The following is a 202,456-nucleotide window of genomic DNA, read 5'->3' as shown; positions in this document are numbered from 1 at the left end:
GGCAAACTGACAGGCATGCAGAGCTGCTGGGGCACTATGACCAAGAACTGCCAAGGCTGAGCACAGCATGGCTTGACATGCACAGCAAAGCATGGCGCAGCAGGGCATAGCCAGGCACAGCAGGGGAGGGGGAGGGCATGGCATGGCCCGTCATTGCATAGCACAGATAGCTCAGCATGGCAGGGGATGATATGGCGTGGTATGGTACAGAAGGGCACAGCACGGTGTGACATGGTGCAGGAGGGAAGAGTGTGGTGGTGTGTGGCATGATATGGCATGGCACAGCACAGGCCACTGGGCATATCACGGTACAGCAGGGCACAGCGCTGCAGGACAGGGCCTTAAGATGTGGCATGGCAGGGCACAAAACAACACAGCAAGGGATGGCATAGTGCAGCATGGCATGGCATGACAGGACACAGCACAGCATGGAAGGCTGCCAGAGCTGCTCAGCAGAAGGCAAAAGCAAGACATCGGGGCTGCTGGAAGACCAGAGAGAAGCCTGGGGCTGTTGAAGTTGCTGGAGGCTTCAGTGCTAGGTATTGGTGCTTGCTGCTGCAGCACCAGGCAAGGAATTGGACCCAAACCATCCTCTACTGCCTTACAGGCAGTAAGGTACCGTATTCTGTGGGCAAGAGGGACTAGAATGAGGAGTCAAGTCAAGTGGGAATCTATGAGCTCCCTTGGTTCCAAGGGGCTGCTAAGATGGCTCAGCCTAGCTGTGACTTTGGGCAGACTTGGGGACTCCTGAGGCTCCTCGCTGTCCAGCTGATGTCCTTTGCTGCCGCCTGTGTTGTCCTGGCTATGGAGCACAGCTGGAGCTTCATAGCAACTAGACCAAGGCCTGGATGTGGTCAGCCTGCCTCAAAGGTACATTGATGTGTATGTGTGCTTGTGTGTGCACTTGTGGGCACATGCATGCATACTTCAATGCACTAGGGCCCCTGAAATTCCTTCCTGGTCTCTTTAGAAGATCTTTCCTAGTTATAGGAGAACTGGTCTGTGCTTTGGGGGGAGCTATGGAAGATCAGGGTAGTGCTGTTGCCATGGGAAGAATTTAATCTGCAGTATCAGTGTGCAAGGGACAAATTCCAGCCAAGTGGAAACTGAAGCCTGGCAGAACCTAGGTTAACTTTGCAGCTGTATTGATACTGTCAAGTCGGTCACAGGGAAAAACCCTCTAAGCCTTGATTTGAAGTTTGAGAAGATGGACATTCTTTATTACAGTGCTGAGAGCACGGGGGAATGTTTCCTCCAAGTGTGCTCACCAAGTTACTCAAGGGTATGCATTATATACAGCAGAGCACTTGCACACTCATAGTGTGTTTCACATTCATTTTCATTCACGTACAGGTTTGGTTACAAGTTTCTCACTTCTAATGCAAACTAGTACGCATCCTCAGACAGCACTACCGAAGTTTTTTACTGACTACTCACGCTCCCCAAGTGGGGGTTTGCCCTCTTTTGGCAGACGGGGAGGGGGCTATTTGAGTCGGAGGTCACGGTCTCCTACGGCCACAGTTACCTTTGTCCTACTTTCAACCATCTTTCTGTGGATTGCAGCACATTATCAACTCGTCTCCTTTTGTGGCCAGAACTTCCTCACTCAGAGGCTTCTTCCTGCATAACTTATTGATGTTCTTTTCACCATCCATTCTTTGTTTCCCATCTTTCCCAAGGCTGACTCCCTTGATTAAAAATCCCTTCATTTGTCACTTTTAACAACTTTAGAGAGTCAGCTTGGCCTAAACTTTGTGCACAGATTTGTTTAATGTACAGTTAAACACTAAATCAGAGTTTGGTAATTTGGGAGTTTAGACATCTTGTCCCTTATATGGCAAAAGTCTTTCAACATAGTCTGGGACAGATCAAAAGGTTAAGGCCTTTTGCTGAGCCAGCAACCTTCCCTTGACAGAATACTTTGACATAAATGCATATATGGTAGTAGCTATACAGTGGCATCAGTATGGCATATCGGGTGGTGTTTTGGCCCTGTCTAGGTTGTTCAGTGCTGTTTTTCAGGTGCTCTGGATAGATCAGGAGATTACCTCCTTCCCATGCTGAGCTTCATTGTTGCTGCAGTCAACAGTGGCTAGGACAAAGGTGAGTCTTGCAGGAGCAAAAATCATGGACTCAACGACATATCAATATTGTCCTAGTTGAAGCCCCTTTACTTAAGTTTCTGCAAGCTTATATACAATTTTAATATTCATACACACGTCACATTAATTCTATTGTTTTCATACACTGTTCACATGCTGCTATACAGATACTAATTGGTTAAAAGCATACAAGTGGTTAGTCCCATCATTAAAATTGTTGACATTCTTGTGGTCATCAGTTCCCAGCTCAGCTCCTGTTTTTCTGCCTGCTTAACTGCCAAAGATCCTGTTTAATTTGTTCCAGGTGGCTTTCTCACTCAACCTTGTGGCCTTGCTGAGCAGATAAAGCTTTTAATCATATCAAGCTGCTAAAGCACCAGTGACTTTTGATAGGCCAGATGTCCCTTTTCTTCCAAATACGTTGCCACAGTGAGTCTGATCTTGCTTTTCCAGCACAGTCCTGCTGGAAGGCTCCTTTTCTCTCGATATGTATGTTGGGGAGGGAACTTCAATGAAAGCCAAGGGTAGAGCTGGCAACTGTGAGAATGTGACTGCACGAGGTTTTAGAGGAACAGATTAGTTGTCTCATCTCTGCAAGACCAGTTCTCACTTGATCACTGTCATCGTGGCTTGATCCACACTTGGCTATTGCAGAGCTGGTTGTTAACCTGATGGTTGGTGTTAATATTGACCACTCCACAGCTTGTCTTTGCCACCAAAGCCAAGGACTCTTTGTCACTGGCTATTCTGTAGCATAGGTTCCTCTGTTCAGGCAGCTCAGAGAGTAGCTGGAATAAATGTGTGCACTGATGTCAAACAGCTTCTGGTCATACTGCAGCTGTAACCCAAATAACCTAGGTCAAGCTCTTCCTCCTGTATCCTCCTGTACACTGAATCATTGGCTTAACTTCATACCATGATTTTTTCTATTTGTAATTGACCTCTTTTATTTGTTTTATTTGCATTTTAGTGGATTAGTTATTTTACATGCATACTAAGCTGTTACATCAGCCCCTCCCATTGTTACCAGCACCATGCAGCTCCCTGCTACACATGCTACACGTGCTCTACTGGACATTTCTCAGTATGTTCTTGCTACACATAAGCAGCATGTCTCACAGCCTTTGGAGCACAATCTTGAACACTGACATGTTGTCTAGTTGCTTATCAGTTGCATGGTTTGAATCCCTTCAGTTCAGACTGCAGAGCTGCAGTAGTTACTCATTTGCTCCCTGGCTTGCCCAACTTTACCCTAGCCTGCATATGTGTGGTCAGGTGAAGATGACATGGCAACTTTTAAAAGACATTATTTGGAAAGCTCAGCACCGTAGGCATTAGGTAGCTGTGGCTAATGCTGTTCTTTGATAGCAGACCCAGGTGTCCATTAGCACTGTGGGACAGTTTATTCTGCATCCTCCATCCCCTACCCCCCACCCCCCCAAGCCACTTTCAAGGCATTAGGTTTCTTGTCTCCTTTCCCCATGCTCCGGGCTGCAACTCTATTGCTCATGCAGGAGGAGAATCATGCTGTGGTCAGTGGAAATTTATATCTGACCATCCTTGGTCACCACTGTTGGCTGAGCGGCATTCCCAGGCTTCATACACCCACCAGACCAGTTGTCCTGGACACAGGAAAGGACATGCCGTGCCTCTCAGGGCAATTCTGTGAGCGTAGCAACCATCTCTCTCCAGAGCTACACCATCCCCTTGTGTGCTGCACTGGGGAAGGGCTCTGTGACTGTGCATGGGGAGAAGCACAGTTTGCTTTGGGAGCAGAGGAGAGCATTTGTATCTGTGGGTTTAGTCTATAAATTATAAATACTTAGAGTGCAAACTCTCCACACATATTTTATTATCATTTCAGTGTTTGGGTTTTTGGCCAGGCAAAATTAAATTTGCAATCACAAATCAAGACCTAATACATCCAAATTGTATTATATGCCTTGCAGTGCCTTGTACTTGGAATTCAGTGGGGAAATCCAGAAGCAGGCTTGAGATCCCATCCTCCTCACCTCTGCAGCCTGGGCTGCAGCCTGGGCTGCAGACACCACAGCCCCAGTTCCCTTCAGTTTCGCTCCCTGCCTGCCAGAGGAGGCATTGTAAGTCCCACTGGACCAGCTGACTCACCCCTGGCCACCCCCCACAGAGTGCTCTGCTCACCAACCATCCCTCCTGCCTGTCTGCATTTTGGCATGTGCTGTTGTGCTGCTCTCCTCTCCACTAGTACCAGCTGGCCCATGAGCAAAAGCCACTTGTGGGCAAGGAGCACATGTGCCACATTATGGCAATGTGTCGCATTGGCTGTGACTGCTGCTCAGTGCGGTGGTGCAGATGGCTTCAATGCCTCTGTGCTGGCTCCCTCCTGTGTCCCATGCACCCTGCCTCACGCACAGGCATGCAGGCTGTAGGAGGCTCTTTCAGCAGAGAGAATTTCCCAGAGGCTGCCGGTATCTGGAAGGCTTTAAATACACTCATTACTAGTCTTTAGTTTTGGCAGTCACTGAGGCAAATGTGAGGAGAGTTGCTAGCAGCAATTGAATGCCCTGACCATGGTGCAGAAGTCTCCTGTACCTGCATGGCATCACCCTGCTGTCGTCTTTCTCTGCCCAATACTGAACACACCAGCAAGGGTTCCTAGCGCATCAGGAATTTGCCTCTGTGTGTTTATGTCCATGACCCTTGGGAGCTGGGAAAGTTTTACATTTATCATATACCTGTGCAGAAACTGCCCATCCTTTGTAGCATGTAAATGTTACTGATAAATGAAACACACAATGGATGCATGTCTAACCTAAGCCTTAGTCAGCTTTTAACTAGCACAAGGTGAGCATTCACAGATTTATGAAAGGAATTAATATGACATGACCTCCAATAGCTGGCTCCTGACCTGGGGCTCCTGGACCTCTGTGACTATTCCCTTCCTGGGACACCACGCTTGTGCAATTATTTCCCCAAGAAACACCAAGTTTATGAACATCTGTGCAAGTCTCCATGTCCTCCATCCTCCCTCTGATGTAGCAAGTCTTTGCGGGTCCTATTCTGCCCGTGTCGGGTTCCAGAGAGTGGCAGCATAGTGCTGCCCAGATCGCAGTCCTGGCTCTTCCAGATCCCTGCTGTAGAGCCTCCCACGGCCAGCTGTGACCTGATTATGCCTATGGAAACAGCCAGCAGCTGCTGCTGTGACCCGGGATGGCCTTTTCCAGGTGAGCATCACCCTTCAGCCAGCTGCAGGCTGGCCTAGAGGAGGGCTGGGAGGGCACAAATGTAGATCTACCCCTGCACTCCCAGACTCTGTGTCACAACTGGTCCCATGACTGCCTACCATGAGCTCTCACCAAAGCTGCTGTGGCTGCTGTTCTGCATTGGCTGTTGTTTTGCCCCATTCACTGGAAGATAATGTCCAGGGTATGTTGTGAGGGTTCATTCACGTTCATTCAGCCATGTCCATGTGCTGGCTGCTGTATCTTACTTCCCTCCCATGAGGTGGAATTAATTCATTGATCCCTTGTGATAATAACAACGGAGGGCAAAGGTACAGCAAATCACAGATATTTTCTGTAAAGCTACTACAGAAATCCCCCCATTGTCTTCAGCCAAGGAAGGGCTCAGATCCATCACCGGGTTGTGGATATCAACCCTTTGAGACTTTATGAACACTATGAAATGTGGAAAGCCCTTCTGCTAATCATTAATTATTACCAATCCTCCTTTTTTGTTCATTTGGTGATGGCATTTTTTTACCATCTGCTGCATAACTGGTTTTGAGGAATCCAGTACCGCCCAAGAACAGACATTTATACTTTTGATTATCACAGGTTATTGTGAAGTCAGGAGTTCTGCTATGTAATTATGTGCAATGTGAAAAGTAATTTATTCTTTTGTGTTTAGACCAGCTACCCAATTATCTCTTCTGGCACTTCCTAGTTTCTATTGTAAGAAACAGTTAATAATTGTCTGCTATGTATATGCACTGCACCACTTGTGACACTGCAGATCCTTATCATCTTTCCCATCTGGTGATCTGTTCTACCCTTTTAAGATGGGACAACTAGACAGCATATGGTGTTTGGGATGTGGGTGTATTAATATGTTGATAATAACGTTACCACACAGCCCTTTCCCAGATCATTCATAACACATGAATGCATCGAAGCCAAGAGCCTAGTAAAGCTAAAAAGGGATGTGGCAGGTGTGTTGATAGCAAAAGCATCCAGTATTACCATGGTCATTAAGGCCAATAAAATCAGCCTCTATCAAAGCCAAGTGGTACCTCTGGGGAAGTTTATTTGTTGTTGCTTGTTGTACAAATGAGGGTGCAGATGAGCAGAGAAATGTAGAAAGCACTGCTGGGGCAGGGAAGCTAACCCCAGTGAGAAGATGAATGAGGAGCAAATGCTGCATCTGAAGCTGAAGACTGCTTTTTAGTGACCAGCTGCCATGCAAAAGGAGCTGTCATGCAGCTGTATAAATGGGAATATAGCCTGCGAGAAGCCTGATGTGGCTCAGATCCCTAATCTTTTGCCTGGTAGTGCTGTTATCTCTTCTGGGGCTTGGCGTCCAGCCAGCGCTTGGGCTCCAAGGAGGGAGAAAAATCACCTGAGAGCCTGTGGTGGTTTACCCTGGCTGGATGCCACGTGCCCACCAAAGCGGCTTATGGTGAGTCTAAGTTAGCCTGGGTTGTTTAGCCTAGAAACTATGAAACTGAGGGGGATGTGCTGACTGCTTCTTTTTATATACCTGACAGCTGCCAAGTATATACGAGGCTGCTGCAGAGACTGGAATGGTCTGTTCTGTGTCTGGGGGTAGGGCGTGAGCCTGTGTGCATCGGTGACAAACTCCTTCATTGAAAATCTTTCTGTATCTCAAAACACAATGGCAAAGCAGAAAACCTGGAGATTTGATTCATTGGCATACATGATCTCCCAAATCTTTGATTTTATGAAAAAAATATTGCCACATCCAGATTCAGGCAACTGATTTGAAGAAAAATATTTGCTTTTTTAAGAGATCATAAATATCACTGGAAGAATGAAGCTGACATAAGCTGGTGAGGATACAAATTACTGCATGAAGAATAATGTATAACAAATTAGGAAGTTCAGTGTGGGCGCATACTTTGGGAGACTTTTATAAAAGCATTAGATCCCACTGTGTCTTAGAATACTAATTTTCTCAAATTCTAAATTGTACGCAATGTATTTTGTCTTATGCTGCCTCAAATGCAGCTGTAGAAAGAATATTTTTAGGCCAGTTGCAGAAATCTGTTAATTATTCATTCTGTAACAGATAAACTGTGATTTAAAAGTATTTGAAAATGTACATGTGAAGTGTTCTTTGAATCAATGCCCCATTGAGCACGACAGTCTATCTTAGCATGTTAAAACTCTTAGTAAGTATCATGTCAAATAATGCAACAAGGTTTCTAGTTGCATCTGTAATGGCAATATAGAAAGCACACATTCAAAAAATACTGGACATGAAGGAAAATGGTGTTTCTTTAAAATTATGTGATTTCCCGTATTTTTCATCAAGCCCAGCCCAGCCAGCTAGTCAAGGGAGGTGAAAGTCCCACTCTACACCGTGCACTCCAGTACGGTGTGCAGTTTTGGGCGCCTCAGTGTAAGAAGGACATCAGACTGTATGTGTCCAGAGGAGGGTGACCAAGGTGGTGAAGGGTCTCAAGGACAAGACTGACAAGGAGTGGCTAAGGTCACTTGGTCTGTTCAGCTTGGAGAGAAGGTTGAGGGGTGACTTCATCGCAGCCTACAACTTCCTCAAGGGTGTAGCAGCAGAGGGAGGGGTGCTGATCTCCTCTCTCTGGTGGACAGTGACAAGACACAAGGGAATGGAATGAAGCTGTGTCAGGGGAAGTTCAGACTGGACATGAGGAAAAGGTTCTTCACTGAGAGGGTAGCCGGCCACTAGAACAGGCTCCCAGGGAAGTGGTCACAGCACCAAGCCTGCCCAAGTTCAAGGAGCATCTGGACGACATTAGTCACATGGTTTGGTTTTAAGTAGTCCTGCAAGGGACAGGGAGTTGGACTCAGTGATCCTTATGGGCTCCTTCCAACTTGAGATACTCTATGATTCGTGCACCTAATGCTGATTTTCCCCAGCACAGAGCCTGGTGCCTGCAGCAGTGGTCTCTGCATGAGCATCCCCTGGGTCCCTGCCATGGGAACTGCTCGGATCCCATCAGAGACCTTCTGCAGGTCAACACAGAAAGCAGATGAATGTGAACCTGCACCTGGCAAGTGGCTGGAGGCTGGCAGTGCCTGTGGCTGGGGTAGCAGTTCCTGCACAGAAGCCTGCCACCCAGGTCTGTGCACAAGGGTCTTGGTCTGGCAAAGGCTCTGCCCCAGCATTCCCCACCTGCTGCCCTGCAGGTGCCGCAGCAGCAGGGATGGATTGGGGCAGAAGCAGCAAGATCTGCCTGCAAGTCCCTCTTCCTGCAAGTTACAATGTAGGAACATCCATGACAGTGTTTCCAGCCTCTCTCCAGGTGCCTTGGATTGCCTCATGCACCAGGCCTGTGCGTGCTTCCCAGGATGCTGCCAGGTGATTTCCAAGGAGGCCCCGTTTCTTTTGCTGAAAATAAACCCACCCCCCCAAAAAAAGACTGATGCCTTCAGCTATTTACAACTCATTTTGGCTTGCCAAAACCACATCTCACCCACATGACTTGCCATTATTTCAGGCACAAGGCTCACCAGGTTGATGGACTTCACTGATTAACTGGGATTCAAGGGAAGCAAAGCAGATCAGCGCCATGGCCATCCTACCTGCAAATCCTGGCAGGAACCAAACCTCCCCCTCTCACTCCGAGATGTATAAATGCATGAAAGATGAGGAGGAAGGCAGGCACCCAAATCACTGTCCCTCTGTATTACGTACTGAACTGTGAGGCTGACATACAGTTGTGTACATGGTAGGTGTATTGAAAGTTGCAGCTCCTTAGAATAGCTCCCAATACAATCCACAGTGTCTGAAAGACATCAGAGGGACCGCAGTCTGCATGAATGCCTAGACAGGAGCCTCGCAGGCAATGTCAACACAGCAAAAACCTCTCTCAAGGTTTCCAGGCTCCAGAAAAAAACATCAGTAAAACTTTATTTACATGCTCACAAATGCTGAGAACTGCTTAGGGTTCCTGACACGGGAAGTTTTCCCAAATTACTCAGTATGAAAGAAGTGGGGGAGAGGCTGCAGAAGGACTTAGGGAGACACTCTTTCACATGCACAATGCATATAAGTGCAGGGATGTTCTTGCAGCTTCCCAAGAGAGGGACTGGAGGTCACCAGCAGCAGGGGAGAGCACTCCTGGCAGTAGGGCTCCTGGCACCTGTGCCTTTCCTGGCATGAATTACCAGCCTCTGAGAAAAATCTAACGGCAGCTTGAAGAGCTCAAGCTTGGGTGTGCTTTCAGTTTGTCTTTTCTTTCTTTATGCTTTTCTTTTATGGTTACAATGCCCCTATCTTTTTTTTCCAGGAAAATTATATTTCTCCTTTTAGGCTCACCCACCCTTTCAAGTAGAGGGCACAAACCACATTTCTCCTTCAGCTGCTGGGGATCAGGACAAGCTGAGGTCAGTTACTTGGTGCACCTTCCCATGCTGCCTGGCTGAGCCATTTGCTGTGCACAGCTGCAACTTGAGCGGCAAGTGCTGCACAGGACTGGGCCCTTTGTGTCCCTGCTTTGCAAAACTTAAGGAGGAGGGCAGAGTGGACTAAGATGCTCCTGTTCTCAGGTGTCACCAGTCCTCTATGCACCACCTCCCTGAAGAGGTGCTATCTTGAGGACAGGAGACCTCCCCTCCCCTCTCCTCTCTCCTTTTTTTTTTTGCATGGAAGACTGGCATCTTTAGTGAGGAGAGCTGAAGTATCACACTAACCTGCTCAGAACATAATTACAGGTAGCCATACTGCTTCCATGTGCTGTTCCTGTCTTCACTAGGGTGCTGGCACTGAGGTGGCTAACAGAGAAGCTGCAGGACTGAACTTCAAAGAGTTCTCGTCTGGGTGTGAAGACACAACTTGCCTCTCTAGCCTTGGGGTCACTCCCAACCACCAGCCTTCATCTGGCTTTGCATTTTCCAGCTCAGCCCTGCGATGGACATTGCAAACACACTTCTCCACTGCATGTGCTCTCTTTGTACAAAATGTCTGTTTCCTACCAGTGTACTCAGGTGTGGCATCAAATCATGCCATGTTTCCTCCCTGCCAAACTCTCATACTGAGCCCTGAGGTCTCCCGCTGCACTTGTTTGTGTCTTTCTTTCCACCAGGAGATGGGCCCAGGGCAGCGCACAGGCATTTTGCAGATTTCTCAAGCTGGAGACCTGGGCAAATAAGCTGGGGCAGCCCAGTGTGGCAGGTGAACACAGGGAGACAGCAACAGCTCAATATTTAACTGTCTGCATTACTGATTACAGTGAAGGGCTGGCAAGGTAGGATGAGGTGAGCTGCAGCGAGCAGTGGAGCCTGAGTGCCCTGCCCCTGCCCTTGTTGGACCTGGACCCAGCCAAACTGCAGCGGTACCTGGCTCTGGGCCCTGCAGACTCTGCTTGAACTGAGCATTTATTTATTCCTCATTGAACTGAAGACCCCTGACATACATTCAACGCCCAGTGCTACAGAAGACAGATGCCAGGGGAATATTGGTTTCCTGATGAGGGTAACTACTTCCAAGCAGACCAGAGCTCACGTGCTGCTGTCTGGTGCTGAGCCTAAACACCAGCGACGGAAGGAGAGAAGGTGCCTTGCGCAACAGACTGGAGCACACGCTAGGAAGGCCTTTGCTCTTCGGGGGCAGCCTTGCTGACAGCAGCCAGGACACTGCCAGGGCAAGCTAAAGCCTTTCTGTTCTGCACAGCACTGCTTCGTTTGTGTATGTACTGTGCAAGAAAGGGTTCCCCACTTACTGAGACCTAAACGGTGCGCTAGCCAGTCCCTTACAGGGAGAACTGCTAGAAAAGAACCCTCATCTCACCCATCAGAGGAAGACGACAAAACAGACAGCTGCTGTACTGGAAACCACTAAACAAGCAACTAATGCGAGCCAAACTGAGACTGTAACCAGAGCAGGAACTACACCGGCTGCCCTGCTAGTGCCACCGTCCAAGGGAACTGCACCAGGAGAGGCAGCCTCCCTACCGCAGCTTTGGTTTGAAGTCTCCCACAACTGACCAGAGGCAACAGTTTCAGAATCAAGGTCACTGAGCAGAACGGAGTCACAGTCCCAAAGACATTCAGTTGCTCATATTAGCGCTGTGGGTTATGAGCGTGACACAAGTGGGGCTTCTCACTGAGAAGCTTTAGGATTGCTCCTGCTCTTCTTCTAGGGCTTTACTTCCGGCCTCGCTTGCGGCTGGTTTTTGGAAATTTGGCTCTCCGTGAAACTTGTGGCTGCCCCTCCTCACTGCTCACGCTCTCATTGTCCACCCGCCGGGGACGACCTCTCTTACTTCTCGTTTTTTCAACTCCAGCAACAGGGAGCTTCTTAGCAGCCAGGGTCCCAGTACTCTTCTTTTTGCCCCGGGTCAAAGGACGTTTCTTCCGTTGCTTCCTCTGCTCTTCTCTCTGGCGGATTTTCATTAGCTTCTCAAAGCTTTTGGTGGTAGTTGTGTTCACATCAAACCAGTCCTGGAGGGTTCAGAAGGCAACAGGTTGGTATCCATGGCGAACATACCGTATAAAGCCTATCAGAGCTTATAACAAAAGCTGCCTCCTGGGACAAGGGCTTCCTGAAACCTGAGATCTGGAAAGGCAGCTGCCTAACAAAGATCTGCTTCCCGATGTTCCTCCTCAGGTGTTGCCCTGTCTCAGAGGATTCAGGCTTGATTTGGCAACTGCCTGGCTAAAGGCATGGAAAAGGCTGAAGAGCTGAACCGAGCAGCAGCAGCTTGGGACAAGACACGCGAAGCAACACGCCTGTTCCCCAGACCAATGCGTGTTTAAGCAAACCAAAGGCCCCGCCAGCCTAGGACCCTGTCCCTAGCAGTGAGCAAGGAAAAAATAAAACAGGGCAAGCATCCAGCATTTCCTTCCCAAGACACCCTCCCCCCCTCCGACAGCCTGGGGTCGGAAGACTTCCATTCTGCCTCTTACCTCAGCATGCACAGAGTTGATGTGATACTTGACCCCACTCTCTGAAACGAACTCCTTCTCACACAGGAGACACTTGTATTTACCAGCCACAAAGTCTCCCTGGCACCAAAACAAAAAAATCCATCACCACTTGCTGCCAAGAAGGCTGACGCGCCTATATATTGTATTTGACTCTTGCTCAGATACAACCCAGTAGTAAGAAACTCTTGCTCGTACCAGACAATGCTTTAGCTACAGGAGCGCTGACCTTATGCGCCGGCTATGCCCACAAAGCGTACGACTGCTCTGTGAGATGTTACAAGGTCTCTGGCACCGTACCTGGAAAAAATGCTCTTGTAGCTGTGAATCTACAGCTAGGACTGCGGTTTCACTAAACGGCAGCCCATTAAGATGCCTCCTCCTTGCCTCAAGCAGTGCTTGCAATGGCAACCCCGTTAGCACACAGCAAAGCCCTCAAACTGTGAGGAACTCGGATCAGCAGATGGCTGGGCAACAGCTTCAACAAGGAGACAGCTGAAGCACAGGGATAGTCCGGCTATCGGTATAACAGACAGTGAGGACAGGAAGGCTACCAACCAAGGTGCACGTGCCGAGGTGAGATTTGAGTCCCGAGACGCTGCCGTATACAGACTCACAACCCTGAAACGGTAAAAAAAGGGCACGTCAGCAAAACTCAAGTTAAGAAATCACTTCTTCCCACACAACAAAGTCTTGTTCTCCAGAAGACAATTCCAAAAGGGATAAGAGAGGCAGGGGGAGGGAGACACCGAGTCCTACAAAGCCAGGATGTTTCTGCTAAAAGGACCATCAAAAGAGACATAAGCTTTCAGCAAGTGAAGTGTTTCTGAGCGCATTTCGACATCTCCAAGAGACTCCTGTCACAGTTACTTTCGCCCTCTATTAAAGCCTGAGTGCAACGACAGAGTTTGCATTCTGCCTAAAGTGCAGCAGAGATTAATTTCAGGCAGAGCACAGGGGCAAGAACAAGACGCTTCAACCTCTCCTGCCCTGCTCACGTCCCTGGGGGCACTGCATCCGCATCAGCGGTCTCAGCTAAAGGGCAGCTTTGCAGGCCTGCCCCGCGTGGAGCGTTGGGCATCACCCTCGGGATACTCGGTCCCATGCAGCCGACATCCCAGGCACTGAAACAGGAGGGAGGTGCAAGACATGCTTCTGCGTTACCCGCCGGTGAAACAGGACAGCTGCTTTCTGGAGACAGCTCCATACACAGCACCATGTTGCAATTCTTACACTTGGAAATGACACAAGGCTGAAAATTGGGGAGAGAGTGCTGGCGATGGGGTAGGGCAGGGGGACGGCATTGTTTCTACATCCAAAGCTGGATGGAAGCCACCACTTGGCTACCTGGCAGCGGGTGTCCCCTGTATCACATCTACCACCGTCTCCACCAATGGGGACTTTTCTTCTCAGTGGATCTGACTGGTGGCTGGCGCGTGGGATTGTAAGAGACCAAGTGCACATGCATAAGCGTCCCTAGAGCAGGACAACAGCGCCATGCAAGAGTCTTCTGTAGCTCGTTTCCAGCTTTCAAAAGAAAACTTAATTGCTGTGCCAGACACAGCTCCTCTACTCTTACATTTCCATCTCTACTCCTTCCTGCTTCCGCACTTAGGTTTAGTGCACCTGCTAGGCAGGCAGGGGCCTGACATTTTGCTACTGCTCAAACCTCCAAAGGGGCCGGCTCCCAGCTGGATGGGAAAGCTGTCCAGTCTGACACCAAGTTACTGGCCCTGAAGCAGACAAACACATCCCCAGAGGCATCACCCCCCCAGCAACAGTCCAGACAGCGTCTTGGTGACACTAACCAACCGTGGAGCAGAATTTGTCGCCCACAGCGAGACAAACTGCAATGTCAGGGTTCTGGAAAGCTGTTGGCTCACACAGACCTGAGATCTGTCCCCTTGGAGGCTTCAGAAACACTTCAGGATTACCTGATTTGGGCAGTGGACTCTTCGGTACATCTTTATCTCCGTTTTCCATTTGCACAGCACGTCTTGACTAAAGGTGGGCAGTCCGGGACGAGTATATTTCAGCTGAGATAAAGAGATGGACTTGAAAGCTGGAAGCAGCGTTGGCTACGCAGAGTGCCAAGTATGGCCCTTTCTCTCCCAGGCTGTGAGACAGAGGTGCTATTTCTTGTCCTGCGCTAACAGCCAATCCTTTCCTGTCTCACTGACTCTCCACAAACATAACTGAACCTGGAACACCCCCCACACCAAGGCCAGAATCCCCAGACTTTGACTACAACCATCCCTCTAACTGTACGTACCCCGCCCAAATCATGAACCACCCTTTACCCTTGGGTTTCTCCTACAGCCTAAAAGACGCTCCTGGAAACTCTGCTGCCTGAAAAACTACGAACTATCACTGCAGGGCAGCAGCGACCTGTAGCCTATGACTTGCCAGCAACATACTGCCTACAACTGCCTTCATTACTTGTGCCCACTGAAACTGACAGCGATACGCCTGGGAAGTCATTATAGCCTGCCTGGATGAAATACTTACACCACAGCAACTGCTGCTGTAGCCACACTGTCATCTAAGACCAGGGACAGCAACACCTGATCCCTCCCACAAGACAGTACTTCTTCAATACTTGCTTTCCGTGGGCCACTGAACACTGGCAACACTGGGTAGATGCCAGCGCAAGACTCATCCGATGTGAAGAAAGACTCAGACCCCAGACAGCATTTCTACCTTCCGGTCATCTGGAATCAAGTCCTGCAGAACTTTTCTCTTCGGCCACTCTCTGGCCAGCTCTTCTCCAGCTAGCTCATGGAGATAGTAGATTGCCGCCTTTGCAGATCTCCTCTGAACTCTGCCCGTGTTGTTTGGCTCACCTTTGATTTCCTTCAGGCTCTCTGTTCTTCTCTCCTCATGGAGGAAAGGGACCTGCAATGAGGGCCAAAGAAGGTGAGCCTCCTTCGGTAGTTCCCACTTCAGTTACACTAAAGACTGCCAAGAAATATTCTGCCAAATCCCTCACAAAAATGCTGCTGCGGCTGTGGTTCGCTCTCACAGGCACAGGACAGAAGTGCACCCCTCTAGCGAGACAGAACCCCAGATCTACTCAGAGGGGTCACAGCACCAAGGCTCAAGCAGACAGTTTCATGCAGCCGCTGGTCTTGAAAGGATCGCACCGTTCCCTCTAACGCCCTCATGGACAACAAGCAGAGTACTGCCTGCTCCGCTCCAGTGTTGGGTCTTCCAAGAGCAAAAGAAAAGCACCTCACAAGTTACACATGTTGGCGCCATTCTTCCATGGAGCAACAGTCAGGCTGGGGAAAGTTTACTGCTGCCACGGTGATTCACTATCAAAAACTTCATCCTAGTCACGGAACAGCAACAGCTGCTGCTAGAAGGAAAGCGTCAAGGACACAATACTCCAGAGAGACAGAAAACCACAAAGATTTGCCAGGCCTAAGTACCCACCCGACCAGCAGACAAACGCCTATGTGTGCTGCACGCCGGGATGGCTCAAGCACCACCAGGCTATCGGGATAACTATGGCCATTTGCACTTACCGGCCCATGCTTAGATCGCAGATGGTAGACAAGTCCTGCCTTTGATTTGTATGCTTTTCCACAGTGATGGCACTTCATAGCCATTTTCTCCAGCTCAGAAGCAGCCTTCCCACATTTTTTAACATGATACAGGTATCCCATTATGGTCGTGAAGCTGCCTGTGCAGCCCTGCCAATGCAGAAGAAAAAGGCATGGAAGAAAAATGCTCGCCAAGTGATCACATGCCCACTGTGCATAGGATCCACAGCTTGCTCACCAAAGTACTGGCACTTTTCCTGCCACACCAGAGACCATGAGGTAGCAAACCTTAACGTTCACCTGTTCAGACAGACAAAATCTGGGAGAAAGAATTGGCTCAGATGGGAGAAACTGTTTCTTACAGCTTCTTTGTAGGTAGTGCGCAACAAAAAATGTCAGGATGCGGACTGAAGAAGCAAGGTGTAAAATGAGGATGCACAAAACGGGAAGATTGAATTCAGATACAAATGCGGGAGGTGGGCAGAAAAAGAGGGAGCTTTTACACTTGCTTGGCCGGCCAGACTGTCTAGAGCAATAGCAACACTCGGGTAATGGTAAATAAAACTTTCAGCTCCTCCCAGGATACAGCTATTGCCTCCTGCTGCAGTGGAGGACAACAAAAACCCCCAATGGCTCCAGCGGATGTCACTTACTAGAGGATCTCCTGACACTGAATCCAGTGATCAACTTGACACTGAGCTTGGGAACAGAACAAATCAAACGTGCATCAGCCAGGTTTTAATATTCTTAGATGTATCCATCTAAGGGAGGCCTCCATCCCCTTCTCTAGCTGTAGCCAGTCTCAGTACTTTCAGAAACCAGAGACACGCTCACACAGTTAATTATGTGTAAAACCATCTTCCCAGCCATCACAAACAACTGAGGAAAGAGCAGAAGCACACATTCATAAAATGTGTTCGGTGCACACGAGAAACAATGCAGTGTCCTCTCGATCCCCCTTGAAGACACCAACACATGAGATACCCAAAGAGCTCCGGCTGACCACGCTTGAGCACAGGGGTTGAACTAGGTGACCTCAGCCGGTTCCCTTGCAGCCTTAACGATCACGTAATGCTGTCAGCAGTTTATAATACTGTTGCAAGTTAACACGGTTCTCCTTTAACTTCTTCCTCCCTGATGCATTCCACTGAATGCATTTATAAAGTCATACCTTTGCTGAACCTACATTTACAGGCAAGCAGACAAGGCAGCAGAACAGAGCTCCAGGTCTTTGAGGACCCCTTCCACAGAGTGCAAGAGCTCTCGATCGCCAGGTGTAAGGTGCCTGGTTGTGTAGGGTTAGGGTCAGGAAAGCAAAGATGTGGCCAGAGCTGAACTTGGCAAAGGACACAAAAAAGAAGAAGGGCTACTCTAGGTATGTCAGCCAGAACACAAAGGTCAAAGAAAGCGTAACCCTGCGATGAACATGACCGGCAAACTGGCAACAACAGACAAGAAGGCGGAGGTACTCAGCAAGTTCTCTCTCAGTCTTCACTCCTGCCGCACCTCTCGAGCGGATGGACCTCAAGGCGAGGACTGGCGCAGCAAAGTCCCTGCCGCTGGAAGAGAAGATCAGGTCTGAGGCCACCTGAGGCACCTCGGCGTACCTAAGTCTACGGGACCTGATGAGACATAGCCCAGAGTCCTGAGGGAACTGGCTGATGTAGTTGCCAAGCTGCTCTCCCCGACACCGGAAAAGGCATGGCAGTCAGGTGAAGTCCCTGGTGAGTGGAGAAGGGCAAAACCCCCATTTTTAAAAAGGGTAGAAAGGAGGACCCTGGCAACTACCGACCTGTCAGCCTCACCTCTGTGCCTGGCAAGATCACGGAACTGATCCTCCTAGAAGCTATGTTAAGGCACATGGAGGACAGGGAGGTGATTCCAGACAGCCAGCACGGCTTCACCAAAGGGCAGTCCTGCCTGACCAACCTAGTGGCCTTCTGTGATGGAGTGACCACACCAGTGGACAAAGGAAGAGCTATGGATATTACCTCTGTGGAGTTCCGTAAGGCCTCTGACACGGTCCCCCACAACATCCTTCTCTCTAGATTGGAGAGATACGGACTTGGTGGACTACTTGGTGGGTAAGAAACTGGCTGGAATCTCACATCCAGAGAGCAGTGGTCAACAGCTCAGTGCCTGGGCGGAGATCAGTGACGAGCGGAGTCCCTCAGGGGTCCGCACTGGGTCCGCTACTGTTTAATGTCTTTGTCAGCGACACAGACAGTGGGATCGAGTGCACCCTCAGCAAGTTTTCAGACGACACCAAGCTGAGTGGCGCGGCTGACATGCCTGAGGGATGGGATGCCATTCAGAGGGACCTGGACAAGCTCAAGAAGTGGGCCCTTGCGAACCTCATGAGGTTCAACAAGGCCAAGACCAAGGTCCTGCGCCTGGGTCGGGGCAACCCACGGTATCAGTACAGGCTGGGGGATGAAGGGATTGAGAGCAGCCCTGCCGAGCCGGACTTGGGGGTACTGGTGGATGAAAAACCGGACACGAGCTGGCAGTGTGTGCTTGCAGACCAGAAAGCCAAGCGTATCCTGGATGCCATCAAAAGAAGGGTGGTCAGCAGGTCGAGGGAGGGGATTCTGTCCCTCTACTCCACTCTGGCGAGACCCCACCTGGCGTGCTGCGTCCAGCTCTGGAGTCCTCAGTATAGGAAAGGCATGGACTTGGTGCAGCGGGTCCACAGGACGTCCATGAAAAATGATCAGAGGGCTGGAACACCTCTCCTAGGAGGGAAGGCTGAGAGAGTTGGGGCTGTTTCACCTGGAGAAGGGAAGGCCCCGGGGAGACCTTACTGCGGCCTCTCCATACTGAAAGGGGGCTTACAAGAAAGATGGGGACAGACTTTTCTGTAGAGGCTGTAGCGACAGGACAAGGGGTAACAGCTTTGAACTCAGAGGGTGCCCTCTGACTAGACTGAAGGGAAAAAATAATTTTACAAGGCTGGTGAAGCACTGGCGGAAGTTTCCCAAAGACCTGGTAGGTGTGCCATCCCTGGAAACATTCAAGGCCAGGTTGGACAGGGCTCTGAGCAACGTGGTCTAGCTGAAGAAGCTCACTGCAGGAGGGCTGGACTAGATGACCTTTAAAGGTCCCTTTGAACCCAAATCATTCTACAATACTCTGTCTTAAAACATACCTAGGATCTTGAAATAAATCCAGCTTTAGCCAGCCCCACAGCAGACCCAGCAGAACTCTCTTAATGTTTTATATTCATGCATCTGCCGCTGTTTAATTCAGGATACTTAGCACAATGCAGCTTACCTCCCTCGTACACTTGAGTTTTCCCATACGCTTCAAAACCTTCCGAAGGCGGTCTCGCTCAAGCTGCTCATCCAGTTCTCCTCCCTCCTTCACAACTGGCTAAAGCACAGCAGAAAGATGAAAGAAAAACATAGGGTGCTCAGCATTTACAGCTCTTCTCACAGGGAATTCACTAGTCAACACACAACTGAAGGAAAGCTTCCAAAACAATTACATCTCTGCAACTTAAGATTTTACAAAAGTGTATCTAATACAATGATCACGGTCTGTCTATATCCCAGAACAACCGAATTACCTTTAAAGGGAGTAAACTGCCTGAAAACCACTTTGCAGATAAGCATTCTAACATTTAGATAGCTATCTAGGAACAAAACCTTGCTAAGAAATGGTCCCAAGCCACAGCTGCTGGGAAGGACAAAGGTATGTATTTCCATAATTACTTTGGTCCTCTTCTGCCTGTGGGAAGTACTTACTCATCTCTGTCACGCACCTTTAACATTTCCTGGGCCTGCCATTTCCACTTAGCCCAACTAAAGCTAAGCCGACTAACTACCTGTAACGGTTATTCACCTGTGCGAAACTATAGCTCAAGTTCTTGTCTGTTCTCTCTCCAATGGTTACTGTTTATTATTTCCTACACTACCTAATAATAATATTACACTTGGACTGAAGAGAAAGTTAGAACGGAGTGACAGACCTATTCCTCAGGGTCAGAGCGTGATCCCTGGCCTATTACGTTTACTAATACAGCTGTAGGTTCAGAAACCACAGTACTGAGAACCACGTAAAAAAGAACAGTAACCAATTATCTAACCCAGGGGTCCTCAAACTACAGCCTGTGGGTCGGATACGCCCCCCCAGGGTCCTCAATCCAGTCCCCGGTATTTACAGAACTCCCCCGCCCGGGGTTGGGGGGGGAAACCAAGCAGCCGCAGATGGCTTCCTGCCACTTCATCCACGCGCCGGCCCCCTGGTTAAAAAGTTTGAGGACCCCTGATCTAAACCCTACCCAAACTTCCCAGTGACCTTTTCAAAAGTTCTAATTCTTCACAACTGCAACAGGAGACATCGCCCTCTTTAAAGTAACAGCAAAGAGGAAAAGCAGACTGTAGCATTCCTATCTTTACAGTAAACACAGACAAGAACTAAACTGCTGTTTCTGCTTTTTTACCTTTCAACTTGTAAAACACTGAACTCTAGTCTGCTCTGAATGTAGAAAAACGGCTTTCTAGCACAGGACTGAAACTCGCAGCCTAATGAGCAATCATTTTTTTTCTCATTGAGAATGCCGTTTACCTGTGACCGTATAACCAGCCTAAACAGAAATTCACCCCCTCTTTCTAAGATGCAGGACGGCTACCATCTCTCCTAACACTCTACTGTTTTTTCAGATGTTAAATCTCACAGGAAAAATAACAGGCAGAGAAGACTGGAGCAGCTACATCACAGGAAAAAGCCACCATGCTCTGATACTGTGTGTGCCGGGGAAGGAACCCAAAACTCTCTTGCCTGCAGGGTTTTTAGATGCACAGCAGTCATGTTACCTGATTGTTATGGTCTGCCATGACATGGTATTTCATCCCTCCTAAAGACTTCAGCTGCTTCCCACAGTGATGACATGTGAACATTTCCTAGAAACAAACAAGGACACGGTGCGTGCAACTGTAAGCTAACCAAAGCAGTGGGAGACGCTTTGGGGGAAAGGAGCAGGAGAGCAGAACATTTTGTTTGTGCCTGGTAACTGCCCATCAAGAACAGAAGAGATTTTAGGGAGCCTAACATTCAGGGGAACAATAAAATAGCTACACCTTTGTTCACTACCCCAAACCGCCAGCAAAAGGCTAAGCCAGAAGCACCAAGCGCAGCCTCTTACATGTGTACAAAGGACTCTCGCTTAGAGACGTGATGATGAGAGGAAACCGGTTCTAAATGCAACACAAAACAGCGTGCAGGCAGCAAGCTGAAGAGGATTAAAGAACACGTTGCTCATCTCTCCTGTTCCTACCTGCCTGCAATTTACCATATGTTTCTTCAGTCCTTCTACAGTCTTCCTCACCACAGCCCGGCATGTTGGGCAGGTAACTCGGCCTTTGTCCTGAATTTCCAAAGACCACCGCTCTTCCATACTACCTGCCAAAACAAAAGGTTTGCAACAGAACTGCAAACACAGCATCTTTTTTTTCCCCTTCCACTTGCACAATGAATCCTGGAAGGAAACAGGTCACACGCTACCAAACTCGTGTCCAGCGACACTTCAATAGCTTTAGCTCATTTGCAGCTTCCAGTGTGTCATGGGACGAGGCACACGTCACTCCTTTTGGGAGATCGTTCAATAAAAACTCTTTAATCCTACCATCTCCTTGCAAGGAGTGTTCTTCCACTTGTGCAGCAGAGATTTTTCATCCATTCACTTGTATTTTACACAATTACTTCAGCGTGCAGAGTAAACTCTCCTTCTGGCAAAAGGGTTTCCACAGTAGAAGCAGCCACAGGTGTGACCAAACAGTTTCAGACAAAGTCCACGGTTCGCTTCTACTAACCAAATCTTTAGCACGCCACTTACGTTAGCCAGCCACCTTGGCACCAAAAGTGAACAGAGCTACACCACCGGGCCAAGATCCTCAAGAAACAGCCAGGGAAAAGTACCCTGTGTGGCACAGTCTTCAGTTCCTGGCCTGTTTGTGAAGGGCCATACGCCACAAGGGTTATAAATTACTGAAAGGGGTTCTGGGAAGAAAGTGGCTTAGCAGCCATCTGCCCAAAGTCTTATCATCAAAAGATCTAAAGGCTTTCCCCTTGGCCCAGTAGTATCAGGGAGGGGCTGCCCCTCCCCAGGTGGCTGCGGGAAAAGCCTGTGAATCAGACAGCACTGGGCAGAAAACTGGGCTATTTCACGAGTGCTGTGAGCAACACATCCCACGTCATTCCACCTGCTGAGCCAAGGCTAACGCTGTTCTCCTAGCACGGACTGCTTGAGTCTCTGCCTGCCAGGTTACCACAAGAGGTGACTTGGCAGCAACAGCGACGGAGTTTTTCCTGCAAACATACTCTGCTGAGTAAAAAAGTATACATATTTTTGCAAGCTGTAGAGTTGAAACTATTTCAACGGGCTTTTGCTCTCTTCAGAAAGCAATTCCCCCTTCACCGTCCCACTGTGCAGGGGTAAAACCACCTGGAACTACACTATTAGGCAGTATGCAGTCCCTCCAGTCTTGCTCTGCAGTACTGACACAGCGCCAGAAGGACAGCAGCCAGTTCTTCCTTGTCAACAGTACAGTGAACAACAAGATGGAAACACCCGAAGCGCAGCTGTTGCTCAGATTCAAATCCTAGAAAGAATCACGTTTATCTTTCGGATGCCTCGAGGTTTAACCCCAGCCGGCGACAAAGTACCACCAAGCCACTCGCTTCCGCCCCGGCCCCACCCAGGGCTGGGGAGGGGAATCGGGAAAAGGGTAAACCTCAAGGGCTGAGATAAGAACAAGTCAGTAACTGAAAGAAATTAGAATAAAAACTAGAATAAGCATAACAACTACTGGAAGGAAAAAGAGGGAGAAGCGGAGAGGAGTAAAATCCAAAGGGAGGGAAGTAAGAAATAGCTCTCAACAACCCCCAAACAAGCGATGCTCACCACCCGCTGACGAATGCCCAGCCAGCCCCCGAGCAGCACTGAGCAGGCCCCGGCCAACTCCCCCCAGTTTATGTACCGAGCACGACATTCTGCGGTGTGGAATATCCCGTTGGCTAGTGCGGGCCAGCTGTCCTGGCCGTGTCCCTTCCCAATTCCTTGTGCCCCTCCAGCCCTCTGGCTGGCAGGGCCCGAGGAACTGAAAAGGCCTTGACTTTGGGATAAACACTACCCAGCAACCACTGAAAACATCAGTGCATTATCAACATTGCTCTCTCACCAAAGCCAAAACACAGCGCTGTACTGGCTCCTAAGAGGGTAAGTGACTCCATCCCAGCTGAAACCAGGACACGCTGCTTCATTAACAGTTCTGAGCAACTGCTGCTGCTTCTTACCTGGGCCATAGGTTTCTGGTTCTTTCTGAACACAGGGGCCTTTCACTCTGGAGTTCTGTTGCGTTCCAGCTTGCTGGTTTTTTCCTGTTAGAACACAAACAAGAAAGACCGGAAGACTTAATTTCGCGAGCCTTGTTACAAAAAAGCAGAGTCTTTTTGCTAGGATGCTGCTACTCAGCCTGCTGTCTCAAAGCTACTCATTCAGAAATGTTCAATGGTTTTTTTGGTGGTTTTTTTTCCTTTGAAGGAACGTCAAGATTATGTTCCCTACTCCCTCTCAAAATCCATAGCTACTTACAGCTGCAGGCATTAGCCCCATCCAGATATCTGCTATCTGTACCGTTGTGCATACACACAGCTCAGGGGATGGGAACTCTTCACACTGAAACATCCCCTGTTCACAGTACGGCTGAGCCAATCTAACGACTTGTTGGCAACCAAATGGGACAGTCCCATTCCTCTACTCATTCCTGTCTTCTTTAGGCTAAACAACTCTTATTGTTTCAGGATTTTCTCACGGGGTTATGTTTTTTTGCTCTCTTCTCCCTGGTCTCTTCAGCTGGTCCACACACTTCCTGAACTGCAGTGTCCACTGCTGAAGCAGCACTCCAAGTGTGACCCTGCATTAGAGCACAAGAATTACTTCACATGCCTGACAGTCTGCATCTCTGCCCAAACACCTCAGCACGACATGTGCCTTTTCAGGAACAAGTATGACGCTCTTGGTCCTTATTCAACATTTGAGCTGTTATAAATCTCAAACCCTCTTCTGAAGAACCGACACCTAGGATGTCGCTCTTTGTCTTTCAGCTGCACTAATACTTCTTCCCAACTACAGCATCTTTAAGTTTACACACTATATTATATTCCATTCTGTTTTTCAGACTGCTTCTCTAACATCAAGACCGCTTTCAATTTCAGCCTTTTCTCCACCGCACTTGCCATCCCTTTCGGCTTTGTGCTGTCTACATATACTTCCAGGTCCTTGGTGACAAAAACAATGGTTAGAATCGAACCTAGGACAGACAGACTGCGAACCATCATTCTATACTTGTTTCTGTTTCACAGCAATCACAGCGATGTTATGGCTGGAAGGGACCTCCTGAGATCACCTAGTCCAACCCCTCTGTTCACGCAGGGTCAGCTAGAGCAGGCTGCCCAACAACACGTCCAGTCAAGATTTGAGTACCTCCACTGATGGAGACTCCACAACCTCTCTGGGCAACCTGTGCCAGGGTTTGACCACCCTCACAGTAAAAAAGTCTATCCTTGCCTTTGGGCAGAACTTTGTGTGTCTTCATGTGTGCCCGCTGCCTCTTGTTCTGTCAGCGAGCCCTACAGAGAAGAGTCTGGCTCCCTTCTCTTCATTCCCTCCCACCAAGCCTTGATACACACTGGTAAGATTCCCCCCGAGCCTTCTCCAGACTGAAGAGTCGCAGCTCTCTCAGCCTGTCCTCATAGGAAAGATATTCCAGTCCCTCGATCATCTTTGCAGCCCTGCACCAACCTCTCTTTTGTATCAGGTAGCCCAGAACTGGACACGGTACTCTGGTGCTGAGCAGAAAGGAAGGATCACCTCCCCTGACCTGCTGGCAACGCTCTTCCTAAGGCAGCCCAGAATGCTGTTGGCTGCCCTTGCCACAACAGCGCGTCTTGCTGGCTCAAGGCCAGCTCGCTGTCCTTCGGGACCCCGACATCCCTGTCTGCAGAGCTGGTTTCCACAAAGTTAGCCCCCAGCATATGCTGCTATGTGGGGTTACTCCTGCCCAGCTGCAGGACTTCACACTTCTCCTTGATGAACCTCAAGAGATTCCTCTCTACTTAAGTCTCCGGCCTGTCCAGGTCCCTGTGAACAGCAGTACACTCCTCTCATGTACCACCGCTCGTATCACGTGTGTACGTGCTGAGGGTGCACGCTGTCCCACTGCCCAGGTCATTAGTGAAAATCTTAAACAGCACTGGCCCCAGCACCTACCCCTGGCGTACAGTGCTAGTGATGTGCCTCCAACTCGACTTTGTGCTGCTGACCACGACCCTCTGGGCCTGGATTTTAAGCCAGTGTTCAAACCACTGGACTGTTCATCTATCTAACCTGTACTTGGCCAGTTCACCGCCGAGGATGTCGTGCGAAACAGCACCAAAAGCCTTACTAAAGCTGAGGTGAACAACATCCACGACTCTCCCCTCATCCGCCAAGCTAGTGACCTCGTTGTAGAAGCCTGTCAGGCTGACGAAGCAGGATTTGCCCTTCGTAAATCTATGCTGACTACTCCCAATCACCACCTTGTCCTTCATATGTTTGGAAATGATTTCCGGGACGATTCTCTCCATCGCCTTCCCAGGGACTGAGGTGAGATTGACGGGCCTGTAGCTCCCCAGCTCTTCCTTCTTTCTGTCCTTGAAGACAGGAGTGATATTTGCTCTCTTCCAGTCTTCAGGAACCTCTCCCAGGTGCCATGACCTTTCAAAGATAATCAAGAGTGGCCTCACAATGACATCAGCCAGCTCTCTCAGCACTCAGTACAACCCGTCAGGCCCCATGTAACTTCGAATCATACAATCACAGACTCATTTAGGTTGGAAAAGACCTGTCAGATGCATCGAGTCCAACCGTTAACCCAGCACCACCAAGCCCACCGCTAAACCACGTCCCCAAGCGCCACATCTACAGGTCTTTCAAATCCGTCCAGCGGTGGGGACTCCACCACCTCCCTGGGCAGCCTGTTCCATACTTGACCACCCGTTCGATGAGGAAACTTTTCCCAATATCCAATCTAAACCTCCCCCAGCGCAACCTGAGGCCCTTTCCTCTTGTCCTGTCACTTGTTACCTGGGAGAAGAGACCGACCCCCGCTGGCTACAGCCTCCTCTCAGGTAGTTGTGGAGAGCAGTACGGTGTCGTGTGTGTCCCCCGCCCCCGAGTCTCCTCCTCTCCAGACTAAACACCCGCAGCCGCTCCCCATCAGACTGGTGCTCCAGACCCTTCCCCAGCCCCCTGCCCAGCTCTGGACACGCTCCGGCACCTCAGTGTCTGTCTGGGAGTGAGGGGCCCAAAACCGAGCCCAGGACGTGAGGTGCGGCCTCGCCAGTGCTGGGCGCGGCGTGACAATCACGTCCCTAGTCCTGCTGGCCACACTATTTCAGGCACAAGCCAGGATGCTCTCGGCCCCCTGGGCACGCTGCCGGCTCACAATCAGCCGGCTGTCGACCAACACCCCCAGGGCCCTTCGCGCCGGGCAGCTTCCCAGCCACTCTCCCCCAAGCCTGTAGCGCTGCGTGGGGCTGTTGTGACCCAAGGGCAGGACCCGGCACTGAGCCGTGTCCAGCCTCATACCATTGGCCTCGGCCCATCGGGCCAGGTCCCTCTGCAGAGCCCTCGAGCAGATCTACGCTCCCGCCCAACCTGGCGTTGTCTGCAAACTGACTGAGGCAGCACTAGGGCCCCGCATCCAGACCACTGACAAAGATACTCAACAGGACTGGTCCCAGCACCAAGCCCCGGGGAACACCACGCGTGACTGGCCACCGGCGGGTTGTGACTCCATTCACCACCGCTCCTTGGGCTCGGCCACCCAGCCAGGTTTTACCCGGTGAACAGGACACCTGTCCAAACCATGAGCAGCCCCTTTCTCCAGGAGAATGCTGTGGGAAACCTTGTCAAAGGTCTTACTGAAGTCTAGGCAGACGACACCCACAGCCTTTCCCCATCCACTACAGCGGGTCACCTTGTCACAGACGGAGATTAGGCTAGGCTAGCCAAGCAGGACCTGCCTTTCATAAACCCACACTGACTGGGCCTGATCATCTGGTTGTCCTGCATGTGCCGCAGGATGCCACTCAAGATGATCTGCTCCATAACCTTCCCCGGCACCCGAGGTCAGACCGACCGGCCTGTAGTTCCCAGGATCCTTCTTCCGGCCCTTCTTCTAGGTAGGCATCGTATTTGCTAACTTCCAGTCAGCTGCGACCTCCCTGGTTAGCCACGATGACGGCTGGTAAATAATTAGGTATGTCCCATCTGTTTAAGCACTCTAACTTCACCCTCCTTCACCGAGTGTAAGGCTCCCTTGCTCAAGACCCTCCCTCTGGTCTCGGGCACCCGGCATTCCTGAAGGATTCCTGTAACTCATCAAGACTGAGGCACAGGAAGCCCCGAGTACCTCAGCCTTTTCAACATCATTTGTCACCAGTTCCCCTGCCCTCTTCAGCAATGCACTCATGCTTTCCCTGGCCTTCCATCTGCTGTTCACATACTTGTAGAATCCTTTCCTGTCCAGATTCAACTACAGGTTGCCCTTGGCTTCCTTAACCTCATCCTTGCAAGGTTGAACGGCAGATGTATACTTCTCCTGCGTCACCTGCTCCTGCTTTCACCACTCGTACACTTCCTCTTGCACCTCACCACTGATTATCAATCCTCTGAAGGCATGAACGACCTATGATGTCCAGCTTTCCCCCACCACCACCCCTGCCCCGGCATCTGTCTCTGCGGTAAAAGAGCATTAAAGTGGTCGGCTTTGGTTTCTCCTCAACAAACCTGTATTGCTGTTATCATCTACTCATTCATCTCCAGAGCTTTACAACTAAGTTCTCTGATTATTTAGTCCAGAATCTCTGGGGAAACTGAAATGAAGCACACTAGCCTGTACTTCCCCTGCTTCCTTTCCTCCCTCCTTTGCTGGACTTTGAAGAGACTGAAATTACAACAATCATCTCCCACTGTAAAATCAAAACTAGCCAACTGGCTCCTGTAGCAAAACACCTAGAATCCAAAATAGAGTTGGAAGACAGCAGAGGATAGCGTTTGGGCATGGAGGAAATCTGAAGCGCCTGGAGGCTTGCAACTAGGAATTACAAGTTATTTGTATTACCCGAAATCTTCTGCTTCTTCTTGGGAGAGTCCGGAAGATCTTCGCCTTCCCCTTGCTCAGACTTCCTCTTGCCTTTCAATAGTACTTCTCCTGCTAACGAGTAAGAACAGAAACGCTTCACTTTCATCATTCACTCTGGGTAACAGCTTTGAGCCTGCTGCTGCCTCAGCTTATCCTCGTATTCAATACTCCAAAAAAAAGGGGGTGGGTGGGGTGGGTGTGTGTGCGGGAAAGTAGATTTTGTAAGGCACCTGGACACCAGTGAGCTAGAGACAGCCTTTGGACTCAGTAACATCTAGGTACTCCACAGCCTGCGATCCTCGGACACAGCAAATATGCAAGAAACAGTGTCACAGCACGGCCTGGGAAAATAACGCTCCTCGGGAAGCGAGCCAGAAGGTGCGAGGTTATGTCATAAAAAGCTCGTCTGCGCGCACACACAAAGTAGCACAGAGAAACAAGGGCAGGTGGGGAACCCCAGGGAACATCCTGCCTCCCCTCACGCTTTCCAGGCCTACCAAAGGCTTATCTCCACGACCACAGACAAGTACAGAAGCACGACGGCAGGCAGGGGAACACAAATGATGGTCTCAAAGAAACAGACACCTTCTTCCCAGGTCTGTCCCAGGAGACCCACCAGGATGAGTCCCTGGGAACCACCCTCTGCAGCACCCTTTGGGAGCGGGAAGGGAAGGGAGCAGGGAGAGGGGCAGAGTGTGGTGTTAACACCTACGGTTAGGTGACACACGGGATGCCAGCAAAGAACAAGTCAGGGTGACACAGGACTGGGATGTTTAGGAGTGGGATCAAAGGAAGGGAAAGGGTGAGGATTAGCTGATTTGGGGAGGATCAAGTGCGGGAAAGCAGAGGTGTAAGAGGATAAAAAGGACCACTTGCTTGTACAGGTGGTTGGTCTGTACACAAGCCTGCTCATGCCTGACACCAAATCAGAGGGACCAGGGGACAGCAGTGTCTGAGCATGTGAGCCTGTCTGTAAGGAGGTCTACACCAGCGACTGGCGTGGCTCTGCAGGCCTCAGGGGCCAGTATGTCCACGTACCAGCAACTGAGTAGGCCAGGATCCAAAGGCCAGATACAGAGCAGAGCGACTGTTTAAGTCCAGCTACAGGAGAGATCCACATTGCACTTGTGCGTGCACACACAAACATACACATACCTATATACACGCACTTCTTTATAAGCACGTTTTGCATATGCTTCTCTTCTCCCACCAACACATCTTCATCCTGATCAGCCAGACAGGCAAACAGGATGGAGGCTGTTGGGGCTGTTTGTGCGAGTGCTCAGCGCGCCTCTTTGCGCTGGTCCGCGTGGCTGGCTGCGTGTACAGGTGGCAGCCCTGTGTTTGTACCTACAGCAATACGCGCTTAGCCTCCTTACTGGTTGGACCTGGGGGTGTGGGGCTGCAGCAGCCTTGGTTCTATCAAGGCGCCAGATTCGGCTCTCCCCACAACAGGATGGGATACACATCCTGACTTAGAGGCGAGAAGGAAGTACACTAAAGAAGAGCAAAGATTTGGCTCTCCGCCACACGAGAAGGTTGGAAAACAGCTGCCAGGCTGGGAAATCTGAGCATAGGACCCAAACCACTCCAAATCCAAAAACAGTCAGTGACAAAAGTGAGAAAAGAAATGAAAGCATCCTTAATAAAAAAAAAACCAAAAACCTACCACCAACCACAAAACCCATGCCTAATCCAGAATACTGCTGAATGAACCCTCTTCTACATCTTTAGCGATGGTTGTTCTGGTTTTGAAGCTCTCAAAGCATATTCCTGATACGACTGGCAGAACCCTCATACACACCTCTTCTACAGATAAAACTAGGTTCAGTCACAAGAGTCATTGATTTCAAGAGACAAGTCACTCAAAAGGAACCGTGTAACCTCAGAGAATTTCACCTATATTTCTGCAGTGGAGGAAATCTATTTCTCCTGATGCATGAGTGGCATTACCAAGCTGGGAATCTGTGGCATGTCTTTCAGAAGTCATCTAAGCTCTCATCAAAGAACCACAGAGAAAAACAGGTTTGCATCGAGCCAAGAGCCACGAGTACCTTTATTTTCTGAAGATTTGTTAATGCTGGCTTTTACTCCTCTCGTTTCCAACCAGTAAGCAGGCCTGCGAATGGCCCGCTTGCTTCTGGACTCTGCACTTCCGTTCACTCGACCCTGTGGTGAGGCGGAAGACACGCTGCTGCCTGTCTCATCGCAGTTACTGCTCAGTCCTAGGACAGTAGTTTCCACCTCCTCAAAGTGCTTAGACCTGGAAAACAACAACTCAAAATCCTGTGTACAGGTATGCATACATACACGCACAACCACAATAACCGGACAGACAACACCCCTCGCATCTTCCCAAGTGCTCTAAAATTCATCGCGCAGTTCCCCGAATCGCCTCGATTTCCTGAACTGAAAAGTGCCACCCCAAATGTTATCTTTCAGGACGTCTGTTTAGAGAATGACATTAAAAAGCTTTTGACAGGAACAGAAAAAATAAATAAATCCATCCTGCCTCAAACCTCCAACTTCGGAAGCAGGCACAAGTTAAACCCCGTTTAAAAATACACAGTTGTCCTTCAGCAACCCGAGGAGAATATAGGACTTCTTCTGCAGCCCAGCGTTACAAAAGAGACCTCTTCCATCCCACAAAGGGCAAGATCTCCTTCAGTACCTATTCTCAGAGCCAGAGCTGACACTACACAATTAAAAGACTTAATGCTAGAAAGAATCTGAACCAGCAAGGGCTTTCAGCAATGGAGACAGCCTTACAGTAGATCCTACAAATCGCACTACATGAAGATGAATTTAGATAGACAAGCCAGCAGCCCCGATTTTTCTTCCTCAAGATCAGACGGAACTTGGCTTCGCTAGTCTCAAGTATTTCTCAACAGCCCTGAAATGCCTGGACATTTACACTACCGTAACACGACAGCAAAACCATTAGGCGTCAAAGCAACACAGAGAGTATCTATTCTCTGGGCAAATACCATTAACGGGCGAGAGGAGAGAACAGAAAACAGAAACACTTGCCAACGTATCCCAGTGCTGCCACAATTCACAAACTGAAATAAGTAGATCGCTTAACGATGACAGTGATGGGTGTCCCAGCAATACTCTCCCACGTGCCGGGTTGTGGAGTTCACACGTTTGAACGCATCCGTACTAAAATCAGTAGGTGGGAGGCGTTGATGGTACCAGGTCAGATCAGTATAGACTATGTTTAAGAAGGTACCGCAGAAGGACGGGGAGAGGAATTCTCTTAACTAAAGCCTTTCACAGTTGCAATCACGCTCCAAATACATAGATTTTGGAACACCGCTTGGTCTCAAACATAACGTATTTATCTTCCCAGTGCTAAAACCCTTTTGAAAACAATCAATGAAAGCTCATACCCCTTTGTGAAGTGTCAGAAAAGCACTTTTCCTACAAACCAATGAGCAAAGTCAGTTGAGACGCTCATCACACAAACCAAAATCATCGCAGCTCTTAAAATTCAGAATATCGTGCACAGACCAGATACGGTTTTCCAAGAGGAATCCCTCAGCTTATTTCTTGCCCTCCCACCAAACCACGCAAGAAACATTCACATACCTTTTGTTTCCCAGAGACCTCTTGACCTTCTGTTGCCTGTGATGTCCAGGCCTGCCGTCCTAACAAAGTAAGAACAATTTACATTAGTGGCATCATTTTTCTGCTTTACGCACGTTTCGCCGTTCAGTTAAACACAGTCACCTGCACTCTGAGGACGTGCATACCATCCTTTGAAAAGGAAACCACTGTTTTCTGCAACCAGGAAGCGTTTAACCTGTTCAACTCGCAGATGAATTACGACTGGCATCAAAAGAGGGATGTGCCTCGCTACGCTCCCCACACGAAAGCCCATCCTTCCCCTTGCAACCGGGCACGAGGGAGTGTTCTTTGTCTCCAATGCGTCCAGTGGTACCTGCATTCTGCCCCAGACTTGACCACGCTGTGGGAAAATCACCTTGAGGGGGGCAATTAGAGAAAATGGGGTCCTGACAGAAGCGCCATACTCCAGAAAGCTTTTTTAGGGTAAAATACAGCTGTCGCTTGCAGGATGCTTGGCATGCACGGAATCTACATCACCACAGCTCCCCAGGCAACACACCCTGCCAGCTCAGCACATGCTGATAAGAGTGACGGAGGATGGAGCAGAGACACCGCGGCCAGGCTCTGTTGTGCTATCCCGCAGGAACAGCAACTTGATGGCACCACACAGTTGATAAGCTGCGTACCAGTTGTTGCATGAAGAACCCACGAGATGTCCGCGGCCAGTCAACCACTGTGGCAAAATGACTTTCTTCAGATGAAATAATCTCATCGTAATACTAACGCACACCTCCATCTCAAAGTTACCGGCCTCCAAGGAACTACTACACCTCACTGGGCACCCGATACAAGTTAGTAACCACAAAGTGTATGCCTGGAGTTGCTCAAGCTCCACCGAAATATGACGGAAAAGGGCTAGTCCTGGACTGAAATCAGTCCAGGCGGGGAGGAGGAGGGCAGGGGGGATTGCTGTCTAAACTCCTGGATTACCCGACTCCGATTCAGTGTCCACAAAGCTAGGTCAATCCGACTCACCCTAAAGTTGGTACGAATGAAGGGACTTCTAACCAAGGCAGTCAGCCTTGGGGAGGAAGAGACACACAGAACAGACAGTGCAAAGAACACCGTCACCTAAGTTACGCAGAAGGAAGCCTTCGCATGAGGGAAGTACTCGCTAGGAGAGAAACAGGACCCGAAGGTGTTGCAGTCCACTGACACCAACAGAAAATTAGCTGAAAATAAGATAAAAGCTAATTGTGGTAGTGGGAGATCATCACCTCCAACTCAAATAGCCCCCCCCAAAAGAGGGCAAAACCCCACCTGAGGAGCCCACGCAGTTAGTAGAGAGCTTCAGCAGTGCTATCTCCGGATGCGTACTAATTTGCATTAGAAGCGAGAAGCTTGTAACCAATCCTATGTACGATAAATGAATACGCAATACACTACGAAGTAAAACAGGTGGGCAGATGAGGGGAGAAGTTAGGGAAGACTTCATCCTAACTTCTGGCATCCGTCAACAGGCTGCACCCGTCTTCTCCCCCACGCGGACGCCAATAATAAGACAAAGTAAGAACTTGACCTTATGCGTGCTAAATAACTAACTCATGCTAGCTGTTATTAGTGATTATAGTTTGGTTGTGTACGACTCCAAGCTCACTTTTGCAGACAGTCTCTATCACCAGCAATCACAAACCCCAACTGGTCACCATCTTATATTAGTAAAGAGCGTTATTCCGGAAGCTGTTAGCGTTAATCCTTTGTGGACGCTAGCAGTAACTGGCAGCGGGTAAAATATTCGTGGGCAGACCCACCAAGGGGTCCCACCTGCTGTTGCTGGCGTGTTCCCCTGAGCAAGTCACTCAAATCACCCTCCGATCCAGTGGGACTGTTTGCTGAAGGGTCCCTGTAGCGGGATGCTGACGGACTGGTCAGGCACAAGGGTCTCAGCTTTCCTGGGGTGCTGACCTACCACTAGGGGTCGAGAAAAATCTTCCCCCATACCCCCACGCTTCACGTGACACACACGATGACAAATGGTTTAGATCTCAACTGACTAGCTTTTACACGGCACTTGTTTACATGGCACAAAAATCAATGCCCAGCAGAAGTATATGAAATGCCAAAGACGTAACCTGGGAACAGAGAGTATTTTGCCACATACAGGAACTGGCTAAGAAACTTCGGGGGGAGGCGGGTCAGCAGGGAGAACATGGCTAAACTACCCATCGTCTTTACAGAAAAATGTAATGCACATTATCAACTGGACCATGCCATGAAGTTAGTTGTTAGAAAGAAACGCTACATGTTTTCTGGGGAAAACAGCACACGGGGATATGACAGAATCGGAAGAAATCGTAGAACTGCGATGACTCGTCAGGAGGAGATGCTGACAAACTGCGGGTGCTGCAGCAGAACTAGGGAATGGGCAGCTTCCAGGCAAATGAAACTCACCACTAAAAAAACAAAGGCACTGGGAAAAATGTAACTTTGATCTGTCTTTTATGCTCTCGCCATCTCATCTGTACACAGGAACAAGTAGCAGTTCACTCTTCCCAGGACCACAGTCAGTGAGAGACAGCCCAGCCAACAGGTAAGAAACTCAGCAGACGGCAGCGACATCAACTAGATGAATCCTTAAACCGTGACTACAGAGCGTCAGAGGGTCCTTGGGTCTCCAGCCCCAGAGTCTCTGCTCACGGGAGGAGCAGGAGAGAACGCCACAACAGCTCAATCAACGACTTCACGGTCCTACTTGGTCTTCTCTGGAAGGAAAGGCAATGGGATCTTTGCGCCTGTATTACTTCGAGGCAGTTTATGCGCAGCCAAGAGCGGCGGCTGGGAAACCCCTACATCGGAACCATGGAGAAACCTCGCTGAGGAGCAGCTACAGTAACAAACCAGGCCTGCGAAGCTGTAATGAGAAAACCGAGCAGACGGGCAGGCGCAGCCCGCTGCCGTGAGCCGGCCTCACCTGCCACCTGCGGGACCCGGGTGGCTGACAGACACGGCACATGTTTTAAGGTGCTTTTGTGGGGATTTTTCTTTCTAGGAGTAAAAGACTTTGCATAAAAGCGGAGACCTGTCGGACGCGTTTCGCTCCCGGTTAAGGAGAGGCAATCAAAAAGGGAGAGCAGGGATGAGCCGCCGAGGCGCCCTCTCCGGGAAGCTGACAGCCGCAATCCCGAAGGGGCCTCCAGAGACAGCGCCGCCGAGGCCCGCGGGGTTCCCACCCGCACGGCGCGCTGCCCACGCAGCACGCAGAGGCCCGACGCGCACGGGCGGCGGAGCGGCCAAGCGCCCCGCCGCGGCGGGAGGAGGCAGGCAGGCGCTCGGCGAGCGGCCGCTGCTGCGGCCCGAGCGCGGGCGGCGGCTGGAGACGGGCTGCCCCGCCGCAGCGACCGCGGGAGGCGGCGCCGAGCCCCGCACGGCGGCTCCGGCCGAGGCCGGGAGGCCGCCGCGGCTGCCGAGCCCGGCCCCGGCGGCGGCGTCGACGGCAGCCCCCGGTGCTCCGCGCTGCCGCGCCTGTCCCGACGCCGCGGGACACGGGAACGGCTTCGCGCCCTTCGCGGGGCTCCCGGCCCGCGGCCCCACGCGCTGCCGCCTCCCGCGACGGAGACCGTGCGGGCAGCACGTGCGGCTGCCGCCCCGCTCCGGACCCGCCCCCCGGCTTCAGCCTCGGCGGGCGGCTCTCCGGGCGGAAAGCGGGCCTGAACGCCGCCGCCGGCTCTCCGGGCAGCCCGCAGCGAGCCCCGCTCGCCGCCCGGCCACGGGACGGGGCGCGGCCCGCGGGCGGCAGCGGCGCAGACCGGGGCCGCTCGGCTACTCGGGGCCGCGCCGAGCCCACTCTGCGCCCGAGCCCAGCGAGACCCTCGGGGCGAAGCGCCAGTCCCGCCGGCGGCGGCCAGCAGCACCCCGGGCACTCACCGGGCCGCCGCCGCCGCCGCTCCGCATGGTGCCGCCGTCGCCGCCACGTCAGCACGCGCCCCGCACGGCCGCGGGGTCCCGCCCTCCCGCTTCCGGCCGCCTCCTGGCGGCGGCCGCCGGCCCCGGGCCCCGCGGGTGAGCGCTGCCGGCGGCCCGCGGGCCCCGCCCGGCGCGGCGAGGCCGTAACGCGTACCCGGCCGGCAGCGGCACTGGCGGCGGCGGCGCGGCCGCCGGGCCCCGCGCGCGTCACGGCGGGGCGCTGCCGGGCCGCCCCCGCGCCGTCCTGCCCGCGCCCCGGAAGGACAAGTGGCTGCCGGGAAGATGGCGGCGGCGGCAGCGGCGGCGGCAGCGGGCGCTCCGGTGTGCGTGCTGGTGCTGGGTATGGCCGGCTCCGGGAAAACAACCTTCGTGCAGGTGAGGGGCGGCGCGGGGGCGGCGGGCGGCGGGCAGCGGCCCCTTTCCCCCAGCGCCGCGCCCGTGGCCAGCGGGGCCTGACGCCTCCTCGTGTCCCCTCAGCGCCTGGCGGCCCAGCTGCACGGGCAGCGCCGCCCGCCGTACCTGATCAACCTGGACCCCGCCGTGCCCGGGCTGCCCTTCCCCGCCAACATCGGTGAGCGCGGCCGCCCGGGCCAGCCCGGCGGAGGGGCGGGGGGGCGGGGTACGCGGGGCGCGCGGCCGGGCTCCTTCTCTGCCCTTCCCGAAGCGCCGCTCGGCCGGGCGGGGGCTGGGCTGCTGCTGAGCCCCTTCCTCTGCCGCCGCTCCAGGTGCGCGCGCTGAGGGCCCGGGGCGCCGCGCCGTCCGCCGCTGCCGTCGGCTGGCGGGGCCCGCTGTGCCGCCGTCCCGGTGGGCTCTTGCCTTGCCGGCCGCGAACGTCTGAACGGCTTGGGTCTGGTCCCCGCCGCCGAACAGCGGTAGCCCGCAGTGCTCCCAAAGCGCTGCCTGCCAGCGCTCCGCAGGACGCGGGTTTTTACAGAACGTGCCCGGACAGCAGACCGGACCGTATGTTTGGCTGTTCCAAGGGGCTTAGCGATCGCGAGGTCGGTGAGGGTCCTGGGTCTCCAGCTTCCTAACGCTTCCCAGCCTGCCTCTCCGGAGGGTCGGAAAGGCAGCGTGGATACCAAAGCTGGTTTCCTGCTCTCGGGTGAGTAATTGGAGTGTCTGCTCCGGTGTTGGGTCTCTAACGATACAGCCAGATACAAAATTGTAGCTTGTTAACTGACATTGATCAGCTGGGAAGAAAATGCCACCCAGGAGGCGGCTGCTGCTCAATACCTAAATGGGCGGTGTTTCCTGTAAACTGCGTGGGGTTTCCTAAGAGTGTTGAGAGCGTAGCAGATCTGCTAGAATTTATTAATTCTGCTCTGGAGATTTTTCCTGTTGGCGCAAGATCTGTTACCGAGACAAAAGGAGACTTGCTGGTAAAAGAAGGGCTTTCGCCTCTCCGCACGTGGAGGGAGGAGGGTGCTTTAAAAGTGATGTCCTAAAGCGGCTCCTATGTCTTCCTCCTCTAGATATCAGGGACACTGTGAAGTACAAAGAAGTCATGAGACAGTATCCTTTTTCTGTTGGAATAATGACATTGGAAGTCCCAGGTTTTGTGAAAGTAGTCTGTTGCTGCTGCACGCCTATGCTGAAGAGGGCAGGAGGTGCTGGGGCTTGTGGTAATGCCGAATGTTGCGTGGTGATCGGAAGGTTTTGACTATGTACTTCTTGCATGTGAGATTAGAAACGTGTGTTCTACAACAAACCTTTGTTTCTTTGGACACAGACTCATAGAATCACTTAGGCTGGGAAAGACCTTCAAGATCATCAAGTCCAACCATTAAGCCAGCACTGCCAAGCCCACCACTAACCCACGCCTCGAAGTACGACATCTACACACTTTTTGAACGCGATGGTGATTCCACCGCGTCCCTGGGCAGCCCACTGCAGTGCTTGACCACCCTTGTAGTGAAGAATGTTTTCCTACTATCCAACCTAAAACTGCCCTGGCATAACTTGAGGCCGTTCCCTCTTGTTCTGTTGCTTGTTACCTGGGAGAAGAGACCAACCCTTGCTGTCTGCAGCCTTCTTTCAGGTAGTTGTGGAGAGCAATAAGGTTGTGAGCCCTCCCCCCGCCCCCCCCCCCCCCCTTTCTCCAGCAGCCCTAAACAACATAATTAGCGTACAGATCTGTATGCATGGAAAAGGATTTTGAAATCTTCGTCTTTAAGCTGACGCTTGGGGCATCTTTACAACATCCATTCCCGTTACCGTTTAAGTTGTGCTAAAAATGCATTTGTGCAAGAAATCTTTTAATTATCTTTTGAAGTGTAAATTCTTCACATTAAGCGCATCCAGGGCATTGTTAAATTATGAGTCGCTGTGTTGTAAATCTTTTTGGAAAGACAAAGATGGCTTTGATGTGTATACGTACGTATGTTTTCTCTGTCCAGAGCGGTATTGCCTGAATAATGGCGAGGGGAAGCCACGGCACAGCCCCTTTTCCTTTTGTCAGTCACGCGTGTTTGGGCAAGAGAGAGACCGCTTAGGATTTGTTATGCTGCTGCATCGCTTGGGAGACTGAATTGCGTGTTAGGGGTATTGTCTTTTGCTGCAAGGTGTCCAGTGTGCATTGTACACGGCCAGCTGTTAGAAGGATTGAAAAAGAAGCCCTCTGAGCTCTGCGTAATCATCTGCTTTCCTAAACGAAGCCTCTAGATACGGGCTGGGCCCAAATGGTGGAATAGTGACCTCTCTCAATCTCTTTGCTACAAGGTTTGATCAGGTACGAGGCTGTTCCTCTGTGATGCTGTGCTGCGAATACTGTGCTGGGAGGCTGCGGGAGGTTTTGTGTATTTTGGAGTCTCCTGGGAGCACTGTGTGTGATTAGCCTCCTAATACTTCTTTGGAGTTAGAGTATTCTCCATACAGAACCATGTATTTTACAAAGCAGCCAAAGCGCCCTGGCTTTCATATGGGAGATTTCAGGTTTTCAGCTTTTTTAAAAATAAAATTTAGAAGCCACGTGTACAGAACGTTCTTCAGTGGTTTGTACGTAACTGTTCTGTTGCACTGTGTTCTCTATCGAGTCTTTCATACAAATGCCCTGATTCTGAAGTCGGGAAGCTCACTTGTGGGAAAGGGTTAAGTTTTCCTAGGGTTATTTGATAATTGACTGCTCCCTTAAACCCTAAGTGGGAGCCTGTGCGAGGTGCTGAGACAGTGCACAAAAAAAAAAGGTTGGGAACAACTGCATTTGTTACCCTGTTTCTTCAGTCAGGTCCTGGAACAGAGACCAAATCAAGGTTGTCTCTGACCTGTGCGGTGTCTGAGCATTTTCCACCGCGCCTCTGTAGGGCATTTTCGCACACTGCAGCGCTTAAGAGACTGTGCTCTTTTAATACGTGCATGCAGCTGTGCAAGTTGACGTAGTTTCTGTTAGGAAATGAGGATGAAAGTTTCCTGTTGTGAGCCTAAATACAAAGCGTACTCCTCCTTTTTCAATCAGGTGATGAAGTTTATTGAAAAAAGGCAAAACGCATCAAAGTGAGTATGTTCTACCAAGTCCTGCTTTTCTGGGATCAGTGTGGGAAAACCATGTGAAATCCTAAGAAGATTCTCTGTGTGTTTTCTAGTTGTTTTTCACCCTTGGTATAGATTTTTTTTTTTTTTTTTTGTAGAAAAGGGCACAGAATTAGAATAGATAAACCAGGCATTCTTCAGCTACATTGAAGAAATGTTTGCTGATTCCAGCTCTGCTATTCACGGCTACCGTTAGATGGTCTTTTTTTTTTTTTTTTTTCCCTGGCGCCATTCGAACAGGCGACAGTTAATTCTTCTGAAGAGTTTGCAGGAGTAAGTGTCTGTCAAGTGGGTGCCTTCAGCTTTAGTAGAATCCGAAGAGAGTATGTGCTTCTTAGATATAAGATTCACACAGGAGATAGACAGGTGTGCCTGTAAATCTTGTCACTGTTTGGGAAAAGCTTTTCTGATCTGTAACAGAGTCATCGTGTGATGTGCCGTTGTGTGCTTGTGGCGATCTGGTGAGAATGGGCCCTTGTGCTTAACTGATTTTCCCTTACGGTTTGTTGGGGGTGATTTCTTGCCAGGTATGTCATTATTGACACACCGGGGCAAATTGAGGTGTTCACCTGGTCAGCATCAGGAACCATCATAACTGAGGCCTTGGTAAGTGTTTGCTGTGTGACTTGACAGTGAGGCTGTGTGAAGGAAGTGGTTGTTGAACAGCACGGGCTTCTAACTGAAATACCTTTTACTTTTGTGTTTCCAGGCTTCCTCTTTTCCTTCAGTGGTGGTTTATGTGATGGACACCTCTCGCAGTACTAACCCTGTCACCTTTATGTCCAACATGCTGTATGCCTGCAGGTAAGCAAAGCTGAAAACGCAGTCCGTCTGCTTTGATGGTTGCATCTCTGTGATCCTTAATTTTGGAGGGGAAGCACAGGATGATTTGGGTTGGGAGGGACCTTGAAAGACCGTCTGGTCCCTCCTTGCCGCTTCCATGGGCGGGCACATCTTTCACTAGATCAGGTTGCTCGAAGCCCTGGCCAGCCTGCTCTTGAGCACCTCCAACAATGGGGCACCCGCAGCTTTCCCTGGGCAACCCACTCCAGTGCCTCGCCGTCCCCCATCGCGTAACATTTCTTCCTTTTGTCCAGTCTAAACCCATCCTTTTCCGGTTTGACCCTTGTCCCGTCGCTACAGGCCCTGTCAAAAAGTCTCTCTCTCTCTCTCTCTCACAAGCCCCTTTTTATGTACTGAAAGGCCGCAGTAAGGTCTCCCTGAAGCCTTCTCTTCTCCAGGCTGAGCAGCCCCAGCTCTCCCAGCCTGTCCCCCTAGGAGAGGCGTTCCGGCCTTCTGATCGTTTCCCTGGCCCTCCTCCGGACGCAGTGCTCCAACAGGTCCGCGTCTGCCTTGTTCCGCGGGCCCCAGAGCTGGACGCAGCGCTCCAGGCAGGGCACCAGGAGAGTGGAGCAGAGGGGCAGAGGCACCTCCCTCAACTTGCTGGCCACGCTTCCTTTGATGCTGCCCGGGATACGGTTGGCTTTCTGGGCTGCATGTTGCACATTGATGCCTCATATCCTCTTAATCCGCTGTTTTGGTTCTTCTTCGTCTTAGTGATTTTCCCATTGGATACGCAATATGATTTAGGTGCCAGTGGACATCTGGAGGTCATTGGGTCAAAACTCCCACCAAAAGCATGAAATGATGGAGGAGACCTTAGTGTGGTGAAGGCTAGTTACATTCGATCTGACACATTGTCTGTTGCTTGTAACATCATCGATCTAAGATGTATCAAGATAGGCTAGCTTCAGCTCCTTCTTATTCTAAACACATAACATTGTATTCTAGGGGCTTTTTGAATGTTGTTGATCCTTTCAGTGGTTCTTCAAGGTTTGTTTAGAGCTCAGCATAGCATGGCGTTCTTGATTTATTGTCTCCCTCCTCGTACGTGGATTTATCTGCTCTCTCTCGTGTTAAACCGGGGACTAAATACCTGTGTAAAGACCAGCGTATCTAGAGCTGTCATAATTCATGGTAAATGTTGGTAAAAGGTTGTCAAAAAACCTATCAATCCTATTACCAAGGTCAGAAGCGGTATCACTGTGATAGGAATATGCAGAATGTGTCTTATTGCACGCTGCGTTTTCTGACATGGGTGTCGAGCAGAAAATGATAGAATGTGTACACGGTGAAATTAATACGTAAGCAGATGTTTCGAGATAGTTTTGCTTTGTAGATGTTTTGAGTTCTTTGAATTCATTGCTCAGTTCACAAGTAGTACCTCAGAAGCTAAGGTTTGGGTCAGAATAACTAGAAAATGCCAACAGAGTCAAATACTGGGATCTGAGAGTCATAGAAAATAGTAATCAAAATCAACTGGGTGTGTAGAAGGAGATTTTGCATCTTAGAGGCGTGCGCTTGCATCTTGGGGGCAGGGGGAGGGGCGTATTTTGTTCAACTACGGTAAGCAGGATCTGGGTGAAAATTCCATTCTAATTGGTGCGGGGGAAAATAATGATCTTTTGAAGGTCAAATGTGTTCAGTTTTGCACAAGTCTTGTCTGCCTTAACGCGTAACTTGTTTTCTATTCTAGTGAGATTTAAATTAATTTTTAATGTTTTGTGTGTGTCTTCCCCTTCCCCCTGCCCCTTCTTCCAGCATCCTGTACAAGACAAAGCTACCTTTCATTGTTGTCATGAACAAAGTAAGTTAAAAATATGGTTTCCGTGCCCTAGGGGAACATTGTTCTGCTTAGCTTGCTTTGCTGTAGCGTCTTTGTCTCACTACAGTAATGGGTTTTCCCGAAAAGAGAGGCTGGGAGGGAGCTGCAGGCTGAAACCGGGTCTGAAGGGGGTCTTCAGTCTGGTGTACAAAGGCACAAGAAGGATCAGGGATGAGCAGTTACACCCGAACATTCAAGCTAGAGATGATCCTAACCGTTTGAAAAATGTTTTGCACCTTAACCCTAGGCTATAAGGCCACTTAACTTTGTAACATAAGGGTAAGTTCATTACTGAATCTGCTCTTACAGTCCCCTGCTTCCTCAGAACAATCGCCTTCATCGTTAATTATTTCTACTCAGCAGCAGGCTGATGACTCACAGTGGGAACTGTGTAACACCTGCCTGTTTTGAGGAAGGAGGCCCATGCATTGTAGCAGGCAAAACTTCACAAAAGGCGTCCTGATCAGTGTCACTACAAATATGCCAGTGTTTGCCAGCAAGCAGAAGCAGATACTTAACTAGCCCAAGGATACAGCTTCGCTGTTGTGTCAGGTACCTGTAGCCTCAAAGGAATGCTTTTGAACTTAAGGGCTAGCTGGCTCTTGAAAGGCAGCAATTTCACATGTTAACAGAATCCCATTTGATTTTTGGTGTGAGTGCTCTTCCTCTTCCCCACAGACATCCTTTGTGTTTAAGGAATCGCTCCCCAACATAGCAGGGTTTGCACGTGCGCGCACAAATATCCCATACGCTTCCTCTGGAAGACCCGTGCTTTGGATGTGAAATTTCACCTCACACCAGCCAAGCAGGATTAGTGCCTGATGTGCTCCGACGGCACGCATCTTCCCAGTGACCCAGACCGTGCCTGTCTTTGATAATGCGCTTGCTTACTTGGCAAGTTTTTGTACACTGTTTTTTTTCCAACTCTGGACAGTAATTTTAGAATAAGCTGTAAAGCTTTTTCTGTAGAAGAAGGCACGAGAGGTAGGGAAAAACATTTTTTGAAAGGCTGGCAGAAATGGGACTTCATCAGTATACGTAAGGAAAGGTGGACCCAAGGCTTAGGATTCGTAACTTTACGCTTCGTTTCGATCTGATGTTTAGCCTTCAGTGAAAAGTAAAGCTAACAGCATCTGAAGAATTTTTAACAAGCATTTTGGAATTGACTCTTGATAAGAATGGAAGAATCTCAAGGAACTGGTAGGTGTGCAGTGGCAAACACATAGATTTAAGGAACGTTACGATTTGCAGAGGAGAAAAAATAATGCCACTTTCTTGTCAACGAGTTGACTTAATGTTATTTATAGGATTTAATCAAGCTAGCTCTAAATAGTCGGGCTTTGACCCTTGATGCATTCAGTTTGGTCTCTAACCCCATAAGTAATCCTAGGCGATGCTTCCTTTACCCGTTTTCCTCCTTCCCATTGGTGCTGGGAAATGAAACGTGTCAGAGTTTTAGATGCCTCATATTGCGATAATAGTGGATACACATGTGGTAAAATATGTTTACAAAACTCTTTAATAATTAGACTGTTTGCATAGCACTCCATGTAAAATTAGAAAGAATTCATCATTATTGCTTCTGAAAATTTTCTCTTCTCCTTCCAGACTGACATAATTGACCACAGTTTTGCGGTAGAATGGATGCAGGACTTTGAGACTTTTCAGGATGCCCTGAATCAAGAGACATCCTATGTCAGTAACCTGACTCGTTCGATGAGTTTAGTGTTGGATGAATTTTACAGTTCACTGAAGGTAGGAATATGCCTTTTTTTACTAACTCGCGTAAAAGCTGGAGAAGGGGAAGCTCGAGGAGGATATTATTGATACACCTGGTGGGAGGATGTGAGGAAGGCAGAAGCAGGCTCTTGCAGTGGTGCCCAGTGAAAGGACAGGGGGCAACAGACATGAAGTGAAACGCAGTAAACTATGCTTACAGAGAAGGGGAAGAAACAATTAATGTGATTTTACTAACTGAGCACTGGAACAGATCGTCCAGGGAAATGATGGAGCCTCCATGCTTGGAGATACTCAAAAGGCGCTCAGACGAGATCTTGAGCAACCTGTTGTAGTTAATCCTGCTTTTTGAGTAGAAGAGGTTGGGCTGGACGATCTCCAGCGGTACCTTCCCACCTCAACCGTATTGCCTGCCCCTCTGTAAAAGGGCTTTGCGCTGGCTGCCCTTTTGAACTGGCATCTGTTGATGAGCCTTGCGCTGGGGGTGAGGCTTTGCTGGTGTGAACATCAAGTAACCGTAGTTGCGTGTCACGCTGAGTGGCAGCCTGAATCATTTAATGCCGAATTGTGATTAATCGTCAGGGGAAAGCTAAGAGAGGCTGGCAAGGGGTAACGTTCTGTGTCGTAGTGTCTCCCATCTGAGATAATTTTCCTTGTTCTGAGGGTGTCAGGTGCGGCTGGGCAATTCAGTATGTAGGGAGACTTTCAAAAACGAACAAAAAAATGCTGGTGTGCTTGCTGACACAAGAAAAAGTGGGGGTTTTTTTCCACTTACCAGGTTTTGAGAGGCCAAATCCATTTGGTTTCTCTGGAAGCACTGTGCCTAGGAGGGTGTTAATGATGCATGCCATAGGCTGCGCTAAAAGGGTTCAGCTAATTGTGGTTTCGTCAGCTTTTACTTGAGAAGGAAGCAAGCCGAGGGCTTTACGGGTATTACACGAAAGGCAATGAAAATAAACTTAAGTGATACCATTTGTATAGGTAATGATAATTTAGCCAAAATAAAAATACTGTAAGTGCCCTATGGGGAGCAATATACAGTCTTTCAAAAGAGATTGTACTGGTGCCGTATACGGGACTAACGTACTTCCTAGTCCTGATTTGCTAATCGACTGTCTGTATACATGTCATATCTTCAGAACAGTAGACTGGAGAACAGGACATACGCAGAGGATTATAGAGCAGAAGGCAGCTTGTACTTAAGGGCAGTGAAAGTATAAATATTAGTATATATTGGCACAGCCCCTGGACTAACGCTTGAAATCCTTTGGACTGCTTGATTGCATGTTTACTGTACTATTGATAAAATGCAAGGTTGTCCTGGAAAAAGTCTTCCGTTTGAAAGTGAGTACTTGAGATGGCTTGCTTATGAAAAAGAGGGAGAATTTTCACTAGAAGATGTGAGCTTCTTAAGGGTCACCAAGTATGGGCTAGTACTAGTCTGATTAAAGGGGTTTTTAGATAATTGGTTTAATAAAAGCAGAACAAATGGCCAGAAGTGCAGTGACAGACAAGTTCAAATTAGAAAGCAGATGTGCATTTTGAACATGCATTGCCGTAGTAACTGATTCAATTCTCCATCTCTTGCGGTTCAGGGAGCTGGATTGGGTCTCGTGGCCTATTTTGCTCTTTAATTCTAGTACGCTGGTATTGCAGCAGTCCTACTAACCACTTAGAAGACTAGGTTCAGCACGAGAACGCGGACTATTAACGGTGAAAGACTTGATCTTCCTTTTGGATTGCCCTATCTTGTTCATTAAGGTTAGGCACTGTATTGCCTTAACCGTGTTTTTTGTGAGGTATTGGGATTGGAGGTACAGGGATGGGTGTGGAGTCAGGCTTTCCGTGGTTTTTTGTCTTTTTTAACTGTTGCTTTTCCCCCTCTCTGCTCTGTGGTAGAACTTGCAAAACAGACAGGAAAACCCAGGTTCCCGAGTCAAATAAGAGGGAGGGAGGGAGGGAGGAAGGAAGGAAAAACCCCCTCAAACACCACCCCCACCCCCTCCAAAAAACCCAACCAAACAACCCCAACGCCCAAACAAAAAACTGGAGGTAACCAACATTAATAGCGGGGCGGGGGGGGAGCGGGGGAGGGAGAGAGGTTGAAAGTAGGAATGACCAAAGCTGGAAGTATTACTGCACACGCTTGTGCCACTGTGATGATGTCGTGGTTTAACCCCGGCCGGCAACCAAGCACCACGCAGCCACTTGCTCACTCCCCCCCCAGACCCGGAGGGGTGGGGAGGAGAATCAGAAAGGAATGTACAACTGGAGGGTTGAGATGAGAACAATTTAATAATTTAAACAGAATCAAGAGGTAAGAACAACAGTAATGACAATAATAATAATCACAGTTGGGATGGAAAGGTGGGGAAAATCCAAAGGAAAAGGGAAGAAACCCCAAGTGATGCACAGCACAACTGCTCCCCACCTGCTGACCGATGCCCAGCCAGTCCTCGAGCAACGATCCCCGCCCCCAGGTTTATATACCAGGCATGACGTCCCATGGTGTGGAATACCTTGTTGGCTGGTTCAGGTCAGCTGCCCTGGCTGTGTCCTTTCCCAGTCTCTTGCGGTGCACCAGCTACTAAGAAGAAAATTAACTCCGTCCCAGCTGAAACCAGGACAGACATTAGTGTTCCCTATTGTTTTTTTTTTAGTTCAGGTTGTTTGTTTAAGATACTGCTTAGTCTTTCTAGCTCTGATGATCCATCAGTGAACACTTGGCTCTGTTACTCTCCAGTTCTGGTATGTGGTTTTCTTTTGTAGGTGGTCGGTGTTTCTGCCGTGCTCGGCACTGGACTGGATGATTTTTTTGTTCAGCTTTCTAAAGCTGTAGATGAATATGAGAGGTAAGGTGATAACCTTTGGTCCCTGACCCAGTGAATACTTGCTGAAGTTCCTGATTTTGTGAGCCCACTCCTTTGATTTGAAGGACTGTACACTTTTCACAGCCACAGTAGTCTAGGGTTTCTAATAAACTCCAGTGCAAGAGTCAGCGTAAAAAGCAGCAGTCAAAAGGAGCTATTCGGTGGTGAATTTTTGCGCTGAGTGTTCAGTGAAAAAGCAAAAGCTATCTGTGCCAGCAGATCTGTATCTAGGTTTGAATTGTCGTCAGGGAGCTAACACCAGTTTGGCAGACCGAATAGGCGAGCAAGTTGAAAATCAGTTGAGAATTTGCTCCTTGCTGGATTCCTCCCCGTGAAATGCTGCCAGGCTGCTCTGTAACAATAGAAAGGGAATCCGGTAACTTGGATTGCTTGGAAGTACCTAAACCAGGCCATAGACTATTGTTAGAGGGAAGTGTATCACGCTGGATTGGATAGCCAGGGAGGCTGCTACAGCCTCACACTCCCAGGTCTGATTAGTCTGGCCTGGTCATGCCCCCAGGTCTGGTCTCTGCTCACCTGCAAATAGGCCCTTTTATTCCCTTAAGCCTCTCTTGCCCACACGTGTTCCTCCCCAAACCTCCCGAGTGCCTCCCTTTTCCCGCCTTGGGTTCCTCCCCTAAACATCCCATAATAAACCCTCTGCTATCCCCAAATGCTCTTTCCTTGCATCCCATAGTGTGTCCCACACCCCTAGGCAGCCAGACCCCTAGCCTGTGCTCGCAGGGTGTTCCAGAGGGCTCCCGATGAGGCACGGTGATGGATTTCACACCTGGACCTGATGGGTGGGGCTGGTGGTTCTCCTGGGACAGCCCTGGGAGGGGCTGGGGTAGGGTGTCCCTTCCTCCGAGCCCTTAATTTGGATCCCCTGCCTGCCACCGTGCCCCTGTTCCTCTGGGTTTGTTGAGAGAGGTCTTGGGCGGTTTGGTTGCTCTCCTGTGGTGGGCTGGGAGTATCTGGGCAGGGTATTATTTGTGCTCCCGCCTCGCACCTCCAAATGTGTGTCTCTGCTCTTTGGAGGTGCTGAGGAGTTTTGCCACGTAACCTGACAATTATTCTGGGATACGCTGCCTACATAATGAAACCGTGGTTAAGGGTTTCCCGTAAGCTGCCAGCACGCATTTGCAGCCTGGAAAGGCGACCGTATCCCGGGCAGCATCAAAGGAAGCGTGGCCAGCAAGTTGAGGGAGGTGATTTGTCCCTTTCTGCTCCACTCTCCTGGTGCCCTGCCTGGAGCGCTGCGTCCAGCTCTGGGGCCCGCGGAACAAGGCAGACGCGGACCTGTTGGAGCACGGCGTCCGGAGGAGGGCCAGGGAAACGATCAGAAGGCCGGAACGCCTCTCCTAGGGGGACAGGCTGGGAGAGCTGGGGCTGCTCAGCCTGGAGGAGAGAAGGCCTCGAGGACACCTTACTGCGGCCTCTCAGTATATAACAAGGGCTTGTAAGAGAGACGGAGAGAGACTTTTTGACAGGGCCTGTAGTGACAGGACAAGGGGTGACGGTTTTAAACTGAGAGAGGGCCGATTTAGACTGGGCGAAAGGAAGAAATGTTACGCGATGGGGGACGGCGAGGCACTGGAGCGGGTTGCCCAGAGAAGCTGCGGGTGCCCCATTGTTGGAGGTGCTCAAGGTGAGGTTGGACGGTGCGGCGAATGAAGAGACGGGACGCAGCTTGATGCAAGCAAACGTCAATTTATTGTACAGAAGCACGAGTTTATATACACTTTCAGAAGCTGCGCGTTTTAAACAGATTGGTTCTTGAAGCTAAGCATTGCATCCTAGGCAATCGCCGATTGGTGGTTAACTACCAGCAATTAACAGCAAGGTGTTACCTTCCCTTGGCGCCATCCGTCCCCCACTCCCCTGTGCTCTGTAAACACGCCTCATCATGTTAATTGTTGTCTAGACAAGCTCGAGCACATTGCCCTCAGCTAACTGATTGCCACGCATGGTCCTAGTTTCCAGCCCGCTCCTGCAGGACGGGGCTTTGAGCAACCTGATCTCGTGAAAGATGTCCCCTGCCACGGCAAGGGAGGTTAGACCAGATGATCTTGGAAGGTCCTTTCCAACCCAGACTATTCCATGATTCTAAGAAGAGGGTATCCGCATCCCCTTTCTCCTTACTTCCTTAAAGAAATGTTTCAGAGGTCCCATCGGGATGCAGTAGTTTGGAAGCCTGTGAACAGTCTTTGTGTATGAGATCCCATTGAACTGTCTCAGGAGGCGCAAGTACTGGCAGAGAAAGTCGTGTCTGTGATGAGAGGAGAGCGACACATCTGCTGATGAGCTGTAGCAGTGAAATGACTCCTCAGTCGAGCTGGTTTAATTTCTTTCCCCGGAAGACGGCGTGAGAAAGGTTTGCTATTTCAGTGAAGTATGTTCACTTATTTTGCACCCGTTGGTTTCAGACTCCAAACCTGGATAAAAAGTCCCGTTAGTCTTTCTGAAATGTCTCTCAAACATGAAGCCTAGAGAAAACTTTTTGGGGGTAGAAGCAAGGCTCCACGATGATCCCCACTTAATATAAGTGGTGCATTAGTTCAGCCTGAACGCACTCTTATTTCTCTTTGCAGAGAATATCGTCCAGAATATGAGCGCCTAAGGAAAACACTGGCAAGTATTTTGAACTATTGTACACCTGGGCAGTGTATCTTGGGGTCACTGTTATGTACACAGTTGCTTCCGTGTTGGGAGGGTCTAACAGTTATTCACTACTCATGCTTGTTGCGGAGAAACTGCTGTGCTGAAGCTCGCCGTCTGTCTTTTTTCCCCTGCATTCGGTGGAGCCTATCTCTGAAAAAATAAAGATGTTTTGTAAAACAGAGGTTGCTCAGCGTTTTGGTGCTAATAATTCATTTGGGCAAATGGTGAGAAGATGATTGGGGAAGATTTACATATCTTCCCTTCAGGATGAAGAATAACCTTCCAGATTCATTTGTTGAGGATAGCCGTGTATCTTTCCGCACCAGTGAAGTGCGCTGTTGCAGTACCAAAATCGGTACCGCTGCTCACTTTGAGTTCTGGCTGTCCAAAGGACAGTTGTCTGCCGGCACAACTTCACCGAGTCTGGCTTCCTGATGCTGCTGGAAACGTTCTGGAAGTCCGTTGTGCTGGAGGTTGCTTTCCACCTTTATCCAAAAGTTCTGTGTAACCTTAGTTGTAACGTAAGACCTGCTCACTGACTTCTGCTGTCTGGCTGGGGGACAGGCTGCTGGTATCGGGCGAGAATACTCTTCTGTTGGTGTTTTAAATGCACTGAACATCCCCGTGTAACTTTGTACCTACAGGAGAAAGCTCAAGATAAACAGAAGAGAGAGCAGCTGGAGCACTTGTGGAAGGACATGGGCAGTGTGTGTATGCAGGACAACACACTCGCAGGTACCTTACTAGGAAGATCGAGTTTATTGCAGAAGTTGTCTGCAGAGGCTGCCTTGAGAAGACACGCAGTGCTTTTCTGTCTTCACAGCAGAAGCGTGAAAGCAGCTTGATGTTAGTAAAGAGGAGTGGGGCTTTAGTTCCTGTGGGGTGGGTCAGGCTTAGCTCTTCTGTGTGTCAGTCAGCGGGGTGAGAAGAAGAAAGGCTGCTGTGTAGATAAAGCAGGGGACACAGTGTAATGAAAGTAATGAAACGCTTTAGCCAAGGTGAGAGAGTCAAATTAGAATGTGAGAAAGCTCTGCTGTTGGTGGAACTGTGGCCTTACGTGAGGGTGACTATGGTGCTGATGCAGCCTGTCATTTGGAATTTCTTTGGAATTCTGAAGCAGCTTTCTGTCCCTTTAAAGTAGGTGTTAATTGCTGTGTTTCTGTGCAAACACAAATTGTCAGGGCACAAGCGACCTGACTTGTTAGCGTGCCCTTTTGTGTATAGCCCTTTCTGTTTCCTTTGAGGGTCTGACGATGCTTCTGCAATGGGTCCCTCTGAGCTGATCCTAACACGAGGAACCCTTGATGAAGAAGACGAGGGGGAGAGCGATACCGATGACATTGACCGTGAAGGTAAGGGAATCGGGGATCTGGTCCGCTCTGAAAGCTGCCTGCCGGTCTAGTCAGGAAATACCCTCTGTATTTCATTAACTGGCGTGCCTGTCAGGAGGGCCTAGAGAACAAGCAGACGCTGTCGCCTAAATACAGGCGTCTGAATCTGTAGCAGAAGCCCAGCTGCAGTGCTTCGTCCAGCGCTGTCGCACTCTGGCCTTTGTGCAAGTTCAGTTGTAAGTTTTCTGTTTGAGTAATTATTTTTAATAGGTGCGTAACATTCATAAACCAGATAACTTGTTACGCTTGGAGCATGCGGTGACCTCTGAAACTGATTAACGCGCAGTGTGTTCCATCATCTCTTTGGCCTTACAGATTCTGCCCCGGGCTCTCTTCCCTTTTCCTGTGACTCTTGGTCTTGCAGCGTTCTTCTAAGTTCTTACATTGTGTCATTTGTCTCTGATACAGCTCAGGGACTTTGTCTTTGTTCTTCCCCCGTTCCGTTGATCTTCAGGATCACTTGTTTCTTTTGCCTTGTAATGAAGTTGAAATACACGTTGCTCTGACTAGCCTAACTCTAACTTTCTTCAGTAACACAAGTAGAACAAGTGCCGAAATAGCGCTGAACTGTGGATTTTTTTTTCTGCCCCAGTTACTGAGGAGAGTCATGAAGAACCAGCCTTCAGAAACTTTATGCAAGAGACGCGGATGAAATACCAGAGAAGCAGCAAGGCGAATGAGTGAGACCTTCAGAAGCAGGGGGTTCGGAATCCCTTGTAATGGACTTACAAGTAAAAGAACAGTGTAAAGGAACTTGCGTGGGACCACGCATGGAGTCATCTATCTGTGAACAGCTTCCTCTGATGTATTTATATCTTTCTTCCCGTGTTGGTCGTATGAGTTGAACGTCTTGTATCCAACTGACTGCACCTTTGGCCACGTGCCAGTGTGACTTCCTGAATACGAAGGAACCAGACAGGCGCTTCCTTTTGCTCCAAATCCTTCACCTGTGCCTGTTGAGAGCCTGGATTTTGAGCTCTGGCAGCATCAGCATCTGTAGAGCACTTCCTGGTCTCCAAACGTGCATTCTGTTCACCTTGTGCAGACAGGTGTCTGCTGCAGCCAGGACACAAGCGAACTCTCTGCTGCATGAAACTTCATCAATCTAGTGTTTGGTGTCTTGGTTTTAATTAAATATATTTTATGTACTAACAAACGTGTGACGTTTAATAGCGGGAGATTTCAGTTCACTGTTCCAATGGGAGACCATTTCCCGCGCCCCGCCCCCCGCTTACAGCCCACCCATATGGATGCACAGCAAATTCATCTTAATTACATTACACAGACACAACACAAATGCCTCCTGGGAAAATCCTGAGTAAGAAAAGTTCCCAGGAGGGAAAGCCAGAAAGAATCAGGCTAGATTTGGCTGAGCACTGAAGTACGCGTGGCTGCATACTGGCTGCATATATCTGTAGGTAATGTAAAAACGAGGACTTGGAGACTGGCTAATGCTCATTTTCCTGGTAGCCACCACGGGCAGAGATTTTCACTTGCTGTTTACCATTCTGAACTCTGGCATCTTTGTTTCCTTTCCCTCCATGCAGTGCTGTGGCCTCACTGCAGAGATTTCTCTGTGGGAATCTGGCAGCACGGTCTGCCAGCACAAGTTCTCTACATTTGTGGAAAAACAGTTTCTGTGACTCTTTAAAGTATAGCTGGGAGGGAAGGGAAACTGACAGCCAGCTGTTACCTGCCAGCTCTGATATGCTTACTGCTTTGTTAATGTAGAGCGCTCCAAGAGTGCAACAATTTCAAATTTAGCTAAACTAGACTGATCCTAGTAAGAAGTATTACCAGAAGGAAAGCTGAAGCAAAGATTTCATAGCATACCGGTAAGCTTAAATAATACGTTTGTTGTTAATCATAGGACGGTTTGGGTGGAAAGGGACCTTCAAAGGCCATCTAATCCAACCCCCTGCCATGGGCAGGGACACCTTCCACTAGACCAGGTTGCTCAGAGCCCCGTCCAGCCTGGCACCGATTGTTCCCAGGGACGGCGCATCTACCACCTCTCTGGGAAACCTCTGCCAGCATTTCACCACCCTCACTGTAAACAATTTTTCCCTTCTACCTAGCCTGACTCTACCCTCTTTGAGTTTTGTCATGGTTCAGCCCCGGCTGCTAATGAAGTACCACGCAGCTGCTCGCTTGCTGCCCCTCACCCAGAGGGATGGGCAAGAGAATCGGAAAGGAATGTGAAACTCGAGGGCTGAGATAAGAACGATTTAATAATTGAAACAGAATAAAAATGAAAGAACAATAATAACAGTGACGACAATAACAGTTACAACGAAGAAAGGGGCAGGGGCAGAATAAGATCCAGAGGGAAGGGGAAAAAAACCCCACGTGATACACAATGCAACTGCTCACCACCCGCTGACCGATGCCCAGCCAGTCCCTGAGCAATGATCTGCCCGTGTCGGCCAACCCCCCCAAGTTCATATACTGAGCATGACGTCCTGTGGTATGGAATACCTTGTTGGCTAGTGCGGGCCAGCTGTCCTGGCAGTGTCCCCTCCCAATCTCTTGTGCCGCTCCAGCCCTCTGGCTGGCAGGGCCCAAGGAACTGAAAAGCCCTTGACTTGGTATAAGCATCACCCAGCAGCAACTAAAACCATCAGTGCGTTATCAACGTTGTCCTCACATCAGAGCCAAAACCCAGTACCCCCAAGTCCGGCTCGGCAGGGCTGCTCTCAATCCCTTCATCCCCCAGCCTGTACTGATACCGTGGGTTGCCCCGACCCAGGCGCAGGACCTTGGTCTTGGCCTTGTTGAACCTCATGAGGTTCGCAAGGGCCCACTTCTTGAGCTTGTCCAGGTCCCTCTGAATGGCATCCCATCCCTCAGGCATGTCAGCCGTGCCACTCAGCTTGGTGTCGTCTGAAAGCTTGCTGAGAAGTCTGACGCGCCTATATATTGTATTTGACTCTTGCTCAGATACAACCCAGTAGTAAGAAACTCTTGCTCGTACCAGACAATGCTTTAGCTACAGGAGCGCTGGAAGCTGGCTGGAATCTCACATCCAGAGAGCAGTGGTCAACAGCTCAGTGCCTGGGCGGAGATCAGTGACGAGCGGAGTCCCTCAGGGGTCCGCACTGGGTCCGCTACTGTTTAATGTCTTTGTCAGCGACACAGACAGTGGGATCGAGTGCACCCTCAGCAAGTTTTCAGACGACACCAAGCTGAGTGGCGCGGCTGACATGCCTGAGGGATGGGATGCCATTCAGAGGGACCTGGACAAGCTCAAGAAGTGGGCCCTTGCGAACCTCATGAGGTTCAACAAGGCCAAGACCAAGGTCCTGCGCCTGGGTCGGGGCAACCCACGGTATCAGTACAGGCTGGGGGATGAAGGGATTGAGAGCAGCCCTGCCGAGCCGGACTTGGGGGTACTGGGTTTTGGCTCTGATGTGAGGACAACGTTGATAACGCACTGATGGTTTTAGTTGCTGCTGGGTGATGCTTATACCAAGTCAAGGGCTTTTCAGTTCCTTGGGCCCTGCCAGCCAGAGGGCTGGAGCGGCACAAGAGATTGGGAGGGGACACTGCCAGGACAGCTGGCCCGCACTAGCCAACAAGGTATTCCATACCACAGGACGTCATGCTCAGTATATGAACTTGGGGGGGTTGGCCGACACGGGCAGATCATTGCTCAGGGACTGGCTGGGCATCGGTCAGCGGGTGGTGAGCAGTTGCATTGTGTATCACGTGGGGTTTTTTTCCCCTTCCCTCTGGATCTTATTCTGCCCCTGCCCCTTTCTTCGTTGTAACTGTTATTGTCGTCACTGTTATTATTGTTCTTTCATTTTTATTCTGTTTCAATTATTAAATCGTTCTTATCTCAGCCCTCGAGTTTCACATTCCTTTCCGATTCTCTTGCCCATCCCTCTGGGTGAGGGGCAGCAAGCGAGCAGCTGCGTGGTACTTCATTAGCAGCCGGGGCTGAACCATGACAAAACTCAAAGAGGGTAGAGTCAGGCTAGGTAGAAGGGAAAAATTGTTTACAGTGAGGGTGGTGAAATGCTGGCAGAGGTTTCCCAGAGAGGTGGTAGATGCGCCGTCCCTGGGAACAATCGGTGCCAGGCTGGACGGGGCTCTGAGCAACCTGGTCTAGTGGAAGGTGTCCCTGCCCATGGCAGGGGGTTGGATTAGATGGCCTTTGAAGGTCCCTTTCCACCCAAACCGTCCTATGATTAACAACAAACGTATTATTTAAGCTTACCGGTATGCTATGAAATCTTTGCTTCAGCTTTCCTTCTGGTAATACTTCTTACTAGGATCAGTCTAGTTTAGCTAAATTTGAAATTGTTGCACTCTTGGAGCGCTCTACATTAACAAAGCAGTAAGCATATCAGAGCTGGCAGGTAACAGCTGGCTGTCAGTTTCCCTTCCCTCCCAGCTATACTTTAAAGAGTCACAGAAACTGTTTTTCCACAAATGTAGAGAACTTGTGCTGGCAGACCGTGCTGCCAGATTCCCACAGAGAAATCTCTGCAGTGAGGCCACAGCACTGCATGGAGGGAAAGGAAACAAAGATGCCAGAGTTCAGAATGGTAAACAGCAAGTGAAAATCTCTGCCCGTGGTGGCTACCAGGAAAATGAGCATTAGCCAGTCTCCAAGTCCTCGTTTTTACATTACCTACAGATATATGCAGCCAGTATGCAGCCACGCGTACTTCAGTGCTCAGCCAAATCTAGCCTGATTCTTTCTGGCTTTCCCTCCTGGGAACTTTTCTTACTCAGGATTTTCCCAGGAGGCATTTGTGTTGTGTCTGTGTAATGTAATTAAGATGAATTTGCTGTGCATCCATATGGGTGGGCTGTAAGCGGGGGGCGGGGCGCGGGAAATGGTCTCCCATTGGAACAGTGAACTGAAATCTCCCGCTATTAAACGTCACACGTTTGTTAGTACATAAAATATATTTAATTAAAACCAAGACACCAAACACTAGATTGATGAAGTTTCATGCAGCAGAGAGTTCGCTTGTGTCCTGGCTGCAGCAGACACCTGTCTGCACAAGGTGAACAGAATGCACGTTTGGAGACCAGGAAGTGCTCTACAGATGCTGATGCTGCCAGAGCTCAAAATCCAGGCTCTCAACAGGCACAGGTGAAGGATTTGGAGCAAAAGGAAGCGCCTGTCTGGTTCCTTCGTATTCAGGAAGTCACACTGGCACGTGGCCAAAGGTGCAGTCAGTTGGATACAAGACGTTCAACTCATACGACCAACACGGGAAGAAAGATATAAATACATCAGAGGAAGCTGTTCACAGATAGATGACTCCATGCGTGGTCCCACGCAAGTTCCTTTACACTGTTCTTTTACTTGTAAGTCCATTACAAGGGATTCCGAACCCCCTGCTTCTGAAGGTCTCACTCATTCGCCTTGCTGCTTCTCTGGTATTTCATCCGCGTCTCTTGCATAAAGTTTCTGAAGGCTGGTTCTTCATGACTCTCCTCAGTAACTGGGGCAGAAAAAAAAATCCACAGTTCAGCGCTATTTCGGCACTTGTTCTACTTGTGTTACTGAAGAAAGTTAGAGTTAGGCTAGTCAGAGCAACGTGTATTTCAACTTCATTACAAGGCAAAAGAAACAAGTGATCCTGAAGATCAACGGAACGGGGGAAGAACAAAGACAAAGTCCCTGAGCTGTATCAGAGACAAATGACACAATGTAAGAACTTAGAAGAACGCTGCAAGACCAAGAGTCACAGGAAAAGGGAAGAGAGCCCGGGGCAGAATCTGTAAGGCCAAAGAGATGATGGAACACACTGCGCGTTAATCAGTTTCAGAGGTCACCGCATGCTCCAAGCGTAACAAGTTATCTGGTTTATGAATGTTACGCACCTATTAAAAATAATTACTCAAACAGAAAACTTACAACTGAACTTGCACAAAGGCCAGAGTGCGACAGCGCTGGACGAAGCACTGCAGCTGGGCTTCTGCTACAGATTCAGACGCCTGTATTTAGGCGACAGCGTCTGCTTGTTCTCTAGGCCCTCCTGACAGGCACGCCAGTTAATGAAATACAGAGGGTATTTCCTGACTAGACCGGCAGGCAGCTTTCAGAGCGGACCAGATCCCCGATTCCCTTACCTTCACGGTCAATGTCATCGGTATCGCTCTCCCCCTCGTCTTCTTCATCAAGGGTTCCTCGTGTTAGGATCAGCTCAGAGGGACCCATTGCAGAAGCATCGTCAGACCCTCAAAGGAAACAGAAAGGGCTATACACAAAAGGGCACGCTAACAAGTCAGGTCGCTTGTGCCCTGACAATTTGTGTTTGCACAGAAACACAGCAATTAACACCTACTTTAAAGGGACAGAAAGCTGCTTCAGAATTCCAAAGAAATTCCAAATGACAGGCTGCATCAGCACCATAGTCACCCTCACGTAAGGCCACAGTTCCACCAACAGCAGAGCTTTCTCACATTCTAATTTGACTCTCTCACCTTGGCTAAAGCGTTTCATTACTTTCATTACACTGTGTCCCCTGCTTTATCTACACAGCAGCCTTTCTTCTTCTCACCCCGCTGACTGACACACAGAAGAGCTAAGCCTGACCCACCCCACAGGAACTAAAGCCCCACTCCTCTTTACTAACATCAAGCTGCTTTCACGCTTCTGCTGTGAAGACAGAAAAGCACTGCGTGTCTTCTCAAGGCAGCCTCTGCAGACAACTTCTGCAATAAACTCGATCTTCCTAGTAAGGTACCTGCGAGTGTGTTGTCCTGCATACACACACTGCCCATGTCCTTCCACAAGTGCTCCAGCTGCTCTCTCTTCTGTTTATCTTGAGCTTTCTCCTGTAGGTACAAAGTTACACGGGGATGTTCAGTGCATTTAAAACACCAACAGAAGAGTATTCTCGCCCGATACCAGCAGCCTGTCCCCCAGCCAGACAGCAGAAGTCAGTGAGCAGGTCTTACGTTACAACTAAGGTTACACAGAACTTTTGGATAAAGGTGGAAAGCAACCTCCAGCACAACGGACTTCCAGAACGTTTCCAGCAGCATCAGGAAGCCAGACTCGGTGAAGTTGTGCCGGCAGACAACTGTCCTTTGGACAGCCAGAACTCAAAGTGAGCAGCGGTACCGATTTTGGTACTGCAACAGCGCACTTCACTGGTGCGGAAAGATACACGGCTATCCTCAACAAATGAATCTGGAAGGTTATTCTTCATCCTGAAGGGAAGATATGTAAATCTTCCCCAATCATCTTCTCACCATTTGCCCAAATGAATTATTAGCACCAAAACGCTGAGCAACCTCTGTTTTACAAAACATCTTTATTTTTTCAGAGATAGGCTCCACCGAATGCAGGGGAAAAAAGACAGACGGCGAGCTTCAGCACAGCAGTTTCTCCGCAACAAGCATGAGTAGTGAATAACTGTTAGACCCTCCCAACACGGAAGCAACTGTGTACATAACAGTGACCCCAAGATACACTGCCCAGGTGTACAATAGTTCAAAATACTTGCCAGTGTTTTCCTTAGGCGCTCATATTCTGGACGATATTCTCTGCAAAGAGAAATAAGAGTGCGTTCAGGCTGAACTAATGCACCACTTATATTAAGTGGGGATCATCGTGGAGCCTTGCTTCTACCCCCAAAAAGTTTTCTCTAGGCTTCATGTTTGAGAGACATTTCAGAAAGACTAACGGGACTTTTTATCCAGGTTTGGAGTCTGAAACCAACGGGTGCAAAATAAGTGAACATACTTCACTGAAATAGCAAACCTTTCTCACGCCGTCTTCCGGGGAAAGAAATTAAACCAGCTCGACTGAGGAGTCATTTCACTGCTACAGCTCATCAGCAGATGTGTCGCTCTCCTCTCATCACAGACACGACTTTCTCTGCCAGTACTTGCGCCTCCTGAGACAGTTCAATGGGATCTCATACACAAAGACTGTTCACAGGCTTCCAAACTACTGCATCCCGATGGGACCTCTGAAACATTTCTTTAAGGAAGTAAGGAGAAAGGGGATGCGGATACCCTCTTCTTAGAATCATGGAATAGTCTGGGTTGGAAAGGACCTTCCAAGATCATCTGGTCTAACCTCCCTTGCCGTGGCAGGGGACATCTTTCACGAGATCAGGTTGCTCAAAGCCCCGTCCTGCAGGAGCGGGCTGGAAACTAGGACCATGCGTGGCAATCAGTTAGCTGAGGGCAATGTGCTCGAGCTTGTCTAGACAACAATTAACATGATGAGGCGTGTTTACAGAGCACAGGGGAGTGGGGGACGGATGGCGCCAAGGGAAGGTAACACCTTGCTGTTAATTGCTGGTAGTTAACCACCAATCGGGGATTGCCTAGGATGCAATGCTTAGCTTCAAGAACCAATCTGTTTAAAACGCGCAGCTTCTGAAAGTGTATATAAACTCGTGCTTCTGTACAATAAATTGACGTTTGCTTGCATCAAGCTGCGTCCCGTCTCTTCATTCGCCGCACCGTCCAACCTCACCTTGAGCACCTCCAACAATGGGGCACCCGCAGCTTCTCTGGGCAACCCGCTCCAGTGCCTCGCCGTCCCCCATCGCGTAACATTTCTTCCTTTCGCCCAGTCTAAATCGGCCCTCTCTCAGTTTAAAACCGTCACCCCTTGTCCTGTCACTACAGGCCCTGTCAAGAAGTCTCTCTCCGTCTCTCTTACAAGCCCTTGTTATATACTGAGAGGCCGCAGTAAGGTGTCCTCGAGGCCTTCTCTCCTCCAGGCTGAGCAGCCCCAGCTCTCCCAGCCTGTCCCCCTAGGAGAGGCGTTCCGGCCTTCTGATCGTTTCCCTGGCCCTCCTCCGGACGCCGTGCTCCAACAGGTCCGCGTCTGCCTTGTTCCGCGGGCCCCAGAGCTGGACGCAGCGCTCCAGGCAGGGCACCAGGAGAGTGGAGCAGAAAGGGACAAATCACCTCCCTCAGCTTGCTGGCCACGCTTCCTTTGATGCTGCCCGGGATACGGTCGCCTTTCCAGGCTGCAAATGCGTGCTGGCAGCTTACGGGAAACCCTTAACCGCGGTTTCATTATGTAGGCAGCGTATCCCAGAATAATTGTCAGGTTACGTGGCAAAACTCCTCAGCACCTCCAAAGAGCAGAGACACACATTTGGAGGTGCGAGGCGGGAGCACAAATAATACCCTGCCCAGATACTCCCAGCCCATCACAGGAGAGCAACCAAACCGCCCAAGACCTCTCTCAACAAACCCAGAGGAACAGGGGCACGGTGGCAGGCAGGGGATCCAAATTAAGGGCTCGGAGGAAGGGACACCCTACCCCAGCCCCACCCATCAGGTCCAGGTGTGAAATCCATCACCGTGCCTCATCGGGAGCCCTCTGGAACACCTTGCGAGCACAGGCTAGGGGTCTGGCTGCCTAGGGGTGTGGGACACACTATGGGATGCAAGGAAAGAGCATTTGGGGATAGCAGAGGGTTTATTATGGGATGTTTAGGGGAGGAACCCAAGGCGGGAAAAGGGAGGCACTCGGGAGGTTTGGGGAGGAACACGTGTGGGCAAGAGAGGCTTAAGGGAATAAAAGGGCCTATTTGCAGGTGAGCAGAGACCAGACCTGGGGGCATGACCAGGCCAGACTAATCAGACCTGGGAGTGTGAGGCTGTAGCAGCCTCCCTGGCTATCCAATCCAGCGTGATACACTTCCCTCTAACAATAGTCTATGGCCTGGTTTAGGTACTTCCAAGCAATCCAAGTTACCGGATTCCCTTTCTATTGTTACAGAGCAGCCTGGCAGCATTTCACGGGGAGGAATCCAGCAAGGAGCAAATTCTCAACTGATTTTCAACTTGCTCGCCTATTCGGTCTGCCAAACTGGTGTTAGCTCCCTGACGACAATTCAAACCTAGATACAGATCTGCTGGCACAGATAGCTTTTGCTTTTTCACTGAACACTCAGCGCAAAAATTCACCACTGAATAGCTCCTTTTGACTGCTGCTTTTTACGCTGACTCTTGCACTGGAGTTTATTAGAAACCCTAGACTACTGTGGCTGTGAAAAGTGTACAGTCCTTCAAATCAAAGGAGTGGGCTCACAAAATCAGGAACTTCAGCAAGTATTCACTGGGTCAGGGACCAAAGGTTATCACCTTACCTCTCATATTCATCTACAGCTTTAGAAAGCTGAACAAAAAAATCATCCAGTCCAGTGCCGAGCACGGCAGAAACACCGACCACCTACAAAAGAAAACCACATACCAGAACTGGAGAGTAACAGAGCCAAGTGTTCACTGATGGATCATCAGAGCTAGAAAGACTAAGCAGTATCTTAAACAAACAACCTGAACTAAAAAAAAAACAATAGGGAACACTAATGTCTGTCCTGGTTTCAGCTGGGACGGAGTTAATTTTCTTCTTAGTAGCTGGTGCACCGCAAGAGACTGGGAAAGGACACAGCCAGGGCAGCTGACCTGAACCAGCCAACAAGGTATTCCACACCATGGGACGTCATGCCTGGTATATAAACCTGGGGGCGGGGATCGTTGCTCGAGGACTGGCTGGGCATCGGTCAGCAGGTGGGGAGCAGTTGTGCTGTGCATCACTTGGGGTTTCTTCCCTTTTCCTTTGGATTTTCCCCACCTTTCCATCCTAACTGTGATTATTATTATTGTCATTACTGTTGTTCTTACCTCTTGATTCTGTTTAAATTATTAAATTGTTCTCATCTCAACCCTCCAGTTGTACATTCCTTTCTGATTCTCCTCCCCACCCCTCCGGGTCTGGGGGGGAGTGAGCAAGTGGCTGCGTGGTGCTTGGTTGCCGGCCGGGGTTAAACCACGACATCATCACAGTGGCACAAGCGTGTGCAGTAATACTTCCAGCTTTGGTCATTCCTATTTTCGACCTCTCTCCCTCCCCCGCTCCCCCCCGCCCCGCTATTAATGTTGGTTACCTCCAGTTTTTTGTTTGGGCGTTGGAGTTGTTTGGTTGGGTTTTTTGGAGGGGGTGGGGGTGGTGTTTGAGGGGGTTTTTCCTTCCTTCCTTCCTTCCTCCCTCCCTCCCTCTTATTTGACTCGGGAACCTGGGTTTTCCCCTCTGTTTTGCAAGTTCTACCACAGAGCAGAGAGGGGGAAAAGCAACAGTTAAAAAAGACAAAAAACCACGGAAAGCCTGACTCCACACCCATCCCTGTACCTCCAATCCCAATACCTCACAAAAAACACGGTTAAGGCAATACAGTGCCTAACCTTAATGAACAAGATAGGGCAATCCAAAAGGAAGATCAAGTCTTTCACCGTTAATAGTCCGCGTTCTCGTGCTGAACCTAGTCTTCTAAGTGGTTAGTAGGACTGCTGCAATACCAGCGTACTAGAATTAAAGAGCAAAATAGGCCACGAGACCCAATCCAGCTCCCTGAACCGCAAGAGATGGAGAATTGAATCAGTTACTACGGCAATGCATGTTCAAAATGCACATCTGCTTTCTAATTTGAACTTGTCTGTCACTGCACTTCTGGCCATTTGTTCTGCTTTTATTAAACCAATTATCTAAAAACCCCTTTAATCAGACTAGTACTAGCCCATACTTGGTGACCCTTAAGAAGCTCACATCTTCTAGTGAAAATTCTCCCTCTTTTTCATAAGCAAGCCATCTCAAGTACTCACTTTCAAACGGAAGACTTTTTCCAGGACAACCTTGCATTTTATCAATAGTACAGTAAACATGCAATCAAGCAGTCCAAAGGATTTCAAGCGTTAGTCCAGGGGCTGTGCCAATATATACTAATATTTATACTTTCACTGCCCTTAAGTACAAGCTGCCTTCTGCTCTATAATCCTCTGCGTATGTCCTGTTCTCCAGTCTACTGTTCTGAAGATATGACATGTATACAGACAGTCGATTAGCAAATCAGGACTAGGAAGTACGTTAGTCCCGTATACGGCACCAGTACAATCTCTTTTGAAAGACTGTATATTGCTCCCCATAGGGCACTTACAGTATTTTTATTTTGGCTAAATTATCATTACCTATACAAATGGTATCACTTAAGTTTATTTTCATTGCCTTTCGTGTAATACCCGTAAAGCCCTCGGCTTGCTTCCTTCTCAAGTAAAAGCTGACGAAACCACAATTAGCTGAACCCTTTTAGCGCAGCCTATGGCATGCATCATTAACACCCTCCTAGGCACAGTGCTTCCAGAGAAACCAAATGGATTTGGCCTCTCAAAACCTGGTAAGTGGAAAAAAAACCCCACTTTTTCTTGTGTCAGCAAGCACACCAGCATTTTTTTGTTCGTTTTTGAAAGTCTCCCTACATACTGAATTGCCCAGCCGCACCTGACACCCTCAGAACAAGGAAAATTATCTCAGATGGGAGACACTACGACACAGAATGTTACCCCTTGCCAGCCTCTCTTAGCTTTCCCCTGACGATTAATCACAATTCGGCATTAAATGATTCAGGCTGCCACTCAGCGTGACACGCAACTACGGTTACTTGATGTTCACACCAGCAAAGCCTCACCCCCAGCGCAAGGCTCATCAACAGATGCCAGTTCAAAAGGGCAGCCAGCGCAAAGCCCTTTTACAGAGGGGCAGGCAATACGGTTGAGGTGGGAAGGTACCGCTGGAGATCGTCCAGCCCAACCTCTTCTACTCAAAAAGCAGGATTAACTACAACAGGTTGCTCAAGATCTCGTCTGAGTGCCTTTTGAGTATCTCCAAGCATGGAGGCTCCATCATTTCCCTGGACGATCTGTTCCAGTGCTCAGTTAGTAAAATTACATTAATTGTTTCTTCCCCTTCTCTGTAAGCATAGTTTACTGCGTTTCACTTCATGTCTGTTGCCCCCTGTCCTTTCACTGGGCACCACTGCAAGAGCCTGCTTCTGCCTTCCTCACATCCTCCCACCAGGTGTATCAATAATATCCTCCTCGAGCTTCCCCTTCTCCAGCTTTTACGCGAGTTAGTAAAAAAAGGCATATTCCTACCTTCAGTGAACTGTAAAATTCATCCAACACTAAACTCATCGAACGAGTCAGGTTACTGACATAGGATGTCTCTTGATTCAGGGCATCCTGAAAAGTCTCAAAGTCCTGCATCCATTCTACCGCAAAACTGTGGTCAATTATGTCAGTCTGGAAGGAGAAGAGAAAATTTTCAGAAGCAATAATGATGAATTCTTTCTAATTTTACATGGAGTGCTATGCAAACAGTCTAATTATTAAAGAGTTTTGTAAACATATTTTACCACATGTGTATCCACTATTATCGCAATATGAGGCATCTAAAACTCTGACACGTTTCATTTCCCAGCACCAATGGGAAGGAGGAAAACGGGTAAAGGAAGCATCGCCTAGGATTACTTATGGGGTTAGAGACCGAACTGAATGCATCAAGGGTCAAAGCCCGACTATTTAGAGCTAGCTTGATTAAATCCTATAAATAACATTAAGTCAACTCGTTGACAAGAAAGTGGCATTATTTTTTCTCCTCTGCAAATCGTAACGTTCCTTAAATCTATGTGTTTGCCACTGCACACCTACCAGTTCCTTGAGATTCTTCCATTCTTATCAAGAGTCAATTCCAAAATGCTTGTTAAAAATTCTTCAGATGCTGTTAGCTTTACTTTTCACTGAAGGCTAAACATCAGATCGAAACGAAGCGTAAAGTTACGAATCCTAAGCCTTGGGTCCACCTTTCCTTACGTATACTGATGAAGTCCCATTTCTGCCAGCCTTTCAAAAAATGTTTTTCCCTACCTCTCGTGCCTTCTTCTACAGAAAAAGCTTTACAGCTTATTCTAAAATTACTGTCCAGAGTTGGAAAAAAAACAGCGTACAAAAACTTGCCAAGTAAGCAAGCGCATTATCAAAGACAGGCACGGTCTGGGTCACTGGGAAGATGCGTGCCGTCGGAGCACATCAGACACTAATCCTGCTTGGCTGGTGTGAGGTGAAATTTCACATCCAAAGCACGGGTCTTCCAGAGGAAGCGTATGGGATATTTGTGCGCGCACGTGCAAACCCTGCTATGTTGGGGAGCGATTCCTTAAACACAAAGGATGTCTGTGGGGAAGAGGAAGAGCACTCACACCAAAAATCGAATGGGATTCTGTTAACATGTGAAATTGCTGCCTTTCAAGAGCCAGCTAGCCCTTAAGTTCAAAAGCATTCCTTTGAGGCTACAGGTACCTGACACAACAGCAAAGCTGTATCCTTGGGCTAGTTAAGTATCTGCTTCTGCTTGCTGGCAAACACTGGCATATTTGTAGTGACACTGATCAGGACGCCTTTTGTGAAGTTTTGCCTGCTACAATGCATGGGCCTCCTTCCTCAAAACAGGCAGGTGTTACACAGTTCCCACTGTGAGTCATCAGCCTGCTGCTGAGTAGAAATAATTAACGATGAAGGCGATTGTTCTGAGGAAGCAGGGGACTGTAAGAGCAGATTCAGTAATGAACTTACCCTTATGTTACAAAGTTAAGTGGCCTTATAGCCTAGGGTTAAGGTGCAAAACATTTTTCAAACGGTTAGGATCATCTCTAGCTTGAATGTTCGGGTGTAACTGCTCATCCCTGATCCTTCTTGTGCCTTTGTACACCAGACTGAAGACCCCCTTCAGACCCGGTTTCAGCCTGCAGCTCCCTCCCAGCCTCTCTTTTCTGGAAAACCCATTACTGTAGTGAGACAAAGACGCTACAGCAAAGCAAGCTAAGCAGAACAGTGTTCCCCTAGGGCACGGAAACCATATTTTTAACTTACTTTGTTCATGACAACAATGAAAGGTAGCTTTGTCTTGTACAGGATGCTGGAAGAAGGGGCAGGGGGAAGGGGAAGACACACACAAAACATTAAAAATTAATTTAAATCTCACTAGAATAGAAAACAAGTTACGCGTTAAGGCAGACAAGACTTGTGCAAAACTGAACACATTTGACCTTCAAAAGATCATTATTTTCCCCCGCACCAATTAGAATGGAATTTTCACCCAGATCCTGCTTACCGTAGTTGAACAAAATACGCCCCTCCCCCTGCCCCCAAGATGCAAGTGCACGCCTCTAAGATGCAAAATCTCCTTCTACACACCCAGTTGATTTTGATTACTATTTTCTATGACTCTCAGATCCCAGTATTTGACTCTGTTGGCATTTTCTAGTTATTTTGACCCAAACCTTAGCTTCTGAGGTACTACTTGTGAACTGAGCAATGAATTCAAAGAACTCAAAACATCTACAAAGCAAAACTATCTCGAAACATCTGCTTACGTATTAATTTCACCGTGTACACATTCTATCATTTTCTGCTCGACACCCATGTCAGAAAACGCAGCGTGCAATAAGACACATTCTGCATATTCCTATCACAGTGATACCGCTTCTGACCTTGGTAATAGGATTGATAGGTTTTTTGACAACCTTTTACCAACATTTACCATGAATTATGACAGCTCTAGATACGCTGGTCTTTACACAGGTATTTAGTCCCCGGTTTAACACGAGAGAGAGCAGATAAATCCACGTACGAGGAGGGAGACAATAAATCAAGAACGCCATGCTATGCTGAGCTCTAAACAAACCTTGAAGAACCACTGAAAGGATCAACAACATTCAAAAAGCCCCTAGAATACAATATTATGTGTTTAGAATAAGAAGGAGCTGAAGCTAGCCTATCTTGATACATCTTAGATCGATGATGTTACAAGCAACAGACAATGTGTCAGATCGAATGTAACTAGCCTTCACCACACTAAGGTCTCCTCCATCATTTCATGCTTTTGGTGGGAGTTTTGACCCAATGACCTCCAGATGTCCACTGGCACCTAAATCATATTGCGTATCCAATGGGAAAATCACTAAGACGAAGAAGAACCAAAACAGCGGATTAAGAGGATATGAGGCATCAATGTGCAACATGCAGCCCAGAAAGCCAACCGTATCCCGGGCAGCATCAAAGGAAGCGTGGCCAGCAAGTTGAGGGAGGTGATTTGTCCCTTTCTGCTCCACTCTCCTGGTGCCCTGCCTGGAGCGCTGCGTCCAGCTCTGGGGCCCGCGGAACAAGGCAGACGCGGACCTGTTGGAGCACTGCGTCCGGAGGAGGGCCAGGGAAACGATCAGAAGGCCGGAATGCCTCTCCTAGGGGGACAGGCTGGGAGAGCTGGGGCTGCTCAGCCTGGAGAAGAGAAGGCTTCAGGGAGACCTTACTGCGGCCTTTCAGTACATAAAAAGGGGCTTGTGAGAGAAGAGAGAGAGACTTTTTGACAGGGCCTGTAGCGACGGGACAAGGGTCAAACCGGAAAAGGATGGGTTTAGACTGGACAAAAGGAAGAAATGTTACGCGATGGGGGACGGCGAAGCACTGGAGCGGGTTGCCCAGGGAAAGCTGCGGGTGCCCCATTGTTGGAGGTGCTCAAGAGCAGGCTGGCCAGGGCTTCGAGCAACCTGATCTAGTGAAAGATGTGCCCGCCCATGGAAGCGGCAAGGAGGGACCAGACGGTCTTTCAAGGTCCCTCCCAACCCAAATCATCCTGTGCTTCCCCTCCAAAATTAAGGATCACAGAGATGCAACCATCAAAGCAGACGGACTGCGTTTTCAGCTTTGCTTACCTGCAGGCATACAGCATGTTGGACATAAAGGTGACAGGGTTAGTACTGCGAGAGGTGTCCATCACATAAACCACCACTGAAGGAAAAGAGGAAGCCTGGAAACACAAAAGTAAAAGGTATTTCAGTTAGAAGCCCGTGCTGTTCAACAACCACTTCCTTCACACAGCCTCACTGTCAAGTCACACAGCAAACACTTACCAAGGCCTCAGTTATGATGGTTCCTGATGCTGACCAGGTGAACACCTCAATTTGCCCCGGTGTGTCAATAATGACATACCTGGCAAGAAATCACCCCCAACAAACCGTAAGGGAAAATCAGTTAAGCACAAGGGCCCATTCTCACCAGATCGCCACAAGCACACAACGGCACATCACACGATGACTCTGTTACAGATCAGAAAAGCTTTTCCCAAACAGTGACAAGATTTACAGGCACACCTGTCTATCTCCTGTGTGAATCTTGTATCTAAGAAGCACATACTCTCTTCGGATTCTACTAAAGCTGAAGGCACCCACTTGACAGACACTTACTCCTGCAAACTCTTCAGAAGAATTAACTGTCGCCAGTTCGAACGGTGCCAGGAAAGAAAAAAAAAAAAGACCGTCTAACGGTAGCCGTGAATAGCAGAGCTGGAATCAGCAAACATTTCTTCAATGTAGCTGAAGAATGCCTGGTTTATCTACTCTAATTCTGTGCCCTTTTCTACAAAAAAAAAAAAAATTCTATACCAAGGGTGAAAAACAACTAGAAAACACACAGAGAATCTTCTTAGGATTTCACATGGTTTTCCCACACTGATCCCAGAAAAGCAGAACTTGGTAGAACATACTCACTTTGATGCGTTTTGCCTTTTTTCAATAAACTTCATCACCTGATTGAAAAAGGAGGAGTACGCTTTGTATTTAGGCTCACAACAGGAAACTTTCATCCTCATTTCCTAACAGAAACTACGTCAACTTGCACAGCTGCATGCACGTATTAAAAGAGCACAGTCTCTAAGCTCTGCAGTGTGCGAAAATGCCCTACAGAGGCGCGGTGGAAAATGCTCAGACACCGCACAGGTCAGAGACAACCTTGATTTGGTCTCTGTTCCAGGACCTGACTGAAGAAACAGGGTAACAAATGCAGTTGTTCCCAACCTTTTTTTTTTGTGCACTGTCTCAGCACCTCGCACAGGCTCCCACTTAGGGTTTAAGGGAGCAGTCAATTATCAAATAACCCTAGGAAAACTTAACCCTTTCCCACAAGTGAGCTTCCTGACTTCAGAATCAGGGCATTTGTATGAAAGACTCGATAGAGAACACAGTGCAACAGAACAGTTACGTACAAACCACTGAAGAACGTTCTGTACACGTGGCTTCTAAATTTTACTTTTAAAAAAGCTGAAAACCTGAAATCTCCCATATGAAAGCCAGGGCGCTTTGGCTGCTTTGTAAAATACATGGTTCTGTATGGAGAATACTCTAACTCCAAAGAAGTATTAGGAGGCTAATCACACACAGTGCTCCCAGGAGACTCCAAAATACACAAAACCTCCCGCAGCCTCCCAGCACAGTATTTGCAGCACAGCATCACAGAGGAACAGCCTCGTACCTGATCAAACCTTGTAGCAAAGAGATTGAGAGAGGTCACTATTCCACCATTTGGGCCCAGCCCGTATCTAGAGGCTTCGTTTAGGAAAGCAGATGATGACGCAGAGCTCAGAGGGCTTCTTTTTCAATCCTTCTAACAGCTGGCCGTGTACAATGCACACTGGACACCTTGCAGCAAAAGACAATACCCCTAACACGCAATTCAGTCTCCCAAGCGATGCAGCAGCATAACAAATCCTAAGCGGTCTCTCTCTTGCCCAAACATGCGTGACTGACAAAAGGAAAAGGGGCTGTGCCGTGGCTTCCCCTCGCCATTATTCAGGCAATACCGCTCTGGACAGAGAAAACATACGTACGTATACACATCAAAGCCATCTTTGTCTTTCCAAAAAGATTTACAACACAGCCAGTGACTCATAATTTAACAATGCCCTGGATGCGCTTAACGTGAAGAATTTACACTTCAAAAGATAATTAAAAGATTTCTTGCACAAATGCATTTTTAGCACAATTTAAACGGTAACGGGAATGGATGTTGTAAAGATGCCCCAAGTGTCAGCTTAAAGACGAAGATTTCAAAATCCTTTTCCATGCATACAGTTCTGTACGCTAATTATGTTGTTTAGGGCTGCTGGAGAAAGGGGGGGGAGGGGGGGGGGGGGCGCGGGGGGAGGGCTCACAACCTTATTGCTCTCCACAACTACCTGAAAGAAGGCTGCAGACAGCAAGGGTTGGTCTCTTCTCCCAGGTAACAAGCAACAGAACAAGAGGGAACGGCCTCAAGTTATGCCAGGGCAGTTTTAGGTTGGATATTAGGAAAACATTCTTCACTACAAGGGTGGTCAAGCACTGCAATGGGCTGCCCAGGGACGCGGTGGAATCACCATCGCGTTCAAAAAGTGTGTAGATGTCGTACTTCGAGGCGTGGGTTAGTGGTGGGCTTGGCAGTGCTGGCTTAATGGTTGGACTTGATGATCTTGAAGGTCTTTCCCAGCCTAAGTGATTCTATGAGTCTGTGTCCAAAGAAACAAAGGTTTGTTGTAGAACACACGTTTCTAATCTCACATGCAAGAAGTACATAGTCAAAACCTTCCGATCACCACGCAACATTCGGCATTACCGCAAGCCCCAGCACCTCCTGCCCTCTTCAGCACAGGCGTGCAGCAGCAACAGACTACTTTCACAAAACCTGGGACTTCCAATGTCATTATTCCAACAGAAAAAGGATACTGTCTCATGACTTCTTTGTACTTCACAGTGTCCCTGATATCTAGAGGAGGAAGACATAGGAGCCGTTTTAGGACATCACTTTTAAAGCACCCTCCTCCCTCCACGTGCGGAGAGGCGAAAGCCCTTCTTTTACCAGCAAGTCTCCTTTTGTCTCGGTAACAGATCTCACGCCAACAGGAAAAATCTCCAGAGCAGAATTAATAAATTCTAGCAGATCTGCTACGCTCTCAACACTCTTAGGAAACCCCACGCAGTTTACAGGAAACACCGCCCATTTAGGTATTGAGCAGCAGCCGCCTCCTGGGTGGCATTTTCTTCCCAGCTGATCAATGTCAGTTAACAAGCTACAATTTTGTATCTGGCTGTATCGTTAGAGACCCAGCACCGGAGCAGACGCTCCAATTACTCACCCGAGAGCAGGAAACCAGCTTTGGTATCCACGCTGCCTTTCCGACCCTCCGGAGAGGCAGGCTGGGAAGCGTTAGGAAGCTGGAGACCCAGGACCCTCACCGACCTCGCGATCGCTAAGCCCCTTGGAACAGCCAAACATACGGTCCGGTCTGCTGTCCGGGCACGTTCTGTAAAAACCCGCGTCCTGCGGAGCGCTGGCAGGCAGCGCTTTGGGAGCACTGCGGGCTACCGCTGTTCGGCGGCGGGGACCAGACCCAAGCCGTTCAGACGTTCGCGGCCGGCAAGGCAAGAGCCCACCGGGACGGCGGCACAGCGGGCCCCGCCAGCCGACGGCAGCGGCGGACGGCGCGGCGCCCCGGGCCCTCAGCCCGCGCACCTGGAGCGGCGGCAGAGGAAGGGGCTCAGCAGCAGCCCAGCCCCCGCCCGGCCGAGCGGCGCTTCGGGAAGGGCAGAGAAGGAGCCCGGCCGCGCGCCCCGCGTACCCCGCCCCCCCGCCCCTCCGCCGGGCTGGCCCGGGCGGCCGCGCTCACCGATGTTGGCGGGGAAGGGCAGCCCGGGCACGGCGGGGTCCAGGTTGATCAGGTACGGCGGGCGGCGCTGCCCGTGCAGCTGGGCCGCCAGGCGCTGAGGGGACACGAGGAGGCGTCAGGCCCCGCTGGCCACGGGCGCGGCGCTGGGGGAAAGGGGCCGCTGCCCGCCACCCGCCGCCCCCGCGCCGCCCCTCACCTGCACGAAGGTTGTTTTCCCGGAGCCGGCCATACCCAGCACCAGCACGCACACCGGAGCGCCCGCTGCCGCCGCCGCTGCCGCCGCCATCTTCCCGGCAGCCACTTGTCCTTCCGGGGCGCGGGCAGGACGGCGCGGGGGCGGCCCGGCAGCGCCCCGCCGTGACGCGCGCGGGGCCCGGCGGCCGCGCCGCCGCCGCCGCCAGTGCCGCTGCCGGCCGGGTACGCGTTACGGCCTCGCCGCGCCGGGCGGGGCCCGCGGGCCGCCGGCAGCGCTCACCCGCGGGGCCCGGGGCCGGCGGCCGCCGCCAGGAGGCGGCCGGAAGCGGGAGGGCGGGACCCCGCGGCCGTGCGGGGCGCGTGCTGACGTGGCGGCGACGGCGGCACCATGCGGAGCGGCGGCGGCGGCGGCCCGGTGAGTGCCCGGGGTGCTGCTGGCCGCCGCCGGCGGGACTGGCGCTTCGCCCCGAGGGTCTCGCTGGGCTCGGGCGCAGAGTGGGCTCGGCGCGGCCCCGAGTAGCCGAGCGGCCCCGGTCTGCGCCGCTGCCGCCCGCGGGCCGCGCCCCGTCCCGTGGCCGGGCGGCGAGCGGGGCTCGCTGCGGGCTGCCCGGAGAGCCGGCGGCGGCGTTCAGGCCCGCTTTCCGCCCGGAGAGCCGCCCGCCGAGGCTGAAGCCGGGGGGCGGGTCCGGAGCGGGGCGGCAGCCGCACGTGCTGCCCGCACGGTCTCCGTCGCGGGAGGCGGCAGCGCGTGGGGCCGCGGGCCGGGAGCCCCGCGAAGGGCGCGAAGCCGTTCCCGTGTCCCGCGGGGTCGGGACAGGCGCGGCAGCGCGGAGCACCGGGGGCTGCCGTCGACGCCGCCGCCGGGGCCGGGCTCGGCAGCCGCGGCGGCCTCCCGGCCTCGGCCGGAGCCGCCGTGCGGGGCTCGGCGCCGCCTCCCGCGGTCGCTGCGGCGGGGCAGCCCGTCTCCAGCCGCCGCCCGCGCTCGGGCCGCAGCAGCGGCCGCTCGCCGAGCGCCTGCCTGCCTCCTCCCGCCGCGGCGGGGCGCTTGGCCGCGCCGCCGCCCGTGCGCGTCGGGCCTCTGCGTGCTGCGTGGGCAGCGCGCCGTGCGGGTGGGAACCCCGCGGGCCTCGGCGGCGCTGTCTCTGGAGGCCCCTTCGGGATTGCGGCTGTCAGCTTCCCGGAGAGGGCGCCTCGGCGGCTCATCCCTGCTCTCCCTTTTTGATTGCCTCTCCTTAACCGGGAGCGAAACGTGTCCGACAGGTCTCCGCTTTTATGCAAAGTCTTTTACTCCTAGAAAGAAAAATCCCCACAAAAGCACCTTAAAACATGTGCCGTGTCTGTCAGCCACCCGGGTCCCGCAGGTGGCAGGGGAGGCCGGCTCACGGCAGCGGGCTGCGCCTGCCCGTCTGCTCGGTTTTCTCATTACAGCTTCGCAGGCCTGGTCTGTTACTGTAGCTGCTCCTCAGCGAGGTTTCTCCATGGTTCCGATGTAGGGGTTTCCCAGCCGCCGCTCTTGGCTGCGCATAAACTGCCTCGAAGTAATACAGGCGCAAAGATCCCATTGCCTTTCCTTCCAGAGAAGACCAAGTAGGACCGTGAAGTCATTGATTGAGCAGTTGTGGCGTTCTCTCCTGCTCCTCCCGTGAGCAGAGACTCTGGGGCTGGAGACCCAAGGACCCTCTGACGCTCTGTAGTCACGGTTTAAGGATTCATCTAGTTGATGTCGCTGCCGTCTGCTGAGTTTCTTACCTGTTGGCTGGGCTGTCTCTCACTGACTGTGGTCCTGGGAAGAGTGAACTGCTACTTGTTCCTGTGTACAGATGAGATGGCGAGAGCATAAAAGACAGATCAAAGTTACATTTTTCCCAGTGCCTTTGTTTTTTTAGTGGTGAGTTTCATTTGCCTGGAAGCTGCCCATTCCCTAGTTCTGCTGCAGCACCCGCAGTTTGTCAGCATCTCCTCCTGACGAGTCATCGCAGTTCTACGATTTCTTCCGATTCTGTCATATCCCCGTGTGCTGTTTTCCCCAGAAAACATGTAGCGTTTCTTTCTAACAACTAACTTCATGGCATGGTCCAGTTGATAATGTGCATTACATTTTTCTGTAAAGACGATGGGTAGTTTAGCCATGTTCTCCCTGCTGACCCGCCTCCCCCCGAAGTTTCTTAGCCAGTTCCTGTATGTGGCAAAATACTCTCTGTTCCCAGGTTACGTCTTTGGCATTTCATATACTTCTGCTGGGCATTGATTTTTGTGCCATGTAAACAAGTGCCGTGTAAAAGCTAGTCAGTTGAGATCTAAACCATTTGTCATCGTGTGTGTCACGTGAAGCGTGGGGGTATGGGGGAAGATTTTTCTCGACCCCTAGTGTTAGGTCAGCACCCCAGGAAAGCTGAGACCCTTGTGCCTGACCAGTCCGTCAGCATCCCGCTACAGGGACCCTTCAGCAAAGAGTCCCACTGGATCGGAGGGTGATTTTGAGTGACTTGCTCAGGGGAACACGCCAGCAACAGCAGGTGGGACCCCTTGGTGGGTCTGCCCACGAATATTTTACCCGCTGCCAGTTACTGCTAGCGTCCACAAAGGATTAACGCTAACAGCTTCCGGAATAACGCTCTTTACTAATATAAGATGGTGACCAGTTGGGGTTTGTGATTGCTGGTGATAGAGACTGTCTGCAAAAGTGAGCTTGGAGTCGTACACAACCAAACTATAATCACTAATAACAGCTAGCATGAGTTAGTTATTTAGCATGCATAAGGTCAAGTTCTTACTTTGTCTTATTATTGGCGTCCGCGTGGGGGAGAAGACGGGTGCAGCCTGTTGACGGATGCCAGAAGTTAGGATGAAGTCTTCCCTAACTTCTCCCCTCATCTGCCCACCTGTTTTACTTCGTAGTGTATTGCGTATTCATTTATCGTACATAGGATTGGTTACAAGCTTCTCGCTTCTAATGCAAATTAGTACGCATCCGGAGATAGCACTGCTGAAGCTCTCTACTAACTGCGTGGGCTCCTCAGGTGGGGTTTTGCCCTCTTTGGGGGGGGGGCTATTTGAGTTGGAGGTGATGATCTCCCACTACCACAATTAGCTTTTATCTTATTTTCAGCTAATTTTCTGTTGGTGTCAGTGGACTGCAACACCTTCGGGTCCTGTTTTCTCTCCTAGCGAGTACTTCCCTCATGCGAAGGCTTCCTTCTGCGTAACTTAGGTGACGGTGTTCTTTGCACTGTCTGTTCTGTGTGTCTCTTCCTCCCCAAGGCTGACTGCCTTGGTTAGAAGTCCCTTCATTCGTACCAACTTTAGGGTGAGTCGGATTGACCTAGCTTCGTGGACACTGAATCGGAGTCGGGTAATCCAGGAGTTTAGACAGCAATCCCCCCTGCCCTCCTCCTCCCCGCCTGGACTGATTTCAGTCCAGGACTAGCCCTTTTCCGTCATATTTCGGTGGAGCTTGAGCAACTCCAGGCATACACTTTGTGGTTACTAACTTGTATCGGGTGCCCAGTGAGGTGTAGTAGTTCCTTGGAGGCCGGTAACTTTGAGATGGAGGTGTGCGTTAGTATTACGATGAGATTATTTCATCTGAAGAAAGTCATTTTGCCACAGTGGTTGACTGGCCGCGGACATCTCGTGGGTTCTTCATGCAACAACTGGTACGCAGCTTATCAACTGTGTGGTGCCATCAAGTTGCTGTTCCTGCGGGATAGCACAATAGAGCCTGGCCGCGGTGTCTCTGCTCCATCCTCCGTCACTCTTATCAGCATGTGCTGAGCTGGCAGGGTGTGTTGCTTGGGGAGCTGTGGTGATGTAGATTCCGTGCATGCCAAGCATCCTGCAAGCGACAGCTGTATTTTACCCTAAAAAAGCTTTCTGGAGTATGGCGCTTCTGTCAGGACCCCATTTTCTCTAATTGCCCCCCTCAAGGTGATTTTCCCACAGCGTGGTCAAGTCTGGGGCAGAATGCAGGTACCACTGGACGCATTGGAGACAAAGAACACTCCCTCGTGCCCCGTTGCAAGGGGAAGGATGGGCTTTCGTGTGGGGAGCGTAGCGAGGCGCATCCCTCTTTTGATGCCAGTCGTAATTCATCTGCGAGTTGAACAGGTTAAACGCTTCCTGGTTGCAGAAAACAGTGGTTTCCTTTTCAAAGGATGGTATGCACGTCCTCAGAGTGCAGGTGACTGTGTTTAACTGAACGGCGAAACGTGCGTAAAGCAGAAAAATGATGCCACTAATGTAAATTGTTCTTACTTTGTTAGGACGGCAGGCCTGGACATCACAGGCAACAGAAGGTCAAGAGGTCTCTGGGAAACAAAAGGTATGTGAATGTTTCTTGCGTGGTTTGGTGGGAGGGCAAGAAATAAGCTGAGGGATTCCTCTTGGAAAACCGTATCTGGTCTGTGCACGATATTCTGAATTTTAAGAGCTGCGATGATTTTGGTTTGTGTGATGAGCGTCTCAACTGACTTTGCTCATTGGTTTGTAGGAAAAGTGCTTTTCTGACACTTCACAAAGGGGTATGAGCTTTCATTGATTGTTTTCAAAAGGGTTTTAGCACTGGGAAGATAAATACGTTATGTTTGAGACCAAGCGGTGTTCCAAAATCTATGTATTTGGAGCGTGATTGCAACTGTGAAAGGCTTTAGTTAAGAGAATTCCTCTCCCCGTCCTTCTGCGGTACCTTCTTAAACATAGTCTATACTGATCTGACCTGGTACCATCAACGCCTCCCACCTACTGATTTTAGTACGGATGCGTTCAAACGTGTGAACTCCACAACCCGGCACGTGGGAGAGTATTGCTGGGACACCCATCACTGTCATCGTTAAGCGATCTACTTATTTCAGTTTGTGAATTGTGGCAGCACTGGGATACGTTGGCAAGTGTTTCTGTTTTCTGTTCTCTCCTCTCGCCCGTTAATGGTATTTGCCCAGAGAATAGATACTCTCTGTGTTGCTTTGACGCCTAATGGTTTTGCTGTCGTGTTACGGTAGTGTAAATGTCCAGGCATTTCAGGGCTGTTGAGAAATACTTGAGACTAGCGAAGCCAAGTTCCGTCTGATCTTGAGGAAGAAAAATCGGGGCTGCTGGCTTGTCTATCTAAATTCATCTTCATGTAGTGCGATTTGTAGGATCTACTGTAAGGCTGTCTCCATTGCTGAAAGCCCTTGCTGGTTCAGATTCTTTCTAGCGTTAAGTCTTTTAATTGTGTAGTGTCAGCTCTGGCTCTGAGAATAGGTACTGAAGGAGATCTTGCCCTTTGTGGGATGGAAGAGGTCTCTTTTGTAACGCTGGGCTGCAGAAGAAGTCCTATATTCTCCTCGGGTTGCTGAAGGACAACTGTGTATTTTTAAACGGGGTTTAACTTGTGCCTGCTTCCGAAGTTGGAGGTTTGAGGCAGGATGGATTTATTTATTTTTTCTGTTCCTGTCAAAAGCTTTTTAATGTCATTCTCTAAACAGACGTCCTGAAAGATAACATTTGGGGTGGCACTTTTCAGTTCAGGAAATCGAGGCGATTCGGGGAACTGCGCGATGAATTTTAGAGCACTTGGGAAGATGCGAGGGGTGTTGTCTGTCCGGTTATTGTGGTTGTGCGTGTATGTATGCATACCTGTACACAGGATTTTGAGTTGTTGTTTTCCAGGTCTAAGCACTTTGAGGAGGTGGAAACTACTGTCCTAGGACTGAGCAGTAACTGCGATGAGACAGGCAGCAGCGTGTCTTCCGCCTCACCACAGGGTCGAGTGAACGGAAGTGCAGAGTCCAGAAGCAAGCGGGCCATTCGCAGGCCTGCTTACTGGTTGGAAACGAGAGGAGTAAAAGCCAGCATTAACAAATCTTCAGAAAATAAAGGTACTCGTGGCTCTTGGCTCGATGCAAACCTGTTTTTCTCTGTGGTTCTTTGATGAGAGCTTAGATGACTTCTGAAAGACATGCCACAGATTCCCAGCTTGGTAATGCCACTCATGCATCAGGAGAAATAGATTTCCTCCACTGCAGAAATATAGGTGAAATTCTCTGAGGTTACACGGTTCCTTTTGAGTGACTTGTCTCTTGAAATCAATGACTCTTGTGACTGAACCTAGTTTTATCTGTAGAAGAGGTGTGTATGAGGGTTCTGCCAGTCGTATCAGGAATATGCTTTGAGAGCTTCAAAACCAGAACAACCATCGCTAAAGCTGTAGAAGAGGGTTCATTCAGCAGTATTCTGGATTAGGCATGGGTTTTGTGGTTGGTGGTAGGTTTTTGGTTTTTTTTTTATTAAGGATGCTTTCATTTCTTTTCTCACTTTTGTCACTGACTGTTTTTGGATTTGGAGTGGTTTGGGTCCTATGCTCAGATTTCCCAGCCTGGCAGCTGTTTTCCAACCTTCTCGTGTGGCGGAGAGCCAAATCTTTGCTCTTCTTTAGTGTGCTTCCTTCTCGCCTCTAAGTCAGGATGTGTATCCCATCCTGTTGTGGGGAGAGCCGAATCTGGCGCCTTGATAGAACCAAGGCTGCTGCAGCCCCACACCCCCAGGTCCAACCAGTAAGGAGGCTAAGCGCGTATTGCTGTAGGTACAAACACAGGGCTGCCACCTGTACACGCAGCCAGCCACGCGGACCAGCGCAAAGAGGCGCGCTGAGCACTCGCACAAACAGCCCCAACAGCCTCCATCCTGTTTGCCTGTCTGGCTGATCAGGATGAAGATGTGTTGGTGGGAGAAGAGAAGCATATGCAAAACGTGCTTATAAAGAAGTGCGTGTATATAGGTATGTGTATGTTTGTGTGTGCACGCACAAGTGCAATGTGGATCTCTCCTGTAGCTGGACTTAAACAGTCGCTCTGCTCTGTATCTGGCCTTTGGATCCTGGCCTACTCAGTTGCTGGTACGTGGACATACTGGCCCCTGAGGCCTGCAGAGCCACGCCAGTCGCTGGTGTAGACCTCCTTACAGACAGGCTCACATGCTCAGACACTGCTGTCCCCTGGTCCCTCTGATTTGGTGTCAGGCATGAGCAGGCTTGTGTACAGACCAACCACCTGTACAAGCAAGTGGTCCTTTTTATCCTCTTACACCTCTGCTTTCCCGCACTTGATCCTCCCCAAATCAGCTAATCCTCACCCTTTCCCTTCCTTTGATCCCACTCCTAAACATCCCAGTCCTGTGTCACCCTGACTTGTTCTTTGCTGGCATCCCGTGTGTCACCTAACCGTAGGTGTTAACACCACACTCTGCCCCTCTCCCTGCTCCCTTCCCTTCCCGCTCCCAAAGGGTGCTGCAGAGGGTGGTTCCCAGGGACTCATCCTGGTGGGTCTCCTGGGACAGACCTGGGAAGAAGGTGTCTGTTTCTTTGAGACCATCATTTGTGTTCCCCTGCCTGCCGTCGTGCTTCTGTACTTGTCTGTGGTCGTGGAGATAAGCCTTTGGTAGGCCTGGAAAGGGTGAGGGGAGGCAGGATGTTCCCTGGGGTTCCCCACCTGCCGTTGTTTCTCTGTGCTACTTTGTGTGTGCGTGCAGACGAGCTTTTTATGACATAACCTCGCACCTTCTGGCTCGCTTCCCGAGGAGCGTTATTTTCCCAGGCCGTGCTGTGACACTGTTTCTTGCATATTTGCTGTGTCCAAGGATCGCAGGCTGTGGAGTACCTAGATGTTACTGAGTCCAAAGGCTGTCTCTAGCTCACTGGTGTCCAGGTGCCTTACAAAATCTACTTTCCCGCACACACACACACCCCACCCCACCCCTTTTTTTTTGGAGTATTGAATACGAGGATAAGCTGAGGCAGCAGCAGGCTCAAAGCTGTTACCCAGAGTGAATGATGAAAGTGAAGCGTTTCTGTTCTTACTCGTTAGCAGGAGAAGTACTATTGAAAGGCAAGAGGAAGTCTGAGCAAGGGGAAGGCGAAGATCTTCCGGACTCTCCCAAGAAGAAGCAGAAGATTTCGGGTAATACAAATAACTTGTAATTCCTAGTTGCAAGCCTCCAGGCGCTTCAGATTTCCTCCATGCCCAAACGCTATCCTCTGCTGTCTTCCAACTCTATTTTGGATTCTAGGTGTTTTGCTACAGGAGCCAGTTGGCTAGTTTTGATTTTACAGTGGGAGATGATTGTTGTAATTTCAGTCTCTTCAAAGTCCAGCAAAGGGAGGGAGGAAAGGAAGCAGGGGAAGTACAGGCTAGTGTGCTTCATTTCAGTTTCCCCAGAGATTCTGGACTAAATAATCAGAGAACTTAGTTGTAAAGCTCTGGAGATGAATGAGTAGATGATAACAGCAATACGGGTTTGTTGAGGAGAAACCAAAGCCGACCACTTTAATGCTCTTTTACCGCAGAGACAGATGCCGGGGCAGGGGTGGTGGTGGGGGAAAGCTGGACATCATAGGTCGTTCATGCCTTCAGAGGATTGATAATCAGTGGTGAGGTGCAAGAGGAAGTGTACGAGTGGTGAAAGCAGGAGCAGGTGACGCAGGAGAAGTATACATCTGCCGTTCAACCTTGCAAGGATGAGGTTAAGGAAGCCAAAGGCAACCTGTAGTTGAATCTGGACAGGAAAGGATTCTACAAGTATGTGAACAGCAGATGGAAGGCCAGGGAAAGCATGAGTGCATTGCTGAAGAGGGCAGGGGAACTGGTGACAAATGATGTTGAAAAGGCTGAGGTACTCGGGGCTTCCTGTGCCTCAGTCTTGATGAGTTACAGGAATCCTTCAGGAATGCCGGGTGCCCGAGACCAGAGGGAGGGTCTTGAGCAAGGGAGCCTTACACTCGGTGAAGGAGGGTGAAGTTAGAGTGCTTAAACAGACGGGACATACCTAATTATTTACCAGCTAACCAGGGAGGTCGCAGCTGACTGGAAGTTAGCAAATACGATGCCTACCTAGAAGAAGGGCCGGAAGAAGGATCCTGGGAACTACAGGCCGGTCGGTCTGACCTCGGGTGCCGGGGAAGGTTATGGAGCAGATCATCTTGAGTGGCATCCTGCGGCACATGCAGGACAACCAGATGATCAGGCCCAGTCAGTGTGGGTTTATGAAAGGCAGGTCCTGCTTGGCTAGCCTAGCCTAATCTCCGTCTGTGACAAGGTGACCCGCTGTAGTGGATGGGGAAAGGCTGTGGGTGTCGTCTGCCTAGACTTCAGTAAGACCTTTGACAAGGTTTCCCACAGCATTTTCCTGGAGAAAGGGGCTGCTCATGGTTTGGACAGGTGTCCTGTTCACCGGGTAAAACCTGGCTGGGTGGCCAAGCCCAAGGAGTGGTGGTGAATGGAGTCACAACCCGCCGGTGGCCAGTCACGCGTGGTGTTCCCCGGGGCTTGGTGCTGGGACCAGTCCTGTTGAGTATCTTTGTCAGTGGTCTGGATGCGGGGCCCTAGTGCTGCCTCAGTCAGTTTGCAGACAACGCCGGGTTGGGCGGGAGCGTAGATCTGCTCGAGGGCTCTGCAGAGGGACCTGGCCCGATGGGCCGAGGCCAATGGTATGAGGCTGGACATGGCTCGGTGCCGGGTCCTGCCCTTGGGTCACAACAGCCCCACGCAGCGCTACAGGCTTGGGGGAGAGTGGCTGGGAAGCTGCCCGGCGCGAAGGGCCCTGGGGGTGTTGGTCGACAGCCGGCTGATTGTGAGCCGGCAGCGTGCCCAGGGGGCCGAGAGCATCCTGGCTTGTGCCTGAAATAGTGTGGCCAGCAGGACTAGGGACGTGATTGTCACGCCGCGCCCAGCACTGGCGAGGCCGCACCTCACGTCCTGGGCTCGGTTTTGGGCCCCTCACTCCCAGACAGACACTGAGGTGCCGGAGCATGTCCAGAGCTGGGCAGGGGGCTGGGGAAGGGTCTGGAGCACCAGTCTGATGGGGAGCGGCTGCGGGTGTTTAGTCTGGAGAGGAGGAGACTCGGGGGCGGGGGACACACACGACACCGTACTGCTCTCCACAACTACCTGAGAGGAGGCTGTAGCCAGCGGGGGTCGGTCTCTTCTCCCAGGTAACAAGTGACAGGACAAGAGGAAAGGGCCTCAGGTTGCGCTGGGGGAGGTTTAGATTGGATATTGGGAAAAGTTTCCTCATCGAACGGGTGGTCAAGTATGGAACAGGCTGCCCAGGGAGGTGGTGGAGTCCCCACCGCTGGACGGATTTGAAAGACCTGTAGATGTGGCGCTTGGGGACATGGTTTAGCGGTGGGCTTGGCGGTGCTGGGTTAACGGTTGGACTCGATGCATCTGACAGGTCTTTTCCAACCTAAATGAGTCTGTGATTGTATGATTCGAAGTTACATGGGGCCTGACGGGTTGTACTGAGTGCTGAGAGAGCTGGCTGATGTCATTGTGAGGCCACTCTTGATTATCTTTGAAAGGTCATGGCACCTGGGAGAGGTTCCTGAAGACTGGAAGAGAGCAAATATCACTCCTGTCTTCAAGGACAGAAAGAAGGAAGAGCTGGGGAGCTACAGGCCGGTCAATCTCACCTCAGTCCCTGGGAAGGCGATGGAGAGAATCGTCCCGGAAATCATTTCCAAACATATGAAGGACAAGGTGGTGATTGGGAGTAGTCAGCATAGATTTACGAAGGGCAAATCCTGCTTCGTCAGCCTGACAGGCTTCTACAACGAGGTCACTAGCTTGGCGGATGAGGGGAGAGTCGTGGATGTTGTTCACCTCAGCTTTAGTAAGGCTTTTGGTGCTGTTTCGCACGACATCCTCGGCGGTGAACTGGCCAAGTACAGGTTAGATAGATGAACAGTCCAGTGGTTTGAACACTGGCTTAAAATCCAGGCCCAGAGGGTCGTGGTCAGCAGCACAAAGTCGAGTTGGAGGCACATCACTAGCACTGTACGCCAGGGGTAGGTGCTGGGGCCAGTGCTGTTTAAGATTTTCACTAATGACCTGGGCAGTGGGACAGCGTGCACCCTCAGCACGTACACACGTGATACGAGCGGTGGTACATGAGAGGGGTGTACTGCTGTTCACAGGGACCTGGACAGGCCGGAGACTTAAGTAGAGAGGAATCTCTTGAGGTTCATCAAGGAGAAGTGTGAAGTCCTGCAGCTGGGCAGGAATAACCCCACATAGCGGCATATGCTGGGGGCTAACTTTGTGGAAGCCAGCTCTGCAGACAGGGATGTCGGGGTCCCGAAGGACAGCGAGCTGGCCTTGAGCCAGCAAGACGCGCTGTTGTGGCAAGGGCAGCCAACAGCATTCTGGGCTGCCTTAGGAAGAGCGTTGCCAGCAGGTCAGGGGAGGTGATCCTTCCTTTCTGCTCAGCACCAGAGTACCGTGTCCAGTTCTGGGCTACCTGATACAAAAGAGAGGTTGGTGCAGGGCTGCAAAGATGATCGAGGGACTGGAATATCTTTCCTATGAGGACAGGCTGAGAGAGCTGCGACTCTTCAGTCTGGAGAAGGCTCGGGGGGAATCTTACCAGTGTGTATCAAGGCTTGGTGGGAGGGAATGAAGAGAAGGGAGCCAGACTCTTCTCTGTAGGGCTCGCTGACAGAACAAGAGGCAGCGGGCACACATGAAGACACACAAAGTTCTGCCCAAAGGCAAGGATAGACTTTTTTACTGTGAGGGTGGTCAAACCCTGGCACAGGTTGCCCAGAGAGGTTGTGGAGTCTCCATCAGTGGAGGTACTCAAATCTTGACTGGACGTGTTGTTGGGCAGCCTGCTCTAGCTGACCCTGCGTGAACAGAGGGGTTGGACTAGGTGATCTCAGGAGGTCCCTTCCAGCCATAACATCGCTGTGATTGCTGTGAAACAGAAACAAGTATAGAATGATGGTTCGCAGTCTGTCTGTCCTAGGTTCGATTCTAACCATTGTTTTTGTCACCAAGGACCTGGAAGTATATGTAGACAGCACAAAGCCGAAAGGGATGGCAAGTGCGGTGGAGAAAAGGCTGAAATTGAAAGCGGTCTTGATGTTAGAGAAGCAGTCTGAAAAACAGAATGGAATATAATATAGTGTGTAAACTTAAAGACGCTGTAGTTGGGAAGAAGTATTAGTGCAGCTGAAAGACAAAGAGCGACATCCTAGGTGTCGGTTCTTCAGAAGAGGGTTTGAGATTTATAACAGCTCAAATGTTGAATAAGGACCAAGAGCGTCATACTTGTTCCTGAAAAGGCACATGTCATGCTGAGGTGTTTGGGCAGAGATGCAGACTGTCAGGCATGTGAAGTAATTCTTGTGCTCTAATGCAGGGTCACACTTGGAGTGCTGCTTCAGCAGTGGACACTGCAGTTCAGGAAGTGTGTGGACCAGCTGAAGAGACCAGGGAGAAGAGAGCAAAAAAACATAACCCCGTGAGAAAATCCTGAAACAATAAGAGTTGTTTAGCCTAAAGAAGACAGGAATGAGTAGAGGAACGGGACTGTCCCATTTGGTTGCCAACAAGTCGTTAGATTGGCTCAGCCGTACTGTGAACAGGGGATGTTTCAGTGTGAAGAGTTCCCATCCCCTGAGCTGTGTGTATGCACAACGGTACAGATAGCAGATATCTGGATGGGGCTAATGCCTGCAGCTGTAAGTAGCTATGGATTTTGAGAGGGAGTAGGGAACATAATCTTGACGTTCCTTCAAAGGAAAAAAAACCACCAAAAAAAACATTGAACATTTCTGAATGAGTAGCTTTGAGACAGCAGGCTGAGTAGCAGCATCCTAGCAAAAAGACTCTGCTTTTTTGTAACAAGGCTCGCGAAATTAAGTCTTCCGGTCTTTCTTGTTTGTGTTCTAACAGGAAAAAACCAGCAAGCTGGAACGCAACAGAACTCCAGAGCGAAAGGCCCCTGTGTTCAGAAAGAACCAGAAACCTATGGCCCAGGTAAGAAGCAGCAGCAGTTGCTCAGAACTGTTAATGAAGCAGCGTGTCCTGGTTTCAGCTGGGATGGAGTCACTTACCCTCTTAGGAGCTAGTACAGCGCTGTGTTTTGGCTTTGGTGAGAGAGCAATGTTGATAACGCACTGATGTTTTCAGTGGTTGCTGGGTAGTGTTTATCCCAAAGTCAAGGCCTTTTCAGTTCCTCGGGCCCTGCCAGCCAGAGGGCTGGAGGGGCACAAGGAATTGGGAAGGGACACGGCCAGGACAGCTGGCCCGCACTAGCCAACGGGATATTCCACACCGCAGAATGTCGTGCTCGGTACATAAACTGGGGGGAGTTGGCCGGGGCCTGCTCAGTGCTGCTCGGGGGCTGGCTGGGCATTCGTCAGCGGGTGGTGAGCATCGCTTGTTTGGGGGTTGTTGAGAGCTATTTCTTACTTCCCTCCCTTTGGATTTTACTCCTCTCCGCTTCTCCCTCTTTTTCCTTCCAGTAGTTGTTATGCTTATTCTAGTTTTTATTCTAATTTCTTTCAGTTACTGACTTGTTCTTATCTCAGCCCTTGAGGTTTACCCTTTTCCCGATTCCCCTCCCCAGCCCTGGGTGGGGCCGGGGCGGAAGCGAGTGGCTTGGTGGTACTTTGTCGCCGGCTGGGGTTAAACCTCGAGGCATCCGAAAGATAAACGTGATTCTTTCTAGGATTTGAATCTGAGCAACAGCTGCGCTTCGGGTGTTTCCATCTTGTTGTTCACTGTACTGTTGACAAGGAAGAACTGGCTGCTGTCCTTCTGGCGCTGTGTCAGTACTGCAGAGCAAGACTGGAGGGACTGCATACTGCCTAATAGTGTAGTTCCAGGTGGTTTTACCCCTGCACAGTGGGACGGTGAAGGGGGAATTGCTTTCTGAAGAGAGCAAAAGCCCGTTGAAATAGTTTCAACTCTACAGCTTGCAAAAATATGTATACTTTTTTACTCAGCAGAGTATGTTTGCAGGAAAAACTCCGTCGCTGTTGCTGCCAAGTCACCTCTTGTGGTAACCTGGCAGGCAGAGACTCAAGCAGTCCGTGCTAGGAGAACAGCGTTAGCCTTGGCTCAGCAGGTGGAATGACGTGGGATGTGTTGCTCACAGCACTCGTGAAATAGCCCAGTTTTCTGCCCAGTGCTGTCTGATTCACAGGCTTTTCCCGCAGCCACCTGGGGAGGGGCAGCCCCTCCCTGATACTACTGGGCCAAGGGGAAAGCCTTTAGATCTTTTGATGATAAGACTTTGGGCAGATGGCTGCTAAGCCACTTTCTTCCCAGAACCCCTTTCAGTAATTTATAACCCTTGTGGCGTATGGCCCTTCACAAACAGGCCAGGAACTGGAGAGTGTGCCACACAGGGTACTTTTCCCTGGCTGTTTCTTGAGGATCTTGGCCCGGTGGTGTAGCTCTGTTCACTTTTGGTGCCAAGGTGGCTGGCTAACGTAAGTGGCGTGCTAAAGATTTGGTTAGTAGAAGCGAACCGTGGACTTTGTCTGAAACTGTTTGGTCACACCTGTGGCTGCTTCTACTGTGGAAACCCTTTTGCCAGAAGGAGAGTTTACTCTGCATGCTGAAGTAATTGTGTAAAATACAAGTGAATGGATGAAAAATCTCTGCTGCACAAGTGGAAGAACACTCCTTGCAAGGAGATGGTAGGATTAAAGAGTTTTTATTGAACGATCTCCCAAAAGGAGTGACGTGTGCCTCGTCCCATGACACACTGGAAGCTGCAAATGAGCTAAAGCTATTGAAGTGTCGCTGGACACGAGTTTGGTAGCGTGTGACCTGTTTCCTTCCAGGATTCATTGTGCAAGTGGAAGGGGAAAAAAAAGATGCTGTGTTTGCAGTTCTGTTGCAAACCTTTTGTTTTGGCAGGTAGTATGGAAGAGCGGTGGTCTTTGGAAATTCAGGACAAAGGCCGAGTTACCTGCCCAACATGCCGGGCTGTGGTGAGGAAGACTGTAGAAGGACTGAAGAAACATATGGTAAATTGCAGGCAGGTAGGAACAGGAGAGATGAGCAACGTGTTCTTTAATCCTCTTCAGCTTGCTGCCTGCACGCTGTTTTGTGTTGCATTTAGAACCGGTTTCCTCTCATCATCGCGTCTCTAAGCGAGAGTCCTTTGTACACATGTAAGAGGCTGCGCTTGGTGCTTCTGGCTTAGCCTTTTGCTGGCGGTTTGGGGTAGTGAACAAAGGTGTAGCTATTTTATTGTTCCCCTGAATGTTAGGCTCCCTAAAATCTCTTCTGTTCTTGATGGGCAGTTACCAGGCACAAACAAAATGTTCTGCTCTCCTGCTCCTTTCCCCCAAAGCGTCTCCCACTGCTTTGGTTAGCTTACAGTTGCACGCACCGTGTCCTTGTTTGTTTCTAGGAAATGTTCACATGTCATCACTGTGGGAAGCAGCTGAAGTCTTTAGGAGGGATGAAATACCATGTCATGGCAGACCATAACAATCAGGTAACATGACTGCTGTGCATCTAAAAACCCTGCAGGCAAGAGAGTTTTGGGTTCCTTCCCCGGCACACACAGTATCAGAGCATGGTGGCTTTTTCCTGTGATGTAGCTGCTCCAGTCTTCTCTGCCTGTTATTTTTCCTGTGAGATTTAACATCTGAAAAAACAGTAGAGTGTTAGGAGAGATGGTAGCCGTCCTGCATCTTAGAAAGAGGGGGTGAATTTCTGTTTAGGCTGGTTATACGGTCACAGGTAAACGGCATTCTCAATGAGAAAAAAAATGATTGCTCATTAGGCTGCGAGTTTCAGTCCTGTGCTAGAAAGCCGTTTTTCTACATCCAGAGCAGACTAGAGTTCAGGGTTTTACAAGTTGAAAGGTAAAAAAGCAGAAACAGCAGTTTAGTTCTTGTCTGTGTTTACTGTAAAGATAGGAATGCTACAGTCTGCTTTTCCTCTTTGCTGTTACTTTAAAGAGGGCGATGTCTCCTGTTGCAGTTGTGAAGAATTAGAACTTTTGAAAAGGTCACTGGGAAGTTTGGGTAGGGTTTAGATCAGGGGTCCTCAAACTTTTTAACCAGGGGGCCGGCGCGTGGATGAAGTGGCAGGAAGCCATCTGCGGCTGCTTGGTTTCCCCCCCCAACCCCGGGCGGGGGAGTTCTGTAAATACCGGGGGCTGGATTGAGGACCCTGGGGGGGCGTATCCGACCCACAGGCTGTAGTTTGAGGACCCCTGGGTTAGATAATTGGTTACTGTTCTTTTTTACGTGGTTCTCAGTACTGTGGTTTCTGAACCTACAGCTGTATTAGTAAACATAATAGGCCAGGGATCACGCTCTGACCCTGAGGAATAGGTCTGTCACTCCGTTCTAACTTTCTCTTCAGTCCAAGTGTAATATTATTATTAGGTAGTGTAGGAAATAATAAACAGTAACCATTGGAGAGAGAACAGACAAGAACTTGAGCTATAGTTTCGCACAGGTGAATAACCGTTACAGGTAGTTAGTCGGCTTAGCTTTAGTTGGGCTAAGTGGAAATGGCAGGCCCAGGAAATGTTAAAGGTGCGTGACAGAGATGAGTAAGTACTTCCCACAGGCAGAAGAGGACCAAAGTAATTATGGAAATACATACCTTTGTCCTTCCCAGCAGCTGTGGCTTGGGACCATTTCTTAGCAAGGTTTTGTTCCTAGATAGCTATCTAAATGTTAGAATGCTTATCTGCAAAGTGGTTTTCAGGCAGTTTACTCCCTTTAAAGGTAATTCGGTTGTTCTGGGATATAGACAGACCGTGATCATTGTATTAGATACACTTTTGTAAAATCTTAAGTGGCAGAGATGTAATTGTTTTGGAAGCTTTCCTTCAGTTGTGTGTTGACTAGTGAATTCCCTGTGAGAAGAGCTGTAAATGCTGAGCACCCTATGTTTTTCTTTCATCTTTCTGCTGTGCTTTAGCCAGTTGTGAAGGAGGGAGGAGAACTGGATGAGCAGCTTGAGCGAGACCGCCTTCGGAAGGTTTTGAAGCGTATGGGAAAACTCAAGTGTACGAGGGAGGTAAGCTGCATTGTGCTAAGTATCCTGAATTAAACAGCGGCAGATGCATGAATATAAAACATTAAGAGAGTTCTGCTGGGTCTGCTGTGGGGCTGGCTAAAGCTGGATTTATTTCAAGACCCTAGGTATGTTTTAAGACAGAGTATTGTAGAATGATTTGGGTTCAAAGGGACCTTTAAAGGTCATCTAGTCCAGCCCTCCTGCAGTGAGCTTCTTCAGCTAGACCACGTTGCTCAGAGCCCTGTCCAACCTGGCCTTGAATGTTTCCAGGGATGGCACACCTACCAGGTCTTTGGGAAACTTCCGCCAGTGCTTCACCGGCCTTGTAAAATTATTTTTTCCCTTCAGTCTAGTCAGAGGGCACCCTCTGAGTTCAAAGCTGTTACCCCTTGTCCTATCGCTACAGCCTCTACAGAAAAGTCTGTCCCCATCTTTCTTGTAAGCCCCCTTTCAGTATGGAGAGGCCGCAGTAAGGTCTCCCCGGGGCCTTCCCTTCTCCAGGTGAAACAGCCCCAACTCTCTCAGCCTTCCCTCCTAGGAGAGGTGTTCCAGCCCTCTGATCATTTTTCATGGACCTCCTGTGGACCCGCTGCACCAAGTCCATGCCTTTCCTATACTGAGGACTCCAGAGCTGGACGCAGCACGCCAGGTGGGGTCTCGCCAGAGTGGAGTAGAGGGACAGAATCCCCTCCCTCGACCTGCTGACCACCCTTCTTTTGATGGCATCCAGGATACGCTTGTCTTTCTGGTCTGCAAGCACACACTGCCAGCTCGTGTCCGGTTTTTCATCCACCAGTACCCCCAAGTCCGGCTCGGCAGGGCTGCTCTCAATCCCTTCATCCCCCAGCCTGTACTGATACCGTGGGTTGCCCCGACCCAGGCGCAGGACCTTGGTCTTGGCCTTGTTGAACCTCATGAGGTTCGCAAGGGCCCACTTCTTGAGCTTGTCCAGGTCCCTCTGAATGGCATCCCATCCCTCAGGCATGTCAGCCGCGCCACTCAGCTTGGTGTCGTCTGAAAACTTGCTGAGGGTGCACTCGATCCCACTGTCTGTGTCGCTGACAAAGACATTAAACAGTAGCGGACCCAGTGCGGACCCCTGAGGGACTCCGCTCGTCACTGATCTCCGCCCAGGCACTGAGCTGTTGACCACTGCTCTCTGGATGTGAGATTCCAGCCAGTTTCTTACCCACCGAGTAGTCCACCAAGTCCGTATCTCTCCAGTCTAGAGAGAAGGATGTTGTGGGGGACCGTGTCAGAGGCCTTACGGAACTCCACAGAGGTAATATCCATAGCTCTTCCTTTGTCCACTGGTGTGGTCACTCCATCACAGAAGGCCACTAGGTTGGTCAGGCAGGACTGCCCTTTGGTGAAGCCGTGCTGGCTGTCTGGAATCACCTCCCTGTCCTCCATGTGCCTTAACATAGCTTCTAGGAGGATCAGTTCCGTGATCTTGCCAGGCACAGAGGTGAGGCTGACAGGTCGGTAGTTGCCAGGGTCCTCCTTTCTACCCTTTTTAAAAATGGGGGTTTTGCCCTTCTCCACTCACCAGGGACTTCACCTGACTGCCATGCCTTTTCCGGTGTCGGGGAGAGCAGCTTGGCAACTACATCAGCCAGTTCCCTCAGGACTCTGGGCTACGTCTCATCAGGTCCCGTAGACTTAGGTACGCCGAGGTGCCTCAGGTGGCCTCAGACCTGATCTTCTCTTCCAGCGGCAGGGACTTTGCTGCGCCAGTCCTCGCCTTGAGGTCCATCCGCTCGAGAGGTGCGGCAGGAGTGAAGACTGAGAGAGAACTTGCTGAGTACCTCCGCCTTCTTGTCTGTTGTTGCCAGTTTGCCGGTCATGTTCATCGCAGGGTTACGCTTTCTTTGACCTTTGTGTTCTGGCTGACATACCTAGAGTAGCCCTTCTTCTTTTTTGTGTCCTTTGCCAAGCTCAGCTCTGGCCACATCTTTGCTTTCCTGACCCTAACCCTACACAACCAGGCACCTTACACCTGGCGATCGAGAGCTCTTGCACTCTGTGGAAGGGGTCCTCAAAGACCTGGAGCTCTGTTCTGCTGCCTTGTCTGCTTGCCTGTAAATGTAGGTTCAGCAAAGGTATGACTTTATAAATGCATTCAGTGGAATGCATCAGGGAGGAAGAAGTTAAAGGAGAACCGTGTTAACTTGCAACAGTATTATAAACTGCTGACAGCATTACGTGATCGTTAAGGCTGCAAGGGAACCGGCTGAGGTCACCTAGTTCAACCCCTGTGCTCAAGCGGGGTCAGCTGGAGCTCTTTGGGTATCTCATGTGTTGGTGTCTTCAAGGGGGATCGAGAGGACACTGCATTGTTTCTCGTGTGCACCAAACACATTTTATGAATGTGTGCTTCTGCTCTTTCCTCAGTTGTTTGTGATGGCTGGGAAGATGGTTTTACACATAATTAACTGTGTGAGCGTGTCTCTGGTTTCTGAAAGTACTGAGACTGGCTACAGCTAGAGAAGGGGATGGAGGCCTCCCTTAGATGGATACATCTAAGAATATTAAAACCTGGCTGATGCACGTTTGATTTGTTCTGTTCCCAAGCTCAGTGTCAAGTTGATCACTGGATTCAGTGTCGGGAGATCCTCTAGTAAGTGACATCCGCTGGAGCCATTGGGGGTTTTTGTTGTCCTCCACTGCAGCAGGAGGCAATAGCTGTATCCTGGGAGGAGCTGAAAGTTTTATTTACCATTACCCGAGTGTTGCTATTGCTCTAGACAGTCTGGCCGGCCAAGCAAGTGTAAAAGCTCCCTCTTTTTCTGCCCACCTCCCGCATTTGTATCTGAATTCAATCTTCCCGTTTTGTGCATCCTCATTTTACACCTTGCTTCTTCAGTCCGCATCCTGACATTTTTTGTTGCGCACTACCTACAAAGAAGCTGTAAGAAACAGTTTCTCCCATCTGAGCCAATTCTTTCTCCCAGATTTTGTCTGTCTGAACAGGTGAACGTTAAGGTTTGCTACCTCATGGTCTCTGGTGTGGCAGGAAAAGTGCCAGTACTTTGGTGAGCAAGCTGTGGATCCTATGCACAGTGGGCATGTGATCACTTGGCGAGCATTTTTCTTCCATGCCTTTTTCTTCTGCATTGGCAGGGCTGCACAGGCAGCTTCACGACCATAATGGGATACCTGTATCATGTTAAAAAATGTGGGAAGGCTGCTTCTGAGCTGGAGAAAATGGCTATGAAGTGCCATCACTGTGGAAAAGCATACAAATCAAAGGCAGGACTTGTCTACCATCTGCGATCTAAGCATGGGCCGGTAAGTGCAAATGGCCATAGTTATCCCGATAGCCTGGTGGTGCTTGAGCCATCCCGACGTGCAGCACACATAGGCGTTTGTCTGCTGGTCGGGTGGGTACTTAGGCCTGGCAAATCTGTGTTTTTCTGTCTCTCTGGAGTATTGTGTCCTTGACACTTTCCTTCTAGCAGCAGCTGTTGCTGTTCCGTGACTAGGATGAAGTTTTTGATAGTGAATCACCGTGGCAGCAGTAAACTTTCCCCAGCCTGACTGTTGCTCCATGGAAGAATGGCGCCAACATGTGTAACTTGTGAGGTGCTTTTCTTTTGCTCTTGGAAGACCCAACACTGGAGCGGAGCAGGCAGTACTCTGCTTGTTGTCCATGAGGGCGTTAGAGGGAACGGTGCGATCCTTTCAAGACCAGCGGCTGCATGAGACTGTCTGCTTGAGCCTTAGTGCTGTGACCCCTCTGAGTAGATCTGGGGTTCTGTCTCGCTAGAGGGGTGCACTTCTGTCCTGTGCCTGTGAGAGCGAACCACAGCCGCAGCAGCATTTTTGTGAGGGATTTGGCAGAATATTTCTTGGCAGTCTTTAGTGTAACTGAAGTGGGAACTACCGAAGGAGGCTCACCTTCTTTGGCCCTCGTTGCAGGTCCCTTTCCTCCATGAGGAGAGAAGAACAGAGAGCCTGAAGGAAATCAAAGGTGAGCCAAACAACACGGGCAGAGTTCAGAGGAGATCTGCAAAGGCGGCAATCTACTATCTCCATGAGCTAGCTGGAGAAGAGCTGGCCAGAGAGTGGCCGAAGAGAAAAGTTCTGCAGGACTTGATTCCAGATGACCGGAAGGTAGAAATGCTGTCTGGGGTCTGAGTCTTTCTTCACATCGGATGAGTCTTGCGCTGGCATCTACCCAGTGTTGCCAGTGTTCAGTGGCCCACGGAAAGCAAGTATTGAAGAAGTACTGTCTTGTGGGAGGGATCAGGTGTTGCTGTCCCTGGTCTTAGATGACAGTGTGGCTACAGCAGCAGTTGCTGTGGTGTAAGTATTTCATCCAGGCAGGCTATAATGACTTCCCAGGCGTATCGCTGTCAGTTTCAGTGGGCACAAGTAATGAAGGCAGTTGTAGGCAGTATGTTGCTGGCAAGTCATAGGCTACAGGTCGCTGCTGCCCTGCAGTGATAGTTCGTAGTTTTTCAGGCAGCAGAGTTTCCAGGAGCGTCTTTTAGGCTGTAGGAGAAACCCAAGGGTAAAGGGTGGTTCATGATTTGGGCGGGGTACGTACAGTTAGAGGGATGGTTGTAGTCAAAGTCTGGGGATTCTGGCCTTGGTGGGGGGTGTTCCAGGTTCAGTTATGTTTGTGGAGAGTCAGTGAGACAGGAAAGGATTGGCTGTTAGCGCAGGACAAGAAATAGCACCTCTGTCTCACAGCCTGGGAGAGAAAGGGCCATACTTGGCACTCTGCGTAGCCAACGCTGCTTCCAGCTTTCAAGTCCATCTCTTTATCTCAGCTGAAATATACTCGTCCCGGACTGCCCACCTTTAGTCAAGACGTGCTGTGCAAATGGAAAACGGAGATAAAGATGTACCGAAGAGTCCACTGCCCAAATCAGGTAATCCTGAAGTGTTTCTGAAGCCTCCAAGGGGACAGATCTCAGGTCTGTGTGAGCCAACAGCTTTCCAGAACCCTGACATTGCAGTTTGTCTCGCTGTGGGCGACAAATTCTGCTCCACGGTTGGTTAGTGTCACCAAGACGCTGTCTGGACTGTTGCTGGGGGGGTGATGCCTCTGGGGATGTGTTTGTCTGCTTCAGGGCCAGTAACTTGGTGTCAGACTGGACAGCTTTCCCATCCAGCTGGGAGCCGGCCCCTTTGGAGGTTTGAGCAGTAGCAAAATGTCAGGCCCCTGCCTGCCTAGCAGGTGCACTAAACCTAAGTACGGAAGCAGGAAGGAGTAGAGATGGAAATGTAAGAGTAGAGGAGCTGTGTCTGGCACAGCAATTAAGTTTTCTTTTGAAAGCTGGAAACGAGCTACAGAAGACTCTTGCATGGCGCTTGTTGTCCTGCTCTAGGGACGCTTATGCATGTGCACTTGGTCTCTTACAATCCCACGCACCAGCCACCAGTCAGATCCACTGAGAAGAAAAGTCCCCATTGGTGGAGACGGTGGTAGATGTGATACAGGGGACACCCGCTGCCAGGTAGCCAAGTGGCGGCTTCCATCCAGGTTTGGATGTAGAAACAATGCCGTCCCCCTGCCCTACCCCATCGCCAGCACTCTCTCCCCAGTTTTCAGCCTTGCGTCATTTCCAAGTGTAAGAATTGCAACATGGTGCTGTGTATGGAGCTGTCTCCAGAAAGCAGCTGTCCTGTTTCACCGGCGGGTAACGCAGAAGCATGTCTTGCACCTCCCTCCTGTTTCAGTGCCTGGGATGTCGGCTGCATGGGACCGAGTATCCCGAGGGTGATGCCCAACGCTCCACGCGGGGCAGGCCTGCAAAGCTGCCCTTTAGCTGAGACCGCTGATGCGGATGCAGTGCCCCCAGGGACGTGAGCAGGGCAGGAGAGGTTGAAGCGTCTTGTTCTTGCCCCTGTGCTCTGCCTGAAATTAATCTCTGCTGCACTTTAGGCAGAATGCAAACTCTGTCGTTGCACTCAGGCTTTAATAGAGGGCGAAAGTAACTGTGACAGGAGTCTCTTGGAGATGTCGAAATGCGCTCAGAAACACTTCACTTGCTGAAAGCTTATGTCTCTTTTGATGGTCCTTTTAGCAGAAACATCCTGGCTTTGTAGGACTCGGTGTCTCCCTCCCCCTGCCTCTCTTATCCCTTTTGGAATTGTCTTCTGGAGAACAAGACTTTGTTGTGTGGGAAGAAGTGATTTCTTAACTTGAGTTTTGCTGACGTGCCCTTTTTTTACCGTTTCAGGGTTGTGAGTCTGTATACGGCAGCGTCTCGGGACTCAAATCTCACCTCGGCACGTGCACCTTGGTTGGTAGCCTTCCTGTCCTCACTGTCTGTTATACCGATAGCCGGACTGTCCCTGTGCTTCAGCTGTCTCCTTGTTGAAGCTGTTGCCCAGCCATCTGCTGATCCGAGTTCCTCACAGTTTGAGGGCTTTGCTGTGTGCTAACGGGGTTGCCATTGCAAGCACTGCTTGAGGCAAGGAGGAGGCGTCTTAATGGGCTGCCTTTTAGTGAAACCGCAGTCCTAGCTGTAGATTCACAGCTACAAGAGCATTTTTTCCAGGTACGGTGCCAGAGACCTTGTAACATCTCACAGAGCAGTCGTACGCTTTGTGGGCATAGCCGGCGCATAAGGTCAGCGCTCCTGTAGCTAAAGCATTGTCTGGTACGAGCAAGAGTTTCTTACTACTGGGTTGTATCTGAGCAAGAGTCAAATACAATATATAGGCGCGTCAGCCTTCTTGGCAGCAAGTGGTGATGGATTTTTTTGTTTTGGTGCCAGGGAGACTTTGTGGCTGGTAAATACAAGTGTCTCCTGTGTGAGAAGGAGTTCGTTTCAGAGAGTGGGGTCAAGTATCACATCAACTCTGTGCATGCTGAGGTAAGAGGCAGAATGGAAGTCTTCCGACCCCAGGCTGTCGGAGGGGGGGAGGGTGTCTTGGGAAGGAAATGCTGGATGCTTGCCCTGTTTTATTTTTTCCTTGCTCACTGCTAGGGACAGGGTCCTAGGCTGGCGGGGCCTTTGGTTTGCTTAAACACGCATTGGTCTGGGGAACAGGCGTGTTGCTTCGCGTGTCTTGTCCCAAGCTGCTGCTGCTCGGTTCAGCTCTTCAGCCTTTTCCATGCCTTTAGCCAGGCAGTTGCCAAATCAAGCCTGAATCCTCTGAGACAGGGCAACACCTGAGGAGGAACATCGGGAAGCAGATCTTTGTTAGGCAGCTGCCTTTCCAGATCTCAGGTTTCAGGAAGCCCTTGTCCCAGGAGGCAGCTTTTGTTATAAGCTCTGATAGGCTTTATACGGTGTGTTCGCCATGGGTACCAACCTGTTGCCTTCTGAACCCTCCAGGACTGGTTTGATGTGAACACAACTACCACCAAAAGCTTTGAGAAGCTAATGAAAATCCGCCAGAGAGAAGAGCAGAGGAAGCAACGGAAGAAACGTCCTTTGACCCGGGGCAAAAAGAAGAGTACTGGGACCCTGGCTGCTAAGAAGCTCCCCGTTGCTGGAGTTGAAAAAACGAGAAGTAAGAGAGGTCGTCCCCGGCGGGTGGACAATGAGAGCGTGAGCAGTGAGGAGGGGCAGCCACAAGTTTCACGGAGAGCCAAATTTCCAAAAACCAGCCGCAAGCGAGGCCGGAAGTAAAGCCCTAGAAGAAGAGCAGGAGCAATCCTAAAGCTTCTCAGTGAGAAGCCCCACTTGTGTCACGCTCATAACCCACAGCGCTAATATGAGCAACTGAATATCTTTGGGACTGTGACTCCGTTCTGCTCAGTGACCTTGATTCTGAAACTGTTGCCTCTGGTCAGTTGTGGGAGACTTCAAACCAAAGCTGCGGTAGGGAGGCTGCCTCTCCTGGTGCAGTTCCCTTGGACGGTGGCACTAGCAGGGCAGCCGGTGTAGTTCCTGCTCTGGTTACAGTCTCAGTTTGGCTCGCATTAGTTGCTTGTTTAGTGGTTTCCAGTACAGCAGCTGTCTGTTTTGTCGTCTTCCTCTGATGGGTGAGATGAGGGTTCTTTTCTAGCAGTTCTCCCTGTAAGGGACTGGCTAGCGCACCGTTTAAGTCTCAGTAAGCGGGGAACCCTTTCTTGCACAGTACATACACAAACGAAGCAGTGCTGTGCAGAACAGAAAGGCTTTAGCTTGCCCTGGCAGTGTCCTGGCTGCTGTCAGCAAGGCTGCCCCCGAAGAGCAAAGGCCTTCCTAGCGTGTGCTCCAGTCTGTTGCGCAAGGCACCTTCTCTCCTTCCGTCGCTGGTGTTTAGGCTCAGCACCAGACAGCAGCACGTGAGCTCTGGTCTGCTTGGAAGTAGTTACCCTCGTCAGGAAACCAATATTCCCCTGGCATCTGTCTTCTGTAGCACTGGGCGTTGAATGTATGTCGGGTCTTCCAGTTCGATGAGGAATAAATACTCTCCAACCTTTTGAAGATTCACTGGCCCTTCAGAGACCCCCAGTAACTAATGTAATAAGACGGTCTTCATGGGCCCTCTGAAGACTGCTTCTTTCAGACTCACCTGGGAAACAAAACGTACTGCAAGATGGCTCATATCTGCAGTAGCAGTCTTGCTGGTGCTGAAACCCAGGTTTCATTGAACTGCCTTGCCAGTGTGTCGTTCCCTGTCATGCCGTGTTCCCATAGTGTCCTTTTTTTCTTGCACTGTAGGCGCCACGCCACCTTTGTTGTCTTCTATCACCTGTTTCTTTTAAATATTGCTTCCTCGGTGTGAATGAGGTTGGATAGCAGTGGCTTCCCTGTGTGGAAGAGGGTAAAGGAAGAGGGTTCGTTCTTTTAAGTCACAGGTATGACCTCTGCATCGTAGGGGATATCCTCCTGTGCTCCATAACTGCAGCAGATGTCATAGAAGCTAGTAGGAAGCTGCAGCACAGGCAGTACTACTCTGTTTTTCAAAGAATGGGTTCTCCAGAATTTCTGTTGTCCAAAAACCCACTGTACCAGGAAGTTGCAAAATTTGACCTTTCCTTGCAGTTTTGCAGGCAAGAAACTAGGTAGTTGGCTGTGTGTTGCCTCCCTGTGAATTTTCACTGTCTATCAACGCTGTTGATGCTTAAATGCACAGGGAAGCCACCACAGTTCCTGGTGAACAGGCAGGTTTATACATGTGTGTTACCACCAGAATAACCATGTTGGCCCCGACAGTGGGAAGTGCCGTATGGGCAGGGTGTTCTCCAGAACCACCTCTGCCAGGTAAGAAGCAATGCAGACCCCAGCTGAGCATGGTCTGTCTCTCGTGGGGAATAACACCTGTATGGCAGCAAGGCAGCGTGCAGTACTCCATTGTGATTGACATGCGACAGTTACGCTGTCCTTTGGAACCAGCTGTCACTGTGGCTGCGGTGCTGTGCTGGAACTATAAATATGTGGACTTCTGTGCAAGGTGTGTAAGGTTTACAGTAAGACGGGCAAGACCAGAAGACGACAAAATAAAATGTCACCAGTGCGAGAATGCGGTTTCTTGTCTTTTTGGTGTGTAGTGTTCTTGGTACTATCCCTGCTTGTGCAACACACCCCACCCTGCCCACTTGGTTGTTCCCGCATGCTCTGGTGCTGCTCAGTTCTCTGCACCATTTCTCCTCAGTACCCCACTCGGCGCAGCTGTACTTTGACCACGTTTCCTACCTTCCCACCCAAGAGATGGACCACATGATAAACCCAAGACGTATAGGAGGTTTTTCTTAGTGATTTCAGCCTAGAGTCCTGTTTACTGTCATTTAGGAGTTACTAGCCAGACTTGCTTTCTAGACATGGATAATTCGTGACCACCTGGCTTTTATAGAGATGCATCAACAGCATCTTCCCCCACACAAACATGGCATGTGGGAAAACCCCCATTATCCAGCAGTACATTCATGCTCCATCAGTGTTACAGCAGATTGTCAGCTGGTTTGGCTCAAGCTGGTTAAGAGGTGCTGGCGCTGCTGCACCAGTGCAGTTCACTACTTGTGAGGAGTGTCATCTTTTCAGGAGCACCTGCATCCTGCTGTAGATGGAAAAAGGCAGGCTACCCAGTGTGACTGCAGCTGGGCTCTATTGCGCTGAGGGTGTGGGAGAATTTAGCCTCAAGGGAGGTATTTTAATTGGGGAATTCACGTGTATGGGGGGCTATAACTAATGTACAAAACCAGGGAACTGTACTACAGCCTACTGTGCTAAGATTTACTGTTCAAGCACCTGTGAGTGCTATTCAGCCCATAAGAGTTCAGTTAGCCTAACATTTTGCAAATCCAGGTCAAAATTCTACCTTACAGAACGGTTTGGGTTGGAAGGGACTCTTAAAAACCACCTAGTCCACACCCCTGGCCATAGGCGCAGACATCTTTCACTAGACCAGGTTTGTCAAAGCCTGGTCCAACCTGCCCTTGAACACTTCCAATGATGGGGCATCCACAGCTGCTCTGGGCAACCTGCTCCAGTGTCTCACCACCCCCATTGTCAAAAATGTCTTTCTCTTGTCCAGCCTAAATCAGCCCTCTTTCAGTTTAATACCATTGTCCCTTGTCCTGTCACTACAAGCCTTGGTGAATAAGTCTTCAGCCTTTCTTACAAGCCCCTTTATGTACCAAAAGGCTGCAGTAAGGTCTCCCTGAAGCCTTCTCTTCTCCAGGCTGAGCAGCCCCAGCTCTCCCAGCCTGTCCTCCTAGGAGAGGCGTTCCAGCCTTCTGATCGTTTTCCTGGCCTTCCTCCGGGCGCAGTGCTCCAACAGGTCCCCCTGTCTGCGTCACTGATGAGGTCAGGAAATAGTATTGATGCCAACAGAGACGCCTGAGGGACACCAGTCATTGCCCCAGCAAACAGCTCCTACAGATTTTTAGGAAGAGATCTAGTTGGGCGCGCGCATGCGCGCGTGTGTGTGTGTCTGTGCGTCTGTGTGTCTCTGTGTGTGTGTGTTAATAGACCAGCTTGTCGCTCGATACTTGTTCCACTGATTAATTACACTAAAAACTATATCTTCTCATTTGAACTTTTGTTTTAATTTCAGCTCCTGCATCTCATATCGCTCAGTCCTGGTAACTTAAATAGCTTTATGGTACCAGAAATGGCTCCCTACGTATTTGTAGTCTTAATTAACTCCATAGATCATTTGCTGTATGAACTGAGACTTGCTAGTCTCAGTCAACACAGTTGTTTTCTAATTTTTTCTTGTTTGTTGTTGTTGTGCTTTGCTGTCATTTTATATACTGATCAATGTTTTTTTGACTTTTTCAGTCCAGAGAGGTGAAGCAGGAACCAGCTGCGGTATTCTGTACTAGTCTGTTTTATGTAGCATTGCTCCACTCTCAGCTACCTCTTTTTTTCCTTACCAGCTGCTTCATTACGCTGTTCACATTCAGTTTGCCATTTACCCTCTGAAATGCATTTTTCGGTTGTTCTGAAAATGTGTCTGAAGGCCTGTTCCCTTTATTTCTAGAAATTCACGTAACCAGGGTTTAAGGCCAGATGGCACACGACGAACGTGTCTCTCCTTTCTAAAACATTACGATCTATTTCACAGCATTACTCTAGCAGGGACCTTAATAACTGTATTTTTATTGAACAGCTTTTCCAGAAAACTTTGTTGTATAATCAGTCTTTTCATTGCTTTCATTTGTTGTCAGCTTCTTTTGCAGATTGACTGTGCAATTGTTTTATTAATTTCATTAACTTGCTTGATAAAGATGCCAAATAGCTGCAGACTCTGGGTTTCTCTAGGACAAATCCTTATGTACTAACTAGCGTCTAACATGCTCCACCAACATTCTGTAAGGTATGGGCTCAAGAACAGTGCCTTACAGAAATTTATGGTGTCAATAGATACTTTTACCAACCCAGATGTGTAATTAATTAAAAAATAATGTTCACAGAAAACTGTTCTCTGTGAAACCATTTTGATTGTTTTTTCTTTATAAGATCCTTCAATGTCAACTGCTCTGTTGGTTTGCCTGGGAGATTTCAGACCTGATGAGCTGTACTTACACTGACCATGCAGCTTATAATTTTTTAAATACTGGATAACACTAGAGTTTTGTTTCTTTTTTCTTTTTATCTTTTATTCCTTGGATGAGGAGAGAGAATGTCTTGTTGTTTTGGGGGTTGTTTTTTTTCCTCTTTTCTTAATCCTCAAGGATTTCCCCATTGTTCCAAGAATGGTTAAAAGCCATTAGTAATAATTCAGAGAACTTCTCAGGAGATGACTTTCAATCCTTCCCTGTCAGATATCCAATGCTGTAGCTTTGGGGATGTTTAAGATGTTTTAATGATGCCAGAATGTCAAAAAAGTTGGAGCTGTTTTGTCAAGGTCTGCAGGAACTGTGAAACGGGGGATGCACCTTATGCAGAGACAACAGCAGCAATTTGTCATTCCTGCCTGCATGAAGCAGCCCGACTGCTGTGTGTAACAAATGGTGCCGCATAAAAAGTGCCAGGAAACAATTTTCTTTGTGTCTCTCACTGTGCCTTAGTAGCCACTTGAGGGATATCACAAAACTTGGGTTATCTGCTTTCTGAAACAATAAAACTGACCCGTCACTTTTGTACTCATTTGGAGCCCAGTCAAATATTGGAAATGTCCAGTCACTGCTCCAGTGAAGAAGGTGCTAGGACAGAATTCTCTTGCTGGTTCTCACTGTGCCCTGGTAGCCATGTGAAGGACACCACAAAGCTTGGGCTACCTGCTTCCTGAGCCAAGAAAATGGTGACTACATTTTCTCATGGGTCTTGGCTATTCTCACTTGTTCGGAGCTCAGTTGCACATTGGAAACGTTCAGCCACTGCTCCACCGGACAAAGTGCCAGGAAGGAGTTTTCTTTGTGTTTCTTACCCTGCCCTGGTAGCCACATGAAGGACACCACAAAGCTTGGGCTACCTGCTTTCTGAGAAGAGACAATTGACCTGTCACTTTTGCACTCGTAGGGAGCCGAAATACACACTGGAACTGTCCAGCCACTGCTGCCCTGGAGAAGGTACCAGGACAGAATTCTCTTGCTGGTTCTCACTGTGCCCTGATAGCCACGTTAAGGACACCAGAAAACTTGGGCTACCTGCGTTCTGATGTGAGGAAATTTGGCCCATTACTTAGGCATTCTACTGGAACCCAAATACATGTTGGAAATGTTCAGCCACTGATGCTCTGGAGACAGTGCCAGGAAGGAATTCTCTTGCTATTTCTCACTGTGCCCTTGTAGGCACGTGAGGGGCACCACAAAGCTTGGGCTACCAGCTTTCTGATGTGAGAAAATTGACCCATCACTTTTGCACTCATCCAGAGCTGAAACTGACATAGGAAACATCCAGCCACTGCTCCTATGGAGAAGATGCCAGGACAGAATTTTCTTGCTGTTTCTCACCGTGCCCTGGTAGCCATGTCAAGGACATCACAAAACTTGGGCTACCTGCTTTCTCAGACAAGAAAACAGTCACTATATTTGTTGCATGCCGGTCTGAGACCAGGGATTGGTTCTGTTAGTATTCTCGGGGACAGAATTAAGACTCAAAACGGAGTCAAGAGCCAAGGAACTTTATTTGCCCAACAATAAACCTGCGAATGCAAAGGGAGAGAGGGTGCAAGATAAAGAGAGAGAAAGGAAGGAAAGAAAGAAGGAAAGAAAAGGAAAGAGTTCAAAGCAATAGCTACCAGCCTGGAGCTGTGGCGTCCTGACAGTCCAATTAGTTTTCAAGTCCGGTGGGGGAACGTTCTGTCCCATGTTAGTTGGTTCTGTTTTTTCTAGAGTTGTTACAAGCTGTTCTGCTCAACCACACCCCCCACCCAACAATGGTGTACGTGCCCAACGTTCCTCAGGGGCCTCCAGGCACCTTGATCCCCCTGACCCCAAGTCTGGGCACATGCACAGGGGTTTGGTTAAGTTTTGCAGTATCAGCCTCCCCTGTAGCTCCATGGCGTCAGTCGATTTGCTCCTTTAAAAATGTATGTGGTGGCAGTGGTGTTATATTCCTGCCTTAAATCTCTTCTGTGGCAATAATGTTATCTTCCTGCCTTAACAATGTATGAGTTTCCTGCCATAGCAAAGTTGAGAAAACACATCTACTGTGGCGATGGTAGGTCTCACAGGCGCAGTCTCTTACAGCTTCTCCACTCTCCGCGGCTCATCTCAGCTCTCCTCCATTCCAGTGTCATCTCCTCCACTCTCCTCCGCTCCAGTGTCATCTCCTCCGCTCCCATCTCATCTCCCCTGCTCCAAACTCAGCCCTAGGGTGGGTATCTCGAGGCACCGTGGCTAGTTCTGGCTTGCTGGCACTGTCCATCCTCTGACAGAAACCAGCTCAGGAACTAGTTTGCCTTTCTTGTGTCCTGAGAAAGGACACTTACATCCTGCTCCTTGCCCAGTGGGGCTGGAAACCATTTTAACTGTTTCAAGGCGGGGCTGATAGAGGTATGTGCCCCAGCTGCTAGCTCAGGGCCAGAAGCAAAGACAGGGGAGAGAAGAAATTTCTGTCCTCGACCCGAGCCGAAGGTTAACCCCTCAAAGCCTGGGGACAGCTCTCTAAAGCATCCTATGCATTTCTCTCCACAGGCATCTATTGCAAGTCTGGTGTCTCAGGACCACAGGCTGTGTTTGCAGACCCGGGGGTAGGAAGGATTAAGTGTTGACCATCAACATCTAACCACCCAGGCCCCTTCCCACATCCAGCTTTTGTGATAGAATTCCCCCTACAGCCTACTTTTTTTTTTTTTTTTTTAACCCTTCCCTTCTCCTGCCTAACCCACCCTTCCTCTCCCTCACTGGCATTAGGGGGAGATATATAGCCCTTTCCTGAGCCTGGCATCCCAACAAGGGCCTTACAAACCATATCACAGGGCTGGGATTTTCCACCTCCCTTCAAATGCCAGCCAGACTGGGGGTGCCCCAGACCCCACCAGTGATTTAGAGGCTGCACCTGTACAGTTAAGCACAGGGGGAGCAGGCTCCCTGTGAGACGAAGCAATGCAGATTCAAAGAGTAAAGAACAGAATTTTCACATTTCTGATGCAAATGCAATTTAAAAATTTTTATCTTTTTTGCTTTGCCAGCACCCTTTTTTGTCACATTTCAGATATGCATATGCAAACTCAGTCTGGTGATCAGCTCTACTTGTGCTGCAGGTGGGCACCAGACAGCTTGCACCTACCCTTCCTGGGGCTGCTGGCGATGAAGAAGGACCAAGGAGGTGGAAGAGCTGTTGCCTTCATGCTAAAATTATCTGACATGGACCTACAGCTACACTTAAGCTTTTAGCAGCGAATGGGTGGTTCAACATTTCCTGCAACACCTCATCAAAATGAACACTGGGTCCCTGCCGATGAACCAAACAGCACCAGGGAATACACATGGGCGCAGGAGCCTGGTGAAACACAGACCCTGGTCTGGTTTTGATGTGGGATGAGCAATCCCAAGGAATGGCTCAGGAATGAGCAAGACCAAGGCCCCTTCCAGGCAGACGAATTGGGTACTGCCACCCAGATTTGATAGCCAAGAGCATTTCATTGCACGGATGTGACCCCACAGGGTCATTTGGCCTCAGGGCCAGAGACCAGGTCTGGCATGGGTTAGTTTACTAGCAGAGGTGTCGCTACCAAGGCTGGACATCTATCTCATCACAGTAACAGACCACACACTGTCACCCACTCCCTCTTCTGTAATTTTTTTTTTTATTTTTAAATTTAGTTGTGTAATGGATTTCAAATGAGCTGCCATAAGACACAAGTGAAAGGCTGGAGCCAGGTCCCTCTGAAGTCTCTTCATGGGTTTTGAATGTTTTTGGCCCTGAATTTATTTTGTTTAAGTTGTCTTCACCCAAAAAAACTGTGGTGGGGAGCTGCTGAAGAGCAGCAATGTTGCCACTGATGAGAGAAGCAGCAGACCAACCTGAAATCAGGTGCAATGAGTCAAAATAACTCTGTGAATCACTAAGACCATTCATACCTATGGCTCAGAGTTTTTTTCTTTTGCTCAGATACATTGAGGCCTTTCTGTTGTACTCAGAGCTCCAGAAAGTGCCAGTTCCCAGAGCTACATCCCACAGCATGCCTGGGCACAACACCTTTTCTAGTGGGCTCCTGAATCCTTGGGAACCCTTGGATCCAAGCCTGGGTCCTTGCTGGGATGTGGTTTTGCAAAGCTGGGAATTGTTTGCTGTAGTGGTAATTCCCTCCATATTTTATAAGAAACCCAAATCTCCTGTGCCAATCTGAGCACCACAAGTGCTATAAAGGTAGCTATGCCCTATAGCCAGCTAAATTTCATCTGGACCTTCTAAGCTGCCTCTGTATCCCCTGATATGGGCAGAAATAGCCATTCCTCTACCATAAAGGCAGCAGTTCAACACAGCTTGGATATGAACAATCTGCTTCTTGCTCTGACTCCTGGCTTTGGGTGACTTCTTATCAGGCATCCTTCCAACAGAGCTTAGAGGAGCTGGACCTCCTGGCAAGGAAACGTGGCCATTCTGTGGGACTCCACGCTGGGAGGACCTTGCAGAAGCATCGATGGTTGCTTCTCAGTTGGTCACCAAAGGAATGCATTTTCCTCAAAGCAAAGTTCCTGGGACCCAGCCTGCTCATGCTGGGCTGGGGAGAGCAGGCTGTGACGCTCTCAACCATCACCATCCTATCCTAGCCAGGTAAAGCCTCCACTCCTGCACATGGACTTGTACCAAGAAAGTCCTCTGACATCACTGGAGGGCCACATGGGAGCCAGTCAACATGGAAATGTGGCAGAGTCACCTAAAGAGGGCAGCAGGTCTCCAGTTAATGATGCCCCCTGGTCACCCCAAGGGAAATGATGCAAGCACAGAAGACCTGTAGGGGGTTGTGGTCACCTGGCTGCTCATCTCCATGGATCACTGAGGGACCCGGGACTGGCCTTTTTCAGTATCGCTCTGTTTTTTAGTCTGGGTCAGCTTGTTTAAGAGATGTTTTCTCCCAGCTGGGATAACACAGGGTTTCTGAGCAACACAAGGGAAACACCCCACCGCAAGGGTGGGTGTTTGTAACCATGTGTTTGGCCCTGCTCTGTTTCTGGATGATGCTGAGCATTCATGTCTCACCCTGCCAAAAAGGTGTGCATGCTGGGACTGAGGAATTGCCTTTCCCATGGAAACAGTTGTCCATGCCTGCCTTCAGGCCCAGCCTGGCATGCGATGCAGATTGTCAGTTACTGGGATGTGGCACAGGGAAGAATTGGACTGCTGGGAATCTGGAATAATGTGGCAGGTGGGGCTGTTTCAGCATAAAACAGGCTCAAGCAACAGGGAAGGTGGGTTCTGGACCATATATCCTGCAGGCAGATGGAGGTAGTATGATGCAGGTGTGCAAGGGGAAAGACAGTGGCATGTGAAGTGCTTCAGGAACAAGGCAAGGGGCTGCAAATATTTTACCGCTATTTGGAATAGTTCTTAACCTTGACCCTCCTCATTCAAATACCATCCCTGTGAGCCATTAAGTTTCTTTCTCAGTATTTTGAAAGGCTGGTATTTTGTTTTCCTATGAATTTCCAAACCTATTGTATTGTTGGTCCATCCATCAACCCATCCCACCAAATAACTTGTAAACTTTCTGGTGAATTCTAGCTGAGTTTGATAGAGGAGGAGATGTTTCAAAGATGCAATGAGGTGGCTGAGCAGAGGAATGAGGACACTAAGTCCACTAGAGGAAAAGCCTCACATTGAGCACCACCAGGGTGTTAAACACCAAAGCATCAACAGGAAATCAGATTTCGTAAGTTTTACTGTCATGGAAGATCATGATAGTTTTTGCATTGGGGTATCAGTGATATTTTCTCTGTAGTTTTCTCCCAGGTGAGTCAACACCAAAGACAAAAGCAAAAGACAGTCGTGCCTGAAGTCCTACCAAAATCATGGTAGGAATTTTCAGCCTATCTGTTTTTTCCATAGGCCAAAAGGAATCAGTTTGGTAACTCCAGAACTAACTTTGCAAATGCATATATGGAGTTAGTGAATTACTCCTCCCTCCAACTCCAAAAAAGTTTCCAAGCCCTGAAGAATTAGAAATAATTTCTAAAGAAAATCAAAACCTTTTCCAAAGATTTGAAGTGTCTCATCTGTAATGACTTTCCTCTAATAAACCTGCTAATCCAATTCATTGCAGCAATCCATAGAAGCAAAAAGCATTTAAAATCTCAGGACTGATATGTAGGGGTTTTCCACCACTCTGCTGGAAAAAGGGCTTGAGTTCCACTGTAACCAATATATTTGTTGTAAATTATTTTTCAGAATGGCTAGTGAACCAAAAATTCCCCTTCCAGTCTTACCTGGCTACCCAGTAAGGCATCTTCACTGAAAAACACAAGAGTGGAAGGATCTTGGGTGGGCAAAAATCTCCTCAAATTTCAGTTAAAAATTTTTTTGATTACCCTCAACTTATTTCCTTCACTTCCTGAGCCACGGATGGGAAAGGTAAGAAAAGTCCATCTCAGACACTTGCTTAAAGTTGGGATGAAAGAATGATGAAGACAAAAGCTGCAGCATCCTGGTCCTTGTTATCCCCCTTGGTGCCAGAGTCAGCTTCTGCTCATTTCCACGTCAAGAGCTGGGTAAAATTTCTGGATCTGTAATTACTGTTCAGAAAACACAGTTTCACTTCAACACTTGGTGGCTTGACAAACTGAACCTGGACAATCAGCTCAGGGCAAAAAAATTAAAGATGGATAATTTTTTTTTTTTACTTTTTTTCAGTCCTGCAGTTTGATTTTTCACATTCCTGGATAAAACTGTCCCCTTTTGGGGGCATTAAAATGAAAACAACAAGTGAAATGTTGTTGCTTGTTAGATTCTTCTGCTTTGCTGTTATTTCAGTCAAATGAATGAACCATAAAATCAGACGTTTGCTCCCAATGACCACTATTCCAGAAAGATCCATGCTTTGGATGTTGTGCCCATCCCCCAGACAGCTATCAGCAGGAGGCTGTTATGTCAGCCAAGGATGCTACCTGAAACTGCAGGACCGAGACCCAAGATTCAAAGTTCTCTTACATAAAGTTGCCATCCCTCATGTTGAAGAAGAGTTGATAAACAGCCCACCACCCAGTCAGCCTCAGGCAGGATCCCTGTTGTCCTATTTGGTGAAGATTTGATTGGCTTGCCTTTCTGCTTGTCTTGGTGTGGCAGAGGCTCTACCCAAAATCCAGCAGGATCAGTAGCTGACACACTCTTCGGATGGGCTGGTGGGTCTGAAACCCTGCAGATGAGGGTGTAAATGAGAATGATGGAGCTTCACAGTATTGCATGGTGCCCAAAGACCCTTGCGGGCAGCAGGCACCAAAAACCCCAGCACAGTGAGATCTGAGCTGGTCCCTGCCCACAGCGGTTCCAGGTCAGTAGTGGGCACTCAGCCCAGGCAAAGCTTTCTGCAACACATCAAGTAACTAATTGCACAAAATAGAGGGAAGGCAGATCTTACAAGATCTTACATCCATGCTCTATAAAGAGACATCAGGATGTGCTCTCAGCTCTCTCCCATGCCCCTCTGCCCCCATTGCCCTAAATGGCAGCAGCTGTCTTGTACTCCTTGCCGAAAGGCAGCCAGCTCTGAAAAGGAACACAACCACTCTCTTCAGCTAAGATTTGAAGCAGAAACAGAACCTCAAATGGAAAGTAAGATTACAGCACCGTAACCTAGATGATTACAAAAGGGGAAATGTTCAGACTAGAACCTAACTCGAGATAAGCTCTCCCAAAGGTTAAGCGCATGCAATAAATACCTCCACGCCTGCCATTGGCCAAGGCTGCTCTTAGCTGCAAATGGGCCAATCTAGAAAACTCAAGGACCCATATTTCTCCTCCCATTTGCAGACCATTTTTATACCCCGTGGCTCCAAGGCATGACTTTCAACTCACACCAGCCTGAATGAGAGCGATTCAGGGCATCATTTGCAGTGGGATGGTAGTTTTTATAGCCCACCGAGCCTTTGTGGGTAACAGTTCTTCTAAGGTAGACACAGTTCTAATATTAGTGCTAAATGAGCAGTGTGGTTATACTACTAGCCCTTAATTGCTATAAGTGTAACAAACCAGTTCAACTTGTCATTCAGCTGCTGTCGACAGGAAACCACTAACAGCAGTCAACTGACGACACCAAGAAGAATTAGGGTTTCTCTTTCTACATGCTCTAAGGATTAAAAATTATCAACATGAGTTCTTAACTACACAGACTGAAAGGGATTTTTTAACTCTGGTGGACAATTAAGATCGAGCAGGATATGATTTAATCCAAACATAGGACTCACCAGGTAAGTGCAAACAATTTTCCAGCAATTTTGCTTCATTCCTGCTGCCTGTTTATTTCCCAGAGCTCCACTGGGTGCATCTTCTTAGAGTATTTAAAGATTTGGCCCATCTATGGACCAATGGTAATTAAGCCTTTAAAGATTGGGAGTGGGATGTTGAATGGGCCATACTGCTGCTGTGGGTCGGGACAGGGGGCACCTCTTCCTCTCCTGGCAACACCTCATTGCTGAAATCAAGGCACTTTCTGAGGTGGGACTGATGCTCTAAGTCAGACACTGACCCAGTGGGCACAGGCCAATCTCTCTCTCTTGCAAAAAAATAAAAGTAGATGAAAGCCCTTTAATTAGCAGGGGGTGAATGAGTTTCTTGCAGCTGAACTCCTTGGGAAGAAGAGAGAGAGGAGAAAGTGAAATCAGGAACCCAAATCTGAATCTAAGGGGAGGTAGAAGTTTGGATGCTCAGGCTCTGACTCAGCACCCATGGGTGCTGTGTGCAGTGCAGAGAAGGGTTGAGGCTTTAATTCCTCTTCTGCCAAGAGGCATATTTGGGGCTGAGGATCTCTGCTTTCTTTTGCCCCACTGAAGGTGGGTTAGATGGTGTCCTTGAAGGCAACATTTTATTTCCACCAGCTCCTCTATTCAAGCTGGTAAAACCAGTGGCAGGTTAACGCTGGTTGTGGGCAAAGCTTCTGGCAAGTTGGAGATTTCCAACAGTTACAGGAAGGATGAACATACTGCTTCTCCCCTTGGTCACTTCCCATCCCCATACGTGCAGAGTCAACACTAAGTCCATAACTTTCATTCCTGATTAGAATTTAGGCCAGACTCAAAATTCCACAGTGCTCTGACTCGGAGTCTGGCTGTCTCAGAAGCTGCCTTTTTTGCTGTGCCACTTCTGGGAGGGAATAGCAGTTGCAGCACTGTGGGACATTTGCATCTCAGACCTCCTCAGGTGTTTGCCTGGGGCTTTGTGGCCAGTGATGCCTGGCAAGACAATGCTCCTCCAGGTGCTTTGGTTACCCCACTTGTGAAATCGGGGCATTTCTTGCCTTTCTTGCAGGGCTGCTGTGGTATTTAATTGATTATGGATCTGTAAAAGTGCAAAATCAGGGCAAGATGCGTACATTGTCAGCAGTGAATGTTCCTGCTGCACACAGAGCACACTCATGTCCCTGCTCTGGTACGTGCTGAAGAAGAGAAGGCAGATGGAAATTAAGAGGAAAAAAAGGACAGCTGCAAGGCAGCAAAAGCACCCTCATTAGTATGCTCCATTAGTCATTCTATCAAGGTTTAAGTAATTTTTATCAGAATATTTGGGGGCTGCAGAGCTTGTGATTTCTTTTCCACATTTTGTTTTTTCTCCCAGACCTCCTGCAGTATTATCATTATACTGATGCACAATAACCTGTGAAAAAACCCCAACTTCTGGCCCATGCTTGTTTTGTTCTGCCAAAACAGGGCTATTGCTGCACCTTGAGGGTTACAAAGGCAAAGGCTGAATTTTCTGATGGAGGAGGAAAGACACATTTAAGTGAAAATTTCTCAAAGGTGCTACTGGTTTTTCTTCATCTGCTTTTCCAATGACTTTCCATGCTCAGCTTAATCAACATGGGGTGTTCTGTTGCTTTTATACCCTGGGCTCTCAGCTGAGATGGTGGGCTACCCAGCCCCTGTTAAGTAAACCCACAATATCCCAGGCTGAGCATCCCACTTCTGCACAATTTGGGCTGTGTGTTTGTTTCAGACAAGGCTATCAGCCCTTTTATTTCTGCTTCATGACTTTTTTCCTGACTGACCTTTCAGCCTTTAAACCTCTGTGGCAGCTTTTTGAGCACATTAGAATCCTTAAAGGTCTTGAGGTTGTGTTTAAGTGCAGACAAGGCTTTTTGTCATCTCACTCCGGTGTGGAAACAGGTCACCATGGGTTTTGTGGGGGTCACGGCACTGTATTGATCAGGGGCACTTAGGCACATCATTACTTCATCATGATTTGTCTTCCTTCCTTCCCCTCATTCTTTCCATTCTCTCTATATTAAAATGGGGAGTTTCCTTGCTGCTCTTCCATGGTTGACAAGACTCTGGAGGCAACCAAGCATTGACTCCATGTGGGTGAGCTCCCCTATAAATAAGGTTCAATCACAGGCAAGAATTTTGCAAGACACCTGGGGCTAAATCCTGCTGGAGCCCTCGGTAGCTCCAAAGTTTCCATTCACATCTTCGTTTTACATGGTGCAAGTCAGCTTTCTTGTTAGGTTGACACCACATTGCAAGATTAGAAGTAGCTGAGGGGATAAAAAAAGATGCAATTCCCCCTTGGCAGAGGGTTTGGCAACAAATTGCAGCCTTGGGGTCCTGCTGCTTGTTGTGGAAGAAGTGGCTGCACCACTGGACATCACTGTGAAACTTGAAAGAAAGTACATCACCATATAAAATGGAATATACAGGATCTCAGTTATTGCTTAAAAATAAATGCTAAGGCACAACATACACAATACAAATGTAAACCAAGCCTACAGTATTTCATGCTGAACAAGCCATTTGCTTCTCACAGGTCAGCCTGTCTTCCATAGAAGGGTTAAATCCATGTGAATTCATTTCACTGGCCAGCCAAAAAAAATCCCTTCTAAAAAACAAACCTCAAAACACAGCAGTTTCTTGTGTTGAAATAAAAAATAGTTTCTAATTATAATTTTTCCAAGAAAAAGTTGCAGCTGAGCAGAACAATGTTTCTGCGGTTTTGCAAAGTAATTTTGCCTTTGTTAATGTTGGTTAGTTTTAAGTCAGAAAACATTGCGGGCTGGCCTATTCAAACTTCCAAAACCAAATATAAATGTTTGAAGGAGAGGGATGCAGCTGAGCAAAGGTGTGGAAAGTGTGATCAATGAGGAATTTTTGCAAGAAGTAATGTTGCTTCATTTGACAGGGCGGCTGCAAAGGAGGGTATAAATTTGTCCCCCATGGGCGGGACAATCAGTTGGTGGTCTTTCAGTAAAGGAAATCAGTGCTGATCATTAGGAAGTGATGTTAAGGCTGTGGGAATAGGAGGGCTGGGATAGGCTGACAAGGAGCGGTGGGAATTTCCATCATTGTAAGCCTTGAGGTGCAAGCTAGGTAGCCTCTCAGATGCATTGTAGGTCCAGCAGATTAATGACCTTCTAGCAGCAGTCCTACATTTCTGCCATCCTGTGAAATATATGTGGCTTCTGAATTGAAATGTGCTTTTCAAAATATCTCTCCTGCATTTCCCCCCTCTTTATTTATTAACATAGTCATGAAATTATTCTCTAGATTTGACCAAATCTCACTGATCATTTTTGCTCCTCTGTAAACTGTGAAATGTGTTACTGATCAAAAAGCAGCATGCAGGACTCCTCAGGTCCTGTGTGTCAGGCATGTCGGAGACAGAGCAGAAATAGAAAACACATGGTTTACAAATGAATCCTTTCCTACCTAATGAGGAGAGAAGAGTGAAAAATTATTCAGTTGTCTGGGATGTCTGGTCTGCCTTACTGATGGCTGAATATGCAACACTTGATGGATGAAGGTAGGTTGGAAAAACTCTGTGCCATATCCTTCAAGGTTCTTATGGCCAAGAGGCAAAAGAGGTGATCGGCTCTGTGCCCAGGTCCTTGGAGTCCCAATTTACTACCAGCTGTGTCTCGTACACAGAAGGTCACAACCTACCCTTTTCTCAGATTTTTGTGCTTCCCTGGGTTATGGTGGCTAGTGGTGAAGGACCATTGGGTCACATGAGGTGTCCTCATAAGAAGGTACTCCTCCATGAAACCCTGGGGTGGGAAAGAAAAACCTTGACAAAATGCCATGGGCAGAGTAGCTGCAGGACTTATTTCAGCCCAGCCAGTTGCTTGCCCAGTACCTGAGCTGTGATAGCACCCACATTTAAGTGAATAGTTGTTAATGGTGAATGGCTCGGAACCATGAAGATTTGGGGCAGAACATCTTAAAATATATATGTGTGGGAGGATAATGCTTGAGAAGTGGGCTTTGAATAGAAGTTAAATTTCATCTGTGGAAAAATCAAGGCATCACCTGCGATACGTGATAGAAGGAGGGAGAACTAAGATCATAGTAAGCAAATGGAGAAACTGATATAAAAACTTTAACTTGACTTTTATCTGAAGAGCTTTTCCTGGCTGTCTTTTATGTATTTAGCCTTCACCATTTTAGAAGCACAGGAAGAAGACCGCAGCTGCTTGAGACATTAATATAGCAGACTTGCATGGGGAATTATTCTCTTTCCACTAAAAGATGCCAATATGCACGGTAGTTTTGTGACAGAACCTTTCCAAGGGTGGTGATTTCCCATGGAATGCTTTTTTTCTTGGAAATTTTGGTGGAAAAGTGGCAAAAAACATTCTGTGTAAGTCACTGGCGGGCTGCCAATGCATAACAAGGGAACCATGAACATGGGGCTCTGTACAAGAGAGGTCTTAGCTATGTGGGAAGAAATCTAGGTTGTTTAAATGCAATATTGCTGCTGCTAATGAGAGTATGGACACTGGCAAAGCAAGAAACTTGAGGAGATATGATTTTTTGTGGCTCTGATGCAATAGAATAGAATAGACCAGATCAAAGATGAGGTAACCTGAATGTGGATCAGCCCCATCACTTCTGTGCCATAAATAATGACTTCTGCAATAGATCTGCTGCAAGATTTGGCCTTGTTCTGCCACATTTTTATCTCTTTTGAGCACCACAGGGAAGTTTAAATATTCTTTTAATTCTGAAAGTCAAGCTCATCTATTTTTGAATAAGGCATTAAAAAATTGTGGGTTTTTTTTTTTTCTTTATTAGCAAAGGGAAATAATATTGAGGTAGGGTTTTGGCTTCTCCAAGTAGCTCATAGGCATAGCATGAGCAGTGTAGAGGAAGCCTGGCAGGGAGGACTGGTATGGGTAGGAGAGAAGAATCAGCACAATCATGTCCAGCATGGACAGGCTCTTGGGAGCAAGGACCACAACCTCCTCCAGCAAGGTTTTTTGTGAGGGCTGATCCTGCTTTGGGATACAGTGCTTCTCCACTGGCTCTTTTGTGCAAGCAGTTGTACTTGTTCTGAACAGTGGAAATTCACACTTCCATGAGGTCACCTGAAAAGGTGTCTGTTTTAAAATGTTTACCTTTCACCTCATTAGTTCTTTTATATGTGAGAAGAAGAAAAAGAAAAAAAGTCACTTTCTCCTGCCAAAAAGGCTTTTTCTAAGTGGGGCCAGACAAAATCTCTTTGTGGTCCCTACCAGCACAGCATCCCCCAGTTACCATCAGATGAAGCCACTGCTGTATTTTCATCTCAGTTCCCCCCTCTTCCCAGTGATAGCCCTGCAGTGCCCATGGGTTTCAAAAATTAATGACAACAGTGAAACAAGAGGCAGCTCACCACCACCCTGTACTCAGGGTGACCTGGTACCTGGGACTAGACAAGGCACCTGTGTCTGAGTGTCATCCCAAACACAGTGACATGTTTAGGATAGTAAATCAGGGGGAAAGGTTCTCTTGGAAAGCAGAGACCCAACAGGTTGTTCCCCAGCAATGGGACTAGACTTTCCTAAACACAGTCCAGGAGCTAGCCCAGGATGGGGACAAGGGATTTGGACAGAATCATAGAATCATTTAGGTTGGAAAAGACCTTTAAGATCATCAAGTCCAACCATTAACCCAGGACTGCCGAGTCCACGACCAAATTTTGAAGGGTGGGAGAATGAGCCCTGATGTTGCCTATTTTAATAGTCATGATGCTGCCTCAAAGAGCTCACGAAGTCTTTAAGTGCTCAAAATGGAGGCTGGTGGGTCTGTTATAGTGCATCAGCTTCTTCCAGGAGCAACAGCACATTGCATTAAATAAACTTTGAATATACTAGAGGAATAGAAACAGGAGGTTCAGATGGTGAATTAGGCTACTCATTCTTAATAGGGAAGAGAAAAACATGGCCAGACCGTAAAAACAAGATCTGGAGGGAATGAGCTGCCCATCTTTCACAGCAGCAGTATAAGGAAGCAGCCATAGGGGCCAGTTTCAAGAGGAGAGGTGCCTTTGTCCCTCATGGTGGTTTCAGATCAAAGCTGGAGTCACCTCTGCAGGCAGGCACTTAACAGGAACACTTTTGGTTCCATATGAACTGGATAAAATGCAGTGGGAGTGGGTGGTGCTGCAGAAGGAGGCTATGTAGTGGGCCACCAATGCAGATGTCTGGCTGTGGGGACATCCTGGTGGGCTGTGGGTCATCTGGAGGGAGGCTGCCACATTTTCTGGTCACTCTCTGCATTCTGTGGACTGGTGGGTCCCGGAGGTCTGTCTTACAGGCAAACCTAAGAGCTCATGGGCATTTACTGCATGGACTGGACCTCTGGTCTCCATGCATATCTTATAGGGAACCGGGAAGGGTAGCAGAAGCAAGCCAGCTTCAGGATTGCACACTTGTATAGAAGCCTTCAAAGATACTGGAGAACATCTGGGGACTGATGTATGAAAGCAGGGTGGAAACCGCTGCCAGACAGACCCTACTCGGCTGGGTGAGAATACAGCCTGGGCTTTCAGGTCAGGGAAGAGGGGGCAGGTGGTGACCATCTGGGGTGACCTGGGAGCTCTATGTAAGACTTTCCTTCTTTTTGTTGCCCTTTTTCACATACTTTCTCAGTGGTCTCCCTCCAGCTGCTTTCAAAGGATATCCCTGAGCTGTCACTTCATGATTTCTGAGTAAGCAAATTGCAGAAAGTCACTCTCTGCCTGGGCTTCTTGACTCCAGGTCTCATCTCATGGCCATGGTCCATGCAGGTCCGGGCATGGCCCAGCCTGCAGGAAACAGAATAGGCACAAGGGTGAAGGGACATGCCCCAGGTGACATGTAGGGGCACAGCCAGGCTATCTCAGATACTAAAATATCCTTCCTGGGATGCAACAGGCAGAACACACCATATCTAATCCCTTTTATTTTTACTTCTTGCTTCTGACCTGCTTGAACCGTGGCCACTGCTGGAAGGGTCTTTGCAGCAGCCTGGCTGCAGCTGCTGGATTTCCCCACTGTCAGCATCAGGAACGTGTCTCAGATCAGAAGCAGATTTCTGTCTGGAACTGCCACGCTATTGCCCTGTTTCCCAAGATGACTTGGCAGCCACTAGCTTACTTTGAAGCCTTTGCAGCACCTCATGGTAGGTCCTCTTTCCTACCTCAGCAGTGGACGACAAGCATCTTTCTAAAAAAACAACTTCCCTTTTCATAGGAATAGGAAGTGAAGCTCTTAGCAAAGAAAGGTCAGGTACCTCAGATACACTCCACCAAAGGACAAGCCCCTTCCCTAAAGCTCAAAGCACTCCAGCTAACCCTGAAGCTGTCCTCTCCTTCCCCAGCCCCAACCCAGCCACCTCCATCTCTCTCCCCTGCCCTTAGCTGCAGGAGAATTGAGCAGGCAAAATGCAAGCCGGCAAGGGAGAAGTTTGATGAGTCTGCAAGGGCTTCCTCATTTCTGTATCTCCTTGGTATGCAAACAGCAGACCTGACTCTGCAGGACACCTGGCTGAGGCATGATGGGGTAGGTGTCTGTTCTGGTTGTCTTCAGAGTCACCCTGTTCTGACCCTCCAGGGTAAGAGGAACGAAGCGACTCTGAGCACTCACAGACCCCCGCTTACAGCCCAGACAGCCTTGTAGCCCTCCATGGGGTTGTCTTCCTTTGTCAGGAGCACAGAGCAGTTGCAGAGCCAAGGCTGACTTCCATGCAATGCATCTGCTGGGGATTTACTGGGGGGAGCACTACACAGCCCCACAAGCAGTGCTGGGGCATCAGGTATGCATGCTGGAGCATCACACAGCATCATGTCCTCAGCCAGCCTCATCTTGTCCTTGGGTCTTATGGCTGGTAAAGGTCCTCCGCTTTGACCTCAGCTTAGATCTGCCCCATGAAGCCTTTTCTACATTTAGGTGTGCATCGCACTCGGCAGATGTCGGCTTGTGTTTGTCCTTCTCAGTGAGAGCAGCTGAAGTACAAATTATCTGAGGTCATTCCAGCCTCGAGTTGGCCAAGACCAAGAGTCCCTTCCCTCCTGCTGCCCCATGCAATGCAAAAATTACCCACAGTGGTTTACACAGTGGTTTTAGGGGGCCTCATCTCTGCAGCAGCTTAAGAAAGTACATAGAAAACACCTTAGAGAAGACAGCGCTTTATGCACTCTATGGGAAGCCTCAGGAGACTGCAGAAAAAATCCTGCTTCTTATACAACATTTATATCCTAAGGCAGAGGTGCTTCAGTCTCCCTATCGAAGGTGCTGAGGCAGAATGAGAAAGTCACTTCCTCAGAGACACCCACAGGTCCAGGTCTTCATTCGTTAGCCCACACTGCTATGGTTGAGTAGGTTCATAGAGGGTTGGGGCTCACTGAGCAAGATGCATTTCATCTGAAAAAAGGCCTTTTTTTAATCACAGAAAGGAAAGATCATTGCAAAGCTGTTTGCACACTGGAAAACACAACCCATTCACAGTCATTGTAGCTGTTTTTAATGACAGCTGTTAATAGCCTGTAGGTTTTGCTGGGTTTTGTGTCTGGATTCTCTTTGGGTTTCTTGCCTTCCCCACTGCTATTTTCATTGGACAGATTGTCTGAGAAGTGCAATTCCCCCACCCCCCCACCCCCCTCCCAGATGATCATTTTTATGTTCAAAATAGAGCAAGGAATCCTTGGGGGGGAGAAAAGAGTCAGTTCTGACACAAAGACCTGATTAAAAAAAGAAAGCCCATTAAAAGCATTTGCAAAATCAGGCTGCTCCTGCAGTCTGGGGGTGTAACAGTCAAAGCAGTTGGTCCCATGGATGGTGGGGACGTGGTGGGAGCCAGAGGTCTCTAACAGAAATTCTGCAAGGCCCTCAGCCCCATGGAGCATCTGTCATGGGTCGGACCAGTGGTTCGTCTGTCCTCGGATCGTGTCTCCAGGAGCAGCTGCGTAGGAAGCAGGCAAGTAGGGAACATCCCACCCCCATCCACATTCCCCTGAGGGTGGGGAGAAGCCCAGCAAGCCTCCTTTTCCTCTCTTCCATCCCTCCCTCACGTGATGCCCCCCCCCTTGCCCTGTTTCTCTTCCCCAAGATCTGTAGGGTAGAGAGGTGATGGGGGCACTGCCCAGCAGCGGCTAAGATCCAGCCCCAAGGGGTGGTTTGCAGGGATGCTGTTCCCTTGGTTTACTGCAAAAGGAGAAGAGGACAAATAAGTCCCAGACATGCACATTATGGTACTCCCATTCTTCTCTGTTGCCCCAGGGTCTGGGGGTTAAGACAGGGTATATGTGTGGGGAAGGCTGGCTGGAGCTGTGGTGAGTAGGGTGAGTGCTCTGACATCCAGTAGCTATTTCTGACATGAGACTGGAGGTGTCCAGGTGGGAAACTGGAGATGTATATCTTTCCCTATAGTCCTTTGCCTCGCCTGAGGTTGGCGGGAGGGAGCATCATTCCCTCTGAGACCTGACCCAAGGAGGGGGTCTCTGATAGCAACGAGTGCCTGAGCATCAGCCTACCACCAGCTTCATTGCTCCTCTTGAGATATGACTAATGGGTCCTACTAAATGCTACCCTCTTGCTAGGAAAAGGCAGCCTCTGGGATGCAGGGCCTCCAGGAAGGGCCTTCTCCAGGACAGAAATGTGGGTGGCCACATGTAAAGGTGTGGAGGAACACCTCATCCACCTCTTTCTTGTCCCAGGGCTGTGAGGGCTAGGACCTCTCCACATCCCTACAGACCAACATGATGTGCTCTCAAAGCGCTGTGAAACAGCGCATCATGGATTCTGGCCAAGCAAGTGTGGCCTGTGCCCACTTTCATAGAACTTAGATGTCAGACAGGGATGGCCTGCAGAGATTTCTCCCTGCTGTGCTCCAGCTCATCCATAGTCCATCCACAAGCCTGGCCTACATGTGTGTTGGGCAGCAGATAGATTTAAGTTGAAACTTGGGCTGAAATTCCAGCCACTGCAGAAATTGCCATCCAGCAGTGCAGTTTCATGACAAAACTTCCCACACCTGAGGGACCCCAGAGATGCTCCAGGGACCCAAAGAGATGTACCTGCTTCTCCTGGCCCCATCTTCCTCCTCCCTCTCCCCTCCAGTGCATCCCACCTCCCTGTTCTGCAGGACCTGAGGTCCTGCAGAGCCATCCCCAGCAGACATCCCACATAGCTGATGCAATGCCTGGGGCGAGCTCATGGGAAAAGCATGTTTAAGGGAGGTGGGATAAGCAGCCTGCCATGTTGCTTTTCCCTGCTCTGGGACCCTGAGCCCTGGCTCTCTTTCCTGGCCTGGAGCCTCTTGCTGAGCATCTGCCAGGTTCCAGCAGGGTGCAATGCTCAATGTAAGCAGCCATTTTTCCTCCAGACAGATGTTTTCATTAGCATATGACCACTCTGGCAACAGGCAGCTGTTTTCTGCTTCTGGAGAGAGCAAGAATCTTTTATTTTCTTTTTCTTTTTTTTTTAAACCCTTCCCCCTCAAGTAACTTTCTGTGTCTGCTTAAACTCAGGGTTCTGAAAATCTGTGTGCTGCTACCCTGCAGCCTCACACACAGCCTTCTCCCATGGGGTGTCCCAGCTATTCAGAAAGGCCTGAAACAGCCAGATTTTCTGCTTGGTTTGTTTGCTTGGGCCAGGTTCACCTGCAAAGCATGGCCTAAGAAAGACAGTAGATTCAGGGCAGACTTAAGTTGCAATGGAGATGGCAAGCTGACTAGGACTGCAGCAAGAGAACCCAAAATCAGCCAGCGGGCTCCAATCTCATTTCTGTGATGTGTAGCCCTCACCCAGGGGTAAATTGCAGGAGCCCATAGCTCCTGGATTTGTCCTCCACCTGCTGTGGACTGGCAGGGAACTGATGTTGCCAAGACCAGTTTGGCCACACTGGCTGGGCTCAAGACTGGGACCTGCAGCAGCGACACTAGCATTTCACCAGCATTAGCTGGTCCTGAGGCTTGCCCTTCATGCTCCCTCAAAGACCTTTTACACAGGCCAAAGCATATGAAAGAGGCCTCAATGCAAGCACAAATACAACTTGGTTTATTTATCCAACAAAGACCAGGACCGGATGGGATCTAAACATTGCTGGTAGGATATTCCTAGTTCTCCAGCAAGGATGCAACATGCAAGCCAGACATCTGCTTCATTCCCCAGCAAAAACCATGATACTTCTTGCTCTGGGTTCTCCAGCTTTTCATGGGGACTTCTGCATTGCTGCAATTCCTCCTCACACATCTTTTGGCTATGAAAGTCCCCCTGATGTTAGCTGGAGACCCAGCACTGTCTGTATCACAGATCTCGCTGCCCTCCCACTTGCAGGGAGGGGTCTTCAGCAGGACTTTGGCCGCTCTGTCTTAGAGGAAAGTGGCCATAGCCTCCACCTTCTGCCTTTGAGAAAGACCTTCTGCATGGTCAGTGCTGTTTATAGCACAGCACACTTGTTTGTAGCCACCTGCTAACCACCTCCTAGCAACAAAGCAGCTAATAATTTTAAAAAAAGAGATAAAAACTTGAACAAAACCCATTAAAAGTAGAAAGCAGAAAATGCTTCAGTAGCAAATCTTCATTCCTTTTAAAGCAGCTGATCTCTCCAAGATTTTCAGTATTTCTCTGGTTTTGTGTCTTGCAAAGCAATCCAAGGGTGCCAGGTCAGGAGCTGCATTAAAAAGCTATTTTATTGAGGAAAAGGAGAATTTAATGCATCTGGGATATTCCTAGAACTGGGGGAAATTATTTTTTTTACTGAAGTTTTTGCTTCTTGCTGATGCAAAAATACAAATTTGGAATAGTTAAATTATTGTATCCAAAGCAAGTTGATTTCAGCAATTCTTTCTGTAAGGGGAGGACTTGCAAAGAAAAATTAAACATTTAAAACTGCATATATCTGTATTTTCAAAGTATTTTTTTAGAGTTTCTAATGAAATTTCCTTTTAAAGTGTGGTGGGTTTTTTTAAAAAGAAGACATTCTGGCATTTTAAAATGAAGTGAAATACCTAGTCCTGGTGAACTATGAAAATGCTTTGTTGGGCCCACCCTCAACTCTGAATGGAAAGGGGGCTCATTTTGTGATTTCACTGGGCTTGGGGGAGGGTTTTGGAGCTGCCCTCACAGTGAAACACTGTTTGATTTCTTGGGTCTTAACCTGTTTTTCCGTGGCACAGTTTCGTAGGGGTGAGGCAGATGATGAGCTAAGACTTCTGCTTTTCTGCTAGATTCTGTCTTGGTTTTTCCCTGTACCCACCCATGCAATCCCAAGGCCATTTGTCTGTGTCGTCCGCATCCTTGTTGCAGGAGACATTGCTGCATTTACATCAGAAACAACTTTGAGCTCTTTTGCTCTAATAGCGGAAACCAGCCGACCGCACTAACTGTTGTGCCCGTGATGCAGGGCTGCTTACTGTAAAGACGAGATGGGCAAATGCTTGCAGGGCTTGGATTAGCCCAGGTACCTCCATCCCACCCTCTGATCTGCTGCAACAAAAGATGTAAGTACATCCAGCAGATCCAATTTGATACCATCCTGTTAGCTTTAACCTACCCTGGGGGCACTCAAAACATGTGGAGCATAGGGGCAAGGCAGGTCTCCAAACCTGTAGTCAACAAAGATTTGTGTCTACCTTTACTGGACTGAGTTCAGGTTGGTGGGTTGACTCTGTAGGGTATGTTCTCCAGCCCTTTTTGAAGATGAGCAGGTGACAGGACATTTAGTCACATCCTCCCCACTCCACCGTGAAGACATTGCCCAAATGCCAGCAGAAGCATTCCTGGAGCAGGGCCTTGTGGTGGGATCTTCAGAAGACCTCCCCTTCACCCACTGCTGTGGGCACATCTGTACCTGCATTCAGCTTAGCTAAAACGTCACCTTAACTGCCCCTCTAAAGGTTACGAATATTACCTTCTGTCACCCTGCACATGGGGCACACAGCGTGTTTTAGAGATCCTATACAAGCATCCAGTGTTCCTGCGACCCGCCTGCTTGTCCCACACATGTTCAGAGCTGGATGCTACACAGAGCTCACTGTCCTGGCATCTATTGACTTCTTCAGCAAAGGCTTGCTTGACTCTCCCAGGAAGAACTCTGTGTCAAATACTTTTATTCAAAACTTACCAGCAGCTATGCCAGTCTATTTTTGCCAAAGCTTTTCAAGCATATGGAAAGCTTTTGTGTTGCCTTAATTTATTTTTTTTTTGTTCCGTTTTGATTGCTGTTTACTTTAAAAAGAACTTGTTTTACAAATTTTCTTGTTTTGAACTTAAGTAACGTTGAGGAAACAGGTTTCCCCATACTCAGTTATTAAATAGAAACAAACACTTTTAGATGTGAAAAAATGTAAATTAACGAAAGGAAATTTTCATGCTTTTCTGAGTTACTGTTTTCTCCCAAGTGTTCCTTTCCACTGGGAAAAAACAAAACCAACCAACCAACCAACCAAAACCCCCAAAAGAATCAATCAAACAAACAAACAAAAAAGGCTAGGAGAGCTACTATCCATTACTTTCCTCAGAAATATTTTTTTGCGAAGCTAATTTTAAAAAACATTAATCAGAAGCAGAAACACAGCAGAACAACATACATTCAACTCAGCCACCTTTTTTTAGAAAAAAAAAAAAAGACTTTAAAAAATGAAAACTCCACCAGCTGTGGGCTGGGAGCTTACCAGCAGCTCTCTGCATCTGACAACATTTGTCTGCAACACTATTTTGGGAATTTGTATAACATCTGCCAGCATGAGGGATGGTCGTGTTGGCTGCTGAAGGCTGCAGGGGCAACCTGGAGAACATGACCCATAGATTTCATAGGCACTGCAACTACACAGAGCTGTACTAAAGTCTTTTGTGCATGGGTGGGAGCGAGTGACCTTTGTGGGAGACTTTTCACTGGTTCCATTTCCCAGCCGTGCTGGGACACACTTTTCACTGCTCTGCGCAGCTTTGCACCATGCATTTTTGACATATGCATGTGGGGAGAAAGCTTAGTTTGTGCAAGTGTGCAGAGAGGTGTTCCCAGTTTCAGCATGGTGCAGAAAGGGTTGCAATGTCCCCCTGGACACAGGAGCACTGTCCCCTGCCAGAGGAGCTGGGATGGCCACAAGCCCTTGATGTGACTTGCTGAGGTTGACCTTCCTCCATGCCCATTCCCAATCTGTCCCAACAGTGTTGACACTGGGAGCAACTCAAAACCCTAAAATGTGCAAACACCATTCTATAGATGGTCCATCAAGCCTCTCATATGATCAACTTGGTGACGTGACTGCTGGTCGAAGCATATCGCTGCTTTGTGCTGTACCTTACATCCCGTAACTGCCAAAAAGGCGGCAATTGCCACACCTGTATCTCCCATTTGAGAGCAGAGTATACCAAAGACCCCGAGATGCTCCAGTGAGATAGTAACAAGGACTGTAGATAGATGTCCAACATGTAGGTGGGCTTTGTGCCTTTCACGACTGGTAATGAGTGGTATCTAAAACCTGTCCATCTTCCAGCCTTGCCTTAAACCTTGACTTAAAACGATATCTTGCATTTCCCTGGGTGAAAAGAGAACTCCAGCTACTTTCACCTACTATCCTGGCAAATAACACCATTCAGAATCAGAAATCCTGGCACAAAGTTATCTTCCACTAATTTGCAAGTGGAAGAGCGTGAAAAGCTCACTTAATAAATCATGTGCCACTGCATGACAACCAGATCTCCTAAGCAAAGCAAACCCTGGTTACAACCTAGAAGGGAGGCTGCCAAATTAAAAACAACTTGCTGCAGGAAATGCTGTGGCTGATTTAGTGGGTGAAACTTCCCCTCCAACTGTGTTGTCAGTGCCTAGAGTGGTGCTGAGACCTGGTGACAGATGGATGGGCCATCTGTAAACTCAGGTCAAAGAAAAGCTCAGAGAAGTTTGGATGCTGAAAAACTTTTAATTGGAGAGAAAAATATGTAATGAGCTATACTGAAAGATTTCACCAATTCCTTCCATTTTGCTCACTTTATCAATGAAAATAAAAATGAGGCAGAAGGGAAAAGATATTTCAGAAAAATAACACCTTAAAATATTGGGATGGCTCTGTTAGAAACCTCATTTCAGAGTCCCAGTTTCTGAAATATTAGATAAGTGCCAGAAAGAAAAAAAATTGTTTTACCGGAATATTTTTTCCCACAAGTCTGGTTTGCTGAAAGCTTTTACGAACACATCTGTTGGAGTCTTGACTATCACGACACAGTGCCAGACTGACATTTGGGGGAACTGACTAACTACGTTGGTCCCGGGAACTCCAGTTCCCAATACTCCATGTTCATTGCACACCTTGAGGTATTTTGTCAAGGTTAGGAGCCAGTGTGTCTTTGCTTAGCTATGACTATTTGAGGTTTGGGTTGTTTGGTGGTGGTGGGTTTTTTTGGTTTGGTTTGGGTATTTTTGTTTTTTGTTTTTGACATGTAGTCCACACCTTTCAATGCCTTTGGTTCAAAGCAGGGGCTAGGACAGACTTTGGTGCTGGACAGTGTAGATACTTTATATACTCATGCCAGCGGCTCTTCAGCAATGTTGGCTTCAACTACTCCCTGCTTTTTCAGGGGGTTGAGGAGGCTGAGTTTGTCATGGTTTGGCTATCTTGGCTACCCAGATCCAATATTATGCTAGAATTATTGACCAGAGCTGAGATTACATTTCTGGGCTGCAAGTTAAGTGAGCCCTCAAGCACAAGTGTGGAAACCCTGGTGTGGACCAGAGGATAGTCTATGGAAAGGGTTTGATTCATTTGTCTCTAGTGATCTTTGAGGTGTCCAGGAGGTCTGACACACACATGTGCGGTTGGGAAACATAAACTATGACATATGGGAAATTCATAACTTCTGAGAATCCAGAGCACATCAAAAGGTACCAGAGCATTGCACATGGGCAACTGAGTCAAGCACTAGGCTCACACTTTACAGGCAGGGTGGGTGCAAGCCACATCGTATTTGACTCCCTAACCTTCTTGCAGTCCTCTGAAGTGTCTCATGAAGTCCCATGACTTTATGGACAAGCTGAGTGTGTGCCCATTCTTCTTAAGCATGAGGAACAGTGGAACTGGTACCGTGCAGATAGCTACCACATCTGCGTGCTGCTTTTGCTGCAGGGGAGGGACATGACCTACAGAAAGCACTGAGCAGCATGAGTACATCCACTGAGCAGCATGACTACAGCTCATTCTTGACCTGGGCACTATGTGACCCTCTTGAAGCCCTGGGATGCCTGAGCAGTTCAGCACAGGGTTATTCCCCAGGATCTCCCAACCCTCCAGCAGTACATGCATGCGGCATCACCCACTGGACTAAGTCTGCTCAGTGCCAGCTGGGGATTTCTGCATTGGAGTGGGGACATATCCAAAACAGTCATTTCTGTCCATTTTTTTTTTTTTCTGGTGACTTACAGTGTCTGTCTGAGCCTCATCTGCAGTGTGAAAAACCGGAGTTGTGGGGGAACTGAAACAGTGAGGTTCACAAGGTCCAGTGTAGTAGGAGGACTATAGATGGGATGATTTTAGACTCTCTCTCCATTGTCCCATTGTCCTGAATTCTCATCTTCTCCAACTTTCTTCATGAATGAGAAGATTGTTTTTTCCCTCAGTACCTGCCCCTTTCCCCAAGAGTGGTCTCATTAAAAAGTAATTTCTGGTCTTCCTTCCAGGATGGGATTGCTCGGGAGCAAAAATCAGCTGACCTCCCATGAGAAACACGCTTCTGGAAGCAACCCAAAAACCAAGAGTAAAACCCCGCCGGCCCCACCCAAAGTAAGCTTGCAGTTTTGTGTCCTTTCATGGGATCCTCAGTGAGTGCCTGGAGTGATGCAGGCCATGCTTGTGTGTGCCAGAAGGAACTTGAGTACTTCTGTTTCCTAAAATGTGGTCACCAATTGGGACGTGTTGCTCAAAGGGCAGAAAAGAAATATTTATGCCTGGCTCCACCTCAAAAGCTTCTTAATACGGGGTGAACCATTCAATTCAACCCTTTCTTTCTCTGGGTTTTTATTCTGTCAAAAAGGGGGACATTTTCTCCTTGGGGATATGTTATGGCCATAAATTGTCTGAGTGGGCTAGGGATGGTGGTGCTCAGAAAGGCTATGCCTTGTTGAGCCTGGCACAATTATTTGCATGGGCTGGACTGGAGAGCAGGGCAGGAGACAGGGAGAAAAGAATGGATGCACGTCCTCCAAGCTGGTAGCCATATCTTTTAGACAGGGCTGCTGCCTTCAGTGCTCTGCAACCCAGGCTGGTGTTGCTGACTTGCAAACGGCACAAAGATGTGCTAGATTCCGGCTGAGATTCAAAGCTGCAAACCGCAGTGGAAACTTTACCATTAAGGAGGACAAGAGGTTCACTAAAGAGGGTCTATAACTAATCTGTGTTGGGGTAGGTCTGAGAATCAGGAATCCTGAGCATCTGCTTCTTCCTTTGAATCCATATGGCCTCTGCTTGCATGGACACAGATCAGTAAGACACTGTGTCAGCATTTAGGAGACCTCAAATAACAAACTCCTTGTTTAAACTGTGGAAATCACTTTGCCTGCCTGTCTGATGCTGTACAGGGGACTTGAAGTTGTTTTTTCTTGCCCTTGTCAGCACTGCAGCCAGCAGCCAGCACAAGAGAAACTCTAGGTACAACTTTTATGTGAAAACCATCTCAGGTCTTGAGCTCTGAGAGTGGGGGAGGAATTGCCTGTCATTGTTTTTGATGACAGGTGAAGGTGTATTTTTCACTCCTTCAGTTTCATTTCTGAGTTTTCCTGTGGTTATAAAGTCCAGTTTTCATGACAGCAGATGTCAGATTGACCAAGAAGATGTCCTTTTCCTAAATTTCCTTCTCCCCGGCTCACTGGAGAGGAGCTGCTCTCAGTGTAAACATAGTATCATCAATCACCTTCTGACACTTTTTTTTTTTTTTTTTTTGTGCCACAGGCACTAAGCTCTCCCATGCCAGAAGTCCATATTTCCTTCAATTAAATTAGACAGGGCAGTGGGAGAGCAGCTTCCCCCACCCACCCACTGCTGTTAAGCAGGAGTCAAATGGTGGTGCAGACAGAAAACAATAGATGTTTTTAATATGGAGACTGTAGTTTTTTATATACCTTTTTTTATACCTTTTGCATGGGTATAAAAATACCTGGTACTGGTCAAAGACCCACCACAGTCATTAGGTACTGTACCTTGGACTGATCACAGTTTGTAGTTGGGTAGAGGCCAACAGAGCCCACAGGACCGTTTCCATGATATTAAGCTCTTAGCCCACAAAACAAGGGGGTCGCATCCCAGCTGCTGATTAGAGGTGGCCTATGGCCAGTTGGCCACCCTCAGGTTCTGGACCAAACCAAACTAGGGACCACATCCATGTTTTAAAAGTGTGCCTAGATGAGTTATAGTACCTTGCTTCTGTTTAATTTGTTGATATAGTCACTGCCTCCAGTCTTCTGAACATATCCCTGAGCAAAGGATATTTGATGAGCCTTGGGACTTGGTTTTCTGCTTCAAATGATATTGCAATTGTCATTTCTCAATGGGGTCATTCATGTCTCATCCCCCATTGATCCAAAATCTGGTATCAGTGAACAAGAGTTATATAGACCAGGGTCTCAGTGGGTGGGTAGCAGATTAATGCTTTTATTCAGAGGGGAGCCAAGGATTATTCAAGCTTATAGTTAAGACAGCTATGAACACATCATGGCAAAATGTGCTAAAGCCATCACAACACATACAGAGCCAGATGTAGGGGCTGTTATCTGACTACACTGGGCTCCGGATCAGACTGCCACTCCTCTGTGAAGCTGAGAGCAGGTCTCCCTGCAAACACAGCGAAGTAATAAATGTCTTCTTTGTTCTTTCTGTTTCTACCAAAGGGCAGACAATTTATCAACATCTCTCATCTAAACCAAGCCTCTGTACAAGGTAAGATTCTTAGCTCAATTGCTGTTTTTTTCACCTTCCCGTGGGGTTTTGTAAGGTGGTGGTCCCCCAGCAGCAGGTCTTAAGAATGAGCCCTCCTGCTGCAGGCATGCGGTTTCTGTATCTTTAGCATTGCCAGGCAGGGAGGTTTATCAGTGTGTTTTGGAAGATGCAGTTTACATCACTAACTCTTGGTAGCTGCCAGTTTCCCCTGCTCATCAAAGAAATTAAGAGGGAAAAGCACTCCTTCATTGATGAGGAAAGTGAGATCTGAAACATCAACTGCATGAGATTTCTCTGTCTGCTGGCCTGTTTGCAGCATGGTAAATTGTGGATGCTATATCCAGCCAGTTGAAAATTTCAGAGGAAATAGTAGTCATCAAAGAGCCCAGAAAGGCTGTAAAGAGAATGAGAAAAAAGGAAAGAGTATAAAATAAGGTTGCACAGAGCCCCTGCTTGGAGACTGTTTGTTGGCTTCATCCACCTCTGCAATTATCTGCCAGTCGCAGATGACGTTTGGTAGATGATTGCCATTTAGCAGGAAGCCTTTTGTTACCTCTGCCCAACCTCTGACAGAAAATTGCATGTATTTCTGTCCAAGAAGTTTTGAAGTTTAAGGATAGGGAAAGAGACAGAGAGAATTAGAAGAGCGCAAAGAATAGAGGAAGCTTGGAACAAAGCAGCTAGCAACACGTAAAATTTCCTTACTTAGGCAAAAATGTAGGATGAGGGGAGACAGGGCCTGAGGAAAGGAAAAAGCAGAGTGGCAAAGAAATAGGATGATGGAGCAACAGAGCTGGGTCTCCTTAGGTGCAATGGATGATGACAGAGGGTCTCTGCCACAGGGCAGACAGAGGGACTCCTGCAACATTAAAATATTCTTCAAAATTGACAGTTCTTGTGGAGATCAAATTCATGGGAGGAGTAGCTCTTCAATCACATGTATAAGGGTGCATTTACATGCAAGTACCATTCTCCCAGAAGCCATACTTTCTTTTGTGAAATTGTTTTCATGGCACGTTTCCAAGTGGCCGTGCTCTCCTACCTCCACAACTGAGCAGCCATCACTGTTTTTTTATCAACCTTCTCACTCTGGTGAGAAGCACAACAGAAGCTCTCTTCAGGGAGGCTGCTTTTACTTCTGCTTTGTGCCAGAAGGCAGAAGTGGAAAGATGCTAAAAAATGCATTAAGTACTGTGTTAGACATTTCCAGGTCTCAAAAATATTTTGGTTTGTTATGTTCAGTTCTAGTTTTGGAGGAATATTCATACTGACAGTCTGGAGAACTTATCTTTCTCTACTGGTGCCTGAGTTTCCAGAAATGATGCTATGTCTGACTTTGCCCTGTGTGGCAAAAAGGGCTGAGAGGAACCGTGCAAGATATTTGAGACAGCTGAGATACTCTCATGAAAGAAGGTAATTCAAGTGAATTGATAGAGAAGGCACCAAATCCAGGCAATTCAATCATATAAAAAAATCAAAGAGCTTAATTATATCCTCTGGGAACACTTCAAGTTCAGTCAGGCAAAATTATTGACTATGGAAGCGTGGCATGTAATATAAAATCAAAGCCTGTTTCTTCCTTGGTTTTTTTATATTCCTTGCATATTTTTTTTCTGATCTCAGTGTTGTGCAACTTGTTTCAGTTTCAAGCTTTCACACCACTGCCTCAGAAATCATTTATTTATTTATCGTTAACAAAAGACTAATTCCTCCTGACATTATTTATCTTAATGGAAGTAACACAAAGGCAGGAAGAGTGCATAACTCTGGATTCAGCTGCAATTTTGACAGCATCACTGATCCACTTTTCACTTGGAGTGGGTTCTTTCATCATGTTAGTCTCTCATTCCTTTTAACGTGGTTCTCTAAGCCCTCACCACGATATACCTTGAATTCTGCACCTCTAAAGCCCCCAGTACAGCAAAGTCCTGGCCCATGTTGGTGCCACCAAACACAATAGCTCTATTTGCTTGCAGTCATAGTGTCATAGAATTGTTTAGGTTGAAAAAGACCTTTAAGATCATCAAGTCCAACCATTAACCCAGGACTGCCAAGGCCACCACTAAACCACATCCTATAGCAACACATCTTAAATCCCTCCAGGCATGATGACTCCAGCACCTCCCTGGGCAGCCTGTTCCAGTGCTTGACAACACTTTCAGTGAAGAAATTTTTCCTAATATCCAATTTAAACCTCCCCGACACAACTTGAGGCCATTTTCTCTTGCCCTCTTGTCTCATTGGATAGATAACACATAGCAGATAGATAAAATAACTCCTACCCTTGCTCTGCCAGCTGCTCAGCTGGATTTATGTACCACTGATGGAGAGAGCTGGTCATTTTGCATGCTTGCCCTCAGGTATTTTAATAACCTGCAACTGCACAAAGAATCGGTCTCTCTGCTATATCATTTCTTCTGATTAAGGAACTGCAACTTCTTCCACCTTGTTGCTTGCTTTTGGCTAATCATCATATGAATAGGACTGATTTTCAGGGAGTGGGACCTTAGTGTGCTCTGGAAATTGAAGGTCTTTTGAGGCATCTCAAAATTAACATCAAAGCTCTTAGGTAAATTTTTTTTATAGTTGTTTCTTGAATATGGGTTTGAGTTTGAAAAGAATGCTGTCAGAAATGTGGTTTTCAGCCTAACTGGGGAAAGGAGGGGTTGTTTCTACTGAAAAAGCTGACTTTTCAATAAGAAATTACTTCTCAACAAAAATGGGCATTCCCAATCAAAAGCAAGAGAGAGAAGGAAGATGAGAGTGAATTACCCAAAATGTTCTGATTTTCTAATAAAAATATTAAGAATTTAGGTCTGATATGATTTTATAAGGAAAGCAGACATTATCTGCAAAAACATTCACTGTGCCAAAACACAAGGCAGAAAGGTATTTGGCAGAAAACACTCACACAATGCAAGCCTGGATGACCGAGGAGGCATCTCCCATGCTGTCACATGTGGCTTGCTGACCAGCTGGAGATGCCACAGTCCCAGCCCATAGTCTTCTGCATCTCCACCAATGGGATCTAATGATGTTCCTCTTGGTGACAGCAGCAATGAGGCCCGTGTGCCACCAGCAGCCAGGTGTTTTGAAGTCATCCTTTTCTAGCACACATTTATCTTGGTGAGCCAATCCATGCCATGCTGAAACAGAAAGCTGGACCCATTTGCAGCTGCAGTAACTCATAGCTCAGAGCACCCAGCCGGCCAGCACATGTGCTGGGAGTTGTCATTTACCCCAGGACCATCCTAGCATGGCTCTGAACCAAATGCTGATTGTCTGGGGGACCCTGGCATGGTCTCAGCCTGACTCCATAGCCATGAGACAGTTGCAAAGACCTTCCATTCATGACGGGGTGGTGGTGGGAAGACTGGTTGAATCATTTCTATTAAGCCATCAAACTGGCACTCAGCCTATGCAAACCGAGCTGGTATCTAACTTTCCTGACAGCAGCTCTGAGCCAAGATGTATTTGGCTCGCAATCAAAGTCTCCAGGCTGCTAGCATTATCTGCAAAGCAGTCACTCCTAGAAGCCCCGACAGCTTCTCTGCTGTAGAGTCACTCATGACCTAACTTGATCAAATAGCCCAAGAAAGTATTATCAATGCTGTTTCTCGGTGGGATGACAGATTCAGAGACGGGAAGAGTCACTTTCATCATGAGACGACAAGTCTTGCTGGCATGAGCAGAGAGAGCTTTTCTTCTGGCTCACTTAAGTGTGCAGTGTTTCTCAACACGTATTTTGAGAAGGGGATAAGAGGTGATCATAGTATTTTTTCAGCATATTTTTGTCCCTGCTATCTTTTGCCATTTCTTTCTCCCTCTCCACCCCCACCCCCCCTTTTTTTTTTGTTTGTTTGTTTGTTTGTTTGTTTGTTTCATTTATTCGTGCTTACATCAGCTGCTTCAAGATCAAAACTACATTTTTAGTTTTCTTTTCTGGAATACCCAGCCACTCTGTGCTTGAAGATGTTTACACATTCGCTTCTATTTTTCAAAGCAAAAGTGTGACCGCTACATTGTTTTACTTTTAAGAGGAGCAGGATGGTGCACATGGATGAATGAGCATGTTTGTTGCGGACACCTCGCAGTAGGCACATGCCCAGAAACCTTTCATGTCAGAGAAGTTGTGCGATAACAACTTTTTCAAGGAGGCAACAAGAGTCTGGGTACATCACTAATGCCAAACACTTTGAGATCCCCCAAGGGGAAGCCCCCCACCATGCAAGCTATTTTTAGACTTCAAAGCATTCCCCCTTGTGACTGATCATCCTTTTCCCCCTACGTAGGAGTGAGTGAGGCCCTGCTGAAACCTCTCACAGATCTCCAAGTTCCTCCTTGCAAGCCTGAAGGGAACTGCTCAGGGCTCTGGTTTACAAAGCTACATTTCCTCCCCTGCTGACCCTTTCTCCTCCCTCCTCTCCAATAAATTGCCAGCAGAGCAGCAGCCAGGCCTTGCACGGACACAAAACCCAAGTTGCCCCAGAGACATGTTATCTTGTGATGACAAAGAGCCAGTCTGGCTGTCTTGCTGTTGGCATTATTTGAAAAGGTCACACAGAGACTGTGGCTTGACGGTCTGTTTTGAAAAATGCTAATAATAGACTGTCCATCGATCTCGGTGCATTAATTAGGCTGTGTACAAGCTAAAACCTTTCTGCAGCAAATGGTCTCCCCTTTTTTCCCCTTCTTTTTCTTTTTTCTTTTTCTTTTTCTTTTTCTTTTTCTTTTTCTTTTTCTTTTTCTTTTTCTTTTTCTTTTTCTTTTTCTTTTTCTTTTTCTTTTTCTTTTTCTTTTTCTTCTCTTTCTAGTTTTCATTCTTTTTTTTTTTTTCCTTTTTTCTTTTTTTTTTTTTTCTGTTTCACCATCGTGTTCTGTTTAGAGTTTTGTGGTCTTGTGTGTGAGATGATCCTCTTTATAAAGTTTTATCTGCCTCAAAATAGCTGCTCATTTCTGCTTCAGTAGCTGCGAGCATACCGAGCACATATGAACAGTTGCACAACCTCTCCGAAAGCAGCACCAGCACAACCTGGGCATATGCAAACATAGCAATTCAGCTCCAGCCCACAGAGATCTGCCCCAAGGTTGGTTAACAACCTCACAGCACACGTACCAGGCAGCAGCTTTGCCATGCACAGCATGGCTCGCATGCATCAGGGGGTGCAAGTTCATTTTGCCTTGTCAAAATTTAGACTCAGCCAACAGGGCTGGAATAAAAGCAGTTTGGTAGGGTAGGGGATGGGGATGCAGACTTGCTCACAGCCTTGGTCCAGGTGGGTTGCAAGTGAAATGGGAGACACAAAGCACTGGTTTTGTGATCTGCAGCATGTAAAGTGCATCAAGGCCAGGGAGAGGGAAGGACTGTCCTGGAGCATCCGCAAGCCCTGTGGGAATTTCAGCTGAGCAGAGCAGCCAGGCACTATAGAGGTGCTCAAAAGCAGCAGTGTTACTTAAATGTGGTGCCACATCTGCAAGGAATAGTGTGTAAAAGGGATGGCAAGATGCAAGCTAAGTCAAGAGCATCTGGAGGGAGTGTTAAATCCTAGCAATGGGCTCGAATAACAAAAACTGAGATGACTTTATACCTTTTTCATTCAAGAAAACCTGATCTTTTTGACTCAAATTCCAGAGCCACTCTGGGAAATATTGCTCCATCAGTTTTAATTTACCACCATGTAAAGCTCAGGCCAAACACTGACAGGTTATTTATGACCCTTCTTATTTCACACAAACCCTTTTTTCTTGTTGACATGCTGGGTTTTGTGGGTAGGGGGGTCTGGAGTACCTTAAAAACACACACATAGAGGAAACACTTGGGTGAATCAGCATTAGCCCCTGAGCAGAGGCTGTGGTTGACAGGAAAGCAGTGTCGGTGGAAAGCCTGGCTTTTGGGGGATGAGGGTGTGACAGCCCCTGTGTGCAGGGGGGTGAAATGCCCTGCCATACACCCAGGTGTGCATCACCAGGGAACAGGCTGGATTCAATGGTGCTACTTCTTCTTTCAGATAACTTGATTGTGGTTGCACTGTACGATTTTCCTGCCTCAAGTAACCGTGACCTGCAGCTGGTCAAGGGGGAAAAACTCCAAGTCCTCTCCAAGTAAGTGGGGGACAGCTGGGCCTGTTTAACCTGGAGAAGAGAAGGCTGAGAGGGGATCTTATCAATGTCTAAAAAAACCCTAAGGGCGAGTGTCAAGAGGATGGGGCCAGGCTGGTGTCCAGCAACAGGACAAGGGGCAACAGGCACAAACTGAAACACAAGAAGTTCCTTCTGAATATGAGGAAAGACTTCTTTCCCTTGAGGGTGACAGAGCACTGAGACAGGCTGCCCAGAGAGGCTGTGCAGTCTCCTTCTCTGGAGGCATTCAAAAGCTCCCTGGACATGATCCTGTGCAACCTGCTGTAGGAGAACCTGCTTTAACAGGGGGTTGGACTGGATGATCTCCAGAGGTCCCTTCCAACCCTGCCCATTCTGTGACTCTGTGAAATGACCTGCTGCCAGAGGGAGATTCAAAGATGAGCATAGTAAGGCTGGGAAAAGGGGGGGGCTTGGGGTCAGACACCAATTTACAGCTCACCAGAGCTGAGCCTGTGCCTTAGTTTTGCTCTAGTGTAACTATGGGTACCTTCTTCTCTCTGCAGGCTGGGGAAGGTGACAGTTCCATGGGTTATAGATACTTTGGGGTTGGGTAGCATCCAGCCTAGATACTACTGGGACCTTCTTCACTGCTGGTGGGCACAGAAGTAGCACATAAATAACAATAACCTAGCTCCTGTTCCATATTTTGTGCTGATCATGCTTTGGCAAAGGATGTGGGTTGGGCGTAGTCAGAGGAAAGGACAGAATTGAGCCAGAGAAGTGGGTGGTTTCATTTCAACTTCTCAAACTCACAAAAGAAAAGACTGACAGTCCATCTGCCCAGTCCATAACAGGGCAGAGGTGGGCTTGGGTATCCCAGTCAACAGACCTTGTAGGGCTGCTCCATTCTTGAACTGCTCTGTGAGGTGGCCTCCAGAGGTGACATTTCTCACCCAGATGCCATGGGCTGGGACCTGTGGGTCAGGGAGATGGAGAGCCCGCTGGGTGCAGATGGCTGCTGGCTGAGTCAGAAGTGCAGGAGCAAAGCAGTGGAGTGTCTGGCAAACAAAGGAAGGAGCAAAAAGAAGGACCCACAATGTCCCTATGCAAAAGGCAAAATAAACCCATGGTGACCCAGATTTCCCTTATCTCACTTGGGGTGCGTAGCAGAGGTTTGGGTCTTTCGTCACTCTGTGCTTCCTCTGCACTCAACCAGACACCAACAGCCTTCAACCTGGTGGTGGCCCTAGGAAATTGAGAGGTACCCGTAGAGTGGATTAAGGAGCCCTACTTTATTCTCAGTGCTCGAAACCCCAGGAACCATGCTGTCCTCGCAGCCTTGGCTTGTCATGAAACCTTCTCCAGGCACTCATGCTTTCTCTTCTGCTTGCTTTGCAGTGAGGGGGACTGGTGGCTGGCAAAATCCCTCAGCAGTGGGAGGAAAGGCTATATCCCCAGTAACTTCGTTGCACAAGTGGACACTTTGGAAGAGGAAAAGTAAGTGTGAAAGCTTAGGAATGGTGAACACTGCTGCAGTGTGCCATCTCTCAGAAAGCTATGGGAACAGCTTTACTTGCCAGCAGGAAGGTGTCACTGCTGGGCTGGAAAGCAAGAGGTCTTTCATCTTGTCCAACAATACTCCAAAAAGTTCAGGAGAAGTTTTAAGCACCATATGGGTGCGGAGCAGGAAGGATGAGGTTGCTGTGGGGAAAGCGGGCAAAGACTCCTGTCCCATTGATTGCACCCACCAAGGAAAACAAGGATTTGGGCGAGAGAACATAAACGTCCTATCTGCACTGGTAAATTAGCAGTGCCAAGGAGCATCCTCTGGCCCCACTGGGCCAGTCCACCCACACGCATAGTGTTAAACTTCCTAAGCCTCCAAGAAGGTATCCATATGTAAACTGGGAGTCACTCAGGAGTGTGCATTGATCCAGGTCTCAAATGTGCCAGGGACCACGCCAACAATTTAACGGGGCAGACAACCAAGTGCCAGTGCCCACTCACAGCACGGTGCTGTTTGTTTCATTAGCCCAGATGCAGACTTCATGTTTGGCTCCCTGCAAAGAAGATAGTAAGAAAGACTTGAGCCAAAAGGGTTTATTTTGCCTATAATATAAACAGAAGAAGAAGAAATTGTTTCCATGACTTACTCGCCTTTATGGCATTCATCTATAAATTATCAGACCTGCTTGCAATCTCCTCTTGGAGGGAATCAACCAACATGGAATTCAGCAAATATTTAGCTGCACACAGAAATGTGGTTAAGATATAAATGCTCTTTGTATCCAAAGGGTGCACTTAAATGGCTGTGGGCACCCTATACTCAGCCTCCAGCTAATGTATCTGCTGTATACACAGCCTGCCTGGGCACTGCTCAGGGCTCACCCACTTGCCAGGTGACCGATGGGTCCCTGAGTGCCTCAGAGTCTGTGTTCTGGCTGAGCTTGCACTTCTCTCGTGTACAGGCTATTGCACATATCATCTACTCTCTACCCTGGCTGAATTGCTAGGCTGTGAAACAAGCCCAAAGTGACTGAAATCTGGTGTTAATCTACTAAAAACAGTCTATTACTGCCACTTTCCAGCAGATAAAAAACCTATTTGCTGATAAAAATAAACCTCGGTTTCAGAATGTAATGGTAAAAAAGATTAACTAACTGGGAAAAATTTGATTTTTTTAAAAGCTTTTCTTTTTCAAGCAACAAATGTGCCTTTTCTGTTTCCCAGGTGGTATTTTAAAACTCTGAGCAGAAAAGATGCTGAAAGGCTGCTGTTGTCTTCTGGTAACAAAGTTGGCTCTTTCCTTGTTCGTGAGAGTGAAACCAGCAAAGGTGAGATCCACGGAGCAAGGGCAACTCCTCATTATTGCCATGGCTTGGAAAACCTTTCAGATCTGACTGCAAAGTTTAGTTGTGTCAGCTTTTCTTGGATCTGGATGGGAAAATTAATGCTTGCTGGGATCAGCAGTAGAAGTGAGCTGGAGGCTTTGGAGATCAAAGATTTGCTTATGATGCTACTCATATGTGTAGTTTAGGCTGTGGTAAGAGTGAGTCTTGTCACCACAGTTTATGGCAGAGATGCAGGAACACAGCTAATCAGGAAAGGCTTTCCAAAACAATGTGTAGGGGTTTTCTTTTCCTTTTCCTCCTAAGGAAATGTTACTTTTTTTGGCAAATGGAGATTATTCTTCACACTCTTGAAGAAGCTTTTCTCCAGTTTGCAGCAGAAACTTGCAGAATATTGAAAAAAGTCTTTTGGTGGAACATTTTCCCATAGGAAACATGTTTTTCCTGATAGTCTGCAGCAGGGGGAATTCATGTAAACCAGAACTTTTGGAAGGAGGTTGGACTTCATCCACTTTCCTTCCATATGAACATGTCTGGCTTTTGAAGACATGACCCGATGAGGATGGAAAGGGCAGAACATTGTGGTCACTTCCCTTGGGCAATGGATATGGCTATTAACAGTAATACTTTACTGTGTAATTGCAATTGCTTTGTTCTGTGCTGTTAATTTGTAGACAGCCTGGAAGCTAGTTTAGGTTGTCCCATGGGAATTTCATATTGTTTCTTTCCTACTTTTCTCTCCTTGCATCCTCTGGGCCAGAAGGTGTGTTTACAGCATGGATGAAACAGTGCTCACAGTTCTGCTCTGAACCAGCTCCACAGCATAGTTTGGGAAAGTACTTCAGTCTTGCTGTGTTTTGGTTTCTTTCCTGTGAAATGGACAGAGTCGTCTTTCTTTGCCACATTGGAAAAGGTGGTTTCTGTCTTCCTGATAGATCAGTATAGACTTGGAGCATCCCTCTGAAGTAGTATTGGACCTTCTTTCCCTTGGCTTGTTTCCCAAATGCTTCTGCAGGGCTCAGGCCAAACAGTAAGAGTGGAAACATAGGCAATCCTCCATTTTACGAGTTCTTGCCTACAGTAGCATCTCCCTCTTCCTTTCTTGTCTCCGTTTTCCCTCATTCACATGGGAGGTCTCTAAGGCAGTATCTGTTCCTACTTCAATGGCTACATCATTACCAGTAAATCAAATAGTGCCAGAGCCTGGATGTGACAGCTGGATCATCCACACAGTCTCTGTTCAGGTTTTGTCCTGGCATCAACTGGGAGCCATTCCCCATAGCTAATTTGAGTGCATTCACCCTATTTTGAGGCTGAGAGAGTTTTGTGGTGACCCCAGGACTAGAAAGCATGCTCTAGCATGGTGTAGCTTGCTCACAGATGTAGTCTGAGCCCTGGATGTGTTGCAGACCTGGATGTTTCAACCACCTCCAGCAGCAGGATTTGACAGAGGCAGTCAAACTGGAGTGCTGGTCTTGAACTGGTGTGGTATTTAGTGTGTTAAGTGGGGCAACAAGATGCTCATCTTCCTATAGCTCTCTCCCTCAGCCATCAGGCAAGGGTGCTGTGCTAGCATTATAACAGCCTTTTTTCCCCTGCCCCATCACTGGGCTCACCTCCACATGTCCCTACTGAGCTGATGCCAAGTAGGAGAGCCGCATTCCATGAGGATTTGCAGTTTTCAGAATTTTTAGGGAATATTCAGGTCAGGAAACATTGAAGAGACTTGTTTCTAAGCACTCTGCTTGTCACTTGCTTTGCTTGTATATTGGTTTCTCTGCTACCTTTGTGATGCCTTTGCAATGATCAGCCTTGGACTAGTCATCACATGTTGTTCTTGGTTCTCCCTTTCTGACTCTCCCTTTATTTTGCTGGGATATTTGGGTAGGTGGCATGACTATACATTGCACCCAGGAAGGGTAAGGAGCAACACATGTTCTATACACAAGCCCAGCAGACACTCATGCATTGTGTCTGAAGGTCTGGGAAGGAGCGATGTCCACACATGATCCTAGTCTTTGTGGCATCTCTAGGTGCCACACATGGATGGGATCAGAACTTTCCCTGCACTTGCTTGGGCAATTGCCTCCTACTACTGCTAGCCACGAGCTGCAAACTCAGGATGAAATAATTCCCTGCAGTCCTCTGGAGTGTGGGTGGGTCTAGGTCACACAGGGCTTGGATAGAGGTGTTGGAGTCCTGAGATTCAAGGAGAAATAACCAGGCTGGACCCAATTTTAATGCCCCGTCTCTGCTGTCTAGAAGCAGACTTAGCTGGAGATGTGTGATATTCTGCATTAGCAGATGGGGAGTGTTCCAGTCTGTGAAAGTCCCATATGAGTGCCAAATGGTCAGAGATCAGCTTCTGCTCTGAAATATTTCACCTGTGCCTTTTCTGATATTATGTCTTAAAATATGGCTGCTATTCTTTCAAACACCTCATCCTCTGAATCATCCTATGCCATCAGCTTCTACCTGAACACCCTGTGTTTCAGACTGCCTGAACAGCCATGGTGACACCATTTGATCCATGTTAACCATAGCTTCCTCCTCTCTAAAGAGAAAGGGAAAAGAGAAAGCCCCGCATGTCCAAATATGCTGTGAAGCTGAGTTCATTAATGTAAAGCACCCTGTGACCCACCACAAGATGTCCAGAGCAATGCCATGGAATTAACCCTGCCCTTCGAACCCCACAGATTCTTCCTGTTCTCTGCCTACACTGTGTGTATTTTCGTTCACTTTGCACATCATCAGCAACATTTGACCTTCAGGGCAAAGTGCTGAGCTGAGCTAAGGGCAGTACCACCATGCACTGGAGGGTGGTTGTCTCATACTGGGTTGTCTCAGCCCCAGCGGGATGCATTCTGCACCCTGCCTAAGAGCTGCAACTACTCATAGCCCATCCTAAGCACTGTCTCATTTTGCTCATGGTTAAAGACACAGAAACTGTAAACCTGAGGGCTTCTCTTTCAGCTAACAGTTGGCAGAGTCTGTGAAAGGCATGTTTAACATCCCGGGAAGATGGGTCCTTGTCAAGGCAGTGTGGGAAGCAGACCAGCAGTGAAATCATCAGTGGAGAGCTAGCCTTGCTGAAGCTGCTGGAAATAAACAAATCTTCCGCCGAAGTAATAATCATTCTGAAACCTGCAGGAGCACAGCCACACAGCTGTGCCAAGTCACGAAATCCTGGCTCGCAGCAAGACTGGTGCGCCTGTGCTCCTGGCAGAAGGGACTTCACAGAGCTCAGCCACTGCATCCAGCTGAGCTCCTGGGCTTCCCATTGGGAAGGAGTTAAGAGCCTGATGAGACCTATAGGAACAGGAGATGCCACATGTGGTGGGACTCAGACTGAGATGCAGACACCAAAATGTAGATACCACACATGGCAGTTGCCTCAGCTCCCACTGTAGTCACTGGGGCTTGATTTGGTTGCCAAACTGAACAACTTGGAGCTATCTCCAGGTGCTCCACGAGGAGCTGTGGTTTTGCACCATACCTTCTAAGCCCATGCAGATGCCCCAGAGCATCTCAAGCAGTACCAGACACCTGTTCAGGTGACTGAATCAACCCTCGATATGTTATGAAGTTGAATCCCACCCTTACATCTTCTGTTACTCTGTCCCATACAGAACTTGCCAACCTTTGAACAGAAAGGACCTGAGACCCCTTGTAGGAGGGTCTGGGGATCCCAGACTCAGAACAGGAGGGTCTGACACCCAGAGCTGCCCAGGGCAAGATTTGGTTGTGCTCAAACTGCTCTGAGCTGGTGTCGAGTGCAGGTGTGGACCTCTGTGTGTCAGCCCAGGTCTGTGCTGGGATGTGATGTGGCACCATAGGACAGGCAAATGTCCCTTGTGGTTGAAGAACAAGAACTCCTTTTGGCCATCCTGGCTATCACCAGGGGAGACTGGGAGTCCTTCCTTCTGTATGGCTCCACGTAACTTTTTTCATTTGCTGCTGTTACTGGGAGAAGAGAGAATTTAAGCTTTTCAGCCCTAGTACTTTGCCTTTACGCTGCAGCTCCCCAGGGAACAGTAACCAGCCATGGGGGATGGTGGTGAAGGCTCTACCACACTCACTTAAGCAAACCAAACTCTGACATAACTTGAAATACAGTCGTTATCTCTAATGACAGAGTAAGTATTAACACTGGTAGTAGGCAGCTGATGAATTGGCTTGCAGGGTGCCCCAGAGCCACCTTTATTGCTGCATGCTGCACATCACTGGTTTGAAAGATGCAAGAGGGTTTAAAGGGGTCTGGAAATGAGGTCCTGCAGGAGAACAGGTGTTTTGGGTGCAACCACGCTAACACACAGATCAGGTCTCCTCTTTTCTGCTGACTGTCAGCCCCCCAGGCATCCACTCGCACACATGTTAGTCGTTAATTCCTGCGCTCCCTTCTGCAATGCTGTCTGTCATCAGTGAGGCTGGGTTCACCCCATGTTTGGTTCCTTCCTCTAGCAAGCCTTATGTCGTACAAATCCCACACATGCCTAAGTCCAGGCATGCAAAGCATCCTCCTGGACTTGTGCTGTAGAAGCCCAGCTCTGATGGGCTGCAGCCTGGCCTGCATGTGATTTCAATCACTTTCAAATTCAAATAACATCATCATCCTTAAAAACAACAATAGAAGTTAATAATGACGATGATGATGATGATGATGGTGGTAACGATAATAATAATAATAATAATAATAATAATAATAATAACAATAATATTATTATTATTTGTAACTTAGGGCCACATAGGTACCACAAAGGAGCCAGAGTAGGTCTGGGGCCAAGTGCTAGGGATGTGGTCAATCAACTCTAGCACGATGTGCTAAGCACTGTGGACACAACCCCTAGCAACAGCTCTCTGCACCCACCAGGGACCAAAGATCACTCCCTGGGAAAGACATTTTCAGCTGTGTAGTGACCTTTGGCCACTGGGACATGGAGTGCAAAAAGGAGCCATTCCTTTGCCCTTTCCTTGAGTTTTTTGGTGCCCCATTGAAGATGCTTCAGGAATATTTCTCAGATGTCCAGCTGCAGGACTGATAGAGCCAAAAGTGCTTTTCAGTCTGTCTTCTGCCTGACACTCATGGTGAAGGAGTTTCAGAAGAACATCCTCTGTTGAGAAGGACCCCACCACACCAAGGCTATGTGCTTCCAGTCTTGAGGTTCCCTGGCTCTGCATTTAAACCAGCAAGTCTTCCTGAACATGATGCCACAATATCTCATAGTCTCTGCAGAAAGGGAGTACCCCCAGAACAACCACTAGTAGTCGGAAAAGTTTTAGACTCTCCAAATTCTGCTTGTAAAGATTTATAATCACTGCAACAGAGAAAATACCCATAGAGGTGGCTTTCTGTTGCTTTTTAAAAATTGCAAATGTTTTTCAGCCATGGTGTAGGGAACTGCTGGTGCTGTGGTGAAAAAACATCAGACAGTGAGAATTATATGTTAGTAATCTTTTCCCTGACTTGTAGGATTAGGGTTTCAGAGTCACTGTGGAAGGTTCCACTTCTGCTTATGATCCTACATGACAGATACATACTTTTTAACATATATAGCCTTGCCTTTTCAAACATTAAAAAAGGCAGCCCATCAACCCCGTGTGACGTGTTAGACTTTTAACAGCCCAGCAGGCTTGTAACAACTTTCTCTGGAAATACGATCCAGACAAAAGGAAAAAAAAAAAAAAACCCACTGCTAAGCTGTATTGAAATTTATACGGACATAGGCTGGAAGCTGCTGCTCTGTAGCAACATCTAGTGATGGGTTTGTGTGCAAAAAACCCAGCCCCATGGTTTAAATTATAAATCTGCTCTAGGGAGAGGATAACAGGTTGGAGTGGTAGATCACTGAGTAGCTCCCTCAAGGTCAAAGGCACATGAATCTGGACGTGAATGTCTAGAAGTGGTTTAGCCACTGTCACAAGTTTATGGCTGAACAAGCCAATTCTCCTGAATCCCCCTTCTGTACCTCCTTCTGTACCTCCTGGCTGAACCACTGACCTTGGCACAAGGGTTATAGGGGATAAGAGAGACATGGGGACCTTGGATAATGCTGAGAAGGGACACATATCTCTTGACCTTATCTCTCCCACTAACCAAAATTCTGGTTGTGCTGGTGGGGTGGTTCAGCTCCTTGCCAGTCCTGTGTTTCTACAGACCGGTGAGCCTGCAGTCAATTGTTTCATGAGATGAGATGACAGGGTTGGCAGAGCTCAGATGGGAGATAGAGAGCTATGACAAGGCCATCATGACCTAAGGAGTACCTGATTGTTCTGGCTGGAGATGTGCTATTGATTACCTATGAATATTGAAAATTGCTAATATATTGATGTGCTATTGCTTCTTTGGGGCTGTTGGCCACAGCACATGCACGTCTTAGCAAAGCCTTGGCAGGCTCAGTTAAGCTCTGATGAACCTTTATCCTCTCCACTTGCCTTGGAGAGAGGGAAGTTTGTAGCTTTGCAGCCTGGTGGGGCTTGACCTGAGAAAGCATCAGCAAGAGCTGGCATATCTGCAGGTGTCTGCAGCTGTAGGCAGCCAAGGAAAGAGGAGGTGGCTAGTCCCTGAGTAGGGTGCTGCTTGTCCTCACAGCTCCTTCTTCTACTCATTCTCCAGGTGCCTATTCCTTGTCTGTGAGAGACAGCGACTCTGCTCATGGGGACATCATCAAGCACTACAGGATTCGCTCCTTAGATGGTGGGGGGTATTACATCTCCCCCAGGATGACTTTTGCCAACCTGCCAGAGCTAATCCAGCATTACAGCCGTAAGTTGTTTGCCTTCCCTAATGAGTATGTCTCCTAGCATGTGAACAGAGGGAGAACAGGTTTACCAGCCACCACCACCACTTCATCCACTCTCATGGGCCAGGTGTGCTCCCCCAAGCAGGCCTTGGGCACCTTGTTCTGCTTTTTCATCGTAGGGCATTGTGAGGGTGAGCTCTGCCCACAGCCCTGTAACCAGGGAGTGTGTCCTATCAGGAAAGGAAAGAGGGAATGCTGAAGGGATGTGCAGGAGGGATGTTTCAGAAGCAGCATTTGGACTAGCTGGGCAGGAGAATTTGCTCCTCTGTGGCTCCCTTTGAGCTTTTTTCTTTCTTTTTTTCCATTCTGGTGCCTTGATCCCTGCAGCTGAAACATTTGTGTGGTTGTGGATGTTTCCCATGGGTTGACTTTTTCCTGGCATGTGTAGATGGAGGAGGAGGTTAGCTCTGGCATCTCATTGAACTGTCCTGTGCTTCGTCCTCATGCAGAGAAAGGGGACGGCCTGTGCCAGCGACTCACAGCTCCCTGCATATCCCTGATTCCCCAGAGACCCTGGGCACAGGATGAATGGGAGATCCCACGGGAGTCTCTGAAGCTTGTGAAGAAACTTGGCAGTGGGCAGTTTGGGGAAGTGTGGATGGGTAAGTATAATTCCCTCCACCCCCCCACCCCCCCTGCAACCCTTCTGCCCCCCATCCCCCCCTCTCCCCATTCCAGGAAAGAAATATATAAACAAAGGAGACACAAAGCCCTTTTTCCCTAAGGCACAACTAGTCTGAGCATGGGCATTCTAACGTATAAACACATATTTATGCGTACACACAGAGCAGTAGATGCCGTACTGCTTGGAAGGAGCAGACAGGTTGTGTTTGCACAGATGAGTAGTTGAGCATGGGTTTCACGGGCTGGATACATGCAATGGGTGCTGAAATAACTATATATTAATCTCCTGAGACACGCTTTCATTCTTCCTGGGAATCCTGGGCACGAGTGTAGGATCCTAAATGACACACAGCAGGGTACCTGGGTGACACTATCCTACTTTTTCTGCTTCCCTGTTCCATTTTATAACCCAGATACAAAACCCTTATGCCTTCCTGCCCACTGCTAATCCGTGGGAAAGGAAGTGGGTGATCTCAGCCTCCTTCGCTGTCCTCATTGTGGTTGCCCGTTCCCTTGGCAATCGAGATTGTGGACAGGACCAGACTGAGTTGATGTCCTGACTGCAGAGTCCTGGCTTGTTTAATGGCATTTGGAGTATTTGAGAATCCAGCTGGCAGGAGGCCCTAGGCCTTTCACCCAGAAAGAGTCTTGCAGGACTGTGAGGACTGCGTGAGGATGGGCTCATTGCATGGGCGTCCACCATCCAGAGCAGGGATAATCCTTGATGAAGCCACAAGGACTGACAGTTGTATCGTGTCTCTCCCTTCTCCTCTCATGCCTGGCTGGTTGCTCAGAGCCCACTGGCACTGAGGTTTACCATGAATTTCTTTCTGAGAGATTGAAAGCTGTTGCTGTGGCTTTCTGCTCCCTGATCCACAAGCTCTTCTGTTCTTTATTGCACAGCTTGATAGAGCCCATAGAGAGGCTGAAATTCCTCAGTGCATCATTATCTCTCTGCAGGCTATTACAAGAACAACATCAAGGTAGCTGTGAAGACCATGAAGGAGGGCAGCATGGACCCTGATGCCTTCTTGGCAGAGGCAAACTTGATGAAGAGGCTCCAGCATAACAAATTGGTCCGGTTGTATGCGGTAGTGACAAAGCAGCCGATCTACATTGTGACAGAGTACATGGCCAACGGTAAAGAGCCCCACTGAGTTTTTTGTTGGGTTTCTGCAAAATCAGATCAATGAGCCAGCTGGTACACCCTGTGCATAACACTGGTGGGGATGAGGGCATTGTACTAGATCTGTAAGCAGAAGGACTAAGTGATCCAGAAGTTTGTTTGTAGGACTGGAAGGGACTTCCTGGGTGTTGAAATCCTGCCTCTTGTGGTCTCCTATTTCATAGACTACTTCACAAAATAGTGATGCTCCATTTGAAAAGTATTTAAAGTTCTCATCTCCACTGTCCCTACTGGAAGTTTGTTTCAGATTCTTACTTACTTCTCTCATGGTGAAATTTTCCTCTCTTTTGCCCCTCATATATAAAGGCTTTAAGTGATGAATGCTCAGCTGTTTGCAAAATTCTGTGCAAAATACAAGGGAGAAATGGGCTGCATTTGGGAACTTTCCTAATGGAAGATGCTCCAGCAGACACCCATTGTGGTTCCTCATATTTTCCCTAGGATGCCGGCAGATTTGTTGCATATATATTCCAAGCAGCACCGGGGAAAGCAGGTGTATAGACTTACTCAGAAGAGTTACAGCGGTCTCTTCTCTTTTGCAGGGTGTTTACTAGATTACTTGAAGTCAGAAGAAGGAAGCCAACTGAATCTCTCAAAACTCATTGATATGTCTGCTCAGGTTAGTGAACAGTCTCTAGGAAGCAGACAATATCATGATGTGTTATCGCCTCGGTGAAATCCTTGAAGTCTGTCAGAGCGTTGATTTCCTGGAGAAAAACAGCACCTCCTGGTGTGCTCTCTTAGGGTTTCTCCCTCAGCCCTCCGTGTTGATGTGCATGTCAGCTCAGCAATGCCCTACCGTCCTTAGGACAGCCTCTGGGGAACTTAGTACAGTGCTAGAGAACTGGGGTTTAGGTTTGGGGTTTGGTTTGGTTTGTTCTTCTGGCTTGTTGAGAAGGAAAATTTTTTTCTCTTTTTTCAAAAGGAAGAAAAAGCTCAACAAAGAGACTTTCAAAGTAAAGACATGCTGGCTTTCAGCAGTCTTCCTTTCTGATGATTAGGCATAAAGGCTGTTCTGACCCTCAAATCTGGGAATATTGCCTCTTCTGAGAACAAACTTTTACATTTGTAGGGTTGTTTCCTGCTAAGCATCCCCAGGCTGTAAATGTTAATAGTTGCATTTCAGTCCGGAAGTGCATCTAAACTCAAACAGGTCAAAGTTAGGGAAACTGCAAGCAGAGTCGCACCACCAGAGAAGCTGTGGATGCCCCACCCCTGGCAGTGTTCAAGGCCAGGCTGGATGGGGCTTGGAGCAACCTGGTCTAGTGGAAGGTGTCCCTGCCCATGGCAGCGGGGTTGGAATTAGATAACTTTACAGTGCTTTCTAACCCAAACCACTCTATAATTCTGTGGTTCAATGATCTTGGCCACAAGTTGTACGTGAAGGATGAGATTGGCAAAGTCACTCCACTTTGGTCCTAGCCAGTCTGGCTCACCCAAAGCAAAGTTAGGTTAATTTTTGAAATACTGGGGAAAAAAATGTAAAGCATCAGCATCGTGGCTGAATACAGCTGTTTTGATGTTCAGGTCTAGAATTTACACAAAAGATCACTCAGCCTTTCTGAGTCAAAGTGATCCTGAGCAAACAACATGTAAAAGATGACCACCTGGTTCCAGCCATCATACAGATTTATTTTGTAATGTATTAACAACAGGAGAATCTTAATATTTGAGTAAATGTTATATGAAAGCAGATTTTCCTTCTTGCTTTAACCAGGATGAAAATATTTAAATACTTTAAAGCAGTATCCCCATCTGTCATTTTTATTTTCCTCTGCAGCCCTATGAAGGGTGCAGAGGAACATGTTTCAGTGTCTTCCCTCTTCACTACTGGTATATCTTCCCTATCTGCAACTTTATCTTTGTTGTCTGTGAGAGGTTATGGAGCCAAGTGTAACCTCCCTGTTTAATATCTTTCCCTTCCTTCCTTCCTTCCTTCCTTCCTTCCTTCCTTCCCTCCCTCCCTCCCTCCCTCCCTCCCTCCCTCTATCCTTCTTTCTTAATCTTCCCACTTCCCACCTTCCCTTTTTCATTCTTTCATCCTTTCTCTTGAAAGTTATAGCCTGTGGTTTGTTTTAAATTCCCATTGATAAGCAGAATGGTCCAAATCCATCCATATTACAAAGCCCTTGGGTTTGATGGGAGCAGTACCCCAGAAATTGTCTTGATGTGTTTCTATGTAAGAGGCAAGTGCTTGTAGCCAGAGTAATCTGCACTCAGGTATAATGACAGGGGTGACTCAAAGCAAAGCTGCTGGCCAACACTGTGCCCAGCTTTGAGGCAGGGACAGTAGATGTTAAGAGTACTCATACATTTATTTAACACATTATAACTTGCATTGAGCACGTGGAGTAATGAAGCATTTCCAGGCAGGTGGGTGGAAGCATCTGGGGAGAGCTCAGTGATCTTCTCTGTCCCAGGCACGAGTGTGTATAGGTCTGACAACACACTGGCCACAGGAACCCCTGGGAGAAACCTATCCCAGGGCAACTTCATGTACCCAAGCCTCCTCTCTGAGTTCAGGGATGAAGCCTTGGATGTGATTGCATGGCATGGCCTCAGGTGGCCAGAAACCCATCCACTACAATGGTCAAACAGTCCCCACAGTGGACATCATCACCAGGGTTGAGCAATTGCCTGTGGACATCACCTCTTTATAGGCACCTGGAAACACTCACCCACCCCTCACACCCCTCTCACATCCCTCCACCATCTTTGCAGGATCCTGCACCATGCACCACTTCCAGGACCAGGATAGTTGAACACAGACCAAACCAATACACCCCAACAATATAATAACCCACAGAAGCCACCTGCAGCACATGGGGTAGGAAGGATTTTGCCCATCCCTCAAGGCATGGGCTTCAATTGAAAGGACAGCTTTCATCACTACCCCTCCCACACCAGCACCACCTCCCCAGTGCAGGGATTCAAGCACTCACTGGGTAGCTCTGGAAGGAGGAGGAGGAAAAGAGCAGTCCCTCGAGCTATTTTGCAGTCTGTTCATCTGAGGTGTCAGGATGACATAACAGCCCAACAGGCACCCAGTCCTCTTGAGTCCAATAGCATCCGTTGGAGTTAAAATGACAACTGTCTGGGCCGATGCACTTGACCCTGTGGTCAGTCTTGAGGGTACATGCTCAACAGCACAGCTGGAACGGGCCCATCACTGGGTACTATCTCATTAACATCAGGACAGGAAATTACATCAATTCTTCCATTTTCCACCACAGCAAACAGCACTTGCGCTGAAGGGGTGTTGACACAGGTTAGAAATGCAGCTTTGGAAAGTATGTGTTAGTATCCTGTTTAAAACCACATGTAAGTTGAGATGCTGATGTGAATCTGTATGGAATGGAAAATTGCTCTGCCCTCACCCACAGACGCATAAAAGCTTTAATAGGTACTAACCATTGTTAGCAGGGGTTGCATGCATCCACTCACTCTCCTGTCAAATGCCTAACCCAAATCTGAGGCTCAACTGATAGAGCAACTTTGCAATCTCTGTTTTCTACATCCCCCTGCACCCCACAATAAAACATTGCAGCCTACGTTTATAGAGGTTCATCACACACCAGGCACCTGCCCAGTGCTGCTCCCTGCTCTGAGGACCTAAACACTGCAAGATGATCTTGGGAGCAAGAACCTCCCAAAGTGAAGTTTGGAGGTGGTTGAAGAAGGCAGCACGTGCCCAGGACAGGGCATTTCTCCAGGGACATACTCTCTATCCCAGTCATGTTTCTATGGGTATCTGGGTTTTCTACTCTAATGCATCCTGTAGGTATCAGAGGGGAGGACTGTCTTGTGTCCTGGGTCCTAGTCTGGTCTCTGTTTTATTGTGGAGGGATCTCCAGGGGTCTCCTCCCCCCAAAAAAAACAGATCAATGAGGGATAACAGAGGAGGATGCTGAAAAACATCTAGTTCTCCTCCTAGATCTAGACTTTTCCACTGTGACTGAGGGACAGACTAGTTCCTTGTGGTTGGTTTTTTTTTTATTTTTTTTAATTCACGTATTTAACCTGGAGCGTTTGCGATTAAAATCCCAACTAGAGAGGAAAGTCATGTGGCAGAAACTGGGATTCCAGTGATGTGGTTTCAGGTTTGCTTCAGCTTTCTGCATCTCGCTGAAGCCACAACTCACAGCTGTAACTTCTGAACAAAACAGAGGGTGATGCTTCTGTTCTGCTTGACTTGTCTGCTTAAAGCTTTGGGTGGCCGGATGTACGCTGGTAGAGCTGAACATGTGCACACATACACGGGCAGTATCTATTTATTTATGTATGTATGTATGTCTACCTGTTTGGCTGTCTGTTGATCTATCCATCCATCCATCCATCCATCCATCCATCCATCCATCCATCCATCCATCCATCCATGAGGCATGTATGCATGTCCATGCACATGGAGGCATGTGAGCAACCCTGTATGCATGCTGTGCTTTTGCAAAGGTGGGTAAGATGAAATCAAGTGAACTTGTTGTCATGAGGAGGTAACTGATGTAGGTGGACTCTTCCTCCTCTCCTAGGTGGCAGAGGGAATGGCATACATCGAGCGCATGAACTCCATTCACCGTGACTTGAGAGCCGCCAACATCCTTGTCTCAGAGACGCTCTGCTGCAAAATTGCTGATTTTGGCCTGGCCAGGATCATCGAGAACGAATACTTGGCACAAGAAGGTGGGTATCGTTCCCAGCATTGCCTCACCAACACATTACCCTTATCTCTAATTCTTTTGCCACACAGACATGCCAAGATATTGGGCATCCAAGGGCTGGACTGGGACCAGGCACAGGGCAGCACTGCCAGTGGCATGAGACCAGAGCCTCCACTGCTGCTGTTGTCAGCACTCAGGCAGCAGGCACAGGGCAAAAGAGCCAGGTATTGGGTCCTAGGAGAAGCAGCAGCACCTGAGGACAATAAAGAGCAAGTGAGGTTTGCAGAGGGAAATGAGAAAAAAAGTCTTTTGGCACTGTTTGGGGGAGTCCTGCTGAATCTCAGGTTGTCTTACTGGAGAAATTCGACCTCCGCTAAATGAAACCTGCTGCCTGTCCCTACGTGTCCACAGTGAGTCAGTCTGAAGGGAAGGAAATAGCATTGTAACTTGGCCATCGCATTGCAGAGGGGAGCGGGAGCCACGAATCTGGACCCAAGTGCAGTTTCCAGATGTCGCAGGCAAACAGCCCAGATCAGATCAGGTCCCTTCCATAACAGAGGGACAACTTACAAAACGTGGGAGAAAGTTTGCAGCTTGGTAGGTGTTTCTCAGGGGAACAGAGTACCTTGAGCATCTGAAAAAAAACCCGAATAAAAAAGGCATTAAAAAAATATATTTCCCTTTTAAATGTGAAATTTCTTTATTAATCCACCTGCAAAGCCAAGCTTCTTGCTGGGACTGAGTATCTGAACTCATGGTGAACAGGAGAGCATGACCATGAGAGGTGCCAACTGGTTTGGCTGGTGCAGAGGTCTGTCTACAGACATTTGACAACAGGGTTAAGGCGATTAAGTCAAATTCCTCTGGTGGCAGCTTTGTCTTTGTACTTTCTCTGTACTGACTTCTGATTCTGAGGTCAATTCTGAGATCGTGTCACTCAGATTGCAAAGAGACTTCATAGAGCATCAGGGAAACAAACAGAAATGAGTGAAATAAAACAATTAAGTCTAGCTTAAATGGCACTTACCAGAAGATTTTAAAATTTTGGAAATCTGTCATCCTCTAGAGTTGGGATGAAGCTAAAATTCCCTATAAAAATATGCTGGGGAAAGCAAATTGAATAGATTTATTTTTTTCTTATAAGATAGGAAACTTTTCTTTCACTTTCATAGAACCATAGGATGGTTTAGGTTAGAAGGGACCTTAAAGACCATCTCGTTCCACTCCCCCTGCCATGGGCAGGGACACCTTCCACTAGACCAGGTTGCTCAAAGGCCCTTCCAGCCTGGCCTTGAGCACTGCCAGGGATGGGGCACCCACAGCTTCTTCTGGCAACCTGTGCCAATGCCTTACCAGCCTCACAGTAAAGAATTTCTTCCTAATATCTAATTTATATGTACCCTATATCATTATAAAGCCATTCCCCCTTGTCCTACCACCACATGTCTCCCTGGAGCCTTCTCTTCTCCAGGGGCTGAACAACCCCAACTCTCTCAGCCTGTTTTCATAGGAGAAGTGTTCCCAATTTGCTGTCCCAAAATACTTTATGATACAAATTATACCCATTCCAAGATATAAAACTATTTCAAAGTATTAAAAGCTGGCAAATGTAATTTGTAAAATTTCATGAAAGGTTACTGTGAGATTGCTGCATTTTTTAAGGCACTTTTTAAAGGCATTTTTTATCCATAAGAGAAGTTTTAGTGAAATCAGTATAATTCTGTTAACATACCCAAAGGAGCTACATTTCCAGTGGAAAACAGTTCCTATCAGCATTTTTCCAGCTAGTTTTAATCTGAAATAACAACTTCCCCTCTATCTACTTTGAACAATTTTCACTTCATAGATTGCATTTCCAAGCCTCGGCAGCCTACTTGTCAGAGTATGATGTGCAAGAACAAAGGCAGTTATTTCACACACTACATTTTGGCTTTCAGTCCTGAAGGGATATCTACAAATAAAAATGTGGTTTCCTCTGCAGTCCTTAACACATTCAGTTCCTGCTTAAAGTGGTTTGGGGTGAGGTTTTTTTGGCCTTAGCTAAACAGAAATTGCAATCTTATGGTCATTGTTGTCTACAGTGTGCAAAACAAGAATTTGGGAGACAAAGTAAAATGAGATTTCTTTTGGTTTTAATATACATAGGCAGCTTTAAGAACTGGAAAAATAGTATTTGCTGTATTGATTATACACTTTTGCTGAAAACAGCCCCCTTCCAATGAGTGATTTTATACAGAATATGATCCTACTGTTGTTGCCTGCTAATAAAGCCACTGGAGGCATTGACTTTGAATAGCACAGACACAGAGTTTGGGCTACAGAAACCCACTGATCCCACACATCAGGTTGCTACCTGAAGAGAGAAGGGTCTCTGACGAGAGCTGCTTGGTGCCCAAGGGCTGCGGTAGGCATTGCTGATCCCAGCATCACGACCTGGGCACGCATGGCAGTGGTCAGCCGTCCATGCTACCATTCCTGGCTCCATTCCTGAGATCCCATTGCTGAACATGTAAGAGACTCAAAGGTGCTCTAATACTGTGGATTCGTCTAACTTCATCAGTAAAAATGTTTACCTAGAGTTTTTTAATATGCATATTATCAGTTACCTAAGGCATTATGCTTTTTTCATTATTTGGCCTCCTCGTATCAGTACCTATGGTTGTTTATAAGTATATACATGTGAATAATTTTTTTAAGATGAAATAGCCTTGAATGCAATGGAGAAAGAATGAAGAAAGGCAAAGACATGCCAGGTAGAAATGACCTTTTATTAAAAGCAGGAGATAGGCAGCAATTGCCTTATCTCCCTAACTCCATGGTTTGTTCAGTAAGTCCCATCACAGCCCCCTAATACAGCCAACAGCCCTCAGGACCCCAGGCTAGGTTTGGGGAGCTGCTCACCCATGTCTGTGGGAGCAGAGGGAGATGCTGTACCTCCATGTGCTATTTCCCTTTCTTTCTTCCAAACAGGTGCCAAATTCCCAATCAAATGGACGGCGCCAGAGGCCATTAACTTTGGAGTTTTCACCATCAAATCTGACGTGTGGTCTTTTGGCATCCTCCTGACAGAAATCGTAACCTATGGCAGGATCCCTTACCCAGGTACAGCGCACTGTGAATACAGGATGAGTGTGCATCGACTTCAAAACATCTAAAAAGTTTTGAAGGCACATACCCAAGTGTGCACATGTGTGCCCAGACACACATGCTTGTCTATCCATGGGAGCCTTTCCTAGGCTCCCACGAGCCTCCAGTATAACCGTGCAAGGCAAAACTTATAGAGGGGAGTCAGGGAGGGGACAGAGGGGTGGAGGGGGGAGTGCAACCCTGAGGAAGGGGTGGTTCCCAGGTATGGCTCAGCATTGCAGTCCCTCATACCCTCCAGCTCTGCCTGGATGTGAGCTACTGGGGAGCACTGAGCTTCCCCCCCAGGGTGCTGAATAACTCCTGATGGTCTGTGTTTCCTCCCAGGGATGACCAACCCTGAGGTGATTCGCAACCTGGAGCGGGGCTACCGCATGCCCTGTCCGGACATGTGCCCTGGCGAACTCTACAGTATCATCCTGAAATGTTGGCGAAACAAACCTGAGGAGCGACCAACCTTTGAGTACCTGCAGTCAGTCCTTGAGGACTTTTACACTGCCACAGAGAAGCAGTACGAGCCGGAGCCTCTGCAGTAAGCCACCGTCCCACCAGCACCTGGGGACAGATCTGGAGGAAAGCCACCATCCAGTGATGGCTCATTTCAGGCTTTTCCCTTTCTCCTATGTGCCACCAAAATGCATTTGGAGATGGGGAATGAGGAGGGACATGAGGGAGGTGGATGCTGCCAGCTCTGTGGTTATCATGGAGACTAAAGTGGTGGCTGAGAGCTGGCACAGCTCCTTCCTCATCCGCCTGGGAGGTCTGTACCCACTTTGCAGACATCATCTCTGCCATGAAGGACAGCAAAATCCCTTGTGACCCACCTGGACCAGAAAAGCCCCTCAGCCCTGCAACTGCAGCCCCTGGAAGAGGGGACCATAGTCAGGGTGAGGGTATGGGGGTGCACAATCTCTCCCCGGCCTTCTGATGTCACTGCCTGCAATACTACAACCCCCGTCAATCCACGGACAGGGGTGGGAACACGTTCTGTCTGCGCCTCCTTGGGTCACACACCAGGCCCCCAAGCTCTGGAGCGATCTCTTCAGGTGGTGCCATCCCTCTGCCCCAAGTCAATAATAAAGAACTGGATACAAGCATTTCCTGTTTCTTTATTTGGGTGTCAGGGTGAGAACGGGTGCCTGTGCTTCCCATGCCCACCCCAGCCCATGGAGGAGAAGGGGTGAGGCCATGGGGCTCTCCGGGCAGTGCGGGGTGATGCTGGGGTGGTACCCCGGGCGGGAAGGGGGGATGCCTGGGGGGGCACGTCACCGACCGGCACAGCCAGCTCTGGAGAGATGTTCGCGATGTGGCCACGAGATGTCCCTCCTTCCCTGCTTCTGGGTGGGAGTTAAAGTATCCATATTACAAGATCTCTAAAAAAATACACACACCTCGCCCCTTGCTTTGCTTGAGCTCTTCACTGCACAAGCCCCTGATGCAGCATCAGCTCATCATGCCAGTCCCACTGTGGGTCCTGCTCCGCACCCATCACTAAGAGGGTTCAAATTCCCTGGTTTCTGGTGCATCTCTGACCCACAGCTCCGGTGGGAATGCCCACATCAGGCTGCAGGGTGCTTTCTACTTTTGCACATTGCACTGGGTTGGGGAGTGGAGGATTAAGGAATGAGGCACAGATGGCGCACTGAAGGGGTGTTAGGAGTGAATGCCAGGCTGGGACCCAGGTGGACTCTCTTTCAGGTTACAGGCTGAACAGCATCTCCCCAGGGTACTTGATTTGTTGTTTTCTACCCCTTGCACCAGATTTTGAGTCCTTCTGCAGAGGGTGCTTTTCACTGTGTGACAAGGATGCTACGAGACAACAGAGATGACCCATGTGCCAGTAAAAAATACCTGACCACCACCAACACTGACAGAGAGTTACCTGCTGCAAGAGAGTCTAGAAGGAAAAAGGAGGGGGAAGAATCATACCAAATCTGTAGGGACAACCAGGCTAACAGCAGCTACATTCAGTCCAAGGTCTTGATTTGCAGTGCTATAACGCCCGTCTGTCACCTGTGACCAGAGAAAAGCCCCGACCCTGATGCCAGCATCACTTCCCACGTACTCCTGATGGGACAACATGTTTGTGTCGGCGTGAACAGCACTTTGCCTGGCTTCAAATGCTGTTCATGCCTCCTTTGCAGACCCTCAACTGAGAGAAACAGCCTACAGGGGCTGATTTAGCATTCACCAGAAGCCAAAGTCTCTGGATATGGTTGGTTTGCACAGCTTGGAAATGTCATTCCCTGCATCTTGAGGAGGGAAGGAGGCTTTAACAGCAGTAAATAAATGTCCCAGACACAGGAGGAAGGGGACTGGGTGAGATGATCCAGCCTTAGAAATCCTAGGTGTGGTGGAGACAGCCCAGGGTGTCCAGGATATTTTCACAGGGCTGACAAATAGAAGTCTATGGGAGACCTGCACACCTCTAGGACCGTACCTGGAGCCGGGTGGGAAACCTCAGGGTTTGGAACAGAGCATCAGACACATGTGTTCAGGAGGTGGGATTTCACCCAAAGTGTCCAACCCTGAAGATGACACAGTCCCTGGTGTCTCACAGCTCTTTTCTTATCTCACCCTTAACACATCTGATCTGCAACTGCTTTCAACAGCAGACCCATGAGCAGCTTTGCTCCTCATGGAAGAAGATGAGGTTTCCACCCAAGCATTTCTGTGAGCCATAAGAAGTCATCCTACGTGTCCTGATTTTGCCTATATTTTGTGTGACCAGGGCCTGGACACAGCCCTCTTCATCAAATCAACAAACCTTGTCCACCCATCTCCATCTTCACAACCTGGTTCCTGGGCCCCGTGAACCCAGTGCTAGTAGGTCCTAATGCTAATTTAAGATAAATCAGGCTAGATGCTATGCTATAACTATCTAAAACTATCGTGCTAGAACTATACGAAGCCTCTTTCAAACAAAAAGTCATTTATTCAATAATTTCACTGGAGTCGAAGAAGCAGTCTTTCCCCCTGCTTGAACTTCAGCTTGGTCATTCACATGTACCAGGAACTCCATGCACAACCAGCAGATTTCTATTAATGAGATAACACATTGCAAATAAATACAGATGAAAGACATTTGACTCCTTGGATGTAAATATTTTACTGAACTGAAAACTGTGGATCGTTTGCACTGGAACAAACCAGGAAGAAGAGTTACAGGGTGTCTGCTAAGCACTTGTGAATTGCATTATTGCCCAAGGCCAAAAAGTCAAGTATTGTAGCTCAAATTAGAAAGGAAATGGATATTTTTATAGCAAATAACAACACGTGGCTGAGCCCAGAGTGAGCATAACAAAGAGACTGCAAGCTGTGCTTCCTCTGCACTGGACACCACAGCTCTTTTTTGTTCATGCTGCACAAACATTTGTTGAATTTTGTTCCCTGCCACACTTGTGATAAATGGATGGGGAGACATTCACCTGGCTTCATAGTCACTTGTGCTTCCACCATGAAACCATTGCAGAAGCCACTGGCAACTCTGTCTTTGCTTAGGGAAGTGGGGCTGGGGGTTGCGCCACCAGCTGGAGTCGCTACAGGTGGTGCAGGGAGACCCTGAGCTCTGTGTGCAGCCATGGGTTTATGCAACAGCCACCAAAACCACTGGAAAATGGACCCCACAGCTCCACCACAGCTGAGGTCATTCAGTTAAGGACAAAAGGACCTGCACTCTAGTCTGCACCCTGGACATGTACCCCACGGACTTCAGTCAAAAACCTAGGTGAGAAGTGGGATGCTGCCTCCTGTGAACTGTATTCCAGGGGACCAGGATGTCTCCAATGGGCCCAGCAAGCTCTGCAAGAGCCTCTTCATCTCCATATCTCCTAGCAGCCTAAGAGGTGTCTTTTCACCATGGGTGAGCTCCAGCCAGAGGCTCACAGGTGAGTCTTAGAGCAGAAGGAAGGTGGTAAAAGTGATCCAGGTTCTCAAATTCCGTTTGTGATTCTTGAATGACCTGCAGCAGGGACCCTATCGTTCACACAGACAGCTCAGTTACAAGGACCCTGTGAAGCTACCCAAGAGCCTGTTGTTTATTTTTGTGCAGGCATCAGCCTTTGCAAGGTGTTTTCCAACATAAGAGGCAATTCCTGCCACATACAGAGCATGAACTCTCTGAATGGCCCAGACACGGATTAAAAGGGGTACTTAATGATAGGTATCTTACATAACAACCAAAATAGTCCTCTCATTTCTTCCCCAGGTGCCAAGTGGTCTTTCCAAAGATCACTGGAATGGTCTTCCTAATTCTTGTAGGGAAAGAACCAGACCTCCATTATTGGTCTTTGCTACTGCTTTCCCATGCAGCCTTGGTCCTGTTACTTCACCCCCATTCTCTGTCTGAAATTTTGCCTGTGCAGTTAGTATCTAGTCTTCCCTTGGTCTTGAGTTCATCTGTATTAACACTGTTTGCAAGTGGTTTGAAGCTCAGGAGGGAAGGTTCTTCTCAGTTCTGGTATTTCTCAGTTCTCCACCCCACAGAGGTAGAAATATCCCTGTGGCTGCAGTGCAAAACCTTCTCCAAGCTATAGCTGTGCACTGTGACATCTTAGCAAGGCAGACAGTGTGTCTGAAAACTTGGAGCCAGGGCCAGGGGGTGAGACAGGATGAAAAAAATGAGCAGGTGATCAGAGTAGAGAGGTGAGAGTGACACCGAGAGCAGAGGAAAACCAGTGAGAGGGCAGGGCTGTGGGAAGCAGCAACACTGAGGAAATCAAGTGGCTTCTCTGATGTCTAGTAAGATGTGAACTTCAGCTGAGGTTTTTCTCGTAACCCAGGCATTCATAGCAATGTGGATTTTCTCATGTGCGATAATAGATTAAGCGTAGCATAGACTGTAGGTTTTCCTGAATGTCTTTAGGAAGCTGGGTTAAAATCGGAGCAGGACAAGATTTGCTGAGACGGAAGAACAGAGCAGGGGGAGGAGGGAGCACATAGCCCTACCCATGCGATAAAGACTAAGGGCTTCTCACATAAGGCTTCTCTACCTTCTTTTTCCTCCCTGTGCTATATTAACACCCTGATCTGCCTGACTCTGGCCCACACTGCAACACTGTGTGTGCAGGACTCAGCCATGAGAGGGTTAAAGGGGGAAAGTCCATTATGTTTCCAGACCTCTGGCTAACAGGGGAGCTGGTACCCTTCTTGGGAATGAGGTTGCCCAGCAGAGAGAGGTCTGCATCTACTTTAACAGGCTGCAGCTGGCCCCTGGAGCTGTGAGGTGGGCTTGGCTGGCTGGTGTAAAACAAAAGCAAAGCCGCGATGTATCGAAGTCATGTCCTGGGAAATGAGCTTTTTGCAATGCCATCCCACGCTAGGCTCATTAGTTCCTGAGAAGAACAGCATTGGCAGGCACAGCCTCACCAACAGTGCACGCTGGCATGTGCCAGGAGCTCAGGACCTCTCCCAGAGGCATAAAGTGATGATCCAAGTGTCACCGCCTACTCCATGCAGGACAGGGTGCCTGAAGCTTGCCACGCTGCCACCAAAAAGTGAGTCGTTGGCCCCAGAGAAGGAAGGTGGTGAGGAGCCCTCACCTTGCTCTGTTTTACCTCCACCTACACATGACAGAGTAAATATCCCCTGGCAAATACTGCAGAGCTAACAAGGGCATCAATGGCCTGCCTGGCTGAGCTCTGATCTCCAAGCTGTGCCACCAAAGGGAACAATGACCATTTTTTTTGCCAGGAGGGCCTCCTCCCTGGCCAGGGAGCTAGCCTAGTGCTTACAGCCAAGGGAGACTTCATCTGGCTTGCTTCTCCAAGAAGAAGTCTTGGTTCAGATCATCCCCATCAACCACTCAGTGCAACATCGCATCTCTGCCAGCAGCCAGAAAAACCCTCCATGGATAATACGGATCAAGGGGAGCATTTTCTTTATACACCCAGGGTCCACGGCTGCTCCAGAGAGGTTTGTGGGATATGTCAAAGACTCTCTCCAGTCCTGTGGGGTTGCAGGCAGGAGGGCTGGAACTGTTTCTGGATGATTGCCCATCCTTCAGTGATTTACGTCAGCTGTTATGGCACTGTCCCTGGCTTGGAAAAGTTTATAAATCACTGGTTTACTCTTTCTGCTCTCCCAGGGCTCTTGCTGTACCCTTCCCCTGTCCTGCCCATGGGATCTGCAGTTACCCACCATTGGACCACAGGCTGTGACTTGCCATGGGTCCCCCTTTTCTAGGCTGCTTTCAGACCTCCTTTCTCCAGAGTTTCCTTCCCCATCAATCTGTTCAAGGTCACTCCCAGTTAAAATTAGCAGCTTATTCAACATTGGAGAGAAGGGACAGCCAACTTCTCTGGCCTGCTCGCAATCCTGGGAGCTGTTGTCAGGGGATCCAGTTCCGACTCCCCTGAGATGAGGGAGCCGGCGCCTGCCATCCTCACAGTCATAAGCAAAGGACTTGCAGCCAGCTCACCCTCTCTGCCTTAAATCTGAGCTCCAGATCTGTGCCAGCAAGGAAGGAGGAAGGAGCATCTCCCCGGAGCCTCCAGTTCCCACCACCCTCCTCTGAATGCCAGATATCACCCTCATTGTACCCAAGCCAGACGTTTTACTGGTCATAATTGTCTCTGTGATAGCAAAAGAGTTCCCCCAGCCTCTCAAACCTATATTTAACTCGTCCTCACCTGATCCCTCTTCCTGGCCTTCTCATATTTCTTTCCTTTTTTTTCCAGGCAGGCTGAAGCCACAGGGTGGAGGTAGCAGAAAGGCAGCCATGGCAGGGTGATGCAACTTTTGCTGTAGTTAGTTCCCTGCCCTGCGTTGAGGATGCTCTGGGGTGTGATGTCTGGTCCACCAGGAAAGAGTGCAGATGGTAAAGGGAATCAGGGCCTCAGTCCCAGCTTGATGTGTAGCCCAGGAAAGCATCCCCTTGCCCTACACAGCAGTAACACTCATGTAACTTGTCCCTTTGTAACACATGCACTGAAATTCGGTCCCAAGGAGAAAGAGCATCCTTGTTTCCCTGATGTATCAGTCAGGCCATCTCCTCTAGGCTGAACTCAACACTGAATTCAAATATTGGTGTATGAACCACCAGTAGCTGATGTGGGCAGCCGTGATTGCAGAAAAAAAGGAAATTACGTGCACCTCACTAGGAGGAGAATGAGTGAGCATGGCAACCCTACCTTTGCACCAGGCATCTGCGAGTGAAAATCCCTGTGGTGGCACTCCTTGAAAGAGTCTTCAAAAACAAAGGTGTTTCCAACATCAGGAAGAAGCCAAGAGAAACTAACACCTAAACTTTTCCTTATCACTAAATGCCACCTGAAATATGAACAAATCCAAGATTTTCACAGAGAAAATATGCTCACTTGAAGCTGTCGAGCAGACTCTTGGGATCAACAAACGGCCACAAGAGAGGGGTAGGAGAGGTTTTGCCACAGAAGCTAGGGTTTTGGTGGAGTTCCTGGGACAAAACCTGGATATTCGGAACGCTAAATTCCCAGCCTAGTGGTTAGTGCCCTGGAGAACAGCTACCAGGGTGAAACTCCCATGCTACAAATCTCCTACGCAAAATGGAAGAGCTGGAAAGGATGAGGTTAAGAGAAGCTCTCCTGGACTAGCAGAGAATCATCCGCTGAGCCCTTGTCCTTCTGGCAGCACTGCTGAACCTGGTTTCACCTGGCTTCTGGCCACCCAGTGAGGGAGGAAGGTGTCTCTTGCTGTAGCCCTGATTTCCTGGCCAGAAGGGTGAAGATGGGAGAGGTATTATGTTCTTGTGAGCCTCAAGGAAATGGTCAACTGAGGAGAAGAGAGAGCCCATGGATGTCCTTCCTGAGGGGAAGTCTGTAGCATGAATGCAGTCCTTATTACAAGAGCTGAAAGAGATATTATGAATGCCCCAGGTGCAGAAAAAGCTTCAGATTGGAGGAAGCATTTTATCAAACAACAAGTAGTCCACCTGCAAGGACCACCACCACCACCTGAGAATACAGTTCATTCAGCCACATTTCCCAAACCACCTCATTTGGATGAAAAACTTACTGGGCCTCCAGCAGGTCATGAAAGCATTTTCAAAGTCTTAAAAATACTGATAGTGGGAAAAAACACCACTTCTCCAAATCTTTTCTCTATATCTTGAACAACCATGTGCCCCTGTGGCCTACCTACAGCAAAATCCCTCACAAAGCTTTGGAGAGCAACTGTTCTATTTCAGTCTCTGGTCCTGTCTTGCAGCTTTCCTTCTGGCTTTCCTTCCAGAGAGATGCCACTCTTCTGAGCAAGAAGTGCAAAGCAGAGGTCCTTGGAAGCAAGTCAAGGTGCTGAGTCCTTTTGCTAGCCAAGCCTGGACAACACAGGCCTGAGGATGGGGTACCTTGCTTAGCTCTCCTGTTGATACCCAACTCAGGCATGAACAATATGCCTTTCTTTTGGCGTCATGTGGGCCTGAAAGATTACTGCTTCTGGATTTAGACATGGTGGTGGTCACCACTTCTCCATCAAGGGTCAGCAGGCAGTAACATGAAGGTGGGTTGCAATTACCAGCTCGTAGTGAAGTCTTTGAAGGATAAAAACAATAAATGTAATAAGGAGGGTCACACGCTAAGGAAGGTTCAATGTACAGGTGTGGAGCTGTTCACGTGGACCCGCTTGACCAGAAGTGGGAACTATAGCCATATTGGTGTTGGGGAATGAGGACACCTAATTTGGACCTACCTGCTTCCACTGGCATTTAATGCTCACCTCTCTGCATCCCTCCATCTATGACATTAACAGGGACTGCAGTCAGTTTTCTGAGTTTTCCTGAAATTTGAATGCCTGCTGGGGAGCAATGAGAAAATAGCAGAGGAACAAGCCCAGGAGCAGGAATTTCCAAGTAGAAAGCGGCATGTAGGAACCCAGCCCAGATCTGAGTTCATGTGTTTTTATTTGGGAAGAAACCCTTCCAAGAAAGATCTGGCTTGGTTGTCCAGGTTCTTCTCTGCTAAGCACCAGCAAAGTGATGTGGGCAACAACAGACCTTCTTCCCAGTGAGCCTTATGTGTGTGGTGTGCTGCTCTCCCTTGCCCCACATGCTAGGGGTCTCACCCAGGCCCCTAGCTTACCCATAGGGATTCATTGGGAAGGGTAAAGACTGGAGCTACAGAGGGCAGTGCTGGTTGCTAAGAGGATATCCCCCTTGCAAAGAAGAAAGGCAGAACACAGAGAACCTCCAAGCCATAGGATAAGCCTTGACAGGGATGTGCTCTTGCAAGCAGAGGGATGTTCAGCTGCTTTGACCAGGTACATGAGAGTGCCTTTGCCCCATGTTTTCTTATCTGGATCAACCTTTCAGAACAACTGGCCTGTACCATCCAGGAGGTCAGAAATTATTATCATAACAAGCCCTTCTGCACCTGAAATTGGACTCTGCCCTACAGCTGGGACATGCTCTGACCTTTCTTTACCAGCCCTTTGCCCTTGCCATCTTCAACCAAAGACCTCAAGAGCCTTCCTGCTGCAGGACAAACGCTGCTAGAGCCTTCCTGCTGCAGGAAAAACACTGCTAGGGCTGTTCTGGCTGGTGTGGACTCTCCAGTACCTTAAACTTTTGAGCCTACTCATTACAGCTGTGCTGGTAAACAAAGTACCTGGCCTGTCCTCTGATCCTGAGGCTAGTCAGCCTGCTCTGGCCGTGTCCACACTATTAAATTCTTTCAGTCTCCAGAGCAGGGTGGACATATTCAAAATATGTTTTGGGAATGGTGTGTGCTGTCTCCAGTCTGATGTCCAGGGGTTGCTTGGGATGTTAGTTGAGCTGGGCCAAGCTGATGCTGGGAGCATGTTAACAATTTAGCAATGCAGGTGATCAAATACCTGGCTGTGTTGAATTTACTAGTACAGATATATCCCCTAAGCCCGATTTTGCCTGAAATCACCAGCACTGGTGAACAGAGCCACCTTGCTCCATAGGCCAACACCACAGAGGTTGTTAATCAGCCGAACAGGATAGACTGGGAAACAGCACCTCTGCCGTCTGTGGACTGGCAATTATTTATCCCGGGTGTTTAGATGCTTGTATTGGTTCCCAGTCCTGGACCTACATGGGCCAGGAGCCCCCTGCGTAGACTGTATCTCTAGATCTCCTCTCCTTGAGCTGTGCAAAATCACCACACAGCTCATGTCGCACCGTAGGTGGTCCTCCAGCCCCACCGCATGGTCGCTTCCCTCTGATAACTCCGAGGTCTTAAAGGTCAACCCAAGGGCAGTGGGTGGACATGTATCAACCAGCTTTGACACACTGCACTCCAGGAGTAGCTGTGTTTAGACCCAGCGACTCTCTGATCTTCAATAACCTGGCAGCAGCTTGTAAACAGTGGGCTTGATGTGATAGCATCCTCAGTGAGCAATTTACACCCTTCCCCCTGATCCTCCTACCCTCTTCTCACTCCCACAGCATTGGGAGCCTGAAGGAGAGGCATGTTTGGAGCCAAAATTGCAAAGAGAGGCTCATCTTGTGGTGGAGTGTCAGCTATGGTGGGTTGGGGAGTTGGGAGAGGCTGAAGGGGTAGGAGCAGTAGTGTGTGTGTGTGTGCACGCTCTACATGCACAACTTTGTGTGTGCGGTGCTAGCAAAGCATTTATAGATGCTTCTAACTCATTGCCTTGGTTTGTGTCTTATGTATTTGGTCTGAAAAGAGTGGGATAGTGGAAGACTGTAAAGCCCTCGGCATGTACCTATAACATCCTAGCCCCAAGGTATGACCTGCAAATCTGAAGCTATTTGTTGGAGTAAAAGCAAAACCCACCATGCTGGGGTTCTGAACATGCCTCCTGTTTCCCAATCTCAGCCTCCTGTACACAGGTAAGGAAGAGTTGTAGTTTACTCAGAGGTTGTATTTACATCCCCACGGGGACGAGTTGTATTTTACTCAGAAGGTTTCTCACAGGCTTGTCCCCCTTGGATGCAAAAGGATGGGATGTTGGGATGGTTCACCGCAGCGGAAATGCCCAGCCAATGTCCCCTCTGAAGCAGGAAGAACTCACAAAGATGAACAGAGGGAAAGAGGACCACCACATTGCTCTGTCTCACACGGAAACATGGAAAAATCCCTCTGAACTTCCATCTCCAAATTGTCCATCCTGCTTAGTCTGGCACAGGTCTGGCTTGGCCTGGCTAGCACTGATCCAGGTGAGACCCAGGCATGCTTTGGGGGTTATCATGAGCCAGGGACCATTCCTGATAGTCATTTTGAATGTGGCCATCCTTTTCTGAGGGCGAAGGGAGCTTAACAGGATGGATCCAATCCATGTTGGTCTGCTTGCCTGCAGGACCAGAGAGTCCTTCCACCTGGGAAGAAACCAAAGTAATGAAGGCAGGAAAAATCAAAGGGCTCCCCAGCCAAGTCCCCCTTTCCTTTTCCCCTAGCAAAGAAGCAAGGTGAAGGCCACAGGACAGAGCCCAGCTGTGCTGGCCATTTACAAAGCAGTCTCCCATGCAATCCCTGCTGACAGCCTCGCTCCTGCCCCTCCTCCTCCTCCTCCTCCTCTTGCTTGGAGTAGGACTGCAAAACAAGCCAACTGTATCCCTGCTCCCTCCTGATGCTCAAGGTAACAGGCAGTGCACATCTGTGCCCTGCCCCCCCTGCCCACCCCTCGCCTCCCCATGGGAATGTTCTGTACCCGGGTGCAGGAGTTTCACAAGGGGAGCTGCCTGCATCAAGCTCTCCTGCTGTGGTGACCTTGACTTTTGCCTGGGAAGGGGAAGGACAGGCAAGGGCTACGCTTGCAGACAAGTGTGTAATAACAGGGCCTGGGTGCAGGATGCTCTGCTCCAGATTCCCTTCTCTGAGCTGTGGCTCCAGGATGATGCTTCACTGGGGAGTGGAGCAATTGCATCAAAGGAAGGTGCCAGATACCCTCAGCAGAAGGATCAGCAGTTCCCATGGGATATTTCTAGACCCCATTTACCTTCCCTCTCAGACACAAGGGTCTGTATCCCTTACAAAGCCCTGGTGTATTATTTACAGCCTTGCTATTATAAAATTGGATTTTCTTTCTATCCATATAAACATCCTCTCTGTTTTCACATGGATTGCAAACACACTGTGACCTAGGCTCCTGTGACATGCTGTGGAAAGGATTTCCCCTGGTCCACAGGCTCAGTCACCTGTTAGTGCTAATGGCCTGGACCTGCATGAGAACAAGGAAACATCAAAGCTCTGCAACGCCTGGAGATCAGATGGAGAAGTGCACTTGAACCTGCACACACTGCACAGGACAATGTCTCAGCCTTTGCTGCAGTCCACCCAGCCCACCCTTCACCAGTATTGATGGGGCTGGGGAGAAGAGGCTTTTCCATCCTAAGCGAAGGCTTGTTCTTAGCCAGAGAAGGACCTCTCCTTCCCTGGTCATCCACTGACCACAGCTAGCCCAGAGGAAGTTGGGTCACCTCCTCATGCCCCTTCTTCTCCTTCAGCCTTTTCTGTGGGATGCAACAACTGCAAGGTCCTGAGTACTCGGCAAGGCAGAGTCATCTCCTTCCTCTTCCCTACGTGACCAGGAACCTCAGAGCTGCTGGGAGCTAAGCCATGGACAAGCAGGGCAGTCAGTTTGACCCATGTCTTTGAGAAGAAAACTCGAGGCACCAGGAAGCACCTCAACGTGCTTCAGAGATAAGGTGGGACCTTAGTGGTCACCAAGACACATCTGAGCCCCTAAAACCACCTCACCGCCCTGTGGCTTTCCAGACAGCATTGTTCCCACCTAAGCCCTATGCCCTGTGCTCCTCACCACCAGACTTCAGGTAGCTTCCACCTTACCAAGTTCCCCTCAGCCTTTCCTCAGAGCACCACAGGGAAGGCTAGGTCTGAGAGTCCCCTTTATCCATCTACAATAGTCCCAGCACAGTGAAGCTCCAAACTCACCTACAGCCCCCCAGGTACGCTGCAACTAAGCCGTTAGCCCTCTAAGGCTCTTAACACAACACTTGGTCCACACTCAGCAAGGAAACAGCAACATTTTGGTGAAATGTAATGTCAGATCTTCCCAGCAATGCTTCTTTCTGTTCGCTCACACCCCCTCCCGTTGTTTCAGGGGATGTCTCCATATCTGTCTGGCTTGCATGCTGCCTTTTCTCAGCACAAGAGCAAGAGAGTCTGGCCGCCGCACTGCTGAACGGATATGGGTAGGCAAGAAATTGTTTGGCAGGGAGAGTTGACATTAACTGCTTGGGCTATTTAAAAAGGGTGATTTAATCAGCCGAGGTATTTCTGCCCAGCTCCGTGCATGGTACATTTGGCACTTTGCTGGAATTGAACCAGGGTCTTTTATCAAGAGGAGTGAGGAAGGGAAGGAAAGGGCAAAGCAGATGCGGGTGCAGATGAAACAAAAAGATCATTTCCAAGGCTCTTCCATAATGAAAAGCAAGGAAGAGAAAACAGGGTTAAAAATAACATCATGGCATGTTCTGGGCAGAGATACCAGTGTCCTAGGAAAAATATACGTGTTTATTTTTTGCCAAGAGGGAAATAAAAGGGAGGATCAGGGAGGATGCTGTGGCTGTTCTTTGATTTGAAAATGAAGCAAGGCCAAAGAGTAGAGCTGGTCACTGGGAGTTTTCAACAGAATCTTCATTTTATAGCTAAAGCAAGCTGGGCTTGGAACCTGCCAAATGCACAAATCTCCTCCTAGGGAGAAGGGCCAGATCCGTTAACAGTGGGTGGTGTGCTATGCTACCAAGTGCTGCTCAAATACTACTGTAAAGGAGTCTGTGCAGACCCTTGGATGGGGGTGAATGGCGCTAGTCTGAACTCTGTTTTTTGCTTTCGGTGGTCATTGGTTCAGTCCCTTCTGCTGTTGAAAACAGTCGTCACCACACAGGCATGAAGGTCCAATGTCATCCAAGAATTAAGTACTAACTCTCTGTCATTTGAGAGGGAGTTAGGTACATGCATTCCTTTAAGAAGCTAACCATAAAGGCTTGTCTGGGAAGACTTTTGCACCATTTTAACTTTATCTCTTCAAAGCAGCTCTGGGTTTTGTCTCAGCTGGCTGAAATTTTTCATGACAATCAATTCACTGAAAAATGCAGGTTTTGGCAGATCAAGTCTCTTTGCAAGTTCAGGCCAAATTTGGCAAGCTGTTTAAGCCAAAAAAAAAAAAAAATGGGGAAAACGTGGAAGCATTTTGCCCTGAGTTTCAAAATTAAATATCTTGCCTTTTCCTTCTTATACAGTGGTTTTGCTTTGAAACAAAGCTATGATGCCCTTATTTAACTTCTTGTGAGATAAGTAATAAAACAAGAGAAAGTGAAATATTTGGTATAATTTCATTCACCTGGTAAGAATGATCTGAATTCTTCCTGGGAGGAGGAAGAGATTTGTCCCCCGGTCCAGAAGCCCATTCCCTCCCTACCATTATGCCATCCAGTTTATCTGGAAGGAGACGACAGGACACAACACAACACTGGGGAACAGGCATTGCAAAACAGCAAATACCATCTAAGCTGCAGCTGAAGCCTCTGAACAAAACAGGCTGAGTGAGAGAGTCCAGTTGTGCCAGTATCAATTGCAGCCAGTCTGGGACTCCTTTTTCTAGGCAGGGACCACAGCCCTTCAACGCCAGGTTCAGGAGATGCTGCATGGACACAGCCACAGCAAACTCCACCAGGACTTATCATTATATGGATGTGAAGGAGCTCATACTGCCATAGCTTGTTTCTTTGCATGCTGCTGTTATCCTCTTCTTCGGTCTCCTGCCTGCCTGATACTCTGACGCCAGGTCCCCCCTGCCTCTGGGAGCTGCCTGGGTAATATACAACATCCCTGAAGCCTGGCTTTCTGGTCCTTTTGACCCAAAGCAGAGCTGGTTTTGTGAAAATGTTGGCCCTGAGGTGCAGGAGTATGGTGTAATAACATAGCATGTGGTCCACCAGGTCCCTGAGGGCACCAGGGATACTTTGGGGTCAATATCCAAGGGATACTTGGATGACATTTGCTTCACAGTGATGATATGGCCATGAACAGAGGAAGTAACTGGTCACAGCCCTCAGGGTAACTTGGTCTTTGTCAGCCAGAAAGACCTCACATCATTTTTGCTTCCAGCTGGGGACATGAGCCCTATATCATGCAAAAGGGCACTGCTGGCAGGTGGGACCACAGAGACACCAAGTTCAGCAGGCTCCACAACCCAGTGCTTTGAGAAACTCACCCATGCCATCCTAATCTGGCTCCATCTCTTGTCCCCACTGCCTCCATGGGGAGCTCATTTCCATCCCTGACTATGAAAAAACTTATTCCCATTTGTTTCTTACTATAAACCTGACAAGAATCGATGAAATCAGGACAGGTAAAGCTACAGCCCCACATCCCACTGCTATATAGACAATAGCAAACTCTTCTGCATTCCTCTCTCCGGTGGTTGTGTTGACTCCTTTTTCACAGGTAGGTCTTTTGAAGAGGGGCCCACTTCCTGGTAACTTTCCTAGAAAGAATTTGTGCATCATGGCTTTGTCTGACTGAATCAGACTGAATAACACAGCTTACAGAAGCTGAAGGTCTCCAAACGTTTGTGAGAAATAAGTAGAACAGGCCTTCAAAGTCATTTCTGGTTTGGCCCAAAATAGGAAGAATGTGGTTGCACCACAATTAAAGACAACCTTCTAACCTCCCTTGTGTGGAAGCAGTAACTAGTATTTCTTTCCCTTATGAATCTGATTATTCAGTCCACTTCACTGGTAAAACACCAACTTCCACTGTAAAATCTCAAGGTGGAAAGTGCTGAGCCACTGGTGCCTGCAGAAACTACTGGTTGTCTTTTAAGAAAACCTGCATGCCCCGAGGTCCTAAATCGCTCCAGAGATCAGCAAAAGGGCAGTAAAGGGGCTCCCACAGGGAATTCTGGTTTGTTTTCAGCCTACAATAGCTGTACTGGAAATCCTCGCGCCAGCTCTTTGGTACATAAAATGATTCAGGTCTGTTCTCAAGCGTCCCTTGAGGCTGAGACACAGAAGCTGCCATGCCAACTCACGGTGCTACAGGCATTTTCAGAGTGAACCTCCAAAAGATGGTCAGACAGGCTGGGTGACATGCATGGGACCACACTTGATCAAATGTCACTGTACATCTTCTCCCCTTCCCAGACAAATGACACCACCAAGATGCAATTCTCAGCATTAGATACAAAGGATCCTGCAAAATGCTAAACACCTGCGCCTGAGCATCTGAATTCATCATAGTCGATACAGACAGTGGAGCCTGGAGAGCAATTCAGCAATGCAGGTGTCTGCTTTAGCATGAGCTGAATCTCTCAAGGCTCCACCGACCGTCTGGACCACATCTCCAGTGACCATCATGGGACACATTAAACAGCCATCAAGAGCAAAGGGGAGCTGAAAAACTGCTTTTCTGTGGGTTTTTTTTCAATGCAAAGGCAATAAATGATTAAATCTTATCCTTAGTCTGAAGTCTGATCCAGAGGAGGTGTTGAAATATGTAGGAGGAGGGCCAGTGTCTTAATATTTGGGAGGCCCCCTGTAGTGCTGGGTTTTGCTTGGAGGAAGTGGAAAATCCCCATGGCTGATGGAATCTCCCATGTTCATTGCACCAGTGTGGCACAGAGTAGTTGAGCCACTCGTGACAGTGCAGGGGTGAAAAGCCATGCTTCCCATGGTGGACATTAATTCCTGAATCATAGACCACTCCATTCCCTTTTCTCCTTGTGTTCAGAGCAAACACCACATCTCTCCCAGCTCATCCCCCCAGGCACCGCCACAAGCTGTTCCTCACAACACCTGACTTGCTTCAGCAGCTCCTAAAGCCATGGTTTGAGGAGAAACCAAAATTATCTCATCACTTCCCCCTCTTACAGTTTCAGCTAAGTCATAATGATCATATTTTTTTGTAAGCAAAACGCACAGCTTCTGGGGCATCTTAAGGAAGCCAGCAGCTCCTCAGGCACACAGAAAGGACCATTTCTCCAACACGGTCCCCAGCACAGCCTGCCAGGTCCTGCTGCCTTCACCATGCATGTGTCTATCAGGAGAGGAGTTTTCCTGTAACTCAGGATGAGGTTCAGTGACATTTTCTCTGATGAGAAAGCTGGTTTAGGAGAGTCAGGGAACAAGTATAAAGAAAACATATTTTTTTCTTTTTCTTTTTGCTCTTCTTTCTCTTCCTCTTTCTTATTTTCTTTCTTTTCTTTCTTTTCTTTTTATTTTTTCTTCCTCTTTTTCTTTTCCTTTTTCTTTTTTCTTTCTTATTTTTCTTTCTTTTTCTTTTTTCTTTTTCTTTTTTTCTTTTTCTTTTTCTTTTTCTTCTTATTTTTATTTTTATTTTTTCTCCTTCTTGTTCTTGTTCTTTTTCACTTTCTGTTTCTTCCTTTTCCTCTTCCTCTTTTTCATTAGTCTTAATCATTCCAACGATGTGGCACAGCACCAGAAATTTTGTCAGGTTTAGCAGCCTGTGGCACAGACCTGGGGGACATCACTAGGGCCAGACATCCTTAAACTGGTTTCATATCCACAGAGAGTAAACCTTGCATCTAGACCCTTAGTGTCTGGATGGGTTTGTTCATGAGCATCTGTAAAATGCTGCTGATGCTGACAGAAGAACACCCTGAAGAGCACCTCCACTTCCATTTCTTTCTCTTCTCCAAATGTGGTTGCTCAGGTGAGTCCACCCCTTTGGTCTAGCAGCTCCATGCAGTGATGGAGTAGCTTTTGTTCCAGCTGCCCATGCGATGCAAGCAGCACACCTGCAGTTCCTTCACCAATGAAATGCAAAGTCAGTTTGTCTCAGACATCCTGAGATATCCTGAGCTGGAGCAGAGGCAACACGGGGGCACAGAGGCAAAGACAGGCTGTGTGGCACCTTCCCATCTGCCATACTTCAAGTCCCTGAAGAAGCTATCAGATTAGCATGAAAACTATGAGGTTTTACAAGCATTGCTGAGTTTTAAGCATCTTTTCCCCTCCTAGAAGATGTCACTTTTTCTCCACGAAGGTGAGGGTTGAATGACTTCTGAAGCTGAAAGTGTAGGCTCATCAGCTTGTGCTGCAATCAGTGGGCTTCCCAGAAAGACGGAACCAACAGTGGATTTGCAGCAAATCTGTGATGGGCAACATCACATCAAGGCAGCTCCTCAGGTTGCTGGGGAGAAAAAGCCCAAGCAATTATGTCTTTGACCACGTTTCTAGCAGGAGCCAGATCCTGATCCCTTTTGTGGTGTCCCTGTCTCTTGTTCCTTCCACCCAGTGAGCTGCATATCTCGTTATAACAGGTGCTTTTGGAATATTTCTTGGTTTGGATGGGTTTGCTTCCAGGAGGGTTAAAGGGATAAGCAGTTCCTGTTTTGTTCTTTGGGAATAATGTTCATTGCAATCAACCCTCGGTCATAAGACACAGGAAGAGCAGTGAACGCTGGGGTAAATGAACAAAATCATGATATTAAAAATGCAGAGGGATTGCCAGGAAACACTCGGAGGATATCTGAAATGCAGCAGGGGAAATGAGATGGAAGCAAGGCCTAATTTAGGGATGAACTATGCAATTTGCATTTATTATCCCTCCACCTCCTGCCCCTTGCCTTCCCTTTGGCCATTTTTAGATCCAGAACCTTTTTTTAGGTTCTCAGACATTCAGGATTGGTTTAATACTTACTCCAGCAACCTACAGGAAAATGAGCCTACGTGATTTACTGCCTGGCCAGAAACAAGAGGTGGATGAAATCTGCACAATGGCAACATACACCCCCACCATCTGGCTTGCTCAAAAAGGTGGTATGAGTCCCATTGCTTCCAAATACATGTCTAGGGTCTTCCTCCAGCTGGGGGAAAGCTGACTTTCTCCTGGCACTTCATATCTTCTCCATGTACCAAATTTCCAAAGGCAGGAGAGCTGCAAAACACACAGCTGAGCACCAAAAATATTTTCCAAGATGTTCTTGCAGGTTAGGTTTTGCTAGTCCGTATTTGTCACCTTGCACAAGAAGGTGTGTAAATCCCAGAAGACCGTAGGGAGAGGAAGCCTGTGTTTATAAATCAATGACTGCAGCCTCCATCCCCATCATCCTTCTGCATTGACACAAATGAACAGACAGCAGAAGACTCCAGCTGTGCAGAGGAGCACCCTAAAGGTGAAATGCACAGCCAGCCTTCACTGCATTCGGTTAGCTTCATGGTCTATGAGTCATTTTCTGTTGCAGGGTTGGCCAACTTCAGAAGGCTGGAGAGGAGGTCATGGCTCCTTACTGGGAAACAGATGATTTCAGCCTCAATTTTCTGAGCCTGAGAGGGGCTGTGAACTGAAATATCTTCTCCTCTTCCAAACAGCCCAGCCGTGGGGCTCTCCTGTACCTTTGTTGCAGTGTCACAGAGAGGGTATCCACTCTGGGACAGTATATGGGAACATGGTGGGGATGGGGACCCAACCCCCTCTCACTAAGAAATCCCTCAGTAGCCTTTCAAGAGGAAATTGCCTATTTGCAGCCAAAACATGAAGGCTTTACAGTTTTCAGCCTTTCCTTCTGGTGAAAACAAAACTATTTCTACCGTAAAGGAAGGAAAAGAAGACCCCCAAAAAGCATTAAGAAAACTGAATTCTCGGCCTTTCTGTATCCCCATTTCCCTTCCAAAAGCATTTCAAGTGAATAATTTCTTACTGCTGCCACTGCAGTGCCATGGTCAGAGTGAATGGAAGCAGCTGAGACCAGCCAGCTCAGTGCATGCAGGGCCAGGACTTGCAGCTGGGAAGAAGCACTGGGCACCGGTTCCCCTTCATGTTGCTCTCAGATCCCTGATCACTCATCAGCAGGCCCTGAAAAGACATGCAAGTCACTGCAAAGAGTCTCACTGATTTGGGGGCAGGGGATGGGGTGAAATCAGTGTTTTCTCATAAATCTGGACAACGTGTATATCACTTTAATTGATGTCGAACTTTCAGCCTGACATGCTTTATAAACCCTGGGCAGCTTTGATCTTCCTGTCTTTGCCTATAAATGCAAGGATTACAAAAACATTCCAAAAAACGTCACCAAAAAATGTCTTTCACCGAGGTACTTTGCTCCAGCAGATAAGGCTTATAAGCAAAGAAACCCCAGGTATTAGGAAACAAGGCTTTTCAGGAACATACTCCAGGGTGGAGAGAGGGGGGCCAAAGCAGCTGAAGGATATTGATGCTTATGCTCCCCTTGTCATTATTCCACGATATTGTTTATATCCCCGGGATGTGGATAAAGGTAGCTGTCACTTCTGGCACAGCTCTCCCCGCTGGGAGATTACAGCGAACTGTGGCTGACACTGCCCAACGTTGCGTTGACTGACAGCCCCTGTGGCATGGTTACTGTCAGAGCCCTCGGAGGGCTGGGGGTGCCCAGGTCTTTGAGGCATGTGGAAGAGGAGGGGGGTTTCCAGAGAGGGGTGGGCTCTGCTCGGTCTCCAGCACATCCCTCTGCAGGAGGAGGCAGCTCCTTACCAGGCAGGGCTCAATGGTGCTCACAGAGTTGAGGGAAGTATTTTAACATCCTTTTCATCTGTATCAGACTCAAGTCTCAAATGCTGGGGTGCGTCGCAGGTGTTTCAGTGCCCTGTTCCCAGGGGATGATCGGGGATGCAGATGGGCTGGGGTCCTGCTATGCCTCCTCAGAGCAGGGCAAGAGGAGTCTCTTTGCATGGGAAGAAGAGATGGAAATGGAGAACGTAGATGTGAAAACAGAGCAAGGGAAGCTGTAAGACTTAGCACTCCAAGTCAGGACTCAGTTGCTTATTAAGACTAAAAGATTTCTCCAGGCCAGTGTCTCCCTCTGAGCTGGTTGTCTAAATTCCCTTTATATTCCCATTATTCCCCATGGTAACTTTAGACGTGATTCACTTGGCCAGACAGAGGCACTGGGAATGTCTGAAAGGACCTGAGATGTCAACACAGGGTCAGAAGATACGGCACAAGACTCACACCCATCTGAATGGTAGCAGGATCTCCAGTTAAAATGCCCTTAGACACCCATGTGGCAACCAAATCCCACCCCACTATTGATGGGGGCCACCACAGCTACTAGCTCCACGAAGCAGCAAAGACCTAGGCTTGGAAAGCTGGATGACTGACCTGTGGACACTGAAACATGGGTGTCATATCTGCAGACCAAGAGCCTTCCCCAGTCTCCTTTTGTAATGAGAACCACTCTTTGCAATCCCTGGGAAGCTGGGAAGTGTCTGAGCCTTTGGGGAGCTCTGTGGAGTTATGGCATTATCTTTGAAGTTAGCTGTGAAGTTATCTCCCTGGTGCTGGGAAGGTCTCAGCTGGAGCACTGGGCCCCCTCCTGGGCCCTGGGCTTCAAGGAAAAAAGGGGTCAGGCTGGGGACAGCCCCAGAAAAAGACAAAGAGAATGACTAAAGGAGTAGAAACGACAGATTAAGGAGGAAGCACTGAAATTGGTTAGTCTGCAGAGGCACTTGAGGAGTGACATTCCCTCATGAGAGGTAAAAGAAGAGAGGGAGGAAGGGAGGGAAGGGATTTCTAATGGCAAGGACAGGGAAGTCTAGGAAGGAGAAACTGCCTGGGAAACTCAATATCCCTCAGAACAGCCTCTGACAAGGGTAAGTAGGTAGATACAGCTGTGCCTGCCTGCATTCAGGCAGGAGGATGGGTGAGGTGCCCTCAAGGATCCCCTTTCAGTCCCACAGCGCTTTGACCCTTTTCGACTCAGGCTGTGGCAGCTGCCATGTGGTGTGACTTGCCCCAGGTGTCTCAGGACTTTTTGGGGTGGAGCAGGGAACAAGACCCATCTCTGTGGGTGCCCACACCAGCTTCTGGCTGCAAGGCCACCCTCTGTCTGCCTGCATCTGTCAAACAAAACAGGCTGATTAAGACATCTGAGAAAAGCAAAACCCAGAGGCTGGGACTGTCTTTTGATGGCATTACTTGGATCACACTGTTTGAACTCTAACAGGCTTTTTCAATGAAAACAGGGGGCAGGGATTTCCAATATTTGCCATATTTCACCAGGACATTTTCCCCTTTCTGACTTTATAGGCTTTTATTTACCCAAACAAAACCCCTGCAAAAACTGGATTTTGCACTCTCCTTTCCATAAGACAGAGGAATGCAACTACGCTGCCTACATGATGGGTCTTGATAAGAACACAGGTTTCAAAAAAAAAAAAAGGAATTAGACATTTATATGAATTAAATGACATCGTTAATTAACATGATTTAAGATGGCAGACCATCTACAAGGGTTATTAACTCTCCTGCTTTGGGGCTGAAAGCAAGCTCCAATTTTTACAAGTCCAGATAAGTCTTCCTTAAGAAATGGGGATTTGGCTCCTAAATCAATTAGGCCTGCCAAGTCTACAAAGGGAAATTTATAACTGAGCACAGAATTAACCCTAGACCTTGCAAACTGTATGTCAAGCTGCTGAGCAGTGCCTCTCACCTCTTTGCCTACTAGAGTTGCACGGCCCAGAGAGAAATCACTTTGCAGTAATGCTGTCAGAGACTAAAGCAAATCTGATGCTCCCAGACATGTGGAGGGCACAGGCCTTGACCTGTGGCTGTAACCATCTGCAAAGAAAGGATCCACTCATCCGAGCATGAGAGGATCCAAAGCATGCAGCATCACTGGTTTTTCTGCTAACTGCCTCTTTGCTGGACCTGAGCTGGCTGCGTGAGGAGCCCTGGCAAAGTCCAGGGTTGTTCTAAGACCCACCAGCATGGTCCTGAACTCAACTCTATACACATCAGCATGTCCTCATGAAAGACAGAGTTGGGACCCTTCAAGGAAGCACGTTGGACCACTTTGTCTGCCGGACATCATAAGCACAAAGACTGGTGAAGGGCACACATGTTGCAGCTCATGCCTACATGATCTTGTAGATATGGCTTTGAGTTTGTTTTAAAGCATTTGGTGATCTCTCTTCTAGAACAAATGGGTCACTCAACTGTCACTTGCAGCATGGAAACACAAATCATGGATTGTCAGCTAGTCTGGCCTCAAGCCCGATTTTGGAGCCACTTCTTCCCAGCCAGGCACACAAAACTTGGTCAGCTAGGGCCAGGCATCCAGAGCCTGAGTCATCTGCTTTGACTTTGGCAGCTTGATTCCATTGCCCGTGAGTAGGCAACAAGTAACATTTTAGATGCCCTCAGCCTCCAGCTGCTCTTCAAGACCTGCACAGATCATATCTGTGTGACAGCAGATATGTGTAAATGTCTCAGAAAAAAAATGTCCTGGGGTTGGAACTAGGTGAACTAAGGTCCCTTCCAACCCAAACCATTCTATGATTCTATGATAAAGCCTAGAGCATCTCAGAGGACACTAGGTACCTACATCTGTGAAGCTAAATGGATGCTTCTATTCAAGCTAATGACCTCTAGGCTCCCTTTCCAGTCTCTGCAGACCCTTGCAGACAAGCAACCATGAATCATTTGACCTCTTTGAGATGACTGCCTTAGGCTGAGACAAACTGTGCCTTAAAGTGCCTGTCTCCCTTCGCTGACTACAAAGCAAGCTCAGGGTGATTAGCTCAGCTCTGGATGTTTACAGTGCATACAGTAAAATTTGACCAGAAGACTCTCACCCTTGGGCCTTTGCTATTCTGCATGTCCTTGTGTCCCTTCCAAAGCTGGGTTTCCAATAGAAAAAGGGGAAAAAAGAATGACAAAGAGGCCCTCCCACTCTGTCTGTGCTTACATCGTCCTTACATTAAATGGAGAGGATCTTAATAGGATATTTAGAAGAGGTTAACTCTTCAGAAGCCTCCGTCTCTGCCCTACATCCTGGATGCCTGCCAGAGCAAAGCCAAGGATAACAAACCAGCTTTCGTTCAAGTATTCTGAGCCAATTAAAAAAGACAAATTAGTTTGGCCTTATCTCTCCCTCCTCCTCCCCCTTCCCACCCGAGAGACAAGAGAGGATTCACGGAGGAATGTTTCTCTTCTGTGATGGCTCTGCCTCGCTGAACTCTTCAAGGTCTATGATGGATGAAAGCTTTCTCCTCCATTATGCTTCCGACAGCCCTCTGGGTCCTAATGGGACGGGGGGCAGGGGCAGAGGTAGGGGCGCTGGAGTGGCAAAGCAGGGAGAAAGCTTTACGTGGGTAATGAAGGCAACGGAGCTAATGGACATCTCTTCCCCATCCAAGCTCAGCCTGAGGATCTCTGCAACCTTGAAAACCCCAGTGCAAGCTAAACAAGAACTACCCTGTGTTATCTGTCCTTTTCTTTTGTTGTTCTTCCTTCCCCTGTGTTTTTTGACATGCCGATGCTGCATTTTCCACGTGCTGCAGGCAGAAACTCTGGCATGGCCTAGGTATGCCAAGAGAGAGGAAAAAAATTGCCAGGAAAGGCTTTTGGAAAGAACTATCTGGTTCAGTTCTGACCTCTGCCATGGTCTGAGCTCATCTGCATGAAAAGCAGGGCAAAAATGTCTGAGCAGCCGCAATGAGTCAGAGCAGAGCTCTATCTGCTTATGCGCTCTTTCCCAACCCGGGCCACTGAAAATGTTTATGTAAAGGGTTTGAGAAGCAAGGCAAGAGGAGTGATACATCAGCAGGCTCAGCTGTGCTGTGGCCACATGCTCACTGCATCCAGAGGGGGTTCAGATGGGGCATGCCAAAAGACTGGGTACTCCACCTGAACCTTATCTGGGTGAAGCAGCATCCCTGTGCTCGGACCACAAAGACATTGCCCTGTGCAGATTTAGGATGGCTTATGTTGGCACTAGCCATTTGGTGCCAAAACTGAGCCAGGCATCATGCTAACAATATAGATAATCAAGTTCCAGGATCTGTGCTTGGCACTGTTTGATTTATTAGTAGAGCTGTATGTCCTGTGATGGACAAGATCATCTCATTCCCAAGATTAGAAACCCACTTGTTCTTGTTATTCATGATAATGCTGAGCTCTTTTCATCCCACTCTTGCACTGTCTTTATTTCACAGCTAGGGAGACACATGATGAGACACTGCAAGGAGGGGAATTTAAATCCCATCTTACCTCCCAAACCAACACTCTACCCAGTGAGTAACTAAATTTGCTTTGCTTGGCTAACTGGTTACTGGGTAAGGCAGGGACAAGACCCAACACATGCTGCAGATAAACCTAAGGTACTCTGTCCCCACTCCATGGGATTTGGGCTGAAGAAAGCCAAAACATCTAAACAGTTAAGAGAATGAGACTCCTTGGTTTCCATCCATCTCAGTCTCCTGGACCTTTCAGGGATTTTGCAATATCCTGCTTCTGCAAATCTAAAAGAAACACTCCATAATGTCTTCACAATAAGACTGTGTCTTTACAGAAGGAGTAAAAAAGACTTCATAGAAAGATCCTGGGGAAGTTTTCAGTCCCCTTTGTGAAATGTCTGTTGGGAAGGAGTTGCATGCACTTGACTTGTTGCTAATGCTGTCCAGTAGTTGGAAATGTGGAGAAACAGCAGTAGACCAGGAGGTATGGGAACAGCAAGAGGATGGGCCCTCAGAGTGAAAGAATGAAAATACAAAACAAGTCAGAGGTCTATGGAGAGCAGAAGATGCTCGTTTGCACTTTGTTAAATCCACATGATTTGGGCTGAGAGTTGGGTTGGAAAGGGAGGGAGTGCAGCATTCTCCCTTCTTCCTATTTAATCAGCCTGACCTGCCACTGCTGCTGACTACCAGGATGCCAGAGAGGCCCAGATTTCTCACAGCACAAGCACATCTCAGAAAACAGCAGCACAAGACTCCTCATACCTCACCCTGCTACTTGCCTCTTCCCCACCACCACCACTGCTCTGGAAGGACATCATCACAGGAAGGTTACCTCCTGATCTGCATCCTTACATCTGCCCTGCAGGAACCCTGCATGCAAGAGTGGTTGGGATGGGTAAAACCTAGACTGAGGAAAAGGGCTCATGAATTACCTAGGAAGTTGTAGCCATATAGAGCTCCTGGAGATGGCAGAAGTGCACAGCTGGGGGTGTGTGTGTGTCACACTATATGCTCTGTAAGTCAATTTTTTAAGAACCTTGTCTCTGCATAGCATCTGCAGCAGCAGGGACTTTGCAGAGATGATGGCCAGCACTGAGCCTTCCCAGGGCATAGCTGCCACTATACCCAATGGGCAAGGTGCCAGGAGGGTTTTCTAGGAACCACTCAAAGGATCTGTGGGGCTTGAGGTCAGCGCTGCACACTTTCACGTGAGTCCTGGGCACAGAGAGTGTAAAAGACTATCAGAGTCACAGGAGCAGTCCCTTGGAGGGGTTCTGGCCTGGCTATACATGGAGCTGGTCTGTGCTAAATTCCACAGGGTGGGAACAGGCTGTAATTATGCTGGTGCTGTCTTAATCAACAGCAGCACAAACCAGTACCTTCCAGTTCTGCGGTGGAGAACAACAGCCGAAAAAATACCTTGTGCCCTTGAAACAGGGAGTGTGCAAATTAAAGTTTAGTCTGAAGCTCCACTCCTCTGCAAGCTCAGCCCTGGCCTTGGAAAGGGGGTGTGCACGTGAGCTGCTGGGAGAGAGAAACAGTGGAAGAAAAAGCAGGAAAGGGAGAGGTGGAGGGGGAGATGTGAAAAGAGGGAAAGAAAGATTTAGGATAAACATATCCCAGCTGATAAGTAATCAGGGTCAAGACAGGAGGGGTTGGAAAACCTGCTCAGAAGGAATGAATGGAGAGGCTTGCTTTTCTTCAGCCATGCAATGAAAGGCATCGGGGCCTCTCTATATGCAAGACCTTACAGCACCTCCCTGCCATGCAGAAGGCTGCGTGCACAGACCACAAAATACTTGAGATCCCCCAGGGTTGGGATCCCACCTCCAGCTCACGTGGAGGTGACCAGTCTGAATTCCAAAGGGTCTGGGCCAGCACTGGTTCTGTGGGTGTCAGAGAAACTTAGCAAGTATTTCCCTAGCACGGTATTTCCATTGTCATTTCGGTATAAAAGTCCCGTGCTGGAAGCTGAGTATTTGTGAGAATACAGGGTAATCTCCATGGATCAAAGGGTCATGGGAGAAAGAAGGATTTAGTAAAGAGATCCTGCACATAGCAAGATAGGATAGGATTGATGGAGGCCAACCACAAGGCAACAGATCAACAGGAGCAGAAGAGGATCTGCGTTGCAGACCAGAAGCTGAGCAGACCAGTCAGCTGATGCAAAGGAGGTTAACTCCGTGTTGAGATGTATAAACTGGTGCATAACCTGGGATACAGGAGGTCCAGACTGCTCAGTGCTGGAGCACAGGGTCCAGCCTGGGGCATCACAGGAGGCTACAGGAGCAAGCTGAGGGAATGCAGAAGACAGTAACGAGGATGCGCAGGGGAGTGGAAGACAGACGATGAGGGGCAGTTGAAGGACATGGAGTGTTCAGTTCAAAGATAAGACATAGGGTAAATGTGATATGTAGCTCATTTGCCTGTCTAGGGAGAGAGTAGAGAGGAAAACCAGTGGTTTACAAGAACAGGCTGCACAAGGAGGAAAGGTTATGGAGGTCTAATCCAGCCAAGGGAGGATTGTTTGGACTGGCTGTGTTTTTCAAGGGCCCCCACCTGTTACAATATTCTTCAGTCCTGTTCTCTTTTTATTCCTCTGATGCTGAAGATTTCCTCAAGATTTGGTCAAGTCATCCTCCTGATGGTCACACCTGGCATCCAATAGTCTAAATGATGTTTTTAGACCCTATTTAACTGCTGGCAGCTCTTCCCAGTGAAGATCCATCAAAGAGCTTTGCTCAGAAAGGTAGGCAGAGCTTGAGAAAAGCATTTTCCAAAGAACACATTTGGTGAAAGTCTGTCCCACAATTCTTGACCCGTGAGAAAACGGAACATTGTTAAGGAAACAGATGGGAATGAAACATAACTTTAAAGAAAAAAAGAAAAAAATGTAAATAATTAAGAAGAAACATAATGAGTAATAAAGAAATGACAAGTCCATTTTGAAGAGGTGAATTACTAAATCACACAGCCTTCCTGTCTGCTTATGACCTGCCAACCCAGCAGGATCAGGAGTGTAATAACACCAGTATAAAAGCACAAGAAAACATTTCCTGAATTACTCCAAGTTTTCCTGGTGAATATTAGCACTCTGCTTTCTCCATCACCTTGATTGCTGAGTCACTAACCTTACCCCGAGCAGAAGCTCCGTGACTATGAATAAGGGCTGTGCCCTCAAACTGGGAGGAAATCTTACAGCTCTCATAAACATGTATTGAACTGGCCAGTGAGTAGGTGCCAAGTCTCCCTCAGCAGCCTTTCCAGGTTTGCTGAAGCAAATACAGCTGGAATATCCATCTAGCTTCTGGGTAACAAAAAACAAAACAAAAAACCAAAACGAAACAAAAAAAAGTGCCCACATCCTTTTCCTAAATCCTCCTCCACTTTTAATGAACCACAGCATTCATGGTCCCCATGATCTCACCTCCCATATAGCTCAACCCATTACATTTCAGCACTGTAACTATGATATTCAGGTGAAACTCCCGCCCATAACTCAGCAGCTTGCCTTTGGCTAAAACATCGCTTCCAGAAAGGCATCTGCTTTTAATTTAAAGGTATCTGGGGATGAAGAACCTGGGTAGCCTGGTGACTAACTACCCTCATCAGTAACTGCAAGCCTGGGTGGTTTGGCTCTGCTTTGCAGCCATGGGAAGGCCATTTTTTGCTAGATTAGAGACCTTTTGCATCAGGCATTTTTCTCCTCAAATAATTCTTCTCCAGTCACCTCTCCATCTCCTTTTCTGATAAGCCAACCAGAACAAGCTTTCTGAGCCTGTCATGCTAAGGCTTTCTCTTCACTCTTCAGATAGTTTCTGTAGCCCTTTTTTCCATGCCCTTTCTCATTTTCAGTATCTTCTTTAAAGCAGCAGTATGGCTTTCCCAGTGTTTAACAGCAGCCTGTCTCTGCATTAACAGAGAGAAGACCTCTCTGGTTTAAGCTGTGTGGCCTGCTTAGAAATGACAGGAAAAAAAGTCAGGAGGTTTTATCAAGGTAAAGAAATTAGGCCGTTTTCATCTTTCCTTTTCGATATTTTAATTTATTCCTTCCTCTTTACAGTCAAAAACCATAAAAAAGATTTGATTACAGAATCTATATTTGGGGAAACTCATCTATCTGGGGAGGAAGGTGTTGATTTTCACCTTCATTTTCTGAAAAAAGGTGGGGAAGTTTCAGAAATGGGAATATTTCCTGAAGACTTTTTTTTTTTCTTTTTACCTAGCTATACCAGCCAAGGAAATAAAGCCAGGCACACCCGTTGGCACTGGCCCATAGCCACCCACACCACTGTCAGCAAAGCCTTTGCCATGCCTTTGCCCTTGACCAACCAGCAGTTGAGCTTCTCAACAAGTATTTGAGCTTCCCAAGACCTAACTGGAAGGCATGACCTGCGTGAGCAGGGATGGCCTGCCCACAGCAGCATTAACCCTGGGCTGCGGGGATCTCCAGCCCTTCCCCTGCCCTGGCCCCCAGGAAAAGCTCGCTCATTAACAGAGGAGCCAAAGTGCAGTATTGTTGGGTAGTCGAGAGAGGTGAAGGAGGGGGAAATGTTGCTCAGATTGAGACTGGTGTGGATGTGTTAGGTGAGCCATAATGCCTCAGAAGCGTGGCTTTCTTTTCAGGCCCTTGGTATAGCTACCCTGACCAGGTCCAGGGCAGACCAGGACCTCTTTGAGGCAACACACATCCCACAGAATATTGGAAGTGGGACCCCACATTGTTTTGGGACACATGAAAGGTCACCACAGGCCAAGGAGTGCTGGGTTTCATGGGCAGAGCTTTGCACCATCCTATTCTGCAGCCAAAACAAAACCCATAGAGTGAGTAGAAGTGAGTGTTCCACCTCCTCTCCAGCAAAGCCAATGAAAGCACACAAAAACAGAGCAGGGACAGAGCAATACTTCCCCAACACCCTCTTCCAGCCTCTAGCAAGTTGCTGTCACGTGACATCCTGAGCTGGATGAGCTGATCTCATGTTTAATGGCCCTCAATAGGCTGTTTTTCCTCCACCCAACTGTTGCTTTTCTGAACCCACATGAACCTCTAGCTGGGCTGGAGTTCATCTTGCTGGGTTTGATCCCGCGCCCTGGTGTCATGAGGCCAAGCTTCTTGCAGGCGTTACGTTTGAGGACGCAGTGGGGGCCAGAGGAGCCCTATCAGCCTTACCCACCGCTGAACTCCTGCTGACACCAAAAGGAGCCAGCCAGACTCCCCGGGATGCTGAGCACAGGGGAACTGCGCAGGCCACATCCCAAACAAACAGGAGGGAAAAGGCAGAAATTGGTCCGTGTAAAAAATGAGAGGGGGAAGTAAGGGGCAAAGCGAGAAGGGAAATGTCTGATTCATTATGCGCTTGTTTTGCTTTTGTCTTCTCCAAGGAGGAAGAGGATGGAGCGCCGTCGAAGACAGAGACAGAAGGATGTTTCCTGGCCCAGCCTGGGAGAGGATCAGATAATGGGCAGATAACAATAGAAATGATGACTGAGACAAAACTGCAGCCACTCTCTGGGCAGAGAGAGCAGCCGGTCCGCTGCTGGCAGCCAGAGGCTGAAAAGGAAGAGGCGAGAGCACAAACAGCTTCAGTGCATGAGCTAGCTCATCCAGGTAGGACCTCTGATAGCCAAGACCCTCCAGGACTGCTGCACCCTGTTGCATGAGCACTCCCACAATTTTATTTGGGATCTGAAGGCACAACAGCAAATTCAAACCATGGATGTGGCTGGGGATGGGCAGCCACCATTTACCATGACTCTTTCTGCCCACCATGGTTCATGTTTCTACTCTTACTTTCCCTTCATCAGCACTTCAGAACTGCCAACTAAGCACTCGGTTTTGAACTGAGGTCTGTCAAGTCTCCGTCGCAGTGGGATTCCCACTAGCCTGATGGGTACTGTCTTGTAGAAAGAGGACATAAAACAAACTAACTCCAAAGGTCTTCTCAAAAAGACCTGTTTTGCTTTCTCCATTGCAAGTAAAATGTACTGTGGTCTTCACACATCTCCGGGGGTCAACATGCAAACGTAGTCATCCGGGGTATGCAAACACGGATGCAAAAGTACTGGCAGGCAAATGCTGAAGCCTGTTGGGTATGGATGAAAAGTGCTGTTGTTCATGTCTGAATTAGTGGCAGACAGGACACACTACTACACCTGAGGTAATTTCCAACACCAGACCTTAATGGAAACTGCTGCAAGATGCATTTGTACATGCCCCTCATCTTCTCCTCTGGGGAAAGCATGTTGTGTGTGAGTTCTCCTGCAGCTGGAGAGCCATGTCCAGCTCACCCTAGACAATGGCCCAGAGGATGATGCTCCCATGTGTGCAGAGAGTTTGCCTGGGGTTAGTATTTGCAATTCATTGTAAATTCCTCTTGTCTCAAGGATAAACTGAAGGGATGCAAATGAGTCCTGAGTAGCTTTTTGGAGCTCCACAGACACTTCCTATGTATAACACAGAAGCCTTGAGTCTGACTCCAGCTATTAAATGAGAGTTTAGGGATCTGTAGCAAGACATGTGATTGCTTATCCTTCCACATCAAACAAGCCTGCTGAGCTGACACCAGAGCTGCCTAGCCGCCGGAGTGATGGATGTGCAGCAGACACCTACCTAGAGCCACACAACACAGCCTGGTGTGAGTCACTCAGTAGTTGAACCCAAAGTCCAAAATCAATGTCATCCTCTGCTCAGTCACACTGTGAACCAGGCACTAGTGAGACAGCTGAAGTATGAGTCATACTAGGTCCTTATTAATAACACATTAAATATTGTGTGGCTTTTACAAGTGGCTATACATACCTTATGAGGACGTATCGCAGCTACAGCTTCTCTGCCGCCCTGCTGGGCTTGGGTGAAGCAGAATAGGAAATGAGCAAGTTCATTATAAGCAGTGGAAACTCAGGTTAGCACATGTGCCTGCAAACACCTTCTGATCCTGCCTCCATGCACAGAGCCAGGTGAAAAGAATAAGCATGAAATCTCATCAAGGAAGGAGCAGAGAGCACTTGATGCAGTCCAGGCCCCTCACATGAGGGAATGCTTCAAGAGGTAGCTACAGTGGACTTAAAAATACTGATGCTGCTGACTTTGGCCAATGGATGGTTGTGCAGTAGGGCTGCCATATGGGCTGGGGTAGCCAAGTGAAACCAGGACATAGTACTCAAGGATGATGCTCAGGTATGGCTCCAGATGGCCTGTGCCCTGGGCTGATAACCTCATTGCTGCTCTTACTACTGCTGAATAGGCTAAATCTAACACACTTATTCCTACCTGTATGTATACTTCATGTTGCTGTATCAACATAAATTCAATGTGCTTCTCTCTTCCCGTGTAGCAGCTGAAGTGACTCTGTCCCTGTTGCTGTAATGGAGGTGGGTCCTGAGGTTTTAAAACCTCAGGAAGCAAAGCCTACAGGGCCACACAGTCATGTTATTACTTTGTGCAGGTAGCTTCATTAGTCCTTCCCATTCAACCCCAGAAATTTTTTTAAGCTATTGGTCACCTAAGGATGCTAAGTTGCTGGCTGGTTTTTTTGAAAATAGATGTCTAGAGATGTGAAAGAAACTGGGGGAAAAAACTACAGTGGGAGCTCAAGCAGTATATCAGCCAGGAAAAAGCTGCCCAGGAAAGTGCTGTTTGGGATGACCCACACTGCAGGACAAGTCTGGGCTCACCCTGCCACCAGCAGCCGGGCCAGTCCAGTTGCAGAGAGTCCAGTCCCCACTTTCTGGGGCTTGCAGAAGGAACCAGAGGGGACATCTATCCTAATGAGCAAGCCCTTCTGTTAAAAATATTGCCAGGAGGGGAGGAGCAGAAATTATGTTCATTAAATTGCTGGCTGCAAATAGTGTGCTCATAGTATGCTTGGCTTGGGCTGGTAGCTACCCTCCACCACCCAGCCAGCCCTCCCTCCCCACTCTATGCAGGAGAAGGGCTCCTATCTCCTGAGAATCCCGATAAACCCTCCTCTCGTGCCCTCCCCTCCCCCCCGCCGCCCCCCCCCCCCAAATAAAAGTGAGCTGTCTTAGTGCTAGGATGCAGAAACCACTTCCAAGCCAGCATTACATCAACATTGCAGCTGATAAAGGGATGCACAATGGAGTGTTAGACTAATAGAAAAACACAGCTCAGATAAGGCAGGCTCCTGATAGCCTGGGCTGATGTAAAATGCCATTGTCTCCCTTTCTGTCAGCTGAGTCACAGAGTGATAGGGAATTCCAGTGGCAACGGGCAAGTCAGGGGTCAGAAACTACAAAGTCTGGGCAATGCAAATCCCCCGGTGTGGGCGCTGGTGGGCAGATGAAGCTGGGGTGGGAGGGTATGGCTGGGGTGGGGTGGGGGGGGCAGGTGGTGGCAAATGCCCCATGGCTGCAGGGGTGGGGAGCAAGGACAAAGGATGGAAAGTGTCTGAGCTGCAGGACTGCTCCAAGCTGTGTGTAAGGGTGTACCCAGTGCAGTTCGCTCAGCACCACCAGTCCTGGCATGGGACACCTCAGTTTTAGTGGCTTTTCCTAGTTGTTTCACCTGCCTCCACCACCTCATCCATCTCCTGTATTTTCCCCAGGTACTCTGAAGTCAGAGTGGCTGGGAAATCAGCTGGAGAATGCAGGGGAGAGGATGCGGATGGCACTGCTCTGTGGTCTCCCTAGTTCTTCTGGGTCACGATAGTCTTTTCCATGGGGCTTGAGTAGCACCAGGCACAAGATGGACCAAGTCTTGTCTCAAGCCACCACCTCACACCAGTCTGAATGATAAGGTGGGAGAGGCATTGAGAAGGACACCACGCCCACACCCACCCGGGTGCCCGGAGCCAGAGGAGGATGTCTGTCTCCATCCCTCCTGTGAACGGGAACTCCCAAAGCTTGCCGAGGTTTGTGATTAGTCCCCGGCTGGCGGGTGAGGGTGTTTTTCCCTCTACGGGATCTGCTCTCATTTTCCTGTGCTGCCCTTTGATCTCCTCTCACACGGCCCTGGCCCGCTAGGCTGCCCCAAAGGAGGAACTCCAGATTGATTACGTGACAGGGTTATGTCATTTTTCCAGTGGACGTGCTGGCCTGGCTTTCAGTTTAGAGGGCTTTTTTTAGTGCCAGCACTGCACTCGTTAGCCAGACAGGTCCTAGAGAAACCCTGTGGTGGGAATGCTGCAAAGACCTTGTGCCCCAGTGAAAAACTGGACCATCCAAATGGGACAGAGGACAGGCTTGGGAACCGGCCCAGTCCTTCTCTCCGTGTTTGCTCACACCACTGTGGGAATGTGAGGGGCTCAGAGCCTGCCACAAGGCAGCTGGTGCAAGATCAGCCCTGGCCAAATCCCTGGTGTAAAGGGAGAGCATGGGTTTTAAGCTGGGGAATGGATGCTGCCTCCTACCCAAGTCCTTGGAGGTAGAGCAGAGCTACAATTGCACATTACAGGGGTAGAAAATATGAAACTCCATTGAAGGAGATTCAAACTGGGCTAAAAATCTTCCTAGATTGCCCTTCTGTTTCATGAGAAGTGGAGACTTTCACTGAAAAGTAACCAAACAACCAAACAACCTAGGTATGTTTTCAACAAAGCTGTATTACATATTTTTCTTCTGAAAAAATTCTAATTAAAACTTTTCTCTTCTCCCCAAAACTAGTGGGCTTTCTTACCAGTTTGGACACTTGGGGAACCAATTCCTCATTACCAAAGGTAGAAACAAAACCCAAAAGGCTGAAGAGTGCAAAAAAAGGAGGATGGAAGGCCATCATCTACATGGTTGTAGATTGAAGACAAGATGGCCAGGCAAAGCTGTTGGAAGTGGAAGATTGTGGAGGAGACCCTATGACATAAGAGACTCTTGCATCTTGATCCTACCTCTTTTGTTTCAATACACTGATGTTGAACAACTGAAGGAGCTCCCCATGTCAGTCCCATTGCAAACTCTTGTGAGTGTGGGAAGTCCCAGCCTGAACTTTGCTTCTGATATCAGCTAGGTGGATGGAGGGTACTTTCTTGGCATAGCACCTGACTTTAGTACTTAGATGTACAAGGAAGAACAGAAGGTCCTCTTCATTTGGAAGAAGAGAGGGGTGGAGGCTCAAGCCCCCCTTGCTCATCAGGACTGCTGGGGGTACGGTTTGTGCCCCAGTTGCATTGGTTTGTAGAGGTGTGCTTGTGAAGGACCAAGACAATTTTCCATAAAGTGTTCCCAAAGTGCTAAAGGCTTCTTCTGAGTCAATCAAGATGAAGTGGAATTTCAGCTCCCTTAAAACTCAATATCCTTCTTGATGTTCCCATCCCCTGGAGGTTCCTACCTCTTGTCTATCATTGACTGAGGCAAATATGGGCCACAGTCTGTATGTGTTGGCATGGATCAGGGCTTGTGGTCTGCCAGCACTGATCACCTCCAGGACAAAGCAGTAGAAGATGTCTGGCATTGTATGGAAACTCCAGGGAGATGTTCAGAGGAGAAATTAATTATCTGCTCTGAAACAGTACCAAGGCAATGAACTAACACCATTGTTCCCATGGGGAACTCTTTAATGACAAAGATTTTGCAGGAAATTTTCCAAGAATAAAAGACCTTTCCACACTGTTAAAAGCGTCACCCCTTCTGGAAAGAAAGGGTCTCTGGGACAGCCACTTTCTCCTTTGACTCAAGATCACTTGAAGAAGAGGGGCTCTGTGGTGCTAGACTGCAGCCCAGAAGATGAAGGTGTTTCCCTGTGACACGTGTCCTTGTTGAAATGACCAAAGCTGCCTGAGGACTCAAACTACAGCAGATATGATCTCAGTGCTATGCTGTTTCCCTCCCCTAACCTCAGTGGTTTTTAGATCTGGCTTTGAGAGGTAGAAGCTATGTCGTGTTAGCTGCAGACATGGTTGAGGACTCGGGAGCAGGCTTCAGGGACCCAAGGAAAAGTGGGGTAGGTTCAGGATTTCAGGAAACAGAAACAGCCTGGGTCTGGTCTCAAATTCTTATAGATGCCCACTGCTGTGTTTTGGAGATGCTTCAGTAGGAACAGTTAGGAAACGCTGTTAGGAAACAAGTCTCCAGACCAAGGCCTCAAAGATCTTTTGAAGCTGATGGGATTTCCTTATTGATATGACTGTGGGGGTACAGTTCTCTAGTGAAAACCCCTTTACCTCCCACAGTACAAAACCCATGGGGAGATCTTTATCTGCAGAGAAATGCATAGTGTTTATCCTCCTGCAAAGACCTTGGATGGGATTCAGCTGAAAGATTCAAGAAACTAAATTTAGGGCCTAAGATGGTTGTCCTCACTGAAGATGCACTAGAGCAGCCAAGACACCGACATGGGGCTGAAAGGCAAAGGAAATACAGGTGACTCATGCCTTTTTGTCCGGCAGCTGGGGGTCAAGTGTGGGGGTCAAGTGGGAATATCTCAAGGCTGACCTAAGCCTGGTGCTTTAAATTAATCTCCTCTGCCTTCATGGACTGGGTCTCCAGTGACTATTGTGTGAGCTCAGGCACCCAGAGACTATGGAGACCCCTCCAACGTATGAAATCAGTGCAGGTGTCTCATCCTGCAAGCTGAATCCCTCCCTCCATCCCCTTCTGTCAGCACATGGAGGCCTCAAACCAAGCAGAAAGTTGTTCCTATTCATTTTAAGCACAGTGTTGCTACTGTGGACCTTCACTCAGTGAAGGCTCAGCTTTTCCCTTGTCTCTTTTCCCTCCAGGTATACTTATGTGTAGCTGCAGAGTGTGCCTGTACATCAGCATAAGGCTTACAGGCCATGAAAGAGCTCAGACCATCACCTGCAGTGGTGACTTACTGGTCACCTACTCCCACTGTAGGTCTGTTTACATGGAAAAAAACCCACCATTGGGTCTGATTTTGAAGACAGCTCCAAAACCATTTAAATCATGTATGTGTTGCGAGAGGAGCTATGAGGATAAGCTCCAGAGAGTGTAGCTGGGCTGTTGCAGATGGTTTAGATCCTGAAAGCCAGGATCCCACCCATTGACTCACCTTTTCTTGAGAGAGACAGAGACTGCTGAGTTTCTGTAAGGGAACTAAAATACAGTCTGGCACTCAACCCTTGAAAGGTTTCCAGACCCTGGATTAGATGACCTCAGTATGCCTTTTTCATATCTGCTACCACAGATATAGGCCTAACTTGAGCCCACTGGGAATTTTTGGACAAAACTACTCTTTTTTTTTTTTTTTTTAAATGGAGTAAGCTAGTTTGTTTAGCTACTATTACTATTACTATTATTATTGTAGTTGTTGTTATTGTTATTATTACACTTTTCTATGGAAATGTGCTTATTACAGTGAATCCTGCAAAAATTCTCAGTGCTGGATGGAATTTCTGCTCAAAACTACCACTTTTCTCACCCTATAGGTATGAAGACCTTTACAGTCCAAATCAGGCATTTAATTCTGAGTTTCTCAGTACAGAGATCAGTTTTTACTCTTTGGACATCTCATTTTAATGTTTCTCCATGACAATCCAGGGCTAGGCACAAGGATCTACTGCTTTGTGAATAAATGGCCAGAGAACGGCTTCCTCACCTGAAAATAATCTCTGGATTTCAGAGTCCTGCACAAATATTTATTTTTTTTTTCCTGGCCTGAAATAAAATGAAAAGGAAATGCACACTGTCAAAAAGCAGCAGCTCACAGTAGGACTCCTACCCCAACACTCTTGATGATAGTGTTGGTTTCTCATCTTTCTTGCTTTTTTCCATGTTAGCTATCAGGCAGAGGAACTGACCGACTCCAGTCCGCCCCTTGCCTGCCTGACAGGTTGTGGTTTACTGCTTGACCAAAGGTTAAAGCACCTTGGCTCCCTCTCCCAGACCTCTCGTAGCTTAGTGGTCCTGGCATCCTGTGCAGCACCACATCCTCTGAAGCAGCCACAGGAAGGGAGGACAGCTGTGGCTTGGAGCAAACTGGGGTGCAATCCCAGCTTCTTTCCTCAAGGATTAAAACCGGTTCAGACATAAACATTTAAGACGTCTTTCAGTTTTGCAGCACTATCCTCGTCTTGGTATAAGTCAGCTTCTTTTCACCCACATCCCTTTCAGTATTTTCAGACAGCTGGTCCAGTCTCTATAAAAGTCAATGGAAAGCCTTCTACAGAGCAAAGGTATTGATGCATGCAGGTGGTGCCTTTCCCTCACCTCTGCCTGCATATGTGTGGATACAGCATCCGTTACGATGCTCTGTAATGGCAGAAGATTTCCATATTGTTCATTAAGAAATCCAGAGTTGCCTTCTTTATGGAAAACAGGCTGACATAAAAAGCTGACTTCCTTTTTGGAAGTGATCGTCTTGGCATGCCTTAAAAACTTGTTCTCAAACAGCACCAAATACATTCTCCTGCCCTGAGATGAAATTGTAAAGTGGCTGGAGTCAAATCTTCCCAAAGCCATTATTGAATGTCTTAGCCCACCTCAAGAAACTGATTTGCCTGAAGGAGACACTCCCAGTCAGAGCATCACCACCACCAGGCTCCTGAGAGCAGCTGTGGGGTTAGGAGAGATGCAGAAATCCACTTTTTGCCCTGGAACACCAAATTTGGACTAAGAGAAATCCTCCATGCAACAGTCCTTGCCACTAAAAACACACACTTGTGAACCGCTTTTTGCCCTGGAACACCAAATTTGGGCTAGCAGAAATCCTCCATGCAACAGTCCTTGCCACTAAAAATATACATTTGTGAAAGCTGCTTTGCAAATATGATGATGTCCTATCCGAAGGCAAGCAAGTTGGAAAGTCCAGGTTGTTTTGGTTTGTTTTGCTTTTCAGGGAGGGAAAGGAGTTTCACTTTCAATCAATATCTTTATGTCAAAGTCTGGAGTAAAAGAAGACAACTTGTGCCTTGAATTGATTTGAAACTGCAAAGGAAAAAGAAATTTTGCAGCCAAAGAAATTCCAAATCGGGTATGTTCATTTTATAAATGTATTTTGCAAAAAAGCAATGACTCTCAGAGTGCGTCCTTTCATTGGTGGAGAAGGGTATATGTGGTCTTTGGAAATATTGCTGCTGAATTCCCCTTTTTTGGTCAGACATGTTTCCTCCCCACTGTGCCGAGACCCATGGGGGACACAACAGCTTGGGTGCTGGGGGTTGTTTCCATCACCTCAATGGGAATTTCATCCTCTCCTTCCCACGCTGCCAATGGGAAAGGGTCTCAGAGCTGGAGGTCCTGGCACAGGAGACTGGGTTGACCATGAAAAAGAGGGGGATGAGGATGGAAAGAGCAAGGGGAGAGGCGAGCTGTATTGATTGGTGTGTGAAAGGCTTCCTGGGAGCTCCGTTGCTGAGAGACAGCCCTTGGAGATGCAAGGCTGGAATTAATAACTGCTCCATTGGGGCCCTGTTTGCTCTCCTTGCCCAGAGCCAGAGGACTTTGGACACAGCTTATCACCCAGCAGAAAGCCCCAGGAATGTAGTCACAGGCAAATGTGCATGTTCACACAACATCTATTAATCAAACGGCTCCCCCACCCTTTAACTCTTTGCAGGTCAAGGAGGGGGAGGAGGTGAGCATAGCTGTGCTTTGTCTAAAATCAGGGTCCCATGAGTCTCTTTAGAGCAACTGGAGATAGGGGTAAGTCTCCTGTGAACATGAGTTAAGATGCCATCCCCTTGCTCTGCATCCAGGGCTTTACTAAAAGGATATCCCCCACCCTCTTCAAAATCCTTCATTTTGGTACCTGCATCTGAAGACATCCTTTTTCAGTGGGAGCTAAGCATCTAACCACCTTAAAATGCCTAGGAAGTCCCAATAATTGGCTCTGAAAAATTATCACAGACTTTGCTTCCTCTTGATTCTGTTTCACATTTCAGTTGTTGCTTGCACTCACACCATGGTGGTTGTGCTACAGCTTCCCTGAGCTGCCCGTGGCTACAGTTCCTCTTCTGCTGTACATGTCTGTAATGGGAAGATCTCCACTCTGAACAGCACAGAGCTAATCAGACATGCTCTTTCTCCCCAGCTTTCACCTGGGGACACAAAATATCACAGGTAAAGGGCTCTGCTGCAGCAGGCAGGGTTTACCCCCAACTTCATGTCTCCATGGCAAGACCCTCTTGCCTTGCTATTGGGTGCTTTAGTCTCAGCAGTGTGCAGCAGAGTGTGTTCCTGCCTGGACACATGAGGTTGAGGAAGGTGTTTGGGCTTTTGACTTGTCAGCAATTGTTTAGGCAGCTAAATTAGCCAGAGATTCTCTGTAGGCCCTCAATGGTAAAGGGAGAGACAGTGGTACATCCCGAGGGCAATTTAGCACATCAAAGTTAGGCTCCTGCTCTGTATCATCCCCTGGAAGACCCTGATGACAGAGGTCCCAGGAAAATATCACCTGCTGAATTAAATATTGCAAGCTGGCCAGGATGGACACGACTTCATTGGTTACCTTGAGATGTCACCTCAACCTTGCCAACACCCTGAAACCCACAGATTGGACCAACCAGTCAATCAAAGATGGACAGACACCAAAGAGACCCTTCAGGAAGGCACCAGGGATGCTCCACTGTTGCAAAGTACATGTAAGCCCTGAAAATGTAATCTGGGCATTAGAAGATGACCCCTACAGAGGAGTGAGGCTCTGGGATGCCCTCCTAGGAGAAGCAGATGAGACAAGAAGCCCACCCAACCTACACATGGACTCTGAGCAACTTCTGGTCTGGTAACTCAGAGTGGAGGCTGATGCTGCTCCTCCCTGCCCTCTCTCCCCTGTTCCTGGATAAACAATGCCTAGTGATAAGGTGCCCATTTGTAAATGGGGTGGGGACTGAGCAGTCTCAAGAAGTGTGGTCACTTTCCCATCACCTGAAGTTTTCCACCCAGACTGGCATCTCCTCCCACAATGCCACCTGCAGCAGCCATGTTGGGTGACAGGAGGAGGCCGTGGCTTTTGCCACAGGCTGGATCGGACTGGATGACAGAGTGGATGGCTTCTAGCCTTCCCGCACTGGGAATGAAGGAGAGATTTTTGTGCATCATGTCTTGAGAAGTCTTTAGCCCTGGGTCCTGTCCTCTTTACTTCATGTCAAGAGGAGGAGCAAGAGCTGAAGAAGGGGCTTGGATGAAGACAGAAGGCATCACCCCATAGGTGGGGTGTGGCATGTTTTTAATCTGCAATTTGTTTCCTAGCCTAATGAATGAAATCTCCCAGGTTTTGCCCCCAGGGTCTCCCAAGCAAAAGGTGCCAGGACAACAGCCCCCTTCTCATCAGGGCAGGTTTCATTAGCTGATATTTTTAGGAGTGCAATATTTTGGGTTCTTCTAGCTGTCAAAGAACCAAGCACATCCTTTGCGATTGACTCAGTTAATCTCTGAAGCATCACCACACTCCAGTCTCTGTTTTGAGCCTTGAAAAATTCCTCCTCAGATCCACCTGTGCCTAAAAACCTAAAATCCAACCAATGCACTACAGCTGCTAATGAGTCTTTTTGTCTATGGGACCCTTGAAGGGCTGGCCCAGAGGAAACCCCTGCTGAAATGTGTGTGGTGTGGACATCATGAACTGAAGACCAACAGATTGGCTCCGTGGACCTACTCCTATGTAGCCATCCCACTGGCTGATGTAGTTTTTCTTCTTGCTCTTCCACAGCCTGTTGCATAGAACTTGCCACGTGTCTGTGCAGCACCCAAAGCAAAGGGGCCCCAGCAGGAAAGACAAGCACTAATGCGGACTAACTCTCAAAGGATCCCATTCCTCATTTCTGATGAATCAATGCACAGAGAGGAAGAGATAGGAACAGGAAAAAAATGCATTGCAAATTCTGAAGTCCAAACAACCCTGGCAAACCAGGTATTAAGAAAGGGAAAGGGGGTGGTGGTGAAAAAAAACAACAGAAAAACACTAAGAATTTGATACTTCTACCTGTAAATAATTATTCATCCAAACTCTATCGATAAGCGCATGATGCTGCCTATGCAGGTTAGGACCCCACCAGAGAAGAAAACCCTTCTTGCTTTCCTGCCTCCTTTCAAAGGCTGTATCGTTCCCAAAGAGTTAACAGCAAAGCAGGTCTGCAATTACCCGGGAATAATGGGGTGTGATTGGGGCACTAAAGAGCTGGAATTGATTTTTTTTCAGGCTTTCAGCCACAGAAGCCCCTCCCTGACTTCCTGGTAACTCATGACCAGCAGGGTCAATAGAGCAGAAATCCTTCTAAAGGGCCAATCTGTATTTGAATTATTTAAACAATGTAGTACAGCCAAGTTAAATGGGGCTTATCAAATATTACACCTCTTAAAGCACAATTGGAGACAGAGGGATATTAACTGCTGAATGCTCCACTGATGGCCCCAGAGAGGGGACCTGAGAAAAAAGAGGGGAGAAAGAAGAAAAAGAAGGGAGGTCCAAGGCAGGCTGATTTGTACAAGGGGAGGAGCAGGTGTCTGCTGCAGGGTCCAGCCAGAGATGATCTCTTCTTCCTTTTGGAGACCCCCCAGCTTACCTAAACTCAGGTTGGCTTTACCATCCTTAACCAAAGTAATTAAAACCCCAGTCCTGGGGTATTTGAGTTCTTAATCTGCAACACCTCCCCACAGCTGGGGATGTGGCACTAGAGGATATGGGTCTTTTCTTCGTTTTTCCCAAAGGAAATACAAGCAGAGGTTGTTTCCATGTCATACAGGCTGTGGGTTATTATCCCTGTGCACAGCTCGGGATGTGCACTTTGCCCAGGAAGGCTGAGACACGGAGCCATCCATAGGGTGCAGTGGGAAAAGTAACAGGAAGCTAAAAACCATAATAACAGAAGAATTTTCCTCCAAATTTCGGAGCCAAACAAAAAACTTTCATCTGCTGAGAGGGGTTAAGGACAACTAGGGAAAGTCCAGCTTGCCAAGCAGCCCCAAAAGATGTCTGCGAGTATTTTTCCCATAAAAGCATTGAGTTTGCTTAGGTTTGGGAGCCAAGAATTTGTCCAGGACGACAGCCCTCGATTCTCTTACAAAGGTGAAAGCAAACAAGAATGCACCTGGACATTTTTCTGGCCATTTATCATGCTTTACCCCAAGTCTTTCATGGTGTTTCAGGTGACCAGCCATGCATCAGGAAGCTCGGAAGGTCCCTTTTGGGATTCAGGGGGTAAATAGTTCACAGGTAATTCACACACTGACATTTTCACATGGCTTACTTGACCCAGAGAAAAATATGTTTGCAAGTAAGAAAACGTGATCTGCCAACAGGCTGCAGACAGACCCCAAAAGCTCCTGAATTCAGTAGATGATGTATAGACAAGTGAGAAATAATTCACCCACTGACAGCCATGCAATAAGGATATAGGGGAAAGGATTTATAAATTATTCATGGCCTAAAATGTAGAAATATTGGTTAACTGACCCACAAAGGTTTTACCAGAAAGCCTTGAGTTTAAATCAAAGGAGAGCAGACGGGGAAAAAAGCAGATTAACAACACCGTCTTAAGGACCCATGTCCTTCATTAATACAGCTACTGTGCTGCCTCTGAGATAATTAACAGAGTTAATTAATGGGAATTCAAGCTGTTTTCTCTATGCTTTGTGCATAGAGGTACCAGCTCCCCTAGAGATGATTTCTAGGGGGGGGGAGGTTTTTGCCCCCCCCCCCTCGAGCTGAGCTGCTGTGCCTAAGCTGAACCTTCAGCCTGATGGCAGCGGGTTGAGGATGTGCAGTCGGCCAGAGCTGGCCAGGAAAACCCTGAGGGAAACATTTCCTGCTGCAAAAGGCTCTCCCATCCACAGTGGAACATTTCAGGAGATGTTGCTGATTCCACTGAGGTTGTGGGTTGCTTTTTTTGTTAAAAAAAAAAAAAAGAGGGGAAGGAGAGGATAGTTTTCCTGACTCTGTTCCATCCGTTTTATCAGAGGTTAGGAATATAAGAAGGTGCCTCGCGGCTCAAATCCAGCCCAGTGCTATCTCAGTATTTGACATTATTTGTCATTTGGGGAAGAATTTCAAAATGTTTAGATTTCGTTATGGTTCAAAATTAATCCCCAAACTCAACCCTTCCTCCCCCTCCCTGCCAAGCAGCGCTTGCCATCCTTCCCCAACCACACTTTCAGGACCATTGTGTGCTGCAAACCCAAACATGTTTTTGGGACAACATCTGTAACCTCCAACTCAAACAAAACCAGGTGCTGGGTTTGCTCACTTGGCCGTGACAGATCCAGGCCCAGGCACAATCTGCCTCCACATGCATGGGCAGGGGTATCCTGTCCCCACTGGCTCTGGACGTCACATCTCCGACGAGTTCTTCTACCTTGAATGCTGAACGTCTTGGCGAAGGTCATCATTGCCAGGAACCCCTGCTTTTGCACGCTGCTTTCCCACCCCACAGCACTGGGTGACATTGGAAGGGGACAGGATGATCACAATATTGAGAAAGCTCAACCCAAGCAAACGGAGGATTTATAAACTCCTGGCCTAGCCCCCAGGCTGCAAGGTCACCCCTTATCTGAGTTTGCAGAGGGTTTGCAAAGTGCTGGCAGCCCTCCAAATATGTTTGGGAGTTTTTACTCTAACCTAAGGCTGCCGGACTCCCACATTTGACATTTTCCAAGTGCTGTTAAAAGACAAGGCAGCGACCGGGAACAATGTGTGATTCTAACAGCTGGCTGGGATAGGGAAAGCCGCTAGCTGAGGTTTTCCAAGAGCCGTAGCAAGTGTGAAGGCTCAGCAGCCTGGCTGCCTGCCCTGCAGGAGCTGTCTTCATCAGGGATGCAGCAGGGTGGAGAGGGGTGCCAACAAAGCCAGCGCTTGCCTCTTGAAAGTCTTTTAATTCCAGCCCAAAGGTGGAATAATGAAATTTTGCAAAGGGAGAAAAGTTGAGGTACCTTTTTCAGAGCTACTCCAGGAGCATCCCTGCCTGGTTGCTTCTGCTTTGCCTGCAGATACCCCATAGGCTGCATTGTTGCAGTGCAAGACCCTGCAACGGACCCTATGTATTGCTCTTAGACCATGGAGTCTGGGCTGCCACCCCCATTTCACAAAGAAATTAGACAAAAAGTAACCATATGGATGATTCAGAGTCAATAAAAGAGCTTGTGGACTTGAACCCGGGTTTCTCAAGGTCTTCATTAACCCCTGCATAGACTGTTCTTCCCCTTTGTGCCTTAATTAATCCGTCAGTAGCAAGGGGTAACCACAGCTAAGCAGCTGCATTCATTGATGGATGTGCTCAATATTGCACAATAATTTAAATAAGCTGAGGTGCCTTAATTCTCAGCTGCAAATATTGCTGTTATTTGGTGGAGAAAAGAGGAAGAGAGGAAAGCCATACTGAAGCCAGATAAAAATATAAACAACTCACTCATTGTTTTTATTTCCCCTTTTTCATCCTTTTATCTGGCTGGAAAACTGACTATGCAGGACAGGGAGTAAAACAAAACAAAAGAAAGAGGAAGCAAAACCAAAAAACAAAGGTGTTGATTTTCCTTCTATCTTTCTCAAGAAAAAAAGTGTAGAAAATTTCTTTGAAAATATTTTTTTCCTCTCAACAGCCACCCCCACTTAAAAATACATATTTTTGAGAAGGGAAAAGAAAGGAGAGGAATGGCTGAGAAGTGAGATGTGCTTGAATACCAACTGCACTCGAAGTGCAAAGGGGTTTATTAGTCAGAGAAGGAGGATATTTTTTACATCTCGACCATCTATACAACCATGCATACGACCACTTAAAAGAAATGTTGGCTTAATAATCCTGGTCAAAGTCCTCTGGTTACAAGGGAGGCTTGTTGTACTGTGGATTAAGGGGGGGTGGGGGTGGGGGGGTGGGTAGAGGGCAGTATAAGAGATTCTGTATACACAGGTTTTCTGGTTTTGGTTAGAAACCCCAGGGTCAGAGCAAAGCTCTGATTTCAAACTGTATTTTGAGTGAACCTGTTTATTCCAAGTGTCTGCTGAGGCTTTGACTCCAAGCTATTAATACAAAGTAAGTAATTTTCACATGAGCTGTTTTTATCTCTGTTGCCAGAAAAATAAAGAAAGGTGGCCACAGAAGTAACATGTGTGAACAGAGAGAAAGGGAGTGAGAGGGGCCCATGGGCTGCTGTGATTTTTTCAGCTCCTAAATGACAGACAGAGCACTGCTGGCAAAGGATGCTGAACGAGACCACCTTGGCCAATACAATGAAGGATGCTTTGCAACACACAGGGTGGTGGGAGACTCCCAGGGTGTGTTAGACCATGGGTTTTATGGCATCTAAATCCACCGCTGTTTGAGAGGGTGTGTGACCTGCAATAAAGGCAGCTTAGCCTCTGTGAGCAGTAGCCTCAAAAGCTGCCCATTGCAGATCCTGCCAGGCAGATGTGAGCCCAGACGATGCAGATGTGCTGGCACAAGACCCTGCAGTGTGTGAAAATGCATCCAGAGACCTGTATTTCTGTGGAGCTGGGTGCAAGTACGTTTTTGGGGAAGCAGCATCCCACCACAGTGCTCCCAAGTAGGTTTCCAAGGGTTCCCTCTCTAGGAGTGTCATTCCCCTGGTGTGGGACCCATCCAGGCTGGCTGGGATGCATTTGGACCCACAGCATTTGGATCCTCAGGGCAGGGGGGCAAGAGGTCAAGAGATAAAGGCAGCGGGTTCCTGCTCAGCTGTGTTCCCAGCAGATGCCAGGGATGAGCTGTATTTGCACACCTGCAGCCAAAGCCATGCTCATACACTCACAGCCCACTCACCTTCTCCACCAGCTGCTTTTCTGGTCCCCTTTTTGCAGGTCAGTGTCTCGAGTTCACTGGGTCTCTGCATCTCGGCACCGAATTTCAGATCTGGTGATGGAGTGAAATGGGAGGGAAACTCAGATGGTAGCATGCACTCCAATGATGGCCTCAGAGATGGGAAATAATTCTGCAAAGCCTCTGCAGAGGCCACTTGGCCGCCTTTTGTGCTGTACTTGAAGGACAACCCTGCTATTTGTCTCCAAGAACCACTCTAAAGTCTCCAGCACTTGCTTGTGAACCCTGTAATAAAGGGGCTTCGCTAAGGTTTGGAAGTTCAGAAATGATGGCAGCCTTGTAGGCCATCAGCAAGGAAGAGGCAGCTAGTGAAAGTGCGGAGTGATTGCCTCTCAAAGTCACAGCCCTTAACCTATATACAGGTCAGGCACTCAAGTCTGCTTGGGCAAATGGAGACCTCTGCTAACACCATGGCCCCTCCATGGAAATAAGCACTAGCTGGACCAGGGAAGGCTCTCCTACCTCTGCTGGATACAAATCATGGAAGGATTGCAGCCTGACTCCCAGGTGTTTTGCATGCTCAGACTCACACAGCCACCAGGAAGGATCTTCCAAGTTCCTGGACAAAGGACCTGGAGGTGGAGGCTCCCTCCAGAGCAGACAGGGGATACTGATTGCTGCAGAGATGTGGGAGGTGTTTGCTGGAGCCTGAGAGTCTGCAGGGAGAGCATCATCTGGAAAACTATCTACCATTCACACCTGGGTCCCATAGTTTTGTTACTGGGTTTTAAGGATCTATTAAACTATGTATTGATCAATCTAGCTGGCTAGCTCAACCTTTATTAGGCTATAAAAAGAGATACATTCATTTAAGCTGTAAGATCTCAAAGACGGAACTGTGTCCTACACAAGGCGAGTGCTGCAGTATTTAAACTACTGGGATGCAGAAGAAGCAGACAAGGCTTTAGATATTCAGGCATTTCTTAAGGAAAAAAAATGAAGATAAATATTTAAACACATTTATATCAGTTCCGATTCTGGATATTCATCACCTGAAATTTTCTAAAGGCACGGGGAGTATTCCAGGGGGAAATCACTACAAGTTCACTTTGGCCTCATCTCTTCCCACAGATACCTCCTAACATCCACTATTTCCAGTTTGGGCAGAGGAGGTGTAAACACAGTCCATCACTGTCACAAATCATACATTTCAGTTTTCCATGTTTGGCAAAATCAGGGCTCAGCGTACCCCTAGCACAAAGCTCTGGCTTGATTTTACTGTCACCCCTGGAGACCCCAGGCATCACATTAATAAGGTCTTGATCTCAAACAGAGCACCTGTACACCCCGTAATATGGCTAAATGTCAATAAAATTGTACATGTCCTGCCCATCGTCCCTGGCAGGGCTCGATATCTGCAATGTCCCAAAGGAAATCTAGGACTAACCCGAATCTGAGGTCCCCCCAGGACCAAGGCAGGAGAGCAGAGCCAGCTGCCTTTCCTGAGCTGTAGGCATCTATTAACAATTAGCTTTTTGGCTCCACTAAGTGCACTCAGCCTGACTTGGTTTTATTGGCATCACCCATCTCCCAGTAAATGTGATAAGAGAGTCTGATTAGCCGCGGTGTTCAGAGCAGGCTCTGAGCTAGTCTCCGGCACGGCTGTCTCAAGGCTACTTACCACATGCGCTTTCCACGCCACGCTTCCAGACCCGGGAAGTGAATGAAGATTGTTCCTGGACCTCATTGTTTACTTTTAGGCAAGCATCAGAATTAAGACCAATTTAGCTGCCCATTCTTTTCCTTTTCTGTTTTTTTCAGGAGGCTCAGTCTAAACATGCATCTCAAGAAAGAGACCTTTTTTATTGCCAAGACAACACGTGATAAGGAAAGATCATCTGCTGTCTGCAAGAAAATCACTTTGGTGGGGTTCAGAAAGTGGTCCCAAGGGTCTGATTCCAGCACAGCAAAAGCCCCTGGAGAATATTAAAGAATTATAACCCCCACAATAAGGCACTTTCTTTCATAGTTTTTTATTTCATAGCAATAGTCACAGCTTAAAGATAAGAACAACATACATTTTGTTTAACTAGGCTCTTGTTCCTTGGTGTGGGGCTCACCATGAACTGACATCCATCAAACTCTTTTGTGATTTACATGAATACCTGATTCTTCTGATAAGGGGGAGTGTAAGTCAACACAGTTCTGTTGTAATTGGGTGTTACCTGTTTAGATACTGAACTGCTATCTCAGCATCAGTTCACAGGCAAGCTCCGACTTTACCTTTCCTTGCTAGGTGCAGAGAGAATGTCTTTTGGCTTTGCATTGGCCCCCAGGAGCTGCAACAAGCTGCCTGGAAGCATGTTTTCTCTCCAGTCTAGTGGAGGTGGCCACAGGACATTGCAGATGCAAAGCCAATATGCATTCAAGCAGGGATGGGAAAAAATTGCAGAAGAAAAATCCCCAGTTAAACCCAGAGTCCTCGCTTCAGGTTCAGCATAATCCTCGGCCACAGGCTGGTGGAGACTGTGTGGTCTAGCAAAGATGTATTGCCATATCCTTATTTTACTGATATACTTATTTATCTTAGTAAGCAGCATTTCATGCCTATAATATAAAAAAAAACAACTGATGTGTGTATGATTGCAGCAATCTCTCACTCCCAGCACACCAAGACTTTTTTTGCACTAGATGATAGAGATACTGAGACATCTCAAAGCCTGGTAAGTTTGCAACCTAAAAACAAACCAGAAAAGGAGCCATGAAGCAGGACTTCTCAGAAGACAGACCATAGCTCCTGCCTTGGACCATACCACCTTTAATTAGGTGCTGGTGTCCCAGGAGACAGATGCTTACTTCTGACAAAAATGAGAGTGCCTGATCTTCCATAACAAGCATAACCGGAAAGAAAAAAAAAAAAAAAGGCAAGACCATGAACAGACTGTATCTCTCCACCTGAAGCCTCTGATGGCCAGAGGATTGAAGTAATGAAATGCAAACCACTAACCAAAACTGCTCACTTTGGACAAGGCATACCCCAGAGGCCACCCCATATTTGCTCTCTCTCTTGCCTGACATCTTTATGAGAGCTGAGCTCAGGAGCCTGAAGTGGAGAAGCAGGATGGCAGTGGGCCATTAGACCTTCCCCATGGATGTGGGCCAAGCCTCTTCTGCTTCCATCTCAAGTTTTAACATCAGCCTACCACACTTAGGATTTCCCTGGCCTAAGTCCCTGGAGCTGCAGAGGTGTAGACAGTAGCACAGGACTGCAGGGAACTCTCAGGAGAGGCTGGTAGAGGAGTCATAAGACCACCCACCAGCAAGTTGCAGATTGGGAAGATCCCATGCAAAGGCTGTGAAGGGATGTTTGGATCTATCTCTCAAAACAGAAAGTGAATCTGGGTGATTTTGCCAGCTCCTAGCTGCCATGATCCAGGAATGCCCAATGCTCTTTTATTATGCCAAATTGTCCTCTTGGTGTGAACCCACCTGATCACATGAAGGTGCAGCAATGCTTTGCCATGGAAGGGCTGTTCATGGCAGATCTCCCTGAACCACAGTGCTAACCCACGCGCTAACCCTACACCACTACCCAGATGGAAGGAACATTGCTTCCTGCCAGCAAACGCTCAGGGATGGATATGTATGAGGAACAGCAGAGTGGATACGGCTTTCTTTCCAGAAGCGGGATCCATGTCTTCAAAAAGAGTAAAACTCAAACCTCAAGCCCTACTCAGCCTTACCAAAAGCTTCTGCTGAATGCAAAGCCTTGGTCAGGCCCCCCTTACGCAAGTGTGAGGCTCCAGGGCACAGTAGGTCACACACCACCTAAAACATCATCTTGGCCACACTTTGCCAAGG

At 48.4% G+C, this 202,456-nt stretch overlaps 5 protein-coding genes across 13 annotated transcripts; 3 read left to right on the top strand and 2 right to left on the bottom strand.

The window, feature by feature from the left end:
* Positions 1-9,186: 9,186 nt before the first annotated feature.
* On the bottom strand, positions 9,187-35,494 carry LOC130151325 (zinc finger protein 512-like). Its single transcript, XM_056343462.1, is given in 15 exon segments — positions 9,187-11,451; positions 11,453-11,743; positions 12,209-12,307; positions 12,785-12,847; positions 14,161-14,262; positions 14,927-15,121; positions 15,754-15,921; positions 19,045-19,143; positions 20,589-20,675; positions 21,050-21,174; positions 23,068-23,151; positions 27,939-28,028; positions 30,014-30,222; positions 31,551-31,609; positions 35,454-35,494. Coding segments are annotated over 15 exon segments (1,734 nt in total). The 5' UTR covers positions 35,481-35,494; the 3' UTR covers positions 9,187-11,415.
* Positions 35,495-35,735: 241 nt separating this feature from the next.
* LOC130151330 (GPN-loop GTPase 1-like) lies at positions 35,736-51,497 on the top strand. 5 transcript variants are annotated; one of them, XM_056343468.1, is made up of 14 exons: positions 35,736-35,867; positions 35,970-36,063; positions 36,965-37,004; positions 38,154-38,220; positions 38,944-38,981; positions 39,545-39,623; positions 39,727-39,821; positions 41,619-41,664; positions 43,291-43,437; positions 46,189-46,271; positions 48,881-48,920; positions 49,595-49,685; positions 50,195-50,302; positions 50,934-51,497. In XM_056343468.1, exons 1-14 carry the CDS (start codon positions 35,775-35,777, stop codon positions 51,023-51,025), a joined length of 1,113 nt encoding a protein of 370 aa, XP_056199443.1. In that variant the 5' UTR covers positions 35,736-35,774; the 3' UTR covers positions 51,026-51,497. The 5 variants fall into 5 exon arrangements, with proteins under 5 accessions (XP_056199443.1, XP_056199444.1, XP_056199447.1 ...); XM_056343469.1 differs by lacking the exon at positions 35,970-36,063 and having other exon boundaries at positions 35,760-35,867; XM_056343472.1 differs by lacking the exons at positions 35,736-35,867; positions 36,965-37,004 and adding an exon at positions 37,222-37,530 and having other exon boundaries at positions 38,054-38,220.
* Positions 51,498-55,242: 3,745 nt separating this feature from the next.
* On the bottom strand, positions 55,243-71,071 carry LOC130151332 (GPN-loop GTPase 1-like). Of its 5 annotated transcripts, XM_056343473.1 has the most exons (14): positions 70,846-71,071; positions 70,650-70,743; positions 69,709-69,748; positions 68,480-68,546; positions 67,720-67,757; positions 67,084-67,162; positions 66,886-66,980; positions 65,045-65,090; positions 63,272-63,418; positions 60,436-60,518; positions 57,820-57,859; positions 57,055-57,145; positions 56,438-56,545; positions 55,243-55,806 (listed from the first exon to the last, which is right to left on the bottom strand). In XM_056343473.1, exons 1-14 carry the CDS (start codon positions 70,933-70,935, stop codon positions 55,715-55,717), a joined length of 1,110 nt encoding a protein of 369 aa, XP_056199448.1. In that variant the 5' UTR covers positions 70,936-71,071; the 3' UTR covers positions 55,243-55,714. The 5 variants fall into 5 exon arrangements, with proteins under 5 accessions (XP_056199448.1, XP_056199451.1, XP_056199453.1 ...); XM_056343476.1 differs by lacking the exon at positions 70,650-70,743 and having other exon boundaries at positions 70,846-70,932; XM_056343478.1 differs by lacking the exons at positions 69,709-69,748; positions 70,846-71,071 and adding an exon at positions 69,183-69,491 and having other exon boundaries at positions 68,480-68,646.
* Positions 71,072-71,216: 145 nt separating this feature from the next.
* Positions 71,217-97,078, top strand: LOC130151324 (zinc finger protein 512-like). The gene is given in 15 exon segments (XM_056343461.1): positions 71,217-71,259; positions 75,107-75,165; positions 76,494-76,702; positions 78,689-78,778; positions 83,555-83,638; positions 85,532-85,656; positions 86,031-86,117; positions 87,563-87,661; positions 90,785-90,952; positions 91,583-91,777; positions 92,440-92,541; positions 93,856-93,918; positions 94,396-94,494; positions 94,960-95,250; positions 95,252-97,078. Coding segments are annotated over 15 exon segments (1,734 nt in total). The 5' UTR covers positions 71,217-71,232; the 3' UTR covers positions 95,288-97,078.
* Positions 97,079-107,358: 10,280 nt separating this feature from the next.
* Positions 107,359-153,195, top strand: BLK (BLK proto-oncogene, Src family tyrosine kinase). Its single transcript, XM_056343463.1, has 13 exons — positions 107,359-107,852; positions 124,509-124,611; positions 126,711-126,759; positions 132,768-132,861; positions 134,239-134,337; positions 135,571-135,674; positions 142,303-142,452; positions 142,939-143,091; positions 144,074-144,253; positions 144,842-144,918; positions 148,826-148,976; positions 151,925-152,056; positions 152,426-153,195. The coding sequence occupies exons 2-13, from the start codon at positions 124,510-124,512 to the stop codon at positions 152,632-152,634; spliced, it is 1,500 nt and encodes a 499-aa protein (XP_056199438.1). The 5' UTR covers positions 107,359-107,852; position 124,509; the 3' UTR covers positions 152,635-153,195.
* The last annotated feature ends 49,261 nt before the right edge of the window (positions 153,196-202,456 follow it).

Source organism: Falco biarmicus, chromosome 6, assembly GCF_023638135.1.
Source record: "Falco biarmicus isolate bFalBia1 chromosome 6, bFalBia1.pri, whole genome shotgun sequence".
Classification (NCBI taxonomy): Eukaryota; Metazoa; Chordata; class Aves; order Falconiformes; family Falconidae; genus Falco; species Falco biarmicus.
The sequence above is the reverse complement of the archived record's forward strand: the minus strand, read 5'-3'. Positions and strand labels throughout refer to the sequence as shown.

Bases quoted from the DNA above. Each gene is read 5' to 3' on its own strand.
- LOC130151332 (XM_056343473.1), bottom strand. From the start codon at position 70,935: ATGGCGGCGGCAGCGGCGGCGGCAGCGGGCGCTCCGGTGTGCGTGCTG. The intron at 70,744-70,845 runs GTGAGGGGCGGC...GTGTCCCCTCAG, and splicing joins GGAAAACAACCTTCGTGCAG to CGCCTGGCGGCCCAGCTGCA. The intron at 67,758-68,479 runs GTACGAGGCTGT...TTTTTCAATCAG, and splicing joins TTGCTACAAGGTTTGATCAG to GTGATGAAGTTTATTGAAAA.
- BLK (XM_056343463.1), top strand. From the start codon at position 124,510: ATGGGATTGCTCGGGAGCAAAAATCAGCTGACCTCCCATGAGAAACAC. The intron at 144,254-144,841 runs GTAAAGAGCCCC...TCTCTTTTGCAG, and splicing joins GACAGAGTACATGGCCAACG to GGTGTTTACTAGATTACTTG. The intron at 148,977-151,924 runs GTGGGTATCGTT...TCTTCCAAACAG, and splicing joins CGAATACTTGGCACAAGAAG to GTGCCAAATTCCCAATCAAA.
- LOC130151330 (XM_056343468.1), top strand. From the start codon at position 35,775: ATGGCGGCGGCGGCAGCGGCGGCGGCAGCGGGCGCTCCGGTGTGCGTG. The intron at 46,272-48,880 runs GTAAGGTGATAA...TTCTCTTTGCAG, and splicing joins GCTGTAGATGAATATGAGAG to AGAATATCGTCCAGAATATG. The intron at 49,686-50,194 runs GTACCTTACTAG...GTTTCCTTTGAG, and splicing joins GCAGGACAACACACTCGCAG to GGTCTGACGATGCTTCTGCA.